The following is a 288358-nucleotide window of genomic DNA, read 5'->3' as shown; positions in this document are numbered from 1 at the left end:
TTCCTCCTCTTTACCTGGAAAAGAGTCCCAGTTGGCCATTCCATGCCATTCTTTCAACCCTGCTGGTAGCTGGACTGCCTCTTGCTGGCTGCTTATTGCTCAGATGGCTACTTACTAAGCTTAATGCTACTGCTGAAGCTCAAGGTGGCCACAGTGAAAGGCACAGAAGCTGGAGAGCCTAAAACATGAGAACAGGCTGTGGGATCATGAAACAGAGCAAGCATTTCCAAGCAGACCCAGAGTTGCAAAAGACGCTAGTCTGGAAACTGTGGTCAAATGTTCTCCACCAGTGAGATCAGCCTGGCTGAACAATCCCAACCTTGCCTCAGTTTTTTTCTCTTATTTTTTTTGCGGAGTGCATCTTGGCTGATCCTAAATTTGAAACCCTTTCGCAGGCTCCAAACATTTAACCACTTGGAAAAAGCAGGAAGAGTGGAACGGAGATGATTGGTCAAAACAACTCTACAGTTTTGCTATGCAAAATATGCTCTGCATTAACTCCTTTGCTGTGGTTTAATAAGCTATGTGGCCACCGAAAAAGTCTTCTAAATGAAGTTGGTTTAACTGACAATAGGGCCTTTTCCAATGACAGAACCCCCAAAGAGCCAGGCTTCTATTTTCAGAATACTCATATTTCAGAAGGATAGTTCATTTCTTTTTCTTTAGGCTCGGTTTTAAATCTGGCAAGTTAGCACCACGGAACCTGTTCCGTCCCGACTGATGGAGAGTTTAGTTTAAGAGTTTGCAGGCAAAACGCCCTCTAGTGAGCAGTAAGGATACTGCAGCAGTTGGGAAAAGCCCAGGTACCTGCAAAGGATGGTCTCCGAGGAAACCACATTGCTGGTGGTTTGAGTGCATCACCACCTGGTGGACAAATGGTATATTACATCCCCCTGCTGGATTATCAATAAAATGACAGCCCGCTTTTCTGTCAGTTGCTGAAATCTGAGAAAAGAAAGGAAAAAAAAACACCTTGATATGATCTGCACCTGGGACACTCATCAAATAGATGGCCATAGTTATTAGCTCTGTGCCCATGGACAAGGTGTCTTACCACCATGTGACTTAGTTTCTCTGATAAAATGGGGATGAAAGCATTTAAATTAACTACTTCCCAGGGATATCATAGGGAAAAGCACGTTGCAAACCTTAATATTATCTGTAAATTGGTGCTATTGTTACTTATAACAATAATTATATTTTTATAATATAAAATTATGACATATGTTATAAAAATATAAATAAATACACAAATAGAAATATATAAAATAGATAATATATTATATCTCATTTGGATATAATAAATATATATTTATAATATATAAAAATAATAAAATATTATAAAATTATAAGATGGGATCTTAGGAAAGGACCTTTTAATGGAGGAACCCACTAAGAATGTGTCATTAACCTGAGAGCTGGGGGTAATAGGTAGAACCAACAGCAAGGCTGATTTAGAAATGATTGTTAGAAATTATTGTCCATAGTAGACACTGGTCTTTCCAGTATTTTTCCTTAGGCTGGAAGTTAATTAAATCCTGAAACATTCATATTACAAGGCAGAGTTTGGTGAGAAGTCTCAGAGGAGGCATCAGCTTTATAAAAAAAAATTTTTTTAAGCTGTCAAATTAAGGAAGGAGGAGGTTAAAAGCTGGTCTAAAAACTTTTCCTGACTTTAAGAACCAAGTTAGTCTGAAACACTAGTTAAAAGTGATATTGTTGAATATAATCTAAGGGGTGGGGAGGAACCTCATCTACATGGAAAGAGTATCCTTGAGGTTAGAGCTCTGCAAACAACTCACCAGAAAAAAATCATTATATTTTTGTAAACTTTGCAATCAGCATTTCTCTGTTTTACTTCACTTTCATTCTTAATTCTCTAACAAAAATGTTAACCTCAGTTTATAAGATCTAGAGCAGGAAGGAACTATAGACTTCATTGTACAGATGAGGAATCTGAGGTCTATGGATGAAAATAATTTGCCTAATGTGCAATTAATGAAAGAAAACTTTGCTGGCTACCAAAAGGGATGATAGAAATCAGCAATATTTAAATTCCCTAAAGGATCTTTTAAAGACTGTAGTACCTTGAGAGGGAGTTGGACAAATCAAGTTCAAATATGGACTCTTACTTATTGAGTGATCTTAGGCATGTCAATTAACTTGTGTGAACCTCAGTTTCCCTCATCTTTATGTGTGTACTTTGGAGGTAGAAGGAAGTAGTTGGTTTCTGTCCAATTGATTACAATCTGGTTGTTGCAATTACATAAATAATGGTTTCAGGTAATTGGACCTAGCAGCAAGAAGACTCTTCTTCCTAAGTTCAAATTTGTCCTCAGATGCTTACTAGCTAAATCACTTAATCCTCTTTGCCTCAGTTTCCTTATCTGGAAAATGAACTGGGGAAGGCAATGGCAAACTATTCCAGTGTCCTTGCCAAGAAAACTCCAAATGTGATCAGAAAGAGCCTTGGACACAGCTTAATTTTTTTGAAACATGGAAAAAGCGAAATTATGAAGAGTGAAATGAAATGAGCAGAATCAAGAGGACATTATATGTGGCAACAGAAATATAGTTTGAAGAATAACTTGTGTATGTCCACTGCCAGAGAAAGAACTGATAAACAGAAATAAAGAAGACATAATTTTATATGTACATATTTCTTTTTGTCAAATGATGCCTTCTCTAATGGAGGAAAGGGACAAAGGAAGAGGGTCACTCGGTTATTTTAATGTAGCAAACAAATAGATTTACATTTTTAAATGACCCCAAAAAAAGAGTTGGACACAACTAAAAAAATGACTGAACAAAAATAGGTTTTAAACTAATTGTGACCATATCTAGGAACTCTTTTATGAAGTATGAACAAGTTTCTCGTTGTTCAAAATAGAAAAGGCAAGTTTGGGAAATATTGCCTTTGATAATCCCTTAGAAAGTTGAAGCTGATCAACTCTAAGAATCTCCAGGTTCAGAACAGATTTGTGACATGGGAGTTCTGGGCCTATACCAGAGGGCTAGGGAAAAGACTTCCTGTTTTCCCCACATTGGCCATGATCTCTAGCATTCGAGGTATTCATCTGCCAGCCTGAGAGATTTGGAGTCCTAGAAAATGAAGGCGTTGATCTAGATGACCCCTAATACCCCTTCTAGCCCTAGATCCATAATCCTATGACTCTTATAGTCCTTTTCAACTCTCAGTTTATGTGGATGGCTCAAGGATATGGCTATGACCAAAGAAGAAACCCTTTAGGAAAGGAGATTCAAGGTTAAATTGTAAGAAAATTATTCTCAAACCCTAAAAGTCTTTCTTCATTACTTATTCCACTTTACTAAGGGTTAATAAGTTTTTTACTCTAAGCCTGGACATTGTTCCTTGCCTTCTCCTATCCATATGTAGCCCTTCAGAAATGGATGCTGAAAAGATCCCACCCCAGGCAAGACAAGAGCCAAATGAAAGACAGTCCTCAGTCTTAGAGCCAAGACTCAGACAGGCCATCTCTGGTACTACAGAACTGCCTGCCCCCAATTTATAATCCAGAAAGCTGGCCCACCCAGCTAAGTTAATCTTACCATGAGGTTATGTCTGAAGGAGTTTGTGGCAATGCAAGGCTCTCTGTGTACACAGTGGGCGGGTTGTTTCCTCTTCTAGATCATACTTAAGCTTATGTAGTTTTTATACATAAAAAAAAAGAAAAGAAAAAGAAAAGTACACATAACTAAAGTAGTCAGAGAGGCTATTTGTATATAAGTCAATTGAGCTTTAAATGACAGGAAACAAGCTTCTCTCTCAGAGCCAGAGAGTAGGGTAGAGAATGCTTTCTGCCCTCTTCATTGGCTGAGACTTTGGAAAACTCTCCAGTGCTTTTGTTCTCCTGGAAAAGAAGGAAAGAAGAAATAAACATTTATTTAACTCCCACTGTGAGCTAAGTACTTTATAAATATTACCTCATTTGATCCTCGCAGCACCCCTGAAGGGTTGTAATTATTATCATCCCCATTTTCCAGTTCCAGAAACTGAGGCAAACACAGATTAAAGGAATTGCAATGGGTTATACATCTAATGAGGGTCTGAAGTCAATTTTGAATTCATGTCTTCCTGATCAGAGCTCTCTGTCCATTTCAACATCAGTCACCTCCTTTTGTTCTCGGGTTTGATTCTGAAGCACAGGGGAGCTTTTTGGTAGAACCACTAACTTGGGGTTTTAGATTCCTAGCTCAAAACTAGAGATCTACCATCTGGCTACCCAACTGTTGATGGAAAAGATTGGTTCTTACATGTTAGATTTCAGGGCTCTGTCAAACTGAAAGCCAGTTATAACCCATTTACCTTCCTTCTACCTTTAACTAGAACTGATAGGGCCCTGGAATAGATAGAAATACAAAAAGCAAAGACATTTTCTGACCTCAAAGAGTTCACATTCTAATGGGAGACATGACGTACCACAAGGAACTGTAAGCAAGAAGGGATTCTTTGGCCCAAAATTCCAAGGATGGATCCAAGGCCACAGGGATATAGATTTATGCATCCCAGCAGAGTTGATTGGATCATGCTTCATAGTTTCAGAACTGGGAAAGGAAGAAAAGGTGCCCATACAGAGGTAAAGCAGCTGGAGAAAATATCTAGAGAATCAGTAATGAAGTAAATAAGGCTGGAGCTTTTCCTGAAGTTGTAACATAACAGGTACCTAATAAGCAGTTGTTGTTATGAATCTTCCTGCCCCAAGTCACATAAGTATTTCAGAGAAAGGGGTGGGGGGGTGATACAGCAAGATTGCCTGGGGCAAGAATGAGAAGAATGGGGTAAAGATATTAAATAGCCTAACTAGGGCAGTGAAGTCTAGAGGAAAGAGAGAGAAAACTAGAAGTCAGGAAATATGAGCTAGCTCTAAACCCAGAACTACTACTAATCAAAAGCCTAAGCACACCTCTCCAAACTTGTTTTCTCAACTGTTAAGGGGGAGAATTACATCTTCCTACTCTCCTTAAAGGTAATAATAGGGATAAAGTTAGATTTGCATTGTTGTTGGATACTTGCAGTTGGGACAAAAATGTTATCAAAGTCAGCTACCTCCTAATTTCTCAAATATATTAAGAACAAAGTCAAATTTACCCAAAAGACCCCCTTAGTTATGGTGTAGCCTTTTTGCTGAGCTCTTTGTAGATCCTTGGATATGCATCTGGTCTGTCCCTGGCTCCCAATATCCCTGTTATCCAGCTGACCTGGAGATTCTGCTAGGGCAGTGATGGCAAGATGGGAAGTTCCTCTTCAGAGGAAAACTTTTTACTAGGACCTCTATTGATCAAGATGAGAGAAGCCTCAAAGCCCTGTTTCTCTACCTTCTCCTATCTCCTCCAATAGAATCCTTTTCAAAAGTGCTATAGATTTGTTTTTTCACTTTACATGTTTCCTTTGAGCTGCTATAGCTCTCTTCATTCCTGATCACCACTGCTTTTTCCTTTAATATTTATAGTATTTGGGGATTCCTTTTCCTCATCTTCCCTGTTTGTATATACTGTTTCCAGCTAGTGTGCCAATCATCCACCTAACCTACTTTTCTGATCTTTGTTTACCTCTTTCGCAATGGTTTTCTTCTTCTTACATGTCCTAACTTACCCCCATGTTGGGACTAGTATAGAGGTTCTTAATGAGGAGTCCATGGATTTGGATGGGAAAAAATCTATATGCAGTTTCACTAACTTCTAACTAAAATTTAGTATTTTCTTCAATTATTTAAAAGCATTATTCCAATAGGTGTTCATAGGCTTTAGCAGATGACCAAAAGGATGTATTTTAAAAATAAGAACTTTAAGAACTTCTGAGCTACATCAATCAGGGAATGACTGAACAAGTTGTGACATATGATTATGGCTGAATATTATTTTGCTTTAAGAAATGAGAAAAATTTACATGAACTTTTTACATCAGTAAAAGTGAAGTGAACAGAACCAGAACATTGTTTATGGTAATAGCAATATTCCAACAATGATCAACTATGAAAGACTTAGCTACCCTGACCAGCACGATGATTCAAGACAATTCTGAAGGACTCAGGAAAAAAATGCTATCTATGTCAAGATAGAGAAATGATTATCTCTGAACACAGATTGAATTATTATTTTTTAACTTTATTTTTCTTGTTTTTTTTAATATGGCTAATATAGACATGTTTTGCATGACTCCACATGTATAATTGACATATTGTTTGCCTTCTCAATGGATGGTAAGGGGTTTGGAGGGAGGAAAAAAATTCAGAAATTAAAATTGTTTTAAATGAAGGTTAAGGGGGCAGCTGGGTAACTCAATGGATTGAGAGCCAGGCCCAGAGACAGGATGAAGTCCTAGGTTCAAATCTGACCTCAGACACTTCCCAGCTGTGTGACTCTGGTGAGTCCCTTAACACCCATTAGCTAGCCCTTACCTTCTGCCTTGGAACCAATACATAGTATTGATTCTAAGGTGAAAGATAAGGGTTAAAAAATAATAATAAATGAATGTTAAAAATAAATAATAAATTGATTTTTAAAGGACTTCTAAGCTAGAAGTAGAGAACTACTTTTTTTTTTAGAAAAATTAACCATATCACGTCACATTAGCTTTCAAAATGTTCTGGGTTCTCCCAAAGGGATCTAGTAATTGGAGTCAACTTGAAGTCAGATATCCTATACTGAACATCAAATGATCCCAGTTGATACTATCCATTTATAGTCTCTGATGAGGGATCCCCCATTCCTCAGTTTGTATGAGTTGGATCCAATTTTTTGCTACTTCTTTGATGATTAAGACATAGTAAATTGCTTGCTGCAACTCCCTTTTTGAAGAAAGTATCCATGACTTGCAGGGATAAATCATCTTAGCAATCTATAGGCCTTTGACCTCTTTCATTTTTTAAATTACCAAACATTGTCCAAAATATTTTCCTTCAGTATTTATCCTCTGCAAAAAATGTTGATTCATGAGCTACAACTGTCACCTTGATGATCGGTTGTCATATGCTTCTTTGAAAACTGAAAAAGTGAGATATTTCATATTGTCTTTGGCATATAACAAAACCAATTCTGGTAACTTCATTCATAGGAGGAAAAGCTGAAATTTTTTTAATGTTTTCTGGTAAATGAGAATGTCAATATGAACAACAGAAATGTCTATATAAATGTGAAAATGATTCAATTACTCCAATAATATTTCAAGTTTTCAGCCTTGAGCAATAAAGAAAATCTCACAGAGTACCAATAATTAAGCCCAACAAGGTGCTTGGGGCTTACATAGGCATGGGTCTTGATCTTAAGCAAGTTCTCTCTCTCTCTCTCTCTCTCTCTCTCTCTCTCTCTCTCTCTCTCTCTCTCTCTCTCTCTCTCTCTCTCTCTCTCTCTCTCTCTCTCTGTCCCAGTGTCTCCATCTCTGTTTCTGTCTCAGACTCTCTCTTATTCTAGGCCAACCCCACAATAGAATATATCTTGGGTATGGCTCATGCCCATGGTCTCTCCAAAAACAGATAATAAGAGTTCCTCCCATAAAAGCAGTCTTTCCACAAAATGGGCATCAGGATTCTCACCCCACAGAAACGCCATCATAAAATACAAAAGACATATAAAAGATTCACCTGAGCAAGGCAAAAATGGAACACACTCAAATAGCCCATTACCCTCACTAAACAACAGTTACTTCCCATTTGCCTCAGATTTGTACTCAAATTTGTAATCAAATTGCACTGATGGTCATTAAGGTTGGCAAGATCCAAATATTCTGATCATTCAGGGTCTGACTATGTCTAGTCTTCTGGATGGAAATTGCTCCTGCAGCTGGTCTTCTTCTCTGAAATGCATACTACTAAGGAAACAAGAACAGCCATTACTCAATTATGGAACACAGAAAATCTTGGAACTCAGAATTACCAATGAGGTAACCCCCAAAGCTGAAAATATCCATTTCACAAGATCACAATAGTCACTGACCTGTGTTCAGCAAAGGAAAAGATGGCAAGAAGAAGGCATCAGTAATTTCCAGACTCAGACCATGCCAGCATATTTCTCCCATGGCCATTTGTTCTTACTGTGTTTTCCCCCCTGGGGAGAGGGGAAAGGGTATTCCCCACCCCCATCCCCTACTCCCATTACTACACTCTGTTTAGAAGTACAAGGGAGAGAAATTACTTGAGAAATGCCCAGCAGAGATGAATCAAGCTATTTTCTCTTGGATCTCATAGGCTTAGGGGAGAGTAGTATAATTAGACTTTGGTAAAACTAAAGTTAGGGAGGAACTAAAAAAGAGAGATATTAAAGTATAAAAGGGAAGAGCTTTCAGATGAAAAATAGATATTCTTCACCCTAGAATGGGTTTGAGGCCTGAATAGTTCAATTGCATATTAAATTTAGCAGGACAATTGATTTTCTTCCAGAATATAAACTGGATTTACAGTGTATATATTTCTCCCAAACTTCTTATCTAAATAAGATCCTAAAAAGAATAAGAGAGAGAGAGAACTGACCGAAGTGGAACAGATTACCCTTGGGCAAGGTGGATTGCCTTATTGAAAAAAAGAGGCCAGGGACAGCTACATGTTCCGGGGATTGAGAGCCAGGTCTTGAGATGGGTGGTCCTGGGTTCAAATCTAATTTCAGATACTTCCTGTGTGCTCCTAGACAAGTCACTTAACCACCTATCCCTTACCACTCTTCTGTCTTGAGACTGATGGGAAAGGAAGGAAGGAAGGAAGGAAGGAAGGAAGGAAGGAAGGAAGGAAGGAAGGAAGGAAGGAAGGAAGGAAGGAAGGAAGGAAGGAAGGAAGGAAGAAAGAAAGAAAGAAAGAAAGAAAGAAAGAAAGAAAGAAAGAAAGAAAGAAAGAAAGAAAGAAAGAAAGAAAGAAAGAAAGAAAGAAAGAAAGAAAGAAAGAAAGAAAGAGATGCCCTTTGAGCAATCAAAGATTATCAGGAAAAGCAAGACATCTATTGCCTAGAGGATGGAAGCAACCACAGAGCTATGCTCTGAAGGACTTAAAGGAACGAGGTTTCTCAATCTTAAGATCACTGTAATGTTTTACCACCCAGCCAAGTGAGTGGCTGAAGAGCAAGCATTGGGATTCCAGTTGATCAACCTATCCAGCAGAGATGAAGAGTCCAGCAGTCAAGCAACCTGCACAGCCTAGCCTGGTAATAGCATACCAGCAGCAGAGTAGCTTGCTTGGCACTCTCTGACGATCACAGCCCAGTGGAAGATTCTAGTCCAAGATCTACTGAGCCCAGTGAGGAGTTGGTATTGCTGTTGGACATGTCCAGCAGTGAATCAGTCCATCCAACCAGACAGTATGATCTACAATGACTAAACCACATTGAGCAATGTGGTGATTCATCCGTTACCACAGCCATGCCCCACAGTGAATTTCATGAAGATCTTCCAAAGAAAGAAAGGACATTGAGGTCTAACAGTTCTGAAGTTGTGTGTTGATTTGGTCACATGTGTTCCCAATAGATGCCTCATTACCAAAGTACTTTAAATTCCTGTCTACTCTTCTCCCTACTGACAGTATATATTTTGTAATTATTCGTTTCAGGTCCTTGCCTTCAAAACTGAGTCTGTTGACTGATTGTTAATGCACAATATGCTGGTGGGGGGTTTTGAGCTTAGGTTTGGAGAATAATCATTCATAAGGTTATCCTGAGGATCCTAAAAATAGTAGCACCAACCCCTCTCGAAATCCTATCTACTAGTATAAATGGGGTGAGTGAGATGGGGGTGGGAAGCAATAGTACAAGGCCATGAAGGGTGAGGTTCCTGTAACAAGCATCTGTCCTTCTTTGGAGTCAGAGGATCTGGATACAATTTCAGGTTCTGATGTTTACTGTGTGATGATAGATAAGTTGCTTAACCTCCTTTGGCATGAGTTACCTCGTCTGTAAAATAAGAGCACCAGACTAGATGGTATCTGAAGTTTCTTCTCAATCAATATCTTTAATTCAGTCATCAGAAGACAACTTCAGCCTCTAGGGACCAATCAGAAGAGCTCACTGTGTCTTCTTAACAAAGCAAGCATGCCTCCACAAAGAGTCAAGTAACCGTGTCCCATTCAATGAAAGGTCCTGTAGCCTAACAAACCTCCATACCCTATGATGTCACCACATGGATCAGAGGATACTAGATGGATCAAGCTTCTCTTAATCACCTCTACTATTTTAGTAAAATTGGAGGGGCCTGGAAAAGATGTAGAGAATGAACATGGAATATTCCTGCCCTTATGTTGTGGAAGATACAATGATTCCAGAATCCAGTTATGTAGGGTGAGGACTTCCTCCCCTTAAAAACATCCCTATTCCCCATTCAAGGGTGACTTTTAATCTGTGACCTGGCTTTGTGGCATGGCAACTAACCCGTGGTGTATTGGCAACATCCTTTGACTGCAGAAGGAACTCACAAGACGTGGGGAACAGGAAACCATGTGTACATTTCAATGCAAGATTTCCTCAAATCCATCTTAATAAAAATTTAATCTCTCAGCCAAGTGAGGCCAACAAAGTGGAGACAATGGTTTCTGAGGCCCACGTGCCAAGGAAGCATATCAAGGAACAAAAACACAATTTGAATGTTTACAGTGTCCCCCTCTCTCTAACATGAAACAAAAGTTAATCACAGCAAGGAGAAGTTCACTATGCTGCCAGAGTCTGCTATGGAATCCAGATGGCTCCAACTCACATGGCCAAGGGCTGCAGAAGCCCCCTCCCTCTGCCTTCCATCTGAAGGAAGGTAGTTCTGAGAAGCCAGGCTGCTAAACTCAGGAGAAGTGAAACCTTCTGCAGCCTAACTGGCACATTCTTAGGTTGGTATTGATTTTTTGCCATCTACTCTGACTAGGGCTTCGTGAAGTGTGAGGAGGCTGTCTCTTCAGGGCAGAAACCTCCTGCCAGGCAGTACTTGTCAAGAAAAGCGACTCAGCTTTGGAGGGAGGGTCTATTTGTTATTTTTGCAAGTATACAAAGTGCTTTTGAGATGACAGTTTAATCTCCTTCCCAACCCAAGTTCATTCCTGCCAAGTGTTTTTGATCGTTGTCTGCCGAGCTCAGTGTGAACAAGAACAACATGAATAAAGACATGAGGCTGGAAAGGGGCTTTGTACAAAATAAATAAACCCCTACTATAAAAATCTCCTTGGAATTTCCTTCCAGAAAAGTCCTCTGTCATTAGATGTTCAGGGGGGCAGGGGGTGGGGGTGCTGCCCTCTCTAAACAGAATCTCAGTGCTGGGAGGAAATTCAGAAGTCTAAACTCCTCCCCAATGCAGAAACCCCTTTAATAATATCTTCTACAGGTGGTCATTTAGATTCTGTTTCCAGTGACAGATAGCTCATTGCTTCATGTAGCAATCCTTTCTATCATCAGAAAACTTCTAATTGTGGAAAAGATTTTTCATCTATTGAGCTAAAACGTCTCCTTATAATGTCCCCCAAAGTTTTATTCTCTGTAGCTCCAGAGAGTCAAGTTTACTCCTTCTTCCACATTAAGTCCTGATAACTGAAAATGGCAACCTTAGAGAGTCCATGTGGTTCAGAGGAAAGAGTCAAGTTTGGCTACTTGCTACTTGGATTACTTTGGATAATACAAGTTTCCTTCCACGTAAAATGAGAAAGTTAGATTAGAGGACCTTCAAGGGCTTCTCCATCTCTAGAGTGATAATTCTCTGACTTTTATGCCCTGCTTCTCTTCAGGTTAAACATCCCTGATTCTTTCATCCATTCTTCAAAGAACATGGCTCCAGATCATGTGGATTTCTCAAGTTCCGAAGCATGCAGAACAAGCCTCCTCATTTCTTCTTTTTCTTGTCAGCTCTTCAGATATTTGAAGATGGTGGTCGTGTTCTCCCCAACTTTTCTCTTTACCAGGGCAAACACCCCCAGTTCCTTCAACCTGTGGAAAATTAATATTGAATTGGGGTATTTCTATGAAGTAACTTTCCCTTTACTTCCGCCCCCATTCTAAACTGAGGTTTCAGTCAATTTCTCCCTCAGGCTATGAAAGTGGGTTGGAATCTGGATACAAGGATTAAGTGCAAGGCTGAGCAGCCATAGTGAACCCTGAGTCCCAGTACATTCTATAGCCATGTTGGACTGACCTAGCCATGTGGCAGGAAAGAAAGGACATATTGGAGTCCTCTTTGAACAAAGACTTGCCTCTTGCTGTGGTGAAGTAATGAGGGAGGAGTTGGAGTCTTTAAAGTCCATCTCTTCTGTGGCTATTTACCAAACAGAGATATCTTGGGATGTCCGGGAGAGGAAGGAAGTGATGAGCTCATGAGGGATATATATTGGCCTGCACAAGAAGAATTTGGTTTCTTTTATCCCACTCTTTTTGGAGCCTATTCAGTTTGTGGAAGGAGTGAACTGACCAGTTTAGGATGCCTTGAGTGGTCAGTTAATAAATTATTTTAAAATATAGCCTCAGGTGGCAATAAAGTGGTTCAGTAGATTGAGAGCCCAAAGATGGGAGAAATGGAGTCCCCCACTACTTAATTCAGGACTAGAGTGTGGTGGAGATGGAATGGAGCTAAAAAATGGAGAGAGGGGACATTGTTTCTCCCCTATCTTTCCCTAGTAAGACCACAGAGGCTGTCTTCAGATTCATAGACTATAATTTTTTGAGAGACTGGGTTGAAGTAAAATCCAGAAATGAACTGCTTCTTCTTCCTGGGGGAGAAATATAGTTCTCCTCCTGAAAGCTTCAGGTCCCTCTTGATCAAGTGCAGGCACTTGATCTATAGAAATAGCTATGTATTCTTGAGGAACACACAGAAGGTAGGGTAAGTGAGATTGTGGGATAAGGTAATAGGAAAGTGGGAAATAGGAAATCCCTTTGCCTGCCTGACCCTCTGGGGTCAATTGTGAGAGCTGTCCTGACTTCCAATTGTCCTAATTATGATATGAAGTTTCAAGGACTGCTTTAGAGGGAGAGAGGAAATCTTCCTGGGGTGGATAGCTTTATATCAAAGTCCTATCCACTCCTGTTGTCTTCCACTGGATTCAGGGAGTCTGGATTCACACAAGGATAATCAAGACTCAGAGGTTCTCTCTGGAGGGCTCCCCAAAGAGAAGTGAGTTAACTGCTTGAATTCTCTCAGCTCCTCAGTTCTTTCACTGGAATTCTCTGTCCTCCCTGCCTTTCCCCCACTCAAGTTGGTCTTCCAGCATGACGAATCTACTTTCCTCTCTTACAGAGGTCCTGGGTTCAAATATGATCTGAGACATTTCCTATCTGTGTGACCCTGGTCAAGTCACAATCCCTATTACTTAGTTCTTACTATTCTTCTGCCTTGGAAACAATACACAGTTTTGATTCTAAGATGGAAAGTAAGGATGTTTTAAAATAACAAAATGAAATGCATAAAATGCAGCCTACCAAGAATTTCAATCATTACAACCGGAGAATCCTAGAAGTGATTTTGAACTAATCAATTTGTAATAACTTTCAGTGAGATTCATGTTCAATGTCCTACATGTTTATGTATGTGTTTGTCAGTAACTATTTGGTTGGGTTTTTTTTTTTAGTCAGAAAGGGAATAGAAAGTAAAAAAAGAGTATAAGTTTAGTTTTAAGAATATAAGAGTAAGGAGTAGCTGGGTGACTCGGTGGATTGAAAGCCAGAACCAGAGACAGGAGGTGCTAGGTTCAAATATGACCTCAGACACTTTCTAGCTGTGTGACCCTGGGCAAGTCACTTAACCTCCATTGCCTAGCCTCTACCACTCTTCTGCCTTGGAACCAATACATAGTATTGATTCTAATATGGAAGGTAAGGGTTTAAAAAAAAAAAAGAGAAGATAAGAGTAAAAGAGAGAAGACCTTGAGGTTTTAATCCTTTTTCTTTTTTAATAAACCAAGCTATCCAGGTAAACCACATGACCCCTTCAGAGAGACTCCTGCATAGGAATTAAAAACACTTAGAAAAGGGGCATTTCCAGAGGCTATAACTCAAAAGAAAAATAGTTGGTTTTTTTAAGGATAATGGGAGTGGTATACAGTAAGAATGCTGTCCCACAAGGACCACCACTAGAAAAAATGCTCCTCTCTTGGGAACAGAGACAGCTCTCAGTAGAGTCAGGCATGATGAAGAAGCAAGGAATTAAACTAAGAAGTGGTTTGGAACGACAACTATTTGAACTGGGGGCTCTTTTTTCCCTGCTAAATCTCTTTGGTACCCATTCAGATTTTGGAGGGAATTGATTGGCCACTTTAGGATGTCTAATAAATTATTTTTTTAATGAAGAAATATTCCCTCTCAAAAATTTCAATCATTACAAATGAATGTAATAGTAAGTTGCAGTTTTTCTTAAATCTTCCAGACTTAATGTTTCCCAGTCTGGGCATTGAAATTTAAAATATGATCTCATAGGTGTATTACTGCCTTTCATAAATTGTCTCCTTATGTGTTGGAGATTTTGTTCATTTAAATTTTCAAAGCCAAGCATATCCTCTGCCACTTCAATCACCCTATCGAGGAACTTTGATGGATGTTCCCCACCCCCCTGTATCAATTTCTCAAATTGTCCCCAAGTATCTGATCTTTTTGTAAAACTTTTCATTGCCTCTAATAGATCTTATTTGGCCTTTTTTAGATAATGCAGATTTGGATTATTGCATAACTCTAAGTCTGTTCCTTCCTCTGGCCATGATGTTAAATTTAGATTATTTCTAGTTTCATCAATAAATTGTTGCTTTTCCCTTTTTGAAAATAATTCTGAGAGAAGAATTTCAGCATCCTGGAAATTTGGATCATAAAGTCTAATTGCTCTTTTAAATTCTTTCAAAGATCGCACAGGGTCTGAAAGCCAAGAAGACATTCTTTTTTTCAGACTTTCGAGGTCGGTTGCTGTAAACAGCTTACGTGTTTTAATATGAATTATGCCGCTGTCTGGTTGTAGACTTGAAAATTGGGGTTCCCAAGAAATGGGCCACCTATGATAGCCTGAGTGGATGTCTTCTCTATTGATTGATGTTGAAGATACCCAAGGGCTGGTAAGCACGAACCCCTGAGGGACAAGTCTTCCCCCCAGACCAAGGTTTCCCAGTAGGGGTCCGACAAAGACCATTTATAGTTGAAGGGCTGTCCTTAGGTTCAGCTCCCTCTATGTCCCCTGAAATGAGAGTCCTCTTATCTGACTGTGGTTTATTTAAATAAAGATGAATTTTAATAACAAGTTCAGATTGGGGAGGTATCAGGGAAGAGGGAACTGGGATTTCCCTAGATTGCATTTAGGTCTCTCTCAGTTTTTGAGCTGAGGCCAAGCCTCTCAGGCTGGTAGAGGGTTTCTTTTATTCCTGTCTATGCTAGTCTATGCTAACTTTCTTAAGTTCACAGTCTTTAGCAGTAGACAGAAAGAGGAAGAAAAGGTTCTGGCCTTTTCAGGTTGGTTGCCATTGGCCTATTGGTTGGGCCTGTCTCTTTGGGCTAACATTCTAAAGACTGGCCTTACAGTTCAAACTACTCCCCTCAAATCCTTTTGTTTGATGACATTATCCCAGGAATCCAGGTAGAGCACACAGTTGGGAAAATCAGGAATAGAGGCACTTCTGTCCCAAGACAGGGAGAGAGTGCTCCTTTGAGTCTGAGGGCCAGGAGAGAGCCTGGGACCAACTGTCACTCTCCCAGTCACCCCTCCCCCCACCAACTGTCATTCTTGTTAATATCTTCTCTTCAACATTCCAACTGCTGTTTGTTTCACCAGAGTGGCAGAAAGTCCAAAGCTTGCTTCAGTTTTCCTTTCCACACAAATCCTTATGATTTAGGCTGAAGTCCCTTCACCATATAGATTACCACTCTATGGACATGCTCCAGTTAGTGAGCATTCTTTAAATGCAGGATCCAGAAATGCTATCAATGTTGTTTGATCTGGGTAAAATCTGATACAATTCTTTCCAAGATGATTAGTGACCTCTTAATTGCTAGATGTAATGGTTTTTCCTGAGGCTTTATTCTTCATCTTTGCAGCATTTGACACTAGTATAGATCTTTTCTACTCCTGGAAATTCCTCAAGTTTTTTAAATGCTGTCTTGTTTTTGTTTTCTGGATATTTAGTATCTTTTACTGGATCACCATCCATGTCCTATGCCCCTGAGCATTACCCAAAGATCCATCCTAGACCCCTTTCTTCTCTCTCTCTCTCTCTCTCTCTCTCTCTCTCTCTCTCTCTCTCTCTCTCTCTCTCTCTCTCTCTCAGATATTATTGGTCTCTAGGAATTAATTGATTATCTTTTTGCAGATGAAAGACAGCATGGTGCAGCAGAATGGGTAGAGAGCTTATAGTTATCATCAGGAAAATCCAGATTTAAAGTCAGTCTCTGGAGACCATGAGCAAATTAATTAACTCATTTGACCCTTTTAATTTCCTTATCTGTGAAGGAGAGGATTTGATTAAATGATCTCTAAGGTCCCTTCCTGCTCTAAATCTATGACTCTATGACTTCTTCATCAATATATCCAGCTATAGATTACTAGAGGTATGCAAGTTCAATGAACTGGCCTAGGATCCATAAATCATCTATTTAGGTCACATTTAGTTTACAATTGAAAGAGAAGATTTTATACAGAGTTGAAATGGAATGCTGGAGAAGCAGGAGTGACAAACGTGGCAGTTGGAATGTTCAGGGGCAGTTTAATATTAATTTAATGGTCTTTACTAAGGTCTTTTTCTTTGTCTTTGCTGCATTTGATACTAGAATGTCTATTTTCTTCTCCTGGAAAGTCTGAGGGGGAAAGAGGGGGAACCAAACAATCAAATGTAATGCTTGAAGTCTTCAACTCCTTTCCATGACTTGGTTTTCCTTCCTTTCAGTATTTCATATGTCATATTTCATGGCATTCATAGATACTTTGTGCCTCCAGCTGCTTTCAACCACCCAAACTTGCCCCAAATAGCATCTAACTCTCCTTTACAATGTTCCACACTTCAATGCTTTCACTTCCTTCTTCTCCTATCAAATTTAGACCTGCTGTGTCTGTTTCATCCTTAATGAAGGGAATTTCAGGCAAGGAACAATAAATACACTTGCCAATGTTCCAATCACACCCCTTAGATAACTGCCTTCTCTTACTTTAATTTTGGCACTTTAAATGAGACAACTTCATTAGGTTTATAGGTGGTAGGAATTTTAGAGCTAGATCATCTAATCTGTCTCATGGTACAGGTGAAAAATTGAGATAGAGAATGGTAAAGGAATGTCCCCAAGGTCACCCAGTTAGTATAATAAAGCTGAAATTTGAGTCGAAGTAATTTTTCAGCTCACCAGCATATGAGCTTTCTATAAGTACTTCGTTGAGAGGTGGTCTATGGGGACAAAGTAGTTCCTTCAAGAAACAGAAGGAGAAGAAATTAAGGAAAGAAGTATTCAGTGGGGTGACTGGACTGCTCTAGTCATAATCTTCTGAGAAGAAAAGAATGGGCCATAAACACAGTATAGATAAGGTTTTGTGCACAGAGTACTGATATGGAGGGCAAGACTAAGTAGGGTACTTTGGTGGAGATTTGGGGAGTTGTGAGAAAGCATGTGGGTCTTTGGATGGTTGCAAAAGCAATATTTGGAGGGGTGGGAGAGTGGAAGGAGTGATGCTAATTGGGAGATAATGCAGACAGATCCATAGAAACTTGGTCTGTAATGCCGAACTACTACAGTGTTGTCCATTTCTACAAGGACATGGTTACTTGTCCAGTCAGGAAAGGAGACAGAACAAAATTGTATCTTGCCTTGAATTTTCTTTTTCCTGTGTTCCATGGTATATAGCTGGTTGGTGGTGCCTGCTTTTGGAAGTCATCCCCTCTCTGTATATCTATTGCCTCTAGAAAACACTTGGTAGATGGATTTACCCCCACTACTTTCTCTTAGCTCATTTAAAAACAGATGTGTATTTTTTACTTTTATTAACAATTAAGGCTAGAATCCACAGATTTACAGAGAGATGCAGAATCATTTGATTATGCAGCCTTGAATCTTTCTTCCCTTTATTAGGATCTTAGAGGCCAACACAGTTTTCTAGATCCTCCTACCACATTACTAGCATAAGCTCCTCTTGTTAAGTGAACATACCACTAGAACAAAATCAGGATACATATGCCCACACACTGACTTAGTCACTGCATGATTGTACATTCTTCCCTTGAAGCCTCTAGCCACTATGGACTCTTCCCACTAACTTCAGACTTAGGGCTGCTGGCAATAGTGACACAAATAGACTATAAAGATTGTTTGAATCCTCCACACTAGCATGATATGGCTTAATTCCTCAGGGTGCTTGATGTGTCACAGCATTTATCCTGGACACCAGGGAAAAAGAAAAGGTGAATGACACTTATATTCAATATATAATCACCCTTCCACACACATATAATTTCTATCCATAGTAAGAAAGGGATAAATTCTTTTCAACACCAGTTTCTGTGGACTGGTATAGGGTATTTCCTTTCTTGCCTGATTTTGAAGTGCCGCTCTGGGACTAGTTCATGGCCCATTTGGAGTAACTGTCCAAAATATATGTACCACTGGATCAATTATATGAATTATTCATTTGACTGCATTTATAAAAAGTTCAGATATCACTTATTCATTCAACATACAAAGTATCACCAGTATGCCCAGCACTGAACTTAGTGTTATGGGGATGGAGAGAGGGTTAAGATTTGGACCCTGCCCCATGAGGGACAAAAGGTCATAATAGAGAAGTCCTTTGTCCCAGAGGAGACAAAATATCACATGAATGCTTAATCTGGGGAAGACTATTGTAGCACTCTGACACCATCCTAAGAGTTCTTACTGAGGACATTGAAACCTCCTAGCACTCTGAGACACATAACTAGAGAGGTGAAACCTTTTAGTAGAAGCCCAGAAAATTGATGTCAGGACCCAAAAGGTCCTAATTACTTAACCCAAGACTATGAGAAGGAGCAGAGACTGGCCCTAGCATAAAATTCCAAATAAGATACTGTTGCTGGAGATATGAGTAAACAGAAGAAGACACTGAATATTATATAAAGGCATATTGTGGATCAACATGGAAACCATAAGATGAGTTTAATTCAATAAGATATACAAATAGAGCCTTGGAACAGGTTGTGGGGAGGGCAGAATAGATCAGAGAGCAGGGAGAGAATGACTGGCCATGAGGCCCATAAGAGTATGTAAAAGAAATGAGGAAAGACATGTTTTTCCTATCTGGAAAGGTCTTTATGAACTGATGCAGGACAATTTTTAGGAGACTTAAACATTGAAAGGAAGAATAAATTCAAAAGATCTAATAACTGATAAATACAATCACAATTACAGAAAATAGAGGATGCTTTCCACCTGGTGACAGAGAGATGAACTAGAATTATAGAATGAGAGATTTTCATATATGAGCAACATAGATCTCTGTTTTATGTAACTATATTAACTAGTAAAAACTAGTGGTTTTTACTATTGGAGGGGTCATTTTGATAAGACAAAAAGTGTGTCTTTTTGACACTCACAAGAAGAGTGTCAATGAAGTACTTTTTAAACTTTTTAAATTTTTTTAATTGAAAATTTTTATTCAATGAAGTACTTTTTAAAATTCACAGAAAAGCATGAAAGGCAGTTCAGAGAGAAACACAAACAAGTAAGATGACTTTTGGAACTAATTTAGTTCCTAATTTAGCTGAATTTAGTAGTTTTTTAAAAAACAACTCCAAAACAAATAAATAAAAACCTCTTTCTGCTCTCCTTTGTATATAGAAATCTTTGGGTTTGTTGGCATTTTTTCAAATTAAAAATAACAAAAAATGAATTTTATTTGTTTTGTTTTTTAAAAAACTCTTACCTTATCTTATCTTACCTTATCTTAGAATCAATACTGTATATTGATTCCAAGGCAGAAGAATGGTAAGGGCTAGGCAATGGGGGTTAAGTGCCTGGAGTCACATAGCTAGGATGTGTCTGAGTCCAGATTTGAACCCAGGACCTCCCATATTTTGGAGATTCTCGCTCCATATGGAATCCATAGAGCCACCTAACTAACCCCCCAAAAATAAAATTTTAAAATTGTTTGAAGTAATGATAGAAGAGCTATTACAAGGTAACATGAGATTGAGGAAGCATAGAAGAGAGTGGGTATGCAAGGTAAAGCTAGAAAGGCAGCTTCAAGGATAATTATGAAAGATCTTGAATATCAGTTTGAGGAAAAATGGCTTTATCATATGAGCAGAGAAGAGGTTGGCCTTAGAGATAAGCTAGTTCAACCCCTTAATTTTACAGCTGAGGAAACTGAAGCCCAAGGGTATTAAATGATATGGTCACATATATATTAAAGAGAGAAGAGCAAGCATTTGAATCTAGGTCCTCTGACTTTGAATCCTGCACTCTTTCCACTCAATATAATTGAGCTCTAGCCCAAGGTTTGTCAATTTGCTCATGCATAAGATAAAGAAGTTAGACTTGAATAAGTAAGTCTAACTTGAACTTGGACTAAAAGAAAGTTGCTTATGTATAAGATGAAGAAGATAATTTCTAAGGTTGAATTTAGTTATATAAAATTCCCTAATTCGTGAACTAGAAGGAAAACTAGAATAGTGTGGCATTATTGAACCAAAGGCATTCCCTTGACTAATTTAATTATGCTTTCAAAAAAGATATGGGGGGGGGGGTCAGGTAGGTGACTCAATGGATAGAGAGCTAGGCCTGGATTTAAGGTGTTGTGGGTTCAAATGTGACCTTAAACACTTTCTAGCTATGTGACCCTGGGAAAGTCACTTAACCCCCATTGCCTACCCCTTACCACTCTTTGCTGATGCTTAGTATCAATTCTAAGACAGAAGGTAGGGAAGAGAAAGAAAGGAAGGAAGGAAGGAAGGAAGGAAGGAAGGAAGGAAGGAAGGAAGGAAGGAAGGAAGGAAGGAAGGAAGGAAGGAAGGAAGGAAGGAAGGAAGGAAGGAAGGAAGGAAGGAAGGAAGGAAGGAAGGAAGGAAGGAAGGAAGGAAGGAAGGAAGGAAGGAAGGAAAGAAGGAAGGAAGGAAGGAAGGAAGGAAGGAAGGAAGGAAGGAAGGAAGGAAGGAAGGAAGGAAGGAAGGAAGGAAGGAAGGAAGGAAGGAAGGAAGGAAGGAAGGAAGGAAGGAAGGAAGGAAGGAAGGAAGGAAGGAAGGAAGGAAGGAAGGAAGGAAGGAAGGAAGGAAGGAAGTTCCTCTGATATGATGGCTTTCCATGTAGCACTAGCTAAAGCACCTAACTCACCAAGTTGTTAAAAGGATCAAATGAAAGCATTTTGCAAACCTTAAAGTTTTATGTAAATGTTAAAATCCGATGCAATGCCTAATTAGAGTATGGAAGCCATCTTGGGCTGTATTCATAGTAGCAGTAGCAGCAACACCTAGCATTTACATTCCTATTAAGGTTTGCAAAGAACTTTACCTTTGTTATCTCTTTTTATCTCCACAATAACCCCATGAGGTAGGGCTGTTGTTATTGTTATTCAGTTATGTCTAACAGTCTTCATGAACCCCCTTTGGGTTCTCTTGTCCAAGATACTGGATGGCTTGCTGTTTTTATAGACATAGAAACAAAGACAAATAAGGTTCATTGATTGCCCAGAGCCACAAAGCTACGAAGTGTCTGAAGCCAGATTTGACCTCAGAAAAATAAGTCCTCCTAATTCCAGGTCTGGTACGTTATACATTGTACCACCCAGCTGCCAGAGGTGTTGTCACTCTCCCCATTTTATTGAGAAGGAAATCAATGATGAGAAAAGTGCAGTGATTTTTACAGAATCACATACCTAGTTTATTAAGCATTAGAGACAAGATTCAGGGTCTTGTCTTTCTAGGTCCAAGTCCAGCACTCTGTGTACTGTGCCACCTAATTGCTAGAGGATAAAGGGTATGTTGGTGGCATGTGAGCTCTGACAAGTCCTGGAGAAGCTTTGTTCACAGGCCTGGAGATAGATTATATTTGTTCTAGGGACTCTCATGGCCAGGTTCAGGGAAGCTTACCAGTAGGTCAATCATTGAGCAATGAACATTTTTTCACTGAGCAGCTGATAAAGACCATTAAATAAAGTGTGTCGGGTTCACTTAATGTATTGAAGCTAAAGGATAGTTCACTGCTAAGATTCAAGATAAATTCAAAGGATCATAGAACTAGAGTTGGAAGGGAACTGAGAAATCATCTAACCTAATCCTTTATTTTACAAGTGAAAAAACCAATGACCAGGGAAGGGTGAGTCTTTGCCAGAGACCATGAACCTAGTTCATGCCTTTTACCATTCAGTTAAGACATACCATGACTTTTCAGTGACAGGTTAAAAGAAGGCAGGTGTTGCCTAATGAGGCTAAGGCTAGTTCCAGATTAAATGGGGTACGCCCTGGGACTTTGTTTGCCAAATTCAGGATAGAGGAGATTTAGCTGGCAGGTATTGTGAATGAATAAGCAAAAGGAAGTTTGGCCAAGTGGACAGCTGTTGAGGCTGGAGGCTTAAAGTGGGGCATTGGGCAAGCACTTGGTCAGACCAGTTAGAAATTGCCACTTAGAATTCAGAACTTGGGATGGGGCAAAGGTGGCTCAGGTGGCTAAATTGGAATACCAGTAAGAATAATGCAGACTCCTTGCTGGCAAGCCAGATATGGTGGAGAAAATCACCACTGAGGACTCCACCTAGATAGCAATGGATAGTCAGATTTGGTGTTGACAGGACAGGAGAAAGCAAAAGTATGGCAAGAGTGGCCAGGTTGAACTCAGAATCTATAGTCTACCCTCTAAAAGTAATGAACTCTACTGACTGAGGTTTTAATGTGCTGGTGGGTAGCTCCACTCTGGGAAAGGTGAGGAAGAAGTTTTAGCTCTCCTGAGGAAGCAGCTTCATATTCTTCTGTGCCCAGCAATCCTTTGAATATGAGACAGGAGAAAATATATGCTCTCAGGATTGATAGGGAAGGTCAGCCAAAACAAATAGGTTAAACATTCCTGAGTCCTTGGGAAATGGAGAGAAGGAGGATTTATCTGAGACACAGTTTCCAACTCTTCCTTCCAGTTTCATCATCTTTATTCATTCTCCCTCCTTTCATCTTTTGAGAAAGGTAGAAAAGAAGTATCTTGGTGGCACAGTAGATAGAGTGTTGGATTGGGAGTCAAGATGATCAATATTTAAATAATGTCTCATTCTTACAAAGTATGGGGACTAATGGTGGTAAAGGGACTTCAGAGAACATTTAAGTAGGACAACTAATTATATTTTTTAAAGAGGTAGAACCTGAGGCTAATATTATTCATAGCTATTGTTATTATGCTAAAAGAACTTCCTATAGCATACTTTTACGACATTAACATGTAATATTAAATATTTATTAATATGTAACATTAAACTGTTATCATCAGACTATATGACTCTAAGCAAATCACTTAACCTCTGTCTGCCTCAGTTTCCTCAACTACAAAATGGGGATAATACTAGCCCCTACAAAGTTATCATGAAATTCAATGGAGATTTATGTATTTCAAAGCATCTTGCAAACCTTAAAATGTTACATAAATACTAACTAAGCTATTGATATTATTTCCTTTTCTAATTGCTGCAAGAATAGATAAATACCCAGGATCTACTCCATTCCCGCTACTTTGAAGGTTAACTTAGAAAATGGGCCCATATCCACCAATATCTAGATCAAAAGTTAACAAGAAGTACCTAAAGTTTCTTTCTCACATGTAAAATGCTCTGGAAGCAGAAATGCACCTTGTTCTTAACATGGGGAGAAACCCCTTAATTACACATCCTTAGTCTAGAGGAACTGCAACCATCACATAATCATATAGCCAGAGAATATTAGCAGTAGAAGGACTTTATAGAACATTTAAGTAGAACAATGAAGGATTTTATAAGAGGTAGAATCTGAGAGGTGGAGTCAAGATGGTGGCCTAGAAGGAGCAGAAGTTCAGACCTCTGAATACCCTTCCTTACCGATCACAAACTGAATGCTCCTAGGGGATTGAAAATCAAACCTAACAACAAGACAGAGCCAAGGAACCCTCCTACTGGACTCAACTCAAAAGGTACACCCCTCCCCCCAAAGCCAGAATCTGAGATCACTCGGGTTTAAGGGGAAGGCAGAAGGAAGGTCCCAGGACCTCTCACCCACTAAGAGAGCTGAGACTCCAGCAGCAGCAGGAACTTCTGGGCAGGCAAAGGAGCTGGTCTGGAGAGTGTACCTTGCGGGTAGGGCTGTGCCAAGTTCAGAGCATTGAACACAAATGGCAGGGAAGGAGCTAGAGAGGGAGCATAGACCTGACAGCCTGGCCAGAGCTGTGGAGATCCTCCATATTTGCTCCAGTCTTCCAGGAGGTTTTGGACTCAGACCACACCCAGCCCAACCAAGCTGAACTTAATCCCATCAAAAGCCTTCCAAACTCAGGGAAGCCCTCCTAATTGACTGAAGGACTTTAATCCAATCAAAAGCCTCCAGAGGACAGGGAAGCTCAAACTCCCAACAAACCTCCTCCAGAGACTGCACCAAGAGATCTTCTGACAAAGCTCCAAGAGGGGAGACTGACAGAAGCCCCCAAAGCCAAAAAAATGAGAGGAGCAAGAGCACAGACAAATACAGGGAGCAAAGAAGGAGTGAATATGAGCAAACAACAGAAAAAGAAGAAAGAAATTACAATAGACAGCTTCTATACAGCAAATGGAACAGAGGGGGAGGGATCAGCAAACAATAAATCAGAATTCCAAGTGAATTGGATACAGACTGTGTAAGAACTCAAAATGCAATTCAAAACACAATTAAGAGAGGCTGAAGACAATTGGGAAAAGAACTTAAAAACTAAGATAAGTCATCTGGAAATAGAGGCACTTGAACTAAAACGAGAAAATAGTGTCTTGAAAGTCAAAATCACCCAGCTGGAAAATGAGACAAAGGAGATGAAAGATGGGGCAAAGAAGATGAAAGATGAGACAAAAGAGATGAAAGACAAGGTAAAGAGGATGAAAGATGACCATCAAAGAAAATCAGACCAGAAGGAAAAGGATGACCAAAAAGCCAGGGATGAAATCCAGTCTATAAGAACCAGAATACAAAACTGGAATTAAGTGACCTTACAAGGCAGCAGGACACTATAAAACAAAACCAAAAGAATGAAAAAATTGAGGAAAATATGAAGCATCTCATTCACAAAAAAGAAGATTTAGAAAATCTTTTGAGGAGAGACAACTTAAGAATCATTGGTCTACCAGAAGACCATGACAAAAGAAAAAACCTGGACATAATACTAAAGGAAATCAAGAAAAGTGCCCCAATATCCTAGAACAAAAGGGAAAAGTGGAGATTGAAAGAATCCATAGATCACCTTCTGTACTTAATCCCCAACTGACGACACCCAGGAATGTTATAGCCAAATTCAGGAACTATCAGACCAAAGAAAAGATATTACAAGCTGCCAAGAAGAAGTCATCCAGATACCATGGAAAGACAGTGAGGATAACGCAGGATCTGGCTACATCCACACTGAAGGACCAAACAGCATGGAATATGATATTCTGGAAAGCAAGGGAACTAGGTCTACAACCAAGAATCAACTACCCAGAAAAACTGACTATATTCTTACAGGGGAGAGTATGGTCATTCAACAAAAGAGAAGAATTCCGAGAATTTGTAAAGAAAAGACCAGGCCTGAACAGAAAATTTGATGTCCAAGCACAGAACTCAAGAGAATCAACAAAAGGTAATTTAAAAAGAGGAGGAAAAGAAAAACAAAACAAAACAACAACAACAAAAAAACTTCTTTAAGAGACTCAATAATGAAGAAGGAAACCATAAGTAAATTGGGTAAACACAGAATAGTATACATGTCAGACCTTTGGGAGGGGAATGACTTTAAAACCAAGCAAGACATAGAAAGAGTCACAAAATGTAAAATAAATAATTTCGACTACATCAAATTAAAAAGCTTTTGTACAGACAAAACAAATGTAACCAAAATCAGAAGGGAAACAACAAATTGGGAAAAAATCTTCATAAAAACCTCTGACAAAGGTTTAATTACTCAAATTTATAAAGAGCTAAATCTATTGTACAAAAATCCAAGCCATTCTCCAATTGATAAATGGGCAAGGGACATGAATAGACAATTTTCTGTTAACGAAATCAAAACTATTAATAAGCACATGAAGAAGTGTTCTAAATCTCTTATAATCAGAGAGATGCAAATCAAAACAACTCTGAGGTATCACCTCACACCTAGCAGATTGGCTAACATGATAGCAAAGGAAAGTAATGAATGCTGGAGGGGATGTGGCAAAGTAGGGACAGTAATTCATTGCTGGTGGAGCTGTGAACTGATCCAACCATTCTGGAGGGCAATTTGGAACTATGCCCAAAGGACGATAAAAGAATGTCTACCCTTTGATCCAGCCATAGCACTGCTGGGTTTGTACCCCAAAGAGATAATGGACAAAAAGTCTTGTACAAAAATATTCATAGCTGCACTCTTTGTGGTGGCCAAAAATTGGAAAACGAGGGGATGCCCGTCAATTGGGGAATGGCTGAACAAACTGTGGTATATGTTGGTGATGGAATACTATTGTGCAAAAAGGAATAATAAAGTGTAGGAATTCCATGGAGATTGGAACGACCTCCAGGAAGTGATGCAGAGCGAGAAGAGCAGAACCAGGAGAACATTGTACACAGAGACTAATACACTGTGGTATAATCGAATGTAATGGACTTCTCCATTAGTAGCGGTGTAATGTCCCTGAACAATCTGCAGGGATCTAGGAGAAAAAACACTATTCATAAGCAGAGGACAAACTGTGGGAGTAGAAACACCGAGGAAAAGCAACTGCCTGACTACAGAGGTTGAGGGGACATGACAGAGGAGAGACTCTAAACGAATACTCTAATGCAAATACTAACAACATGACAATGGGTTGGAATCAAGAACACATGTGATACCCAGTGGAATCATGCGTCAGCTATGGGGGGTGGAGGGGAGGAAAAGAAAATGATCTTTGTCTTTAATGAATAATGCTTGGAAATGATCAAATAAAATGTTATTTAAAAAATAAAAAAAAATAAAAAAATTCAAAAAAGACAAAAAAAAAGAGACTCAATAAGTTAAAATGATATATATCCCTATAAGAAAAGAGGTCATTGGTAACTCATAAAAACTGTTGCTATCACCTGGGCAGCTAGAAGAATAACACTTAAAGGGAACAGTGACAAACTGTATAGGATGGAAGGACAAGACATAAATAGCTATATAGATATATGCATGCATAAATACATATACATGTGTGTATATATAAAAATATATATAACTAGAGCTAAAAAAGAGGTTAATACTAAAATAAATGGGAAAAGAAACAAATGGGGGTAAATTTATATGTCATAAAGAAGCTCATGGTGGGAGGGGGGAGAACATCAATACACTGGAAGGGTAAAGAGGTCGGAGATAGGAATACTCAACTCTTATGTGCTTTGAAATTGACCCAAAGAGGGAAGAGCAATCCAATCTATTGGGTCAGAGAATAGATTTAAGCCCTATAGGGGAGTAGAAGGATAAAAAATGGACTGGTGGGGAGGAAAGCATTACAAGGGAGGGAGATGGGGGGGGCAATTTTAGAAAGACTACAGGGAAGATAAGGGGGGATAAGAAGGGAGAGGGATAGAAAGGGAAGTAAAGTAAAGTAAACTAAGGGTGGGAACTAGGGGGACTGATTAAAAACAAACATTGGTGTAGACAGAAATAGTGAAAGAAGACAAGGCAGGACCAAGAGTAGAAATCAAAATGCTTGGAAATACACAGCTAGTAATCATAACTCTGAATGTGAATGGAATGAACTCACCCATAAAACACAAGCAAATAGCAGAGTGGATTAGAATCCAAAACCCTACCATATGCTGTTTACAAGAAACACACATGAGGAAGGTAGATATGCATAGGTTGAATGTAAGAGGATGGAGCCAAATCTATTGGGCATCAACTGATAAAAGGAAGGCAGGAGTCACAATCATGATATTTGACAAAGCCAAAGTAAAAATAAATCTAGATAAAAGAGATAGGGAAGGTAATTACATCCTGATAAAAGGCAGTATAGACAATGAGAAAATATCTGTACTCAACATGTATGCACCAAATGGCATAGCATCCAAATTTCTAAAGCAGAAACTAAAGGAGCTCAAGGATGAAATAGATAGAAAAACTATACTAGTGGGAGACCTGAACCTTCTTCTAGCCAAACTAGATCAATCAAACCAAAAAATAAATGAGAAAGAGGTAAGAGAAGTGAATGAAATCTTAGAAAAATTAGAGTTAGTAGACATGTGGAGAAAAATAAATAGGGACAAAAAGGAATATACCTTCTTTTCAGCAGCACATGGCACATTCACAAAAATTAACCATGTATTAGGACATAAAAACATTGCAAACAAGTGCAAAAGAGCAGAAATAATAAATGCAACCGTCTCAGATCACCATGCAATGAAAATGATAATTAGTAAGGGTACATGGAGAGGGAAATAAAAAATTAATTGGAAATTAAAAATACAATTCTCCAAAACCAGTTAGCTAAAGAACAAATCGTAGAAAGAATTAATAACTTCATTGAAGAAAATGACAATGAGACATCCTTTCAAAACCTATGGGATGCAGGCAAAGCAGTACTCAGGGGGAAATTTATATCCTTGCGTTCATATATTAACAAATTAAGAAGGGCAGAGCTCAATGAATTTGGCATGCAAATTAAAAAACTAGAAAGCAAACAAATTAAAAATCCTCAGATGAAGACTAAATTAGAGATCATAAAAATCAAAGGAGAAATTAATAAAATTGAAAGTCAAAAAACTATTGATTTAACAAATAAGACTAGAAGCTGGTACTTTGAAAAAACAATTAAAAAAAGGAAAGAAAAAAACCAAATTGATAGTATCCAAGATGAAAAGGGAGACCTCACCTCTAATGAAGAGGAAATTAAGGCAATCACTAAAAACTACTATGCCCAATTATATGGCAACAAATGTGGCAATCTAGGTGAAATGGATGAATACTTACAAAAATATAAATTGCCTAGACGAACAGAGGAAGAAATAAATTACTTAAACAACTCCTTATCAGAAAAAGAAATTGAACAAGCCATCAAAGAACTCCCTAAGAAAAATTCCCCAGGTCCAGATGGATTCACAAATGAATACTATCAAACATGCAAAAAAACCTAATCCCAATATTATACAAACTATTTGACAGAATAAGCCAAGAAGGAGTTCTACCAAATTCATTTTACAACATAAACATGGTACTGATCCCAAAGCCAGGCAGGTCAAAAACAGAGAAAGAAAACTATAGATCAATCTCCTTAATGAATATAGATGCAAAAATCTTAAATAGGATACTAGCAAAAACACTCCAGCAAGTCATCACAAGGGTTATTCACTATGACCAGGTAGGATTCATACCAGGAATGCAAGGATGGTTCAATATTAGGAAAACCATCCACATAATTGGCCATATTAACAAGCAAACTGACAAAAATCACATGATTATCTCAATAGATGCAGAAAAAGCCTTTGATAAAATACAACACCCATTCCTATTGAAACCACTAGAATGTATAGGAATAGAAGGACCTTTCCTAAAAATAATAAACAGTATATATCTAAAACCATCAGCAAACATCATCTGCATGGGGATAAAGTAGAAGCCTTCCCAATAAGATCAGGAGTGAAACAAGGATGCCCATTATCACCTCTATTAATTAACATTGTACTAGAAACACTAGCAGTAGCAATTAGAGAAGAAAAAGAAATTGAAGGTATTAAAGTTGGCAATGAAGAGACCAAGCTATCACTCTTTGCAGATGATATGATGGTTTCCTTAAAGAGTCCTACAGAATCAACCAAAAAGCTAGTCAAAATAATCAACAACTTTTTCAAAGTTGCAGGATACAAAATAAACACATGTAAGTCATCAGCATTTCTATATATCTCCAATCCATCTCAGCAGCAAGAATTAGAAAGGGAATTTCCATTTTAAATCGCCCTAGACAATATAAAATACTTAGGAATCTATCTGTTGAGACAAACACAGGAACTATACAAACAGATCTACAAAACACTCCCCACACAATTAAAACTATATCAAAATAATTGGAAAAACATTGATTGCTCATGGGTTGGATGAGCTAACATAATAAAAATGACAATCTTACCCAAAATTATCTATCTATTTAGTGCCATACCCACTGGACTTCCAAAAAACTTTTTTACTGAATTAGAAAAAACCATAACAAAGTTCATTTGGAAGAACAAAAGATCAAGGATATCCAGGGAAATCATGAAAAAAATGCAAAGGAAGGAGGACTTGCAGTCCCAGATCTCAAACTATACTATAAAGCAGTGATTATCAAAACAATTTGGTCCTGGCTAAGAGACAGAAAGGAGGATCAGTGGAATAGACTTGGGGTAAATGACCTCAGCAGGACAATCTATGATAAACCCAAAGATCCCAGTTTTGGGGACTGTTACAAGGGAATCACTTTAAAAGACTGATATATATTAATTTAAGGTCGCCAAGGAATCAGCTATGTAATTCCTAAATGAAAAACTCAAGTCAGCCGTCAGCCTTTTTTTGGAGTTTAATTACAATAGGAGCAAGAAAGGAATTAGAGATATATAGAGAGAGAGAAAGGGGAGAGAAGGGAATAGGGCTTAAATACCCCTTCTGTTTAGGCTGGGCCAAAAGGCCCAAGCCCTTAGATAGCTGGGGCAAAGAAAAGAGATCAGTCCCTTTCACTCACGTGTCCAAAATGAAGAAACAGTCTCAGAGGCCCCCACCTTCAGCTTCCTTCAGAGCAAGCTTCCTCAGAGCCCAGGAACCACACCGACCAAAAACTCAATCCTCTCTCCTGAGTCTCCAGACCCTCCTATCTTTAAGGACACCATCCAAGTTGCCTCCCCTCAGTCCTCACATCTACCAATCACTCTTCATCAATTTCCCTGTCAATGGAGGCTCTCGCTTAACCCAGGACCTCCCAGAGGTTTCTGGCTTTTGCACATGTCTGTTGAAGGTCATATTTTTCAAATGATTAAATCTTTACTCCTTTGTTCCAGCCCTTTCTAAATCCTGTTAACTTGAGTATGGTAGAGATTGGAATAATTAAATTTTGATCTAGGCTGCAGCCCTTACTCAATCTTATTAGGACTGAATAGGGTGGAGTATCTCCATTGTATCAATTCTAAAATCAATCAAGACTCAAAGAAATTCCTGTTCTATGCTCAAGCATAGGTCAAAGTCCTTTCCATTGTTCAGCAAAGGGTTTCTGTCCTAAAGTAATCTTAAGAAGGGAAGAGAAGGAACCTCCCATGCCAATGGAGTTCCCATTCCAATAGACTATCAGTAAGAAATTTTCCAAGTATGAAATATCCCAATGGTGAAATTTTCAACAATTATAAGTCTAAGGAAATTTGAGGTTTACAGGACCAAAACCCACTTTTTGATAAAAACTGCTGGGAAAATTGGAAGACAGTATGGGAGAGATTAGGTTTGGATCAACATCTCACACCTTACACCAAGATAAACTCAGAATGGGTGAATGACCTGAATATAAAGAAGGAAATTATAAGCAAATTAGGTGTACACAGAATAGTATACTTGTCAGATCTTTGGGAAAGGAAAGACTTTAAAACCAAGCAAGAGCTAGAAAAAAATCACAAAATATAAAATCAAGAATTTTGATTACATCAAATTAAAAAGGTTTTGTACAAACAAAACTAATGGATCCAAAATTAGAAGGGAAGCAACAAATTGGGAAACAATCTTTATTTCAAAAATCTCTGACAAAGGTCTAATTACTCAAATTTATAAGGTATAAACCTAAACCAGTTGTATAAAAAAACAAGCCATTCTCCAATTGAAAAATGGGCAAGGGACATGAATAGGCAATTTTCAGTTAAAGAAATTAAAACTATTAATACACACATGGAAAAGTGTTCTAAATCTCTTATAATCAGAAAAATGCAAATCAAAACAACTCTGAGGTATCACCTCACACCTAGAAGATTGGCTAACATGACAGCTAAGGAAAGTGATGAATGTTGGAGGGGATGTGGCAAAGTTGGGACATGTGAATTGATCCAACCAATTTGGAACTATGCCCAAAGGGCGATGAAAGACTGCCCGTTGATGCAGCCATAGCACTGCTGGGTTTGTACCCCAAAGAGATAATAAGGAAAAAGACATGTACAAAAATATTCATAGCTGCACTCTTTGTGGTGGCCAAAAATTGGAAAATGAGGAGATGTCCTTCAATTGGGGAATGGCTGAACAAATTGTGGTATATGTTGGTGATGGAATACTATTGCTCTCAAAGGAATAATAAAGTGGAGGAATTCCATGGGGACTGGAACAACCCCCAGGAATTGATGCAGAGTGAGAGGAGCAGAATCAGGAGAACATTGTACACAGAAACTGATACTCTGTGGTACAATTGAATGTAATGGACTTCTCTATTAGTGGCAATGCAATGACCCTAAACAACTCAGAAGAACTTACGAGAAAAACCACTATCCACATCCAGACACAGTGGGAGTAAAAACACCAAAGAAAAACAACTGCTTGAATACATGGGTGGAAGGGATATGGTTGGGGATGTAGACTCTAAAAGAACATTCTAGTGTAAACAACAACAACATGGAAATAGGTTCTGATCAAGGACACAAGTAATACCCAATGAAATTTCGGGTTGGCTGCAGGAAGAGTGGGTGGAGGGGAGGGAGGGAAATAATGGGATTATTGTAACCAAGGAATAATGTTCTAAATTGACTAAATAAACTTATTCAAATGGAAAAAAAAGTAAAATAAATAAATAAAATAAAATTTCTTAAACTTAAAAAAAGAGGTAGAATCTGAGCTAATATTATTGATAACTATTGATATTGTGCTTAACAACTTCTTATAGCATCATTTTATGATATTTATATGTAATGCTAATATATAGTAACATATGACATTAAATTATTATAATCAAATTAAAATTTTACAATGGAATTTTTTTCCAAAATGAGGAAAATTGTAAACTTTGTTCAAAAACTTTATCATTTCAATCAATCATTCAGTGTTATGTTGGTGTTCAGAATTTCTGGGTTTTCCCATCTCTAACTCAAATACTAACTCCCAGATTCTTTTTCAAAGGAGATTTTAGTATATACATTTTTATCCATGTATTTAGCCAGCTAAGAACAAAATCACAAGACCTGAAGCTGCAGGAAGAGGGAATGAATAGATTCTCATTGCCCTTCTAAGACCTTTCATCTAATTATTTCAAAGTGCCAACCAACATTAATTAGTTAAGATATGAATTAAACAACAAAGCTACTTGTTAATTGGGTCTTGTTTTGCTTTTGTCTGGGAACTTTTCTCTGAAGAGGAAACGGCATTTTCTGAATTTTAAAAATGCATGCCCATGGCTTTACTTAGCAAGCTCCATTTTTGCTTGTCCAAGATCAGAGAGAATCTGAGTATTGGTTCCCACTTTGCTCCGGACCTCATATTTTTGTGGAAAAGAGACTATTTCTTTTCCCCAGTGACCTGTGTAGAAATACACAAGCCTCCTAATCAGAGATGATAGATTTCGTTACTTTTAAGGGTTTGCTACATTGTTTTAGGTAGGATGCTGTGATCTCTATGATTCCATCTGATTCTGGGTTTCCATCAGGGATTTCCTATAAGATGGGGTAAGTAAAGGATTCAGACCTGGCTGTTAGGTCTAATTTCAGTCATTTCCCCCAAGAATCAGCAACTCTGCTTTGCTTTTGCTTTTCATTGCTTTTTAAAACTTTTTCGAGCATTGAAACCCCACAAAATGGATATATCTTAAAGTGACATATATCCTAAAGATGCCTCACACTTTCCTTCAAAAAATGATCAAGGTGTAGGATGTGAGTTAAAGATGAGAATACTCAAAAAACTCCAATGCCAATAGTAAATTTCAAGGAACAGAGAACATAAGTGTTTCTTCTCCAAGGAATATTTTTTCCTGTTAAAAATTTGAAAACCTTTTAATTATTTAATATTATTATTTATCATTTTCTTATTTGTTATATTACTTCTTGTGCGTGAAAGAGATTTAAGTGGAAAAGTCGATGCACAGAGACAGTCCCACTCTCTCGGCATTGGAAGCCTGGGTCCGGTGGCACAAAAAATTGTTACGTCTGGAGACTTCCTCAGCTGCATTGGATGGCCATGTTGTCTTTTGTGCTCCAACACGCCCTGAGCACTCCACAGTGCTTTGCTGCGCCGCCATCTCAGCCGTTGAACCTTCTTATTGGTTTCTTCCACCTGTTCCGCCGAAACAGTCTTCACATGCTGGGTGAGCAAAGCCCTGGTTCACCAGGGGTCGATGACCCAATGGCTACCCTCACAAGGTTTAGTCGGCTTCTCGAAGCCATTGGCCCGGGGTGTGGCCACTGCCAAATGCTAGCAGCTACTGGGAACCACAAGTGAGAGCTGGGTGTCAGGTGGGGGTCAGAGGCTGGAGAGCTGCCCTAGGAGGGCATGACAAGCCCTCCATACCAGAGATACTACCCCTCCCCAAGCATCCCATACACCCCACTCGCTCCAGTACTATTCAACCTATTTTTCACCCAAGTATTACAACATGCTGTGATGGATCTAGTCCTGGGCGTCTACATCAAATACCGACTGGATGGTTCACTATTTGACCTTCACCACCTGACTCTGCAAAAACAAAGACAACAGAGAGACTCATCCTGGAAGCTCTCTTCGCAGATGACTGTGCTCTCATGGCCCACCAAGAAAATCATCTCCAAACCATTGTGGACAGGTTCTCCACAGCAACAAAACTATTTGGCCTGACTATCAGCCTCAGCAAAACAGAGGTGCTGTTCCAACCTGCACCAGGGAGGCCAACGAACCAGCCGTGCGTTACAATTGACAGCACGCAGCTTTCTAACGTCAACACTTTCAAGTACCTGGGCAGCACCATCATCAACGACGGGTCCCTAGACCACGAGATTAATGTCAGGATCCAAAAGGCCAGCCAGGCACTTGGGCGGCTGCGCTGCAAAGTTCTCCAACACAGAGGTGTAAGCACTGCGATGAAGCTCAAAGTGTATAACGCAGTGGTCCTCAGCTCACTCCTGTACGGTTGTGAGACATGGACACTGTACCGGAAGCACATGAAGCAGTTGGAGCAATTCCACCAATGCTCCCTCCGGTCAATCATGAGGATCCGATGGCAGGACCGAATTACCAACCAGGAAGTCCTCAACAGAGCCAACTCCACCAGCATCGAAGTCATGGTCCTCAAAACCCAGCTACAATGGTCTGGACACGTCATCCGCATGGACCCACAGCGAATACCAAGACAGGTATTCTATGGTGAACTGTCAGCTGGACTCAGGAAACAAGGCCGACCAAGGAAAAGATTCAAGGATCAGCTAAAGTCCAACTTGAAGTGGGCTGGCATTACACCAAAGCAACTAGAACTCGCTGCCTCTGTCAGAAGCAGCTGGCAAACCCACATTCACCATGCCGCCGCCACCTTTGAAGATGAACGACATCGACGTCTTGCCACTGCACGTGAATGCCAACACCAGGCCACAACCGCACCTCCCATAACAAATGGCGTCCCATGCCCCGTGTGCCACAAACTGTGTGCCTCAGCCTTTGGACTCCAAAGCCACATGAGGGTACACCATAGATGAAACTGCACAAAGACAATAGTCATTCTCAGTCACCGAGAGACTACCACTACTACTACTATATTACTTCTGGACTTTCTGAATCCCTGAAGTGGTTCAGCTTATTGGGTTTGGAGATTTGCTCCAAATGAACTATTTACCCTTTCCTGCCACAACCACTATATCTTGGTATTCTTTACAGTGCCCATCCCCCTCTTTACCTTCTTGCCCCTGACTTAGAAATGACAGAATTTGAGAACCCAAAGCCATCTAGACTAATCTATATCCAACAAGTAGAGATCAGACTTCACCTGAATTTTTCCAGGCAGCAGGAATCCATCTTGAGGCAACCTATTTCCTTATCAATCATTCTAATTATTAGGAAATTTTTCCTTATATCAAGTTTAAATTTACCTCTTTGCAACTTCTCCCCATTATTCCCAGGTCTTCCCTCAAGGACCAAACAGAGCAAGTTTAATTCCTATTTAAATTAATTCTATATTAAATTATAAATAAATAGAAATTCCTATTTAAATATTATAAACTAAACTTTTAAATATTTTAAGGTGGTTGTTAGTATTCCTCTGAACCTGCTCTTCTTCCAGGCTAAAAATTTCCAGTTCCTTCAATCCATCTTCAGGTGGCATAGACTTGAGTCCCATCACCATCCTTGTTGCCCACCTCTGTCTGAAAGCTCTCCAGCTGATTGATATCTTTCTTAAAATGTGATGCCTAGATTAAATATAATATTTCAGTTGTGATTTGAGCACGGAAGAATATGTGGTAAGATCTTAATCTCCATGTACCTGAAAGCTATGCCTTTGTTTTTAAATCCTTCCCTTCCAACTTAGAACAATGCTATGTATTGGTTCCAAGGCAGAAGAGTGGAAAGGGCTAGGCAGTGGTGGGTAAGTGATTTGCCCAGGGTCACACAGTTAGCCAGATTTAGACCCAGGACCTCCCATCCCTATGTCTGGTTCTCAGTCCACTGAGCCATTTAGCTGCCCCTAGCTATGTCTTTGTTAAAACAGTCCATTTTAAAAAAATGTCATAATTATACTATTGACTCATGTTGAGCATGTGGTCCACAAAACCCCCAGATTATTTTTCAGATGCCCTGTTGTATAGTCATATGCCCCTCATCTTGTATTATGCAGTTAATTTCTTGAACCCATGATTAAAACTTCACATTTATCCCTATTGAATGTCACCTTATTAGACAAGCTGTAGCCCATCCAAGATCTTTTTGGATCCTGATTCTATTATCTTGTGTACTAACTGTCTTTCCCCATAGCCGGTTTTGTGTTATCTGACAATTTGAAAATCATGCCGACTATCCTTTTATATTCATAAAAATGTTAAACAACATAAAGTCAAGCAATCCTTTTGGCAAGCCATTGGATACCTTTTTCTTTTTTTAAAATCCTTACCTTCTATCTTAGAATCAATATTAAATATTGATTCTAAGACAGAAGGGCAGTAAGGCTAGGCAATTGGAGTTAAGTGACTAACCCATCTAGGGAGTATCTGAGGTTAAATTTGAATCCAGGACCTCCCATCACCAGGTCTAACTCTCTATTCACTGAGCCACCTTGTTGCCCCTGGAAACTTTTTTCCAAGTTGATATGGAACCATCAATGGATCCATAACCATCCAAATGAAGGATGGTTCCAAAACCATTGAAATAACTATTCTTTGAGGATGGCCATTCAACCAGTTATGAATCCAGTTATACACTTCTCCCTATTTTCTACAATAATAGCATGAGTTACTTTACAAACTCTAAATCCCAAAAGTATATTTAAAAGGGAAAAGAAAATACAAATGTTACAGGCTCCCCCCCCCTCAAATACAACTGGGGTGGGGTTCACTCCTATCACTTCTGGGTTTTTTTACTTTTTCCATTCTCACTCACTTAGCAACCTCTTATCTTTTTCTAAAATCAACTGTAGCTAAATGCACATTTACTCACAGACTGACCTACATATTAGAGTATACATGCATGCATATCACATATATGTATAAGCCATTCTCATGAGAGATGCATATACTAAGCAGCAACACATGCAGAAATAGAATACATGTCACAGAATCAATACTATAACTATAATAAAATTATATCAAAATTTAACTTGGTCACAAATAATAATTAACAAAAATAATTGATATGTAAATAACACTTTATGGTTTATAACGAGCTTTACACATTATCTCATTTGATCCTCCCTACAGCACTGGAAATAGCTTTCATTATCCTCATTTTACAGACAAGGAAACTTGAGATAAAAGGTGATTATGTGACTTGCCCAGGGCTACAGAGTTTGTGTCTATGGCAGAATTCAAATTCCTATCTACTTGACCTGAAATCCAGTACTCTATCTGATACACTGCCTACCTAATTCTCCTATCATACCACGGTGTCAACTATGCACACTTACTACCATCAGATCCATTGGCCTCTAGTTTCACTCCTGAGCTTATTGATGATCCAGGCTGGCTTTTCTCATTCTCAGTCCCATTGGCCTGCCAAACATGAGTTTGTGAATGGCCCAAGTTGGCTGTCTCTTTGACTAAGCATTATATCTGGCCTCTATTCCCGAGGTACCTCTAGTAGTAGGAGTATTAGGCAGGAAAAAATTGATCTCCAAATTAATCTCTGACCTTCCACTAAGTACCAACATCAGGAATCATCTTCTGAGAAAGTATCTAGTCCTAATATCCTTTGTTCAGCTTGTGAATGAACCCTCATTTGGAGCTTGGATTTCTTTCCATTTCTCGTTTCTTTCTATTTACCAGGAAGCAATCAGCTCTGAAGTAGTGACAATGTATTTTTTTTAAGAGCTCCAACTAATCTCTGGAATAATTTTGTAAACTGACAAACTGTCCATTATTCCGACAACTTTGTACAAGATGATTTTCCATTAATCTCTACTACATGTTCATTATATGATAAGATATTTTAGAAGAATTCTATCACTTTTCTGAAGTTCCTGAAAGTGAGCTCAGTCATTATTTGTTCTCAGGGTTCTTAAGAATTGAGGACTTAGCTAGTTAGTAACCATCTTTCAGCTGATGGATCAGCTAAGAGACAAACTGGTTGGGATTCACTACCATCTTCCAAAATGTCCAACAGAAGTTGGAAGTCAGAAGACAAAAGTGGCTCTTGATTAAATATCAACATGTTATTAGGTAAGATATAGCATTGTTCTTATGAGCATCATATGCATGCAATGGGAATGCTACATTTTGGTTTTATTGCGAGGCATCTAGGTGGTACAATGAGTTGGATGCTGGATTTGAAGTAGGGAAGACCTGAAATCAAATTCTATCTTAGACACTTACCTGCTGTGTGACCCTGGGTTAAGTCACTGAATGTCTCTTAGCCCCAGTTTCCTCATTTATAATGCAATGCACAACTTACCTTACAACGTTGTTGTGAGACTAGATGTAAAGATGTGTGTAGTACTTGGCAAACATTGGAGTGCTATCTAAATGCTAATTATCATCATAGTCATCACCAGACTTCAGGGGCCATAGCATGTTTCATAATGTACAGTGAAAATTCTTAGGCTATATATAGCTATATCCTGAAGGGTGGAAAGGTGTGGTGCTACATTTCTTACAAAAAATAACATCTCCTTATGTAGCTTGCTCTTAAATTGTCTATCTTAGTCAAAATGAATCCTGGCAGGGAGGGACTCTCTTCAGCCCAGAGAAATACTTCTCTCTCAGCACCTTGGCAACTATAGAAGCTTTCTGGTTCCTCTTTGGGTATGCCTATATCTACCATATGATATGGTCTGTCATCACTAGGTTGTTGCTCATATTTTTCCTATCTCCTTTAAGTAATACAAAGACTCTCCAGACAAGCCCCAACTGTTTGCTTGTACTTACACTCTCCAAATATGCAATATGACTTGGCAACACTTTCCTTTGAGCACATTTAACATGTCTCACACTTCTGATTCGTCATATTCTTCTGAAATAAGAACCTAGAACACTTCAGCTGCTTTTATATAGCCTGTCTTTGAAATCAATTAATTTTACTTGTATAGATATTGTGTTTTCTTTTAATATTATTGATTTTCACTTCCCTTCTTACAGATTGTCCTTTACTGCCATATATTTTCATTCCTCATCTTTCTTTTGTTTCTTTGTCATCTTGGATTCTATTTTTCTATTCTGCCAATTATATCTGCTTTAAGCCACAAATTCTGCTTTTTACACTCCTTGTTTTTCTTTTAAACTATTCAGGAACATCCTGCTGTGGTTCCATGTTCTCCTGGGAGTCCACAGATTTCTCTGACTCCTCAGGTGTTGATTTATTTTCCTTTTTCATGCAATATTTATTCACAGATAAGTCACACTTCTAATGGCCATCTGCTGCCATGTAGTGACATGAAAATCTATTTCTGGCCAACTGAAGAATTCTCTCTTGCCTTAAGTGTCCAAAATTATCATGCAGTGATTTCATGATCATTGAGAAAAATGACTTCGGTAGTACCAAAAGTTCATTATCACTTTTGTGATCAATTGCAGTCTGGTATAATACCCCTTTGCATAATTCATATTTCTGCCATTCTTTTAATAACAAGGTGCCCTCTGGATAATGAAATTTGAGTTTCCAGGGATCATACTCTTGATTCTAGGCTGTATCACTTCTTGTAGCTCATCATCATGCAATCACAGATGAGTACTACATCATCTAAGGACAACCAAGATAAAGAGGATCAGTTCAACTCAAGAAAGTTCATGTCTGCCAATGATATTTCTCTGGGAATTTTCCTGGTCTCTTAGCTATAGTTGCCTATGATACTAGCCTGCCTCCTTATATGATACAAATTGCCCTTCTGTGGGTATCACATAGATATCAGACCTACATATCTTATGGGATAGTATATTTTTACCTCTGAGTTTTCCAGAGCCAATAGTTCACAGCACACTCAATAGGCTTACTGCTATCCATCTCTAGTAAATAATACCCCACTTAGTGCTGATCAGAATGTGCTGATAGATTGTTATCAGTCCACATTTTTAATGGGGTCTATATGCATAGTCTGAAGACTTACTAATGACAGAACACTTCAAAGCCAGGAATTTTAATTTGTGTGTGGATCAAGTTCCATCATCAGTAAATTATTGGCAAATAAGAAAGATTTCTTATGGCCAACTGTTATAAAACTGTTATGTTACCAAGTCTTCTAAGTTAGGAATAGTGTATAAGACAATAATCTTTCTTGCATTATAATAAGCCAACACTGGTCTCTAAAACTCTATGTACACATACTTCTTGTCTCAAGGATCTCTAAATAGTGCCAAAGGAGTGAGGTCAGATTACCCATTCTTGCCCTTTTGCTTTCATTTCTTCTAATACATACCCATGAATAAGGTCATTGAAAAGTTTATTGATCCTGGCACAGTTCTTCACAATTTTTAATAATGATGCTAAAATATTCTCTGAATATGGAGTTTTGAGTGTTTCTGAATTCTTAGGATTCTCATTCCCTGGTAAGACAGTGGTATTTGACAGAGGCTCTGAATAACTGACCTGTCAATTGAGAGCTTGAGACTAGGATTTTACATTAGTCCTAATATTTTTATTAGCAATTTCTCATACTCTTTCAAAAAGGCAAATACATGATCCAGTTAAACCAATACCTCCAGTTATCATAACTCCAACCTACCTCTTCATAAAATGTTGAAATACAGCAAAGCTTTCCAAATCCCTTCAATTATATGATCAAAATGGTCACATATTGGTGAGCAGATGAAAGCTGTGTTGTCCTCTTCCTTTACCAGGAGAATTGGATAGTACCAACCATACAGTCCTATGATTTGAAATTACTTGTTGACTAGCAAATAGTTCAGGGCATCTTGAACTCATGGCACAAAATGCTGATTAATTTTAGTTACTTTGTTCCTTGTCCAACAGTCTACATCAACTTGTGTATGTATGTTCTTTGTTACTACTATGGACAAGGCATGTGGACTATTGGACTCTATGATAAAATTATGGATAAACTGATACATCAGATGCTTTCTGAGCTTTTTCATATTGGAAAGTATAATCTTCTGAGAATGTACTTGAAAAGGTCAGGAAAGTGTTCAGAGGAAGAAATATAAGCTATCATTAGCCATATTTTAAAATGTTCCAAATTACTAATAATTGCAGGCATGCAAATAAAAATAACCAAGACAAAAACAACTCTTGGACTAAAAAGGCATCCCCAAAGAGTTCAAAGAAATAGAAAAGGGACTCATATGTATAAAAATATTTATAGTAGGCTTCTTTGCAGTAGCAAATAAGTGGTACTGAAAGGGTATGGCTGAACAGATTATAATATGTGAATGGGATGGAATATTATTATGCTATAAGAAATGACAAAAAGGATGATTTCAGATAAACCTGGAAAAACTTGTATGAACCAATAAGACTGAAGTGAATAGAACCAGGAAAATGATTTATACAATAACAATAATAATACTGAAAGATGAAGAACTTGGAAAAACTTAGGAACTCTGGTCAATGCAGTGGTTGTTTTTGACATGGATAATGTGGGAATTTGTTTTGCTTGACTAAACATGTTTGTAACAGAAGGATGATTTTCTTTCTTTTCCAATGGGGTAGGGTGGGTGAGGAGGGAGGTTGGTGGAAGGGAGAGAAGGCAGATTTCATTGATTAAAAAGATTTTAATTTTTAAAAATCCAGAAATTGTAGAGATAGATTTTCTTCATTGCTCCTTAGGTACACTCATATATATATTTCACTTGGGCAGTGAGAACTCATCAATCCTCTCAATGAGTTTCTTACTGAAACATTCCATATTTTATACACTAGAAAAATCACCAAAGTTGAATAGCTTGAGATCCATTCTAAATGAAAAGGATTTGATATTCTTTTTTTTTAATCTTTACCTTCTATCTTGGAATAAATACAGGTAATAGTTGCAAGATAGAAGAATGGCAAGGGCTAGGCAAATGGAATTAAATTATTTGCTCAGGGTCACACAACTGGGAAGTATCTGAGGCCAAATCTATCTCTAAGCTTGGCTTTCTATCCATTGAGTCACCTAGCTGTCTCTGATTTTATATTCTTTTGATGTTTTCTATTACCATTGACCTCTTTGTGATAATTTGATGCTGATACACCAGAACTTTTCTCCTAATATAGCATATGAGAAACAGTGTCTCCTTTCATGGTGACACCTATTCCTTACAGAAGAAACTTCAAGCTCAAAGTGATGTAGCCCAAATGTGGGCAGTCTTTTTCTCTAAATCCACAGAAGTCTAACCCTTACATATGTTGTAGGGGCACATTATGCTTATATCTTTCATAAAATCATTGTCTAGTACAGCAGGACACTCTACATTAGAAATCAGCAAACTATGGTACATGGGCCAATTGTGGAAAGTTTGTGGCTTTACACAAATCTGGTTTGCACCTGGTTGTTTTTTTTTATGGTTTGTAGGATAAAAATGGTTTTTATATTTTAAAGTACTATTTTGGTCCTAAAGATGCAGTTTGCCCACTCCTGCTCTATAGTTTCAGTCTTCCCAGTTACTACCACATGAAGTCCTATAAGTCTAAATGGAAAACATAGAGGAATGGCTGATGTGAAGTCATAGTTTAAGTATAATGGATCTTAAAAAATAGATTAGTGGAACCAACTAGATAAGGAAGAATCAGAAATTATTTAACCCAGTGTCTACTAAATCCTGAAGCATAAATTCAAGGGCAGCTAGATAACTCAGTGGATAGAAAGCCAGGCTTAGAGATAGATTTGGCCTCAGATACTTCCCAGATTATGGTTAAGGAGTAAGTTCTAAACCAAGTAAGAAATTGAGCCTATGACAAAAGATAGAAGAGATCATTTTTATTACATGAAATTGAAAAGCCTTTGTAATAACAAAATCATATAACCAGGACAAGAAGGGAAGTCATTGATAGGGAGGGATACCTTTCATCAAATTATTTCAGATAAACACAAATATATAAGAACAAGAGTCATTCCCCAAACTTTTCAAATCAAAAAAAGAATTATAAACTATTAACAACCATAAGATAGATTGTTCCAAAATCACGAACATTGAGAGAAATACAAGACAGTTCTTCAGTTTTACCTGACACACAACAAATTGGTAAAAATGAAAAAGATAGGAATAGTCAATGTTGGAGAAGATGTAGAAAGAAAAGAAAATTAACACATTATCTTGGAGATGCAAATTGTCCAAGAGCTTCTGGAAAGTAATGTGGAATTATGCTTTTTTAAAAAAGTGACTCTGGATCTTTGATCCAGAGATCCCACAACCAGGCTTAGTCCCTAAGATAAGCAATAATTTTTTAAAGGATCCCATATTAATCAAAATTTTTATAGCATCGCTTTTTATAGGAGCAAATAACTGGAAACAAGTAGATGTTTATTGATTGGAAAATAGCTAAACAAATGGTAGTATATGAAATATTGTGCTTGAAATGATGAATATAAAGAATACTGACAATGTATAGAGATTTACATGAGCTGATGCCAGGTGAAGTAATCAGAACCAGGAAACCAATATGCAAAATGACTATGACAATGTGAATGGATATTTTAAAAAAAGTAAATAGCATGTAATTATAACAATGAGGTTTTTTACCAAGGAAGAGATATGAGAATGTAATTCCCTCCTTTCTTTACAGAAATGAGAGACTATGGGTGTAGAACACTGCATATACTATCAGTCTGACAGATATGCTAGTTGACCTTGCTGAAATGTCTTCTTCCCTCTTTCTTCTGTATTTTAAGGGATAAACTTTTTGGTAAATGAGAGAGAAGAATGCATTTAGAAGTGAAGATGACGGATTGGGAATGTTGACTTTAAATGATCACTCTATTGCAAATATTAATAATACAGAAATAGGTTTAGAACAATAATACATGTAAAACCCAGTAGAATTGTTCATTGGCTCCAGGAAGGGGAGGGAGGAGGTGTAAGGATAATATTAGAAAATAAGTATTGTTTTATTAGTTTAGGGATAAGCAATAAAGCAGTTCATTTGAGAAAAGAATTGGAGTTTGAAGCAGAGCTGAGACAGCATGTTGATTTCAGATGTGACAGTTATAATCATTTTTCGATTACTCTCTCTGGCAGTTGGCAGAGACACTCTCAGAGACTCTCAGGGCTGGAGGAGGTAACATCTTTGCCTCTCTACGCTGTTTGAGGAAAAGATCTGAAGAAGCTCAGTGTTTTCCTTTCCCAAATTGGGCAACACTATTGACTATCTATTGTGGTTTTTTATAGATAGTTTAACTCTGAGAAGACCAAAGAAAACTTGGTCTTTGGTTTGGATTCTTGTTGAGACTCAACCAGCTAGCCTTTGCTATTTTATAATTTGAAGGTGAAGTTAAGAAGTATAAGGATGATAGTTTTTATTTAGATGGTATAAATTTGGGTTAGTCAGATCAAGGAAGATTAGTGTAGCCTGTGAAACACAGAAGAAGCGGTTCCTTGAGGAACCAGGGAGTTTATTTGGGTGGATTTAGAATCCTTTAGAAATAGAAATCCTTTATTTATCTTTATATATTTCAATAAATACTTTATTTTTATAATAAGAGTCTCTTTAATGTCCTTGCGCCTGTCCCTGAAGGGAAGTTCACATTTGAGCTTCACTTCATCACTGAGGATGCTTTTGATTACTTCTATCAAAAGTATCCAAACAGTTTTGAAATGTTTTGAACCTAAATTGGAACAGTTTTTCTATCTATATTTTGTGTAGCTTGCCATTATTTTTTTTTACAGAGGGGAGGGAAAGAACATGAACTATGTAACCCATGGAAAAATATTCTAAATTAATTAATTAAATAAAAATGAAAAATGAAAGAAAAAGAAATGAAGATGATGTAAAAACAAAATATGTCAATTCATTATGTTTAAGTATCCCTGAGCAATAAGCATATGGGGAAGAAAAAGCAAATGAAGCTTTACTGAAATGTCAAAACACTGGTAGTGTTTGGGAAAGAGCACTTCCTCAGTGTCACTTTTAAATGGGATGCCCCAGTGACATACAAACTCGGAAATAATATACCAAGAAAATGCAACTATGAGTGTGTATATAAACACACATGCAAAAATATTCTCTCTTCCTCCTCCCCCCACACTCATCTACCAATTCCCAGGTTAAATGGCAACAAGGTTTTTTAAGCCTAATCGTTAAGTAAATATCTTCTGTCATGCATGACAGTCTAGTTCCCTCATAGCTTTCAGAAGAAAATTATATATTCATCTCTAGAATACCTCTAAGCCAATTTGAGTATTCACCCACTTGGTCTATTTTCAACAGTTTCGACAAATTGTCATACCATACTCTTGTAATCCCCCTCACTCAGAGTGCTTCTATATGGTGAGGTACTGCCATTGGTGCCAATTGTTGGTACTCCATCTTGACATCTCAAAATCAGTATAGACGGGTCCTCCACTAACCTAGACCACAAATTGCCTGTAACTTAGTAGATGACTTTTTAAAAGCTTTTACAAAAGCATGTTTATATTGAAATTTTATCAGTAATAATAGGAGGAATATACCCCCACACATATACCTGGGAGACATCCTCTCCTTCTACTTATTTTAGTCTCTCTGTAGAGTAGGCTCAGACTTAACACAGTTTTTACATAATCTAGCCTTGGTCCTACCAAATTCATGTGGAAATAAAATCTCATTGGCTGGATGAGACCTTGTCCCATCTACTACTGGGCAGGGTTCCAAAGGCATCTTGTTGCTCCTCAGAATGCTAATGCTGGGTTGGCTTCAAAGCCCATTACCCATGAACTTAGAGTCTTGTTCTTCTGGTCTTTTTAAACTCACAAGGTTGAAACCGTATTAATTGATTAGCTAACATTAATTAATAAACCTAATCAATCACCTTCACATAAAACAGAAAAGATCAAATTGCAAAGCAAAAAAACCATGGCCCATCTTCAAAGGGTCACGTGTCAGCCCTAGAGAGGAGAAGGTCTAAAGCCTTTCCTTTTATATCACTGTCTCTCACCAGATAGTCAGTGAAGGAGTCAAACCAAGATTGAGTAGCCAGAGAGATTTAGCAATGGCCTTTAAGAATTGCTATGAACAAAAAATTAGTCATCAACAATTTCATTAGAGAAAATGACTATGAAGAGACAACATATCAACATTTATGGCATGTAGCCAAAGCAGTACTTAGAGAAAAAAATTATTCACCTTTTAGTCAATTTGGTGATGAACTCCTCCAATGAAACAATATCAATATTAAATATATATGCACCTAATAACACAATATCCATATTCTTAAATGAAAAGCTACATGAGTTATAGGTGAAAATAGACAGTAAAGCATTACTAGTGGGGGACCTCAACCTTTCCCTTGCAGAAATAGATAAATCAAACCAAAAAAATAAACAAGAAAGAAATTAAAGAGGTAAACAGACCTTTAGAAAAGCTGAATATGATAGACTTCTGGAGAAAATGAATAAGAATAGAAAGGAATATACTTTTTTCTCAGAAGTATGTGGCACCTTCACAAAACTTGACCATATAATAGAGTACAATAACTGCACATCCAAATGTAGAAAAGGAGAAATACTAAATGATTATTTTTATATCATAATGTAATAAAAATTATACTCAAAAAGGGCAACAAAAAGAAAGACTAAAAATTAATTGCAAGTTAAAATATCTTATCCTAAAAAATGAATGAGTCAAAGAACAAATCATAGAAACAATCATCAATTTCATTAAGTAAAATGATAATGAGGAGACAACATATCAACATTTATGAGATACAGTCAAAGAAGTAGTTAGAGGAAAAAAATAGTTATCTTTTAGTCAACTTGATAATGAACTCCTCCAATGAAACAATATCAATATTAAATATGTATGCACCAAATGACACAGTATCCATATTCTTAAAGGAAAAGCTACATGACTAGGGTTGTTTTCAGAGAAGAGATAGTCAGTCCATCACTGAATCAATATTTGCAATCTTTGTATTATGGCATAACCTTTTGGGGCTAATTCTCCACTAGTAAGTTCTTAATGTAGCAATAATCATATCCTCATATGCAATGAGATATGGAGGAAGCCTAAAGTGGTTCTACAGTAATTTAGATTGCAATCATATTGTTAGCTAATTATTGAACTAATTAGATTACTACCTTCACTTAATAATTAGAAAAACAAGAAAATGTCACAGAATCAGATGTTGTTCTCAATACAATTCAATCTGACATGCAAATCATCTCCAAAGCTCATGCACGATAGATAATCCCTTTCTTTAAAGAGTTATAATGAGATTACAGTTATAATGAGAATCATAGTAATTTGGTTTGCCAAATCCATCTCCTAATTTTTCTTTGATTTCTTTAAAAATTATCTTGAAAAGGAAATTTCCTGATAATATATTCTAATATTGTACAACTTTAGCCTAAATTCCTTTTACTGAAACTGACACCCATTCTATTTGTACTGAAGTAGGGATCCAAAGGGATAGAGTACCAAATACTAATTAGAAAAGTTCTTCATTGTATGGTAGGGATTGCATTGTATTTATTTACAAAATTTGAAAAGTCTCATTTGGCTATATACAAGATATCAAACAGAGGGATGGAAGTGATGCAAAAATCCTGATGTTTTTTAAATTTCTAGACATTTGGAACTGTAGAAAAATACTTAGATCATTGGATGAGTTTTTGTATTTTTCCAAATTCTATTTGTACAGACACAACTATTTAGTGCTCCATCTCCAGTAACTCTTTTCTTGTCCCTTACCCCCAACATTCTGTTTCTCCTTTCAATCAATAAAATAAAAAATTACTTTTTCAAAGAAACAACTGATAAAATACTATTTCAATACGTAATATCTTAAATGGAAGCATAATGAAAGCCTCAAACAGGGTAACTGCCCACAATTTGCAAACATCATTCATTGATTAATTCATTAAACCAAAGCATAATTTAAACACCTACTATATTCATTATACTAGGTTCTCTGTCCTAGTTTCTAAAAGGAATAAAGATGGAATTTGTATATAACTTAGCTGCCACAAGGTGGCACATGTTTCTATTACCAAATTTCCAAATATACCAAAATGAAATGTTCCAAGTAATTCATGTCTGATTTTTCTTTAATCTGTCTTCATTTTTCTAATCAAGTGGGGGCACTTTAAAACATTTTAGAAATATGATTTAACTTGTTGGTATATTACAAGGTGATATATGATGATAAAATTTCAAATTAGAAGGACTTTGCCGATTTTCTAGTCCAACTCCTTTTCTATAGGTAAGACCCCAAAAGTGAAGTAACATGCCCCAGGTTGCACAGTAAGTAAAAGAACTTCAATTTAGACTCAAGCCCTTTAACTCCAAATCCAATGTACTGTCAAGACTAGGTCATCTCTAAAATCTCTTTTAGCTCTAAAATGCGATGATTCTAAGAAAAATTCTTCCAGTATATGGAAAAAAGGAAATGAGTTATCAATTTCTATTTGTCTGTGATCTTTATAAATGAATAGTAAAATATGGGGAAACTCAACTTTCGGTGACACTGATAATAGTGAAAAGTAGAATGGAGACCTGGCCTAGATTCTAGTCTAAGTACCTTCATGAATCTGGACAAATTGCTTCATCTTTCTGAGTTTCAGTTTCTCTATGTGTAAAATGAGGTTTGTTCTTAGACTAGACCATGATATCCACCTCTTTGGAACCAGAGAATGATAATCAAATTAACATAAGAGTTGGGTCCTGAGACAGAACTTGGCTGCCTAGACAGTGTAAGTAAATCAATCGCTTCCATAAACAAAGTAGGCTCAGACACCAGGCCTCTTGTCACCTAGCCCCCTAACCCACCTCCTCCTTCTAATGAGAAACATCCCTTTCTGCCCTTGCTGTATGGTAAGGTATGCCATCGACTTCCTGTTGGTTAACAAAGCCTCTCAGCTCTAGATTCAGAGATGAAAGCTATCTGAAGTAAAATTTCCCTTCTTATACTACTATTCCCTAGCCACCCTCCTTTTCTCTTCCAATACAGCCTCTGAAACCCCAAAGATGGTGACAGCAAATTGTCCTTTCTATGTAACATACCTTTCTTTCACTCTCCCTCCACATACTTTCAATCAAGGAAACTTAGCTTCTCCCAGATGACACTGCTTTCCTGACCACTCTCTTCACTACTGGATATACCTTCTTTTGAGCCTTCCAACCCAGGGAAGCAGGAAGAATGGACATGCTCCTTGTTGCTCATGGTCAATTCCCATTATTTCCACAGTTCTGCTACCTACTTGTGGCCTTAGGCAAAGAGTTAACTCCCCTGGGTCACATTTTCCTGAACTGTAAATTGAAAGGGTTGGAATCTATGACATTCCAAGTCCCTTCAGGTTCTATAGTACACCTTACTAGTCTCCCAGTTTTGTAACCACTTCAGAACCATTCTTAGCTCTTCACTCCCACTATACCTCACTCCACTTCCAATCAATTGATAAACATTTACTAAGTGCCTCCTATGCCAAATACTATGCTAAATATTGGGGATACGAAGGGCAAAAGACAATTCTTGCCCTCAAGGAATGGACAGTCTAATGGGAGAGACAACATTCAAATGAATATATATAAAGTAGTATGGATACAGAATAAATAAGAAATTATTAGCTGAGGGAAAGCACTGGAGTTGAGGGTTTGGGGAAGACTTCCTATAGAAGGTAGGAGTTTAGTTGAGACTTAAATGAAGCTGGGGGTCAGTAGTCAGAAGAGAGGAGGGAGAGCATTCAAGGCATGGGAGAGCCAGGGGGAATGGCAGGAACCAAGAGATGGAACAGCCAGGAACAGAAAGGTAAAGGGACTTAATTATGAAGGGTTTTGATTTTGCCAAACCAAGCATTTTGTATTTTCTCCTAGAGGCAAATAGAAAACCACTAGAGTTTATTAAATAAGGGAGTGATGTGGCCAGACCTGCACTTTAGAAAAATCATTTTAGTGGGTGAATAAAGGAGGATAGATTGGAGGGGAGAGAGACTTGAAGAGGACAGACCCATTGCAGTAATCAGATGTGAGATGAGGAAGGTCTGCACTAGAGTGGTAGTGCTGTTATAGGAGAGAAGAGGGCATAGTGAGGGATGTTGTAAAGGTAAAATTGACAGGTCTTAGCAGTGTATTAGCTGTGAAGAGTGAGAGTAAGGAGTCCAGGATGACTCCTGGGGTGAGAGCCTGAGGAACTAGGATGATAAGTAGGAGTAGTGTGTACCAAAGAGTGACAATGATGATGAGAAGATTCTAAACCATGCTATATAAGATATGTTGGAAAGAACTGGGGATGTTTGCCCAGATGAGATAAGACTTGGAAAATCATCAGAACTATATTCAGCATCTAAAGGGGTATCATGTGGAAGCTAAAGTAAATCTGTATCAATCAATTGGCAACTTTATATGAATTACTTACAATGTACTAGGTGTATAACAACAACAACAACCAAAATGACAACTCCTGGCTGCAAAGAGTTTATTGTCTCTCAAATGCATCCACAGATATAAAGAAACACAAAGTATAGGGACTGGACCTGTAACTGCACTGGTATAAGAAACTTCAAGTGAGGGAGCTCCCTTTACCAATGCAAGTTGGCATCTTTTGTGCAATGAATCATCTTAGAAAGCTGCCCAGGACAATCAAGTTCTGGTGACTTGCTCAGGGTTAGATAATTGATATGCCAGAGGCAAGACCTGAACCTAAGCTTTCAAAGTTTCAAGGACAATTCCCTGTCACTATGTCAATCCGCTGCATGTGATATAATTTTGATGAAGTCAGTAACAGCTGGGGTGGTCAAGACAAGAAAGTCCTTATGTAGGCAATGGTGCCTCTGCTGAATTAGGATTAGGGATTCGAAGAACAGAGATGAAGAGGGAGGGTGTTCCAAGCAAAGCGGGAGGTGTAGCTCATAGAAAGGCACAGAGATGGGAGGTGGGATGTTGTGTATAGGAAGAATAGAACATCAGTTTAATTGGGCCCCACAGTGCATGAAGGGAGAAAATGTGTAATAAGTCTGACAAGGCAGGCTGGATTCAGGTTGTGAAGGACTTTAAAAGTCAAACAGAGCAGTTTGAATTTTATTCCAGAGTAATTAGGAGTCAAGTCACTGGAGCTTTTTGAGCAGAAAACTGACATGCCATAGAGGAAAGGGGAGAGATGTGTGAGATTCTGTGGAGATGGAATCAACAAAAGGGCAGAATTGGCCTCAGGGAAGTGGACTACCTAAGGAAGAATTTCCTAATAATTAGAGCTGTCTAGAAATGGAAATGACTGCTTTTGTGAGGCACTGAACACTGCTGTTACAGAGTATTGGTGGAGATGTTAGGGCAGCTACTTGTGCAGAAAATTGTGTTCTATGATTCCTTCTCAGGTCTCAATGGTCCTAAAAAATCCTTGCCAGTGGATTAAACATTGTACAATGATGATTTAGAAGGTGTGATGCCTGCCCTGTTGAGAACCTAACTGACATATATGTTGGGATCACACCTGCAGACAGTTTGAGAGCCAGATAAAGATTGTATTACATTTGGCTCCTCCTAGGAGAAAGCTACTTTTGCCTGCATTTTAGCTTTTGTAGGACTCAGAGAGCACATGTCTTGGCTCTGGGGAGAGCTAAATGTGCCAACTCCAACAGCCTCTGGAAATTCCAAGCTGGCTTGTAATGTTGCTGAAAATGTCTCCATAAATAGTGCAGTACAGGAAGTGAGCAATGGATTACTCTTCTGTCTCGGTCTTCTTTAGGGAGCTGGATTTGAAGAGATTCAAGGAGGCCAGAAAGTTCTCATTCAGATGGTCTTGCTATTTTATAGCCTACGCATTGTGTCATTAAAGAAGATAAAATATACATTCACAGTAACTTATGGAATAATAGAATTTTGGAGTGGAAAAGACCTTAGCTATTAGAGGTAGTATATTGTAGTAGAAAGAACACTGGATTTGAAATCAGAAGGTCTGGGTTCTAATCTTGCCTCTGCACTTGATTAGCTGTGTGACTGTGGGCCTAAGTTTCTTCATCTGAAAAATGAGATCAATAACTAAAAATAAGATAATTTCTAACGTCCCTTCCAGCTCTAAATCGTATGATCCCTGTGATCATCTAGCACAAACTCTTCACCTTGTAGGTAAAGAAACAGCAGCCTGGAAAGCTGAAGTAAGCTGCCCCTGGTTATATTTGAATTTGTCTTGTATTTATTTGTTTATTAGAAAGCAATGTGCAGCAACTAGGTAGATGGTAGATAAAGCACTAGGTTCAGTTCTGGTCTCAGTCACTTCCTAGCTGTACGACTCTGGGTAAAAGTCACTTAAATGCCTATCCCTAACCTCTCTTCTATCTTAGAATCAAATCTAAAGCAGAAGTTAAGAGGAAGGAAGGAAGGAAAGAAGGAAGGAAGGAAGGAAGGAAGGAAGGAAGGAAGGAAGGAAGGAAGGAAGGAAGGAAGGAAGGAAGGAAGGAAGGAAGGAAGGAAGGAAGGAAGGAAGGAAGGAAGGAAGGAAGGAAGGAAGGAAGGAAGGAAGGAAGGAAGGAAAAAAACAGCATGGGAAGAGTAGAAACAATGCTAGCCTTTAAGTCAGGAAGCCTACTCTGGTATTATCAGGGTCCACAGAGGTAATGATATGTGTAGATACATGCATACATACATAATTTGGCAAATTCATGTATAAATTCAATAACACATGAGGTACTGTTCTAGAATGATATTTTTCTTGGAAGGAAATAGTATGTACATTTATTAATACAAGGTAATTTGAGTAAGAAGAAAATTCTAACAACTTGAGAAAGTTGGGGAGGCTCCATGAAGGAAATGGCACTTAAATTGAATTGTGAAGATAATGATTCCAAGAGGCAGAGATGAAGAGGAAATGCATGGTGGGCAGAAGGAGTGGTATGTGCAAATAAATGCACCTAGGTGGAAGAAGTGCTGTTCAGATCGAGGAATAGTTAGTAGTCTAGTCTGGTTGGAATGCTGAGCGCATACAAGCAAATGGCGAGGCAAAATTAGAAAGGCAAATTGGAGTCAAGTTGTGGAAAGCCTTAAACATTACAGCACTACATAAACTCGAGCTATTAACATTATATTATATATTGCACCATCCCTAGTAGATTATACTTTATTATTGTGAGGGCAAGAATTGTGTTTTAGATTACTCACTTACATTTGTATAATTCCTTAAGATTTGTAAAGCTTGTTTCAACTTCTCTTTGAATCTCTTCCAGCAATTAGAATTGTATATTAAATTGTATGTGTTGAAGGAACTAAAAATATGTTTAATGGAAGAATGAATATTGACAGGCTGCTTGCTAATTTACTATGTGGTCATGAGGTGAACTAGCTGATGAATTTCATCTGCTTGCTCAGGCACCCACTGAGGCAAATTGGAACCAAAATAAGTAGCAGGTGGGTTTTTTTCATTCAGGGAATGAAAAGTCTCACCAGAATTAAGCAAGATTTCTCTTAGACTTCTATCTTCTTCATTAGGTAGGTTTATAACTCCATCAGGTTGATTATAGATCTAGCTCTTAAACCTACTAGGGTCAGTGGGGTGGGGAGGAGTGGGAAAAGAACAATTTTAGGACATGTATACCCTTGCTTCAATTCCAAACTTAGGAAAAGCCTGGAAACCATTAAGAACACAAAAACAAAAGGAAAAACATCAGAGTTAATTAGAGAGGATGAAGCATCTTCTCCACCCCTTCTCCCACCTACCATTCCCATAGGTGATATTATTTAAAGATCCTTTTTAACTCTTTCCTTCCTCCCACAATATCACAAGACTAGAAGATACCAGTGATTTTGACTGTAAATAAGCTTAGAGTTTAAGATGCTTTCCCCATTATTCTCAAGACTAATACTTGAATTTGGTGGAGTTAAGAGATTATGAAACTAGGCAACATGTGTTGGGGGAGAACATCATTTAGAACATCTTTTGTTTCTCATTGACTCTTATTTTTTGTTTTGGTAGTATTTGGAAATGAGATATTTTCGGAATACCTTTTGAGTCTCTGTTACCTTCTTTCTTCGTTTATCTTTGTACCTTAAGGTAACAAGAATTTCAAAATGCTTTCAAATTCAGGAACAGTCCAGTGAGCCTTACAGAGACATAATCCTATCCATAGTAGGTATGCTTCCTTTATATGTTTGGAGGTTCCTAGTATTTATTGAGTTTAAGTTCCCACCCTCACATACCAGACATGTGCCACAGTGTCCTTCTCCTTCCTAAACACTACAGAGCAAAGTCTCAGACTGCCTTTTCTCCCACAATAACTTTACCTACTCTATCAATGCTCCTGTCTCTATTACCCACCCCTAAGTCCAACAACTGCTAGACTTCTTTCTTCCAGGACAACTACCCTTAGCCTTTTTTAAAAGTCTCCATCTTATTTCTCCATTAAGTCTTTCTTTGATTCTTTAGCATACTTTAGGGGGTATTACAGAATTAGAGTTGGAAGTGACTTCAGAAACCATTTAGTCCAATTTGTATATAAAAAGAATCCTCTCTACAATATAAATTTGACCATCTACCTTTGCTTAAAGGGAAGCAGTGAAGGGAATCTTCAGTGAAAGGAAACCCACTATATATACCCAGAGGGCCCATGACATCTTTGGATAGTCCTAATTGTTAGAAGGGTTTTTTTTTCCTCATCTCTAAATCTGCCTCTCTTCTACTTTCACAATTGCATAGAGTTCTGCCTTCTAGGGATAAGCAGAACAAGTCAAATCCCTCTTCTACATGTCAGTCCTTCAAACACTTAAATTTTGACTCCACCATTTACGTATTTGGTGAGGCTTAGTGTCCATATATATAAAATAAGGCAATGTGGAATAACAGAAAGAGCTCTGGATTTGGAGTCAGGGGATTTATATTCAGAATCCATCTCTGCCATGATCAGCATGGTACAAGTTGTTCTCTCCAAATTGCTACACTCAATGATTTTTTGCTCAAAATGAAAATATTCTTAGTTGGAGCTCTGACAGCCACTTTATAAATGCCTCTTGAACTGAATTGCATTGTTGGACACTGAAAAATGACACAGATTACTGTAAGGGCAACACTCAGGTTTTAGTCAAATAAGATTGAGTGGAAAAGTCAAGTACAGTCTATATTTGTACCATTACAGCATATCCCTGTTTATAAGAAGAAAGCTGCCAGGGTGAGGGAGGGGGAGATATACACATATACACACCTTTAGGCATTGGGGACAATTGGCTAAGATGAATTATTGCCAAGGTCAGAGGATCTGAATTCACAAGAATCTTGAAATGTATACAGGTGAAGGGCAGCTAGGTAGAACAGTGGATAGAGTGCCAAGCCTGGAGTCAGGAAGACTCATCTTCCCAAGTTCAAACTGGGCAAGTCACTTCACCTTCTTTGGCTCAGTTTCTTCATGAATAAAACGAGCTGGAAAAGACAATGGCAAACTACTTCCATATAAGAAAACCCCAAATAAGGTCATAAAATATTGGACACAACTGAAAATGACTTGGAAATGTAGGGGAAAGTACTCATATGGATCTTACCAAACTTGATAACTAATTTTGAAATATCAAAACTTGTTTCTTCTCATTTTCCACATCTAGTACTTTATAGCACTTGTGAATGCCTAAAAAGGGTTTATGATTTGGATTTGTACTACCTTTAATAGAGTCAGGCTATTTGGGCTCTGCCTGGCCAAGTGATAAGACACTTATGGAACAGAGGACCTTCTGCAATGTATCAAATGTTGCCTATCAGGATTATAGAAGGAAAATTGTGTGGCTTTCCTTCTCTAGGATTTTAACTGGTTTTTCTCTGAATATGTCTGCCCTAGAGAAGAATAGAATATCTCAATCTAGAACTGACACACATCAGTCAAATGAGAACTCAACTCCATTCCTTTATGGCAATCTCTGGTGTACATCCTTGAGAAGAGGCTCCTCCAGCCTTGGAGACCTTGGCTCTCAACTGTATTACTTCAAAAAGTAATCACTTTGTGTGAAGAGATTAAGGGTAAGAGCCCTAGTATTTTTAAGAGTCCTCTGTGCTAGTTTCCTGGCCAATCATGCAAATTTAATCCTCCCCCTGCCACCCCCATCCCATGAATTATATCACTCAAAAAACCTCTTACAGAATCATAAGATATGATTACAGTGGAAATGATGAATTTTGATGAAGTTTTGGACAAAAAGGATTTTACAGAAAAATAAAACACTTAGAAGAACTGTGTAAAAAAAAAAAGATACTTTGGAGTTAATCAGTTCACACCAACTTTCCTAAGATGAAGTATTTGTCAGGGAGAAAGAAAAGATTTTGTTTTTGCCTTTCTTTAGTTTAAGAAGTTTATTTATAGAATAAAAGTCAAATTAAAAACCACTTAGCACTCATGGTCATCAAAAATTGTCATATAATTTTACCAACTGACCCCTTTTCATGGATCCCATCGCACATCATGACACAACAGTTCTAAAACCTTGAAAATTATGGAAATGAAAAAAGGTAGCAGAGCAATCAGTAAATTGAAACTGCTATCAAAATTAATTTTTTCATTGAGATAAGTTTGAAAGTGACTGTAAGAAGACTTGGGTTCTTTCCCTTCCAAAACAATAAAGTAGATTTTTATGTTTTTTCCTCTTGTGTTTCCCTTATCCAAAATCCTATCATAAGTTCACAGATCATAGATCTCTAGAAGAGACCTTCAGGGCCATCAAGTCCAATCCCTACCCTCACCCCACTCTTCACAGTTGAGAAAATTGAGACCCAAAGAGTTTAAATGAGGTATCCCAAGCCATACAGGCAGTAAACAAGTTCGAATTTGCACTTGGGTCCTCTGGCTCCTGAATCAGGGCTCTTACTGCATCACACTACTAGAGAGTGTAGTTCTCTACTTTGTCACTAATGCTGCATGATCTTGAAGAAATCACTTCATTTACCTTGGCTTTTTGTTCCCCATCTATAAAATGAGCCTTAATATATTCTTAAAGTGCCCCCTAGCTCTAAAATGACTCAACAAGACTCAGAATAAGTGCTTTGTGGACATAAAGAATCCAATCAGTAACAAAGATACCATGAAATAGAACTCTGAGTATATTCAATTTAAGAGGAAGACTAGTAGTTCCTTCCAGGACCTTCCTGATGAGAAAGGACTCCTCTGTTTGAGCCATTAATGGTATGCCACAAATAGAATGAGGCAGTACAATTCCATGATTGGTCATCTTCCAGAAAGGGAGAGGGGGAGTCTTATGATCAGCTAAGAGCAATATTTAACAACCATGACTATTTTGTCAATAGGCCTTTTACAGGTCATCAATTACTAATAACCTATCATAAGACTTTCCACAGGTCATGAGACCCTGTTAGTTAGCAAGGTCAGGCTCTCTGGCCATCTCAGCAGGGGTTTGGTCAACAACATTCTGGAGTTCAAAACACTGTGATGTGGACCTTTAAGAAGTTAAGATTTTAAAGCAAAGATAACTTATTAGTGGTAATAATGATCCATAGAGGTGAGAAGCATTTCCAAGGCACATGAACCTTTATTTTAAGCATCACATACTTAGGAGCTGGGGGAACAGGTCAGTGATAAGTCCTTATAACATATCTACTCTATCTAATCTAATAATCTATCTAATACATCTAATAAATAAAATACAATTAACATAGTCATTGGTAGATGAAAATACTGCCAGTTTATGGTGGGTTAATTGATTCTAATTTACATAACTCTTATTCTACAATATTAATTAACATAACTAATTCAAACAATCCTATTTTGCTTAATTCACTATATGACTTTATTCTTTAAACTACAAATGAACTGAGTAAGTTTTGATAAAATTGATTGGGGGTGTCAAAATTATTGTTATTATGGATAATAAAGATAGATAGCATTTATATAGAATTTAAAGAATTTTAGTGTGCTTTACATATGTTATCTCAATTTGGCCCTTGGACAAGGCAAGTGTTATAAGGTTATGAAATATAGTGAATACATATTTATCTTTGGGCAGGTTTGCCAGTCTAACTCAGTCACTGGTACTTGGTCCATGAATTACTAGTGGAAGCAGCCAATTTTACCCCTCCTTTCCTTTTGGATTTTTTTTTCAAGCAGTACTGAAGTTTTTTGCATAAACCAACCCAGCTACCCAAGAGAAGACAGATGAAGGAAAAGCAATGGGGGAAAAGATGCTCTGAACCCAAAGTCTCACTGAGAAGTGCTGACATTTCAGTAGGATACAAAGGGACGAGACAAATAGGATTAACTCATTTTAGCTTGGCTGTGAGTGGAAAAAAGAGAGTTGGCCGAGGACAGAAAGTAGGGAACATGCCCATGGTGTCCTGAGAGAAGCCCTTGGAGTAGAAGGGCAGGGGCTGTGAGTCCTGAATATAACAAACTAGGTTTCCAAAAAATGAGAAGTACTCTAACTCCAAGGTATGAAAGAGTTTTATTTGTCTGCTAAAGCACCAGCTAAGGAAAAGTTAACAAATACAATCTTCTGGAGGAAAATTGAATTGGGGGGAGCAGTGAAACAGAGCTAAACAAAGTCATCAGGGATATAATTATGCCTACTGGAAGGAGCAAAAAAGCTTTTAGAGTAGAACACTGTAGTAGGATGATGGAGCAGCACATGGTGGAGTAGTGCTTGTAATGGCAGCTGTCAACTTTCTGAGAGAGGGCCAAATGTTACCCAAGATTCTTCTGGGTGGGGGCAATAATCCATAGAAATGAGAGGTCCCCATAGTATACCATTGACCTTTGTGAAAAAAAGGGAGTCTCTAACACAAAGGTTACAAAAATAAAATGTCCCAGGCTTGGTGTTAGTATGGTAAGCTCATGGTGGAGAGTTGTTGTTTGCCCTTCATTTTCAAAGAGGACCAGTGACATCATGTAGTTATATCTGGACTTGCTTGTGTAATGGATTTAAGTAAGGCAGAGTTGCACAGTCAGTCAGCCTAACTCTCTCTTCCAGTCACTGAAGAATAGGCAAAACAAAGGTCAAGATGACTGGCAGTGGCCCAGGAAGAAGTGGATTACATTGACATCTTTGATATCTGACCAAGCTCTAAGTGCTTCACAGTGACTGCTTAAATCACCTTCATGGTTGCTGAAACAAACTGTTCTTATCTGCCCATTCCACTGGGAGAAGTTTTCACAGGCTTGGTGTAGGCATCCTCCTAACTCCCCAACAGGTTTGAGGCTTATCATTTACTCTCAGCCTGGTTTAGTCAGTGTGCCCACATGGTTTTACTGGGGTGTTGGTGCTTTGAATGCTACAGCTTTTTGGAGCCACAGGTGAGAGTTAGGTTAAAGGTAGAGATACCAAAGGTGGCTGAGGAGACCTGAAAAGGGCTTAGCAAGCCCTTATACCAGAGGTGCTAGTACTCCCTGACATCCCATATACCTCAGTGGAAAGCTACTCGAATATATAAGGGAGGCTAGAGTATTAATGGCATATGACTAAACATCTAAAAAATAGTAATATATTTCATCCTTGACTGACCAATTTTGGGTGGGGAGGGGAGTGTTGCTATCTGGTACCTAGCAAAGAATATAAGAAATCACTTGAACTTAAAAAAGATCTTGCTCAGGTGGAAACTCATTTGGATTAACAAACTCCTATCTGGGTCAAATACTTTTTGGGAGAGTTAAGTCTAGTGGCCAAGTATTTGGAACAAGGTATTATATAAACTGTTAATTGCTTTAATGGGAGCACAAAACTAAGGAAATAGTTACGATTTATATGGGCTAGTTTGTAAAGTTATGGAGAGAAATTTAGGGAGAGGGTAGTCCTGGGTGAGATATATTTTAGGTATTAGGATAAAGTGACTATGCTAAAGCAATGTGGAGCAGGGTAAGAGGCAACACAGGAAGAGCTAGTGGATAGGAAAGAACTTTTCTTTGTAGTTTTGCGCAGTGTTTGCTGGAGGGCCTTTTAAACAGAACTATAACAAAAGACCATTGGGTTTTTAAGCTAAATCAATGAAACCAGCAGTGTAATATTGAGCACCAGCCACAAGAGACCACCAGGGAGATTATGTGCTCAGAAGGCATACATTCAATATATTTCCTTCTTTCAATAAATCAATCAATAAGCAATTATTAAGTGCTAGGGATACGAAGAAAGGCAAAAGAGGCCCCTGCCTTCAAGGAGTTTTTAATCTAATAGGGGAAGTAATATGCAAATATATAGAAATCAAGCTATGTATAGTTTAAGTAGGAAATAATTAACAGAGGGAAGGCACTGGAATGAAGAGGGCTTGGGGGTTTCCAATACATAGCATTGACTCCAAGACAGAAGGTAAGAGTTTAAAAAAAAAAAAGGTGGGATTTTTGTTGGGAATTGAAGGAAGCCATGGAGGTCAGCAGTTGGAGTGGAGGAAGGAAATCATTCCAGGAATGTGAGAGAGACAAAGAGAATATCCAAAACAGACAAATGGAGTTCATGGAACTGTCAGAAAGCCAGTACCATGGCAGGGAGGTTTAAGAAGACTGGAAAAGAGATCCTAGAGGCAACAGAGAGTCACTGGAGTCTATTCTGTTTCCTAGGTACACATGTTCCCTAGGTTGTACCTTTTTCCATGTATTATCTAGGCATAGTCATCCTTCCCACTGATAGTATATTTATGGGAAAGTGGGACACAGATTTATGTTGAGAATGTTTTATTGCTACTTTCCTTTCTATGTGATATCCTAAAATGTCTTTGCTTTGAATTGTCTTCCAACTGATCTGGATATTTTGAACTGAATATCCCATAGTCATCTCAAATACAACATGCCCCCAAAAAGAACTATTTATCTTTCCTACAACACTAAACCCTCTTCCAAACTTCCCTTTTGTAATCAAGGTCATACTTTAAGTCAATTGGGTTTTAAACTTCAGTGTTATCCTCAACTCCTCAATCTTATCCATCCCATACATACAAAGTTGTCAAATATTGCTATTTCTAACTCTAAAGTGCCTCTCAAATATGTTCTTTTCTGTCTCATACAGCCACCACTAAAGAGCCTGAATTTATTTTCTCATCACCTCTTGCCTGAACTATTCCAATGGCCTCCTACTCGACCTTACCTCAAAATCTGTCCCCACTAATTCATTCTATACACAAATACCAGTGTTGTTTTAAACATAGATCTGGCCACATCAGTCCCCAACTCAATAAACTTCAGTGGATTCCCATTACCTCTTTAGCAAATTAAACCTCGACATTTGACATTTAAAGCTTTCACAATCTAGCCCCAACCTGTCTTTCCACTCTTATTACCCATTAATCTCCTTGTACTCTCCATCTAGTTTGGTATTCTTCATATCCCTCCATGTTGCCTCCTTCACTTTTTGGTGGCTATGGGGATATCACACCTTATCCATGACTCTTTGAATACTTTAGCTTCCTTCACATTTTGGCTAAAGCATCACCTTCTACATGAAACCTTTCCTGCTTTCTTTCAACCTTTCCTAATCTATTTTGCGTATATCTTCCCCAATAGAAGGTAAGTTCTGGAGGACAGGGAGTTTCACCTTTTTATCTGTATCCCTACCACCTAGCTCTGAACATATACTTTATAAATGCCTACTAATTTTTTTTCCTGAAAAAGGAAAAAGAATCATATCTTCAAGATCTCACACACTGCCCCGGAGTACCCTAAACTTTCACTATGGGCTGTGAAGCATGTCTAGGGAAATTGACAGAAATAGGTTGCCCATGTATCAACAGTTTTTCCAAATTTAGTTATTTGGTGATCATAGGTTTTAAACTTTTCTAAAAATACACAAGATATAATTCTATCTGTATCTGAATCATGCAAGTCTTTTTGTGTAAGCATAACTCTTTTCTGTTACTTCTCCTCTGTAGTCTCTATTATATAAAGTTGTGGCTTAAGCACACCCATGTCATCTGATTTTACTTGATACCTAAGAAGCCAAGAGATTATCTGACTGTGAAAGGGAATTTTTTATTCCCTTTGTCTAATTTAAGTTAATCAATCAGGAACTGGAAGTACCCCTACTTAACACTTAGTAAGTCACTAACAAAGAGAGTTCACACTTACTTAGTCATTAATACTTAGTAAGTCTTAAAAGGCCACAAGCATGGCCCTCACCCACCCACCCCCCAGGGCAGTGCTAGGCAAATTGAGAGACTTTGATTGGTTTCTGAGGTGTGATAGACCAGTTCACAGTGAAAAGGAGAAATCAGAAAGACAGGAAGTAATGTGGAAAAAACTGCTAATAAAAGCCAGCAGAGGGAATTTTGATTCTTCTGCTGCTTTAGTGGTTCTTGCTGAGGGTGGACTAATGCAATGTTGGTGTCTCTGCATTGGAGGGATTCTTCTGCCTTGGTCTTGTGCATTGGAGATTGATTCTGTGCTGGTAAGACTCTTGCTGAAGAGACTAACAGGACTCCTGGTTGGAGATCAGAACCTGAGGGAGCCTTTGTCAGAGTTGAGCTGGATTTCTTTGGATTGGCAATTGTAGGGTATTTAGCTAGGCAATATTTTCTACCTCCTTCCTACATTTCCCTCTTCACTATATCTACTCTGCTGTAATAAAGTTACTAAAGCTACTAACATACTCACAGTTTAATTTTTATAAATGGTGACCACAGGAATTCTTTTTAAACTCATAAATTTAGTCAAACCATTTTTAACCCTTACATGACCCTTTGGGGAACTCAATGGCTAATCCTTGGGGAGCTATGAATATATATGAGGCTTGGGAAAACTATAATCATACCTGATAAAAAATTATTAGATCTTTAGTTTTTGTTTAGTTTTGGGGTATATAAGGAGGCTGCTCACAAGGCTCAGGGTCTTTGGTTGCTGACCAGAGTTTGGCTTTATTGTGAGACTGGCCTTCTCTTAATAAACCTATTTATTTTTGGCTTGGAGACTTTGTTTTACTTTTTGCCATCTCTGTGAATTAATTTTTGCCACAGCTGTCTGGTTCACAATCCATTTACTTATTTATTTTTAATTCTTACTTTGTGTATTAGAATCATTATTGTGTATTGGTGGTCAAGGCAGAAGAGGGGTATGGGCTGGCAACTGGATTTAAGTGACTTGCTTACATCTCCAGGCCTAGCTTTCAATCCACCTACTAAGCCCCTCACTATCAATTTATAATATCATTCCTGTTGCCCCCACCTCTTCACATCATCTTTACATATGTCTATTTTTTGCCTAGGAACAATGTGTATGAGGCAAGGTCAATAGATCTGAATGCTCCAATGGCCTAGAACTTTAATATGGGAAAAGAAGAGCCCCCAAGGTGGAGGGGTGTATGTGTGAGTATATTTGACCCATCACACTCAAACATTAGAGACAAAGATCCAAACTGTTTCCTGGAAGGGACCAAGTCTTTGAAGGCACGATTCACTAGCAAGGATATTACATTTACACTCACATTCATTCAAGTGACCCAATCAATCAGTCAACAAGCTTTGATTATGCACCTACTTTGTGTGTGACACAATCCTAGATGCCCCACAGTGCGGCAATGAGGCCCTTTCCAATCCCTGCCAAGGAAAGAAGAGCTGGATTTGGAGTAAAAATATCTGGGTTGGAATCTAGAACTTCTCTGGGCCTCAGTTTCCCCATATGTAAAGTTCAAATTGAATACCCTTCGTTCTCGATCCATGCAATTTGAAAACACAAAAAGAACCAAGAGCTGCCAGTTACACGTAGGGACTCGGCGAATCATTGGTCAATGGTAGGTCACGTGCCGAACTCTAGGGTTTTGATTGGCTAGAGATTGCGTCATCTCGGCCAGAGGCTTTTGCCCTCCATGCTGGCCCCGAAGAGGAGGGGGAAGGGAGGGGGCGGTCCCAGGGCCGGCGAGGACCTAGCTTCAAATGCAGGCGCGAGTGGCGGAGCCTGCGGGCGGTGGCAGTGACGGCGGAGACAGAGGAGGAGGAGAAGGAGGCGGCGGCGACGGCGGCGGCGGCGCCTCGCCGGTGACGGCCCTATCCGATGTAGACCAGATGAGACCGGGCGGGTGAGTCAGTCGGCCTCTAGTCTATCCATCTGTCACCCCGGCAGTTAGTTCGACCGCGCCCCTCCGGGGGAGGGGAGAGGAGGGGAGAGGAGGGGAGTGAGCGCACGAGGCCCAGGGCGGGGGCAATGCGTACTGTCTATTTGCCTACACTGCGCGCGAGCCTGAGGAGGGAGGGGCTGAAGAGTCTGGAGAGGGTAGGGGGAGGGTAGAGGGAGTTGAGGAGGGCGGAGCAGAGGGCGGTGCCTAGTCAGTCGGCTTGCCTCGCTGCTCTAACTTGTAGAGGATGAAAAGGAGGGAGGGGCGGAACCTGACTAGGGACGACTGCGCGAGCAAATTCGACCCGCCTCCGGGCTCGGTCTTCGCGCCTCAGCTCCTGACTTTGGAGCTGTAGCAGACGCCTGCGCCCTGCAGCCCGAGATCAGCAGGGACAGCTCCTCCCGGCCTCCTGTCCCAGGCGGAAGGAGATAGGGTTTATTCTAGTGTTCTTGGAGTGCCAGCCTGGGTACCCACTATTGCCTAGGGGCAGTGGAAGACCCCAGACCCGAGAAAAGGCTCCTGGAGGACCAGGGTAGGGGTAGGAAGAACCTGAGCTGGGAAGCTTCTCGTTTCAAAACTTAATGATTAATTCATAAAGTCTAATCGTTGAAATAATACTTACTCGATAGCAAAGCCGTGAACCGTACTGATTTTGGGAGTCCTTTTAGTAAGAGCTTTGGTTTCTTTAGTAAGGTGGAGAGGGGAGCTAGACCTTATAGAGGATGTGTGCTACCCCCCATGTTTACTGAAGGATCGAATCATGGTGCTTTAAATCGAAAAAGTCTACTTTGTCCCCCCTTTTAATATGATTATTCTTATCCTTGTGTGGATTGATCCTGTTGTAGGTCCCTGACTGTAAATGGTTTAGGTAGTCACTTTGGTTTACTATGATAGTATCAGAACTTTTGTGATAAGTACAATGAGAAAGAGAAGGAAAAAAAAAATATATATATATATACAGGCTCCGGGAGTCTCCGGGTATTAAGATACCTCCTAATTCTAGGTCCTTAAATTCTAGTGAATACACTTTTGATTATTTCCTGTTTATCCTCTGTACAGCCTGTTTGTACATAGTTGTTTGAATATTGTTTCTCCTATTAAATTATGAGATTCTTGAAGGTAGAGATTTTTTTGCCTTTATTTCCTCAGGTACATGGTAAACCTTTAATAAATGCATAGAGTGACTGACAGATGAGTTCTTTTTGCTCTTACTGTTTTTAAGAGTCAGTATTTATTGTTTGTAGTATTGTTAAGATCAGGCCATTCAGTGATGGCACCATAGTCTGACATTATCTCATATCCTTTCCATGCTGCACAATATAGGGGAGGAAATGATTCCAAAGGAATATGTTGAATATGTTCCAATTTCCACAGAAACGTGACATAGAGATTAAAAAAAAAAATTAACCTTGGTAGATCTGTTAAGCAATTACAGATTCCAAACTCTTTTGCAACAATTTTCTTTCCTTTCTAGTGACATGATAAATTTTTAATATTTTTTGTTGTTGTTCAGTCGGACCAACTCTTCATGACCCTGTTTAGGTTTTTTGTTTGTTTGTTTGTTTTTTTAAGCAAAGATTGTAGAATAGTTTGCCATTTCCTTCTCCAGATCATTTTAGAGAGACAAACCAGGTAAAGTGACTTGCCCAGAGTCATGCAGACAGTAAGTGTCTGAGGCCATATTTGAACTCAGGTCTAATTCCCGCCCCTGCTTTGTCCGCTGTGCCACCTAGTTGCCCCATTTTATTTTACTTTTTTTAAACCCTTACCTTCCGTCTTAGAATCAGTATTGTGTATTGGTTCTAAGGCAGAACAGTGGTAAGGGCTAGGCAAAGGAGGTTAAGTGACTTGCCCAGGGTCACAGAGCCAGGAAGGGTCTGAGGTCAGATTTGAACCTAGGACCTCCCATCTCCAGGCCTGGTTCTCAATTCACTGAGCCACCCAGTTACCCTTCCCATTTTATTTTTTACAAACATTATTTTTCTTTCCATTACAACTCCCCAGTTAATAATAATCATAATGATAATAAACAACCCCCCCATAACAAACAAGATTTTCTTTCCTTTCCAGTGGTATAATATATTTTTTAAAATTTACATTGTGTCCTTTTGTCCCAAATGCTTCTAGTATTTCTACATCTGATCTCAAAATAGCCTAGTGAAGTAGGTGGAGGTGGCCCTTATTAGTCCCATTGTACATGAAGAAAGTAAAATAGAAAATAATCTTCTACCATATCTTTGACAGATGGTCATCAGAAAAAAATGCCTTGCAATTTTTGGAATGCTGAGAACCCCAAAATATGACTCCCTCACAAAACATTTGGAAAGGAAAACACTTTTAATTATTTTATTTTTTTAATAGCTAAGGAAACAGACTCAAGGAGATTCAGCAGTTTGCTTAAGGCTGTATAGCTGGTTTAGTCTTGTAGATTAAGAATAAATTTTTGTCTGTATAGGAAGGCACCTTTACATACTTATATATGAAAATCACACAAAAATCCAAGAAAGTAGCTTACTTCTGTGTCTTGTAAATTCGTTACCTACTTTAAAATCTTTCCATGATCTGCCTCACCTTTTCCAGTGCTGAACAGAGTGGCACATAGAAGACACTTAATATTAACATTTTTATTTATTTCCTACTTGAAGACTGTTTCTTGCTGAGTCAGTCACCTCACTTTCCTGGGATTATGCCCCTATTCATGTTGAACCTTTGTATTGGAATGCCTTTTCCTCTATCCAGGTCTTTTCCACTTTCCAAGGCTCCAATTTCAGTTCTTTTTTTCTCAATCATACCTTTCCTGAACTTCTGTACTACATATTTTAGTGCTTAAATTAGATGATGTGTTTTGACTATTACTCCATGTTTATATTAGTTCTATCCTCCCAACTTAAAATCCTTGAAGTAAGGGACTTCAACCTTAGATGTTTATGTTGGTAACTAATTGCTTCAGTGATTGTCTCACAGATATTATAGTTTTCCATGGAATTTTAAAAACCTAATAGAATTTTCTCTTATGTGGGAAATACAGTTCTGTTCCATGTGGTATCTAGCACAATGCTTAGCACTAATATAGTCACTCAATAATTAATTTTCAGTTGATTATTTTGGTATATAATTCCACCTTGGGTTTTTAAAATAATTGTTAAGGTTTAGGAGAGATAGAGATGCCTTGCTATTTATTAAAGATGCTCTAAGGTCCAAATTACAAGTGATTAATTATTGCTTCCTGCACATCATCAGGCATGGGGACCTAATGTTAGGGTGCAGAGATTTAGGTCATTTTAACTTTATCATTTTACATAATAGTCAGCTTCTGGCCTATAATATTGCATAAATGAATATGAACTTTGGATTTTATAATGTAGCCTAAGGTTGGAAAGAAGATGAATTTTTTTCCCTAAATGTCAAACAACATATGCATCTTGAAGCCAAAGAAGTAATCTAAAAATATTGATAAGGATTCTGCTCTTGGAGTTTCATAAACCTTTGCTGTTTATCTTTGCATCTACTTGCTTCAGTGATTGGTGCTACAGATGCTCTAGTTTTCCCTGGATTTTTAAAACCTAATATGATTTTTCTCTTCCAGGGGAAGTAAAGTTCATGATTTTAACTTGTACCTTCTTGGGCAATAACTGAAACCACAAGGACAACTCTAGCCTTCAACAAAAAGACACATAATCTCTTTGTTTTGTATTGGAGATGACCATATAGCAGCCTGTAAGCCAGATCTTTCTCTTCTCACCCCTCCCTGTATGATTCATGGAACTAGAGGGATGTAGACTGAAAAAATCCCTGGAAAAAGCATGAATAGTTATTTTAAGCAAACAAAGCCATACTTCTACATTTCCCAGTGAGTCATTTTAAGATAGTGTAGTCAAAGCAGTGTTGCTTTTTCTACCTGATGTCTGTTTATCTGGCAATTTGAGAAAGATTTTACATTTGGACCAGGAACAGCAATGTTCAAGAAACTTGCCACAGTATCCCAAAGCAAATCCTTATGAGGTATCTAGAATTTTATTTTATTAAAACAAAATTTAAAAATGAACTTTTGTATAATAACTTTATTGATAATTAACTTTATAACCTTGAATATCTGAATTTTCCCTATATGGAAAGTTCCAGAGATCAGATTTTCTCATTTTCTATTACCTTCTATTCAAAAGAATGAAATACAATTAAAGTTCATTGTGTGTATATATCTATGTGTTTTAATTCCTCTTATTCATTTTCATATAGTATTTAGTATCAAAGTCTATAAGTATTTAATAAGCATCTGCTATCTCCTATTACTTACAGTACTATGTACATAGTACAGTTACTGTACTATGATGTTGAAGATACAAATACAAAAATAAAATATTCCCTTCAAGAACTGATATTGGATGGATTGTGTAACTTCTTAAAACTTTCTGACTCAGTGAGTATAAATCTTATATCTCTTAAAGGATGAGCTGTTACTAAAGGCATTCCCTTATTTATTGCCCATATAAGGTTTCTCTGCAATAAAAATTCTCTGGTGGCTCAGAAGAAATGTCAGATGTACTTTATTTGTTCACATATTTCTTCCCCTTTATAAGTACATAGTCTTTGGTCAAAATATCAGGATGTCAATATTATATGAGTTCTGTTAATTCTGCCTGGACAAAACTATCTTAAAAAGTAGACTTCTCCTTGAAATATTTAGACATGAGCATCTTTGCTGCTTTATTTCACAAACTTCCTTCCAATTTTATACTTTTTACCCTAGATGGGCAAACAAATTGAGCACACTTTTTAAATTCAACACTCATTTGTTCAGTTTATGATTCTAAGGCTTAAAAAAATCCTATATTTCTTTTGATCTTCATATTTTATATTTTTAAACATCCTTTACGCTTAAGTGTTTCATTTCATTGGTGTATAATTGAGTATAATAGGTTGTGACAATTTTCTTTATTTCTTCCACATTACTTTTCAATGATCCCTTTTCATTTTTGACAATTTCATTTTCTTATATCTTTTAAAAAAGTTTTCTTAATACTTTTTGCTATGTACAATCATATCTGGAAAAAACCTCCTGATTAACACATATACATTCAATTCAATAAATACTGACTAAATTTATTGCTAAATGACATCATGTTAGGTAGTGGTATTCAGGAATATATGAGTTCAAATCCACTGTCGAACATTTAGTAGCAGTGTAACCCTTGATCTCTCTGCCTCAGTTTTCTCAGGTATAAAATAAAATTGTAGCACTTACCTCCCAAGATTGTTATGAAAGTTAAATAAAGTTATCTGTAAAGTGCTTAACACAATGTCTGGTACATAGTAGGTGCTATATAAGTATTAGCTTTTGTTGTTATTGTTATTTCCTAGGTGAAAACAAAACATTCCATTCAAGAAATTCATATTCCACTGGATGGAAACAATTTGCATAGTGAAAATTATGTGCAATGATTTATCTACTTTATAGTCTTTTCAAATAAGCCATCTTTTAATTTTATTCATCTCAATAGTTTTGTTTCACTTTCATTTTTAAGTGATTTTCAAAATGTCAGTTTTTGGAATTTTAGCAATGTTAATGTTTTCTTTTTTGTTGTTGTTGTTGTTTTTAAACCTAAAAGCATGTCTTGTATACTTTTTTCTTCCCAAAGAGCTGGTTGTTAAACACTTCCTAGTACATTCCTGGTCATATGAAAAATTTTTATTCCCATTCTACCAAGAAGTCATACTTTCTTCCCCTGGTATTAGAATCTAGAGTTCATCTTATTTTTGGCCCTTACTTTATGCATTTGCATATGTAGACATCTGTCAATATCATTTTTATTCCTTTCCTTTTTCTTAACTTTAATGCTATTTTCCCTGTCACTTGAGAGAAATAATATAATTTATATAATGTTTTAACATTTTCAAAGTTCTTTACATATGTTACTTTGTTTGAACCTCAAAACAACCCTGTTAAGTAGATGTTATTATTACTTAATTTTCAGATGAGAAAACTAAACCTGAGAGAGGTTGTGAACTACTAGATATTCCACTAAGTGTCTAAGGTAGAATTTGAACTTGGCTCTGCCTGACTCCAATTCCAACACTCTGTCCTCTGTGCCATCCAATTGTACTCTCTATATTGTATGTAGAATCTGCATACATATTTTGGCAAACACATATCCCCATAGTTTTCCTCCTCCTCCCCTTTCCCTTTCATTTAAAAATCCTTTTTATTGGATTCATTCATTCAACAATGAATGATAACTATGTAAGTCATAATATGCTGCAGGGATGAATAGAATGAACAATAAGAAACATTCCTTGCCCTTATGGAGCTCACATTTTCCAAAGCTGTAATTATGTTGTGAACTTTAAAATTAATTTTAACATTAACAACCACTGATGACTTAAATTTATCACTTTCCTATAATGAAAAGGAAGTGGAAAAATGGAAGCAACAATTCAAAGCAAAACAGATTAATGGAGTATGGGTGTCATCTGAAGGAAAACCCTTGCTTCCTAGAAGTTTCTATCACCAAATTTGCCAATCTATTCATAAAAATGGTCACTTTGGCACCCAGGCCATCATGGACTCTGTTAAGAGAGTATGGATAGCCCTTGATATAACTACTATAGCCTCTAAAGTGTATACAGCCTGCTCTACCTGCCAAGCATATAACCAACATACCTTTTGTGGTAAAGCCTTTGGTGGGCGTCCTCTGGCTTACACACCATTTGAGCATCTACAGATAGATTTCATAACAATGCCAAAGGCTAGATATTATAAATTTTGTCTAGTCATAGTAGATCAACTGACCAGATGGCCGAAGCATTTCCTGCAACCCAAGCCACAGCGGCTTTTGTTGCTAAGGTGCTTTTAAAAGAAATTATTCCTCACTTTGGCCTGCCAGCACGTATTGATTCAGATAGAAGTCATTTTACGGATACTTTCCTAAATCAGATATATTCTTCCTTGGGGATAACTCCCAAATTCCATGTTCCATATCATCCTCAGAGCTCAGGCCAAGTTGAAAGAATGAACAGAGAACTTAAACTAATATTGGTAAATTATGCACTGAGACCCATTTAAAATGGCCTGAAATTCTCCCTCTGGCCCTATTTTATCTTAGAAGCAGGCCTAGAGGGGACCTACACATTTCACCATTTGAGATGCTTTTTGGACATCCACCTATACAGGCTAAACTCTTCTCCCCTGCATATACATCACTATTAGGGGGAGACACTACTATTGCTTCCTATATACAAGAATTACAACACAAACTGCGTGAACTCCATGAATCCGGAGCTGCAGTACAAGCTGGACCACTAGACTTTTCACTTCATGACCTGAACCCAGGAGACAAGGTGTATATTAAGAATTTCCAGCATACTGGAACAACTCAGCCTTTCTGAAAAGGGCCATTCCAAATATTGTTAACTACTCCATCATCTATAAAGATTAGAGAGGACTCTTGGATTCATTGCTCACATGTGAAGAGAGCATGTTGAGACTAATTGACTGTATCCTATCACATGTATTGGAGATATTAATCCATTGACAAGTGGATGCTGTTTTTCGAGAACACATTGAATTCCTGATTTTCCCCCCTTATTTTTGTTAATGCTTTTATTTTGATTAGAATATTTTATTTTTTCCCTTTTTTCTCATTTCTTATACTAAAGGTACATACAATTAATATTATTTTTTCTGCAATAATATAAGTTATATATATACATACATATATATATATATACACATATATATACTTGCTATAATATCAATGCATACCCAAAAGCTTTAAACTGTAGGAACCTGCCATTTATTGATAAAATGTTATGGAACTGTGATTAATGTTTGTGTCTGGTTCCAGGAAATGGAATATAAACAAGGAGCACAGACTTAACCTGAATAGTGCCAAAAAAGAGCACACAGGAAAAACTAGTGTGAGACTCGAGATTGTGATGGATATTTTCCTAAATCAGATATATTCTTCCTTGGGGATATGTTAAGTCGGAGGACTTCCTTGTATCTACACTCTTTGTGAAGTACTCAGACAAGTACCAAAATTTGACTATCATACTAGCTCCCCATATCCCTGAGACTGCCAAAAAAAATCAGACCAGGGAATGACACTTCCCTATCAAAATAAAATTCTAGTTCTTTTTCTTCTTATAGTATGGCAACTTCCTGTAGCCTTGGCTGCAAATGAGTAAGTGAAATTTTACTGCATTCTGTCCTACAGACTAGTGGGATAGAAATTTATTGAACCCTAATACAAGGGCCTATTATGAAATTATTCTTGCTTACTCAACATTTTTATATACATAGATTTTGGTATTTTTATTCTGATTTTGAATTTTTTTCTTTCTCCCAAAAGTTTAACTTTCTTCCATTTTTTTCTTTATATTTTTGTGTTTTTTTCTTTTCTTTTAATAATTGACTCATACAATCCATAACTCAACATTGAATCTGAGCTGAACTGGATGTTTTTTAACACCCACTTCAGGGGGGGTTGTATTTTAATAAAAATCCAAGATTTTTAAATTTTTTGTTCGAGAAAAGATCTTTAAGGAAGAATCTTACTAACTCCTAAATCCAGAGAATGAACTCTTGCAGAAAGATGCCAGAAAACCTATACTACATCAAGAAGATCAAGAACAAACTTTGGGTATGGTTGAATGAACTGAAGTTTGATTGAACATTTATTTGAATGTATACTCCTATGCCAGAAGGGGACTGCCCCTAATTTGGCTTTTTGTAAATGCGCCAGGCAAAACATTGGTTTTGCTTCCTTTCTTTTCTATTTCTCCCTAACTATTGTAATTTCCTCTTAGAAATTGAATATTGTATACATCTGTAGTTAGAAGTGCTTTAGGACTACAAGATGATTATGTTAAATGATCAATGGGGAGACTAGTCTCCCAATGATCATCAGGGGGGATTGTGAACTTTAAAATTACTCCACCCTACTTAACTTCCTTTGGGGTAGATAAAGTTGTAATCTCCTGATTGAACAATGAAGGTACTTAGTTCTCACCTTATAGTGAAGCTAGAACTTTAAGCTAAGTCTGTTTTTAGATCTTAATATAAAAAGGTGTTAAATAACTATCAAGGTTAAATTAATCACACAAAGGTCAAGTAACTAACAAAAGGTGAACTTAACAAAGAAGTGTTAAGTAACTGTAAAGATAATCTAATCAAAAGAAGATGAGAACTTGGAACGGGCATTTAGAGGAGGAGACACAGGAGTGAAAGGTCTGTATATTTGGCTCCCTTGCTGTCTCCAGAAAAAAGAAAACCCTGATTGGCCGTGGAGAGTTAGCTAAGAGCAGCTTGCTGAGCTTCTGGCATCTTAGCGTGGCTACAAGCTATTTATCCTGTTTGGTGGTGAGTTTCTGGCTGAGTTTCCTCCTTTACTTTCCAACTTTATTCTCTTAGAAGCCTCTAATCTTCTTCAGAGATCTAGAGGCAGGGATTTTAAACTCCCCCTGGCATAGGCCAGGCAGGAGAAATCCTATAACCTCTTTCCTCCTTCTCCTTAAATTCCTTCCCTCTATATTAATTAAATTACCATAATTTCCAGACTGACTTGGGTTTTTTATTTGGCGACAAATTAGATCTAGATTTTTAAGTCACAACCCTAAAAATCATCTTTACAGTCTTTGATATATTGTTTTATTTTTTAATTCCAAATTTTACAAAACTAAATGAAATAAGTGTTTCCATATACAAAGAAAAAGAAGATAGTACACAAATGAAACCACAAATCTCTCATATATGTTTAGCTTGAGGTTATTGTTTTTCTAGTTGCTCATTCATCAATGTCTCTTTTCTTCCTCCTTTTAGGGAATGTGAGTTTAGAGATATAAAAATTTTCTAAAGAGATCATCTTAAAAGTTTTAATATATTGTTATTTCATTTGATACAACTATTTTTTTCTATGATTTGTCCTTTGACCAACTCATTCATTAAGCTTACATTATTTAGCCTCCATTTAAGTCTGAATCCTTTCTTCAGATTCCTCTTATATCAGTAAGTTTTTATTAAATGCTCACTGTGTTCCAGACCTTGTGGTAGTGAAATAATACTTTCCTTTTAAAAGTTTTCATTCTAACAAATTACAGTTTATTGTAATGTTTTATAAAGAATATGTTTAATTTCTATCTTTTAATTAATTAATTATTTTTTAAACCCTTACCTTCTGTCTTAGAATCAATACTGTGTATTGGTTCTAAAGCAGAAGAGTGGTAAGGGCTAGGCAATGGGGGTCAAGTGACTTGCCCAGGGTCACACAGCTAGGAAGTGTCTAAGGTCAGATTTGAACCCAGGACTTCCATTCTCTGGGTCTGGCTCTCAATCCAGTGAGCCACCCAGCTGCTCCCTACTTCTATCTTTTAAAATATGTTTTATTTCTTCATGTTTCAGTAAATGTTCAGTTTCTCTAAAGATGTCATATACAAATCTGAAAAAATATTCCTTTTTAAAAAATTTGTTTTTGTTACACTGAATTTGATAAATATGAGCATTCCTATATATGTAGAAGAATAGAAAGAGAATTATACATGAATCTCTTACCTAGTTTGCATTTTTAAAAGCTATTAATTTCAGAGCAGCCCTGCTTGTCTGTTTCTCCTGAAACTCCTGTTCTCTTCTCTCTTTTTTTTTGGGGGGGGGTGAGGATAGGTTACTCCCTTTTCTTTTTCTTCTTCTCTCTCTCTCTTTTTTGGAGGGGGCATCACAGTTGCTAGTTCCTCTTACCATCTCAAGTCCTCACCAGAGAAGAGGAAAAAATCCAAAACCTTAAAAAAAAACAAACAAAAAACAAGCACTATCAAACAAAACCAAGACAGAAAAGTTTTTGTCTTTTAAAGTTGTTTTGTTTTATAATGTTTTAATCATTGTGTAAATTGTTCTCCTGGTTCTGCTCACTTTACTCTGTATCATTTCATAAAGCTTTTCTGAGTTTTCTTTGAATTCTCATATTTCCTCTTCATCCTTTCAGGGCAAAAATATTCTATTATATTCATACATGATAATCTATTGAGCTATTCTCCAATTAATGGGCAAACAGTTACAACTAGTTCCTTGCTCCAACCTTTTGTGTCATCTTTCCCTAATACAATACAAGCTCCTTGAGGACAGGGACTGTCTTTCTTTCTGCTTGCACTGTATTGGTATACCCATTGCTTAGCATAGTTGTTTGTCTTTTATTTTTCAGAGGATCAATGATATCATGGAATGATGTCTTGATTTGTGCATGAATTGGATTGAAGTGAGGCAGCATTTTTAAAATTTATCAGCTTTACTCTTCCAGAGTCATCCAAATCCAGTGGCAAGACAAAAAGTCAGGTCAACTGGTGATGGCTTGGGATATATCATCAATATCTGATCAGGCCCTTGGCAGTACACAGTGCCTGCTTCAGATGCCTTCATGGCTATTGGAACAAATTGTTCTCATCTACTCCTTCTGCGGACGGAAGTCTTTGCATGCCAGGGCCAGACATCTCCCCAAGTCAGTGACAGATTTGTGGCTTGTAGTTAATTCACTCTCAGCCTGAGTTGGCCTATTTACTGAGATGGTTTACCAGGGTGTGGCTTCTGCAGTGCTATAGCTTCCTAAAGCCATAAGTGAGAGTTGGGTGAGAAGTAGATACCAAATGTGGATGAGCCGACCTGAAAAGGCTTGGCAAGGTCTCACACCAGAGGTGCTAGGCTTCCTGGAACTCTCATATAATGCACATAGTAAGCCATTTAGAAATACTTGGTGATTTAACTTGACTTTCTTGGGACTAAATGTCTAGTAATGATATCACTGAATCTGCGTAGTTTACTGATTTTTTTTGTGTACAGTTCAAAATTGCTTTTCAGAATGGCTTGATTAATTCACAGCCTTACTAACAGTTCTCTGGTGTGTTCATTTTTCTGCATTCCTTCCAACAGTATTATTTTCCCTTTTTTATCATCTTTGCCAGTCTGATGGGTATGAGGAGGAATCTTAGAGTTGCTTTAATTTGCATTTTTCTAATAATTATTTGGAGCATTTTCCCCTATATACTTATATCTTGGATTTCTTCCTTTGAAAACCATCTGTTCATAACCTTTAATCAGTTTTTTATTAGTGAATAGCTCTTACTCATATATTTGAATTGGAAACCAATTATAAAAGTGTTTTCCCATTTGTTTTTCTTTTTTTAATGACCTTGGTTTTGTATATACAAAAGCATTATATAATGAAACTTATTCTCATCATATAACCAGATTTACTATGAGATATTCATCAAAATCTGATTTCTTCCAGACTGTTCTCTAGTTTTCTAGCAGTTTTCATTAAAGAATACTTATTCTACTAGTTGGAATCTTTGAGTTGATAAAAAAACAAAAACAAAACTCTGCTATGTTGTTCATTTACTTTTGTATGTTGGTTATCTCATCTGTTTCATTAATGGATGTCTTTACTTTTTAACCAATACCTAATATTTTTCATGATAAATGCTTTGTAGTCTAGTTTGAGATCTAATAATGCTAGACCTTGCTCCCATTTTAAAAATTATTTTTATTGAGATTCTTAATCTTTTATTCCTGAAGTTGAATTTTATTATTTTTTCTAGCTCAATAAGAAAATTTTTGGTTTTCAGTTGATATGGAATATCATTTTTACTATCTTGTCACATCCCAGCCCTGACAATATTGATGATTACTTAGGTTAATCATTGTGAAGGCTTATTTTGTAGTTGTATTCATAGAGTTCCTACATTTGTCTTGGAAAGATGGCCACCCAAATATTTTATATCTCCTGAAGTTATATTAAATAGCTTTTCCTGCTGAGTTTTACTGGGAACATACTGAAAAGCTGATCATTTATGTTTGTTTGTTCATTCGTTTTTAATATCCTACTTTTTTTTTGCTAAAGTTAATTGTTTTAATCAATTTTAGTTGAATGGCAAGGACTAGGCCACTAAAACCATATATAAAGATCACTGTGAACTGCACATTGCATTAGAAAACATTATCTCTGTGGTTTATTTATTTTTGTTGTTACTATTAAATATTTCATGGTTACATTCTAATCTGATTCAGGCTATGCTCAGGAATATTGTAGTTTGTGTCCATCTACTTGACACCTCTGCTCTTCATCATTTTAGTATCTGAAAAAATGGAGAATTTATTTTTTTTCCTATGCTTATTCCCAAAATTCCTCCTCTTTGGATTATTTCTATTGCTAGAAATTCTAGTATTATATCAGATGATAGAGATGATAATGGACATTCTTCCTTTTACCCTCAAAATTAATGGGAAGGCCTGTAGAATTTTTTCATATATGGTGTTGGCTCTGTGTTTTTAAAAAATTCTATTTACCGTATTTTTAAAAAATCCATTTCTTCTTTGCTTTTTGCTGTTGTTTTAAACAGAAATGTATATTATATTTTGCCAAAACCTTTTTCTTCATCTATTAATATAATCTTATAATTTTTATTAATATTATTGTCATCTGTTATGTTTAGGGTTTGAATCTAACCTTTAGGAGGCTTTTCCTGGTTTTTATGCTTTGCCCTCTTTTTCCTCATCAGATTACTTTCTACTTACACTTTATATTTTGTATGTAGTTATTTGCATGTTATCTCTCCCATTATAACTCCTTGAGGGCAAGCAATGTATTTCTGCCTTTCCTTGTATCGGTGGTACATAACAGTGCCTACTATATAGTAAGTGATTAATCAATACTTAGTAACTGACTGACTAATCTCACTACATTGTCTTATACTTCTTTAATGTTCTTATCATGCAATAGAAAGAATTTTTGTTTTCTGGGGTTTTATCTTATTTTGTATTAGCCTTCATGCCAGGAAAGGGGCTTATCTAGTACTTATATCTTCTTTCTGTATAATACAGTTCTCTTCACAAAGGAGTGCTTAATAAATATTCTGTAAATGAATGAATGAATGAACTGACTTCAAAATAAAGGATTGACACTAAAAATATGTATTAGTCAAAAGACAGCGGCTATAATGGTGCAAAGGCATCTCACTTTTTGTCCATTACCTCAGGACTTTAATTTTCTTGCTGTGTTTGACTATTAGGTCACTGTTTTATTTTTAAGATTTTTCTGACAGTTTCATTGTCACCATAGGTGTCACTTCAGTCTGTAAGAACTTGTGCAAAAGTAATTTGGGCTACAGATTCCATTTTTGTTTCAGATATTTTAAAAAAGCTTGGAATATTTCTTAAAAAGATCTTTAAATTTAAAAAAAAAGTCCTTGTTTTGTTCAAGGTATTGTGTGCTAAATGTTGGCATTACAAAGACAAATGCTAAGTGACACCCCCCCTAGTCCCCGCTCCCCCCCAGTGGAATTTATGTTCTATGATGTACAAACATAGTCATATCTTGACTCCATGATTATTAAAGGCTATCTTGTTTCAGGATATTTTACCTATAAAATTTAAATTATGATTATCACCCCTAAGTTATATTTGTTCTTATAAATGGAATCTACAGATTATCTTTTCTTCCTCAGTTCAGTTCTACAAGTGTTTGTTGAACTATTTGTCTATCAAAAATATTCTAAAGCAACTGATAGAAATATAGTGATCAAATTAAAAAGCTAGTCCTTGCCCTGGAATCTTTAGTGCCCTGAATCTTTAGTGGAATATAGTAAAATTTGGGCTTGATTCTGAATTTTTAACATTTTTAACAATGCCTTAAATATAAACAAAGAGGCCTAAAGTCAGGAAGTCTTGAGTTAAAAATCTAGCCTCAGACTTAATAGCAGCATGATCCTGGGCAAATTACTTAACCTCTGCCAGTATCAGTTTCCTCATCTATAAAATGAAGATATAATAATATCTACTACACAGGGTTGTTGTGAGGGTCAAATGAGATATAATTTAGGAAGTGTTTATCACAATGCCTGGCATATAGTAAGCTCTTAATAATTGTGTTTCCTTTTCTCCCTCTTCTGCTCTATGATCATTCTCTGTGTGTGCTTTGTGTGCATCTTTCAGAGTTGTGTATAGAAATATTGGGCAATTTCTTTTCTTTGGGTATATGCCCTGTGGGAATAGAAAGTATGAGATAAGGGCCATTGGGAAACTTTTCTTCACTCCATGATTGGGGAATGTGTACTCCCTGGTGTACAATGAACTCATTTAGAGAACTTCTTCTTTATGTGATGCAAATGATCAGATTTATCAAAACACAGAGAATAATGTTCTTATGCTGAATAACAAATCATCTGGCTAATGTGACAGTTTATGAAACAAATTCAGACTTGCAAAAATAGCAATGGTGTCATTTTAGTCACAACTCTATTTTAAAAGTATAAGTGCTCTTAACCCTTTAAATGATTGTAGAATTACTGTGGAGTAATTTTTTTTTTCAACTAGCATCTTCCAAGGATTTATATTCTAATTTCTGTGTTTACTAAGGTGTTGTTATTACTTAGGTCAATGGTAGACTTTCTTGACAGAGAGAGACATTGAAATTACTCATGAGGGAAGACTGTGATGAAGCAAGATTGATAAGGCTTCCTTTGTAGAGGCATTCGTTTTTGGATTCATGTCACTTAAAATTTAGCACATTTTGTTTACCGAAATGGATCTATGACCTCATCTATTTGATGTAAGTCACAACCCACTCATGCCTTCCCATCCTGTTCATATCCTCCCATAAATTAAACAGAAGGGGTTAACCTAACATTTCTTTGCATTCTTCTTACATTAGAGGGTACTAGTGTAGCAGCACAGCTATCATCTGTACTTCACCTTTGCCAAATGACCAACTATCTTTTCTTCTTGTATGTTGGTTTGATGGTATCTTTTACTTCCATTCTTCTTGGAAGTTCCTTATTGGTTATATATTATAACCTACCCACACCTCTCTTGTACTTCTCCATTGTCCTTTGTATGATGTTCATTTTTATTGTGTCTATAATGCAAATATGGTGGCCTGAGGTTTACCTTCATGTGGAACCCTACAATGTCATCCCTTAAATGGGTATGTAGGCACCCTCTGGAATGCTCACTCACACCAGTTTGTTCTCACACTGTCAGAGCTAGGCTTGCAGAGACAGATCTCCACCATGCAGCTACACCTAAATTCTCTCAAAGACCTAGGAGTAACCTAGTTTAGGGAGAATGTACTCTTTCTATTCCACTTTCACTCTTAAGAGCCCACTAATGAGTTTCTATGTACACAAGCAACCTCTTACAGTGTTTTAAGATTGTAAAAATGACATTTACCTAATCAGAAAAGAGTAAAATCACAATTACTCATATATTAAAGCCAGTGCATAAATAACAAATACATCAAAACCCAGTTGAATTGCACATTGGCTATGGGAGGGAGATGGGGAGCAAAAGAACATGAATCATGGAACCATGGAAAAATATTCTAAATTAATTAAATAAAAAAAAATACATCACAATTCACATAAATCCTAGGTCACATTCTCCCACCATTGTGTTCAATAACTGTAGGATAATGGGTACCATTTAAGGGAACTTGACAAGAAAGTATTTGAAAGAAAATCCATTCTCTCTGGGTAACTCATGAGTTTAAATTTTAGTTATTGATGGCCTTGACCCATTTAGGAATATCCACACTACATAAAACTGCCTCTCTGTTACCCATTTGTCTTTTGGGCCTTACTGCTTTCCTATTGAGCAAAGCTCTTCAACGAACAATCACCGTTGGCATTTAGAAAGTGTTACCAGTCAATTCAAATAGCAATTCCCTTGTAACAAACTGGCTTTCTAGTCATCATACCCTCACATTGATGCTACTGTTGCCCAGTTAGAACATAGCTCACAGTAGACAGCTCAAAGTTGATTCTGAGCAAGGTTGATGAGACTTCCCAGGTTTCATCTATCCAAAGCCAGAGCAGTGCTCCTTCCCTTTCAGCTTTTCCTTCTCAAAAAGAGAAACATGGTATCACCTCTCTTAAACTTTAGGATATGCGAACTGAACCTCTTGTCCTGTGAAGTCAAACCTCTCACCATCCAATCAGGAGTCACATACCTGAAGCTTTCTTTTAACCAACTGTTCTCTTATGCCTTTTCAACCACTCTTACAAAGCTGGTGTTTCTTCAATCTTTATTTACTTCTGTTACCTGTTTTCTTTATAGAACCGTTAAATGGCCTAAATCAGAACCTTTTGGCTTTCAGTGATTCATTTTTTCCTTATAAGATGGTAAGCCTCCCAATTTCCTCTACAAAATGATAGTTAAATGAACTAAATAAAACACATGAAATCTTGCAGTTCTAAAGTTTTAGATGCAGTCTTCCCTTTCATTTTGTGTCCTTGAGCTTTTTTCTTTTTCTTTTTCAGTTTTTAATAAATAAAAGTTGCACTTCAGTCCCTTTTAACCATAATTGTTCATATACAAACAAGACATTATTATACATTACATAAAGGTGATTTTAGTCCTTATATTTATGCTATAGTTTATTTTCTATACAAAACTACTCAAGAGACATTTGAAATAAATTTCTGTTTATCTATTTAAGATAAAGTACATCTGCATATACATATATAGTCTTAAAGACAGTTTTTATTAAACTAAGATTATTTTTCTACTCATTTTAGACATCAATTTGTTCATCTCTATTGCAGCAATATTTCACATCCATTGAACTGGGTTTTTGTTTTTTTGCCTTTCTATAAAGCATTAAACTTCTTATGAAAAATACCTTAAGGGAATAGGACATAAAGCAACACAAATAGAATGGTGGTATTAAGAAGATGAGCTTTTGTTTCAAGGAAACTTTAGAGTTATTAAAAGAGCTTTGCAATTCCCAAAGGCAATCCAACATGCCCTCCTCTTCCTAGTCAGCTCTGGCCTGACTCATTTTTCTGTCTCTACCAGATCTAAGTTCTAGTAGACAAGAAACATAGACCACTCATCCAACTGTATGTCATTATCTGAGCAATAGATAATTCTTCATTCTCTGAGTCTTGTTTATGGATGATGAGGCCAACCTCTTTTGAATGGTTACATTTTATCTTAGCCTCCAAAAGTGTGTTTATCAACAATATCTATTGAGAAATAATAGTTCCTTATTTTATGAGGCAAAATTAATTGGATTATAAATTGTGTGTTGGCCTGCTGACAAAGAAGACAACTCTTAAGATTACAAATTGTTGGGCAGTTGCTGATCTACATAGATTGACAATTGTGCATGTTTTAACAGAGAATTCCCTATGCCAACAAAAATCATAGATTTAGACATTAAAAAAAAAGTTTGGCATTCTTGGTAGAGGCCTTTTAAAAAAATTAAGTTGCTCTTCCAATGAAGTAAATCATATTCCCAGGGTTAATAATAATTAGCTTTTATATAGTGCTTTAAAGTTTCACAGTGTACTTTACATATGTTAGTTTATTTACCCATCACCAAAACCTTTGAAGGCAGGTGCTATTATTATCCCCAATTTACAGATGAAAAAACTGAGGCACAGAGAAGATACATTAATTGCCATGGGTCACATGAGTATCTGAGGCAGATTTAAAATTCGGGGCTTCCTGATCTCAAATCCAGAACTCTCTCCACTTGGATTTACAAATGGCATCCAAATTTCTTGACTACAGTTTTAGCTATGTATTTTTGTTGATAATACTAATTTTTAAAAGCAAAACAAAAACAAACCTAACTCATCATTTTAAAGTACCAACCCATACGTTGGCATGTTTTATTAGGTGATAAACTAAATATTCAACAGACATTCTTTCTTGGAAGCTTATAACTCGAAGGACATTATTGAAGTTGACTAACATAATACATGTAGGCCTACATCACAAAATCAAATATGTAACATTTTTGTCATTTGTAGTATCAGATATTTTGTGGTATCTAGCTCCTTCTCATATTATGACCACTAACTGTGGGTGTATCTCAACACTCTTTTCTGTTCCAGGTCCTCTTTTCATTTCTCATACTCCACATTCTTTGGTTTAGTGATCTCTGTATATCTGATTCCTATTTCTATATATTTCACTTTAGTCTCTCTGCTGAGCTCCAGGCTCATCCCAGCTGTTTCCTGTTGGACACCTCAAACTAAGTATCTCATAGACATCTCAAATTCAACCAATCTGAATTTGTTGGAAATTGAGTTTTTTTTTTAATTTTCCTAAAACCTAAATCTCTTCTAAGCTTTCTACTCTATTAAAGGTACTGCTATCATTCCAGTGTACTAGGTTCTCATCCTTGATGTTATCCTTGACTCTTCACTCATTCTTGCTTTGCCTATCCAGTTCTTAAGTTTTGCTGTTTTAACACATCATTTGACATCTTTCATATAGCCATCTTCTTTATTCAATCCCTTATCACGCCTGGTCTAGACTATTGCATTGTTCTCTCAACTTCAAAGCTCTTTCCTCTCCAATTTATCCATCCTCACAGCTGCCAAAATGAATTTACTTAAGCACAGTTCTGATCATACTATTCTTATGCTCAAGAACCTTTAGGCCCCCTGTTGCCTCTAGATTAGATAGGAGGTGGAATTTTGGCATTTAAAGGAAGCAATGGTGAGGGGGGTAGAGGTGGAAAGGGGATGGGGAGTGGCAATTGAAAGGCTCAGTGGATTGAGAGCCAGACCTAGAGATGGGTGGTCCTGGGTTCAAATATGACCTCTGATACTTCCTAGCTGTGTGACCCTTGGCAAGTCACTTGACCCTCATTGCCTAGCCCTTACTATTCTTCTGCCTTGTAACCAATACATAGTATTGATTCCAAGATGGAAGTAAGGGTTGTTTGTTTGTTTGTTTTTTAATAAATAAATAATAAAGGAAGCCAGGGAGGCCAGTAGTCAGAGTAGATAGAGAAAAAGCATTCCAGAAATGAGGACTAGCAAGAGAAAATGCCTGGAGCTGAAAGATGGAGTTCATGTTGTACAACCCAATACAGGTCAATGTCACTGATTTTTGAAGAATTTGTGGTAGAGAGTAAAATGTAAGAAAACTAGAAAGAGAGGAGTGGGGCCAGTTATGAAGAGCTTTGAATGCCAAACAGCATTTTGTATTTGATCCTGGAGATGCAATTGAACAATTGAAGTTTATTGAGTTGGGGATGGGAAAGCTAGGAGGGTGATATGTTCACACCTGCCCTTTGGGAAAATTACCTCAGTGACTGAATGGAAGATGGATTAGAATGGGAAGAGACTTAAATTGGGAAGACCGATCAATAGGCTGTTACACTAGTCCAGGTGTGAGGTAATAAGGGCCTGTACCAGGATTGGGGCAATATTAGAGGTGAGAAGGGGATGTAAATCAAAAGATGTTGCAAAGGTGAAATCAGCTTGGCAGCAGCTTAGATATGAGAGGGAGAGGAGTGAGAGATAATCTGGTGTCCACTCTCCTTGGTTGCAAACCTGAGAGACTGGGAGGTTGGTTTTGCCTTCCTATGGTAATAGGGAAAGTTGGAGGGCTGTAGGGTTTAGTGGGAAAGAAAAATGAGTTTCATTTTGGAGATAATGAGTTTAAAATGTCTACTCAATATTCTGAGATGTGTGAAAGGACTGGAGGGTCAACAGATGGATTGGGGTGTGATCAGTAGATTTGAGAATTATATATAATTATAGATCATTATAGAGATAATTCAATCCAAGGGGGTTGGTGAGATTATCAAAAGAAATAGTATAGAAGAAGAGAAGAGGATCTAGAACAGAACCCTGAAGAATATATATGGTTAGACAGTGTGATCTGGAGGAGGATCCAGCAAAGGAGACAGGAATGGTCAGATAGGTAAGACAAGAACCAGGGAGAGTAGAGCCCCAAAAACATAGAACAAAGAGAGTATCCAAAAGGAGAGAGTGACCAACGGTGTCAGATTCTGTGGAGGAAGAAGTCTAGAAGATTGAAGATTTAGAAAAGGCCATTGGATTTGGCAACTAAGAGAACATTAGTAACTTTGGAGAGAGCAGTTTTGGTGTCAAAAACTGAATTGTGTTGAGTGGGGTGGAGTTATGAGCAGAATGACAAGAGAGGAATGGAGGTACCTGTTGTAGTTGGCAGAAGAGTTTAGTTGCAAAGAGAAAGAGAAATGTGGGGTCATAGTTAGCAGGATTGGAAAGATCAAGTGAAGATTATTTTGAGGATAGGGAAGACATGGGCATGTTTATAGGCAGGAGGAAATAAGCCAGTAGTGAAGGAGAGACTGAAAATAAGTGAAAGAGAGGGGATGACAAAGAATGGTATCACTTAAACAAGTAGAGGAATTAGACTTAGTAAAAAGTAAAGCTACTTCCTCGTATAAGAAGGAGAAAAGAACAGAAGGCATCTGAGTGAGATGAGATGAGAAAGTAGACATAAGAGGATGCTCTCAGTGAATGGCTTTATTTTTCCCCCCTGTAAAATATAAGACAAAGTCTCAGAGAGAATGCAGGTAAGGAGAGTTATGGGAGGGTTGAAGATGAACGAAAAGGTTTGGAAGAATGTGGGAGAGTGAATATATTTAACCCAAGGAAGGTATACTAGGATTGCCTAGTAGTAGTGAGGGCCCATTTGAGGTTCTGAAACATATATTTGTCATATACCCAGAACAGTTGTTTGATTTTCTACACCTTCATTTGGTAGCATGCCATCCATCTCTTTTCTCCATACCTTCCCATCAACTATTTTCCATACCTGGAATATTTTTTTCTTCTTTACTCTGCCTTGTTAAATTCTTTCTTTTAACACTTAAGTCAAGTACTTCCTGATCTCTCCTTAATTTATCTTGAATCTATTTTGTATTTCATTCTATATATACATAGATAACATGTGTTTATATATACACATATGTAGATATTTTTTATCCTGAGAGAATATGAGCTTCTTGAGAACAAAATTCATTCATTGTTACATCTCTGTCCCCAACATATAACATAGACTACTATGAGAGGGACAAGATAATTGTCTTCAAATATTAAAAGGGGTTTTTGAGAGTGAAATATTTACCTCTCTGCCTTTCCACTAGGAGCATGTTTGATCCTTCTTCTTGACCTGGCATAGATGTAAACAAATACCACTTCATCTAAGTAAAAGTTGGATTTTTTTCAAGAACACAGAGGAAAGCATAAAATATAGAACAGAAACAACAGGTTTACTGAACAACAGGTTTACTGAATGTGTTTCTTGTCCTCAAATATAACAATAGATTGACTCAACTAGCATAGGGTGCCCAGTTCCCCATTTCCTGTTCTTTACCTCATTCACATCAACCTTGCTTGCAAAGTCCTGGTTGAGGAAGATGTTTCTTTGACCTCCAAAGATGCTTCCTAGATTTTAGGTTGCCTTATGCTGGTCTGACCTCCTAACCTTGTCAATGTTCAATAAAGACTGGTTGAAATAATTACAAGCTAATTGTTAAAAGTTTCCTACACACATATGATACTTATTTACTTTAGCACAGTTCCCTGCACACAGGAAGTGCTTGTTGGTTGATGGATCTTTTGAAGACCAGCCCTTAACCATAGCCCTTTGAGCAGCCTGGACCCATCATCTCTGGAACCTAACTAGGACATATCTGCTTCTTCCTGGCTGGATATTAGCCAGAAGCAAACTGCTCCCTGCCCCTGCCTTCTCCTGAAAATTCCTGTTTTCACACTGAATTCTTGTAGCATTATGAAAGGATATCTCTAGATCTCTGTTCATTTGTAGAGCAGAAATAACTAGCACACTGTGAACCCTGTTGTGCCTCTGCATTTTCCTTTTTTGATTGAAGTTAGAAGATTTGCCTGCTTTTCTATGTTTTCTTTGATAACATAACTCACAAGCACCCCTGGTGAGGAGTCTTTTACAATTTTACGATTATAATTTTATAATCTCAAAAATTTTTCAAAAAGTTACAAAGATCAGTAATTTCATCTAATAGGAATAGCATTGTATATTTCATAGTTGCTATTCAACAATAACTTACATGTATGTATATATGTAATGTGTACTTATGCAAGTACTTATCTATGCATACATATGTCTATATGCATTTGTATTTGTGTGTAACATGAGGGGAAGCAACATAACATGGTTGATAGCAAGCCAATCTTGGAGACAGGAAAAAACTGGATTTAGTTCTCACCTCTGACATACTCTGTCACTCTAAGCACCACTTAACTTCTCAATGCCCCAGCCAACTTCCTAAGATTATATGTGTTTGTTATAGTTCATATTCCTTTGTGTCTGTATTAGAATGATGGCTGCTGAGGCCTCTTCCAAATCTTTGACTGAGATTCTGTGAGATTGCAAAAGTGTTCATCTTTGTTGGTAAAGAGACTATTCACTAAGCATTTCCTGATGTGATGAAGACCTAGGTCTGTTCTCCTCATTTCTGGTTTGAGTGTTTGGAACAATCATTGTTACGCAGATAGTTCACTCAAACTGTTCTTTACCAACAAATCAGGCTACAAATGGAATAGCAAAGCTTTTTTTTAATTATATCAATATATATGTATTTTTTAAAGTACATGGGGAAATTAAGAACTAAATTATTCTCTCTGCTTTCTATATGCAAACAACAATCTCCCTCTCATAAGATTCCAAGCAACAGAAGAGGGAATATTCCCAGAAAAACTTGTATGTTGTCTGGAACACTCTTTATAATTATTTCCAATAATCTGGCTATATACATCACTGCTGCTTCTGCATCTGGAGTATTTATTCTTCTCTCCTCTGAAGCTGCCATTTGTTAAGTCTGCAAATCTTCTATGCCCATCTATGGATGTTTTTGCTGGAACTTCTCTCCCAAAGAGAATGTCAGCTGTGTGTGTGTGTGTGTGTGTGTGTGTATGTGTGTGTGTGTGTGTGTGTTGAAGCCAGGTGTGGTGATAGAATGCTGTGATTCCTGCTACTGGCAGATTGAGACTTATGGATTGCTTGAATTCTAGAGTTTTGAGCTGTAATTACCCAGGCCAATCAAATAAATATCCATCCTGAGTCCAGCACCAGTATGGTGATCCCTTAATAGCAGGTCAGAACTCACATGCCAGTCAGTAATGGAGTTAGGCTATGAGTGAGATAGGAAGACTCAGGAGAGAGACAGACAGAGTCAGAGAATGAAACAGAAACAGAATGAGACAGAAAGACAGAGCTAGGTTTCATGTCAAAGGAAATAGTACAAGGTAAGTTTATAGTAAGGTAGTTTGAAGTCATATAGAGAACTTTGAATGTCAGGATTTTGTATTTTATTTGGTAGGCAATGGGCAAGACTGAAAGTTTTTTAGTAGTAGAAGGTGATATAATTAGACAGCGACTATAGTTGGAATAAAAAGGAGAAAGAATGAATAAATATAAAGAAGCACATTATGGAAAGTAGGACTTTTTGTCAAAGATCAGGCTGCTTTGCAAAATGGGGGGCTGTCACTGGAATGTTTGAACAAAGCCTGGTCAACCCATCTTTCAGAAATTCAGTGAGCTTGTCTTAGAGTTTCCTTCCAACTCTCAAGTTTCTATCCAGTTCATAAATTATGATATTTTCTGCCCACTCAAGCACCTTGGTGTAAAGTATTCCAGAACAGCACAGTCTTCTAAAAAAGGCAGAGGACCTGGAAGCGCCTGTTTCAGCATTTCCTGATTATGCAGTTACTGGCAACCCTCTCTGAGCTTTGTTTTCTTCATCTATAAATGGGAATAAAAATATGTACACCACCTGTGTCACAGATTATTATGGGAGAAGTATTTTAAAGTTTGAATATTATCTTCATTATCTCATTCTTGTATTTTTGCATGGGATTTAGAAAAGAATGGTCTGGCCAAGTTGCTATCCTACTATTATTCTTTTATATTTACCTGTTCTATGGACTATAGTTGTCACAAGGGGATAAAATAACCACTTTTTCTAGTTGAATAAAGGTGTTAGGATGGAAGTTCATCTCCTATGCTGACTGAAACATCCTTAGAACAACTCTAGTAACAGACAGGAGAATAAAGATTATATCTACTTCATCCTAGTTCAACATGTTTGGATTTTTAAAATCTTATTATTATTACTACCATTAACTAATGCTTAGGATTTCATCAACTAGAAAAAGTTATTTGGGACCTTGGGGAGGAATGACATATATTGTATCTTTATTACTTGCCTGAATCAGAGGTCTGCATTTCTATCTTGTAGAAATCCTCCCCACTTCAAAATGCAACTCTGATACCAACTGCTTCATGAAGCCTTTCCTAATATAGCTAGCAGGAATTTATGACAGTAACTAAACAGTGCTCAAATCTATCATGCAATTTGACCTCTCAGACTTATATTATTATTTGCATTATAGTTATTTTGCATATAATACATTAAACTATAACCTCCTTGAAGGCAGGGTTTTCTCTTTCCTGGAACTAGCATGGTATTTTGTACATAGAAGATACTCAATTAACATTTGTTGAATTATAAAATTTTAGACAATTTTTAAGGTTGATAAAACTAGTCCTAAAACTAATTTCCTTGGAACTTCAGCATTATCCTTTTTTTACTTACAAATGTTTTATTTCACATCTCTTTAAAAGTTTCCATAATTAACTGCTTGATAACACTTTTAAAAAACAAAACATTGTATATAGAACCATGTGAAGGAAATTTTGGAAACATTACTAGTTCTTAATTCACAAAATTATCTACTACCTTTAAAAAACCTAATAAATTGGCAAGAATTTATTTCCTTTTATAGAAATCATATTGTCTTTCCCCTAAAATACTTTTTTTGAAATGCCAGAATTTAGCTTTAACCCAATTTTTATTTTAGGGCAATGATGGTAAGCCTGTGGTATGGATGCCAAAGATGGCACGAAGAGCACTCACCATGGACACACAGCTGTCCTCCTCCTCACCCCACCCCCAGAATTCATTACTAGAAAGACAGAGGGACTTGAGCAGAGCTACTCCCCTCTCTATCTCCACTGTGCCTGATGATATTTTTCCCATCCCCTGCCTCTGCCCAGCAGCCCAATGGGATTGCACAGGGTTAAGGTGGGCAACCCACAGGTGGCAGAGCTGGAGGGGAGAAGAGTGCTCAGGCCACTCCCCTCCCCCCCTCTATACTCACTGAGGACATTCCTCCCTTCACCCACCCCTCTGTCCAGAGACCCAATGGGAACACTTCCTTCCTCCCCTGTGTGGGGAAGGGGGAGAGGCATGTCTGGCACTCAGTTGGTAGAGAGGGGCACAATATGCAATCTCTGGTGGGCATGTCACTCTGTCTGGGGTGGGGGTGGGGCATGGCACCCTGGCTCTAAAAGGTTCTCCATCACTGTTTTAGGGTATTCTTTATTTAGTTTCCATTTGTTCTTTTTGAATGAATAGAAATAGGAATGTGTCTGCCATTTAATTGTTTTCTCTGTTAAGCTACTTTGTTGTTTTGGAATGAATATCAGACTTGACCTTTAAGACACGGGGGTGGGCTCACCATTCATAGGATAGTAGAACCACCCTTTCTAAATGCAGATAAAGTTTAAGGTACTCTATTTATTTATAAATTTTTTCATTTTATCCAGGTCTTCATATTTCCTACTTTTTTATTTATAAATTTATTTATTGTTTTATTAATGTATATGCTAGTAATACTTCCAAAGTGATCTTTTAGGAACATCTTTAATAGTGCTAGGGAGGGAAAAGTATGTCTGAGGCCTGGAGCAGGGTGGACAAGAATGAAAAACGTTCTTAAAAACAATTGCTCTCTTATTGTGAACACAAACTGAAATGACTGTGTGGTTTGTTTTGTTTTTTAAGTCTTTGGATCTCTCTTTAATTCCATGATATAGTAGAACTGTGCACTGGGAGTAAGAAAACATGGGCTGTAGATCTGTGAAACTACCAGTGTTCCTTTGTCTGCAAAATGAAGGGGTTGGACTATGCATGTTTTCTAATGGCTATTCCATTTATAAAATTCTGTAACCTTTTCATTTAACAGGTTATAGTTTCAATTATGTATATACTCAGTTCAAGCCAATATAGGAAGATAAAATGAAATTCACAACTATCTGGGTCTCAAGGAAATTATGATGTAGTTGGGGATCTATCCATCATCCACACAGTTGCCAAAGTGATTTTTCTTAAAGCCTAGGTTTGACTGTGTCACTCCCCTAGCCCAAGGAACCTAGAGTGGCTCCCTATTACCTCTAAATCAAATATTAATTCCTGTTTGGGATTGAAAGTCCTTCCCAACATGCCTCCTTCTTACCTTTCCTGGTTTCTTAACACTTTACTCCCCTCCACGTACTTTATGAACCAGCTACACTGCCCTTCATGTTCTTGGCACAAAAAGCTCATCTTCTGACTTGATACCTTTTCATTAGCAATCTTTTATTCCTGGCATACCCTCATTACTTTTGCCTCTCAGCTTCCCTGATATCTTTCAAGATTGAGCTGAAATCTCACTTTCTGCAAGAGGTCTTTTCAAGTACCCTTAATTCTAGTACCTCTAATACCTCACCTCTAAGGTTACACCTCTCCCCCACCCCCAACTACACCATGATTTCCTTGGTGACTTCAGTTTCATCATTTTATAGGCTATTTGATTGTTGTACTTTTCAGTGTTCTTCATGAAGCAAACAGACCACTTTAAAGATGATTGCTATTTGGAGAGGATGAAGAAGTAGAGAAATTCTATGAAGAATTCAAAAAGATCTTCCAGATTATCAGGTTTAATGTTTAATCACCTCAATGTGAAAGTAGATCTGGGGAAGAAAAGGAAACAAGATGTAGAAAACATGGTTTGGGATCAAGAAATGGAAGAGGGGGGAAGCTCAGTGGCTCAGTGGATTGAGAGTTGGGCCTAGAAACAGGAGATCATGGGTTCAAATTTGGCCTCAGACGCATCTTAGCTGTGTGATCCTAGGCAAGTCACTTAACTCCCACTGCCTAGCCCTTATTGTTCTTCTGCCTTGGGTGTCTTCCTTATACAGAAGACCATGCTAATCTTTTCTGTATCATTCCAGTTTTAGTTTATGTGCTGCCAAAGCAAGCACTCTTCTGTCTTGGAACCAATACACAGTATTGATTTTAAGACAGAGGGTAAGGGTTTAAAAAAAAGAAAGAAAGAAATGGAAGAGACCCAAGATTAATTTCTAAAAGCCCTATCATTGTATATCAAAAATGTTTTTGTCAAGGACAAAATTAAAAGGTGCTTAATGTTGTAAACCCCAAATAACATTAATAGAAAATGAAATTGGCATGATGGCAGTATGTTAGCATGTAAAATGATTGTTTATTGACAGACACATTCATCATTTGAGAATCTGGTGTTTGTTTCCTGTTAGACAATTAACTGGTAGAGTAAAAATAAAAACAAATGCCAAATTGAAGAAAGGATAAAGATGAGAAGATAATGTCAAATGATTTATCAATAGTATGATTAAAACAATCCTTTAGATTGTCATAATTTATTTTCCATATTGGAATAGTTTCCTTTTTTCCTCATTCAGCAGAAAATTGTAGATAGTATGGCATAGAACAGGGACTTGTACCTCCTTTGAGTCCTGGTCCTTTTGGGCAAGCAGGTAGTTTATTGAACCTCTTGGTTCAACCTTCCTTGCATCATACTTTACATGTATAAAATAAAATATAGAGGATTATAAAGGAAACCAATTCTATTGAAATACAGTTATCAAAGTATGGAAAGACAAGTTCATGGACCCCAAGTTAAGAAGCTCTGATTCAAAGGATAAAAAGAGTCAGCTTTAAAGCCAGAAAGACCTTAGTTCAGGCCTTGGCTCTATCACAGACTGTGTGAGACCTCTCAGTGCTAGAGGCATTTCCTAAGGCTGAGAGCTGTGGAGAAGCTGCAGTGGGTTAAATCAATCTGGTGTCCATCTAAAGTCTGGCATGGGGATGGTGAGCCCAAAGAGCAGGGGGCCTCCAGGCCACCTAAAGAGGAGTGAAGTGGGCATAGTCAGAAATGAAGCAGGTTAAAGCACCCACACACACATCAGCTTTGGGTTGGGGTCCATGAGTTGCTGGCAAATTCCCAACCTAAGGAGGGAGAAAAAGACCAAGTCACAATGTGAGGCATATTAGTAGAGGAGGTTTCCCTACCTGGGAATTCCTTATACCAAAGAAGCCACATATCCAGTCCCTTTGTGTGAAGTATTATGCAAGGTCCCTGGGAATGCAAAGACAAAAAATGAAATAGTTCCTTCCCTTCAGAATTTTTATTCTTTTATTGGAAAGCAATTTTAGAAAAAGTAAATAATATATCATACATATAATTATATAGTGCTAAATATGTAGTCCAGAGAAGGCTGACTGAATTGAATTGATAGCATATTGGTACCTGGAAGGTACCTCTTAGACATGAAAGAAACCGTCATCCCTGTAGGGGCCAGGTTAGGAAGTCCTGGGATGACTAAGAAATGGGAAATTGAATGGATACATAGCTTCCTTAGAAATGGAGTGTCCACAAACAGTAATGATACATACTTGTTCATGGACCATGCAAGAGCAATATATATATATATTTACATATATATACTTACTATTTGCTCTGAAGAATAGTAATCTAATTTTATTAGTTTTAATCCTATGACTATTAATAATTTGTTCTAGATATCATAAATGGTCACACTTGCTATATAATACATTGTGATAGAGACAGGTAGAAATGGACTTTTCCTATATTTTTTAGATTTTTAATTTTTATTGATAGCTCTTGTTTTTACATCATTTTCATTCCTGAATATAATCTTCCCCTTCTCCTATCTTTGAACTATCCCTTGTAACAAAGAACAAAAATAGGAGGGGGCAGGGTAGAAAGCAATTCAGTAAAACTAACACATTTTGTAATAGTTTATAGAGGTCTCATACCCACAGTTCCTCACTTATACAAAAAAGGATAGGAGATACATTGTCGATTCATTTTTAGAACCAAATTTGGTTGTAATTACACAATGTTTAATTTTTGATTCCCATTGTTGTCATTATGTATATTTTTTGGTTCAGTTTACTTCATTTTGTATTAATTAATACACATTTTCCCGTACTTCTCTGCATTCTTATTTTCATTTCTTATAATGCTGGTGTAATAATCCATTAAATTTTTCTGCCACAATTTGTTTAGCCATTTCCTAAGCAGTGGACTTCTCTATTCCTAGTTTTTGGCTTCTACAAAGTATACAACTTTTTATTTCTATGAGTCCTTATGTTCTCTCTTTGAACTCCTTGGGAGTATATGCCTAGCAGTGGGATTTTTTTTAGTTCACTTTTTTTGTTCCATCCAATTGCTACCAACCAATCTTCTAATTGATATTTTTTTCAGTTTTGTCTTTTATTACTATGAACTTAAAAATATGAAAGGAAAATTGGGAAGGCCCTGATAGATGGATGTAATGGGTGGTCAAGGTTTAATGCAACTTGACCTAACAGGATGCCTTCCCTCCAAGACAGAGATCAAAATGGATGTCTCTCTCTGCTCCTCTTTTTGGGGACAGTTAAAAGGTGAACCAAGAAGCCCTGCAGGGATGTAACTGGTGACCAAGAATGTTTTCCGGGAATTGGTCTGGCAGGGTAGCTTCTACAAATTTAGGGAACAAGTCCCCGTTCTGGGCCCCCTAAACTGGGTCAGCTTAGTTTGTGTGATAAGGGGTTACATAGCAACTGTGCGGGAGAGAAACAATACCTCTAGGAGGAAGGAATTTGGCTTCACCTAGCTTCCTGAGGTGAATTTCCTCTGATACATACTTGCTTGGGAGAGAGGGAATGGTGGGTGATTGAGATGGCTTAACTCAATTAAAGTAGACCCTCTCTCCCCAAAACTCCTCCAGTTGGTAACCCTAATAGTTAGATCTGTCTGTCTTGAGTTTCAAAATTTATTTAAAAGGATAGCAAGGGTACATCAGGGGAAAGGAATATAGGAGCCCTGGCTAATACCCCACTTAGAGTGAAGTAGTTCCGGATTTGAATTTAGCCGAAGTGAGATGACCATTGGAAAATCCTATCTAATCTAGATGTTCCCTGCCAATAGCTAACCCTAGGCTAAATCAATGAATCTATAGTCTCTTGACTGTTAGCCAATCAGGGAGTGGGAACTCCTGCTGGCTCTGTTCAGTCTCCGCTCTGGGCAAGCCCTTCAGGTAAACTGCTTCTTGATAGAGTCCACACAGGTAGAGATTTCCAGGTATTCAGGAACAGGAACAAGAATTTAATAGTCTTTCACAGGAAACCCTTTGAGATCCAAAAGCTGGCTCAATCAGGAGGAAAAGCCCAGAGCTGAGTCCCACCAGAGTTCAAGCTCCCCAAAAGCCCCTCGGTTTCCAACCGGCCCCCTTAGATTCGGTTGCCTTCCAGAATTCTCCCTCATCAACACTCCAAAGCTCCTCTCCTTTGCTTCTCTGCAATTTCACCTTGTTTGCATGTTCCTGCACTTTCCTTCCTTCAATAAGCATCAATAAGCATGAATATGTCCACATTCAAAGAACAGGATAAAGAGGATCACATATCAAATTGTGTATCTCCATTACATCCAGCTTTTAAACATATATATTTCTAATTTAACATGGTAGTTCCAATAGTGTGCTGCTTGTCTGGGTCCCATTCTGCATTTTCTTTTATTCTCATAATTGTATTTTTTAATGATTCATCAGTGCTCTTTTCTTTCTTTATTTTTTTGATATGATTATCATTAAACCTTCTTTCCAAATCCTTCTTTTCAACAAAAAAGTTATAAATTTTTTAAAGTGTGATCTTAAGGGATATGGACATTTTAGTCACTTTCTTGATATGACTTCAAATTGCTTTCCATCAATTCCCAGTTGTGCCAGTAGCAAATTAGTGTGCTTGTCTTTTCATAACCATAGCAATATTGACTTCCCAACTTTGATCATTTTTGCCAGTTTATTTACTGTAAGGTCAAACCTCAGAATTGTTCTTGAGTTTCCTTTATTATTAGTGATTTATTTGATGTGTCATTTTTTATGACTTAATAGTTTGCAGTTCTCCTCTTGAAAACTATTTCTCTCTTTTGACCAAGTATGTATTAAGGAAAGCCTTTTAAAAGTCAAATACTTCTCTTAGTTGTTTATGTTTCTCTGACCTTTATTGAAGATATTGAAGATAACTGACCTTTATTGAATATAATTGGTATATTTTTCTCCCATTCAAATTTCTCCCAGTCAAATTCTTCCCATGTTCTTGTTGCAATGAATTTGTTATAGATGAATGAATTAAATTATTTAGTATTTTTATTTATATTAACTTTTGCTAAGCACTGCCCTAAGTACTAGGGATACAAATATAAAAGCAAAGATAGTTCTTGCCTCCCACTCCCCACAAAGGATCTTGCATTCTAAAAGGAGGAGAGGACATTTACAAGTAGTGATAGCCAGGGAAGAATAATTTGCTTAGGAAGTTACAGGGATAATGAGAAGAGCCACAGAGGAGTAGAGTGACAGACCCTTTCCAGAAGCAATGGCAGAATTTATTTTTCATGCTGTTTCCATAACTGGAAAGTGGAGTAGGATGGGAACAGTCGGGATTCAAAATCTCAGTGGCAACATGACAACTGGTGAGGGAGATGTTCAGAGAATGAAGTGATGCATTAATGGAGTCAAGGTCTAGATTTAGTGGTTGACTGAGGCAGCCACCAATCAAAAGACCAGGGCACTCTGTGTCGGAATTCTTGCATGAAGGATTCAGCTTTTGGTTGGCCATCTCTGGGTAGCCTTTGGAGCCTTTTCACTATCAGTGTTAACAGGGCCATACCCCAGCAATAACAGTAACCAAAGAAATTTCTGGGACGTAATGGTTTTCATGAATTTACTGAAAGTCTTTTTGGAGATGTCAGAAGTTTTTCACTTTCTAGCAATTCAAGCAAATTATCTCTCTTTTTAATGATCACTTCAATCTCTTTTTTGATTAAGTCCTCTTCTTTAATGACAGTTGTCAAAAGTACCCGATCTGGCTCTCTTCTAATTTTCCATATGGTATGACTTTGTTATCATTAGCATTTCAAGAACTATATCGAATACTAGTAAGGATGGGGAGCATTTGTATTTTTCTCTTGTATTTGTTGGGAAAGTTTCTAGGATTAAGGTTAGGATTAAAGTTTAGGGTTAGGGTTATAGTTAGTGGGTCAGAGCATTGCAGATTATGCTAATTTATGAGTTTTGATACATTTTTCATATACCTTCCTATAATAATGTTTTATAAGTTTTTAAAAATAAGTTTTTATTGATGTATTTTTAAAATATAAAATTTTTCTCCAACATTCTCCCTTCCCTTCTCAAAATCATCCCATATAACAAATATTTTTTAAGACAAAAGGAAAAAATCAGTATCTCTAATTTTGTTTTTCCAAATTAGAGTTTTTCTCTCCTCTCCCTCAGTAAAGACAATATTTTTGTCTTCTCGGTTATTTTAGTTTACTCTATTTTAAGGCATTACTAATCCCATGAGCTCCCTCTTTTCTTCTCATCATCAACAGATCTTCTTCCCCAATTTGTTACCCCATTTCCTCCTATTTGAGTTTTGTTTAACTTAGTTACGTTTTCTTTTGTCCTTTTATGTAGAAATCATCCATTTTTTCTTTCAGTTAATCAAGTAAAATTCTCTTTCTTCCCTATTAGTTTTAAATTTTCATTTTTGTACCTTTTCCAAAAAAGAATTTTTTCTCATTTTCATTATTTTTCTTATCTTGGTCTATTTTAGATGCTTATTCTGTGATTTATGACCCTTTTACATTTTTATCCCTGTTTTAATCTTTGTATTCCTTAAGGAATTAAAACTTATAAAGTGCTATTTCAATTTTCCTTTTCTAAACAGCTTTTATGTTATTGCTTTGTAAATCTTGCCTCTAGACCCTCTTTTTTTTTCTGTGGTGCCTTACTCTCTTAGAAATACCAATTCCTGCAGGTGACTGAGAATAGTAGTATTGCCCCCATGGTAAGAATTTTCCTATGTCCCTAAGTGTGCTATTACTATTTGCCCTCTTCTATGATCATTTCCTCCCTTCTGCCTCCCATTTACTATGAAATCTACTTTCTAGGTTCATGTCCTTCTAGTCTTTAGGTCTCATTCCCAAATTGCTCTGATTCCCTTTCTCCTGATAGTCTCTCAGAGCACCATGTCATGTTGAGGACTTGCCACCACTTATAGAATCTCTCTTTCCTACTCTAGCAGTGTTTCTCAGTGAAACTCCTTCCCACTATTGAAACAAGATTTTCTTCCGATTTTAGACCTTCATCTTCATCCATTCTTCTGTAAAGGCCCTCTTCTTCCTGAGATAACAGGAGTTACCTTTCTTTCATTATTAATTAACCTTTGACTTGGAGTATGTCACATTCTCCTCTATCTTCTTCCTCCCCTCTCCCATTTTATGTGCTTTCCCATTCTGCAACTGATTCCCACGGAAAACATTGATTTCTCTGTAGACAAGGTATTGTGAAGTTTAATTTGTTCTAGGATTGAGCTTTGCAATCAGTGCCTAACTGTAGTTCCAACCAAAGCAATCTTCTACTTTTTGGTTTTTCTCATTACAGGGGAAGAGGTGGGGACAGAGTTGAGTTCTGTTTACAGCCCAGTGAGTTAATTGGCTTGTATGACCTTACCAGAGAATGGTACTCTGAGGGGGAAGAGGTGCTGAGGAGTACATTAGAGGATGGAGATTAGTCTTCCTTGCTTTTAGTTTGCCTGGTTTTTACCTCATTAGAGTTCTTGGTGTCTTAAACAAAAGACAACTGAATGTTTTATCTCTTACACATAAAGGAGAGGTTTGAGATGTCCTAAGGATCAGAGAAAGTGTTTACTCTTTAATCTTTTGGAAGGACCCATGGGCCTATGACCCAGAAGTAAGGACTTTGTGGGATTTTTAATAATTTTGTTTGTATTTATGTAATCATTTGGTTTTGGCTGATTTTGTTTTTAATACATTAATTGATTTCTTAATGCCAAAGTATTATTGTATCTGTGGTAAAAATTAGTCAAGGTGAATTTTTTTGTTCTATTGCTATAGAAACCATTTTTAAAAGCTCAAATTTAGCAACAGCTCTTTAATTTAGTTTTTGAGTAGATGTTCCTTTTCAATATTTTTAAAGCAAAAGCTAGCTAAATTATCAAGGAAATTAGGTGAAAATTTGAGAGAAAAAAGTATTCTATGAGAAACTCTTAAATCCACTTCTCAGAATCTCCTTAATTTGGACTAAATTTTTTTAAAAAGTCATATATGTGGTAATAATCCATCAAGCCTTCTGGGAAATGGCAATGGATATGGGAAAAATTGGATTGGACTTGCATCAGTAATCTAAAAGAGCTAATTATAATTACTGGATTAAAAATGAATGGAATTAGTTCACAATTCAATTGCCATAAAGCTATCTTTTCACATAAAGACAATGGCTATAACCTGTCCTTTTTTATTTTTCCTGGGTAAACTGATAAGGCATAGAAATTATAAGTGGGTTGCTATCAAAATTTATCTATAGCAAATTGATGGCACAATTTTATTCTAGTTAGATGTGTATTACAGTAGTGCAGAACATAAATTTACAGTTGGAAAGGACCTCAGAGGCCAATTAGCACTCTTCATCTGAAAGTGTTTATTGGATTTAAGCTGTACCAGATATAGAAAAAAATAGCAAATTCAGGCTTTTAAATGTAACTTATGATGGAAAAAAAATTGAACTCTAAGTTATTCAGTGTTAAACTAATGGGAGAGAGTCGGTGCTTTTACTTCAGCAACTTACCAATTCAAATGGGTTTTTCATGGTTTTTTTCAGTGTCATATGGGCAATGATGTAATATGGTGCTGTAATATCAGTTGGGATCCATATTTGAAAGATAATGGTGAAAAGAGTGAGAAATTTAATGCTGAGCTCCTGCCTGCCTTAGAGCATGACTTAACGCTGACTACCTTAAACCACACCTGTTTACCACCTTAAACCACACCTTCTTTTCTGTTGAGTTCTGTATCCTTTTGTTTCAACTGAGCACCTCACTCTGAATATTGTTTGATGTTATATTTTTCTTTCCTCCAGTGAGATGGTTAATATTCTAGCATGAAAAAGAAAGATAACAAATGTATAACTCTCCTAGCTTTTATGAATCCATCTTTTATAAGTGTACTTCCTCACTTGTATTACTGTGATGTAGATGAATATTGTTTACCATTTTTCCATTTGCTGTGAACTACTGGAGAAGAAATCAGAAAAGACTAAAGATAAAGGTCAGTAAGTTTGGTGTACTAAGCTAGAAATTAAATTGAGTTGCATAATATGCCCATTACAAATGTATGTTCCTTTTGTAAATCTTTTGTTAAAATAATGTAGTGGACTGAAAATTGCCTTATAAGATGGAATATATCAGCTTATATAATGCAAATAATTAACAAAAGCAATAATTCCTAAGATATTTGTTTAAATTTTCTTTTAGAAGATTTGATACTTTCTACTTTCTTATATTTGCTTTCACTAAAGCAAATTTTCAAGTTTTCCCAAAGACTTGATATTAGCACATTTTAAGAAGAATGCTCTCTGTGGTATGAAACTAAACTCTTTTCTACGTGGGAGAGTGGTATAACTATCATAAATAGGAATGATTACCTTCATTCATCTGAGTCTCTAGAGATAAATTATTCTTGAACTTCTCAGCTGATTTACTCAGAAGCTAAGGATAACATTTTGGGGACCTTTTTTTGAAAGTGATTGTTGGTTAAGAGCTTTGTAAAGCTTCAATTGTTTTAAGTTGATGCAGCTTCATGGAATAATGGAAAGACAATATGAAGAGAAACCCAAATTCTAATTTTCTCTGACACTGTGACTATGGGCATGTCATCTGAATTTGTTTTCCCCTGTCAGATATAAATAATGCCTTTTAGTTATCTACTTAACAAGTTTTGCTGTATGAATCATGAGATATTAAAAATTTTGTAACCATAAAATCATTTATTATTAATTTATTTTTTAGATTAAGTATATTATTATTAGACAAACATCTATTAAGCAGCATGTGCACATATATACAAATTGTCAATCCTTTCAAGGAATTTACACTTTACTTATTGATATGTTAAATTATTATGGAAATGAATGAAGTTGTTTGAGGCCCACAATCCACCTTGAGAGGATATCTTTTTTTTTTTTTTTAATGAATTGACTAGGATGCTTAGACTTCAATAGTTGAAGAGCTATTCTCTTTTAAAACTTTGGCCACCAACGGCGATTTTAGAGCCTCAGAATCTCACAAAAGACACCACTTATATAGAGGAGTAGGGCCAAAGACTATATATATAGCACTTATACTGGATCAACTTATTTTCTTATCAGTCCAAATAATCTCTAAGATTCTTTGTAGCTATTGAGATTCCATGGTTCCTTCCTTCTTGCCTACCTCATCCTCTTACTTCTAACTTTCCTTAGCAGTTTTTTATCCCTAGGGCTTATGGCTCAGGCTTGGATAGCTTGTGTTGCACTTATTTCACCCTATCAGTATACTCTGTTCATATATATTTATTTGTCATGACTTCCCGGAGTGCAGATGTAACACAAAAAATGAGAGTTGTTTTCAGGACCTTTTTTTTTAAACAAATCTATTACTTTTCTCCTAGGTTGCCTAATGTGAAGAAACTAGTGAATTGAACCTTTTCTATACTAAGGAGTGCTATACAATCCATGAGAAGCTAATTTGATTGCTGTTAACTCTGGTTATATACTGTTATTAAGGAAAATATTTGTTTAGCTCCTGATAGAACAGTAACTAGGAATTTTTGTGTCTCCACAGCAAATAGCATGAAGTAAGCCCTCCATTGTGGAGGGACCTGAGGGTAGCTGAGTGGGTAGAAGGTCAGAGTAGGGTATGGCAGTGATCTCACTACTTGCCATCTGGTTTCCTATTTTAACTAATTATCCTTGATAACTGCTATTATTAAGCTTCATTGTTTCTACAAACTTTCTAGATTTAATGCCCTTTACATTGGGTCATGGGAAGCCCCTTCCCACAGTCCCATCATTTCTAACATTGTATATTTCAAGAGTGGTAGTTTCACTTCTGAGGACTCTATACCAGCATCCCTGATAGTTTTAGTGGTGTCCCATGTTTTCTTAAGGCCCTGTTGAATAAAATGCTGAAGAGATAGAAGAAACTGGGTCAGGAGAGATTGCCTAACAGTTAGATCTGCACAAAAATGGGTTGGCTTGCCTCCAGAGGTGGTGGGTTTCCTCCTCATTTTCTTCTTCTGGTTTAAGCAAAATCTAGATGACCACTCATCCAACACACACACACACACACACACACACACACACACACACACACACACACACACACACACTGTGTTGGATTCCTTCATATATGGAGTAAACTAGATGTCCACTAAGATCTCTTCCCATTCTCAAATTCAGTGATTCTTTGGGCATAAAGTGCAGATAACTGATTAGTCCAGCTAAAGGGCTCTGATAGTGGCATCATTGTGAAAAGAACACCAGTCTGAAATTAGGAACCCTGGCCAGGTTCAATTCTTGATTGTGTTAGCTTGGGCAAGTTGCTTCCTCATCTGTAAAGTGAAGGACTTGGCTAGATTTCTGCTAAGTTTGCTCTCAGAAATTGATTATGTCAATTATTTTCATCCTCCAGAATTTTCTCAGGAAGAGCGAAATGAAATTCAATAATGCTCTTTCTTGGACAGTTTGGTTAACTTTGGGTGTATTAATATTAGACTAACTTAAAATTTTTTTGTTACTATGTTGTTATTTAATGCCACTGTTATTGTGTTCAACATCACATGTCTTGTCTCTTTAACTCCCTTGAGGACAAGGACAGTGTCATATGTTGTTAATAACAAAAATAATAATTATCATCCTCATACTGCCTTTAATGAAAGATTGAACAAAAAGCATTTATGAAGGGCTTACTGTGTGCCTAAAGCTATGCTAAAGCCCCCCCTCCCCAATTAAAAAAACCATTAACTTCAAATATCTTGCATTGGCCATAAAAGGGAATTTTGGTTTGTAAGTTACAAAGGTGGTGAATGGAACAATGGAATAAGCTATTAACATGCCCTTTCCAGAAGCAGCTGGTGGGGTGGTGATTTGATTACTAATCTTGGAGAATAAGGCAGAAGGGGAGGAGGTAAGAAGATACCTACAAAGTAACAAGGCAAAAATAGCCGGAAAGCTGAATCCTCCTAAGAAGGACAGAACTGAGGGGCATAGCTTCTCCCAGGCACGACCTCTGTTAGGATGGTTTGGAGACTGGAGAGTAGGAACTGCAAAAATGAAAAATGGCTGGAATGGTTTAATTTCCCTGAGGCACAGCAAATGGACATGTCTCATTTTCTTTGATTTAGGTAAGGTCTAGTGGAGAACCTTACAATAGAAAATTTAATAATTATTTGCTTTTCAGGAAATAATGTTAGTAAGAAAAAGTTTGAAAATTTTTGTTTGGAAACTGAATTTGCAGTGGAATTCACTTCGTCCCTTCTAATCTTTTATAACACTCCTGATATTTCCATTTCATTATTTTTAATGACTTTTTTATTGAAGCTATTTAAGGTTTATATAATGAGCTCAAATTTCAGACTATTTTAAGTGATTTTCTGAAAGTAGAAATGAAAAATAATGCATGCTATAGATTTAATTGTGATGAGTTCTTTTTTTTAATTGGTTTTAAATAATAGGTTGCAGTTCTCCAAAGAACTACAAACTATTAGCAGCCATAAAAAATATCAATCCATATCATTAATCATCCACAAAATGTCAGCACAAATATGAAGTTTTACAAAAACTTAGTTGTAGAACATTGGCAAAAATGACAAAGGAAGGGAATATTCAGTGTTGAAGGAACTACAAAAAGACAAAGCCCCATAGGTATAACTTGTTCATGATCAAGGAAGTAGTAAGTTCATAAATCACCTTAATGCTTCCTTCATTAAATTAGCTATTAAGTTTCCCTTAAGTCTTTAAGCAAAAGTTGAATGAACATTTTTCAGGTATATTCATAACATCTAGAGCTAGAAGAGACTCTAGACATCATCTAATCCAAGAGTTCTTTATCTTTTTGTTTGTTTTTGTTTCATGGACCCCTTTGGTAGTCTAGTGAAGCCTGTGTACCCCTTCTCAGAAAAATATTTTAAAATTCATATGATGAAAAATAAAGCATCACAAAGATACACACACATATGTCTAACGGGGAATCTCTGCACCAAAGGGTTGGGACATTTTAGTCATTTTCTTTTTAAAATTCCAAATTGCTTTCCAAAATTGATGGACCAATTCATAGCTCCACTAGAAGTGTATTCATCTTCATAGAAAAGCTTTTCATTTTCCAGTAATCTTAATTTTCATGTTGGGGGTGGCACACATGGTCACACATCTTTATATGCCTGGAGGCAGCTAGGTAGTGTAGTGGACCAAGCACTGAGCCTGGAGTCAGGAAACACTGAATTCAAATCAGATACTTAATAGCAATGTGACCCTGGGCAAGTCACTAAATCACTGCTTGACTTTCCTCAAATGTAAAATAGGGATAATAATAGCATCTACATCACGAAGTTGTTGTTACAATCAAATAATATCTGTCAAGCAGTTTATAGAATACATACTTAATAAATATTTGTTTCTCCTTGTTTGGCTAAGAACTCACCCCCTAACTACAGTTATAAAATATGTATACATATGTATACACACACATACATATATAAACACCAAGATGGTCAGTGATTTTTTTAATCCTCAAATATACCAAAACATTTATAGCAATGCTTTTGTGGTAGTAAAGAATTAAAAATAAAATTAATATCCATCAATCAGAAAATCACTAAATTTTAATATGTGAGTGTTCTAGGATATTTTTAATTAAAAAATTTTAATCATGTCTAAAAGAAATAATCTACATGTATAAGCACAGAGATAAACAAAAGAAATAATCTATATCTCTGTGTTTATGCTAAACACAGAGATATAGATTATTTCTTTTAGACACTGACAATGCAAAAAATTTCCTTGACTATGCAAATCTGTAACAGAGTTGTGTTTTTCTTTCACTCTCAATTGGGAGGGTGATAGGAAAGAGAAAAAGAGGATTTTTAATGATTAAAAATTTTTAATTAAAAATATCCCAGAACATCTATTGATTAATCAGTGTATTATAAATTAAATTGAAATCAATGATCAGGAGCAACAAAAGAATTCATTTGTGAATCTATCCAGCCCTGGAGATATTTTTTAAGGAGCTCATTTATGGCTTGTTCAATTTCTTTTACTAAGATAGGGTTATTTACATATGCTATTTTTTCTTCTGTTAACCTGGGCAATTCATATTTGTAAATGTTCATTTCACTTAGATTTTCAAATTTATTGTCATAAATTGGACAAAATAACTCAAGAATTGGTTTAATTTTATCTCTTTTGGTGGTGAATTCACCCTTTCCATTTTTGATGAAGGTAATTTTTTTCTTTTTTTAAACATCAAATGGTTTATTTTTTTTTTAAATAAAAGCAGCTCCTACTTCTATTTATTAAATAGTCTTCTTTCACTTTTATTAATTCTTTAATTTTCAGGATTTCCTATTTGGTATTTAATTGGGAATCTTTGTTCTTTTTCTAGTTTGTTTTTTAGTTGCAAACCCAATTCATTTATTTGCTCTTTCTCTGTCAATTTACATGTTTAAAGATAGAAGTTTTCCCCTAGATGTTGCTTTGGCTGCATCCCATAAAATTTGGTACATTATCTCGTTGTTTGTTTACATTGATTGTTTCTATGATATGTTCTTTGACCCACTCATTCTTTAGGATTAGAATATTTAGTTTTTTATCTTTAATGTATATTTCCATGTCATTTTATTGAAAATAATTTTTATTGTATTATGATATGAAAGGGATACATTTAACATTTCTGCTCTAGTGCATTTGGTTGTGAGAATTTTATGCCCTAATACATGGGCAATTTTTGTGAAGTGCCATGTTAACTGAGAAAAAGATGTACTTCTTACCATTTCCATTCAGTTTTCTTCATAAGTCTATCATATCTAAAAATTTTAAAGTTCCATTCATTTCTTTGTCTTTCTTATTTATTTTATAGTTAGATTTATCTTCTGAGAGGAGAAAGTTGAGACCTCCCCCCACTAGTCTAGTTTTACTGTTTCTGCCTGTAATCATTTAACTTTTCCTTCAAGAATTCAGATGCTATGCTATTTTGTGCATATATGTTTAGTATTGATATTACTTCAGTGATTATGGTACCTTTTAGTACAATGTAATTTCCCCATTTATCTCATTTTGTTAGATCTATTTTTGCTTTTGTTTTGTGTGAGATCATGATTATTGTCCCTGCTTTTTTCTTAACCTCAGCTGAAATGTAATGTAATAGATTCTATTCCAGCTCCTTATTTTTACTTTGTGTGTGTTTCTCTGTTTCAAGTATGTTTTTTTGTAAACAAGATGTTATTGAATTCTGTTTTTTAATTCATTTAATCCATTCCACTATCTGTTGTCTTCCATTTTATGGATTAGTTCATCTTATTGCCATTCTCGGTTATGGTTATTAACTATGTATTTTCTTCCATCTTATTTTTCCTTGTTTAGCCTCTTCTCTCTCTCTCTCTCTCTCTCTCTCTCTCTCTCTCTCTCTCTCTCTCTCTCTCTCTCTCTCTCTCCCTCTCTCTCTCTCCCCTCCCCCTCCTCTCTCCCTTTCCCTCTCTCCCTCCCCGATCTCTCCTCAAAAGTGTGTTTTCCTTCTGACTACTTCCCTTCCACTTTCCCTTCTTTTAGCCTTCCTTCCTTCTCTTATCCCCTTCTCCTCCTTCTAATCTGTAGGATAAAACAGATTTCTTTTTTTAAAACCATTACCTTCTGTCTTAGAATTAATACTAAGTATAGGTTCCAAGGCTCAAGAGTGGTAAGGCTAGGTAATTGGTGTCAAGTAACTTGCCAAGGGTTATACAGGTAGGATGTATCTGAGGCCAGATTTGAACCTAAGACTTCCTATCTCCAGACCTGGCTATCTACAGGAACCACCTAGCTGCCCTAATAAGGCAGATTTCTATATCCAACTGAGTAAGTATGTTATTCCCTCTTTGATCCAGTTCTGATGAAAGTAAGGTACAAGTATTGCCCGCTCCTCCCTCACTTTCACCTCCATTATAAAAACTCTTCCTTTTGTGCCTCTTTTATGAGATATATTTTTTTATTTTGCCATCAGCCCTTTTTTGTTACTAAATTTTTAATTTTTTTCCAGATTACATGTTAATACAGTTTTCAATAATTGTTTTCTGAAATTTTGTGATCCATGATCTTTCCCTTCCAACCCCTCCCCTCTCCAAGATGGCAGGTAATATAGTACATATGTTATACAATATATATTTCCATATTCATCATGTTGTGAAAGAAGATAAATATCACTTACACCGGAGTAAAAATCATAAAGGAAATAAAATGAAAAATGGCATGTTTCAGTCCACATTCAGATTCTGTCATTTCTTTCTATAGCAGTGGATAGCATTTTTCATCATGAGTGCCTTGGAGTTGTCCTATGTCTTTCATTGCTGATAATAGGTCATTCACAATTGATCATTGTGCTATATTGTTGTTACAGTGTACAACATACTTTACTTTTCCTCACTTTGTTTTGCATCACTTAAAAATAAGTCTTTCCAGGGTTTTTTGTCATCATCTTGTTTGTCATTTCTTATGAATAGTATTCCATTATAATCATAAACCACAACTTGTTCAACCATTCCCCAATAGATGTACAACCCTTCAATTTCCAATTCTTTACTACAACAAAAAGAGCTGCTATATTTTTGTACAAGTATGTTTTTTTCTGCTATCATTAATCTCTTTGGGATACAGACCTAGTAATGGTATTTCTAGATCAAAGGGTATGTGCAATTTTATTGCCTTTTGGTTATGTGAGATAATTTTCTGTATTTTTCTTCACCCTTCCCCTTTTCCCAGTACATCCCTCTTTCTCACCCCTTAATTATATATTTTTAAAAATTATTCCATCATAGTCATCTCATACCCATATCCTCTGCCTTTTGATACTCCTAACTATCCTAATAATGATAAAATTATTAAGTTATAATTATTGTTTTATTTAGGAATATAAATATTTTAACTTTATTGAATTCCTTAGAATTTTTCTTTTATGTTTACCTTTTATATTTCTCTTGAGTCTTATATTTGAAAGTCAGATTTTTTTTTGTTCAGCTCTGGTTATTTTATTAGGAATGCTTATAAGCCATCTATTTCATTAAATATCAATTCCCCCCCCCCACCCAGAAAGTTTATATTCAGTTCTTCTGGACAGGTTATTTTTATTCTTGGTTCTTATTCTGTTCCTTAATGTAATCCTAGTTCCTTTTTCTTACAGAATATCATATTCTAAGCCCTTAGATCTTTTAATGTGGAAGCTGCTAAATCTTAAGTGATCCTGACTAATTTGAATTGTTTCTTACTGGCTACTTGAAATATTTTCTCCTTGACTTGAGAGCTCTGGAATTTGGTTGTAATATTTCTGGGAGTTTTCATTTTGGGAATTCTTCTAGGAGGTGATTGGTGGATTCTTTCTATTTCTATTTTACCCTCTGGTTCTAGGATATTGGACAATTTTTCTTGATAATTTCTTGAATCTTTTTTCATCATAGCTTTTACACAGTCTAATAATTCTTAAATTATCTCTTTTCAATCTACTTGCGAGCAGTCAGTTGTTTTTCCAGTGAGATATTTCATATTTTATTTTTTCATTCTCTTGATTTTGTTTTATTGTTTCTTGATATCTCATGGATTCATTAGCTTCTAGTTACCTAGTTCTGATTTTTAAGTAATTCTTCATTAAGCTTTTTTATACCTCTTTTTCCATTTGGCTAATTCTTCTTTTTAAGGTATTATTTTCAGTGATTTTTGTGCCTCTCTTACCAAGCTGTTGACTTTCTTTTCATAATTTTCTTGTATCATTCTCATTTCTTTTCCCAGTTTCCCTCTAAATCTATTATTTGAATTTATGTTGGGTTTTATCCCATTCATGTTTTTCTTTGAGACTTGATTTGATATTATTGTGTTCTTCTTGGTTTGGGTCTTGATCTTCCCTATCTCCATAGTAACTTGTTATGGTCAGTTTATTTTTTGTTGTTTGCTCATTTTTCCAGCCCTTTTTTAAAAAAAAAATTTATGTTACTCTTAGGTCCTTTTTCTGGGTTGGGAGAAGCACTATTCCAAGCTTCAGGCCTTTCTTACTGTTGTTCACAGCTAGCTCTGGAGGTCTGTTGGTTTTTAGTACTTCTAAGGTTATATGATCTAAAGAGAAATTTGGTCACTATTCTCCTGGTTTATACTTGGTCTTTCCCCAGAAAGGGACCTTGTTCCCCTTTAGCCCCAGGTGCTGATACTCCTCTTGGCCCTGTTGGCTATGGCCAGATTCCATGCTTTCCTGTAGCTGAAATTACTAGTGCTTGCCTTTGTCTTTGAATTGAGACATGGGTCCCTATTCTTCTGTGAGCCGACCACAAATATTACTCTCCACCTTGAAACCCCAACCTGGGATGCTGCTCCCCTGTACCTCAAGTGCTGTTGCTTCTTTTGAATCTGGAACTGTGACTCAGAACTGTATATGGGCACAGAAACAGGGAACTGAACTAAATGCCAACAAAGGATCCCCTGCAGTTTTCTTCCAACCTATTGTCCAACTCCCATACTACCTATGAGCTGAGAGCTCCCAATCCTACCAATGTAATTGCCCTGAAGGTGAGACCTCTGCTGACCTCCCAAGGCCCACCACCATCCTGATAAAATAGACCTTCCCTGCCAACCTCTAAGGTGTTTTAGACTGGAAAATTGTTTCACCTAATCTTTCTTGGTTCTGCCAATTCAGAATTTGATTTCAATTGTTTAGAGGGGAATTTGGGAGAGCTCTTGGTTGAGTGCTTCACTTCCATCGTCTTGGGTTTGCCTATCTGCACTCTCCATTTTTTAATGTGTTCCACCCCAATGAAAAATTCTTAACCTAGAATTTAAAATTATATTCTAAAACTTAATGTTATCCCAAGTTTAGAATGTAAAATTATTGGGTTGTACAAGATCATTAGTAAATTCACTAAAATATAATCTTCTACCCATAGAAGAAAGTTTTCAGTCAGAAAGGAAAATGGATGAGAAAGTATTTTGTCAACTCTAAGAGTATTCTACCATTATAAAAATTTTTATTAGCATCATCTACATCCTCCTCTAACCATAGGTGTTTTTGTTTGTATCTTTTCTAGTTTATGTGATTCCTCCATCTACCCCAAAGCCTGATTTCTTTTTTGAAGTCAACGTCTAGGCTGGTAGAGTTTCTGTCTTCTTACAAAGTATTACATCATTTATAGTTTTAACAATTAATTTATATCTTTTGCTTGCTTTTATTTTGAGTTTCACAGTATGAGTAATGTTCAAAGTACAATTACATTGAAATATTAGTTCCTAATTATTTAGCTTGTGACTAATCTGAAACAGATGAAAGGATAATGGACTTTAAGAAAACAAAATCAAAATGTAGTTTACAGTGAAAAATATTTTTTGTAATTTGAAACAAGAAATTGTATTAAGTACTGTGATTTGTATATTATAGTAAAAAATGACTGGATTAATGGCAATCACCTCCATTTTACTTGGTAATTTAACATCTTTAAAGTTAACTTAATATATAAATGAAGTCAATTTATTTTCAGTAAATCTTCATGAGGAGCCCCAAGTGAAATAGCTAATTACCAGCAAGATTTTCCTAACATGCTGCTAAACATTCAGTGAATCTCAGGAGATATCTTTTAAGATGAAAATGAAAAGAAGCAAGTAACACATATCAAGGATGCTTATACTTGATTGTCTGTTTTCATAAAAAAAAATAGATGAAGGTCTATCCCTAGCCTCAAATATTTTAACACTTCATGGTGAAATGCAATTTCTGATAAGCATAACATCTCTGTTCATTATCAGCCTAATGATGTAGAAAGTGCTTGGACTGAGAGATCTGAGTTCTAATCCTGCCCTCAGAATTTTACTAACTTGTTTAATCATTAAGGAGCCTTAGAATACAGCTTATCTGAAACATGGGAATAATACCAATAGTATCCACCTCCAGGTTTGGTAGAAGGTTCATATAATGTAATGTAGTATTACAATTAAAATTCTCTTGATATTGTATCTTGATTTTATAATTTTTATTTATTAAATAGCAAAAAGTAGGCCAGAGAGAACGGGCCATAGGGTTGCTGGCTAACTCTTTGAGCCGCCTCCCCTTACCACCACCCCAGCAGACTGAGCCTGAACCATGCCTTTTAAGTCCCTAGTTCCCCTCTGTCAATGTTAATTTACGCTTTTCCAGGGTGTTCTTTCCTGAGTCTCTGATTAGAGGATTCAGACCTCAATCAGGGCAAGAGTCAGATCTTCCAGATGCCCACATTAACAACCAGTGGATGTTTCTCCATTGGTCTGCCTAGCTCATTTTGGGGGAGCCAATCTGTAACTAAAGTCTTAAGATAAAACTTTTTTTTTGCTTTGAAATCAAAAGGTTATTTTAGGAGCCAGAAAAGAGTACATATTATTTTTAACTTTTCAATAGTATGTAAAGAGCTTTGTAAACTTTTTTTTTATAGAACTTGAGAGAAATTTATTTTTAAAAAGTCATTCCTAAATGATAAATGGTCAAAGGATATAAATGGACAGTTTTTAGAAGAAGAAATCAAACTTTCAATTGAGTCACATAAAATTAAATAACTATTAACTAGAGAATTTTGAATTATGAGATACTATCTTTGATACAATAATATCTCTACTAGAGATATTGGGATACAATATCTGTATGCCAAAGAGATCAAAGGGAAAGTAAAAGAACCTATTAGGACAAAAGTATTTTTAGCAGCTGTGAAGGGTTGAATTTTTGGTTGGAGTTTGAACAAAGGTCAGGACAGCAGTTTAGTAAACACAAAACACTTAGTTTATTTTGAGGAAAGTTCAGATAGGAAATAGAAAGGCGAAAAGTGAGAGTAATCTCCTAATATCTTATAACTATGCCTAAGATCCCAATCCTAACTAAAATTGTCTAAAAAACCCTAAATCTATCTGCCTTCAAGGGCAGTTTCTTCTGCCAGATCGAGGCCCAACTTCTCAACACTGACTATCTAATAATTTATTTACTATCTAACTATCCTACCTAAGCCAATCAGTCAGCATTAATCAAACTACAACCTCCTTATATACTGTAAATCCCTTTCTCTATTCACAACTGTGAGTTAATCAAAAGACTGCCAGTTTCAGAGAATGCCAGAAACATACTCCTTTCCCACAGGGAACCCAGAGACAAAAGTCTCTTCCAACTATCACTTTCTCCTAAGTATCTACTTTGTCTCCTAGGTAATGGAATCTTCAGCACTAAACACAGAACCTGTCCTTTCCCTGACTTTTTTTTTAACATTATTTTATTTGGTCATTTTCATACATTGTTCACTGCGGGTTGTTCAGGGACATTGTAAAGCCATTACTGGAGAAGCCCATTACATTCTCTTGTACCACAATGTGTCAGCTCTGTGTACAATGTTCTCCTGGTTCTGCTCCTCTCGCTCTGCATCACTTCCTGGAGGTTGTTCCAGTCTCCATGGAATTTCTCCACTTTATTATTCCTTTCAGCACAAATAGTATTTCATCACCAACATATGCCACAATTTGTTCAGCCATTCTCCAATTGAAGGACATCCCCTCATTTTCCAACTTTAAAGCACTAGAGCCCATTATTGCCATGTGTTGTTGATTCTGTCTCCACCACACCAGCAGACCCCTTCTCTCTGTACACCCAGCCTTTCTCATTCAAATCCTTATCACCTCTAATATGGGCTTCTCCAATAGCCTTCTATGCTTTCTCTTCTCCCAGGCTTTCTCCTTTCCAATTCATACTTCACATGGTTGCCAAAATAATCTTGTTATGGGATAAAATATAAACTCACTAAGGTAGTTGAGGCTATTTACAGACCAGCACTTAGCTACCTTTCAGCTTTATTTCATACTGATCACATCACATACTTTATGTTCCAGTCAGATTGCTCTGGTAATCCGTTCCTGGCTCATCTTCTATCTCCATGCATTCATAGGAATTGTCTCCTGTGTCAATGATACTCCTCTCCACCTCTCATAGTCTTCCTCCAAGGCTTAGGTCAGGTACTACCTTCTCCAGGAAAGTATTTCCAGCTGCCTCCTCCCAACTCATTAGTGCCTTTACCCTCTTTAATTTTCTTTATACTATACTTACCTGCTTACTTATTCTTATTGTACTTAATTACACACTTACTTATTCTCCAAAGAAGGTAATCCCCTTGATGGCAAGGACTGTTTTGTTTTCCTTTACATCCCCAGCATCCCCAGTGCACCTCATAGGGTTGTCACCTAAATAAATGCTTATTGAATTAATGCTTCCTATTAAACTTAGTATAAAAAGTGAGTTTCAGTGAAATTTTTAAGGAGAATTCTTCTCCTGATAATAATAATAATAGAAATATGGTGAATTGGAGCCAAAAAAAGCAACCATGAGGATAATTGTATTTGACTCAATAGATATAGATTCTTCCATTAATCAGATTGCAAGAGGCAATGTATCTTAGATTTAGAATCAGCCATAGAGGTCACCCAAGCTAGACTCTTACAAAGTTCAGAAATTCCCTTACATCTTTCCCTACAAGCAGCATTGGAGAATTCTGTGAATCAATGGTTAATGCCTCCTTGAGGTTGAACAATGGGCAATTTTTGAGGGAAAACATCATAAAAGATAAAGTGGTCTATATTGTTTAAAATGTTCCTACTTGCATGGGCATTCCTGATTCAAGATCATTGTTTTACTTACAACTCACTCCTCCTCTCAATAGATAATTTGTGGACTGCATACATTTACATATAGTTATATATGTGTGTAGGTATGTGCATATAGATAGACAGATTGATCAATCACCTGGCCGTCAACTTTCTGGTGGTGATATTCTCTGAACTGAGATTGGTTGTCAAAGGGCATAATCAGTACTGTATGCAAAGCTTTCCCAGCTAGGGCATGACCTTTCAGAGCTTCTACTCTTTAGGCATAATCTAAGAAATCAGGATCTCATCTAGGCCATAATGTAAGTTTTAGAGCAGGATTTAGGAGAATGGAATTTCAGTAGAAGAACCATATTGTGAAAAGGAATTTCTTTTTCTTCACTTAATCAAGTACTTTGGAGTACTTCATCAAGTACTCTACCTTGTTGCAAAATAAAAGCTACAAACAGTCATTTCTGACTTCAGGGCTAATATTTTATAAACAGTGACCACAATCTCACTTTTATAATTCTCATATTGAGTCAAATTTAATTTAAATCTTACAACATAGTACATAAAGAAACAAAGAGATAAAGTCTCTGAAGCAGTAATATGGATAGTGTTTTGGGCATAAAAGGAGGTGAACTGGGCATATTATTTCATATGGTAATAGATAAATGATATGGATATTATGCTGTATTTCAGAATATCACAAGTATCTATGAGATAGGCTGCTTCAGTCCTTTAGTGAGTAGTTTTCCTGGGGGCAGTTGGGTGGCTCAGTGGATTGAGAGCCAGGGCAAGAGTCAGGAGGTCCTTGGGTTCAAACCTGGCTTCAGGTACTTCCTAGGTGTGTGACCCTGGGCAAGTCACTTGACCCCCATTGCCTAGCCCTTACCACTCTTCTGCCTTAGAAACAATGCACAGTATTGATTCTAAGATAGAACATAAGGGTTTGTTTTTTTTGAGTAGTTTTCCTTATATCAACTTTAGATCAAGTCAGCAAAAATATATTAAGAGCCTACTATTCTTTCAAGCACTGTGTAAGTGCTGGAGAGACAAAGAAAGACAAAACACAGTTTCTGCTCTCCAAGAGACCACAGGCTAATGGGGGAGATACATGCAAACAACCGTATACAAACAGGAGACAGACAAGATTAACTATAGATAATTGAGGGACAACTGGCATTCATGGGGCTCAGGAAAAAAAAAAAACAACTTCTTTTAATTAGTGGGATTTTAGCTAGTACGTGGGGAGATCCATGAGGCAGACCATGATACAACCCTGCTCTAAGAAGCTTCACAGGTGCCTTGTTGCATCTAGAATCAAATTAGTTTCTCTGACATGTAAAAGTCCTTCACAATCTCCCTCCCATTTTCCTTTTCAGATTGATTACAGATAACTACTCTAAATATACCCTATGCTTCGGGCAAGCCAGCCTATTTGAAGTTCCTCATAATGGTATATTCCATCTCCCGCTGCTATATCTTTGCATAGTGTCCTCTGTGCTTGGAATGCTTTTTCTCACCTCTTACTCTTGAATGTGTAACTTCCTTCAAGTCTTAGTCCAAGTACCACCTCCTTTAAGAGATCTTTCTTAATTCCCTCAGGTGTTTTGTACCTTTTTGAATATATCCTATATTTACATCTTTATGAACATTCTATATCTTTCTAAAAGAATGTAAGCTCCTTGAGGCAATTCTGCCTAACTTTCTTTTTATACATTTATCTATAGCACCTAGCACGTGATAGATACTTAGTAAATGCTTCTTTGTTGACTGATTAAAGATTAAGGGAAAGAGGTTGTGAGTATTAGGGTAAGCATCAAACTTTTGGTAGAAACATAAAAAGAATCTTGGGATTCTTTCCTTTATCTTAGATGATAATTTGGCAGAATTGGGGATGGGAATCCCCTTAAGTAGCTAGAGAGATAGTTGAATGGTGTGTGTACATCATGAGTGGCAGTAGGAACATCTTTCCATATCATTAATACAAATCCTGGCCTTAAGGCTTTTCCTTTGATCATAAGAGTTTTGTTTTTTCTGTCATTGTCTTCAGAGGCTGATGTATACTGGTATCAGTGGGAGTCATATACAAAGGAAGGCAGAGATAAGTTTAGACAGAACACAAGACATTATATTTCTAAGCCACCAATTTTATTTACCACAAAGATAGAGAGGTCAACCCACAATTTTGAGGTTAATCTCCTTGGCGTTTTCTTTGGATTAATCTTGGGAGAAGTTATGTGCAAGTTGAAATTTTCCTCTAAACATATATGTCACAAATAATAAAGTTGAGGAATTCAATGGAGACTGGAACAACCTCCAGGAAGTGTTGCAGAGTGAAAGGAGTAGAACCAGGAAAACATTGTACACAGAGACTGATACACTGTGGTACAATCGAGCATAATGGACTTCTCCATTAGTGTCAATGCAATGTCCCTGAACATTCTGCAGGGATCTAGGAGAAAAAACATTGTCCACAAGCAGAGGACAAACTGTGGGAGTAAAAACACCGAGGAAAAGCAACTGCTTGACTACAGGGGTCGAGGGGATATGATTGAGGAGAGACTCTAAATGAGGAGAGACTCTAAATGAACACGCCAAGGCAAATACCAACAACATGGAAATGTGTTTGAATGAAGGACACATGTGATACCCAATGGAATCGTGCGTTGGCTATGTCACAGACAAAAGAGTGGTTGCCATAAACTGACTGTGAAAATATGGGTTTAAGACTTTGAATTGCCAAAACTTCAAAGATAAATTTTTAGTGTCTTGATTTTATTTTAAAAATAAAGTGGTTGCCATGGGGAAAATTCCCAAATATGAAATACTCAAGTCAGCTGGGTTTTATGGAGATTTTAATTAATACAAATTAATGAATTAAGGAAAGGGAGAGAGAGTAAGAGGAAATAGGGCTTAGGCCTTTCTCCTTAAGAGAGAAAACTGTCAATCTTTAATCACTCACCACAAGATCCTTTCCAAGCAAAACTCTAGTGTTCAGAGAGACCCTTCAGTTCAGCTCCTGAGCTCAACTAAGTTCAGCCACTGAGAGACTCCAATTCAGCTTCCTAAGCTGAACTCATTCCAGAGGCCTCTGACCTCCTTTTTAAGAGAATTTTCTCCTATGTCATCTCCCCTAAATTTTCACATCTACCAATCATAGTAGAGTAGACATTTTCCAAAGGACTGATCATTCTTAATTCACATCTTGTTATCACCTTCTCTGGGAAGACTAAAACTTCTGAGTATTTCACACCTCTTTGCTAAGGTTGTCCCTTGCAAGTTGCCTAAACCTTTTAGTGATTAATTTGACCTTTATAGGTACTTAGCACCCTTTTGTTTTAGATCTAAAAATAGACCTAGCTTAAGGGCTTTTGGCCTCACTGTATATAAGTATGAGTTAAGTACCTTCATTGTTCACTAAGGAGTTTTACAACTTTATCTTCCCCTAAAGTATACCTAAGTATGGGTGGAGTAATTTTAAAGTTCCCAATACATTCCTGATCAAGTAGCTCCATTGTTTAAATGGGAATAACCTTAACCAAATATTTTAAGGTAGAGTTTGAGAAATTTTAAGATTCACATATGGGAGGGGTGGTGGGAGGGAGGGGAGGAAAAGAAAATGATCTTCGTTTCCAATGAATAATGTTTGAAAATGACCAAATAGGACTTTCGGGTAATCATGGCTGCAATCTAGATGCCACACACTTCCTCTCCCCAGCACCGAACGAAGTAGACTACATCAAAGGAGCATAAAAATCACCTTTGGAGGAACAGAAGGACTCACCAGTACTCCCCAGTACCCCAAAGAGGCGAAGGTACATGGGGTTTGAACATTTCCACACTATAATAAGAAGGAGGAAAAGCTTGCACAGAAACGTGAACTGAGCCGCCCTTCCCCCCCCACCTCCCCCACCAAACCAGAGTGAGCTCTCACTGGGACAGCGAGTGAGTGGGGAACGTCTCTTTCTGGGGGGGTGGCACTCCAGGGTCCTTGGGATCTGGGGACTGCCAGGAAAAAACATCTCAGGGCGGTTTCACAGGAGAATCCTGCACTGAGCACAGGCTGCGGAGCTTTACTTGGGGCGGTTGCGCTGGGCGGAGCTAAACACCAGGGGTGGACCACGCGCTGATTATCTGGGCATAGCTGAACACCTGGGCACTTTGGCTGTAATCAGGGGCCCAGCACTCTAAAAAACCTCGGAGGCTGGGAAGAACTAGTCTGAGGCAACCTAAATTCACAGAAAACCCGCCCATATCACCCAGACCCCAGACCAAAGAGGAAAGGGGAATAAAACCACCAAAGGGATGGCTCACATGGCCCAAAATCAAGCCTCCAGGAAGAAAGGGAAAAAGGTGACTATTGAAAACTTTTATTGTGGAAGTACCCAAGGAAAAGAAGAGAAAGAGGATGAAATCCAAAAAAAAAAATCAGAACATGCCTCCCAAAATGGAAACTATCAACAAGCTCTGCAAGATCTCAAATGGGAACTTACCCAAAAGATGGAAACCTGGAAAGAAAAATGGGAGAAAGAGATCAGCAGTCTGACAGATAAGACTGCTCAATTGGAAAAAGAGCTCGAAGCATCCAATAGAAGGGCAGACAAAGCTGAAAAGCAAAACCAGTCCCTAACGACCAGAATTAAGCAACTCGAAGAAAGTGAGATCATAAAACAGCAAGAATCAATAAAACAAAGCCAAAAAATTAATGAATTAGAAGAAGACATAAAATATCTCACAGAAAAGGTCACAGACTTGGAAAACAGAGGAAGAAGAGACAACCTCCGAATTATCAGTCTCCCAGAAAAACCAGAGATAAACAATAAACTCGATATTATTCTACAGGAGATTATAAAAGAAAATTGCCCACATATTCTGGAGCAAGGGGGCAAAATAGAAATAGAAAGGGTTCATAGAACACCCTCTATACTAAATCCCCAAAAGACAACCCCTAGGAATGTAATTGCCAAATTCAAGAGCTTCCAAGAAAAGGAGAAAATCCTACAAGAAGCCAAGAAGAGGAGCTTCAGATATAAGGGGCTCCCATAAGGATCACACACGACTTAGCGGCTAACACACTAAGAGACCACAAAGCATGGAACACGATATTTAGAAAGGCAAGAGAGCTGGGTCTCCAACCAAGAATCAACTACCCAGCAAAACTGACTATATACTTCCAGGGGAAAGTATGGGCATTCAACAAAATAGAAGATTTCCAAGCATTTGCTAAGAAAAGACCAGAACTTAGTGGAAAATTTGATATCCAAGCACAGCAAGCAAGAGAAACATGAAAAGGTAAATATGAAAGAAAGGGAAAAGGAGATAAATCTTATCTTTTTCTTTAAGCCAAACTCTCTTCTATAAGGACTACAGTTACATCAAATTATATATATTAATATGTGGGGAAAATGTTTTGTGTAACTCTCATAAATTGTAGCATCATAAGAGTAGTTAGAAGAAACATGCATAGGGAAAGATTGGGGCATTAAGAAGATTTGGGGAAAGTGGGGGCAAAAAAAGGAAAAGGGAGGGGGGGGAACCATCGATAACACTAAGATTTACTTCAAGAAATAGGAGGGGACTTAATAGAATAATCTTTCCCATATAAAGATACACATGGGAAGGGGAGGGGAAGAACTCTCATATGAGAAGGAGAGTAAGAGAGCGTGAAGTGGAATTACCTAAACCTTACTCTCAGTGAAGTGGGATCCTGAATTCTATCTTATCCATTAGGGCAAGAAAGAAAGGAAAATTAAGGAGGGGGAGGGGGGAGGAAGTATAAAAGGGAGGGAAGGAGAAGGGGAGGGGAAGGGAGCATAAAAAGGGAGGAGCTAGAAAGGGAAGCATCTCAAGGGAGGGGACTAGGGGGACTGACCTAAAGTAAATCACTGGTTCAAAAGGAGATAGCTAAAGAAGAAAGATCAGAACTAGGGGGAGATATCAAAATGCCAGCGAATCCACAAATGACAATCATAACTTTGAACGTGGGATGAACTCACCCATAAAACGAAGACAAATAGCAGATTGGATTAGAACCCCAAACCCGACCATTTGGTGTCTTCAAGAAACACATATGAGGCAGGTTGACACTCACAAGGTTAGAATTAAAGGTTGGAGTAAGACCTTTTGGGCCTCAACTGATAGAAAGAAGGCAGGAGTTGCAATCATGATATCTGACAAAGCCAAAACAAAAATAGACCTGATCAAAAGGGATAGGGAAGGTGAATATATTCTGTTAAAAGGGAGTATAGACAATGAGGAAATATCACTAATCAACATGTATGCACCAAATGGTATAGCATCCAAATTTTTAACAGAGAAACTAGGAGAATTGAAGGAGGAAATAGACAGTAAAACCATATTAGTGGGAGACTTGAACCAACCACTATCAAATTTAGATAATCAAACCAAAAAATAAACAAGAAAGAGGTAAAAGAGGTGAATGAAATCTTAGAAAAATTAGAGTTAATAGACATATGGAGAAAAATAAATAGGGACAAAAAGGAATACACCTTCTTTTCAGCACCATATGGCACATTCACAAAAATAGATCATACACTAGGTCACAGAAACATGGCACTCAAATGCAGAAAAGCAGAAATAATAAATGTAGCCTTTTCAGATCACAAGGCAGTAAAAATATTGATCAGTAAGGGTACATGGAGAGCCAAATCAAAAATTAATTGGAAATTAAATAATATGATACTCCAAAATCGGTTAGAGAAGAAATCATAGAAACAATTAATAATTTCGTTGAGGAAAATGACAACAGCGAGACATCCTTTCAAACCTTATGGGATGCAGCCAAGGCAGTACTTAGAGGAAAATTCATATCCCTGAGTGCATATATTAACAAATTAGGGAGGACAGAGATCAAGGAATTGAAAATGCAAATCAAAAAACTTGAGTACGAACAAATTAAAACCCCCCAGAAGAAAACCAAACTAGAGATCCTAAAAATTAAGGGAGAAATTAATAAAATCGAAAGTGACAGAACTATTGAGCTAATAAACAAGACTAGAAGCTGGTACTTTGAAAAAACAGACAAAATAGACAAAGTACTGGTCAATCTAATTTAAAAAAGGAAAGAAGAGAGACAAATTAACAGCATCAAGGATGAAAAGGGGGATCTCACCTCCAATGAAGAGGAAATTAAGGCAATCATTAAAAACTACTTTCCCCAACTATATGGCAATAAATATACCAACCTAGGTGATATGGATGAATATTTACAAAAATATAAATTGCCTAGACTAACAGAAGAAGAAATAGAATTCTTAAGTAATCCCATATCAGAAACGGAAATCCAACAGGCCATCAAAGAATTTCCTAAGAAAACATCCCCAGGGCCTGATGGATTCACCAGTGAATTCTATCAAACATTCAAAGAACAGTGGACTCCAATACTATACAAACTATTTGACATAATAAGCAAAGAGGGAGTTCTACCAAACTCCTTTTATGACACAAACATGGAACTAATTCCAAAGCCAGGCAGGCCAAAAACAGAGAAAGAAAATTATAGACCAATCTCCTTAATGAATATAGATGCAAAAATCTTAAATAGGATACTAGCAAAAAGACTCCAGCAAGTGATCAGAAAGGTCATCCACGATGATCAAGTAGGACTTATACCAGGGATGCAGGGCTGGTTCAGTATTAGGAAAACTATCCACATAATTGACCACATCAACAAGCAAACCAACAAGAACCACATGATTATCTCAATAGATGCAGAAAAAGCCTTTGATAAAATACAACACCCATTCCTACTAAAAACACTAGAAAGCATAGGAATAGAAGGGTCGTTCCTAAAAATAATAAACAGTATATATCTAAAACCATCAACTAATATCATCTGCAGTGGGGATAAACTAAATCCATTCCCATTAAGATCAGGAGTGAAACAAGGATGCTCATTATCACCTCTATTATTTGACATTGTATTAGAAACACTAGCAGTAGCAATTAGAGAAGAAAAAGAAATTGAAGGCATTAAAATAGGCAAGGAGGAGACCAAGTTATCACTCTTTGCAGATGACATGATGGTCTACTTAAAGAATCCTAGAGGTTCAACCAAAAAGCTAATTGAAATAATCAACAACTTTAGCAAAGTTGCAGGATACAAAATAAACCCACATAAGTCATCAGCATTTCTATATAATTCCAACACAGCTCAGCAGCAAGAACTAGAAAGAGAAATCCCATTCAAAATCATATTAGACAAAATAAAATACTTAGGAATCTATCTCCCGAGACAAACACAGGAACTATATGAACACAACTACAAAACACTTTGCACACAACTAAAACTAGACTTGAACAATTGGAAGAACATTAACTGCTCATGGGTAGGACGAGCCAATATAATAAAAATGACCATCCTACCCAAATTCATTTATCTATTTAGTGCCATACCCATGGAACTTACAAAAAATTTTTTTACTGATTTAGAAAAAACCATAACAAAGTTCATTTGGAAGAACAAAAGATCAAGGATATCCAGGGAAATAATGAAAAAAAAATACAAAGGAAGGGGGCCTTGCAGTCCCAGATCTCAGACTATATTATAAAGCAATGGTCATCAAAACAATTTGGTACTGGCTAAGAGACAGAAAGGAGGATCAGTGGAATAGACTGGGGGCAAGTGACCTCAGCAAGACAGTATATGACAAACCCAAAGATCCCAGCTTTTGGGACAAAAATCCACTATTTCATAAAAACTGCTGGGAAAATTAGAGGACAGTGTGGGAAAGATTAGGTTTAGATCAACACCTCACACCCTACACCAAGATAAATTCAAAATGGGTGAATGACTTGAACATAAAGAAGGAAACTATAAGAAAATTAGGCGAACACAGAATAGCATACGTGTCAGACCTTTGGGAAGGGAAAGACCTCAAAACCAAGCAAGACTTAGAAAGAGTTACAAAATGCAAAATAAATAATCTGGAATACATCAAATTAAAAAGTTTTTGTACAAACAAAACCAATGTAACCAAAATCAGAAGGGTAGCAACAAATTGGGAAACAATCTTCATAAAAACCTCTGACAAAGGTTTAATTACTCAAATTTACAAAGAAATAAATCAATTTTACAAAAAATCAAGCCATTCTCCAATTGATAAATGGGCAAGGGACATGAACGTGCAGTTTTCAGCCAAAGAAATCAAAACTATTAATAAGCACATGAAAAAGTGCTCTGCATCTCTTATAATCAGAGAGATGCAAATCAGAACAACTCTGAGGTATCACCTCACACCTAGCAGATTGGCTAACATGACAGCTATGGAAAGTAATGAATGCTGGAGGGGATGTGGCAAAGTGGGGACACTAATTCATTGCTGGTGGAGTTGTGAATTGATCCAGCCATTCTGGAGGGCAATTTGGAACTATGCCCAAAGGGTGATAAAAGACTGTCTGCCCTTTGATCCAGCTATAGCACTGCTGGGTTTGTACCCCAAAGAGATAATAAGGAAAAAGACTTGTAGGAGAATATTCATAGCTGCACTCTTTGTGGTGGCCAAAAATTGGAAAACGAGGGGATGCCCATCAATTGGGGAATGGCTGAACAAATTGTGGTATATATTGGTGATGGAATACTATTGTGCTAAAAGAAATAATAAAGTAGAGGAATTCCATGGAGACTGGAACAACCTCCAGGAAGTGAAGCAGAGTGAAAGGAGCAGAACCAGGAAAACATTGTACACAGAGACTGATACATTGTGGTACAATCAAAGGTGATGGACTTCTCCATTAGTGGCAATGCAGTGATCCTGAACAATCTGCAGGGATCTAAAAAATACTACCCACAAGCAGAGGATAAACTGTGGGATGAAAAGCAACTGCTTGACTACAGGGGTTGAGGGGATATGACTGAGGAGAGACTCTAAATGAACACTCTAATGCAAATACCAACAACAGGGAAATGGGTTTGAGTCAAGAACACATGTGATAACCAGTGGAATCGTGCATTGGCTATGGGAGAGGGAAAGGTGGGGGGACGGGGGCGGGGAGGAAAGGAAAATGATCTTTGTTTCCAGTGAATAATGTTTGGAAATGACCAAATAAAAGAATGTTTAAAATTTTAAAAAAATGACCAAATAAAATAATGTTTAAAAGGGGGAAAAAAATAAACATATATGCCACCTTATGTTGGTGTCAGGCATTTCTTCCGCTCCTTTCTTTAGGTTGAATTAGAAGTGTTCCTGGAGGTACAGCTGGATGTCTTAGCATTTTATCAAGGACCATAAAGATTGTATGAAGTTCTAAATAGGGCCTTTTCCTGTTAAAATGCTGGTAATATAGAAATAAAGAGTTTTGCATTCAGTGAATATATGATTATTATATATGCATTTCACCAGAACTATAATTGAAACTTGATCTATATTATCTACCCTAACCTTTTCTTCTCCCTTTTCCTGTTCCCCTCATCTTCCAGCTACAGGGTATCTTCAGTCAGGCATTATGACATCCTGACTGAGAGTTAGACCCCACCTATAATAAAGCCATATGACTTTTATATTACTGGCTGATATGATTTTTTTTTAATTTTAAACATTATTTTATTTGGTCTGGCTGATAGGATTTTTGAAAAAGTCTCCAAGTTCAAAACAGCTGGAATAGACTGACAAACTGTAAAACCACAAATTGTCATTTTGCAAAGAAAGGAATTTTAAATTATAGATAGAATATAGTAATATCTAATTTTTATAACACCTAACTATCATGTTTTTTTTTTAAATTCAAGGATCTTTGGTTTCTGTATTCTCATTTTATTAAAAATAATACATCACTATAACAAGTGACTCAACTCCTATTGCCTAGCCCTTACCACTCTTCTGCCTTGGAACCAATACACAGTATTGATTCCAAGATGGAAGGTAAGGGTTTAAAATTAAAAAAAATAATGATAATGATAATAATAATACATCACTATATAAAATTCTAGGATTAATTGCTTCCTTGATATATTTTTGCTGAAACAAATTGTAGAACATTCTATGCCTACTTAAAAAAGTTTTTTTTTTTAATTTGGTCAATTTCGAACATTATTCCCTGGTTAGAAAAATCATTTTCTATTCCTCCTTCCCCTTCTTCGTCCCCTCCCCTCCCATAGCCGACACACAATTCCACTGGGTATTACATGTGTCTTTGATCAGAATCCATTTCCATATTGTTGGTATTTGCACTAGGATGTTCATTCAGAGTCTACATCCCCAATCGTATCCCCCTCTACCCATGTCATTAAGAAGTTGTTTTTTCTTTGGTGTTTTTATTCCCACAGTTTTTCCTCTGAATGTGGATAATTTTTTTTTCTCGTAAATTCCTGAGTTGTTCAGGATCACTGCATTGCCACTAATGGAGAAGTCCATTACATTTGATTGTACCACAGTGTATCAGTCTCTGTGTACAATGTTCTTCTGGTTCTGCTCCTTTCACTCTGCATCAATTCCTGGAGGTTGTTCCAGTTCCCATGGAATTTCTCCACTTTATTATTCCTTTGAGCACAATAGTATTCCATCCCTAACATATACCACAATTTGTTCAACCATTCCCCAATTGAAGGGCATGCCCTCATTTTCCAATTTTTTGCCACCACAAAGAGCAAAGCTATGAATATTCTTGTACATGTATTTTTCTGTATTATCTCTTTGGGGTACAGACCCAGCAGTGCTATGGCTGAATCAAAGGGCAGATAGTCTTTTTAGATGCCTACTTTTTGAAGGTTATATTTGTTTTCTTGGAAGTACCCATTGTGTCAAGGTAGTCCTTGTTAAAGTTTCAGAATCACAGAATTGGAGAATTGTAAGGGAGCTCAGCAATTGTCTGATTCAGTTCACACATAGAATCCCCACTATATCATACCCAACAAGTAGTCATCTTGCCTCCAATGATAGTTAACCCACTGCCTTTAATATCAGCCCAGTCCACCACCAGAAAGTTTGGTGAAGTCCCCCAGGACATTGCCTTAATTTACTTCTTTGAAACTTAAACCCATTGTTTCTCGTTTTATCCTCTGGGAACAAACAGAATGTCCAATTACTCTTCCAAATGACAGCTGATTTTAAGTACTGCATGTCCTACCCGAGACTTCTTGTCTCCAGGCTAAATGTATCCAATTCTTTAAACTAGCCTTCATATGACTTTTCCCAAGGCTCTTCATTATTCTTGTTGCTCTCTAATTGAATGCCTTTCAATTTATTAAAATCATTCTTGAACTTTAACATTCAGAATTAAACACAAGACTGTAGATGTGATCTGGCCACTCTTCTTCTCAGGAGGTTATGCTCCTTTCAATGTATTCCAAATTCACAATTGCTTTTTTGGTTTCCACATCATACTCTTCACTCATCCTGAATTTGTTACAGACTAACAACCCAAGAGTAGAAAGGGACCTCAGAGTCCATATTCTTCAAAAATACCTTAACAAGAAAGCCATTCTAACATGTTAGACATTTAATGGTCAACTATTTCTTTTTTGAAGACCACAAGGTAGGAGAATCCCTACCTATTTTAAAGCAGCTCCACAAATGTGCTGATTTCCCCAGAATAATTTTCTTTTCTAGAAAAGTCAATATAATACTCATGGTCTTATCTCTTATTGTTGATCACTGAACCACAAAATCAGAAAGGTACTCAGAAGCCATTTAATACTACTTACATCTGAATAGGAACCACTCCTAGAGCTCCTTAAAGCATCCCTACCGAGTTTTTATTTTACAGGAAGACTTTCAATACCTCTCAAGAGAGCCCATTCCACATTGGGCAATTCTAAATCTTAGGAGGGACAGTGAGGTGGCAGAGTGGATATAGAGTACTAGGCCTGGAGTCAGGAAGACCTGACCTTGGATGTGACCTTGAGTAAGTCACTTAACCCGGTTTTCCTGTTACCTCTTCTGTAAAATGAGCTGAAGAAGGAAATAGTAAGTCACTCCTGTATTCCTGCCAAGAAGACAAAATTGGAACAACTAAATAACAACAATAAAATCTTAAGACTTTCCCCCTTACTTTAAGCCCAAATTTGCTTCTTTGCAATTTCCACATATTATTCTTGGTTCTTCCCTCTAGGGACAAGCCACACAAATGTATCCCCTCTTCCACACAATAACTCTTCAAATACTTGAATAGTGTAGTCAGGTCTCCCACTCCCTCAGCACTACTTTGTAATGCTAAACATCCCCAGCTCTTATAGCTTTTCCTCCTATGTCATGAAATAGAGACCTTTCACCTTCTTCCTTTTTCTTCTCTTAACTGTCTCCAGCTTATCAATGTCCTTTCTAAAGTGTGGCACCTAGAACTGGTCATAATGCCCCAGATATGGTCTAATTATTCTCTTCTTTGTTCTTGACATCATCCTTTTCTTAATGAGCCTAAGATTAAAATAGCTTTTGTAACCGAGAAAATGTGGTTTCTAAGACCGTGAATTGCCAAAACTGTAAAGGTTTTGGCCAAACAGTAAAGATAATTTTTAGTGTCTTGATTTAAATAAAAAATAATTGGTCGCCATGGGAAAATTCCCAAATATGAAAATACCCAAATCAGCTGGGTTTTATGGAGATTTTAATTAATATAATATAAATGAAAGAATTAAGGGGGGGGGAGAGAGAGAGAGAGAGAGAGAGAGAGAGAGAGAGAGAGAGAGAGAGAGAGGGAGGGAGGAAGGAAGGAAGGAAGGAAGGAAGGAAGGAAGGAAGGAAGGAAGGAAGGAAGGAAGGAAGGAAGGAAGGAAGGAAGGAAGAGAAGGAAAGAAAGAAAGAAAGAAAGAAAGAAAGAAAGAAAGAAAGAAAGAAAGAAAGAAAGAAAGAAAGAAAGAAAGAAAGAAAGAAAGAAAGAAAGAAAGAAAGAAAGAAAGAAAGAAAGAAAGAAAGAAAGAAAGAAAGAAAGAAAGAAAGAAAGAGAAAGAAAGAAAGAATAAATAGTAGAAAGGGCCTAGGCCATTTGGCCTGAGCCTTAAGGGAGAGAGAGTCAGTCTTTATCACTCACCACAAGATCATCCCAAGCAACCTCCAGTCCTTCACTGAAATCCTCAACTCCTGAACTGAGTTCAGGGAGCTCCTTTTAAAAAGCATTTTCTCTCATGTCACCTCCCCTAAATTTTCACATCTACCAATCATAGTAGATGCTTTTTCCCAGGACTGCCTGTTCTTAGTTCTCATCACTCTTTAGTTCTCACCTTCTCTGGGTATATTATATCTTCTGAGTATTTTACATCTCTTTTACTAAGCTTGCCTTTTGTAAGTTGCTTGACCTTTTAGTGATTAATTTAACCTTTATAGGTACTTAGCACCCTTTTGTATTAGATTTAAAAATAGACCACCTAGCTTAGGGTTTTTGCTTCACTATAAGTATGAGTTGGGGACTTTTCATTGTTTAATCAGGAATTTGCAACTTTATCTTCTCCTAAGGCACTGTCTGAGCAGGGTGGAGTAATTTTAAAGTTCTCAATACATTCCTGACCAAGTACCTCCATTGTTATAATAGGGGAATAGCTTAACCAAATCTTCTAAGGTATAGTCTGAGCAATTTTAAGATTCACAATTTCTTGACTAGAGTATCACACAGTTAACTCACACTGAGTTTTCAGTCCCCTAAAATCATCAGATCCTTTTCAAGTGAACTGGTATTGAGCTACACTTTCCTTATAACTTATTTATGAAGCTAATTTTCCTAACCCTAACATACAATCTTATATTTTTCCCTGTCAGATTTCAACTTAATCGATTCAAGCCAGTGTTCTAGTCTGTCAAAATCTTTTTTGGAGCCTAACTTGTCCAGTGTGTTAACTGTCACTGCCAGTTTTGGGTGATCTATATATCTGAAAAGCACTCTTTAACAATGATAAAAACAAAAACAACCCAACTTTCTAGGGCACATGACAAAGCATAGATCTCTACATTAGAGACCCTTTTCATACATTCAGTTCAGGTCATGGCAAAACCTTCCTGTTCTTCATATTTAGCTGAAAATAAGACCTTCAGTCCTTGTCTTTTTAAGCTAATAGCTTCCCTGCTTTGACCAGCTACTTGTGGGGATCTCAGCTTTAGAGTAAAATGCCACTCTACTTCTCCTTTAGTACCTTAAAATCTATACTCAACTTCCTTTCCTTTTTTTACTAGATTTTTACCTTGGCTTTTCAACTTCTTATATTTTTAATTATCTTATCTTGTCACCACCTCCTTGTGCATTTTCTATTTCCCTTTCTTCCTCAATTTCTTATATTTTTTAATTATCTTACCTTGCCACCATCTCCTTGAGTGCATTTTCTATTTCCCTTTCTTTTCCTCTTCTTTGACTCTTTCTATACTTTCTCTTCAGTCCTTCTTGAGTCCATTACCTTTTGTGAATTTCAAAACTACTCAACCCTGTTCAAACCATTCTTTAGAGGATGGGATTTGGCTATTTCCTGATCAATAACAATAGAGATACTTGGAATGACAGAATCAGGTCTTAGAAACTACAATCTCCACCCTACTCAAGGTAACAGAATTTAGAAAGGGCTGCAGCAAAAGCTCAAGATTTAATTATTTGAGAATATGGCCTTCAACAGACTCGTGCAAAGGGGACAGACCTCTGAGTGGTCCTGGGTTAAGCTAGAGCCACCATTGGCACAGGTGAGACACAGGAAGTGAGGCAGAGGACAGCTGAGGAGGGCTTTCTTCTTCCTGTGTGGAGGAGAGTGTGGTTGTTGGAGACTGGTGCTTGGAGTGGAGGCCCTCAGACTGTTTCTCCATTTTGGTCGCGTGAGTGATAGGGACTGATCTCTTTTCTTTGCCTCGGCTATCCAAGGCCTTGGGCCTTTGGCCCAGCCTAAGCAGAGTGGGTATTTAAGCCCTATTCCCTTCTCTCCTCTTTCTCTTTCTCTCTCTCTCTCTCTCATACCTTTCTTCCTACTGTTTGTAATTAAAAACTCCATAAAAGGTTGACTGCTGACTTTCGTTTTCATTTAGGAATTACATAGCTGAATTCCTTGGAGACCTTAAATTAATATATATCAGTCTTTTAAAGTGATTTCCATATCACACTTTGTTAAACCTCATCAAGCCATTTCATTCAAGTTTTTCTCTTTCAGTTTAAGCCCTTCTCCTTTTTTCTTCCCTTATTGTTTCTTCTCAAATCCTCCCATTTTTTTCTTTCCAAATTTCAGTTGTGGGCCTTCACAATTCCAAAGCCCTCCAAATCACATTCACAATTCCTTTTCCTCTTCTCAGAGTATGTCCTCCTCTTTTATTCAACCTCCCACAGAAGCCTGACGTAGAATTCTCAACTGCAAGATAAGTAATGTATTTTAATATCACTCTATAAAAAGTATCATTGAGCAGCAATATATTATGTAATTTCACAATGTAGCAATAGTAGGGAAAGGAATAAGCATAATGTATACCAAATACCCCCAGCCTCAGTTAACCAGAATTCTTGAGAAATGAAATATTTTGTTTAATTGACCAGGAATTTAATTTTCTGTTTAACTGAAATTTAACCATAAAACATTATTTAAGTCATTCTTGAAAATATATTGGAATATTTTTGAATGTTAAGAATTGGAAAGCAAATTAGACAAGCTAGTTCAACTTCATTTTATAGATGAGAAAACTGATGCCTGGAGAAGCAACAACTCAGGTCTCCTGATTCCCATTCCAGTGCTTTTTCCATTATACTAGTTATGCATGCCAAAGAGAAATGAATAATCATTGTGACTTATAAAAGTTTTACTAGAAAAGGTAAATCTTGAACTTTGTTTTTCAGATTTTAAAACAGCAACCAAAGAAGGTTTCTGGTATGTAAATCATTTATGGAAGATTGACAGAAAGATAGAGACAGAATTTCTAGAACAAGAAAACATGGAGGCTATAACTAAATGAAATAATGACTTCATGAAAGGATCAGAGTATTTACCCTGATGCAGAAAAGGGCAGAAGATACAATTTGCCTTAAAAGAAAGAGAAATTAGATTTGTCAGGAGAGCTGAGAAACAGATTTTCCTTTTTTTATCTTAAATTTTTAAAATTCAGTCCCTCCCCCACCTCCCTATACCATAGAAGACATCAGCTAACATAGATTGTTTCTTTCATGTTTCTACTTCTCAGTTCATTTTTTGAAGGTGAATATTCACAATTATTCTTCAAATATTAATTCTATGGTGGGATATAATGTTCTCTTGATTCTATTCATTTCACTCTTCATTATCTCATGTAGTTTAATCTGTTCTTTATTTCATATGGCACAGTGGTATTCCATCACAATCAAATGCCACAATTTGTTCAGTCATTTCCCAATTGATGGGTATCCCTTCCATTTCCAGTTCTTTCTCACCACAAAGAGAGCTGCTATAAATATTTTGGAACATGTGGGTTCTTTTTCTTTTCCCCTGATCTCCTTGGGAAACAGACCCAGCAATGTAATTATTGGGTCTAAGGATATACAGTTTTACAGCTCTCTGGGCATAATTCCAAATTCCTCTTCAAAATGGCTGGATCAGTTCACAGTTCCACTAACAGTGTTTTAGTGGGGGAGAAACCTGTTAAAACTATGCTTATCAGTTCAGATTTGAGAGAGTTCCCTAGTACAGTACCCAGACCATATTAAATACACAGATATTTGGAGTTGTATATGCATAAATGAGTGAATGATTCAGTAGACAAGAAGTAACTATACATGAGAATTCCAGGTCAAGATGGCTCCAGAGTAGAAGCAGAGCTCTTCTTCTCCTCTCCACCAATTGAGACAGAGTACCTCAAAATGACAAAACCAAAGTTAACCAAGCGAAGGAGTTTCATGGTAGGGCACAGCATGGAAGGTAGGCAAAGTTAGGGCATTTCCATGCTAAAAGGGGGCGAAATTTCCCCCATCAAGGGGCAAGCTCATCACCCCACCCCCACTTCACCTACCTTTCCAGAGTCCAAACGAGCACTGTACAAACTCCTAAGTTCTAGGAGGGAGGCTGGTTGAGGTCAACAACCCCTAAGAGAAAGAAGACTTGGAACACTGGGAGGCTGAGGAAAAGTGAAGATAGGGTACAGAGCATGGGGAGCAGGGGTGGCTCACAGCAAAACGCCACAGAGAACTGAAAAATGCCCTCAGGCAAAAACTTCTCCAGTGCTCAATACAGATCTTGCCCACACTCCACACCCAGACCTCTTCCAGACAATCTTTAAATTCTCAGGGGCTGGACCTGCTCATAAGAACAGCAAGACTGGGGACCCGAGGAGGCTGAGGAAATGTAGAGATGGGGTATGGAGCTTGGACAGAGAGAAGTGGCTCAAAGCAAAATGCCACAGAGACCCAAAAAATAGCCTATGGGTCAAAACCTCTCTAGCACTCAATACAGCGACTTGCCTATACTCCACCCCCAGACCTCTTCCAGGCAAATATTGAAGTTTTTAGGGGCTAGACTTGCCACTAAGAGCAGCTAGACTGCTGAGGATTGGGAAAAATATTCTCAGGACAAAAACCTCTCCAGAGCCCAATACAAAGATCACCCACATTCCTCATGTAGACGTCTGACCAGGAAGTAACAAGGCAATGGCCACCAACTCCCAGGAACTAAAATACACACACACACACACACACACACACACACACACACACACACACACACCAAAAAACAAACCAAGAAGAAAATCTTAACCCTTGATAACTTTTATGCAAAAAAAAAAAATCCAGACTAAAGAAGAGACAGCTGAAGATGACAAACAAACAAACACACCCAAACCTTCAAATAAATGGAAATTGGTCACAAGTTCTTGAAGACTTTAAATCTGAGATTGTGAGAAAAATGGAAGAGACGTGGCAAGAAAAGTGGGAAATAGTTCAAAAAGAAAATAACAGTTTAAAAGACAGGATTTCCCACTTGGAAATTAAAACCCAGAAATCAAATTAAATAATAAGCAAATTAAAGACCAGAAAAGACCTGCTGGAAGCCATGAAAAGCAGGATAGATCAAACTGAAAAGAAAAATCAAACAATCTTAGCTGAAAACCAGTCATTAAAAACTAGAATTGGGCAAGTAGAAGCCAGTGGTCACATGAGACAGCAAGAATTAATAAAGAAAAGTCAAAAGAATGACAGATTAGAAGCCAACACAAAATATCTCATTGAGAGGGTGGTTGACCTGGAAAACAGATCTCAGAAAGACAATTTGAGAATCATAGACCTACCTGAAAACCTGGAAACAAACAGAAACATTGATACCATACTACAAGAAATTATGCAAGAAAACTGCCCTGAGGTTCTGCAACAAGAGGGCAAGATAGACATTGAAAGAGTCCATAGATCACCTGCTACACTAAATCATCAAAAGACAACCCCCAGGAATGTAATTGCCAAATTCAAGAGCTTCTAAGCTAAGGAGAAAATATTACAAGAAGCCAGAAAGAGACAATTAAGATATCAAGGAGCACTTAACCAAAATTACACAGGATCTGGCAGCCTCCACACTAAAAGACCGCAAGTCTTGGAATATGATATTCAGAAAGGCAAGAGAATTGGGTCTACAACCAAGGATCACCTACCCAACAAAATTGATTCTGTACTTCCAGTGGAAAGTATGGGCATCCAACAAAATAAAAGACTTCTAAATATTTGTAAAGAAAACACCAGAACTAAACAGAAAATTTGACATCGAAATACAAAACCCAAGAGAAACATAAAAAGATAAATAAAAAAGAGAGGGTTTTTTTTTTCTTTAAGGGCCTCAATAAGGTCAAATTGTTTATATTCATATATGGAAAAATTTTATTTGTAACTCTCAAAATTGTATTCACTATTATAGTAATTAGAAGAATTATCCATTCATAGAGATTGGGGTACTAAGTAGTTTAAAATCATATAAAGGAAGGAAGGAAGGAAGAAAGGAAGGAAGGAAGGAAGGCAGGAAGGAAGGAAGGAAGGAAGGAAGGAAGGAAGGAAGGAAGGAAGGAAGGAAGGAAGGAAGGAAGGAAGGAAGGAAGGAAGGAAGGAAGGAAGGAAGGAAGGAAGGGAGGGAGGGAGGGAGGGAGGGGAGAGAAGATGGCACCAAGAGAAACTTGAAGGAATAAGAAAATCTATACTACACAAAAAGGCACATGGGAGTAGGAGGGGAAGAATACAACTATAAGAAGGAGAGGAAGAGAGTGCTAAAAGGTGATATCCAAACCTTGCTCTCAGTGGAATCAATTCTGAGACAGAAGAGCATCTTTATCCATTAGGGTATTGAATTCTATCTTACCCTATAGGGAAGTTGAGAGGGGAAAACTAAGAGGGGAGTGGGGCAAGGAGTTTAAAAAGGGGGAGGGAAAGAGAGGGGGGAATTTAATAGACCCTAAAAATAAAAGGGGAATTAAAAGGGAGGGGATGTAAAGGGAGGGTGGGGAAGGAAGAAATACTAGGGAGGGAGAGTGTGGGGGGTAGCTTAAAAAGATCCCAAAAGAAAAATAAGAGAGGAATAAGAAGGGAAGGGGGAGAGAGAAAAGAAAATAAGGGTGGGGAATAGGGGGACTGATTAAAAACAGAACTCTGGTGTAGAAGGAAATAGTGAAAGAGGAAAGGGAAGGACAAAGAGAGAAAATCAAAATGTTAGGGAATACACAGGTAGTAATCATAACTTTGAATATGAATGGGATGAACTTACCCTTAAAGTGGAAGCAGATAGCAGAGTGGATTAGAAACCAAAATCCCACCATATGTTGTTTATTAGAAACTTACATGATGCAGGTAGACACACACAGGTTAAGGGTCAAAGGCTAGATCTAAATCTATTGGGCTTCAAATTAGAAAAAGAAGGCATGAGTTGCAATCATGATATCTGAAAAAGCCAAAGTAAAAAGAGATATAACTAAAAGAGATAGGTAAGGTAATTACATCCTGATAAAAGGCAGTATAGACAAAGAGGAAATATCAGTACTAAACCATGTATGCACCAAATGGTAAAGCATCCAAATTTCTAAAGGAGAAACTAGTGGAGTTGAAGGAGGAAGTAGATTGTAAAACTATACTAGTGGGAGACCTGAACCTTCCTCTATCAGATCTAGATAAATCAAACAAAAAATAATTTAAAAAGAGATAAGAGATGTGAATGAAATCTTAGAAAAATTAGAGTTAATAGATATATGGAGAAAAATAAATAGGAACAAAAAGGAATACATATTTTCAGTAGCAAATGGTACATTCATAAAGATTGACCATGTACTAGGGCATAAAAACATGGCAAACTAGTGCAAAAGAGCAGAAATAATAAGTGCAACCTTTTCAGATCATAATGGAATAAAATAATAATTAGTAAGAGTACATGGGGAGGTAAATAAAAAATTAATTGGAAATTAAATAATTCTCCAAAACTAGTTAGTTAAAAGAACAAATGATAGAAACAATCAACAATTTCATTGAAGAAAATGAAAATGATGAAACATCTTTCAAAATATATGGGATGCAGCCAAAGCAGTTCTAAGGGGGAAATTTATATCCTTGAGTTCATATATTAACAAATTAGGGAGGGCAGAAGTCAAAGAATTGGGCATGCAAATTAAAAAACTAGAAAGTGAACAAATTAAAAATTCCCAGATGAAAACTAAATTAGTGATCCTAAAAGTTAAAGGAGAAATTAATAAAATTGAAAGTAAAAGAACTATTGAATTAATAAACAAGACTAGGAGCTGGTACTTTGAAAAAACAAATAAAGTAGACAAAGTACTGGTCAACCTTATTTTTAAAAAAAGGAAAGAAGAAAACCAAATTGACAGTATCCAAAATGAAAAGGGAGACCTCACCTCTAATGAAGAAGAAATCAAGGCAATCATTAAAAACTATTTTGCCCAATTATATGACAATAAATATTGCAATCTATGTGATATGGATGAATATTCATAAATATATAAATTGCCTAGATTAACAGAAGAAGGAATAGAATACTTCAATAACCCCATATCGGAAAAAGAAACTGAACAAGCCATCAAAGAACTCCCCAAGAAAAAATCCCCAGGGCCTGATGGATTCACAAGTGAATTCTAGTAAGCATTCAAAGAACAACTAATCCCAATATTATACAAACATAATAAGCAAAGAAGTTCTACCAAATTCCTTTTATGACACAAATATGGTACTTATTCCAAAGCCAGGTAGATCAAAAAGAGAAAAAGAAACTACAGACCAATTTCCTTAATGAACATAGATGCAAAAATCTTAAATAGAATACTATCCAAAAGACTCCAGCACGTGATCATGAAGGTTATTCATTATGATCAGATAGAATTTATACCAGGAATGCAAGGATGGTTCAATATTAGGAAAACCATTGACATAATTGACCATATCAACAAGTAAACCAACAAAAATCACATGATTATCTCAATAGATGCAGAAAAAGCCTTTGACCAAAATACAACATTCATTCTTATTGAAAACATTAGAAAGTATAGGACTAAATGGGCCTTTTCTAAAAATAATAAACAGTATATATCTAAAACCATCATCAAGCATCATTTGCAATGGAGATAAATTAGAAGCCTTCCCAATAAGATCAGGAGTGAAACAAGGATGCCCATTATTACCTTTCTTATTTAACATTGTACTAGAAACACTAGCAGTAGCAATTAGAGAAGAAAAAGAAATTGAAGGTATTAAAATAGGTAATAAGGAGGCCAAGCTATCACTCTTTGCAAATGATATGATGGTATACTTAATCCTAGAGGGGGCAGCTGGGTGACTCAGTGGATTGAGAGCCAGGCCTAGAGATGGGAGGTTCTAGGTTCAAATCTGGCCTCAGATACTTCCCAGCTGTGTGACGCTGGGCAAGTCACTTAACCCCTATTGCCTAGCCCTTACCGCTCTTCTGCCTTGGAACCAATAGATGGTATTGGCTCTAAGACGGAAGGTAAGGGTTTAAAAAATAAATAATTAAAGAATCCTAGAGAATCAACTAAAACACTAGTGGAAATAATCAAACAACTTTAGCAAAGTTGCAGGATACAAAATAAACCCACATAAATCATCAGCATTTCTATATACTTCAGACTCATCCCAACAGAGAGAAAGAGAAATTCCCTTTAAAATCACAATAGACAATATAAAATACTTAGGAATCTATCTACCAAGACAAACACAGGAACTTTATGAACTTAACTACAAACACTCTCCACACAATTAAAACTAGATCTAAATAATTGAAAAAACATTAATTGCTCATGGGTAGAACAAGCTAATACAAATGACAATCCTATTCAAACTAATTTACTTCTTTAGTGCCATACTCATCAAACTTCCAAAACATTATTTTACTGAATTAGAAAAAAACCATAATAAGAGTTCATTTGGAAGAACAAAAGATCAAGAATATCAAGGGAAATAATGAAAAAAATGCAAAGGAAGGTGGCCTAGCTGTACCAGATCTTAAACTGTACTATAAAGCAGCGGTCATCAAAACAATATGGTACTGGCTAAGAGACAGAAGGGAGGATCAGTGGAATAGTCTTGGGGTAAGTGACCTCAGTAAGACAGTCTATGATAAGCCCAAAGAGCCCAGCTTTTGGGACAAAACCCCACTATTTGACAAAAACTGTTGGGAAAATTGGAAAACAGTGTGGAAGAGGTTTAGATCAACATCTCACACTCTACACCAAGATAAAACTCAGAATGGGTGAATGACTTGAACATAAAGAAGGAAACTATAAGAAAATTAGGTGAACACAGAATAGTATACATGTCAGACCTTTGGGAAAGGAAAGATTTTAAGATCAAGCAAAAGTTTAAAAAAATTACAAAATGCAAAGTAATTTTGATTACATTAAACTAAAAAGCTTTTGTACAAACAAAACCAATGTAACTAAAATCAGAAGATAAGCAACAAATACTTTTAAATATTTTGGAGTTATTTTCTTCTTCTAGATATGTATCTTGAGCTTCTTTATTACCATAAATAGGTCTTGGGCTTTTTTTTTTTAATTGCTCATTCTTCTAGACTACTTTTTGGCATTTGTACTTAATGTATTAGGACTGGGATATACTTCTGAGTAGAAAGTCTAGGAGGGGCTTCTCTCCTCTTGGATCCTTCTTTGCTTTCTTGGGACTACTGAAGGTTGTATTATTCCAGGCTCTCAGGGACAGCTCAAGTTGGGGAATCCGCAAGCTTTTAGTGATCCCAAAATGATGTGATCTGGAGTGGAATCTGCTCGTTGCCCTCCTGGTCTAGCTCTGTAGGTCCCTGACCTAGGTTTAGATCTCAGCAAGACCTCTGCTTGTCCCTTGTTGAAAATTTCAATAGACTCCTGCACAGAGGCTCCATCAACTCAGAGCAAGAGAACTGCAGGCCCTCCCTTCGTTTGGGTCTTGTCCTGATTATTGCATAGCAGGCTTCAACCTGGATAAAGGCTGGCACTGAGTTGTTGCTCTGTTCCTGGGATCACATTCACATCGCTACTTTTGCCTTTTGAACTTGTTCCTCAGCCACTCTGTAGCTAGGAATAGAGTCTCCAACTGTTCTTTCTGCTACCTTTAGGTTCTCCTTAGTCTACCCACTGGGGACCTGGAACTGGGTACTGAGCAGCAGAGCTGCCAGATGTACCCTTTCCCACATCTTGCACTAGTTCAGGGACCTCCTGGGATTTCTTCCTGCCCCAGAACACAGTGGGGTCCTCTTTTCAGCCCAGAGACACTGGGTTGCCTTCCCGCAGTGTGCTCCTGGCCAGACCTTGGCTCATGTGACTACAGACCAATTTGTTTATCTTCTTATGGAACTCTGCTGAAAAAATGATTCACTGATTTTTTTTTCCCCTTGATTTTCCTAACCAGGATTCTTCTAGCTCTTGGCTGACATGGGTGGATGGGGAAACTGGACCATATTTTTTTCTATCATATCTGTAATGATGCTATTAGAAAATAAGTATTGTTTTATTAGTTTAGGGATAAGAAGGAAAGTGGCTGGCTTGAGAAAACTAATAAAACAATACTTATTTTCTAATAGCATCCTTACATGTCTCCATCATCTTGACTGTACCTACGTTAGAGAACTGAATTTTAACTAGAAATTTTTACACCTATAGTGAGTAGGAACAAAAATGTAGATTGGGGTAAGCTAGTTAGCTCAGTGGATAGAGATCCAGTCCTGGAGTTGGAAAGTCCTGAGTTCAACTTTGGCCTCAAATACTTCCTAGCTATGTGACCCTGGGCAAGTCACTTAACCTCCATTGCCTAGTCCTTACTGTTCTTCTTCCTGGGAATGGATACTTAGTATCCATCTAAGAAAAGAGGTGAGAGTTAAAAGAAATTATTGTTGTTGTTTTGCTGTGTCGGGAGCTCAAGACACAACCTGCTCACTCACTCCCCCAAAGAGACCCTGAAAAGACAAAGCCTGGGAGGCACTGACTAACCTGGTGTCTAAGACAACAAGGAACCTCCCTAGAGGAGGAAAGGGGCAGGAGCTTACTGGCTGTGGTTGGTGGGAAATGAGCACCATAGAGTCATTTATTTTTAAATTAGGCTTGATACTATGTGCTAAGTAAATTCAGTTGTTTCTGACTACAGACATGTCCTAAATTTTGGTAAATGGAATGAAGACCCATTTGTCCTGACCTATTTATGGCTGTTGGGCAAAAACAGACAACAGTCAGAATTGTTGAATGTCATCATGAAGCTACAATTTTACTTGCCATTTTTAGGTGTTTTCTATACAATAAGTAAAAAGCAGTCTTCAGTAAACAAAAGATCAACATACAAATTACTGTTTGTTTGTTTTTTCAACAGGAACTGCAGTGGCTACAGGAGTCTTGTCGAAAAATGAATAACCTTACTACTCCTCGGTGAAAAATAGTGTATATGCTACAAGCATGAAAGGTAATGTTTCTTTAATTCATTCTTTGTTATAAGCTGTATTTTAAAGAATGAAATAACTTGGATGAAATAAAAATAAAAGAGAAGACCCAGTTCAGCCACATCTTAAGTTGCATGTTAATATTTTTCTTTAATCTACCTCTTCCCTCCATTATGACTTCTGTCATGAAATACTAAATAGAACAGTGGCCTTTGAAGAAGAAATTTAGTAACAATATCTGCTTCCTGTATCTTCCTCTCAGTAAAATTATGCATTTTCCCCTCTAATCAAATGCCTCTACATGACTCAACACCAATTTCCTTATTATTCACTTGCTAGCATCTCTTTTAAAGCAGCCCCCACATTCAGCAGCACTCTAACCCCACTCTTGCCAGATTTCTTATTCATGGTTTTTTCACCTTCCCACACTACTCAGGAAGGAAGCTCTTGATGACTGTCACCTCAGGCTCATTTTCTCCTGGTTCCTAAGATCTGCCCAGCTTCTCACTGGCACTTGGTCTTTCCACCACCAGTCTAAATTGGATTTTTGAGAATGTGTACTACTCTTCTCAGCAAGTCATGAGTCTTAGAATTGGAAGGAATTTTAGAAATCATCTAGTGCAATCTCTACATTTTTATAAATTGGGAAACTAAAGTCCAGAAAAAAAGTTCTAACTTCTCTGTTCGGGACTACCATTCCTGGAAATTCACAGTTGTGCTGGGGTTTTCTAATTATTTAATACTGTCTAAGGAGAAAGAGATTTTGATTTAGATCTAGAAGGGACCTTAGAGGTCGCTTAGTCCAACTCTCACATGAGGACTCTGAACCTAGAGAAGGTAACAAAGATTCCCAAAGTAGTAAATAGAACAACCAAGATTGAACCCAGGCCCTCTAATTTCAAATCCAGGAGCCTTTCCTCTGTACATTGGGTCTGACATTATTCTCCTGGCTTCAGATCACCCTATATTAATAGCTAGCATTCTCTTTACAAATATCTTCTTCTCAAAACAATCCTGCAAAATATGTGCTTTTATTATTACCATCTTACAGATGAGGGATCTGAGGCAGACTGGGGTTAAATTGCTGGTCCTAGATCACACTGCTAGTATGTATACAAGGCTGATTTGAATTCATCATCCTGACTACAGGTCCAGCATTCATCGCACCTTATCCCTACAGTAGCCTTGAAGGTGCTTATCTCACCCTTTTCCTGAAATCCCCCATTGTTCTTAGCCATGTGTTTTTCCATAGTTCAGACATTATTTATAACACGTTTCTCTTCTAATTAGGATGTCTTATTTATATTTACTGTCTAGTTTCTTACTCATTGATTCTACTCCCCAAGTGAGACCAAGCTCACTTTCTTTGAAGTCATTCAAGCTGCAGTGAAGACACATAAAATTAAAGAGCAACAAATGATAAATTTTGAGTCTGAGGACCTGGTTTCAGATCTTAACTATGTTACTTAGGTGACTTGAGTAAATTCATTTCTCTGGGACTCGGTCTCTTTATTTTTCAGGAGAGGGAGTTGGACTAAATGGTCAAAGACTCCTTCCATTACTAAATTATAGTCCTTTGACCAGGGCTCACTCCTGGTGGGAGCTCTGACTCTTATGTTCTTGCTCATATGAGGATGCTGGTGCACTCAGTAGTAGGGAAGTTTTGAAGGGGGCAGGGTTTAGGGAGAAAAAAGCAAAGTTCATTTTTAGGCATGTTGAGTTTAAGACATCTGCTAGACATCCATTTCAAGACATCTAAAAAAAGTTGGTGATGCAAGCTTGGAGGTCATCATAGCAGTCAGAGCTGAATAAATTGATTTGAGAATCATGAACCTAGAGATATTGAATTCCTGGGGAGCTTAGGAGCTCACCAAGTGAAGTAGTTTTGAGGGAAGAAAGAAGAGGATCTAGGGTAGAACTCTATGGTTAATCCATAGGCAGTGGGTGTGATCTGGATCGAGATCCAGTAAAGAAGACTGAAAAGGAGCATTCAAATAAGTAGGAGGAGAAAAGGAGGGAACGATATCCTCAAAACCTAGCTAGAAACAAATAGAGGGTGAGCTCCACAGTAGAGATTTCAGAGAGGTCAAAAAGAATTAGGATTGAGTAAAGGTCATTGGATCTGACATGAAGAAAGCAGTGGTAACGTTGAAGAGAGCAGATTCCATTGAATGGTGGGGTCAGTTTGTAGAAAGTTAAGAGAGAGGAGAGAAGGTGGAGGCACATGTTGGAGAACTTGCAGCCACAAACAAGAGAGTCATGGCCCATGGTGAGTAGGAATGGGGAGATCAGAGGTGGGAGAGACATGGGCATGTTTGTAGGCTCTAGGGAAGGAGACATGCAGGGAGTGAAGAGAAGTAAATGTCATCATTCACTCCCCTGTGGGTGAGGAGTGAGCTGCTGACAGTAGCAGCCAAGGCTCCACTGAGGGTGTGACCAACTGTGTCATGGGCAAGGTCGGCTTTCTCCTTCGGTCATCCAGCAACAGGTGGACATTTAACAATTGGTCATGGCACTTCACGCCTCTTGATTCTCAGGTTCTGTCAAGGGAGGGAGGTGGGCAAAATTGCCTCTAAAGTCCTCAAGTGTAAATGCTAATGTATTAGTGTTCTTTCCTTATTTCTTTGCAGGCTAAAACATTTATTAAGCACTTACAATGTGCTAGACCTTGCTAAGGTTGGAGGATACAGAAAGGCAAAAGATATCTCTTCCTCAAAGAGGGGCCAAGAGGACAGCACACAAACCAATATGTACAAACAAGCTCTATACAGGATAAATAGGAGATAGTGAAGAGAGGGAAGGCGTTGGGGTTAAGAGGTGCTAGGGAAGGCTTTTTGTAGGAGGTGGGATTTTATTTGGGTCTTGAAGGAAGCCAGGGAGATCAGCATCAGGGAGAAGGAAGGAGAGCATTCCAGTCACAGGAGGCAGCCCGAGAAAATACCCAGAGCTGAAAGATGGAGTGCCTTGTTCATGGAACAGTAAGGAGTATCCATGGATCAAAGAATATACATCAGGAAGTAAGGTATAAGGAGACTGGAAAGATAGGAGGAGCTAAGTTATGAAGGGTTCCTCACATTGAAAGAATATTAAAATCATATTCAATAGTATATGTAGGTCCATCGAATTAGAGCCGAAAAGGGCCTTAGAGATGAGTGAAGCTAACTCATCTTCTAGATGAGGAATTAAAACCCCAAATAGGTTAAGAAACTTCTCCAGAGTCACATAGCTATTATGTGTCTAGGTGGTGCAGTAGATAGCCCACTGGACCTAGAATCCAGAAACTCTGAGTTCCACTCCAGCTTCAGACACTTATTAGCAGTGTGACCCTGGACAAAGTCGCTTAACCCATTTCTCAGTTCTTCATCTATACAATGGAGATAATATCAACTATCTACCAGGCTTGTGGTAAGACTCAAATGAGATAATGTTTGCTATCATTTGTCTAAGGTAAAATTCAAACACAAGTCTTCCTGCCTCTCAGTTCAGCATCTTACCCATAAACATTACCCTATTCCCCATTTGTTGGGCACATAGTTTGTTTCTAGGTTTTTTTTAATTATTACAAATAATGCCTCCATCAACATTTTCTATAGCTAGTTTTTCTTATCATTAACCATTTTAAAATATTACCCTAAAATAGGATTGCCACATAGCTTCTTCTAATTAAAAACAAAGAAAAGAAAAAGTAAATTCTCTTCAAATTATTTCTTGTTTCAAAAACATCTTATTATAATATACAAATAGTTAAACAGTAATTAAATAATTTTACCTACTGATATTTATTTAAGCAGACTATGAGTATGCTAATGTATTAAAATGCTAATTTAAATTAAAATTAGTATTTGCAACACTGTATTCACCATAAGCATCCACTCAGAACAATCTCATACCAAATTTTTTGTCAAAGAATATGGGCATATAGCTTCACAAAATTAACCACAAAACTTTTTAAAGAACACTAAAGAAGATATAGTATTGTAACAGTTAAATTAGTTTCTCTAACTAAAAGTATTATATTTTAGAGGTTTATTAAAGATTATTAGAAATCAAGGATAAAGAAATACAAAAATAGAAAAAAACCTATTCAGTTTAACTTACTACATCTTGAGAGGCGCGTGTACTTAGAAGCTGAAGCAGAGAGAGCCAAGTAGGCATTACAGTCAGTTTAAATACAAATGCTGATCTCACACTCAAGTAAGGACTCAGGTGAGATTATAGGGCATTCTGGGAAGTGCCAAGGACTTCTGGGGATTGAAGTCTTGGGTTCAAATCTCCATTTTTACAGTATGAAGGATATATAAAGAAAGTATAAGGGTAATATTTGTGTATTCTTAGAAAGAGGAAATAATCCCTTGGAAAAAATTTTATTTTTACAACATATTTAGAAACTTATAGAACCTAGGTAGATAGATGGTAGCTGATAGTTTAGTACATCCCTTATCTTATTGGTGTCAGCACTCCCACAGATTGGCAGCCATGCACCTACTCTTGTCAGGTGTAATTTGGCCCTAAACAGAAGGAGCACTGGAAATGCTGAAGGTCTTAGGCTGTGTTAAGAGAAATGGCCCACAAGACAGTTTGATAGTCCTTCTAACTCTGCCCTTGCTCAGACCACATCCAGAATTGTTATATTCAATTCTGGATGCCATGTTTTATATTTTAAAACAATTTCTTATTGATATTTTATTTCTATGTCATCTACATTTCTCAATGTAACTTCTTCCCAGAGCAATCTTCTATAATAAAGTGCAAAAAAAAAGTTAAGACAAAATCATTTCAGCAAAATTAATGCACATATAAAAAGTCTGATAGTATACAAAAGTCCCCTTCCTTAGTTCCTCCTTCTACAAAGAACAGAGGGGCATCACATCTCTAATTTTCAACTAAGCTTGGTCAATATCACAGCATTCAGTTTTGATTATTTTCTTCCCATTGTTCTTGTTTCTATTGTCATAATCACTTTGGAATTGGTTTCCTTGTTCTGCTTACATCATTAGGCATCAGTGGCTGGGTTTCCTTGTTCACTTCTCTATATTCATTGTATCTATCCTTTTCATAGAGTACAGTAATATTCTTTTATATTCACAAGTTCTCCCACTTGTTTAGCCATTCCCCACTTGATGGGCCTCTTCTGTGTTTCCAGCATTGTCTTGTACACGGGATCACCCTTTTGTCACTGACCCCCCTAGGGATATATGTCTAGAAGCCCAACTTTGATCCTGTAATACTTAACAGCCTGAGACCTCAAGAAGTTCCAGAAGAGAAGGGACCCATATAAACCATAATTAACCATCCTTTTCTCTGTCCTCCCCTCTTTAGATATCTTTGCATAGTTATTTTCATGTTGTTTCCCTCATTAGAACATGAGCTCAAGATTAGCAGTTTTTGTTCTTTGGGCCCTCAGTGTTTATTTATCACAGTGTCTGGCACATAGTATTCACTTTGGGAAGTGCTCGTTGACTTCTTGTGTCAGCCTATATGAAGTCCCTGAATGCAAGGTAGTGTTGATTCAGTTTAGAGAGCCTTGCCAAATTATTTATAAAATTCCTCATCTTCATCTTTTGTGCCTGTCCTCATAGGGGTCTTTTTCTAGCACTCATTTTGAGTGCTGCAAAGAGAGATGAGCCAAGTTTCCTGAGAAATATTTGTTTTTCATTTGGGCAAATGATTCAACCAATTCCTTTGTCTCTAATAGAGATGAATAGTTTTTTTTAGTTTAATAGCTATTTTTAATAATTAACAGAGATCCAAAAGCTATTTATCCATTTAGTTGCCACTTCTTTATGTCTTCTGGCTTTATTTAAAGCAATATCATCAGGATGGATATGATCTAGTTCCTCAGTTAGTTTACCATTTGTTGGCTGATGGACAGACTTATGTGGTCAGAGTGCCATGATTTAGGAGAATGTTTTGAGCTAGTCAAAAAAAACTTATTCTTAGCACATTATCACAATGGAAGTAGACCAGTGTTGCATGAGGGTCCTTAATCAGTCTCTGTCCAAGAGTCATTTTGGATGAAGTGAGTTGTCACCTGGTGTTACAGCAATGAATGAGGTTTTCCAAATTCAGCCACCTAGTCTTGGGACAGTTAGTCACTGGAGAACAGTACTTGCTTGAAGCCATTCCAGCTTGGTAGAAACTACCAGTGTTTATAGTTCCGTTGGCTTAGCCTTCAAAAACATAGAGCCATCTTCTTTGCTCCAGTGCAATTCTGGAGTGCTTTGGACTCAGACAATACCATTAAGCTAATCTCAGAGGAGACAGAGGAAGGCAAAAGACAGTCGGTGCTCTGAAGGAGCTGACAGTCTAATGGGGAAGAGAACATGCCACCAACTCTGTACAAATAAGATATAGGCAGGATAAATTGGGAATAGTCTCAGAGGGAAGGCATAGTTAATGATGGAGGCTAATTAATAACAGATATTTTTGACATAAAGGAATTTGACTCAGTCACATTATCAGAAACAGTAGCTTCCTTTCCTGAACTCTTTCGCAATTCATTTTTTTCCTCTGAATTTTTGTTTCTTTCTTGTATGGTAATTATTAGGATATGTTTTATTGACACTCCTAGACTATCAGCTCTTTGAGGACAGGGATCACAACAGTGCTAAATGATGTTGGCTCGGGAGGTGGTAGGACAGTGCATCTCTTAGTTCTTATTCTATTACCACCTAGTATAATGTGTTAGCTTGTACATTCTAAGTGAAAGCTGCTTATAGTTTAGGGAGAAAGCATTCTTCCTGGTCCTTTTGCTTTCAGTCCGCTTCCTTAAGGGCTCTATGTTTCTTGGTTTTTCAAAAATGAGTGATCTGGGTGGCACAGTGGACAGAGCACCAGGCCTGAAGTCAGGAAGAACTGGGTTCAAATGTGATGTCAGACATCGCCTAGCTATGTGGCCCTGAGCAAGTACTTAACCCCCATTGCTTAGCTCTAGTCATTCTTCTGCCTTAGAATCAATATTCCATTCTAAGATAGAAGGTAAGGCTTTTTTTAAAAAAAGTGACTCATAATTGCACAGTCTAAATTATCCTATATATCCATTTGTATTCAAATGGATTCTTTATCTCCTGTTTTCTATAAGAAAGGGATTGGGGTTCTTCAGATAATGGATAATATATCCTATTACTTCTATGGTGGAAAATAGAATATGACCTTATATTAAGTGGCATTGTGGTACACTGGAAAAAATGGAATTGGAAGATCACAATTTTGTTATTTAAGAGGGCAGCTGGGTAGCTCAGTAGATTGAGAGCCAGGCCTAGAGACGGGAGGTCCTAGGTTCAAATCTGGCCTCAGACACTTCCCAGCTGTGTGACCCTGGGCAAGTCACTTGACCCCCATTGCCTAGCCCTTACCACTCTTCTGCCTTGGAGCCAATACACAGTATTAACTCTAAGATGTAAGGTAAGGGTTTAAAAAAAACCAAAACAATTTTGCTATTTAATACCTGCATTTGTATCATCTTGAAAAAGTCAACACCTCTCTAGCCCTCAGTTCTCTGATCTATCAAATGAGGTATTTCACTAGAAGGACAATTGAAGGCCCTTTCTAGCTCTCAATCTATGATCTCATGGTCTACCACAGGAAGTAATAGGTTTCCCAGCACCTTAAAGTCTTAAGTCAGTGCTAGTCAAATACTTATTAGAGATGGTGGCCCTACTCCTAGTCACACGGAGCTTGATTTACATGACTTGTGAAGTCCCATCCAGCTCTAGAATTCTGTGAAGGAAGAGCCAAGGTCTGTTTGTTCAGTGGTGATTGTAATTTTTTTTTTCTTTCATTACATCTTTGTCATCTTACAGTTCTCAAGTGTTTAGCCTCCCCCTGAGCTATCTCCTAAAAATATAACACAGTGGATTTGGGGGAGTGTACCTATCTAAATTAATAAGATATTTTAAAATAACTTTCTCAGTTAAGTGGCTGAGGCAAAAATATTTTGTATATTTGGCAATACTATTATTAGCTAAACAAAAACAAAAATTATATTGTTTTCTGAAAAAGGGAGAAAAAGGTTACTATCTGAGTTTACACTGCCCTTATTTACAACTTTTGAGATTTCGACTCTAAACATATTGTTATAACTAAATCAAAGTACTTAATGAGGAGTTCTGTCAAGGGAATGCCATTATTGGTTATTTTATGGCACAGTAGAAAGAATTATGGATTTGGAGAAACTAGATTCAAGTCTTGACTATGCTACTTACTTTTATGACCTTAGATAAGTCATTTCACCAGGAAAAAAAAGTCTCTGGGCCTCAGTGTTTTCATCTATATAAGTAGGAGGTTGTAGTAGATGATTTTGAAGGTTTCCTATAGCTCTAAATCTATAATCCCATCATCCTTATACATGATCCATGAGTAAATAATCTAGGATGTTTAGTATCCTGTGTCATATTCTAGTATTATATTCTTCTTTACTGCCTAAGAGGGGGTCAGCAAAAAAGTAGTGCTCCAACATGTCCTAAAATAAAGAAGAGAAAGACAGATGGTTTGAATTTTAAAAATATGTGTGTATTTACATAAATATGTGTAAATCAAAAATTTAGCAATATGTTGAATGGTTTCTAAATTCTTTATAGTCCCTGGGCTCAAAATCCCAGCTCTGACACCTGATTTGTGTGGCTGCCTTATCTGTAAAATGATGGCAAGGATTAGATAATCTTGAATGTCCCTTCCACTTCTAATGATTTATGTATGGCCCTCTAACAGTCATTTTATCTTTCTTATTATTAGATCTTTTCAATGTGTGCAAGAAGCAAAACAAAGTATTCCTAATTTGGGCATATTCAGTTTCAAGTACAAATTATTCTTACCAGCATTTGAACAATTTGTCCAAAACTAAATCCATTCATATAGGATTTTGCTTCCACAGAGCTAATGGGAATCAGTGGTTTCATTGTTTGTCACTATGGAAACCAGTCAGCCTATCCTGAATCACTATTAGATCATACGGAATGATGCACATATCTCTGTGTAACTTCATAATTCAGCAAGTTGGTTTCGTATACACTTGCTCCAACAGTGTGATCAAACCATAACGAGGGGTGACAATGCAGGGCTCGCCTAGACGGCTCTCAGCTGTGAATTTTCTGAGCACTTTTTTTCAAGGTCGAAGGCACTCTACTTCTGATCCTTTGCTTCGTTTGTACCAGAGACGTCGGAATTCAGTTATAGAAGTGCTTTCTTCATCTTCTCATCGGGTTATGGTGGCTGTATCTTCTGTCAGCAATGCAGAGATAAATCCAACTTTTCCTGAAAGAAAAAGTAAAGCCTTTTTCTTTTAGAATGTCAACACCCTTATATTTTGGTTTGCATGCTTAGGTGCTAGATTATATATGTAAAATTTTAGCTTTGAGTGTGAATTGCATGAAATTCTAATTGTCTTTTGTGCAACTATTTTAAAGGAATTTATGAGAAAGTGATGGAATACTTCATAGCATTTTAAAAGATTTTATTACTAACAATATTTCCTGAACTGAGCTCAGATCTCTTGTGAAACATCTAATGCTTAAAATTTTTTTCTTTAAATGACAGTATGAGTGAGGTTATGGTAGTTACTGTTGTAGGTGAAAAACCCTTTTAATAGAAAGAAGCCAAACATGCAAGTTAAAAATTAAGAAGTGGCTTTGTCTTAAATGTTGAAATAAAATCAAAATCTTGTTTTCCATATTCCTGTGCCATTGGGTGAGCTAACGTGAATCTTTTAGATAGTATCATGATGTAGTATTTTCTCTTGTTAATTTTGTAGGAAGTTCCAGACGTCCAACACCAAAATATACTAAAGTTGGGGAACGTTTACGACATGTTATTCCTGGACATGTGGCATGTTCAATGGCATGTGGTGGTCGAGCCTGCAAGTATGAAAATCCAGCTCGCTGGAGTGACCAGGAACAAGCCATTAAAGGGATTTATTCCTCCTGGTAATGTGATGTATTGGTTTTCTCAAACCTCTCAAAGAAGCAATATGAAAGATTTAACATAACCATAACAGTTACTGTATTTTTAAATGTAAAGACTTGCAGTTAAGTTCTTAGCAATGTTAATAGCTACTTGTTAGGATGTTAGTTCACTTTGTTTCTTAAATTTTTAGTAATATTACAAATGTCTAGATATAAATCTGATAAAATCTTAAGGTATCCTAAGTTCATTAATGATTTCTATTTCACACTACTATAATTGGCAAGTTAAAGGATTTTTCATACTAATATATTGAAGATGGCCTGACTTAATGGAAATGCATTTGATTTAAATGTCAAAGGTCTTGAGTTCAAATTCTAAATTTTCTACTTACTAGCCATATGACCTTAAGCCAAGTGACTTATTTTCTCTGAGCCATAGCATTCTCATTTATAAAATGGAGATAATTTCATTACCTGTTTTACAGAGTTGTTTTGAAGATCAAATAGAATAATCATAAAGTACTTTGTAACCTTTAAAGTTGTACTTAAATGTCAGCTCTTATACCTGCATATATGTCTCAATATATTGACATAGTTAGTAGGGGTTTTTTTTTCACTCTTGATGACATGAATTACTAATACTTATTGCTCTTATTAAAGGTTTGTGTGTGATGTGTATATATGTATATGTATATATATAAATATAGAAAGTCAGCTAATCATACCTTTTTATGCAGAAGCTACATCACTAAAGGGTTATAAATAGAACTTTTTTATATTTAATGGCTTATATGAACTGCAGGAATATTTTCCTTCAAGGATTCTTACAGTGTATCATTTGTAAGAAAAAGACTTTTTTGCAAATTATATATTTGTTTCCTATTTTATCTGTTGTAAATTTGGATTTCATATATTAAATTTTATTCAACTCCTATATGTAATATTTAATCATGAATAACGTGATGAAATATGAGAGGCAGCTTGGAAGAGTGGCTCGCATTCTGGACATGGAGTCAGTAAACCACCCACCTGATCTCTCTGAGAAGCACTTTACCTCATTTGTAAAAAGGAAGGCATTGGGTTTGATGACCTCTATGATCTCTTCTATCTTTAAAGATAGGATCTTATGGAAGGTTTCTCTTCTCCCTTTTGCCCCAGGAAATTATGAAGCTAAAACTTAAAATGGGTACATTTTGTCCTTTCCTAATCATTACATAAAACTGAAACCAAATTTGTGTAGGCAGATTCTTGCTTGACAGTAAAAGTGGGGGAAGTTTGCAAAATGAGGGAGTTGCACTATAGTTTGGGGGCTTCTTTCAGCTCTTAAATTCTTGGATTTCCTATATCAAATAAGTGTTTTCCTTCTGCCTCTCCAGGGTCACAGATAACATACTTGCAATGGCTCGACCATCAACTGAGCTTATTGAAAAGTACAATATCATTGAACAGTTTCAAAGGTAAATGACCTCATTGCTCATGTATTCGGGTCCCTTAGTCACTGTATTTTTATCAGCAATGTTACTTTTGATATCAGGTAAAAACGGGTTTCTCCTTTATAAGGAGGCAGTCAGCAACTTCATTTCAAACAAATTCAAGCTGCAAGTGCTTATTGATATTAATATATGAAGAAGCCTGAAAAATGTATCGAATTACAATATATAACACATTCCTTTTCTCTTCAAGCTATGGCATAAAAACAATAATTAACCTTCAGCGACCTGGAGAGCATGCAAGCTGTGGAAACACACTAGAACCAGAAAGTGGCTTCACTTATCTTCCTGAAGCTTTTATGGAAGCTGGCAGTAAGTTCATTCCTGCTGCTTCTCTTCATTAATTAGCAAATACAATGTCTACAGAATCTCAGTTAAGAGAAGCTTAGGAACTGTTGCTTATATAGAAGATCTGATAAAAAAAAAATACAAATGAATGCTTATGCCTTTGGAGTGCTGCCATTGGGAGCCCAAACTTGATTTTATATGAGAGGGGAGGGGTGGGGGGGTGGGGAGGGAGAGGGAGAGGGAGAGGGAGAGAGGGGAGAGGGGAGAGGGAGAGAGGGGAGGAGGAGGGAGAGGGAGAAGGGGAGGGAGAGGGAGAGGGAGAGGGGGAGGGAGAGGGAGAGGGAGGGAGGGAGAGTGAGGGAGGGAGGGAGGGAGAGGGAGGGAGGGAGGGGAGGGAGGGAGAGGGAGAGGGAGAACTAAACCCATTGAAGCCAACAACCATAATTATCACAAAGACATATTTACTGTGTTTTTGCTAAAAGAACTAGAAGGTGCACTGCTTAAAACTGGCAGAAATATAGGCTCCAAATTGCATACTCTTGAAGGTCTGCATATAACAACTACTGTGTGGATAGAATTTTGCTCCCCCAGGACTCTCTTTCCCAGCATCCCGTTTGTATATTTACCACTAACAGAAGATATAAGTTTTTGTGTAGCTCTGCCTTCTCTCTCTTTTTCCCAGAAACATGGTTGGGTGAGTGCCAGGCAGGAGAATTTTACTCACATGTTATTTACTTAGGCTTTTTCTTTTGCTCTTTTATTTCTTCTACTTCAAGTTATTATTAATAAATCTTATAAAATGTAATACTTGGAGTTATTGGATATTAATTTAAATCTTACTCTACTCTGTCTCTTTTTAAAGAGTTGTATCAAGTAGAAAAAAATCTAGATTATGTTCAGTGGACTCTGATAGTCCCATGTTTTTCATTCTCATATAGCATAGAACATTTCCTACCTACAATTTAGTAATTTTTGTTTGAATTGCTTCATTTATTAAATTCATTCTAACTTTCTCTAACTTATTCCAACCAAGTTTCAATAGGGATGTCTCAAAGTAAGACAAAAATCTATCAAAATTTTTAGCAGCATATCTATTAAACAAGTTGGCTTAGATGCCCACTAAAATCCCTTCCACCACTAAGATTCCTTGATTTTTACTACAGAAAGATAGCGTATCTTTTAAGTACAAGTCTAATCAGACAGATTCTCAGGATCACACTTTCCCTGGCTTAAATTATTGTCATCATAGATCTTTATAGGTATTCTTTACTGAAAATTGATTTGTTTCCTCTTCTTTCATTTTTTCAGTTTACTTCTACAATTTTGGATGGAAGGACTATGGTGTAGCATCTCTTACTACTATCTTAGATATGGTAAAGGTGATGACATTTGCCTTACAGGAAGGGAAAGTAGCTATTCATTGCCATGCTGGACTTGGTCGAACAGGTAAGTTTATGTCAGGGAGTATTATAGTTTTGCATATAACCATATGGATATTACTTTGATATTTTCTAAGTACAGAAAGTAAATATTTTTTAAGAATGCTTCTAAGGAGCAACTAAGTGACTCAGTAGATAGAGAACCAGGCCTGGATATGGGAGGTCCTGGTTTCAAATGTGTCCTCAGATACTTTCTTAGCTGTGTGACTCTGGGCAAGTCACTTAACCCCAATTTCCTAGCCCTTACCATACTCTTCTGCCTTCGATTCTAAGGGTTAAAAAAGAAAAAATTGCTACTAAATTTTTACTACATTTTGCTTTAAAGGCAAATTGATGATATTTGACACACCCAGTATATCCTTATCATCCAAAAAATCTGAAACTTTGGGACCTCTCTGAGACCCATAGAACTCCTCACAACAAACTGTCTTTGCTTTGAATGTCGCCTGACATTCTCACTCTGCAGATGACCAGAGGAAATACTTTCTTAAGAATCAGCCCAGCAGGGTACATAGTATTGATTCCAAGACAGAAGGTAAGGGTTTAAAAAAAATAATAGAATCAGCCCTGGAGTGGCTCAATGGATTGAGAGCCAGGCCTAGAGATGGAAGGACCTGGGTTCAAATTTGACCTCAGATACTTCCTAACTGTGTGACCCTGGGTAAGTCACTTTGCCTAGACCTTACTACTCTTCTGTCCTGTGGCCAATATTGATTCTAAGACAGAAAGTAAGAGTTTCTTTAAGGAAAAAAAAAAAGAATTAGCCCATATCTTTAAACAGCTTGGCTAAGAGCTTCCTTTTTGAAGTAAAAGACTGTAAGTCTAGAATAAGCCAAGTCACTACCATTTACTTCTTCACATAAAGAAGAGCTACATCACCTTCTCTGGTCTGTGAGAACTTTGTGTTTTATAGTAACAATATTCTTTTAAAATATGCTTTTATAAATGCTATCTTCAGATCCCTCTGGTCTTTTCTGATAATGAGAATTTTGTTTATGTGATGCTATTACTCCACAAATAATCATTTTACTTAATACTTTAGAACTACCATAGCAGAGGGCAGCAAGAACATTTGTGCTATGGTCTGGCCTGATTAGGCTGTGAAATAGGTACTACCCATAACCATGCTTTCAGGAGATCCAGCTAGTCTCACAGCCTGAATCAATCCGTAGCAAGTAGCTTTTAAGGGTGTGCGTTTTGGCACAGGATATCAAAGGTTTGTGTAGGAGCATCAACAAAAAGACTGTTCCTATTGTACAGTTTGTCCTACACAGTTAAACAAATTCATAAAACATTAGGAACCACAATAATTTGTTGCCTCCTTTATGTTTAAAATTATGTGGGACCAAGAAACATGTATGTTTTTGAGAGAAAAGTCTTCAGAAAAATGAAGCAATGTGCTGAACAAAAACGAAGAAAAATAGGGACAAACACAAGACTGCCTAATGTTCAGGAAAGAAAGTGGGTTGGGAATGTGACTAATCCAAAAGAAGAAGCAGTAAGAGTGGGAAGGGTTAGAAAATGGAATGTCTCCACCCTCCAGGGTAAAGTGAAAAGGTCAGGAACTAGAGGCATGGAATTATCAGGATCAGGGATCCATAAGGAAGAGACCCTGGATCTGAAGATCTCAAGCAACAATAGCAGAAGTCTAATTCAGATTGGAAAAATACAAAACTCTTCATCTAGGGGAAGAAATGTAGAGATGAGGAAGAATTTAAACATGGCTGCCCAGTGGTTTTGTTAGCTGCTAGTTGTACCAAACATAATATTGTAAGAGGCCAGAATTGATTACTATAACTATATATGGTTATAATTATATATATATATAAACATTATATAGATAGTGAAACAATAAACTATCCTTGAAATAGTCAAATATATAGGTCTTCAAATATATTAAATTTTAATTGACAAAATATGATAAATGAATAAGGTTTCATATTTTAATAATCCTCTTCCTTCACTTTCTTAGGTGTTTTAATAGCATGTTACTTAGTTTTTGCAACAAGAATGACTGCAGATCAAGCAATTATTTTTGTTCGGGCAAAAAGGCCAAATTCTATACAAACAAGAGGCCAGTTGTTATGTGTAAGGGAGTTCACTCAGTTTTTGATTCCTCTTCGCAATGTGTTTTCTTGCTGTGAGCCCAAAGCGCATGCTGTTACTTTATCACAGTACTTAATTCGCCAGCGTCATTTACTTCATGGTTATGAAGCTCGACTTCTAAAGCATGTGCCAAAAATTGTTCATCTGGTTTGCAAACTGCTATTGGATTTAGCTGAAAACAGACAAGTGATAAAGGAGGACATAATAAAGGTACCTGATCTCTCTGCTGAAATCGAAAAGACAGTTTCGGAGATGGTCACAATGCAGCTGGATAAAGAGTTCATGAAACAGGAGAATGACACGTCTCTAACATTCACCCCCTCAGCAGTGACAGTAGCGTTTGAGAACCAGGAGGCTTTTCTCTCCAGTGAACATGAATTTGATCCTCTCTGGAAGAGGCGCAATGTCGAATGCCTTCAGCCTCTGACTCATCTGAAAAGACGGCTCAGCTATAGTGACTCAGACTTGAAACGAGCTGAATTTCTTTTGGAGCAAGGAGAGACGCCGTGGACGGTGCCCCCCCAAACCCTCGCCTGCTGTAACCCCAAGCAGGAGCAGACGGTGAGCCGCCCTTGTGTCGAGCCGTCCCCTCCCCTGGATATCAGTAAAGACGCTTTGGTCCGAAATACATTTTCTTTCTGGAATCAGCCTAAATGTAGTTTAGAAGGCTCCAGAGAGGAGGGATCACCACTTTTCCATAGGAGAAAGATCCCAAAGGAAGTCCAACGGAGCAGAACCTTTTCTTCAGGGTTTTCAGGTGTGCACCACACTGGGGAGTCAGTCACCCCCAAGGCTGCAATTACGCCCATGCTGCCGAACAGCCTGCCCCAGAAAGCTGACCCCTGTCAGTACAACCCCGGCGGTCCCTGGGGACAAGATCCTGTGGCTTGTGCTGGGAGTTACTATGTCCCTCAGAACTGTGGTGCCACTCTGGAGGGGGAATGCATCGTCACATCCGAAAGCCAGGAAAGTCACAACCCGCCCCAAGCAATGCCACTGAGTCCTGAAGGACGGAGAGTGTTGGCAGCAAAAGCCCTGGCAAACTTGAATGAATTTATAGAAGAAGCAGAAGTAAAACAGAAGGTGGAAATGTGGCAGGTATTTTTCTCTTATTTCTTACCTGCATGCTATAGATGGAGCATCAGAGCAGAGTTCCATAGTGGGTTCTCCCCAGCCCCTCCGCATCCTCAGTGCTCCATATGGACTAAGAGGTGGCTCTGTTTGAGGCTGGCTGCAGAAGGTGTTGAGATTTGGGTTTATTCAACAAATTGTGATCATTATATGCTGCCTTGCAAAAATTACATGAACATTCTTTTCTGGTCCCCATTAACACAAGTCTTGAGTAAGTTAAGAAAAACATTCTAGAGTACAGGCCAATTCCTACTCCAGATCTTCAGGAATATCCTCAATTTACAGTGTATGCATGACCCACTATAGCAAGAAAACAAGGGGCTGGATCCCCCCCAGTGTATAGAAACATGCAGAACTCTCAGCAGAAGGGCGCTTCCTTTTTGTAATTTCGCTGGGATTTTGACTGTTCCATGAATTTTTGTAACATACATTTAAAATACCTAAAATATAACTACAAATATTCAGCAACAACCACTGATGTTCAGTCACATCAGCTTGATTTGTTAGCTTGTAGTCCATGTGATCTAATTATTCATTAATATGGCTGCTTGTCCAGGAGTGGGTTACATATTCATGTCAAGAACTCTCTTAAAATTGCTAAGTAGATAGGTAAGAAGGTAGGTTACAGTATTAAGTACTTCCTATGTTCAAGGGCACTCTGCCTAGTACATATCCATCCTTTGCTTAAAAGTGTCACTATCATTTTACATACCTAGAGTTCAGAAATAAATAGGCATGACCTCAGTGCGTGGCCTCGCCAAGACAAAGTAATAATTAAATTTGAGCCATAAATCTGAGGGGTAAATAAAGCATTTGTTGAAGTGAAGCTTTCTTCATTCATTAGAAGGGCAATTTCTTTGTTTGGCTACATGACTAACCATTTTAACAGATTAGTCTTTTAAATGTTTAGGTATGAGTGAAACCTTTAAAAAAAAAAAGATGTTTAGGCATAGAATCTTCTTTGCTTCCTGTTCTTGCCTCTCTCTTAAAATTGTGACATTGCTTAGAATTCACATTGTTTTTCCCTTAGCCCCACTGCTCATTATTTCGTTAAGTGGCACCAGAGAAATTTAGGGATTTGGGAAGAGTTGTGGAATGACTTTGCAGAAATAAGGCTACCTGGCATGACAGCCCACTGAAAATCTGGGGTGTTTTTGTTTCCTTTGCTTCTGGATCCAATTAGTTCTTGAACTGAAGAGAAGTAAGGTAGAGAAACTGCTTCTGCTCAAAGGATAATTTAATATAATTTAACTTACTAAAGAACAGTGTTTTTTCTTACAAAGCTCAGTGTGTTTGGCAGATTTTTTAATGGATTAAATTCTAAATTTTTAGATAAACCAAATCCAGTTCCATTTCACAAGACTTCAGAACAGCTCAATCCTATAAATCAATTGGCCAAGAAAATTCTTTGGGTAGAAATAACCACTGGGCTCTTTAAGCCACTCTGGTCCTTTGGAAACTGCTAGTTTAGCTTGGGCTTCCGAAGTTTAGGTTCAGTTTCTTACCACCCATATGGTACTGAAGAAAGGGAATAAGAGATTTTACTGCAAATGAGTAAAAATAAAGTTGTGAGAAATTAAAGAGGACCCCAGTACTGTTAAGGCTTCATTTTATTTACTAAAACATATTTGGGCACTGTCAAAAATACTGAAATTGGTATATAATTTCTTTCTCATATGACTTCACTCCATCTCCTCTCCCTACCCATAGCTCCCAAATAGACTAAAGTATAAAGCCTCACATTTAAGGTTGTTTACAAACTTGTCATTTTTCTCAAGGCTCTTAGGCAGTTTTCATCCTATGAGAATACAGTGTGGTATTTTCATCAAGTTTTACATAATTACATTATAATTATTTTTTTTAAGTTAGTAGAGAAAGATCAACTTCCAAAGCATTGTGAGTTGATACACTGAAACCTTTGAAAAATACTTCATAAATGTAAGTGGCTGTTATTTTTATTCAGACTCAAAAGCTATTCCATAAATTCCACTGTAATTTATACAAACTTTCTGAATAATATACTTTCAGTATGAATTCTATTACAATGAAGTCTGATATTTTGGGTTCCAAATGATGGAGGAACAGTTTCGGTTCTTGAAAACCCCTAACCAACAAATACCAGAGTAGCAAAGATACAGTTAGAACTGGCAGGCAGATCTGGGATCTAGAACCTTTGGGCTTAACCCTTGGGCATGAATTAGAGGGTACTACCAGCACTTCAGTAGAAACAGTTGAATTTATTATCTAATTAGCCAGAAGAATTTGTTTAAAATGTGTTTAAAATGTTCTCCTCCCAATGGCTGTACCCAAGTTAAGCTCCTTCCCAGCTTTCTCCTCACTCTCCTAACTCCCTCTGAGTTGTCTGAAGATTACCCCACAGTTCCAATCCACGGGACCCAGTGTTAGGGTGTGCCAATTTGTATCCCACCACAGAACTTTTATGTCCCAACATCTGAGGTTCCGACTGCTGCCCACTAACATAGTTGGATTTGTCTTAAAAAGTTGGTTTGAAGGGTGCCTTCCCTCTTCAAATGCATAGATTATTAAACCTAAGGCAAATGGTGCCATTTCCCACCTTTTTCCTTTTTTCTTTTAGAAAGAACTGAATTCTCGAGATGGGGCTTGGGAGAGAATATATGGAGAAAGAGATCCTTTCATACTGTGTGGCTTGATGTGGTCCTGGGTAGAGCAACTAAAGGAACCTGTTATAACCAAAGAGGATATTGATATGTTAGTTAGCAACTATGCTGATGACTCAGAAGCACTTTCATTACTTGAAAAGGTAATGTGGCTCTTGTGCTCATTTCTCTGACTGTTGATCACAAAATCCCAGAGCTGGAATGGACCTCAGGCCATCAAGGACCAGGTACCAGTACCAAACAGTACCTGAGCAATCGCATCCCCAACAAACTATATAGGTTCTTTGATTGTTTCCTCTGCATATATTGTTTCCTCAATAAATTAGAATTTCCAGGAGAGGCAAGGATTGCTTCTTTTCTTTTTATCCCATTTCTGCTGTCTTCTCCTTAATTCCTCTCTTTCCTAATCATAGCACTGCAGACATAGTTGAGGACTGTCTGATTAAATGTGAGGTCTGTATTGAGTTTTAGTATGGTCTACGAGTCACTGATGTTATCTTAATTGAAATAATTTTCCCCAGGAAAAATAAGAACAAAAAATATCAAATTCATTGGGGAAAAATACTTAAAATTCAATTCAATTCAACAAACCTATTCAGCACCTACTATGTGCAAGGTACCATATGCTAGGCACTGAGTAGACAGAAATGAAAACTGCTCCATCCTCAAGGATTGTTTCAGGTACATTCTACTGGGTGATTATTGATCTTCATATTCTTTTGGAACTTTTACATCATCATAGTCAGCCTCATTAATGATCAAACTAGTGTATATTTTAAAATTACAATGAAAAATGCTAATATTTCTTTGATAAAGACAGTCAGATGGAAGAGTTGATAGAGAACCAGGCCTGATGTCAGGAAGACCCAAGCTCAAATTTAGCTTTCAGACACTTGACTATCTGTATGACCATTAAGAAGTCACTCAATAGCCTCAGTTTCCTCATTTGTATGAGAATAATAACCCATTTACTTCACATAGTTGTTGTAAAGATCAGATGTTGATATGTAACGTGCACTGCAAACCCTTGACCTATAAAATTTGATTGCAATCTTATTCAGTCTCTTGAAAATGATTTTTTTCTTGTGAAAGATTTTAAAACAATTTTTTTTTTGCTAAAACAGGAACAACACCAGACTATTCTTTGTATCTTGCACTGTATAGTGAACTTGCAGACAATTCCAGTTGATGTAGAGGAAGCCTTCCTTGCCCATGCCATTAAATCTTTCACCAAGGTAAATAATGCTCCCTCTAGTCCCTACCAAGGAATGCATGTATCAGATGGGTACCGGGGTCCTTAAACTGGAAGTTAGGAGTTTATCATTAGTTGTGCTCACCTTAAAGGAGCTGTGTTTAAAATTTGTAGTCATTGTTACATAATTGTGGCCACAGAATGGTAACATTGATATTAGGAAAGCCTTGGGGTAATGATAGTTTTTAAAAGTAGAACTTTAGGGGGAAAACAGCTTATTTTTTAGTTTAAGGGAGAAGCAATTGAATGTTTCAAGTTTTGAAAATGTTTAAAATAATGTGCTCACTAGAAGTCTTATTGAATCTTATTGAGCCAGTTCTGCCTTTGACTGAAATAAGAACCTTTTTTTTGAGTATTTTTGTTTTGGTCTGGAAATTCTTTTTAAAAAGATGATTTCCTTCTCATATAGTTTCTTATTGTATTTGAAGTGGAGGCTGCTTCAGCTAATTTAGAGGGGAAAGTCAGAATGAAAGGGAAAAATCTTCCAGAGGATCTGGTGCCCCCTAGTGGTTGATGTGGAAAATGTTTTAAAGAAAGGAACACCTGGTGTTTCTTTAGTAGATGGATTCTAAACATAATATATTTTGGAGGATAGGTATTAAATGGATACATGCGTGAAGCTGGTGAAATACAAGCCATTCTTTGAAGGAATGCCTATACCTATGTTTTTAACTTTTGTTAAAAATTGAAAATTTGACTGAAAATATTTTGTTTATAAGTAGCTTCTCCAAGGACACTAGCAACCTGAGTAACTTTGGGAAAATCACTAAACCTCTCTGGATCTGAGCTTCCTTATCTATGAACTCAGGAAATTGTATTTGTTTAGCTCATTTCCAAAATCCCTCCTACCTATAGCACATAATTTTATTAATTCATATTAATACAATTAATATTATTATCCATCTCAAAAAAAGGGGGAATCTGTGAAATTCATTCTGTTTATACTTTGTGAGAATAGTGTATAGTTTTGTGCACAATCTAGGTCTGAGTCAGGAAAGTATTTTCATTTCAAATAATTTAAAGGCAGATTATATATTTCCTTCATGGGGCCTTTCTTAGAAAACGTTTGATAAATGAACTCTATTAATATAGTTTTTCCTTTGTTACCAGATTAATTTTGATTCTGAAAATGGACCAGTGGTTTATCACACCCTGAAAAAAATATTTAAGCACGCATTAGAAGAAAAAAGAAAGATTACAAAAGAAGGATCAGAACACACCTCTTAATGTTTACAATTCTTTGTGTGGGGGGGAGGTCTTCTTTGGATCCCAAGAAGGATCGGTTTAATCAGCTACTTTTTCTCCCTTTGATGTTTATTTTAACCTAACCTGAAGACCCTGATAACATTTATGTTTCTATGTGAATATGTTGAAGCTTAAGAGCTGCTTTTTTTGTGGTTTTATTGTAGCATTTCATTTAAAGTGATATTGTTTTGTATTATATATGATATTATATTATTTTGAGGCTATTTATTGACTGAAAAAATATATCTTCAAGCTTTATTTTTTTTGCCATAAAGTCAGTGCCATTTCCTTTTATTTAGTGAATCGCACTAATGTTGTATTAACATTTGAAGTACATGATGTTTACATTAATGTTTCTCTATTTTTCATTGTGGTAGAAACTGACTCTACTTTCCAAAACAATTGTCTTGATGACTGAACTCTCTATGGAGTTTAAAAAATAGATTCTTCAATAGTAAAACAACACTTTATAGCCATTACTTCCTGACATATAACTTAAGTCACCAAGTGTCTTGAAATGTTGTTTTATATTTGTGACTACAAATGTTTCTGTTGCAAGATTTTTAAAGGATTTTTTCATTTGTTTTGAATTACTTTTGTTTTTAATAAGGCAAAATACTTCAAAGTATATTTTTCCAAGATAGGTAGTTTGATGTTAAAAGATTAAATGTAAATTGGTTTGGTAATTTTGTATTTGGGAAAAGCAGATCTGCTTTATTTGTCAGGACCATGAATGAACTTTGCAGCACACCAGCCTTTGCCATCCCAGGAAGGCAGTATCCATTCTCAGGACCTAAAGCCTTATTTCCTCTGTACTGGGTAACTGCTTAGCCAAATAGCTACAAGCTTATCCTCAAATTATCTTTAATAAGAAAATAGGATGAAGGACTGACTGACTTATTAAATAGTAAGACAGAGCCAGGCTTTCGTAAAGGGGGTGGATCTGTGACCCTTGAAAGCATTTTTCACAGTAAAGATAATTATGGGGCAGCAATTTCATATGGGATTATAGAATCCTAGAGGAGCCTTTCAGATCCCCTACACAGGCCCCAGCATATTCTGTCCTTTGGAGTAAGGGCACAGTCACAAAATGTTAACGATTTTTTTTTGTTCTACGAGTTGGTAATAAGTAATGGTTACTCAGCCTCATCTGCAGCTCTGTCTACAAACCCCTAGTGCCACTATGGAAACATCCATATCTTTAGACCAGGTATAACAGGCTGAGATGTTGAGGGAACGGAGAACATTAAGCATGGGGGAGAGATGTTAAAGGAAATTTAGCAGCAAAGCCCCCTTCATCTTCTCTACCATTTCTAATTGTGGGGTTCTGTGGACCCTTTCTCCTCATGACCATTTAATTCCAGAGATATTATTAAGATATTATTCTATCCTCTCTGGATTATATTAGGTTAAATTTGGTGCAAAGAAGCTTTTTCAGTTATCAGCTGAGCTATGTTATGTAGAAAAAGTTGACTTCTTGTCCTCGTTCCTAGGAAAGCAAGCTTTCAGAGTTACAGAAATAATGGCAGTCATCACTGGCATTGTTAATAGTCACTGTAATGAAGACAAGAGTTCAAGTGGCATCCAGGAGAAACTAGCTTTGTCCCATATTTTGTTGATATTTATTGAAACAGCTCTGAGGAAATGGGCAGGGTGTTCCACCTGTCTTAAAGACAATTTCAGAGAAGGCTTGATTGAATTACAGTAGTTGAAATGTTTCCCAATTTATATATATATCACTTTCCACATACTAACTCAGTTGCTGGATGTTAAATTAATTTCTTGAGGAGACATTCCAGTAGTTTGTAATGAACTGAATTCACCTCCATTTGTATAGATGAAGTCATTTCTGAAATTCTTCACTTTCAAGTGCCTGAGTTGGGGGATGGGGAACAACCAAAAATAACCTCTGTTTTAGTCCAAAGTAATAACAAGATTATAGAAGAATCAATTATTAACAAAAATATGCTCTAGAGATGGGCAAATGACAACCATGACTCATTGGACAAATTGATAATTTATAAACAATATTAATTTCAATTTGGCGAGCAAATATGGTATATTCCTGATGCTATTATTGTATTCTGTGGTTAAAAAATAGATGTAAACTGGTCATGAAAATTAGTATATGCCAAGAACCTGAAAGAAATGACTAGCTAAAAGAAATCAGGCTGTAGACGAGTACTGTGTTAATTTTAATAAAAATGGAAATTAGAACTCAAATAGTAGCAGTGTACTTTGTTTAGTCTGTGGAAGGGGGAAGTGGGGGGAGATGGATGAAATGTTCTTTAGGTAAATAATGATCTGAGCTTTAAAAAATCAATCAGTCAAGATGATATAGACATATAAAATCTTAACTGTACTATTTTAAAGATTGATTATCTATTTTAATTATCACCACAGGGACAGAGTGATTTACCCACCACCCAAATAAGCTTTCTTTTAGTAGCACTGGACTTGGATTCTAGCACTGGACTTGGATTCAAGACTTGGGCTAAGTTCTAGTCTCAGTCTTGCCTTCACTGAGCCAGGGGTTGGATTAGGGTGATCATTAAAGTCCTTTGTAACTATAATGTCCTAGGAGTCATCAGATTGTAAGGTTTCCAGCTGGAAGGTAGTTTAAAGACTAATACAAACATCTTACTTTACATATGAAGAAACTGAGGCCAGAGAAGCTAATTGGTTTGCCCCAGGTCATATCCAGCAGCAGCAGAGGGAAGATCATGGAACCAGGGTTCTCCTTTCATGTTGAATCACTCCACTGTGCTACACTGAATCTGGCAGGGTCCTGTGTTTTCTGACCCAAAGGGCCTTCAGCATATCGCTTTCACTGTGACCAAGTGAATTTATGTTCCTCCCTTTGCTGTGCTGATGATTGAACTATAGTTTCAGAATTTGCTTTTGCCCTCTGTAACAGACCACAGCTATTTTAAACATTGCAATCAAGAATCCATTCAAGGACTGCTTATCTCTGCCTGTTAATTTAGCTCAAAGGCACTAAGGGCTCTGCTGATATTTTTAGTCCTATCTTCAGCCTACTTACTAGATTGGCCGGGAGAAATAGCCTTTATGTTTTGGATTAAATTCACTATAAAGCATGAACCACCATTTGCTCTTTTAGACAAATACCACAAGCCAATTTAGACACAATTTCTCCATTTTCTTCTAAGTGGAGAATGCTTGTAGATAAGCTCTGGTCCTATTCTATTTCAAACTAGTCCTAAATTGTTTTAAGCTATTTCTCCCATGAGTTGTACACTGCCATTTCTTTTTAAACTCACTGCGAACTTTGTGAGTACATTGCAAACAGCCTATCCTCTGTACCTTCCACTCCCTCATAATCTCTCTGGGTGCCATCATACCTAAACAAACAGCTCTGAACCAAAAGCCTACGTATGGAGTTCATTCAAAACAAGAGCTTACACACAGGACCTTTTTTGTGTTTGTTCCAAATTAGCTAGCAATAATAAATTTTGAATGCAGATAAGCCCAAGAATGTAGTTTAAATGAATTAAAAAGAATTATCGGGAAATTGGTCGAAGATTAGCTCTGTTCTAGAAGGAAGTTAAGTAGTCACTCACAGTGCTAGATGGCTGACCATTATGTACTGATAAAAATGGCAGGAGAAGAATTCAGCCAATCCTAAGCTTTCTTATTCACAGAGCTGCATTCTATTTTAATTGTGCTTTTAGGGATGAGCTGATCTCTGATTAGCTGAAATACAATAAGACTGATTTATAAGCAATCACAATGGAGTGATTATTCAATAATGGCACTGTGGTCCACCCTCTTTCTACAATGCTAACATCCATTAAAACCACATGATTGAATCTGTTCAGCCATTTTAGAGTCCCTCTAAGAGAATCATGTCATGAGATACCTTCCATTGAAGATGAAAGTTTCGTATATCCTTTGGAATTTACATAGCAATAGAAAACCATTATCTTATGATCCATTCTACTGGCATTCTCTCTTAATTAAATGCTTTCTTTTAGGAAAGGTGGTTTACTCAGGGAATCCGAGGAGGAAAGAATTATTTATACAAACTCCACAACAATTTCTTTACAGAGACTATACCAACACAAGGTATTGTAACTGATAGTTCCTATTAGGGGTCACAGAATCACAGAATTGCAGCGTTGAAAGAGTTCTTAAGTGGTGATTTACTCCAAACCTGAAAGAGAATCCCTTCTCTACAAGATACCCGACAACTGATCATCCAACTTTTGCCTGAAGCCCTCCAATGAGAGGAAACCCTCCTGCCTAATGCAGTTCCGTCTATTTTGGGCATAGCCCTAATTACAGAATCACTGAATTTGTAAGTTGGAAGAGGTCTCAGGTTAAACCTGATCCAAGAGCCTCCACTTTAGCCCACCCCCTAAGTGGTTATCCACCTGTTCAAGGATCTCCAGACAGGTAACTAACTCACCACCACTAGTGGGAGCCCATTCCACTTCTGGACAACTCCAGTTGGTAGGAAGTTTGGCCTTAGAGCAAGCCTAAAATTTCCTTTTTTGCTACTTCTTCCTGTTCTTTCCTGCCCTCTGGGCTGTTAAATTTAAAATTATATCTCTAATAATAAAAATATTATATTCTAAAAGAGGTTTATTAAGGATTGTTAGAAAATCAAGGATACAAAATAATAACCACGTGTGTGCCCATGGCTGATTAGCCCATTCATGACCCCTGCGCTTAGCTTACTTACTACATCATTGCAATGGAAGAGAAGAGAAAGATGAGGGAGAGGTAGACATTACTGCCAGTTAAATACTCATTGTGATCTTGCCCAGGGGAAGACTCAGGTGAGATTATGGGGAATTCTGGGAAATACCAAGGATTTCTGGGGATTGAAGTCTAGGGTTCAAATCTCCATTTTTACAGGGCTAAACAGAAAAAGGCTAATCCCCCTCCCACATGACATTTCTTTAGGCATCTAAATATAACTATCCTGTCCCCTGCCTCTTCAGGCTAAATATCCCAGCACTCAAATGATGTGGACCTAGGACCCTTCACAATCCTGCTTGCCCTTTTCTTGACAATCTTGTCCTTGTCCTTCTTAAACTCTGACAGCCAGAACTGAACACTTCCACATGTGGTCTGACTATGCAGTGGAAATCCTTGCTGGCACATAGGCCTTTCTTAACAGAGTCCGAGATTGCATTTTCTTTTTTAGCTGTAGTTCAAACCAGTGAGCTTCTGCACTGAGCTTCAAGTTTACCAGAGATCCCAGATGCTCTTCAGATGAACTGCTACGTAGACATACTTCTGCCATCTTTTATTTGTGAAGCTGATTTTTTTTAACCTAAATGTAAAACTTCCCAGCATTAACTTTTATTGAACTAGATTCATCCTAGCATTCTGGCCTGTCAGGATCTCTTTGGAACCTGTGTCAGCCATCATTCCCAGTTCTGTGTCATTTGTACATTTGATAAGTATACTAAGTGTGCTTTTATCCATGTCATTGATTTTTTTTTTAAACCTCAAAAGCACAGGACCAAGCACAAACTATAGTAAATTTTCTTGACAATTGTTGCTATTGTTCAGTTGTGTCCAACTCTTCATGACCCCATTTGGGGTTTTCTTGGCAAAGATACATGTCATTTCCTTCTCTAGCTCTTTTTAGAGGTGTGAAAACTAAGGCAAGCAGAATGAAGTGTCTTGACCAGGATCACACAGCTAATAAGGGTTTCAGGTCAGATTTAAACTCAGGAAGATGAGTATTCTTGACTCCAGCCTGGGTGCACTGTCTTGCTCCTAATAATTAAAGCTATCCTAGATTGGAATGTGTTGCCTCATGAGATCATAACTTCTCCCTCACTGAAAAACTTCAAGCAGAGCCTGGATGACCACTTGTTGGGGATAAAATTCAACATTTATTAAGTATTTATTATTTAAGACACTATGCTTCTGGAGATGACAAAAATGAAGCAGTTTTTACCTGCAGAGTTTACTTTTGGGGTGTGGAGAGGGAACAAGATCAAGCATGTACACAAAGAAGTTTATATGAAATGCAAGAGGAAGATGGTGCTAATGAATGGGGGTGGATGGGGAAGAGAGGACCAGGAAGGACCTCATATACCGGGTCAGGTCAGGTTTGGATTAAATAGTCTCTGAGGTATCTTCCAGTTCTTTGATTCTGTAATCGTATGAATTAAAGCAAGATATCAAGGAATCAGTCAATGGACAAGCCCTCAACCTAATCGCTGATAGCATCTCATTTACCAACATTGTCAGGGTCTTCGCTCAGCTCCTGTGTCAATTCTCTCTTGGGCATCCTGCAGTAGGACTGTGGGCTGGAGTCAGAGGACCTGGTTTTGAATCTTCACTCCTTAGAATAATTACCTCCTTGAGGCTTCCATTTCCTCTATAAAATAAGGGAGTTGGAGTAGGTGATGACAAAGGTCCCTCCAGCTTTAAATATGTGAGCCTGTGATCCTTCTGACTGCTGCTTTGTCTCTTCCTGGATCATCCTCCATTTCCTTTTCATCAAGAATGGAAGTTACTTGGGGCTCTCTCTTAGGTCTTCTCTAATCTCACAAATCTCACAAAAATCTCGGTGATCTTATGACTGGTCATGGATTCAATGATTATTGCTACTTCGATGACTCTCAAACCTATATTTTCAGCCCATAATCTCTTTCTTGAAAGCTAGTCCCCATTTTCTAGTTACCTCAAGGGCATGTCTATCTGGATGTCCCACCATTTCAAATTCAATGTGTATATAATGGAACTTAACTTCTCCCCAAACTCAACCTCTGTCAAACTTCCTGAATTCTCTCCATCATTCCATTTATCTTTGATTTTTTCCTTTTCCTTTACCTCCTCTCTTAACCTAGACTGTGGGTAATCTTTAATTCTACCTCTCCATTTTTTGCATCTGTCCCCTTCTTAACCTTCTAATACAATCACTGCCCTCATTCATCACTTTCTTCTTGGACTAATGCCATAGCTACCTAATTAGGCTCCCTGCTTTTCTCTCCTGTCTCCAAGTCATCCTCCACAAAAGCTGCCAAAATTAATTTTCTTAAGACACAGATTGTAATGTGTGACTCTTATGCTTCTTTGTATTGGGTATAAAGTGGTTTTGGGTCACCCAACTGTCACATACATTCTCCTATTTCTGGGCCTATAACATTTAAAGAGTCAAAAATCTTTAGGAGCTCCTTATTGACCTCGAAGCTAAAAAAAAAAAAAAGACCATGGACTGTCAATAAAATTCATCATCTTTTGAGCCATTTCATTTTATTCCCTTTATCACATTCTATGTTCCAGCCACTCTGGCCTGTGAGCTGTTTCCTGAACTCAACAATGTTCCTTCTCCCTTTTCTGTGCCTCCCATGTACTCTCTTCCTCCTTACCTCTTAAATCCTAGGCTTCCTTCAATGCTTAGTTAGCTCAGGCCTTGAAACATAAAAGGTCCTGAACAGTCACATTCTAATCAAAGCTTTTCCTTATTCCTCTAATTGTTAATGTTGCCACCTTCTGAATTATCTTACATTTATTTATCTTACATACTTATTGGATTTCTCCCCCTCCCCATTTTTTGCCCAGTAAAATGTAAGGTCCTTGAGAGCAGCCTGGGACTAATTTGGCTTCATATTTGTACCAGTGTCTTACATATAGTAAGTGCTTAATAAACGTTTGTTGAATTGAATAAGTTCTATATAAACAGATTTTTCCAAATAACAGGAGCTTACTTCTTCAAGTGATAACATTTTAACCATTAGTAGTGGAAATATTTCTCTTTTTTGTTATAATTTATTTATTTAGAATATTTGTCCATGGTTACATTATTCATGGCTTTATCCCACCCTTCTTCCCCTTCTCCCTCCAGGAGCTGACAAGCAATTCCCCGAGTTATACATGTATCGTTGTTCAAAGCCTATTTACATATTATTCATATTTGCAAAACCCCAATCATATCCCCATCAAAACACATGATTGATCCTGTTTTTCTTTTGCATTTCTGCTCCCACAATTCTTTCTCATAAGTCCCTCGGAATTGTCCTGGATCACTGCATTGCTGCTAGTGGAGAAGTCCATTCCATTCAGTTGTACCACAGTGTATCAGTCTCAGTGTACAATGTTCTCCTGGTTCTGCTCCTCTCATCATCACTCTGCATCAATTCCTAGAGGTTGTTCCAGTTCAGTAGTGGAAATATTTCTAAAAATCTATCACATTCTTTGTAAAAATCTTTCTTTCTAAAAAATCATTAATTTCTAACACCTACCACAAAATCTATCGTATATGTTCTGGAAGCAGGCCCAGACCAAAACTCATCCTAGCATCCCTCGCCTGTAGGGATCATGGAGTGCCTACAAACACTCCTTGGATCTTCTTTGCCTACTGACTGAGCCTCGAGGTGCTTCCTCCTCCCTTCCCTCCTTCTCCCCAGGGTTGGGATGATGGGCTCAAACACAGTCTCAATCTGCACAGAACAGACTTCCAACAATGGCCATTTCATCCACCGAATTTGGAAGTAGCCAAAGTGAGAAGACCGTGCCAAGAAGCTATGACTGCGTAGAATCATCTACAAACCGTAACTTTCTCTATCATTGTATCCCCTTCGATAAAGCCTATACCAGCAAATAGCAGTGGGTTTGTTCTATTATGCAAGATGATGAGAATCTTCCAAGCCCAGTATCAAAACAATATTTTTCTCTTCTTTCTCTAACAGATGAGAGTATATATATATACTTTTTTTTTTACCTTTTCTTGATATCCTCAGGGTCACCATTGAGCACATTAGTTTTTTATTGTGATTGTGTGCCTCTTTGTCTCTATACTAAATGGCCCCACATTGCTGTTATTTTTTAAAATTTGGTCTACTTTTTGTAGGGTCTCCTGATCTCTTTCATGGCCAATATCATTTCTTGCTTGCAACAGTGTGCCTGTCTCAAGCCTCTTCCTCTTTCCTTTCTCCCTCCCAACCCACTTCTAATCTCCTAAATATCGAAACCAGATTACCAAATTGATTAGGGTATTGTCTAAATTAGGAGTCAATGGATTCAGTGAGAACCAGCCTTAAAAAAAGTCAACATGAACTTGATGGCATCTCTTATGGCTGCTTATGCTTATGCTATGGCCTTTTGGCTTCAATAATTTTGAAACATTTAAGTGCCTTCTAGGTATAAAACATTGCAAAGCAAGAAGGTACTGTACAAAGTAAAGCAACAGATGGGTTTCCATGCTCCTGTGGATGTTCTATAAAAACACCACTGTGGTTATTAATATGCTCCATATAATTGAAACTCTTGAGTAAAGTCTCTAGATAAGAGGCATAATGTACTTCCTCTAATTTTAGCATTGCAAACATTAATCCAAATGCAGAAATTAATAGCTCTCGATTGACCTATAATAGGTGTCTGAATCCTTCTCAAGTCTGAATCCAAATTAAAATTATAATCAAAATGCTGTCAGCGGAAAAGGCATACAGATCAGAAATGAAGTTCAATCTAAAATCAAGTATCTTAGGAATGATGAATTGGTTTAAGACTTTGTTCACTGGCACAGCTCTTCAATTAACAAGAAGAGAATGGAAACACCATGCAGGGGTACAATTTCACTGCTTTTCTCAGTGCATTTCTCACCTGTTGCTTTCAATAGAGAAAGGAGTTGGGATACCTATTGAGTTTTACAATCCTTGTCAGATATTTAGATTTAGTCTTGGGAAATCTTGATACAAAAAATTTTACAACAGCCTTTCTTTTCTAAACATTAATTAATTCTGCAGGTTACATTATAAATCAAACTATCTTTAAGTGGTCTTAAATTAGGTATTAAATATCAGGATTTTTTAATTTGCTGCTGAGAATTTAAGATGCTGTGTACAGGAGGGGAAAAGATCTGTTCTTTTGCTACCAGACATCCCCCTCAATTCTGTCTCTAAATATTACTCATTAGAAGTAAAACATTTCTTTTCCTAGCATCTGACTAATGCTTGTATTTTTCTTTTGGCCACCACCCATTCAGAATACAAAATAATTCACCAGATGTTTGCTTTCTATATTTAAAGGTTAAGAGAAATTTGTTTGTCACAGCCACATAATAAAGCACATGCTTATTTTTATTCAGGAATTTATTTGGCAAAGGATTTTTACTAACCGCTAATTATAAGGTACAAAAATGTAGATTTTAGTCTATAGTTTTATTAAAAGGCTTTTAGCTCATCTGATTTAATTTTTTAAAAAGACTTACTCTTGTTGGAGGGCCCACCTAGTACAGTCCACGTATTCTTAGACATAAAAAAGGTAGGGTAGGGTACCTAACTGTGAAATAATGATTTACAGGATCAGCTTTGGATATGGGAAGACCTCAGTTCCAGTCCTGCTTCTGACATATATTGGGGTGTAACTGTGAACAAATCACATTTAATGTTGTGGTGTTCTAAGCAACTCTTAGACTATAAATTACAGAGAAGTTATCTAGCTGAATTGACGTCCATATAAAATTCTTCCAATGAAATCATGGTTCTAGGACAGGGGAGTGTATCAAAAAAGCAGCAGTATTGGCTTATGAGAAGTTCCCTTGGGTCAAATGAATTCTCTAATCAGGAAATGTGAAATGGTACTTTGGTAAAGTATTAAACAAAAGGTCACAAACTTCCTTTAATGCATACAAATAAGCCAAACCTCTATAGAGCCATGAAATCCAATAGGATAAGATGATCATTATTTTTATATTGATTTTAATTAAGGTTAACTTTTATCTTCAAGAGATAGCCCTGTGGCATATGCATTTATACACTGGTTTAGGGGTGAGGAAGCAATCTCTAAGAATCCTCTGAAATGCTTAATCCTTTGCTCCTATCTTCACAGAATCACAGAATTTCAGATGCTGGAAGGCATCTCAATGGTCATCTAATTCAATCTATGCCTGAAAAAAAAAAAAAGCCTTCCCTCTACAATATGCCTGAGAAGTGAGGTGGTCATCCAAACTTTGTTTGAAGACTTTCAATGAGGGAAGGGAGATAAACTCACTACCTCCTTAATCATGAACAAGTGATACCTGTGAGACTGTCACTCACTTCAAGTTACAAACATCCCCCTGAAAACCCTTCACCTTCCTGTACACAGGCAATATGAAAGAGACTGTCAGTCTGTCAGAGTCTGTCAGTCACTGGAATCTGTAAAGCTCAATGACATGTAATTTTTAAAGTTCTTGAAACTTGAGAGAAATATAGTAGTGAAAAAGAATTAATTTAAATGTGCAAATTAGCATGGGCAGGGAAAGTTTTGTGGAAGTTTCTTGTGCATATCCGAGTGGCTTACAAAAAGGCAAAATAGTAGACATGATAAAAGAATGTCAGAAATGGGACAAGTAAGAAAAAGAGTTGATCACATTAGGGTGAAAAATAAGGGAAAGATGGGGGGGGGGATAAAATCAAAAGCTACTACCTTAAAAAAAAGGTTTGGATTTAAAGACAAGTTTCAAAATCAAATTAAAAAAAAAATTAAAAATGTTAAAGTAGGAATATCAGAGGTTATCTAGTCTCACTCACAGCCAAAGCATGAATGCTATCTACAGAATTCCTGACAAAGTCTTCCAGCTTTTCTCTTGAAGATCTCCAATGACAAGAAATCCATCTTTCAAAATAACCCAGAATATTTTTTCAACAATTCAGAAAATTCTCCTTGGCACAAAGTAAATGTTGAATAAATGTTTACTCTATCAAACAAAAAAATCTGCCTCTTTGTGATTTCTAACCTTTTGTTCTAGTTCTGACTTCTAGAACAGAACAGAAAAAGTTTTATTCTTTTTCTGTATGATTAGCTCTTTTAGTAAAGAGGTTCTTAATCTGGAGTCTGTCCATTTTTTTTTTGTAAAAACATTTTGGTAGTTATATTTCCTTCATAAACCCAGGTATTTAATTTTATGTATTTAGTAATCTTATTCTGAGAAGGGGTCCATAGGTTTCACCATATTGCCAAAGGGATCCATGCCAAAAAAAAAAAAAGTGAAGAAACCCTGGTTAAGAGGGTGACTATGAACATGGTTCCTCAACTGACCCTCCTGCCACATGATTCCTAATTTGCTAAATGTCTTTTGAGAGCTATCAATCACTTTAAGTAGAAGTGTTAATAATTCAATAAATTTTTCAAAAACCACCCACTTTGTACAAAGTACTGTTCTCAGTGGATACACGATAAAGTTTTGTTCCTTTTTTCCTTTCACCTATGAACATAGGAAGAAAAGCAATACTAATCAAAAAGAAATATTATACTGAAAAAAATCTTTGCAACAAATTTCTCTGATAAAAGTCTCATTTTTAAGATATATAAGGAACTGGGTTAAATTTATAAAAATAAAAGTCATTCCCAAATTGATAAATGGTCAAAGAATATGAATAAGCATTTTTAAAAAACCTTTACCTTCTTAGAATCAATTCTTTGTATTGGTTCCGAGGCAGAAGAGTGGTAGAGCTAGGCAATGAGGGTTAAGTGACTTGCCCAGGATCACACAGCTGGGAAGTATTTGAGACCAAATTTGAACTCAGGTCCTCTGGACTCCAGGCCTGGTGCTCTATCCACTGTGCTACCTAGCTGCTCCTAAATACACAATTTTCAGAAGAAGAAATCTGAGCTATCAATAACTATGTGGAAAAATGTTTTAAATCATCAATAACTCAGGTAATGTACATTTAAACAACTCTGAAGTACTGCCTCACATCCATTAGATTGACAAAGCTGGCAAAAATAAAAAATGGCAAATGCTAGAGTGGCTATGGGAATGGTCCAGACACTGAAAAATTTGCTACTATGCCCCCAAAAACTTAAACTATGCTTAGCCTGTGATCTAGAGGTACTTCTACTAGGTCTATAACAAAGTATAGTATTTGAATGTGATGGAACACATGGCTGTTGTCCTATAAGAAATAAAGAAAGAGGGGGCAGCTGGGTAGCTCAGTGGATTGAGAGCCAGGCCTAGAGAGGGGAGGTCCTGGGTTCTAATCTGGCCTCAGGCACTTCCTAGCTGTGTGACCCTGGGCAAGTCACTTGAACCCCATTGCCTAGCCCTTACCACTCTTCTGCCTTGGAGCCAATACACAGAACTGACTCCAAGACGGAAGGTAAGGGTTTTTATTAAAAAAGAAAGAAACGAAGAAAGAGAAACCTGAGAAGACAAATCAACTGATGCAGAATGAAGTGAGCAGAATAAGCACAATTTATACAACAATATTGTAAAAAAAAAAACAAAAAAAACTGAAAGAAAAGTTCCAATCATCACAGCAACTAGCCACAATTCCAGAGGACTCATGATAAAACATGCTACACACCTCCAGATAAAGAGCTGAACAATTTAAGGTACATTCTGAGATGGTGGAGAGGGGGAAGGGAACACATGACCTTGCTTTCTCAGGGAGGAGGGATGGAGAGGATCTGAAAATAAAGTAAAACTGAATTTATATATATATATATATATATATATATATGTATACATGCATTTTATATATATATATACATATGTATATATACACACATATACATAAAGTATATTTACCTAAAAAATGGGAGTTAAGTTCCTAACATTAAACTGAATGTTAGGAGGGAAAAGAAAAGTTCTAACTCCCCAGGTAAGTCTGAGATGCCCACCTGGGCTCTTCTAAACTTTGGCTTTCACTACACACCTGCTTATTACATTGTTGCTGCCAGTCTCCACGGAGATGCATTCAGACCTTATTCTAGAATTCTAGATCATCAGGGCCACTTGGTAGAGAGAATTGACTTCTAGGTGTGTCATGGAGGCTTTGGGGAAGGTACTTTCCTGTCCAGTGTGTTTGGATCTGTTCACCCCACCCGTTCTTGTCCTTTCTTGTTCCCACAACTTCTGCAAACAGTGCCTGGAGCAGATACTTCTCTGCCAGAATTGCACCCACGTGAATGGGCAGTTTTGCTGTCCAGTGTGCAGGAAAGTAAGATCATTTTTCTTTTGACTATTTTGAATTTGAAGGTAATTTCGTACTCATAGTTAATACAATGTGGAGCTCAGGATGGAGTAAAATTGCTATTGGTCTATTCATAAAGTTGCTGGAAACCAAAGAAGATTACCAAATTCTTGGACTCGAACATTCCCGTTAAAAGCAGAGGTGCGGGGACGTGGAGGAAGTAACTGTGTGAAGAGGGCTGTTTGTTAAGGACCCAGATGTGTAGTTCAACAGAGTATAATGTTCTCTAACCCAAACAGAGAGTGGGTGTAAGAGACTGAGCGGACTGAGTCATGCCTGGACCAGTAATTTCCATCAGCCACACCTTTGTAGAAAGAGGAGAGCAGTCGTGGTAATGTCTGCTAACTATCTTTTTCCTTGCCTCCTTTGTAGGGATTTGGAAAATAGTTTCACTCTGGATTGTTGAAGATAAGGAGTTAGGGTTGCAGAGGTTGAGGATGGGGTTGGATATTAAATTGTATGTGGCAATGAAGGTGAGAAATTTGATTTTCCAAATGAAAAAATATAAGATAAAATGGATTTGCTGCCCATGTTCTAGATAAAAAGACTCTCTTAATTGTATATTTTCAGTGGAATCTTCATTTCCCTAAAACCTGATGGAAAATTCCAAAATATTTATATTCTGTCACACCTATCTCTCAGATGACCCAATACAAGGAATCTGCTCATTCTAGGTTATTAATAATATTCAGCCAAAAAAATCTTGAAGGCAGAGTTGGGGTTGGGGGTGGGGTGGGATGAGAACATCTATATTGCTTACTCACAGGCCTCCCTCTTGTCTTTATAGAACTACCAGTCTCCATCTCCTGGAATGCTGTGCTTAATAAATGCTTCATTTCTTAAATAAATTCTTAATTTTTCTTCTCTCTACCAAACAAAAAACAATTATCTTGTTATTCTGTTTGACATTCTGGCCTCATAGTTCCTTGACATCCTCAAAGTATCTTGCATAGTGCCTGGCACATTGATTGAACTCCAGGGACCTTCATCTCTACTTTATTCATCTTTTGGAGTTATAAAAATACTTCACTTACTTAGATCTCAAATTCTGGCCACAGCCTCCTCATCAAGTTCTTCCATCTCTCTACTCTAGCAAATTTCTTTATCTTCTTTTTAACTATCTGACAGATATCCAGATGTCAATACAGGATTGCAGCTCAGAAAAGTCACTGTATAAATGGAATGGGAAGAAAGCTTTTTTCCAGACAGGATAGACAGGGGTTGAGGACTATTTTTGACATTTACAAGTTATAAAGCATGTGGACAAGGTGAATATAGTTGTATTCATTCAGTTGTAGATAGTACAGTTAAGGGTCCTTATGTAGAGCTTTAAAATGATTTTTAGGTAGCAAACACCACATTGCTCATGACACCAAAAAGTGTTCAGAAAGTCTTAGAATGATAGAACTAGACAGGACCTTAGAGATTATCTTGTCTAACTCCCCCATTTTAAAGGAGAAAGTGGGGGCCCTTGAGGGGAGGCAACTGGCCTAAGGCAAGGTCACATACTAAATATAAATAGTAGGACTGGGAATCAAATTCTATAGGTATTTTGACTTCTCTGCTGGCAATCAATCCCTATGCCACATCGCTTCCCCAGTAGCTGATAAAATAATCATTTGAGGGAAATAGGCTACAGTGTCATCATATATAATTTTGGTAGAAAGATTTTCAATTGCATTTGTTTTCTGAAGCCTTTAGTCCTATTCTACAGGATGAAGAATGCAGGTGTGTTCTTTCTACCTTGTGTATATTATTTTGATTTTTCATGAAGAGATATGGCAAAGCAATGAACTCATGATGTCTTTTTGTTTTAGGTCATATATTTGAGAGGAAGGGGGACGAATGGTTTGCAGAGGAACATTTTGGCAGAAAACATACTGGAAAAATTTAAAGATGAACTGGAAACTATCCATGCCAAGGAGCAAAACCAGCTCGCTCAAATGTGTGAAAAACATGGAGAAATTATGAATCTGGTATCATCTTACGTTTTCCTTTTACTCAGCTGCCCAACTAATAAATCTTTAACCGGTAATTTTATTCATTCAAAGTGGTCTGATATTTGCCAAGAACTAAAGGAGAATTGGATTTCCCAAATAAACTAACTGTCCATTCTCTACTTTATAATTTACAAAATAATACCAGTATATTTTACCCATTCTTCAAGGCCCAGTTTGAATATCACCTGCTTTTTTTCTTTCACTAATCACCATAGCCAGAAATGACCTCACCTTCCTCGGAAATCCCATAGAGTTTATTGTTTGGATTAGCAATATGGTGCTTAGAATTTCAAAACAAGACAAAGCCCTAGAATTCTTCCAACTCATCTCTACTTCCCAGATGAGGAAACAACCCCAGAGAGAGAAATAATTTGCCCAAGATTATATAGCTAACACGACAGTGCTGAGACCAAAGCTTAGGTGTCTAGACTTCCACACCAGCTCTTTCCCCAGCCTTCTTAACTTACTAGATAGTGCCTTGTGTTGTACTGATTTTTATATACACCCTAACTCCCAAACAAGAAAGCAGACAAGTTTTATTTCTTAATTTGTTTGCTGTTAAGCACAAGATCTTAACATAATAGACTCAATAAATACTTGTTAAATGAATGAATGTACCTTGAAAGGCTTTGCTATTATTGAAAGAAATATTTACAAATAATTAGACTTAGGTATAGTGACCAAAGTTTGTGATCCTTACAACTGCGTTGGTGGATCATTTGAGTCTGGGAGTTCTGAGCTGGAGGAGGTCTAAAGTTAGTTGGATGTCCACATCAAACCCAGTACTAATATGATGAACTCTTGCAAGCAAAAGACCACCAGGATACCAAGGGTTCTGTACCGATTGGCTCTGGGATCAACCTATCAGTGGTGGCTCTGAAGGAGATAAGTAGATCATGTCTCAAAGAAGGAGGAAGGAAGCAGGGTGGAGGAGGAAACAGACATAGACAGACAGAGACAGATAGACAAGACAGAAAAAGCAGAGCCCTCTGATTTCCCTAAAATATACACTAGTATATGATAAAAAGTTCAACTAAATCTTCTCAAGTTGCAGAGACAAAATTAGTCAGTTTGTTTTAGATGGCTCAAGGACTCTAGTCCAGTGATGGTGAACCTTTTAGAGACTGTGTGCCCAAACTGCAACCCTCATGCAGGATATGAGCCCCCACACACACACACCTTAACCCAGTCAGGGGAGGGACAGGTGATGTGAGAAATGTCCTCAGGTGCATGTGGAGAGGGGTGAAGGGGAGCAGCCCCCTCCAGCATGTGGGCCATAGGTCCACCAACTCAACTCTAGTCTTTTTCAGGAAAATAAAAAAGTTAACAGAGAAAACTTCCATTGCCAAATACTTCCTTTGTCTTTTCCCCATAGTATAAATGAGGCCAAAGAGAGAAATAATTTACATCAGTACTAAGGTGTATGATAAACACAAAGTTTTAAAGTTGTCCAAAGAAGGAAGAGAGAAATCTATACAGCTATAGTAGTTGGGGAAAGCTTCATGGAGAAGGCAGAAATTAAATTGTTTTTTAAAGGATAAGATTTAAGATAGGTGGAAGAGCAAAGGAGCTATTCAAGTGGAAAGACAGAATGAGGATATGAATGAGATATGATGGTAGAAATGGAATGGGAAAGCATTAAGGAGATGAAATTCTCATTCAGAACAGCACTAGACTTTTGCACCTCTCAAGCAGAGTGAAAATTGAGGGCCCCCACACACAGTTACTGTCCACTAAAAACTGAAACATCATTGTACACATGTGACTTGGTGATAATGTTATATACCACAGAGAAAGGAATTCTCCAGCATTAGAAATGTGTGAATGAATAAAAAGTAATTTTATAGCTCTTTCATCTGCTTTGAATTAGGTAACTGCACACCTGGATTGCCCCAATACCTAGCTCTGCACTGACTAAAGCATTGCCTATGATAAACATATGTGGGTGCTCAAACTTGAACCTGAACTGAACGAAGTGGAACTAAATTATGGAGGGCCTGGACAGATACAAAGAGAACTTTCAGGTCATAGCATTTGGAGTTGAAAAAGATTTTAGAGACCCTCTAGTTCAGTCCCTTTATTTTATAGATGAGGAAATTGAGGTCCAGATAAATTAAGTGATTTGCCCAAGGTCACTATTGGGATTCAAACCTAGTTTCTTTGCCTCTAAAACCAGTATTTTTTACTGATCTAAATAAATGGCCACAAGATGTAGGATTCAATTCAATACACATATATTTAGCACAGTACAATGCACTGTGGTTCTAGGAGCTGGGGATAGGAAAAAGGCACAATCCCAGTACCTGGGGACCTTATAAATTATTAGTATCTTAGAGTAAGGATGAAATGAAAAATGGTGAAAGATTAATAATATAACAATGATAACAGTGGCAGCTAGCATTTACATGGTAATTTACACATATCATCTCATTTCATTCTTTGTTGGATCTTTATCCAGATCACAGCCATTAACCATGGATGTCTCCCAAGACTCTGTCCTAGGCCAACTTCTCTTCTCCTTCTATATCATTTCTCTTGGTGTACTCATCAGCTCCCTGGCACCAATTATCATTCTATGCTGATGATTCTCAAATCGATTTTTCCAGTTCTAATCTGCCTCCTAAGCTCACCTCTGATACAGTCATCACCCTGGTGCAGGCTGTCATCACTCTATGCTTGAGCTATTGCAATAGCCTGCTGGTGTATCATTGTACCTCAAGTCTTTCCCCACTCCAAGCAATCTTCCACTCAGATGTCTGATTGATCTTTCTTAAGCATAGATCTCACTGTGCCACACACACCCTCCATTCAATAAGCTCCAGAGGTTCTCTATTACTTCCATAATCATATATAAATTCTCCTGCTTTTTAAGCCCTTCATAACTTGGCCTCTTCCTACCTTACAGTGTTTTTACACTTTATTTACTCGCATGTTCTCTGAAATCCAGTGATACTGGTGATCTTGCTGTTCTTCACACAAGACACTCCCATCATCCAAGTACTGCATTTTATTGGCTGTTCCTCATGTCTAGAACTTTCTCTCTTCAACTCTGTCTTGGCTTCCTTCAGTTAAAATCCAGTCTTCTGCAAGAAGTCTTTAATAGTCTTCCTCATTCCTACTGCCTTTTTTCTCTGAGATTATCTCAAATTTGTCTCATAACATATCTGTTTGTACATAATTTTTGCGCATTATCTCCCCTGTTAGACTGTGAGTTTCTCAAAAAAAGGACTGGTTGGGGGAGTGGCTTTTTTTCTACCCCTTCCTCTAGCATGTAGCACAGTGTGTAATAGCAAGTGCTCAATAACTATTTGTTGATAGACTGAACCTCACAACAATCCTAGGATGTAGGTGCTTTTATTATTCTCATTTTATAGATGACAAAACCAAGGCTGACAGAGTTTAAGAAACTCAGGGTGACTTTAAGTATCTGAGGCTGGAATCATCGCTTCAAATCCAGTACTACATTATGCCCTATAGCCACCCATAATTAGCCTGGCAGTAATATGTAGATTGAGTCAAGAGAAGAAAAAAAGAAAAAAGGATGACCAGTGAGGAGGTTATCAGAAATATAATGAGGACCTGAACTTGGGTGGTAGCAATGGAGCTAAAGCAGTAGTGGGAGCCCTATCAGAAATCCCAGAGTGGATTATTGAGCAAAATGCTTGTCTTCTAAATATCACATCTGCTACTTTTGAAGCAGATAACTAAACTATTCATATTACTGATTTTAAAGTCACTATCTAAGTTGGCGACCCAAGTACAAGGTGCATCCTTTCCCCCTGAAACAAGAGGTCAAGACAATTCTACTGGAATAACTTGGAAATAACAAAATTCTCTGCTTTTTCTTTATTTTTCTGGCACTTAGCATAGTGTCTGGCAAATAGTAAACTTTAATAAGTCTTACTGACTGATTGATCAATTCCCATTATACATGGTAAATATATGGCCCTTTAGAACAAGAACTTTGCAAGGAAAGGGAAGTCTAAGTAAAGTAAGTTGTTACTTAACCCAGAAATTCTTTATCAATTAGTTTTAACAACACCTAATTGAAGGTTCTTTGTGCCCCACTTTACCTTTATTACATAATAAAAAGAATAATTACATATATAGAGGTCTTCAATGTTTAAAGCAATACTATGAGATAGGCAGGGCAGGGACAGTTATACCCATTTTACATATGTAAAAAGGTCACTTAGCTAGTGAGAGACCCAGGACTCCAATTTGGAGCTCCTAATCTTTTAAGACCATTATCCTTTGTTGATATGACAAGGTCAAGTGGTCCATACCAATATGGTTTGTAGAATGGAGCAACCCACCCTAATTTGTTCCAGTCACAATGGCAGGGAGGGGGACAGGATCAGGGCACATCCAAGGTAGGAGCTAGGAGGTTTGGGGGTAGGACAGGAAAATATTGTCTTACAATCAAAATTTTATTAAGTATATTTTAGAAGAATATGTTTTATTACCTATTAAAAATAAAACATTCCCACAAATACAGTGATACCACTTTTTGCCCATCCTGAAAACAACTGTAATATTTTTCCAATCATGGTTATGTAATCAGTTATGTGTTTCCAAAAAAGTGTAAATTGGTTGCTTAGGCTTTGGAATGCATTTTTTTCCCCACAGAAATATCTTTAAAAAATAGTTCCCTGGAATTGTTTGTCGGCTCCAGGAGGAGGGAAGGAAGAAGGGAAGGAAAGAAAATGAATCATGTAAACATGGAAAAATATTTAAATAAAAAATTTAAATGAAAAAAAAAGTAGTTCCCAACCCATTAGCCATGGCTCCTAGAGAAAAGCAGAGTTATTGTCAAGGGTACACACAGCTAATTAAATGATTCAGTGCAATAAGTAATCAACCTAAAAAAGGAAACTACTGGTCTTGGCCCATGGTGATCAAGATTACTATAGGGTTTTCAATTGAAACCTGCAGGGCCGTGTACTTCAAGTCAAGCTAACAAACACCAGATCTCCCCTCTCCATTCTTTTTTTCAAAAATAGAAGTTTACTGATGTCATTTGTTTTTTCATCACCCAGATTTCTTCAGTTAATTCTTTCTCTCCTCACAAATGACAAAGCATATCTTTTTAAATAAAAGATAAAGTGGAAGAAGATAGTATCTGGAATATAAGCAAATTAGCAAAAGTAATCAATACATCAGAAAAATTTGAAAGTACATACATTGTTACATACCTTTGGAAGGCTAACCTTTTCAAATGAGAGGAGAGGTTTATCTTCTAACAGTTCTTCTAATTCTGCAACATTCACTTTCAATAATTTTGTTCTTGTTGTTCCTTCCATTTACATTATTGCAGTCCAGTATATTGTTTTCTTGGCTCTGCTTATTTTATTCTGCATATTTTCATTTAAGTCTAACCATGCGTCTCTGTATTCATCATATTCATTGTTTCTGGGTATACCATAATATTCCATTGGATTCATGTAGCACAGTTTGTTTATCCATTCCTCAAACAATGGGCATCTACTTAGTTTTCAGTTCTTTGTTACCAGAAAAAGTGCTGCTAAAAATATTTATTAAAGGGAAAAAAGTAATGTCTTCCCAGGGGGTATATATCCAGTAATTTAGTCTCTCCATTCTTAGGAAAAATAGTTTTGCTTAGCTCTGTGTTTTTTGTTTCATGTACTCTATTTTCTAATTTGTCATCTACTTAAATCCTAGCTTCAAAAATTTAATACTACTAATTATAATTTAGAGATTCCCTAAGACAAGAGCAGAATGCCCAATGTTAGCAAACAGGACAGATTTGTGGCAACATCTTTCATGCTAATAAAGAGATGAAGGAGAGTTCAGGAACCTGTTTGCTCTGAAGTAATTCCTCATATTAAGCCTCCCTCAAATACTTAGACCCTTATCTTGGGATTGAGTTCTCAGGTGTTCCATGAAACTTCCAGGCAAAGAGGACAGCATTGAATTTTAAATGCTTTCATTTGAAAGGTTGGAGGCTCAAATCTTCACACACATTTTAGGGTATTCATCTTTAATATGAAGAAATTAAATGGGTTGTATATCATTCAATAATTGATTCTGTTCTGTCATTGATCCTATTCTGTATCAATGACCCATTTTGTATGATTGCTTAAGCCATAGGTTCTCCGTCTCTTAGCTTGTGAGCTAAGTTTTGCCTATTGGCTAAGTGCTAATCACTGTTCTATTCTTGCCTCAAGAAAATCTGTTCTCCTTGAGGAATGCAGGTGGACATGGTGTGGTCTTGTTTAGTATCTTTATACCACCAAGCTATTCTTCAAGGACATCTGGTTTGTTATCCAAAGAAGTCTGGTCCACTATCTTTAACCTTGCAGGTGGAGTCAAACAATGAATATTGCTTAGTTACAGGAGGAAAGGAGGGAGTTGTTAGCCCCTCAGTCTCAATTTCCAACCAATCAAGTTGTTCTCTCTCCCTCTCTTTCTCTCTGTCTCTGTCTGTCTGTCTGTCTGTCTGTCTCCCTCTCTCTCACTCACACACACACACATACTGCATGCTGCCAAGCCTGTAACCAATTGCTCTGTTTTCCTCACCTCTTCAGTTGTTCTGTGTTCCTTGCTTATAAAAAGGAGCTATACCTCTTCTGCATCACTGGCCTAACTAAAGTAGCTATTTGACCACTTTGTTAACAGATTCACGTTCTGTTTCTAAATTGAAAAGCTCAGAATTCTGTCTCAATTTAGTTTTATTAAATTCTGTTGAGACAAAGGTTATTTCCTAAGTTAGCACTTTTCCTCAGTCTGAAATTATAATTAATTTGACCACACCCTTTTTAATGACATTGGAAAGAGCTTTGTAAATCTGCCTTCTTGGTCTATCTAAGACAGCAACCACTGATCTAAGAGCTTAACCAGAAACAGATAATGGGAAATTTTACCCTTTTTTTTTTTTAAACCCTTACCTTCTGTCTTGGAGTCAATACTGTGTATTGGCTCCAAGGCAGAAGAGTGGTAAGGGCTAGGCAATGGGGGTCAAGTGACTTGCCCAGGGTCACACAGCTGGGAAGTGTCTGAGGCTAGATTTGAACCTAGGACCTCCCATCTCTAGGCCTGGCTCTCAATCCACTGAGCTACCCAGCTGCCCCCTACCCTTTTGTTTTATAAAAATAACAGGGAATAAATGGTTGAGTCAAGATGAAGGTAGAAAATGCTATAAGACTAAAATTAAAAAGTAGTGGTCATTGACAAGCTCATCTACAATGGTCTATGTTATTGATTCTGGGGTAAAGTGGCAAGATACTCTCGTCTGGCTTGGGTATTTGGGTTTTTGAACATGGAATAAACAGATGTACTGAGAAATGTCCTGGAAGACTATTCCAGGTGGTTTTAATTTAATGTTGAGCTACAAACAACTGTGAGGTAAACTTTGAAATTCCCATGTCTGAACCAAACTGGGTGAAATGTAAATTTTCCTCAAATTCAAGGCCTTCCTGAAATTTATTCATGAACAGAAACCTAGACACTCATTACCAAAGATTGAAATATTTTAACTTAATTTAAAAATTAAAAAAAAAACACTTCATTTTAACCACATAAATTTTCCAAAATGATATAATACTGATTATTTCCCTCCTTTCTTCCCTCTCCCCTCCCAAAGCTGGCAAGCAGTTCAGTCTGGCTAAACTCACATTCTGATAGCCATCCTATAGAATGGCATCTGTAGCTATCCTAAATTTTGTGTGTTCTGAATCAAGACATTTCTATCAAGTTTTTCCAGTTTACCAGGAGATTTCTTCACAACAAATTCTAGACAGATATGACTATACCCATTTCACAAATGGATATGAGGAACTGGGGTCCACAGAGTGGGGTGGCTTGTCCACAGCCCTCTAGCTGGTAAGTGGCAAAGCTGGGACTTAAAACTTTGATCTTCTAATTTCCAAACCAGTAATCTTTCCATCACCTCACAATTTAATAATACCTTACCTTTTAATAATACACTAGTGTTGGCAGCCCTCTATTTCTCATTCAGTAACTGCCATAGCATATGATACAAAGGAAAACCTCATCTCAGGACCACACTCTTTCCCATTCACTAATAATTTTCTAAGGGAAAATGGGCTATATAATCCACAGTTGAATCAAGGAATTGATGGTGGGGTTTTTTTTCTCTCAATTTCAGATGTGCCTGAGTGATGATGAACCAATATGTGGAATCTGCAAACTCTTTGGTGACCATAAACCTCACAGGATTGCAAAAATATCAGAAGCATATTCAGCGAGGAAAGTTAGCTTTGCCGAGGATATACAGCTGGTACTTCAGAAATCTGAAAGCACAACTCAAGCAACAGAGGTAGGGTACTCATGTGACTCATTTCCCCAAGCTCAAATGCAGCAGGATCATGTTTTGTTCAAGTTCAAACAATTATTCTTCTTGGGGCACCAAGGTGATGGAAGAGGGAGGAGGGCTAAACCCAAGGAAGGAATAACCTAGCATATGCTATACAAATTGATTTTCATCAGTTTGCTCTGAAACATATTAAATTTTAGATATGGTATATTTATGTATAGAAAACCATGGATTGTGGAAAGCGCTATTGAAAACAATTGGTTAACTGTCCTGTGAGTTAGATTATTTTGCATCCACATTATCAGCTACATCCTAGCTTCTATATAGGCCAATATGATGTTCTTGTATTCATGTATTTTTTCCCCTTAAGAAATATTTTAAATATAAATCTAGAGGGTATATACTGACAACTAAAGAAAATGATTAAAGTTGTAAATCACTAGGGAAAATAAGATTGTCACCTGGCAATAGACACTATGGGTCCAAGTTTTTAATCTCTTACACATCAAACTAAGTCCAATTTAGATAGCACTTTGTGCCCAGGATACCTAATTTGATTCCTGTAATCCTGTGAAGTAGGAAAGGCAACTACTCCCATTTGACAGATGAGGAAACTGAGCCATAGGGAATTAAATCAATTGTCTAATATGACATAGCTAGAATGTGGCAGATCTGGGCTTCTAACCCAGATATTTGGACTCCAAAGCCAATTGTTAGGCCTCAACCCCTCAAATGAATTTACCTCAGGGACAAGAATTTCTAGTTACAGCTCTGTGGCACTCAGAATTTGATTCCTGACTATACCTCTAGGTTTCTTTTTACTCCACCCAAATGGCCTCTCCTAAATAACTATGTAAGTGATTTGATTGGACCAAAGACTTATGAGTATACTTAGTTGTATTCCAGCAAAAAAATGAGGATATTTTGAAACTCGGGAATAAGGAAAGCTGGATATTCTTCATGTCAGACTGTCCAGTGAAAACTCTCCTAATTCTGAAAGTTTTTGACTGCCTAACCTGCATTAAGGTTCATTACATGAAAAAAGAAACATAACTGATTCATTCAAGTTAATATGCATGGTAATATTTTTTATACATATATTAGAATTGTGGCATCATAGTGTGTCAAGTGAAAGGGACCTTAGGACATAGAATGTCACCATTGGAATGGACCTAGAACACGAAATGTCAGAGTTGGAAGATATTAAATTCTAGGTGGAGGACTCTGACGCTGATGCAATAAGCACTACAAAGACACTGAAGGGTTTTGCTTAGAGAAATGACATAACCAGTTCTATTATTCAGGAAACAGTATGAAGGATAGACTGGAGATAGAAAAGAGTTCTAAATGCTGTGTGTCTCAGTAATGGAAAAACTCTATATGTAGGCTTCACCAGTCCTGAATGTTCACTGAGCACTCATAAATTTCCCACACTGAGCCAACCCAAATATTGTTCTGTAATACATGTTTCCGAGCTCTTAGGAAGAATCATTATTTCAAATAAATGAACAAACCACATGCTATATATGCTTGTACTGATTCCTGAGGTGCTTGTTTCCATACATACCTGTTGAGCCTGATGTATCCTAGAATTTCATCTCCAACTGGAAAGGTAAAAACTGTAGTTCTAGCAATTTCTCTGGTTGGAGAAGAGCTTTTTCAGGTACTATTTTACACAATCATTCCAGAAGTCTTCCCACACCCCACAGAAGGATTATAGGATTTAGAGTTGTTAGGGATCTTAGAAAATCTAGTCCAAGATCTTCATTTCACAAAAAAAGAAATGGAGACAAGGTCAACAAGAACAGAGCCCTGATTCACACCTGAATCCTTTAACTTTAAAGCCAATGATCCAACCACAACACCATGTTGTCCTGGCTCCACTCTCCCAATAACCTCCATTTTATAGATAAGGATAGAAGACACAGAGAAGTGGTGACCTTAACTGAACCAACATTTATTAAGGGCCTACTCTAGGCTGACAGAAGAGAAAGACAAAAACAAAATGGGCCCTAACCTAAAAGGACTTCTTTTCTCCTGTAGGAAGATAGCATTTAATAGAGAAGTAAAGATAATCTATGGTAATTCAAGTGAAAGCACTAACACCTTTAATTTAGGAGGTGGCATCTGACCTGAGCCTTGAATGAAGATAAAAATTCTAAACGATAGAAATTAAGGTGGGGTGCACTGGAGACATGGGAAATCCTGGCTTTTAGGTTCCAGTTATCCTTGATTCCTCATTTTTCTTCAAACCACATAACCACTCAGTGGCCAAATCTTGTTGTTTCTATTTCCATGACTTCTCACATCTAACCCCTTATCTCTATTCCCAGGGTCACTATCTTTATTCACATCCATATCATCTTTCACCTAAGATTATTGCAATGGACTCTTAATTGCCTTCCCAGACTGTCTTTCCCTTTAAGTGATTTTCTTAAATAATACTCAATAAACTCCACTTGCTCCCTATTGCCTCTAGGATAAGATATAAATTAATACAATATTTTATTTGTCTTTTAAAACTCTTTACAACTTAGAACCAATCATTCTAGTTTCATTACATATCACTTTCCTTCCTTTAAGGTCCAGCCAAACTCTCCTCCCTATTCCTCACACTTGGCTATCACCCAAATCCATCCATGCTTTTCTATTACTAAAGTACTTCCCACCTTTTAGAATACTTAGCTCTTTCTTCAAAGTTTTATTCACAATGCTTCTATTAGGTCTTTCCTGATCTCTCCAGCTGCTAAAGTACCCCGCCCCCCCAAGATTACCTTATAGTCATTCTATAGGCACTTTTACATATACATGGATTTCCTCCAATAGAAGTTTCTTGAAAGTAAGGACTGTCATTTTTTCTTTGTGCTAGCACCTAGCACAGGAACCAGCACTTTGAAAAGTGCTTACTGCTCACTGCTCAAATAGCTTAGCCATAAGTGTCAGGGCCAAGGTTTGAACCAGGTCTTTGGATTTTAAATCCAGCATTCTTTCCATTCTATGCTCTAATACTTGCTACATGTTTGGCCATTGGATTTTTCTAGGTCTCATTTTCCCTATCAATAAAATGAAGATATTAGTAGATGATCTGAGGTTCCTTCCAGTTCTGGGTTCTATAATTTCATAGATGTTTCTTATCAATAGCTGCATAAATTCCAGACCCAAGCCCATAGTTCAATTCAAAGTATAGTAAAGAGAAGGTAGTAGAGGAAAGTAAGCTCAGTACATACCTCTTGGTCTTTCTGCAGGACCATTTACCAAGGAAAATGCAAAATAGGAGTGCTGTGTTAAAGGAAAACTCTTGTCAGTGCTTTGAAAACAAAGAAGGAATCATTCTTAGATATTATTCATTTAGAATGTTTATTAAGCAGCTTCTATTCAATGAAGAGAATATTTATTGTCTGTTCTGTACAAAGCAATGTGCTAGGTATTGGAAATGGGAAATCAAGACAAAATGAACAGTGTATATTCTACTGGAGAAATATAATATGCACAATAGATAAGCACATTAAAAAATAATTTAAGGAAGAATGGAGCACTAGCAGATGAAGTGAATGAGGAAAGGCCTTGGTTAGGAGAGGGCACTTGGGCTGAGCTTTGAAAGAATATCAAAAACTCTAAAAGGCAGAAATGAGAAAAAGCATTATAGGCATCAGGGATATACAGCCTAAGACAATTTCAAATTTGGCCAGTTCATTCACACTAGAATGAAGAGTGCATGAAGAGGAATAATACAAAATAAGTTTGGAAATGTAGGTGGGAACCATGTTATTGAGGGCTTTAAAAACTAAGTTAAGAAACCTGAAATAGGAAACTATCATTTTAAGAGAGAAATCCAATGTGGAAGAAAAGTTGGCCCCTGTTATTATGGAGTTTATAATCCAGTAGGAGAGACAGATAGGAAGGAAACAACCATCTAAAGAAATAGAGAAAATGAGTACAATAATGTGGGTACAAAGTGCTATGGGAGTACAGAGAGAAAAGGGGAATTATTTCCAGTTAAAGGGGAGTGGGAATGAAGCCTTCTTCATGGAGACAATACCATTTCAGCTTGACCTTAAAGAATGGGTAATAATTATAGCTGGGTAAGGGAGGAGGGAGGAATTCTTGTTTTCAGGGAATGGCAGCAAAGGTGTGAAAATGGGAAAGTGTAGGTTGAGTTCAGAATCAAACCAAATCAAAACCTACTCTGAATTGCCCCCAAATCTAAAAAGGACAATATTTCTCTCATTTCCCTCCCACACACATACACACGCTAAAGGGGTCATAGGATTTAAAGCTAGAACAGAACTTAAAAATCATAGCTCATATTTATATAAAGCTTTAATGTTTGGAAAACAGTTTACATACATCTGGTCTGGTTTTCACAAGAACATCATAAATTAGTTTTTTTAAACATTTTTACATTTTACAGATGAGGAAACTAAGGTTGAAAGTTGATTTGAGAGAAGTTACAAAGTCTGAAGTAAATTCAAAGCCTGGTCTTCTTCTTGTAGTCAGATAGCAGTCTATCTACTATGACATTTTTCCTCTCAATATCTAATTTAAAGATTCTTAACCTAGCATCTATAAACTTGTTTTTTGAAAACTAGATAACTATTTCTACCCATTTGGCTTTCTTTGTAATCCTATGGAATTTAGTCTATGCATTTAAAAACATTATTCTGTGAAAGGGTCCATAGGCTTCATCAGACTTTCAAAGGGGTCCATGACAAGAAAAAGGTTAAGATCTCCTATCTAGTTTAACCTTCATTTTACAAATGAATAAAAAGTGAAATGGCTTTACCAAGAACACCAATATAACAGAGCCTCAAGATTAGAGATCAGGTCCTCTGCCTCCCCAGAATTGGACTAACAGATCTCAAGAGTCCCTTCTAGCACTAATATTCTACATGTGTATAATTCAGTACCTGCACATTTCACTCCTCAGCAGCTTGCCAACTAGGGCAGATATCAGATGTGGGAGCAACTCACTAAAAACAATGTATATACCATTTTAACAGGAAACGGAAAAACTGATCAGTGAGCTCATCACCAGCACAGCAGACACTCGAGCTATGATCGACACCATTGGAAGTAGCCTATTAAATGGTATCAAATTTAGAATTGCCACCTTGAAAAAGAAATTAGACAATGAACACTCTACCAAGTTAGAGAAATTACAGCTTGTTGCCAGGGAACTTCAAGCCCCTAGACAGCTATATCAACAGATGAAAACCCTCCTGGAACAACATTTGAATGCAGTACAGTTCCTTCACGAAGATAAAAAGCTCAGGACAGAAATGGAGAGACTTATGGAAGGCAACTCTCTCCCAAAGGTGCCAGTAAAAGATAACATTTCAATCAGGCACTATTTTCAAGAGCTCATCAAAGGCATGAACATTACTGATTTTGTCCTCGCTAAAACTGACCAGGTGTTGATGAATGCTGCTGAACTGTGCGAGGCCTGGCAGTCAGGGTGTTCAACACAGAGCAGTTTGTCAGGAGATATTTCAGATGAAATTTTCTGCAAGTCCGTGTTGGGTTTATTTCGGAAACCAAATGAAAAGGAACCTAATCTTCCTCGAAACCCATCTTGTTCAGCCTGTAGTCCATCTACTACCGTTAGCCCTACACAGGAAAATGATTCTGGGTCAAAAGAGTCAACAGTATAAAGCAATATTTAGGGCATGGAGATGAATGCTGCTTCTATCACTGCAAATGTAGTCAGAAAGACATGACTACATTAAAAAAGAAAAAAAAAATAAAATAATTCAAGCTGCAATTTTTTTCTCTTTTTGAACCAAGGGGCTCTATTAGGAATATATATCTTATAAGCTTTTTTTTTTTTTAAATGAAACTTCAATCTCTTCACACTTTACTTGTGGACTGATTGTGACCCAGGTCAGCATGTGAATGCTTTCAATCTGGAAGAATTTGGGGGCTGAGCTCTTGGCTAATGAGAGGAGAAATCTAACAGAACAAAAAAGCACAGTAAAGGGTAGAGGACCCATTATCTCTGATCACTTGCCATGGCATGTCAGTTCTTGGGTTTGACCTAAGAACAGTTTTCATTGGTTAGAAATTCTATAAACACATTTAATTCCTGAGTAATGTGGAAAGGAAACAAGAAAAGCCTTGGAGGGACCCCTGCTCACATTTTCTTTTCCTTTGATTCCCTCCCTTTTCACTGAATGAAACTGCTGGGAAAAGGCTCCTTTAGGAATCCTGCCACAGTTCTGTACAAAGGGAGGAAGTTCTCCTTCCTTTATTCTTGTCAAGAGAAGAAGTCTTAATAGGATGACAGCATAGTACAGTCAAAAGAGCACTAGATCTAGAATCCACTGCTGGCATTTTACTACCTTACTACTTTTTGTGATTTTGGGAAAACACTTATTTTCTCCAGGCTTCAGCTTCTTTAATCTATAAAAATACTAGAAGAATTCCAAGTTTCCTGCTAATTCTAAATTCTATTTGGTTTTTTTTTAAGTACCTAAAAGGGAAACCAAAGATAGTCTATATTTCTAAAGTAGTTTAAAGTTTACAAAGCACTTTTAAATAGCCTCTTTTGGCTAAGTAGCATAAATACTATCTTATAGAGAAGAAACATAAGTTTGTTAGAGGTAAAGGAACTTGCCTTAAGATGACAGATAGTAAGAGTTAAGAGATTACTGGAACTGAGGCTTTCTGACTTCTATCTAGTACTTTTTCCACCATAGTCTCTATTAGTATGTTTGGGGTTTATGCTAGGGCAGCATTGGTGAAGGTTTTCAAGTTCTCGTGGCCAAACTGCAGCTTCAAGCTGCCTGTGAACTCTTCCAACATTACCCCAGAGAGTGGAGGGAGGAAGTGTGCACTTTGGAAGGCTGGATAGAGGGGTGGGGCTTGCAAAAAAATGTCCTTGGGTGCTAGGAAGAGTGGAAAGGAGCAGTTTACCCCGCCCCCCCGCCCCCCCATGCCAGCTCGGCTTGCTTGCCAATACTTCACCAATACTGTGCTAAGGATTGAAGAGGTTATAAAAGAAATAGAAAATGTAATCCTTGCCACTCCATCCCCAAAAGGTTCCTCATTAGGACCTCCACTAAAATTATTCACTATTAACTCCTCATGGTGTGGAGGTAACTGATGTAATACAAGCTAAGACATGTTCTACCATGCTGAAAACTATGGACCCAGAGATGGAAAGTATGGTTGTCATATGTGGATCAGCTTAGATACAACAAAGGGTTGACCATGGGATATTTAGCATTTTCAGTCACAACTCAAGAAACTATACTATGACATGAAAGGGTAGTGATCAGCATCAATGGAGGGAGTACCTGCACCAATTATTAATATTATTATTATTATTTAAATCCTTATCTTCTATCTTAGAATCAATACTATGTATGGGTCCCAAGGCAGAAGAGTGGTAAGGGCTAGGCAATGAAGGTTAAGTGATTTGTCCAGGGTCACACAGGTAGGAAGTATCTGAGGGTACATATAAACTTAGGACCTCCCATCTCTATGTCTGGCTCTCAAGCCACTGAACCACCCAGCTGCCCCCTGCACCAATTATTTTTTAAAACCCTTACCTTCTATCTTAGAATCCATCCTAAGAATTACTTCCAAGTTAGAGGAGCAATAAGGGCTAGGCAACTGGGGTCTAGTGACTTGCCTAGGGTCACAAGGGAGTATTTAATGCTAGATTTGAACCCAGGGCCTCCTGCCTCCAGGGTTGGCTACCTACTAAGCCACTTGGCTGCCCCTACCTGAACCAATTAAAGAATTATCAGATTAGCCAAATAAGTACAAGGTCCGAAAGAAACAGGCTCCAGAAAAGGTTAAGTCTTGATAAGTGAAGAAGGAAGAAAAATCTGGAATGTGACTCTCATCCAAGCAAAGCCTGTCTGCGTGCTGAGTGGGGTACCACAGAGGGTGACTATAAGCATCTTAAAGAATCCAAGAGGGCACATACACTGCAAGGGCAAGGAGAGGAGGAGGGGAAAGGACACCAAAAGCAAATACTTTACTGTTTTACTGCCTCTAGACTTAGATATGTCATGTAACATTTCCATGGGCTCCCACCCCATCCTCCCTTAGACTTCTGGCCAGATTCCCCTATCCCTGTACAAGGCAGATCCTGCTATTCTTTCTGATAGTTACTTCTGGCTGTCCCACACTGATCCTATAAAGAGGGCACTAGCTGGAGGTTCATCTGAGAGCACCATTTAAAAATAAGCCCAGTATGTGAGGTGCTGTCTTGCTTTTGGCTCTTTCCAACCTGTTCTTATACCTAGAGATATTCTGGTTCATCAGAGAGAGATGTGACTGGGACTGTCATTGGGGGCATTTCCTCAGGAAGGATCCCCACACAACCCTATTTCTTCTGTCTGATTGGTCTTTCCCCCTGCACAAAGCCTCTATTATATCAGGTTGTGTGCACAGTACACATTGTAGGCTTCGAGAAGGCGAGATTTTATCATTATCTCCTAAAGTCCTTCAAACACAATGACACTCCTGGACAAATCACTAGACTGAGAGTTAGGAAACTAGGGAGATAATCTTAGCACTACCACTAACTAGTTATATGACTTTGGGCAAATAATTTCTCTCTGATCTTAGGTTTCCTGATCTGTAATATGAAGGACCTAAATAATTTTACTCTCTGAGCTAACCTTGCAATAGTTTAAAGGATCATTTCCCCTGAAAGATAACAGGCCCCAAGAGTCAGGCCTAGAGACAGAAGAGCCTGTCTTCAAATCTGGCCTCAGCTACTTCTTAGCTGTGCACCCTGGCAACTCACTTAGACCCTCTTGCCTACCCCTAGCCACTCTTCTGCCTTGGAATTTATTCCAAGATGGAAGGTAAGGGTTTTAAATTAAAAAAAATAATAACACAATTTTAAGAAATTAATTTCCATCAGCTATTTTTCAACTACAATTGTCCATACCATGGCTGTAATAATTTTTTAAAGCTACTTTATGTCTGTGGTTTCCAAAAAAGAGGGAGAAGTCAAATGTTTCTACTTTGTCCCTCAAATTCCATGTCTTGCCAAGTCATATTTCAACAGACTTCTGAAGCCATAAGCAGTGACAGTCAGAAATAAAACTGAAACTACCTTTACTAGTGGCTTCTGCTTTTTTTCATAAGTATGCTAGTGCTCCAGATCAATATAATTTAGCAAATATTGAGTATCTTCTATGTGTAGAGCAATTTGCAAGACAGAACACAAAATTTATATAAGATACAATCCACACTGATGCTCACAGTCCAGTATACTGACTGACTAATAATGATTATATCAAATTCCAAACTTCAATAACTGTAGGCTGACAACTCAAATATAAACTCTCATACCTGATGCTATAGAACATAAAGAGAATCAGAACAATCAAGCATTTAGTAAGTACTTACTATGTAACACTGTCCTATCCTCTGGTGAAACAAAAACAAAAATGAAACAATCCCTTCCTGAGCTTACTATGTATCAGGGAAAGATAATATGTACATATACAAAATATGTACAAGCTAATTTTTGAGGGGAAAGTACTGCCAGCTGGTGATGGCAATCAGGAAAGACTACACATAAGAGGTGGCACTTGAGCTCTGAAGGCAATGAAGCATTCTAAGAAAGCCTATGCACTTGCCCAGAGCTGGGTGACTGAGGTGAAAGGGAGGTATGGAGGAGGAGACCCAGGTTCTGAGTCTGGGTGACTGGAAAGATGGATGGTGTTACCCTCTTAGCAGGGTAAAAGAGAAAGACAATGAGTTCACCTAAGATGCCCAAAACCAATCCACCTTTTGGAAGGTCCAGTGATTGAAAATATGAACTTAGAGTTTGGGAGAGAGGTTAGGGCAGAGGTGATTACTGAGCTCACCAAAAGGAACAGGGCAGAGAAGAGGAGGGATTCCCGAGGCTTCAGAGTCTAGATGTCAGGTGTGAGGAAGATGGGGTTTGGGTTAGGGTTAGAGTAGGTGGGGCATTGTTTTTTAAAGGCAGGATTTTTTTTTTTGAGGGCTCTCTCAGACTGCCTTTGCCCTCTTTTTGTGTCCTAGATCCTCTGCCCAAGGTCACCCAAAGGCCAGTCTCAGAGAGTCCAGCCCCTCACTTTTAGCCCTCCCATCATGCCTTGGTCTCCCCTGCCCTAGGCCATCAGGTCTCATCCCTATTCCCCACAGACCTCCACTGGAGGGCAGTGGGCGCCATACCGAACGCCCTGAGGGTCAAGACATTCGTGCAGGAATCCTGGCTCGGCTGTGTGACCTTGGGGAAATCAATGAACCTCTCTGGGCCTCAGCTGGCTCCTCTGAAAAAAAGGAGCCTGAAGGCCATATTTAGCCCTGCTGCTTCCTTTACGGGGCGGCCGTAAAGGAAGGTGAAACTATCGCCAATGCTGGGCAGCCTCAGGTTCTCACAGTTGGGAAGAGACGAGAGTTGGACGGGGAGAGCCCTCTCAACAGGGGTCCTCTTTCCAACCCTCAGCCCCTCCATCACTGCGGGCCTAACGGCTTCCCCGCGGCCACGTGACAGCGAGCCTGTCAATCTGCGGCAGGCGGGAGCGGAGTGGGGGCCAGGCGGAGAGGGTGGCCACAAGGCCTGTCACTCCTCAGTTTCCACAAATGGGAAAGGAGGATGGGATTCGGAGAAGGCGGGCTCAGTGCGCTCCCTTCACCAAAGGGAGTCGGGAATCTCAGCCTCGAGGTGGGCGGGCTCCTTTTGCTTTAGTCCAGTGGGAGCGGGAGAAAGTAGGCGCGGCGGGAAGGAATGGATCGGGGGAGCTGTCATTCCCTTCTTTTCTTCCAATGAGCGGCCAGGGAGCTGCCAGCTCCGCCAAGGGGCCCTACCTTCCTTCCCTCCTTCCCTTCCTTCCTTCCCGCGATGCCTTTACCTCGGGCTGCCGCGGCGGCGCTCGCCCCCGCTACTCCATCCGGGTCCTCGCCGCCGCGGGTTACCCCGTACGGCGCTCCGGGGAAGCGGCCGGCGCTGGGGGACCCGAGGCGGGCGACTGCAGGCAGCGGGCCCGGGCCTCGGTTCTTCCCTCAGCCCTGAGGTGGGTGAGGCAAGAGCGGCCGCCATTTTCTTCGCCCTCCGAGGCGGAGGAAGAGGCGGCGGCGGGCTACGGGGGAGGGGGAGATCGCGACAGTCGCTCTAGGCGTGGAGGTCTGGGGCCTAGCTGGGTGAGGAGCCGCGGCAAGACCGCTTCCTCCCCAGTTGCACATCTGGGATGGCCAGGCCGCTGTGGGAGTAGCGGGGGCGGGCTGGGCCCAGGCCGGTGGCGGCGCTTGTCGTGACAGGTGCCCGCCACGCTGGGTGTGGGGGGAGCGGAGACTGGGCCCTTGCGAGCGCGACCTCCCGCGCCTGGCCTTGAAGTAGGCCCTGGGAGGTTACTCCAGTCGAGGGAGCTGGCGACGGGGAGGGGGAGGGGAATGTGGAGCTAGGGAGTGTGAGAGGGACACCTTTTCCCCTCCCCCTCCCCGCACTTCAATCAAACTTGAGGTGCCTGAGAGTCCCACCTCCTGGTCGGTGCTCATTGGCTGACGGTGCCCATGGCCCCAGCGTGAGAGGCTGCGGGGGCTGCTCGCTCTTCCGTCACTTCCGCTATCAGGTTTGTGGGCAGGGGAGACCTTGGCCTTAGGGGTTGGGATGAAGGAGGGAAGGTAGGGAGGCCGAGGGAGGGGTGGAGAGGAGGGAAAACTTGAAGGGAAGGGGTGGGCCGGAGGTGGCGGGGCGGGGGAGGTTTGCGAGGGGGCTGCTGGATTCCTTTTGACCCTCCTTTATCTCTCGGGCTATTTGCATCCTCCAATCCCTGGAGCAGCTGCTGCTACTGCTGAAGCTGAAGGTCTGCTGCAGCAGCCGCCCTTGGGGAGGAGGAGGGGGAGGATATTCTGTCGGAAAGGAAGGAAGAAATTATGTTCGTGGGCTGGGGCTTGCTGGTTTGAGCAGCAGGTTTGCTTCGTTGAGTCACCGGAAACAGCTTTAAGTACCAGCCCTAGAGGTTTGCCTCTTCAGCTTTTTAAAGCTAGATAAATTAATATTTATTTATTTTGGGCCATTTCTGTGAGATCTTGCAACCAAGGCCCTTCCTGATAGCTAATAAACTTACTGTGGGATGCTCCGGTATGAATAATGTGTTAACCTCTATGTCCTTGGGCAGAAGAAATTTTTTCCCTTAACATTTCCCCACTCTGGGCACATACTTTATGCTTTAAAGGTAGCAGACTTTTTATTGGGGGGGGGGGCTTTTTTTAAAGAAAAATCTTATGGATGAATAAATGGAGGTATAGAATTGTGAATTCCACTTGCACGTAAATGTTTAGTTCTTGATGGAATATTTAGAAGTATGATCGGATTCTTTTTCTTACAACTTTTCTTAAACTTATTTAATACTCTTCCTTAAAAACACAAATATTGAGAACTTGTGTAGGAACTCACTGTGCATTCACGATGGCTGTGGATACTTTTTTTCCCCCTTAAAGCTATATTAAGTTTGCAAGATCTACTTGCAGGTCTGAAATAGATTTGAAAGACTTTTTTCCAAAATACATTTTTTGGAATCTTTAAAAATCAGTTGCCCCCTCATTGTGTTAATACTCCAATTCATATGCCACAAGTTGACCTGGGTTTTAGTGTATATGTTCTGTGAAAAAGGAATTGGTATAGGTGAAAAGATTTTGGTTAAGAATTACTGTTAAAAAGGGAATTAGAAGATTCCTGGTAATTTAAGTCATTAAAGTTTGAAGTTGGGAAAATCCTTGGAAATTTTTTTGGATTTTGCTGATGATTCCATATACAATTGAAACTGCCCAGTACTGTCACTATCAGCATTGGAGTGAATTTTTATTTTCTGAAAGTGTGTTGGCATGTGCAGTGATTTATGATTGGTTATGGCCAAATTATACAAGAACTAAGTTGTTCTGCATCATAAGATAATGATCATTTAGAAATAACAAGTGCTTGACAGAAAATTGGTAGAAGACAAAAAAGGAAATTCACAACTTTTTAATTGATGGGAGTGACATATTTTTTCAGTGAACCATTTTAGGGAAATGCGTTATCTTAAAACAAATTTGTCCGAAGATTCGAGTGTTTAGTAGCATTTATTGGCCACAAAATTGAGGTAACATTAATGAAATTCTTTTGGTTATCTTAAATTTGTTATGAAATTTTAAAGCATGAAGAATGGATATCTAAGGAATTAATCTAGTCCAATTCATTTTACACATGAAGTAATTGAGGCCTGGAACAATGAAGTAATTTTATCTATGGTCACATAGAACTAAGTAATGGCAGTAACTGAAACTAGAACCATGGAGTCCTAACTTTAAGAGCGTGCTTATTCTCACCTCTCCCCAAACCTTTTTTTTTCTTTTTTTAAATAGTATTTATATAACTGCTCTTAGCGTTAGTGGGATTTCTTGGCTCTGGTTCTGGATATCTGCTACATAGTCAGATATTTAATATCTTGTTTATTCAGTACTTTATAGATGTTTCACCATTTTGTGGGTTCAGGAGAATAGTTCTAAAAATCATTTTCCTACTTACAGTTTTTAGTCCTCGTATTTCCAGTTTTAAAAACACTGTTTCAGTTGGCAAAACATGCTTTGACATTTGGAGAAGTAAGTTTTTTATTAATGACAAACGTGTAATGGAAAGAACTCTGATCTTATTTTAGAAGACTTAAGTTCTAGTTCTGGATTCCATTGATTGGTCTTGGCCTAGTCATTTAATCTTAAAGCCTGGGAGAAGAAGGTATAGTACTTAAAACTCCTTCTCTGGGTTGTTCTGATAACTCTGTTTTAGACATTTAACATTTATAAGAATGATTTGTTTTATTTGGAGGCTAACAGATTTTTCCATCCTGGAATGAGCCATTTTATTTTAGTATAATGGCTTCATAAAAGAATAGTATTCTTATTGAGAGACTTATCAAAATGACATGACCAGCATTAATTAGACTTTCCTGAAATCTTGGTCATTAATATACTAGTTTTTTTTTTTACATTGTTTTGACATTGTAAGAGTGAACTAAAATAACTTTATAGTTTCCTTGTTTGGAATTCTTGTTTGCCACTTCCTTTGCTTCACAAGTTATTAAAATTACTAATAAAGTAGATTATAATGTACTTTACTTCAGAAATATATTCTATGTACTGTAATTACTGTGCCAAAAATAAGTGGAAGTTCTAATGTTCCCTAGTTGCTTTTCAAAAAGTAATCTATATTTGTGAATTTAAATTGTGGGCCAGAATCATGCACTGATTTCTTTTTCACCCTTTGTTCATCTATATAAATTAAGAGGTTATGAATGAGATAATCTCTCAAAGTGTCTTGAAACAAACTCTTCAAATTATGCCATTAAATGCTGTGATTAGCGGCTTTTGTGAAGTTAGCCTTTGCAAAGTATTTTTCTTTCCTTCCTCATGTTTTATGGGTTGAATATTTTTCCTAGAAAAAAGATACTAAAAAATCTGAGATCTAGAGTGGATTCTTAAAAAATTCAAGATGATATCTCAACTGTATACATGTTTTCATCTGTAGTTGAAATAATTTTATTATTTTTGTTAATACAGTTACATGTTAATCTTGGGTTTCATTTTGTTGTAGGTGTCCACTAGATATGCTAGCTAATAAGCATTCAGTACTGCCTCAATTTCTAAGTTCATAAATTTTTAATTAATTACTTTTGAGGACGTTCTGAATAGCCAAGCAACATTTAGAAAATGAATTGTGATTACCAAAAATGAAGCTAGTTTCAGTAAATTGTTTTTCTGGAAACTAAGTTGGAAAAAGACAGATAACTGAAACTTTTCTACTCTACCAAGGGGGGTTGGGGGGGGGACGACTTGAAAGGTACTAGATATAGTCAGATGATTCGGTTTCAAGTCTTGACTATTCCAGTTGGTTCTATGGTCTTGAACAATTTACAGCCTTTTAAAGCTAATAGTTTCTTCATCTATAAAATTGGAAGAGGGAAGAGTGGTTGGAATAGATAAATCTCTAGATTCTTGGGCCTAAATCCTGTGTTCCTATGATTATTGATACTCATATTGATGATCTTTTTGAATTATTAATATTAAGTTAGGTTTAGTTCAGAAGTGTTTAAATATGTATTATCCTAGTTCTTTTAAGCACTTTAATCTTATGGAAAGTTAGGGAATATATAATTATACTATTTCAAGTTTGAAATCAGGATATATCAATTCAAGTCAATTCAGGTGTACTCTGTATTGTGTCCCAAGATATGATTAGCTTTGAACACCTAAAGAATAGTGCTTATAATATTGGAGAAGAGACTTGCACATTAAGGGTTAAAGACTAACCTAACTCACTTCATTTCCATTTGTGTAAGGTTTATTGAAAAAGTTAAAAGACCTTTTCTTTTGGGAATTTTAGGTAAGACTATTAATGTCTGTAATCTGTTGCTAAAAAAGAACTTTGTAGGTATTTTGAATTTTAAAGAAAGGAAGTAAACTGATTCCTGCGGAAAAGCTTGTTAATGATACTTGATTATTTATTGGGTGTTATAATCAAATTAATCATCTAGTTGATTATTGGACCCTGTCTTAGAAATCTTGAATACCCAGTACATATATTTAAATTTATTTTCTTTAGCAGTGCCTCTGATTTATGAGTAAGTGAAAGTAAGAAACTTTTGTTGTTGTTGGTTTTTTTGTTTGTTTTTAAAGTGAGCTCCATTTAAGCATTTTAATTCTTGTTAAAGATTTTAACCAATAAAGATTTTATTTTAATTGAACTGGAAATCTGATGACGAACTGTTTGTTTTCTGATATAGGAATAAACAAAACTGATATGAAAGATCAGAAATTGTACTTTTCGTTGCTGTTTTAACTTTTTTCCCTAAAGAATTTCAAACCAGCACATGTAGATAATTTTAAAACTTAACTCCCTGGGAGGTAGGTTTAATATCATACCTGTTTTACAGGTAAAGGGAGTACAAGGTATCTAAGCCTTAGATCAATAATTCGGTGGTTTAACTATTTGAATACACTATTCTACCTCAGGAGAATTTTCCCGTGAATCCATGTATAGGTGGAATTGATACTTTTGTTTTAGTAATCTATCTATGAGTCTTGGGGTCTCTAACAGGTATCTTTAAAAGCTTTAAGTCTCTATGGTCATTTAACCTATACTTTGAGTTATTCACAGAATTTTCTCCTTACATATACATTTTTGAATGCTCATGAAGGTATTTGTAAATGTTAATGAACTTGTCCATATAAATTAGATGTATTTATAATACTAGAAGTACCATTCAGAAATAACAGTTTGTACAACTGCCCATTTAGGGCAAGTTACAAATTTCCTATAATTAAGGAACTTTTCAGTGCTGATATTCATAATTTTATAAAGAATTATAAAAATGAGTAACAAATATATTCATTTTATATCTGTAACAATTTTTACATACCTTCATGAACATCATTAAATCCAAATGAAGTTAGTTGATAGACAGACTTTCCCTGACCTTTTTCCCTTCCACTAAGAATTTTAAAATAGTACAATAAAATCTTGAATGCTCAGGGAGTGGTGTTTCCTGGTTAACCCTTTTAATTTTAACTTTGTTGGAAATGTTAAATTGGTATTAATGTACTAATCTTTTGTCCTTAATCTATTGTGAACATCATTCTTTTGTTTATTCGAGATTGCATTGTTATTGAGGGTCATCATTCTAAATTTTATCCTTTGTATATAGGTAATCTCTCTCTGTGGAATCGAGGATATCTTGAAAAAAAGTGTTTTTATAAATATAAATACATATTCTTGTTTAGAGATGGAGTGTATAGAATTCTGGTTAATTTTGTTTTACTTATGTCCTTTATTTTGTTCTTTACCTCAGATATAGAATGGCTTAACTGTAACACCAGTTTATGAAGATGATCCCTAGAAAGACCAACCTTTCCTAAAGAACTTAGATCTAAAATATTACTTAAAAGATAACATAGCTAGTTCATAAAATCAGAAATAACTTCAGATAGCTCTCTGATGATCTATTATGTTATACCATCTATGTCATTATCCATTTATTATGATTTAAATCTTAGATTCCTAGACTTAAAACTAAAAGGGAACTTTAAGGCCTGTCCAACCCCTACATTTTACAGATGAGGAAACAAGACAGGTCCAATAAAGTCATTTGGCATGCCCAAGGTCACCTATTGGTTGAACCAGGTTTTGTAACCAAATTCTTTTTCACTCCTGATACAGAACTCTTCCTACCATAAGGAGGACTTTCTTACATCTTTTGATTCATCAAGTTTGCATCTGGTTTTATAATAGGCAATAATATAATGTAATGAATTCTTCAATTTATATTCCTCTTCTTGAGGATCAATTTTGGGGTCCAGAATAAAATGGGCAAAATGTCATTTAGAATTTTGTAGTTGAAATATAAATGATCACTCTTCAAAGCAGAGAAGTTTTATTATACAACCACCAAGACATGAAATTTGAGAAAGAAATAATTTTTTTGCCTTTACAAAAACTTATGGATCTCTAGTTTGCATAAGATGGTATTGATTCTGTATCCTAACTTTAAATTAGATTTGAAAGAAATTAAAGAACAGTTGTGTGTTCCACCAGTAATTTAATTTGTATTAGAGCTTTTCCAAAGAATGCCACCCCTCCATATTCATTTTAAAGTGACAGTTTCTTTGTTGTTTACCAGCTTTGTGGATAAGTAAAACTAATGAGAAAGATTGAAGTGCTTTATTGTGAAGTTTTCTGATTGATTTAACATACATTGAAGAGTTAATAATTTTAAATTGTACGTTAATAAATATTTTATAAATAAGGCAGTTTCTAAAATAAGGCATGGTTAGAAATCTTTTGTTCTTTAAACTCTTAACACAACTTTGTTTCCTTGCTTCAAAACTGTTATTTCCACAGCAGCCTATTATGATGTTGAAAACAGGATTTCCGATTAGTAAGTCATCAACAGACGCAAGTAAGATATAATATTGTATCTTATTTTTTTTATGGAGCTTTGGCAGAAAAGTATGTTAAAAAATATGGTAAATATTTTTAAAATTTAGAATAAAGGCAGAACCCAAAAAAGGGGTCAAGAATGGGAGTCATGGAAAAGATTAGTATAGGAGACAGAGTCATAGCAGTTGTATCTGTAGATGATGGCAACAGCAATATATTGGCCTGTGTGAATGAAATGAGTCCCATTGTTCATGGTTTTTTTCCTCCCATAGTCTTTCCTTCATGAGATTTATAGAGTAATATATTTAAAAAGACTTGAGCTATAGGATTTGTATTATTTTTGGTAGCGGTGGCAAAAGTAATCTTGTGCACAGTATGTAATTTTTAGCATACTTTTTAGGAATTGGTAGGGCTGCCCGTGCATGTGTTGAAACTGTGATGAGATGTATGTGCACAAAAACTTTTTTATAGTTTCCCTAGTAAAAAGCTATGAATCACATAATGTTAATATACTCATTTTATGGATAGTGCTATGGCTTACAAAGATATTGACTTACCAGCTAGTGACACAGCCATAACTGAATTCTACAGGTTCCTTTGACTTTCTAAAAGTCAAGTTTTTTCCCTGCTTTTGCAGTCTGCTTCTCATTACAGTGATAACTACATAGATGGATCAGTATAATAAGAAAAGTATATAAACTATACTTTTATAATAGAATTCTTTATTAAATATTTGTTAAATGTCATCTCTTTGAAAATTTAATTTTTAAGCATGGGGGGGGGGAATAACAGAAGAAATGATTCCTTACTTCAAGGCATCTGTATATTCTTGTTATATAATTTTCTGTACCATAAGGTTTAAATGGGTCACATTCAATATAGGAGGGATTACTATCAATTAGATATTGAATCCACTCATTTATAGTAAACAGTAAGTATGTATTTAGTGCCTAGAAGAGTTGCAAAATTGAGATAGGATGTGTTAAAATGTTTAGATAAAATATGGGTTTTCCTTCCAGCTCTATAGTTATAAACATATGGTCTTTCCCTCTATGGAGCTTTTATAGTTTAATAATAAACCCCTTTGAAATTAACATTTTGGTTCCTCGACTTCACTGTATTCATATTGTTCTTTTAAAGAGATTTAAGTTAAGTAATATTGAAGAAATAACTCTGATTTAATGAGTCATTTGTATTGAAAGTTAGCAGGCAATTGTAGATCTTAAGAGAAATATAAAATTATTGATTAACTAGTCATTTTTGATGCTAGAGTTGTTCCTTAGACGTTTTAGCAAAGTTCTTGCCAATTAAAATATTTAATGATTAATTTAAGGTAAATGTAATTAATTTATCAATTAGTTTTTCTTACTTGAGTTCCCATCCCAGTCTCTGGAAAATTAGTTTAGAATTTAAGGTAATCCTACCTTGGACTTATTAATGTGCTCCTTCTAAATTATATTGTGAAAAAAAATATTGCTAAGTCTTCATTAACAGACTCAAAATATCTCCATATGGAGGTTATAATTTTTTTTTGTATTTTTACAAATTATTTTTAAATTTCTGCCTCAAGTACAAAGTCTAGTCTTTATCACTGGGGATTACCGTAAATTAGCAAAGTAGGGTTTTATTATTAAACATCATTTATCAAAGCCAATCATTTTGTTTAAGATAATGATGCTTTGCCATGATTTTTGGCCATTAACACTTAAGGCAGAAGAGTCTCCCTTAAACCAATAAATTATTATTAACAATAGTGGGTACCACTATTTTGTATTTATATAATTTATAGTATGGTAACTGCTGATAGTAGTGATGCATATTATAAAATCTTCATCAAATTCAACATTTATTAGATAACAGTACTCTATTCTGTAATTGTACACTTAGCATTTGCTGAGTGTGGAATACAGATAACATTATTTTAAAAGTTAAGGAAGTTTCTAGGACCAGGCTCTTGTCCCTAATCAGCAATCTCTATTGTAAGTTTCTTACTGCAGTAAAGCTATTAATATGATACTGATTCAGCTGACCAAGCTAGTTAGATGAGCTTTGTTTTTTCATTATCTATATGTTTTTGGAATGGATAAATGAATAGGCTATTTTTAAAAAAATAGACTTTTCAAGGTAATTGGGAGGGTTCCTTCAAGTACAGAATTGGGGATTATGCCAAGTTCTAGCATTGCCCACTACCATCTTCCCCATTTTCCTTTACACTATAAAAGCTTTTGCTTTCATGCCACTTATTTGAGATGTAACAGTCCACACACACACATATATATATATATATATATGTATATATATATATATATATATATGTATGAGATATATGTTTGATATATGGAAAATGTATTAAGAAAAGCATGGCAGTCAAGGTCTGAGACCTTTGATCTCAGCATTCTTAACATTCTGGCGCAAACCCAGGTTTCTCTTTGTCTTCCCTTGGCTAGAGTAATCCACACCTGGAAGGTGTCGTAATTTACATTTAAACCAATGGCAATCCACTGTGTGCTGTTACATATGCATTATGTACCTCTTACCTCATTACCTTGATAAAAAGAGAGAAACAGCACCAGATCCTACCTCTTGCTTTTCTCTCTCACTGCAAACTTGGCTGCATGCCAAAGAATAGCTCCCTCTATGGAGCTCCATTGTGCTCTCTAAAGATCTTTCTTTAATCTATTATTCCCTTCTCACCTGACCACCAGGCAGTGCATCTGCACTTGGAGTTTTAAGCTCCCAGTAATGCCAGCGGTACTTTATCTTCAACTGCTTGCTACCCTCACACCTGATTTCTATTCCTATCTAGGAATTCTACATTCCACCTATTCTTGGCTGTCTTTATCTTCCTTCACTGAATTCCCTACAAAGGAAGATAACAGGAATTTGCACATCTGTGTGAATCTGATCAGTGTGTCCCTCAGTTTATCAACCCTCTGTCCGACTTCTCAAAATTACATTCCCTTAGATTTCTCTTTTATGCAGTGGTTGCTGGCTGACTGCTGTATGAGATAAATTTCCCCATTCTTCTCCCTTCTCCCAGTGCTTGCCTCTTACTCATTTTTTATCAACACATACCTATGCCCTCTTTACGTATTCTTCTAATCCTAATAATGATAAAATTCTTAGGAGTTACAAGTATCCTCTGCTCATATAGGGTTAACCTTATTGAATCTCTTAGGATTTCTCATTCATTTTACCTTTTTTATTCTTTTGAGTTTTATAGTTGAAAATCAGATCTTCTAAGTCAACTCTGGCTTTTTCATAAGAAATGTTTAAAAGTCTTCTATTTCATTAAATATCCTTTTTTTCCCCCTGAAGGATTATACTCAGTTTTCCTAGGAAGGTTATTCTTGGCTATAATCTTAGCTCCTTTGCCTTACAGAATATTGTATTCTACCACTCTGATCCTTTAAAGTGTAAGGCACTAAATCTTATATAATCCTAACTGTGGCTCTGGTATTTGAATTGTTTCTTTCCAGCTGCTTGCAATATAGTTTTCCTTGTTCTGTGAGCCCAAGAATTTGGCTATAATATTTCTGGGAGTGTTTATTTTGGAATCTCTTTCAGGAGGTGATTGGTGTTTCAATTTCTGTTTTTCTCTCTGATTCTAGGTTATCAGAGCAGATAATTAGGAAACCAAAACCCCAAAACAAGTGATAAAATCATAAATTTTCACCTGCATTTCTACTCCACCAGTTCTTTCTCTGGAGGTAGATAGCATTCTTTTTCATAAGTCCCCCCAAATTGTCCTGGATCATTGAATTTCTCTTAGTAGCAAAGTCTATCACATTTGATTGTTCCACAATATTTCAGTTGCTATATAATGTTTTCCTGGTTCTGCTTATTTCACTCTGCATCAGTTTTTTCTGAAATCATCCTGTTCATCATTCCTTATAGCCTACAGTATTCCATTGTCATCATATGCCAATTTATTTAGCCATTCCCCAATTAAGGGACATCCCTTTAATTTCCAATTCTTTGCCACCATAAAAAGCACAGCTATAAATATTTTTGTACAAACAGCCCCCCTCCCCTTTTTTTTTGCTCATTTTTTTCCTAACCTATTTCTTTGAACTTGATATTAAAGTTTGGCTCTGCTCCCCTGGGGAGAAGGTACTGTCCCCAAGCTTTAAGTTTTTCATGCTGCTGTTTTCAGAGCTAGTTCTATGGATCTATAGGTTTGGGGTGCTTCCAGCATGGTTAAATCTAAGAAGAGGTTTGGTTACTGCTCTTCTAGCCTATGCTTTGGTCTTTACCCAAGAAGGGACTTTGTTCCCCTGTAGCCACAGGTGCTTCTCTTCCTTTTAACCCTGGAACTGTGACCAGTTACCCTGCTCTCCTGAAGCCTGGAACACTAGTGTTTCTTTCTGCCTTGAAACTGCAACCAGGGTCCCTGCTCTCTTGTGAGAGTCTATAAGCAACTCATCTCTGCCTTATAAGTGTGTCCAAGGCCCCCTGTTCTCCTGCTGCTACAAGTGCTAGTGCTCTTCACCCTAGAAAAAATGGCCTAGAACTGCATGTAGGCAACACAGCAGGGTCCTGAACCTAATGCCAACAAATAGTACCCTATAATAATCTCCTAAACCAGGTATCTGACCCCCTTAGGGTCTGGAATGAGTGCACCCAAAGCTGCTGCTGCCTTAGATGCAGCCATTTCCAAGGCTTGCTACTGGTGTTGCCTTAGCTGACCTGTGATTACAACCCTGGTGAGACAGTTTTCCTGCTGACCTCATAAATTGTCTTAGTCTGGAAAAATGTTTCACTCCAACCAAGAAAAGAAAAGGCTTTGCTACTGCAGAAATTGATTTGAGATGTTATTTTAAAGTTTTTTTGGAAAGGAATTTGGGAAAGTTCAGGTGAGTTCCTGCCTCCAAGCCAAGTTCCAATAGTGTTAAGAAAGGTTTGTTGAAATTTAATATTAAGATAAAAAATTTAAAGCATGGACAATTTTTGGAATTTTTGTTTTGTCTATATGTTTGGTGGTTTGTTTATTCAGTAATAATACTCTGCATTTTACATTTTAAGTTAATTTCTTAAACTTCTTTAACATCTAATTTGTTTAACTTCCTTAATTTGTTTAAAGTCACATATAGGAAAACAACAGGATCACATCAGAAGTGGAATACCATTGTTTTGCATTTTTTCCTGAACTGAAATTCCTTCTCAACATCTACAACTAAAACAAATCTCCACTGTGGGATGAGGTAGTAGGTTGTATAGTTTTAGGGTCACACCCACCACTGGGAGATAACTATACAATCTACTGTCTTTCTTAAAGTGGGAGGAAATCTCCAGGAGTATTCTTTTTATTTGAAAATAATAACAAAGTGACATAGAACAGCTTGATCATAACCCATTGTAATATGCATTATATACATTATATATGAATGTACAGATTTCATTTGTCTTTAGATCTTTTTAAATAGTTGACTAGTTGGACTAAGGGGGAGATACTTTGCTACTTTCGTGCCTTGAAAATTCATGGCTTTGTTGTTTTCCCCCCTAAGTATATCTCATGTCATTAGGCTTTCTGTGGTATAAACAGATTTGGATAAGTATGAACACATAAAGCATTTACTAGACATAATTAAACTCTTATCTGCTTGGGTAAAAACTATATCTTGCACATTTTCTTATATGTCTGTTGATTTGAAAATTGTATTATTTCAACTATGATTATTAACTAAGATTCAGATAGGTCAAGTGCCCAAGATACCATGTAAAGCAATTTGATAACAGTGAATATGACTTTTTAGTTTGTATTTCCTTTTCTTCATAATTTTTTGTAACTATACATTTGAAATTATTAAGTAAAAAGATTATGTTACATCGAAAACATTTTTAATGTGTAAAATTATAAGTATGTGCTCTATGTTAAGATAAACGGGTTCATACTTGGCATCTTCCTGAAAGATTTTGATCACCATTTATATTGCTCTATCAGAGTGAGGTAGTAGATTGTATAGTTGTGGGGTAGTGATTTTACCCTGTTCAGGAGATAACTATACAATCTATTGCCTTCCCTGAGGAGTAGACATTCTACTGTTCATTGCTGTGGTTTGTATCTGCTCAGTTTTTCAAAGTTGGGTACATTTAAATTAAATATTAAATATTGTTACTGTATATTCCATTTTACAGAGATGAATTTTATTAAAATGCTAATTTTACAGGTATAATCATACCAAGAGCATACTTTCCACTACTTACATTGAATGAAGGCTGTATTCACCTGATCTGGTGTATTGGGTTCAGTCATGGACACCACATTTTAGAAAGGACTGGAAAGCCTTCAGAAGAGGGCAGACAGAATGGTGAGTTGGTGATATATTAGGATCTATTTTAGCCAACTGAAAAGACTAGAGGAAAACTAGTTTTTGTCCAAGGATTTGAAGAACTCTACATGGAAAGGGGACTAGTCTTGCCTCTTTAGTTTCAGCAGAATTAGGAATAGTAGGTAGAAATTGCAAAGAAGCAAATTTAGAGTGGAGATTTAAAAAAAAAAAGTTCTAACTCAGTTATTCATACTAAGACTAGATGACCACTTTCCATATCTGTATTAGAGGAAATCCATGTCCAAGTATGGTTTGTACTAAATGACTCCCACGGTTCCAGCTCGGAGAGTGATTCTATGAAGGTAACGTCTACATACTTGAACAGTAATATTTTTTAAATTGAAAAAAATATATTTTTAGAGTTGGGAAAATATCTTTAATTGGAAGATTAGCACAATTTTTTTTATTTGAAAGAGTTTTGTATACAAGCAAGGACCACTTCAAGATGTAAAATACTCAATTTTTATAACCAAACAAATTTTTCTTTATCTCAATTCTTCCTCTCATAAAGCTAAGGAGAATCAAAATACACAATTTTTTTCCTGTTTGCATTAAAAACATTATGTATGACTTGATTTGCTCATAAAATTGTAGGATTTTTGTTTGTGTACATTTACAAAGTTGTAAATTCTTGAATTCTTAAATATTAAACTTTGTTATAATTGTGTATACAAGCTGCTAAACTTAAGGAATCTACTTAGTTTTTTCTAGTTTGTGAAGCTACAAAAGCTTGAACAGAAAAATAGACAAATTTATATTGTTGCAAAGTTACATTTTTTGGAACTTGGTGTTCTTGCATAGTGTCAAGAGCATACAGAAACCAAACTCATCTGAAACCCTAACCCTAAATTTGTGCCACATTTAACTTATCAGTAATCCTTTTCTGATTATCAGCATTTTCTGCATCATTTTCTTCATAAATCTTTTCAAACCTACAGGTTTGCCAGCATGCAACCCATTCAGTGTTTCTCATTTTATGGTACATTTCTAAATATTGAGCAATCTGGCTACATTTCAAAAAATTAAGCTTGATACAAATAAAAGAAATTAACAAAGATATAAAATGATAAGCCTCCAGAGGAGCAAGGAGAGGGATGTTTGTATTACAATCTCAGTCTGCATCCAGGACATGCACCTAAAGTTATTCTGCATTCAGCAGTCTTTGAAAGTACTTGCTTTCACTGCACATCCTATATGCTGTTTGCTTTGTAATCTTACCAAAGGTAGCAGGGATATACCCATATTTGAATCCTGAATCTGAGCTTCTTTTTAGCACAATGAACTAGCTTTTTCTCTGTTTCTTGAAAAATTTTCTCATTATTTGTTTTTATTAATTAAACTATTTGGGTTCTTAATCAAACCTTTTTTGGTACAGAATTCCAACAAGTATAGTAATTTCTAAAGAAATTGACAGTAGACTCCCATGTCAACTCTGTAGCTTAACCCGAAGGATAATTTACAAGAAGTGGTCTTTATACCTCTAAAAAGTTGTTTCTATTACTTTTTAAGTTTTTTGTTTTCTTGGTACTTTCAAAGGACAAGACTATTCTCCCCCTTTTAACTTTTGTAAGCATTTAAATGGTAATTTTACTCTTTTAATATATTGATTTCTCTTTTATTTTTAATTTTTTCAATTACATGTAGAAACAATTTTTGACAATTTTCTGACATTTTGTGATTCAGATTCTCTCCCTCCTTCCCCCCCCTCTCCCAGGTGGTAAATAGTCTAATATACATTATAACAGTACTTTCATGCAATACATATTTCCATATTCCTCATGCTATGAAAGAAGACACATCACATATACATTTAAAAATCCATGAAGGAAATAAAGTTAAAGACGGTGTGTTTTGATCTGCAATTAGACTCCAACAGTTCCTCCTTTGATTGGATAGCATTTTTCATCATGAGTCCCTTGAGGTTATCTTGGAACCTTACTTTGCTGGTAATAGTTTAGTCTTTAATGGTTCATTGTATAATATTTCTGTTACTTTATACAGTGTTCTTCTGGTTCTGCTTACTTCACTTTGTGATGCCTTAATTTACATTCATTCATTTCAACCCCTACACACACATGTACATACCATCACCACTACCACCTCTATTGAACTCTTGCTTATGACAAAAACAAAACAAAACAAATAAACAATAGCAATCCAACATATATCTAATGTTATATACTACAATCATCCCTAGTAGTCCCAAACTCATCTTGTTTGTAGTTTTTGCTAATGGAGTGCCACTATGGAATGTTTCTAGAATGTTTCTCTCTGATTTCATTGGTGAATATCCCAGTAAATACTAAGATCAGTGATTCTAAGGGTTAGGACCTTATAATCACTTTTCTTAAATAATTCCAAATTGAAATACATTTTATTCTTTGGAGTATCAGTATACTAGATGTGAGTTGTTTGAAACCTATTTTACCTTGTTTCTCTTGTCAACCAAATTTTCATGTGGTCATTAATACCTCCTTGCAATCCTTATTTAGAAACTTCATATCCTTTGTATTCATTTTTTACACTCTCAAATTCATAAATAATAGAATAGTAATGAGGTTGTAAAGGAGACCTGGGTTCTTCAACCCAGTTCTCCTAATTATGTATACTTCATTTTCATTAGGAAAATAAAATTAGACTGAGATCCCTTCCAGTTCTGAAAATTATTTTTATACTCAAAGTACTATATTAGTCTCATATATTTTATAACTCGTGGGGTGTTAAATCATTTTAAAGGTTGACATTAGGTCATAAAGTACACATGCTATTACAGTGCTGAATGGCTGCATAGATATTTATCCTGTATGGTTTCTTGTGTTTATATTGTATTACTAGCAAAGTAAATATTTTACTATTTCTTATTTACTGTAGAACTACATACTTTGAGCCTAATATGTTTCAGTTGGACTCATTTCCTATTCCATTTCTAATTTTTAAAAAAATCAATTGAAGTATAACCACAAAGTTTGATTCCTTCTACAGGCAAATTATCGATTTATCCGTGAATACTCTTAATATAGGAAGCCTTATTGATTCTTTGCATAGATTCCATTACCAGTTCTCTAAGAAAATGTCCGCTTTGTAGTGCTCCGGTGGTCTTGGTAATGTAAAAACTTAACTACTACTGCATTTTCTTGTATTGGCAGTGATGTTCTGGAAGAATATTGCATTTTAAGAGCTCTGGTCAATTTTTTACTCTATGTGCAAATATGTATATTATATTTACTTACAGATTATATTATTGTACTGGTATATTCTTGCACATGATTATTTTGTCTAACCATTTAACCTTTAAAAGCTTTGGCATAGATATTTATTGGATGTGTATTTTTGTGAACTTTATTAAACCCAAGAAATGAAATCCAAGAGGAGCCATTGCAACTTCCAGCTCCAGAGTATAGATATTTATATTCATTCTTCTGACCAAGTACAACATAAGTTCCTTGTTTCTAATCTCTTGAAGAATAAATGAATGCTAGTGCTTTTTTGACTCCCATTTCCATTTGTTTGAGAACTAACCTTACAACCTCTAAAAGAGACATGATGCTCCCAAAGAGGAGGTATTGGATCTTGTGAAAAAATGGATGTGGCCCCTCATTGCAGAAATTCATCTTGCCTCTTTCATTTGATATGTACTGAAGTCATAAAGATCGCCCTGTTCTCCAGTCTTCCCCAAACCTTCATGTGCCTGGGACAACAGAACATTTGCTATTTCTTGCTGTAAGAGGAAGGCTCAGAATTCCAAGCACATTGGTACAAAATTGAAATGAGGATTTGCTATGTTTCCTTGTCCAGATCTATAAAGATCAATATAATGAAAAGAACACCTCTGGTGTTTTATTTTCCAATGAAGACTAGGAAAATCTTAGTACTATTTGTTTAAATTTCTATGATTCTGCAGACACTTGATGAGTTAAGATGTTAGGATTAGTTAGGTTTTCAAACCGATTACCTAGATATTAGCATAATTGGCTATCGAAAATTTATTCATGGGTCAATATGCTAAAGAATACAATGCAATTTCAGTTTTAGAATTGTCTTCAGCATGTGTAGCAACATTAAGTATGCTAGGAAAATTGGTGTGTTGAGGTACTTTTTTGCTTCGTTGCTCCAATCAAATAATTTCTTTTAAAAGGCTTACATGGGGCATGTTCTCTGAACTAGATTTATTAGATGGTGCTATATATGTTTACAATATTGCCTACTATGCTTGAATTATTTGCTTTATAGCATTTTTGAACATTTGGTTTAAAATAATTACATAAATTTGATAAATATAAATGTTTGTAGTCTTAAGAACAGTACAAATGGAAGGAATAATTGGTCTAAATTTCAGGAACTAAATATTACAAACGTGGCCTAAGCTAACAGGTTGGTTCACAGTGCAGCTGCCAAATAGAAGAACTACAGAAGAATGAATGGGCTCCTAGGAAGAGGTAGTAGGTTGCATAGTTTTAGGGCAGGGATTTTGCCCACAAGGAGTTAACTATACAACCTGCTGCCTTTCTTAGGGCTCTATTATTACAACGGAACCTGTTTCTTGGCTCAATTTAAGTAGATGTCTACATGTTAAATGGGGGTGAGAGTGGGAGAAAAATGGAGCTATATGCAAAGAACACAAGTATATCATTAGTGATATGTTTTGAAGTAACAAGGTTTGGTTACAAAACCTGCAATTATTAGATTCCTTAAAAAATCATTACTGAATTTATTTAGGTACTATAAGTATAAAACTATAAAAATGGTATTTGGTGTCACAAGATGAACTTGAACCAAAAATCTGTTTAGTTCTAATAAAAACTTATTTGCTCTGGAGGTCAGTTGTGTTTTTCATTAGTGGGGTATATATATGTTCATGTAACTTGGATTTTTAATGTTAAGCCTGGATGTTTTGCAATAATGTTTAATTCTGATTTTTTTGTTAGACCTATAAATTGCCTCTGAAATATTGAGGTTTTCCTCAGACTATCTAAATGTTGAGCTTCAATACTCAAGATATTCTATAAATGATTATTTTACTAGTAGAGAGGAAGCTTAATGCTTAAAAATTATGTTTTTAAGACATGGTTAGAAAATTTTTTAATGATAGACCACTTAGAACCTTTTTCAGTGATATAGATTAGAATTGATATTCTTGGGAGTCTTGTAATGAATTCTCTGAAAATTAGGTGCATGTAAATGTAAACTTTCCCTGTTTTTATTTCCTTAGAGTAGATAATCTACAAATTTCCAATTTGTTGAGCTATTAAAATATCTGTTGAGTTAAAGATTTATAAAAAAGATGGGGAATGTCTGATTTAATTTAGTTTCTTCCCAACGAGATTTCATGTTAACTGCCATTTTGATTAGTTTGCTTATTGTGAACTCATACTTATATGTAGGGAAGAATGAACTAACAGCAAATAAAAATCTGTTCCAAATCTGCATTTTTGTGTATGCTTCATTCACTCAAGAGCTTCAGTTCAAGATTTACAGAAATGCATAAGCTGATTCAGGTGTATCATGTTTGGTGACTTGTGGGGGTGGGGAGAGTACAATTAGATGATTTCATTGGTATAGGATGCTAAGGATTTTCCTAACACATAGGAAACTTCACATCTAGCTGCTGAGTCTACAGGTGGAGAAACAGGAAAATTCCTGGGATTTGCCCTAAGTCACAACTTATGCCTTGAGGTGGGATATGAATTCCGGTCTTACAGACTCCATAGTCTTATGGTCTATACACACTTTCTTGAAAAGCATTTCTAGGCATTAAGCGATTTGTCCAGCTCTAGAGTAATATGTCTTAGATAAAACAAATCCAGTACTTGGGATTAATGCCACTCTTCCGAATACTATGTTGCTTTGAGATACTAAATTATAGATAGTACTAACTATAAAAAACTTTTTTATAGTAATAGCATTTTTTTGTGTGACAAGTTAGATGAGCTGGTGAAGAAAATGAAAACCTGGAAAGCATGTTTCCCCTTAAAATGTACCTAGCATGATGGAATTGATAGCAGGATGATAGGGGTGAGCCATTAGTGTATCAAAATAGGGATTGCTGAGATTACCTGTTTTGTCCCAATATTAAGTGTAATGTTTTTCTTTTTAAGTAGAACTAAAATCTTGTGTGAACAACTGGAGTTCCATTTCCACCTTCAAAAAGATTGGATAATGATATAACATTAAAAGTTACAAAGCTGAATTATAATTATGCAAAGGCAGAGGGGAAGAATGGTGAATTAAAGAACTTGCAGCCATTCTTGAGAAAGAAACCAGAACTGAGTAGAAAATTTCATCTACAAGAATAAAACAAGGTAAACACAAAAGGCCCAACTTTAAAGGGATTCAATAAGGTTAAACGGTTTGCTTATATGGGAAAATGTTATCTGTAACCTTTAAGAATGATGAAAATCCTTGGGTAGTTTGAAAGAGTACATATAGAGGAGACAAACTAATGCTGAATATATGATTCCATCCTTGAACCAAATGAAGTATGGTAGAATATGGAACAAATATCACATATAAACAGTGAATAGAAAGAAACCTGTTACCGTGGAGAGGGGTAGGGTGGAGGGCAGGTAATGCTAGAACTACCAATTGGATCTGGGTCAAAGAGCAAAACAAAAAGGAAATGAGAGGGTGAGGGGATGGGGGGGAGGTGGCTCTAAGAAGGGTGCATATATATGCATATATAAGAAGGGTGTTATAAAATGGGGGAAGGGACCACTAGAAGGGCAAGAGGACTAGAGTACAGATGAGGGAGCTAGTGGTAAGACATTCTGAGGAGGAATAGGGTAAAGGCAGAGGGCAAATGGGAAAACTAGAATAAAGATGTATAATGTAACTAAATGGGATTAATTCACCAAATGTATTAAAAGCCAAAAACCAACAATATGTTGGTTATAAGAACATGTAAAAATACAGGTCTAGGGCAGAATATACTGCTTTAGCTGGTGCAAAAAAAGCAGGGAAGGCAACCATGATCTCGGTTATAAAAGAGATTTCATTAACGGGGAAACGTAAAGAAGGTACCACAGATAGTGAAACATCAATACTATATATGCACTAAGTGTTAATAGCATCCATATTTTAAAGGAAAAGCTAAATGAATTACAGGTTTATGCAGCAAGACTGGTAATAGAGAACTTCAACCTATCCCTCAGAATTACATAAAACTAACCAAAAAATGGAAGAGATAAACAGAATCTTAGATAAACTAAATTTGATAGCTATCTAGAGAGAACTGAATGGGAATAGAGGAATATACCTTTTTCTCAGTGGTACATGATAAACTTTACAAAAATTGACCATGAGGGTGGCTAGGGGGTTCAGATGGTAGAGACCCAGGCCTAGAGATCAAAGTTGCTGGGTTCAAGTCCAGTCTGTGACAGACTTCTTAGTTGTGTGACTCTGGGCCAAGGCACTTGGGGGCACTTAATACCAATTGTCTAGCCTTTACGTTCTGCCTTGGAACCAATACTTAGTATTGATTGTAAGACAGAGGGTAAGGGTCTTTTTAAAACATTGATCACATATTAGGGCCTGAAAATCTTATACTTCAATGCAAAAAAAGCAGAAATATTAAGTGTACCCTTTTCAGACCACAATGCAATAAAAACGAGGGACCATACAAGCATAGTAAAAATTAATTGGAGACTAACAAAGAATGGATCATTTTATTCAGGAGAATGATGAGACAACATACCAAAACCTGTAGGATACGGTAGAGGAAAATTTGTATCTAAAAGCTTATATCAAAATATAGATCAGATCAATGAATTGGGAATGCACAATGAGAAAAGCAAGTGGCATAGTACTTTTTTTCTTTTAAGCCCTATCATAATCCTGAATTAGAAACCACAAATTAATCTGGATTTTAAAATTTAGGAAAGTGGGGTTTGGCTAGGTTGTGATTTGCTCATGGTCTCAGCTACCATTAGAATTTAAACCCAGGTCTTTCTAACTCCCAATTATAATATTCCACCCACTGTACTGCAGTACCATAATCAATGTCTCTTTCTTAAAAAGGAAAAGAAAAATGTGAGCCAATGATTCTTCTGTTGAACCCTATGTAAATATTCCTGATGTCAGCTAAATGTTTTCATCATAGGCATTTGTTTTCATTTCTGTGTAAGTACCATATGAATACGTGCTTTACCTACAAAGTGAAATGGTAGTTGTTTCCCCAAAGCACTCTGCCCTACTTTAAATATTGAGGAATTCCTATTCTTTGAACATACTAGAATTGTTTGACAAGTCCAGGTTTGCTCTCTTTTAATATGACTTTGCTCTTCTCATATACTCTACCCCTATTAAATCTAGAATTATCTTTTGAGGTCTTTCAAGAAGTGTTCATGCCTTTTCCCAGCATTCAAAGTTTTCAAGTTAGGAGCAGTATTTCACACAACAGGACGATTCTTAGTTTCTGCTTCCTTTTTTGATGATGCCCAACATTGTGTTGGCTACCTCAGTCCTAGCAGTATATAAATCCATTGTCACTAATGGATGTAAGGTCTTTAATGTTGACTATTTGGACCAAAAAGCTTTCAAGGTCCCACTCGCTCACATGAGCTAAAGGTTTATTGATTTTTTTTTTAGTTATGGCCCCTCCCTCCAGTATTTTCTAAATGTCAGTCATTTAGTAAGTGCTTACTGCATTTTAGGGACAGTACTAGTACTAAACACTGGTGATACAAAGTGAGGCAAGAGTAGTCTGCTCAGTTCTAATGGAGACATAACTATATACATGTTAGATAAAATTAGATAAAAGCAAATGGGGGGCTAGGAGAACTGGATAAGGTCTCTTGCATCCTGGGAAGCTAAGAGTCTAAGATTTGAGAAGATGACCTATGCATATAGAAAAGGGCTAAGCTCTTTAAATGCTGACTAGAGAAGTTTCTACTATTTGATCCTGAAAAGCAATAGGGAACCACGGGAGTTTGTGAATGAGGGGATGATGACTTGTATGGAAGACAGGTTGGAATGGGGAGAAGCAAGGCAGGAAGACCAAATTATGGGAATCGGCAAACTCCCTTACCCTCAATGGTTCATTTTTTTGGATAGCCTGCAAACTAAGAATGGGTTTTTACATTATTAAGTGCAATAAAACTTTATTTTAAAATGTTAGACCTTTTCTGACTTCACATAGACCTTACAAAAACAGATAGAGGACCAAGCAGGTTGCAAGTTTACCAACCCCTGAATTTAGTAAAGATGAGAGGTCTCTACAAGGGGTGGTAGTTGCATGAGTGGAAGAGAGATGAGAAATGAAAGTTAAAAACAACTGAACAGATTTGATATGTGGGATGAATGCAAATGAGTCAAGGATGACTGGGGTTCTGAACCTGGGGAACAGGAAGATGGGGGTGCTCTTGTAGGTAAAAAGGGAAGCAGGGGAGATAGGAAGGTCTTAGAGGGAAAGAAAAAGTTTGTAAGTGCTTGAGCTGCTTTGGGGAATTCACTTGGCCGTCTAAGAAGCAGTTGATGATTTGGATCTGTAACTCAGGACCAGATATACAAGTCTGAATAAGACTGGGTATATAATCTGTATGGAGACAGTGGGACCCATGTGAACTGATGAGCTCACCAAGCAAGACAGAAAGAAAAGAAGAGCCAGGACAGCCACAGATAGGAGATGAGAACAATTAAATAAAGACAGCTGAAGGAGACCTGTGTGACGACCAAAATGAACATCTTAACTCCAGGACTGAAAACCAGCAATGGTAAACCTTACAGTTTAACTTGCTACAGAAGAATGGTGTAAAATTATGTAAATATATACATGTAAACCAGCCCCTCTGACTAGAAAAGCTACTCACTCTGTATCTTACTGAGAGTGGAATAATGCTGTTTTATGCAATATGCTAAAGAAATGTTTTGGGGGGTGGGGGAGAGATGGGGGGATGTAGTGACGGCTTCAGGAGTTAAATTTAACCTAAAGAAGAGAAAAAGCATCAGGTTCTTCTTGGCCAAGAGAAAGCCTACCTTTATATATAAACATCATTGCAGCTCACATTCAAACTCTTCCATTCCTGGGCTGCTTTCATATTAAATGAGATTAGGAAAATCTTGCAAGGAGAAATCAGAAGACAGGCTTCTTTCCCAGGCATTTTAAAGAGAACTTGGCAGCAAAAATGCATCACTTACAATACCTAGGCAACTTTGTGGGTCAAGTGTTTGGTAAATGTACTGGAGTGAGGCAGTTGGAACCATCACATTAGCATGCTTAGTAAACTCTTTTAAAGTGGGTAATGGCCAGTTGTTCTTTCCCTTAACAAAAAGAACCTCCAGTAATTGAAATATCCATTGCCCTATTGAAGAAGGGAGTGCTGAGTTTGCATACGGATCTCAATGAATACTAGATCTAGCCCTTAAAACAGAAGGCATTTATCATGTTACATACTTTTAAATGTCCAATTTGTATAGATTCAGATTAAAATGAAGAAAAAAATGACTAAGAATTCAACCACATAGGTACATGCTTAAGTAACTCTTGTTTACACAAGCTATGGAGATATAACTATGTAATTCTTTACATACCCTATTAGAAAGTTTCAGAGCCTTAGCTATACTACAAAAGCAAATACTTGTTAAGTGAATGTCATCACACTTGCCTTCCAATTATTGGTCAAACGTTTTATAATTTTTAATGTTCTTTTCTAAAGGCAGAACGGAGAGACAATTATTTATAACCATTATCTTCTTACATATGTTAGAGATTAAAGGAATATGCCCTTAAAAGACTTTTGCCATTTTTTTTGGACTCCACAGCCACGATGCTTATGTTGTCACATGCCACTTCTCCGAGTCCACTACAGAAAGAAAAGAGAAAATGTTCGTAAATGAAAATAAGGGAATAAGAGTAAACTCTTGTTTGTTACCAGTGACCCTTTGGAGTGAGTTGTGTCTCTAAAGACAATTTCATCTTTCCAAAGAGTTCTTGGCCCTTGATAGCTACCTGGGTCACTAAATGTGAGATTTTTGAGAATCCAAGTGGCTATGGGGAATAAGAAGCATTATTGGGATGTTTCAGACTAAGTAGCAATCAAAACCTTTTATACTCCTACATCCAATTTTAGGCACTAAAATGCCAAGGAGCACTCACTCACTGGATTTTTGCCAAACAAAGGCCTGCTTTCTATTGAATTTATAAGGTTCACTGGTTCAGTAACTAAGGTGGTATTCATTCAAATGAAAAACAGCATTCCACAGTGCTTCAGAGTATCAAAATGAATATTCCAAAGAACTGAAATTTCAAGGTTTATATAAAAACCCATGAGGTGATCCCAAACACTCTTACAAGATCTTGTTCCTTTTCCTAGGGGATCCTGGCTTTAAGCAAAATTCAATGCAATGAAATTCCAAAGCCTCCAAATAATTGAAGGCAGTTCCTTGAAGTTGCTGTAAAGGGCACCTGAACCATACACAAAAGTGCCCCAGGTTACAGCTCAATAAATGTGGGAATAAAGGCAGGAAGCAGTAGATTTTAATTATCCCAAAGGACTTCCCACTTTCAACAGATTTATTCAGCTTCATAGCCATTAGGTCTGGCTGATGTTTCAAGGGTGTCTGTCCGGAGGTCTGCATCACCTTGCATAACTGAATCCCTCATTTTTTTTTTGTTTTTTGCAAATACCGACCTTGCTATCCAGGCTGACCCCACAAGAACAGACACCAAGGAAACCCTAGAGTGCTTTGGAAATGGTTATTAGTAATAAATTCTAGGACATTTAAATTTTTTTTAACTCTTGCCTTCTGTCTTATATTCAATATAGCATATTGGTTCCAAGGCATAAGAGCAGTAAGGGCTAAGTGACTTGCCCAGGGTCATCCAGCTAAGAAGTATCTGAGGCCAGATTTGATCCCAGGACCTCCTGTCTCTAGGTCTGGCTCTCAATCCACTAAGCCAGCTAGGTGTCCACATTTAAAATTTTTCAAAGCTCTTTCTTATCATCTTATCTTCACATCAATTCTGATAGGTAGTTATTTTTAGTTAACACCCATTTTCTACATAGGGAAATAGACAATGAGAAATTACCAGGACCACATGTGAGATCCCCCCAGTAAGTGATAGCAGCTCTTCAGAACAACGGTGTTCTTTTCCCTTTTCCACGTGTATACTCGTAGAGAGATGTCCCAGGAGGAGGTGATAACGCGGAAACGGTCCTTAAAATGAGAAGAGAGGAAGAGTGACTTAACCCAAGATTAAAAAAAAGAAAAAGGAGAATGATGGTTGAGTACCTGAATAATCATACCACCCATATAGATGTGATTGACTGGTGATGGTCTTGAAAGGATGCCAACAGGCTGCCAGTCAATGAAAAGATGATCAGCTCTGAACCACATCCTAGAAGAATGATGTCGGCACCATGGCTTTCCAGGATATGAGGCCTCCTACTGAACTCTGGTACTATGAAATTTGCAACCTGTTGTGCTTTTCTCATCAAAAACAAAAGCAAAACACAAAAATGACAAAGATCTTACTATGTTAGCTAAAGCTTTGGGCATTTAAAAATTGTCAGTCCTAGAACAACTAATAAACATGGCTATTGTGGACGTTTCTTTTGATTTGCTATATATGTTTGTAATGGATTTTGGTTTGGAGAGATTCTTAATTAAGCATGTGTGGTTGCAGTAGGAGGATGGGAAGGCAGATTTTGGCTAATGGCAACAAAATATTTTCGTTTTTTTAAACCCTTACTTTCTGCTTTAGAATTGATTCTAAATATCAGTTTCAGGGCAGAAGAGTGGTAAGGGCTGGGCAGTGGGATTTCTCAGGAAATGTCTAAGACCAAATCTGAACCCAGGACCTCCCATCTCCAGGCCTGGCTCTCTATCCACTGAACCACCTAACTGCCTCATTTTTTTTCAGGCAATTTATTAAATCAACTCAGAATCAGCGCTAGTAGTGATGTGAGATCATTTAAATTCAAACTTTTAATTTTACCCAAGGAGAAATTGAGGCTCAGAGAAATAGTGATGTGCCAAGAGTTAGGCAGCTAATTCCTGGCTCACTCCATACTAGAATCCAAGTCCCTGCTTCCTAAAGCGGAATTCTTTCCTCTCTACTACATAGTATGTAGTTTTTCATTAGTGAAAGATAAGTATAAATCTTTTACTTGTTATCAGGAGTAAAGCATACAGTTTGGGGAAAGGGTGAGGCTTACCCAGAATTTCCACTTTATTCCTGCATGGTTTCAATGATAAATCAAAAGTGGTAATAGACAAATGTCTGGTTCTTCTATCTTCATGCAGCACTATTAGCCTGGCTGCCTCTTTGGGTGCCCAGCTGGCATCCTGACATTCTCCAATAGGCAGGGAAATATAAAGAGGCTTATGTTGAGATGAGTTGGTCAAGGAGTCTATGTGAAATACCTGCAGAAACATCACAAACACCATTGAAGTTTTAACTGAAACTATTCCTGGTGTACCTGGGCCTGGGCCAAATTCATCTGAAGGAGGCTTTGGCTGGCCTTTTCTCCCACAAGGGTTGGAGAGGAAGAACTTTGAACCCTAATGGTAGCAGCGAATCAGGTGTGCAACTGGCTGCTACACAGCATTGAGGGAGACAGCAGGTCCAGAAAACAACATTTACCTGGTAGCGTGGACCACCTTTGATTTCTGTAGCCTGGGACAAAGCCCCGTATATTCCATGCTAGTTAGAGCCCTGAGTCTGATAGACACATCTGGTGAACAAACATGGGATTGGATGGTTTTACTGCTGAGAAATCAGTAACTTTTCCAAAATTAGTTCCATCTTTGTTTCACTGGCCATAGGACACCATCCTGTACCAGTGCTACCACCAAATTGCAAGTTCTGATCAAGAGTAAGAGTTGCATTGACTGATTTTACTGTTATGGCAATGACTTGGTCTTGTCCAGGGAAAAAAAGTCAAATTACAGTCACAGAACTTAGGAGTTGTCGGGAACCTTAGAGGTAATACCGCCACTCCCCACTTTTCAGGCAAGTTTCTTTTTGCTCACTAACACGCTTTCCCTCTACCCCCTTCACTCAGGAACCTCTCCTCCTCTAAAGTTCGCTCCACAGGAGTGCAAACGATCCAGGGGACTGTTGTCTCCCCAAGTCATTCTGCCTCCTTTCTCGTTTACCTCCCTCACAGTCTTCTTTTCTACTTCAAACTTTGCCCTTACTCTTGATGGTGTACACTCAAATCCCCTTGCAGACTATCCATTTCCTTAATAGCTCCTATGATCTGCCCTGCCACACACAGGGAAGATAAGACCACTGATTCCCATCATAACCCACAGCATTCCACTTTTACAATCCAGAACTTCTGTATCTGACCATAACTTCCTGTCCTTCCAGTTCACCCTGTACCTCATCCCTTCTAAACCCAGCCTTCAACCTCACAGTAAGCTCTAGTCATTCCACCCCTCTGTTCCCCCCTCTTCATCACCTTCCACTGGTCTCACTTTCATCCCATCAAAATCTCCACTCTGTAGCTAATTCCCCTTTACACTGCTCTCAACCCTTCGATGCCTTGTCTCGTTTTCCTATTACCACTCCATTTTCCAGGCCCCGATTCTGGATTCCTCCTATCGTTTACGATCTCCATTCCTACTCATGAGCTGGAAACACTACTAGGGGGGAAAAAAAAGCATATATCTGGGCTGACGGGATTCATTACAAATTAATGTTTTCTATTCTCGACTTGGGCCCATACCACTTCACGACCAGCATCTTTTCCCTGATGGACTCCATAATACTACCGACAATGGCTGTCCAAATTTTTTTATCTCCCGTTTTGTGAGCTCCTTGAGGGCAAGAAATATCATTTGTCTCTTTTTCTACTCCCAGTGCTTAGCACAGTGCTTGGCACATAGTAGGAGCTTAATTAATGTTTATTGGTTGATATATTTCTAAACCATATCAGATATTTTAACTTTCTTCATTCCTCTCTCTCAGAAACATATACTCTGCTCTTGGGACTCTGAGCTCTGTTAGGAAAGCCTTTCACTGATGTTACCCAGAAAGAGGCATCCTCATCACTTCCTGGCCATTTCCAAAGCATGCCACATATGTGCCAGCCTCCTCCTAGCCCCCTGTATGTGCTATCTTCCCCAAATAGGAGTGCTTCCCACCCCCATTTTTATACTTTTAGTTTTATTGATGGGTGTTGTTTTTCTGTGGCATCTACAAATCACTTCTACTTCAGAAGGAGTTTCATTTAACAAGGGAAAACAATTAATTAAAATTAATAATACAGTGATCTCACCTGAAAGTAAAACATTTTACATCTGGAGTTCAATCCCCACACCTCACTAATTTAAAATGATTAACAAAAATTTGTTTTTTCTTTCTCCCATCCATCCTTCCATCCCTCACCCCACTGGGAAAAAAGTGAAATTCTTCTAAAGAAATATGCATGGTCAAGCAAAACAAATTCTCCCAATATACATTAATCTCTCTCTCTCTCTGAAAAATAGAGCCACTTATGCCTCATTCTGCACTCTAAATCCCTCTTCACCTTGTAATGGGTAGCCTGTGTCATTATCAGTCCTCAGGAATCAGATTAGGTATACAACATACAGAAATAAATGAATCTAATATCCTCGTATTAAAATAAACACTGGGGTAAAGACTGACTTATCTGATGAAAACTGGACAGCAATATGGAAAAAAATTAGATTTATACCAACATCTCACATCTTATACAAAAAGAAGGTCCAAATAGATAGAGGATCTAAATATAAAAAAGTCACATCATAAACAAATTCAAGAGGCATAGAAAAAAATTACCTATCAGATATGTGTATAGGAGAAAAGTTCATGCCCAAATAAGAAATAAAAAATCAGAGAACATTAAAATAGATAATTTTGATTACATAAAAACTTTTTTTCAAAACAAATCTAACGAAGGAAACAATTGAGATAATATCAATGTAGTAAATATCTCAGAAAAAAAGATCTCATTTCCAAGTTATAGAAGAAATTGTGTTAAATCTATGAAAAAGACTCTACCAATTGATAAAATGGTCTCAGGATATGAACAAGCAATTCCCAAGGGATGAAACCCTGTCTTTTTATAGCCACAGGGGAAAACATGCTCCAAAACACCACTAGTTAGAGAACTGCAAACTAAAACGATTTTGAGATTCCATATTATGTCCATCAGAATAGCAATGACAAAAAAGAAAAATAAATACTGAAGAGGCTGTGTGAAAACAGGCACACTGATGTACTGTAGGTGGACTTGGGTGATGGGTACAACCATTCTGGAAAGCAATTTGTAATTATACACAAAAAGTTACTAAAGAGTGGCTTTGACCCAGCTATATCATTGCCAATCTATACTCAAAAGAGAGGAAAGAAAGAGGAAAAGATCTTCTAGATACAAAAATGTTTACAGCAGCTCTTTTTTGTGATAGTAAAAAGTTGGAAATTAAGAGAAGAGCCAATACCTGAGGAACTATTGAATAAGCTGTACAATGTGAATGAGATGGAATATTATTGTGCTATAAGAAATGAGGAAAACAAATGATTTCAAAAAGACAGAAAGGGGCAGCTAGGTAGCACAGTGGAGAGAATGCCAGGACTGGAGTTAGGAAGACTTGGGTTCAAAATTGACCTCAGACCTTGGGCAAGTCACTTAACTCCTATTGCCTAGCCCTTGCCAATAAAGACTTAGAGAGATGCCTAAAACACTGAAAGGTTAAGGATTATGTCCCGAGTCACACTGCCCAGTAATTGTCAGAGACAGAACTTGAAACCACATCTTCAAGTGTTGAAGGCTTATTTCCTCCTCACACTGCCTCTCAGTAACTCTCCAGTAACTCACAATAAAGGACTCATTTTCCCTTGGGAAAAGACAGCTTGGAGGCTAGCAGACCCTTAGGAACAATTCTAGGCCAGAACAGATCTGTACCTCTGTCAGACTTCTCTGTTGCACTTATTTTCTAACAAGTAAAGTACTTCTGTTTTCTTTAGAGTACTTCAAGCTCCTGGTTCCCATCATAAAACAATGGGCCTCGGACAAAGTAGGTACTAATAACAGTGTACTGGATTGAAGTGAAACAAAGGTTGGACCCTATTCCCTTAGCATGTCATCAGTATTTTAGGCTCTACAATCCAGGGGAGACATTTCTCAGAGAAAGCTTTACCTTTGCCGAAATATCTGGAGTCTCCGGGGAGCCAACTAAAATCCAGTTCTTGTCAGGTGAGCGGCGTAGCAAATCCATATTACAATCTTGAAATGCAATAATTCGGGACACCTCTGTCAAGCATGGAATTGTTAAGGTAAAAATCACACCTTCCTTAAGGGCTACCTAAAAAGAGGAAAAAGTAGAGATGTCTATAATGTGGTGGGAATAAACAGAACTCACAAAGCAGCTAAGTAGGAGCCTAATCTTACAGTAGAAATATGTTTATGGCATCTGAGATCACACACCATAACCTCTTAGTTTATGCTTATTGGCTACTGTCAGCTTTGTCCTAAACCAAAACAAAATAACAAAAATCTTAATGAATAGCTAGTTAAGAAAATGGTTCCTGAGGATGGGATTTGGATTTATGGAGATGCCAGATTACCAGAGAAGGATGTAGAACAACTAACAATTTGCAAGGGGGAAATATTGGAAGCTTTCTAAAACAAAGTAAGGGCAATCCCTTTCTCCACACATTTGGCCTCATCTAGAAATACAAGCAATAGCAGTAAAACAAGTGAAAGAAATTAAAGGCATAAAGATTGGTGAAGAGGAAAAAACTGGTGATATATGATGTATTACTTAGAAAATCTTAGGGGGGCAGTAATGAAAGTAATTGATATTATTTAATAGCTTCAATAAAGTAACAGGTTACAAAATAAACTCACAAAAGCAACAACATTTCTATATAGCAACAAGAAAAGATGAGCAAAATCCAGAAATACTGATCTTCAGTAATTACAAAAAGCATAAAAATTAGGACATGAATCTGTAAAAGTCCTCTCAGTTCCTGTGTACTTACAATCGCCAAATGCTCCTTAAAGAAATAAAGAATGACTCATATAACCGAGTGGATATTAAGTGATAATGCCAAGGCTATGCCAATATAAAAAAATGACAATATTACCAAGATTAATATACAGATTTCAATGATATATCTATCAAACTAGTAAAGGGATATTTTGCAGGGCTAGGCAAAATAATAATAAAAGATGAGGAATATCAAGGGAAATAATGAGAAAAAGCAGAAGTGAAGAGATAATAGCATTTGGAGACCTCAAATCATATTATAATGATAAAATATATTCAAAAATAATCATCAAAAATTTCAAATAAAAAATATTGGTTAAAAATAGATCAATGGAACAGGTTAGATAAGGAAGAATCTGAAACAATTGAATCTAATGATCCAGAGTAAAAAATCCCCAACATACAATAACTAGGGAAGAACTTTGTATTTAACAAGAATTGCTAGGAAAACTAGAAAAAACACTGATAAAAATTAGATTAGATCAACATCTTATGTCATCTACCATAATAAACAAAATGAATATGCAATTTAAATATTAAAGATCACATTATAAAAAATTAGATGAGAATTAGATCAGATGCTTTCCCTAGCTATGGCTAATTCTTAACCAAAGGATAGAGGCAACTACAAAAGATAAAGGGATCATTTTGGTTAGATGAAATTTTGATGAATAAACTTAATGCAACCAGGATAAGAAATCAAATAGTCATGGATATTTCTGATAAAAATCTGATAAGATATGTAGATAACAAACAAATGTTAAGACAAAAAAGTCATTTTCCAATAGAAAAATGGTCAGAGATAAAAAACAGTTCTTAAAAGAGGAATAAACTATTAACAACCATATGAAAAATACTATATAATAAATAAGAAAAATAATGGTAACAGCTAACTAACATTTATATAGCACTATGTACCAGGCACTGTGCTAAGCACTTCACAATTATTATCTCATTTGATCCTCACAGAAATTCTGGGAGCTGACTAGCATTATTATCCTTATTTTACAGATGAAGAAATTAAAGCAAACGGGATTAATTCACTTGCCTGTAGTCACACATCTAGTAAGTGTCTAAGTCTAAATTTGAACTCGTCTTTCTGACTCCAGACTCAGTGCTACTGCATTCAGAGCCACCTTTGATGTTTCCCATCATGCCCAAACAAGCAAAGATGACAAAAGATAAAAATAATAAAATCTTAAAGGTACTGTGAACAGATTGTCACACAAATACATTGTTAGTGGAGCTCTGAACTGGTCCCACTATCCTGGAAGTGATTTGAAACTAGGTAAAGAAAGTGATGATAACATTTATAGCCTTTGGGTCAGAGATCTCACTGCTAGGCATGTACCCTAGAGAGACAACTGATAAAAAGAAAAACCCTATTTATAACAAAGTATTTTTAATAGCATATTTCATAGTAGCAAAGAACTGGAAACAAAATAGATATCCATTTGTTTGGGAATGACTAAACAAACTGTAGTATTTAAACATAATAGAATACTAACGTGTGAAAATGACTATACTAAAATAATGGGTAAAACCTATAATTATAACAAACAACAGTTTATTTAAGCTTATATAATCCTATATCCTTACAACACATAATATTAGAAAGAATGAATATTTTGAATACTGAGAAGCAAGAAAAGGCTTCTGATTAACTGATGAAAAGTGAAATAAGCAGAACCAAAAAACAAAGGACATAGAAATGATGTAAAAATGAAATATAGCAATAAAAATGTATTTTAAAAAATAACAAGTAGGAAAAAGACTACAGAAACTCCAAAAAACATTTAAACCTCGGGCATTCTATAATAGACGTTGAGAAGGCAAAGAAAGCATCAATGAGACAAAAATACTAAAGAGCAAAAGACAGCAAAAAAAATAAGAAGAATAGAGGAAGAAGTAAATTAACATTTCATAGAAAATATGGTCCCTTATTAACAAATGCATTTTGTAGTAGTAGAATAATACTGAGAAACTATGCTTAAGTAGAGTCATTTAAAACATACAGGATGAAAATGAGTGAATACAACAAAATATATTATTCTTCAGACCATTCTATTTCAGCAGTTGCAATCATGTTTTCAGATAAGGCAGCAACAAAAATGAGTGCTCTCAAGAGAAATGCAGAAGTAATATTATGCTTAAATATACCAGGCAGTGAAAAATGTCATAGTTAAATCCAAATGCACCAAATGCCATTGTGCCTATGTACTTAAAAGAAAGGTTGGATGAAGTATAGAAGTACATTAATAGTAATGCAATATGAGTAGGAAACTCACATTCCTCTCTCAAATGGATAAATCCAACAGAAAAAAAAATAAGAGGGACAATATAAAGCAGTAAGGGTTGTTGGAAAAATAAGATTTGTTTGACCTAGGGCAACTTCTGAATAGGATTAAAGAAAATACATCTATTTGAGGAACTTGGGTACTTTTATTTGAAAAAGTGGTCATGTACTGGGCTATTAAGGAATTATGAATAAATACAAACCTGACCAATAGCAATGAACAAAGAAAATATGAGCAAAATATAGATATAAGTAGAGATTTAAAAATACTATTCTAAGTAATAAGTGGGTCCCTATGAGTCATAGAAACAATAATTATATTAATGATAACGGAGAAAACACCCATTATGAAAGCTATAAACTGAAAACATATATTATGCAAGTTAAAGTAGTTCTCAGAGGAAATTTACATGTCTGAAAATTAAAATTTAAAAAATTGAAGAAAGTTATTCAAAGAATTGCAAACTAGTAATAAGCACATAGGAGCAGCTAGGTTACACATTAGCTAAAGCATCAGACCTGTAGTCAGCAGGACTCAGATTTAAATCTGCACTAAGATACCTCCTATTTGTATGACCTTGGGCAAGTTATTTAACTCCAATTGCCTAGCCCATACAATTCTTCTGCCTTGGAACTGATACTTAGTATTCTAAGATAGAAGGTAAGATTTAAAAAATACAACCATATAAAAGACTGCTACAAATCACAAGTAATAACAGAAATGCAAACTAAAATAATTCTGTGGCTTTACTTCACACCCATCAATTTGACAAAAATGACAAAAGATCTAAACTCAACATTGGAAGGGCTATAGAAAGATACAGACTGTGTGTATGTTTATATACTGTCATAGAACTATTCTGGTGTCTAAAATATTCACTTTTTCATTCAAATATCTGATAGCTGGTCATCTGCTCCAAGGAGTTCAAAAGCAGAAAGGTGTCATATATGCCCCAAATAATCAACATTTTTTCATATAAAAGAAAGGAGAGGAAAAGTGAGTGTCCATTAGATGGGAAATGGCTGAACAACTATGGTATACATGAATATATTTATACATACATATGGGGCTTCCAAGTAATTGACAAACCTTTGGTCTCTCTCATTTCTTAATAATGACCGACTTTTGCTTGGAAGCCTTTGTGTATCAGGATATGTTAAGTTTTTTAGTTTATTATTTATTTTTTAAAATTTAGTTAATATTTTCCCATATTTACACAATTCATTTTCTCTCCCTCCCCCTTCCCAGAGCCTATAAACAATTCCCCTGGGTTATACAAATGTTATCACTTGATGCCCATTTTCATATTGTTCATTTTTGCAACAGAGCAATCTTTTAAAACCAAAAATTGAATATCAGAACTGGAAGGGTCATAGAACATACAATGCCAGCATCAGAAGGAACCTTAGAACATAGAATGTTAGAACTAGAAAAGGTCTTATAACACAGAATATGAGAACCAGAAAGGACCTTAGAAGTAGAATGTTAATGCTAGAACGTGCTTCAGAATATAGACCATCAAAACTAAAAAGGGTATTAGAGCACAGAATTAGAAGGGGCCTCACAACACAAGGCACAAGAACTAGGAGTGACCTTGGAGCACAGAATTCTGGAGTTTGAAATGTCCTTAGAGTACATTGTAGGAGTTGAAAGGGATATTAAAGATGCTCTAATTCTAGGATTCTTACCTGGGTTCTTCAGAACCCCAGAGAATCTGTGGTTACAGCTAGGTGGAGGGGGTACACTGGGAACTTAAATGGGAAAAAATACATCTTTTTCCCCCTAGCCTTTGATTTTTTTGTTTTTCCAATTTTTGTTTATCCAATTTCTATGGATATTATTTTATGCATTTAAAAACATTATTCTGAGAAGGGGTCTATAGGAGTCACCAGACTACCCACAGTGCAGTTCAGGACACAAAGAAGGCTAAGAACCCACAAGCTGGTTAATTCATCATTTTATAGATAAGGAAGCAAGCACATACAGAGAAAATAACTTGTTCAAAGTCAAGTATCTCCCAAGTCTACTTACTATCAAGAAGGGCTTATCCGGCGTTCCACAGATCACCATATTACACCAGGTAGAGGCTGTAGTGAAGGTGAACTGCTCCTTCCCAGTCTGTCCATCCCACACTTTGATAGTCCCATGCTCATCCGTGGTGATGATCAGCTGATGTTCAGGTATAGTCAACAGGTTCATCAGCGATGCTGGCTGGAGAGAGCTGGACCAGATCTCAGTGCCCTGGGGAAAGTAAATGCTTATCATTTTCAAGAACTGTTATAGCATACCTAGGGACATGTTACACTGATGTTGTTCCTCTACTTTAACAACCTCTAGGGCTTTCCACTGACCACTAAATAAGGTATAAACTTCTTATTCTAGCATTCAAAGCCCTCCTTGCTTTGATTCCAACCCACCTCTCTATCTTTGCCTGTCAACCTCAATTAAAGAGAACTACCGAAGTAGTAATAATAATAAAGGGTCTTTATCTGAGGTGAGGAGATTGCAGTCTGCTGTCACCCACGTAGCAACATGGCGCAGGGGTACCTACAAGGGGCAGAAGGTGGGAGACAAAGCCTGGAGAAGATGTCACCTAACAACAGAAATCCATAGCCTGGGAGAAGCAGCACCAGCTAGAAGCTGAGGAGTAGTATATGATTGAACCCCCTCAGGCAATTCATGGCTCAGAGAGCAGGGCAGAATCAGCTCATGAAGTCATATGTTGCATCCAACAGCCCTACATTGCTTTGTGCTTCCTGTCCCAGACAAACTCTATTCCCACTCCCATCTACTCCATCATAGAATCAGATTTACAGTTGGAATGCATCTACAAGGCTGTCTAATCCAAAGAGAAGGAAACTGAAGCCTCTGAAGGGAAAAGTTACTTACTCAAAGGCACGTGGGTAGTAAATATAAGAGGCTGATTTGGATCCCAGATCCTCTGACTCCAGAACCAAGTGGTCTTCCATCTGTCCTGCTTTCTAGTCCTACCTATGCAGTCCCCCATTCCTGAAATATTCCCCTCCCACCTATGCCTTTAGAGCCCAATGCAGAAGCTATCTCTTCCACAAAATTATCAGTGATTTTCTCCTCAAATTTGTTACAGTCCTTTACTCTCCCTTGGACTTATCTCATTTGCCCTCATATTAGTCATTCAGTTAGCATTGGGACTACAAAAAAGAAGCAAAAAACTGTCCTTGCCCTCAAGGAGCTCACAATAGTGGGGGGGGGGGGAACAACATGAAAACAAATATATATATATATGTATGTATACACATATATATATATATATCAAACTATACACAGGATAAATAGGAAATAATTTATTCATGTTTTAGCTTTATTTTATTTTAATAATAAATTTCCACATAAATTTTCTGAAGTTATATAATTTATGTTGTCTTCCTCCCTTCTTCTCGTCCCCACTCCAGGAACTGACAAGCAATTCAATCTGGGTTACATATATATTAGCATGCATAACATAATAGGAAATAATTAATAGAAGGAAGTGCTGAAATTAAGAGGGTTTGAGGAAGGCTTCCTGTAGAAAATGGGATGTTAGGGGGCAGCTGAGAAGCTTAGTGGATAGAGAGCCACACCCAGAGATGGGAGGTCCTGGGTTCAAATCTGGTCTCAGATACTTCCTAGCTGTGTGACCCTGGGCAAGTCACTTGACCCCCATTGCCTAGCCCTTACCACTCTTCTGCCTTGGAACCAATACACAGTACTGATTCTAAGATGGAAGGTAAGGATTAAAAAAAAAGTGGAAGTTAAGGGTTAAAAAAAAAGGGGGGGATGTTAGTTGGGACTTAAAGCCAGGAAGCTCAGCAGTTGGAGGAGATGAGATAGCTAATTATCTGTGTACTTTTCTTTCCCAATTAGTTTGTAGATTCTTTAAAATCAGAGTCTATGTCAGATTTAATTTTGACAATGTCGTCAAATTTTGACAATGTCTTGGTGCTTAATAAGTGCTCACCAAATTGAAGAGTTCTGGTAGAATGCCTTCTGAGGATCCTAGCTTAATAAAAATTCTCTTTCCTTCAAATACTTCTCTACTTATTTTTGAATTCTTGAACCACTTGGAAGAAACCTTAAAAGCCATGGAGAGTAACCTCACTGCTTTATGGTGGGGAAAAAAAAATGTGAGGCCCCCAAAAGGTCCTGATGACCCAACCATAAGAGGAAAAGGAATTATCTAAGGTTACTAGAAAATTAGCAACAAAGTTGATACTATTTCCTAAATTTCTCCTTAATTGTATCACTGTGATGACTTAAGTCAACCTCAGAGTGTGCTGGAAATCTTGACTTCTGGAGCCCGATGAACCTTTCCAGAGATTATGTCATGTAATAAAGTCAGCAGAAGTGTTCTCAGGGTCAAATTGAATTCAGTGCCCTTCACTTTTTTTCTATACCTATTGACCCTAAGAATTAAGAGGCAGTAGAGGGGGCAGTCAGACTGAAAGCCAGGCCCAGAGACAAGTCTTGGGTTCAAATTTGGCCTCTGACATTTCCTAGCTATGTGACCCTGGGCAAGTCATTTAACCCCCAATTACTGGCCTATACCTCTCTTTTGCCTTGGAACCAATACACAGTACTGATTCTAAGATGTAAGGAAAGGAATAAAAAAGGCACTGGTCCTGAGACCTTGGTTTGAGGCCAGGTTCTTAACTGGGAGCATGACCATGGCAAGTCCTTGTTCTTCCTAAACCTTAATTCCTTCATCAGTAAAATGAGTACCAGACCAGATGATCTGGTGAAAAGATGACCTGGTGAAAAGTGGTCCTTTTCAGCTTTGCTGTTCTATGATTCTATAATTTTAAGACAAGGAAATTGGTCTGTGGCTTGGACAGTGTGGAAATTAACATGGTTTGCATTAGGTCTTAATGGACCTTCTCAGTATCACCTGATACAGGCCAGAAACAAATGGACCCATTTTAAAGTCAGTTTGGGCTTCTGTTTTCACCTCTCAGGTCAGTCAGATTTGCCTATTTCATGAATTAAGTGGGATGGGTAATAATCTGCCCTAGCTGTGAGATCAATAGTAACCAGACTTACAAAACAGCTAGAAGGAGGGTAAAGAGAAGAAGGTTGTGGTTCACATTATAAAAGGGCTTTGCTTTATCTCTAGATGTCACCACAGGATTGCATTAAAAACATGAACTTGCCAAGTAGGTTTAACAAAAGAAGGATCAGAAGCATTAGATGATGCTTGGTCCTTCAAGATTATTCTTAAATTCTGGTCTGTCTGAAATTTATAAGGTCATAGATTTAGGGTTAGAAGGGATCTGGTTGAATCTCCAAATTTTACATGTAATGTAGGTTATGCAGAGCTGCATAGATATTCTCAGATTCTGGCTGAATATATGTTGAACTCAATCCAAAATTTGGGTGCATCAGAGATGACAAACTTCTTAGCAGCTTCTAAATAAGTCATGTGACCAAGGGCTGAAAGCAGTGGGTGTTTTGGGATGATATGGCAAATGGTGAGTGGTACCCTTGGTCCTTCTCCTCCCTCTCCCTTCTTCAATCTCCCCACCATTTTCCAATTCCTGATAGAGCAAGGAGGTGGATGCTAGGGCTCTCTCCCCTGTGCCACTTAGCTACTTCCATACAACACTGAATTGCTCCTCTTTGCATCTAGACTTCATCCTTCCTAGAATGCTCTCTCCTTACTTCTATATCTTATAACCCCTAGTTTATTCCAAGACAGTTCAAGTGTCAAGGCCTCTTCTGATCCACTCCCCAACTCAGTGCCATTCTTCGCTCTTCCTCAAATTATTTGGTACATATTTTGCGTGTTTTTAATTATTTCAATGTAGTTTTTGTCCCCTTCTCCCTCTACACAATAGACTCTCAGCACCCCGAAGGTAGGGATTATTTGATTTGGGTCTTTTTATCTCCTGTACTTAGCCTGATGCCTGGCACACTGTCAGCACTGAAAGAATGCTTATTTGAGCAAAGATCTATACCTATGCTAGGGCTCATTATTTTCATTACCAAGGGATTATCTGGTTTTCAATGCATGCCACCACAATATTCAATTAAAAAGTTGGGCTCCCCAGCATACTTAAGTTGATATTAAAATAACAATTTTACACACACCTTAGAGGTCTATTAAGAACATACCACATAGTGAGTAGAAACACAGAAGAAAAACAACTGCTTTATCAAAGGGGTTGATGGGGATATGATTGAACATATAGACTCTTAAACTATCACCCTAGTACAAATATCAATAATATGGAAATGTCTTGATCAATGACATATGTAAAACCCAGTGTAACTGTTCATTGGCTATGGGGAGAGGGGAGGGAAAGAACATGAATCTTGTAATCATGGGAAAATATTCTAAATTAATTAAATAAAATTTTCCAAATAAAAAAAAAGAAAGAACATACCACATAGTAACAATTTTACCCAAGTGAGGTACCTCTGCCTTGGGGAGAAAAGCTATTATGAAGGGATCATAGGATAATAAAAATAGAACTAGAAGAGATCTTTGAGGTTATTTATTCATTCCTCTCACTTTAAAAACAAGGAAACTAAGTCCTAGAGAGCATATCAAGATGTCACTTTGTCATGCATGTAAATGTAATTCTTATTAATTAATATTAAAGCTAATTTTGCACAAAGGAGAGAATGCTTATCCTGGAATCAAGAAAAACAGTTCAAATGTTGGCCTATGGCATTTTCTAACTCGGACTCTGAGAAAGTCACTTATCATCTGGGTATCCCAAGCAAGCCACTGAGAGGTTTTGATCCATGTTAATGGGAGGAATTCCCAAATGAGGTGCTTCCTCATTGACAAAAATCAAAGATTTTTTGTATATTTTTTATTAATACAAGAAGAGAAGAACTGAAAATGGGCTGCATGAAGATCTCCCCTGAGGAAGCATTAGAATTTCACCGAGAATTACCCCTGATCTTTTTCTTTGTAGGGCTGTTTCTAAAAATGTCGAATGACTACAATGAGGAATACTGTACCTCCAGCCCTGTTGCTGGACTCACCTCTTGTACATTCCAGGCACAAAGAGTACAGTCAGTTGACACAGTACACACCACTGACTTCTCCTGTCCATCAAATGTGTGTTCATTGGCTGAGAGGTAAGCAACTCCATTTATCCTTCCTGAAATGAAAAGCAAATAGATCCCCTTTGACCAAAGGATGCAAATATTTGGGTTTCTCTTATAACTATGATAAAAGGAAGCTCAGAAACTCTTTGCCCCTCTTTAAAAAAAATTAAATTGGTTGTAGAACAGTTGAAAAAATGGATTTGACTTGCTTAAGGGAAATGTGATGAATTCTAGCATTTTCCTATGCCTGGACCTCAATTTCCTCATCTGCAAAGTAAAGTTGGACTAGATAATACCTAAAGTCCCTTCTAGTTCTATCATTCTATATTGTTAAGTCCCTTTGAGATCTTAGAGTCATATATAATGTCTGAACATTCTATAGTTGAAGGTCCCCTCCAGCACTAACATTCTATTCCAAGGTCTCTAACATTTTATCTTTGAAGGTCCCTTCTAGCTCTAACATTCTATGATTCTAAATGAAACACCATTTAGGAAGAATTCCAGACAGAATTTCTCCCCTGAGAATTTAGGCAAGTGGAAGAATCCATGGAAACCTGCTCAGGGAAATGTATTTAAGTTAAAAAAAAAATTATCTGAATGAAAGCATTACTAGGGCAAATGACTTCCCAAGTCACTAGGCCACAAAATTAGTCCCAACCATATTTCTCCCATGTTACCCACTTTTGTCCCTGGCATTACAGTTTATAAACACTTATTGTATGACATGATATGTTCTTAAAATGTGTTCATATTTATTACTCATTTGTTCCTTATAAAACAGCTTTGTGAGGTAGGCAGGGTTGAATCATTTCTTCTCTTCTAAAGATGAGGAAACTAAGGCCCAGGAAATTAAATATCTCAGTTAGGGTCACATAGCTTATTAGAGGCAGAAAACACAATTTTTTTGTTCCTGACTCTATGATTCTGAATGAATTCATTTAAGAGGGAATTCCAGATGGAAAGAATTCCTCCCTTGAGGTAAGAGTTCAGAATCTACTATATCATAGTCTCTCCTGATATCAGAATATATGTGATTCTGCTTGTAGCCTTCGCTCTCATGACCTTCTTCTAACTCACAGTCCCATAATCACCATAATAAAAGGAATGGGAAGGAGAGGTGGGAGTCAGAATATTTCTCTGGGTCTTGGGCTGGTGAGTCAGAAAGATTTGGGTCCAAATCCTACCTCTGACACTTCTGTGCTGTATGTGCAAGTCACATCACCTTGCTGACCTTAGTATTCTCTTCTGCAAAAATGGGAGCAATACACACCTTCCTCACAGGGCTGCTATGAGCCTTAAATAATAAGCCATTCTATAAGCCATTCTACAGACTTTCAAGAACTAAGTATGTGTCAGTTGCTGCTGGTACTCTTAGTATTTATTACCTTCATGCCCTGAAATGGCTTTGCAAGTAAAATCTTGTGCTCGTCCACGTGCCATCTGGTGCTCCAGTTGAGAACGATGGAGGTAATATTGCTTCCATGTCTGTACTCCTTCACTCACTCGAGATACGTTGCAGAAAGTCCATCGGCTCAGGCTTAGCCTCCTAAAAGAAAGTGTCACTTGGGGCTCAAGTGGTTTCTCTTGCCTCTTAGAAGTAAGGGAGGGCAGTCAGTCAATAAGCATTTAAGTGCCTACTACGTGCCTGGCATGGAGGATACTAAGACAAGCAAAGGACCGTCCTTGCCCTCTAGGAACTCACTGTTGAACAAGGGAAGCACCACAGCTATGCTATATGCAAGCTATAGACAGGATAAAATGGAGATAATCAACATAGAGAAAGAACTTCATAAAAAGGCATCAGGAAAAAAACTTCTTGCAGAAGATGATATTTTTAGCTGAGACTGGAAGAAAGCCAAGGAGGTCAGGAGGCAGAGATGAAGAGTGAGAATACCATTCCTCAGGGATCCAGGGAACGACTGTAACCTGGAGATGGAATGTATAAGCAATGACAAGGAGGCCAGTGTCCCTGGATCACAGAGTTCATGGTGAAGGAGAAGGTAAGATGACTGGAAAGGTAGGAGGGGGAGTGATTTGAATGCCAAACAGATGATTTTTTTATATGATTCTCTAAGGGATAGAGAGTCAATGATATAGAGTAGGGGGTAGAGGTGATCTAGTCAGATCTTCCCTTGAGGAAGTTTAATTTGTCAGTTAGGCTGGAATGGGTTCCATTAAAACATCTAGAAGGGGGCTGCTAGGTGGCCTGGTGGATTGAAAGCCAGGCTTACAGATGGGTTCAAATCTGGCCTCAGACACTTCCTAGCTGTGTGACCCTAGGCAAGTCACTTAACCCTCATTGCCTATCCCTTACCACTATTCTGCTTTGGAACCAATACTTAGTATTGATTCTAAGATGGAAGATGAGGGTTTCTTAAAACCATCTAAAACATTTTAATTATTAAGAAAACTACCACAAAGATAAAGTTCAAGTGAAGAATTTGGGGTTTGGTTAGCTGAACTGCACTGGAGGAAGAAGGATAAAATCCATTCATTATTAAATTGAACACCGTATATATAAACACTGTGTACCAAGTGCTAGGGATAGAAACAAAAACAAGAGAAAACAAACCCTAAAGTACCTTCAAAGGAACTCACATTCTATTGGGGAGAAGGAATAGAAAAACCACACAAATATAGACACAAAGTAATTTGGGGGAGAAAGGAAGCCAAGTGATGAAGGCTTTCAGGAGGGATCAGGAGGTGACCTAAATCCCAGGAATCCCAGGATATCATAGGAGATTTAGAGCTTTAGATCTAGAAGGTATCTTAGAAGTCATTAAATTCAATGTTAAAAAAAGAAGACATACTGGAGTGTATTCTCTAGCTTCAGTTTTTTATCTATAAAATATGGATTATATTTTCACTACCTATCTCAAAAGCCTATTTCCAGGAAAGTACAGAGTTAGGGTCAGAAGAACATTTCATTCACTAGGAAATGCCTCTAATAATATTCAATGGAAAACTCAAGATTTCTTCAACAGTCTTACTTACTTGCAATATATTTTTTAAATTTGCATATTATTTTAAAATGATGCTTAATTGTCTTCTCTACTTACATGTCATCATCTTCATATTTTAACACTACAGGAGAGCAAAATTTGTTGTCAAAACATTGTATTAGGCATTGATGAAGATTTTGGGCTTGGGCCATGGCCATAAGGAACAAAGTCAACTTCTCACCAACCATTCACTAAAGAAGAGTAACTCCTCCAAAGATACCTGGGAGGCAATGCCAAAGTTAATTAAAATCTACCAGGTGTGACTATAAAATAATGCAGCTGACTTAACCCACATGCCAGAACTTGTTTACAAACAAAAGTACTGTCTTTCAAAGTAATCATAAGGGAGGCCATAGATGCATGTCTACAGCAATGCTGCACCTCAAAGCATCTTTGGACCTCCCTTTCCAAAATTATCAAAAATGTCTCTTTTGTGGAATCTTCTCTGCCCCTAGTTATTAACCTCCCCCTTAATCATAGATCTGACAGGTACCTCATTCCATTCTCTTTCTCTTTTTTTTCACAACATGCCATTTTTATATTTAGGACAACTGTTTCCATTTGGAGTTATTATGACAATCAATCCATAAGCAATTTATATAGTGCCTATTATTTGCCAAATATTGTGTGAGGTGCCAGCAATACAGAAAAAAGAAAAACAAGCCATACCTTCATCAAGCTCATGTATGATCTGTTTAATTAGGAGAGACAAAATGTACACGTGTGTGTGTGTGTGTGTGTGTGTGTGTGTGTGTACACAGAGAAGCCAGTTCAAAGGGTGGGAGATAAGTACCAACAGCAAGGTGGTACAGGAAAGGCCTTGTAATGTCTAAATTGGGAGGAGGAATAAGGAACAAAAGGTGAACAGCCAGCCCAAATGCAAAAGCACAACAGCTGGAAAGTCAAAGATTAGCAAAAAGGCAGCTGCCTTGACCACAGTGTAGGTGAAGATGTCAGTGAGTAATAATTCTGAAAAAGGAGGCTGGGACTAGATTGCGAAAAGCTTTAAATGCCAAACAGAGCAGTTTGTATTTGTTCCTAGGGGCAACTAGGAGCCAGGGGAGTTTCCTCAGTAGGAGAGTTATACAGTCAGACCTGGGGCTGTTGAATAGAAGATGGATTGAAGTGGGGAGGCACTGAAGGCAAGGAACTCAAGTAGGAGACAACTGTAACTGTCCAGGCAAGAGGTCTAAACCAGAGTGGTGGACCTATAAATGGAGAGAAGAGGATGAATGCAAGATATGTAGAGCATGTACTCTTAAAGTGGTCTGGGGGCCCCCTGGGAGTTCCTTCCAGTTGTAGGACTACAGTCCTATAATCATGTACAAAGCCAGATGTTGAGTCTCCTTTGCTCATGCTCATTCCCTTTATTTTTTTTCTCATTTTAATGCTATAGTTAGCACTATAATTACATACTAGTGCTAACAGCTGGAAAAGCTTTGAATGTTTCTTCCAACAAATAATGCCTGCTCTTGATTTTAAGTACTATTGTTCACATAAAGGAAAGATCTTATGCTTATGTTTTTTTTTTTTAGAAAAAGTGAAATTCTCTGAGAGCTATATTGCATAAAAAGTAGTAAATATATTGTACTTTCGTGAAAGAAAGCCACTTAAGAGAAAATGAAATTCTCCAAAACTACATTATAAGATGTAAAACAATGTGAACATTAATGTTTACTGTATTTTGCAAAGATTTTTTCCATGACTTTTGTTATAATCATGTGTTTTATTGCTTTTTTATTAATATAATTGCATTTAAATTTTTCCTACTGTAAAACAATTCTTAAATTCCTTTAATATGTCCATAATAACTAATTCCATGGACATATCAATGAAGTGATTTTATAAACATATTATTTAATATTTGTGCATCGATATTTTCATAGCCCTTAGTGACACTGAGCTAGAGTTTTCCTTTCCATTCTCTCTCTCTTTACTAAGTTGGGCTTCAGGCCCATTGCTTTAATTACCTTGCCTTATTTTCCAGGTCTGTTGTTTTTGATAGTAGATACCTCTCCGCTTCCTTCAATTTCTCTCTTAATTTGCTTTAATTTTTTTTTGCTGTAATTGAATTCTAAAATTCTTTTATTTTCAAGGGTATTCACTGCTACCCTCTCAAATTCTGTTCTAAGCTTTTTATCTCTTAGTCTATTAAGATTGCAAACTACTCTTGAGGTTCTTGTGAGCATTCTATTTTCTTTTCTGGGGTTCTAGTTCTAGCTATTAAGTACTTTCTTCTCTGTGATTGGAAATCTCTGATCTCAGTTTTCACTATTTTAAGGCATTTTCTGTTTAATCCTTTATCAGTTTTTCTGATCTATCTATCTATCTATCTATCTATCTATCTATCTATCTATCTATCTATCTACATGTAAATACACATACATATTCATTCCCAGAATTCAACTCTAGAGAAGAAAGAGTATGTGCATGAGTTTCTTTTCCTCCCAAACCTGCTTAGGAGCAGAATCTGCTGATTCTTCTAGTTTCAGTGAGGGTGGGGAGTGACTAGTAAAGTCCTCTTCTGAAAATACACTCCAAAATTCTCCTGCTTTGCAGCCTTTGGAGCTGCTACCACATGGAAACTTTAATGTCAGCCTCAAAGAAGGGTGGGTGGGAATGAACACAGTGCAAAAAGAGTGGGAGTCCAAGAGCAGTGACAAACTGTTTGAAGGTTCTTGGTAGTTGACTAGCCCACCTGCTGTTACTCTCAGACTCCTGGGCTCTGCTCACTTGCCCAACCCCAGACAGCTGCATGGTGTGGTGGGGGCAGGGGCTGAGGGGTCAAGCAAAACAGATAGTTAGGAAGTGATAGTGTGGGTCTACTATATAGGAAAAAAATAATAGCTTTTACCTTCTGTTTTAAAATGGATATTATTTATTAATTTATTAAATTTATTAATTTATAATTTAGTATTAGTTCCAAGGCTGAAGAGTTAGGGCTAGGCAATTGGGGCTAAGTGACTTGCCCAGGGTCACACAGATAGGAAATGACCCAAGATTTCCCATCTTCAAGTTTGATTCTCTATCCACTAAGCCACCTACCTACCCTTGGCTCTGCTATTTTTCAAGTTTCTACTTGAATTACCTTGATGGAGAATTCTTTTTCTTTCTAGTCTTTTAATTGTTCATACTTCTTACTTTCTTAGGCTTAAGGCACAGCCTTTTGTACCATTTGTAGAAAGGCTACAAGTATTTGCAATATCAGTCTTATACCTGATCTTGTATACTTCCATTGTTTTCCAAATACACTTTTATTAAGCACCTTTGCCGCTGATGTTCAATCATTTTTCAGTCTTGTCTGACTCTTCATAACAGTGACCTTTACTGGGGTTTTCTGGACCTTTAAAGATGCTGAAGTGGTTTGCCATTTCCTTCTCCAGTTCATTTTACAGATGAAGAAATTAGTGACTTGCCTGGGATCACAAAGCTATTCTTGAGGCTAAATGTGAACTCAGATCTTTCTGATTCCAGCCTAGAGCTCTATCTGCTATGCTGCTTAGATGCCCTAGACTTTCTATGCCCAATCTTCTTTATCAGATTGCCCCTACAATCACAGGATCAGAGGATTATAGATCTGGAGTTGGAAGAGGTCTTAGAAGCCATCTAGTCCAATCTTTCATTATACAAGGAGGGAAACTGAGGCCACATTCACATAGGAAGCAAGTATCAGAGAAAACATTTTAAACCAAATCCTCCTGCTTCAAAGCCAATGTTTCTTCCACTACCACATGGTCTGCTCTTTCTCATTTTTTCTCTCTCCCTAAATGGTTGGTTGTTGTCCTTCATACTTGAAGAGTACCAAAATGACATCCCTGTGGTGGGGTCAATTTACCTGCCATGCACCTGACTGGCTGATTAGATCAGTATGAACTTGGAAGGTTCTAGCACAGGTCAGGTCCAAAGACCTGGATGAATATTTGGAGTAGAAATGTCTCTAAATTTGAGTAGCTCACATTTCTTTTGGGCACCTACAATTTTGCTTTGCCTTCTTTGTTGGGGGCATATTACAAGGACGGTCCTGTGCCAGTGCCTCCAATGTTTCACAATCAATACTAAAATTCTTCGGAAAGACCTGGAGAGTGTTCTTGTATCACTTCTTCTGACCTCCGTGTGAGTGCTTGCCTTGTGTGAGTTCTCCATAAAATAATCTTTTAAGAAAAGCATTTGAACAACATGATCAATCCATCAGTTTTGCTCCCTGCAATGGAGTCTAAATGCTTGACAATTCAGTTCAAGAAAGGACCTCAGTGGGGGGCAGCTGGGTAGCTCAGTGGATTGAGAGCCAGGCCTAGACACAGGAGGTCCTGGGTTTAAATCTGGCCTCAGACCCTTCTTAGCTGTGTGACCCTGGGCAAGTCACTTGACCCCCATTGCCTAGCCCTTACCACTCTTCTGCCTTGGAGCCAACACACAGTATTGATTCTAAGATGGAAGGTAAGGGTTAAAAAAAAAAAGTTCTCACTAGACCCTACCATCTCCCTAAATGATTTTCAGATTTTACTTTTTCCTTTATCAACTTCTTTTTCCTTTATCAACCAAACTCTTGCAAAAAGCTGCCTGTACTCATTACAATCTTCATCTACTTCATTTTTTCTCATCTGTATTCTGGCTCCCAATCTGATTACTCAGCTGAACCTTCTCTCTCCAAAGTCACCAATGACCTTTTACTTGGCAAATTTAATGAATGGCCTCTTCTTTATCTTCATCCTTCTCTACTTCTCTGAAAAAGATGATGTCAATATCTTTCCCTCTTGAATTCACTCTATTCTTTGGGTTTTCAGGAAACTACTCTCTTAGTTCTCTACTTAATTTATCATTCCTTCTCAGACTCCTCTGCTGGACCATAATTTCCAGAATATTCCCTAATTATGGATAAAGTCCTCTCTTGGACTCCCTTCTCTTCCCTTCCATACTTTCTCACTTGGTGATCTCATGAGCTCAAATTAATTTAATTATCTTAATGGTGATCAGTCTTAGATTTATAAATCCAGCTCTAACCACTTCTCTCTACTCATGGCTACCACCCTAGTTTAGGCACATATTGCCTTTCCCCTGTACTATTACAACTGCTTCCTAATTGGTTTTTCTGCATTGGGCCTTTCTATAGTTCTAAATATATATATATATATATATATATATATATATATATATATATATATATATATATATATATATCAGAAAAACTGATAAAGGGATTAAACAGAAAATGCCTTAAAATAGTGAAAACTGAGATCAGAGATTCCTAGGATTCAATCACAGAGAAGAAAGTACTTAATAGCTAGAACTAGAACCCCAGAAAAGAGAATGGAATGTTCACAAGAACCCCAAGAGTAGTTTGCAATCTTAATAGACTAAGAGATAAAAAGCTTAGAACAGAATTTGAGAGGGTAGCAGTGAATACCCTTGAAAATAAAATAATTTTAGAATTCAATTACAGCAAAAAAAAAATTAGAGCAAATTAAGGTTTAGGTTTAATTTAGGTTGCTTTAGGTTAAGAAGTGTTGAAGATATTTTCCTAAGGCACATTTCTGAAAACATCATTCTCTTACTCAAAAGAACTCTGGTGGTTCCCTTTCACTTCTAACTCTAAGATTAAATATAAACTCTTCTGGCATTTAAAGCCTCTCTATAACATTTTCAGCTTTATTATATTTTTACATTTTATTTCTCTCCTTTATGAACATTATGGGCTAGCCAAAGTGGCCTTTTTGCCATTCCTCATATATGGCACTCCATCATTCCATATTTGTACTTGGAATGAATTCCATTTTCCATTCCATCCATTAGAATCCCTAGTTTCCATTCAGGTTTAGCTAAAATGTTACATTCTATATGTGGCCTTTCTAATGCCTCTAAACTCCTAGAGCCTTTCCTCCCAAATTATCTCGTATCTATTTTGTATGTATCTATATACATATATATCATCTTGCCTCCAAGTTAAATTATAATCTCCTTGAAGGTAACTAGAGGTAGAAGTAGACAGCCCTATATCTGGAATCAGGAAGATCAAGGTTGAGATCTGACCTTAGACACTGACTAGCTGTGTGATCCTATGCAAGTCACTTAATCAGTCTGCCTCTGTTTCCTCATCTGTAAAACAGATAATAATTGTACCTATTTTCCAGAATTGTTGAGGATAAAATTAGATGTTTGTAAAGCATTTTATAAACCTCAACATGTCATATAAATGCTAGTTATCATTATTCTTATTCATCTAGTCTGACTAGTACCCTGGGAGGAGTTGGAAAGAAGGAGGGTTCTGGGAGAAGGGTGCCATGTAATATAATTCCAGGGGTAATGGAATGTCAATTTGGGCAGGAAATATGGCTCCTCTTCAGAAAGTGCCTCTTCTTTCAAGAAATGGGTCTGCTATACAGAGGGATTAGTCTGTAATGGTCCAAATAGTGACTGATAGATATATTTTACAATTGCACATTAAAGTCAAAATCCCTTATAATAAATCATAAGGCAAATACTCCTATATGGAGGTAATATGTATCTCCATACAAAGGTACATATGTACAAAGGTAATATGAAGAGGGGAAAGACACTAAAAACTGGAAGGAATCAAGAAAGTTTTCACATAAACATCATGTTTATGTGAACCTGTACCTTAAAGGAAGCTAAAGATTCTTAGATCAAAGAATCAATCATAAATATAGAGATGGAACCTCAGATGACATTTAGTACGACAGATGAGGAAGAGTGAGACCAATGGGGGTCAAGTGACTATTCCCAGGTCATGCTAGAAATAACCAGCAGAGGTGGGATTTGACTTCAGGTCCTCTGACACTGAAGCCCCAGTATGGAATTGTCTTTCTGAAAGGGTGGTGAAAGAACACCAGGAAGTCTAGGTATTTGGAACCAGCCTGAACAAAGGCATACAAATGAGAGGTGGAATTTGAATGTAACAGGGGCCTGGAGAGGCTAGAAGCAATCACAGAATCCTGCCATGAAGAAAACAGCGTTTATTGACCAAATTCCTGTTAGACAAAGTATGGTCAGTAAGCTAGTTTGCCTGAAAGGTTGAATGCAAAGGAAGAGGAATGTAAAATGACTGGAAAGGCAGGAAAACTGAAGGAGCCATAGATGGGTATAGTCCTGGACAAACCATTCCTGAGGAATAAGAAAAAAATTTCCCATCTCCCCAATCACTCTCTTCTATTTTTTTGTCTCCCTATCAAGAAACAGGGCTGAGCAGAAAGGAGGCACTCAGTAAAAGACTGATGGATTGTTTTCCTTTCCTGAAACTGGGGTCACTTTCCTCCAAACCTCATTCTTCCTTCATTCACTCACCTCCACAGGAAGGCAGACTCAGCAGCTTCATTCCAGACCTGGAAAGGGAAAGGGAGAAGGGAGATAGAAAGAGAGAAACTTTGGGGGAAATATCAGTTACTCTGGTCTCCTGACTTGTTGATGTATTTGGAATATGTCCTCCCAGGGAGTAGCCCTGAAGGAAAGGAAAAAGAGAGAAAGCTAGAATTTAGCAACTCAGCATCCAAACTCAGTATACCATCTGCCTTCCCAATGTTCCTCTGAAATTTTAGGTTGGTTTTCTCTGAAACTAAATAAACCTTGGACCCATGTTGTCTATATTATTCTATTATTAAGAAACAGCTTTTTATGGAAAGAATTAGAAGTCAGAATCTAAGTTCAAATCTTTTCTCTACAATCATGCCAAATCGTTTAACTTCTCTGAACCTCAAGTTTTCTCAACTTTAAAATGAGGATAATTAAAAGCTGGCTTTCCTTAACTTAATTACAAGGTTGTTATGAGGCTCAACTGAGGTTACTTTTATTTATTTTATTTTTTTTAATCCAGACCTGATTCGCTCCTCCCCAACAATCCCCAAGTCACATGCCTCTGTCCAGTCCCTTAGACCAGGCTACCTGCCAATACATGCCCCTGGTCTTTAAAGATGGTGGAGTAAAGGGACTATTCAGTGTATCTAAGACTGTAAAAAAAAAAAAAGCATCATTTGGAACTCCTAGATCACGCCCCATGTCTACCCACAACAAATGCCAATCAAAACAGAAAGCAAACCAGAGAACTAGCCCTGAGAATTTCCCTTATCCTTTCTTTTAGAGGAGAAATCTATTCAACAAATACATTTTTCGAGTTATCCATGACCTCAAAGTCTCCCTCCAACAAACAAAACAATTCTAGGCTAGATGATGAAAAAAACCCAGGGGCTCTGCCCCACCTCTGCCGCTAACTGGCCTGGCGAATCTCTCTTTGAATCCACCTTATGATCCTATATGTAAGGTTATTCCATTCAGTTTACATTCAGGAAGCATGCATGTCAGGGTTGGAGGAAGGAAGGGAGCAGGAGAGGGGCGGGATCACGACCCTGTGGCCTTTCCAATTTAATGCCTCCCCAAACAGCAGGAAGAGAAGCCTTTTTAGTTTTGCTCTGCATTATAAAGAAATTGGAGGATCCCAGAGGAACCCGGAGAGGTCAGGACACCCATAGCCTTGTCATGGGCCAGAAGGCCTGACGGGATGGATGGGCTCGGCCGGGTCTCTCCTCTGGCGCTGGAGCGCCCAAGGGATTCAGGTCCTGTGCTTCCGCCCAAACCCTGATGGCCCCACATTAGCCCCTGGACAGCGGCCCCCTCCCGGACCCGTCCCGCCCTTCCCCCTCCCCCATTCAGGTCGGTATGGCAGTGGGAGGGGACTCCAGTACCATCCGCACTGGGCCTTGGGGATGCCCAGACCAGACAAGAGGATGTGGAGCATCCATCGGGGTCTCGGACCGCGGGCGAATGAACAGGGGATGTCGGCCCATACCTTGTCCACCTGGGCCGCGCGGAGCAGGTCCGGCGCTTCCAGGAAAGAGAAGACATGCAGAAGCCCGTCCAGTGACAGCACAGCCTGGGTCCCCATCCTGGGCCGGCCCAGTCCTGTCCGCCCTCTTCGGACCGCCCAGCGGACTTCCTCAAGCAGTGGCTACGCTCGGCCCCGCCCTCCCTCCGCTTCTGTCTCCGCTGCCCCGGCCCTGTCCCCGCCCCCACCCCTAGCTGAACTCGAGGCTTAGCTTCACCCCACCCGCTCCAGCTTAGCCCGCTCAGGGCCTTCGGATCCAATCGCCACAGTCCCGAGCCTCCACCTGGCCTTCGCCACAGGACTCAGTTTCGGGGCCTTGCCCTAGGCGGAAATCCCGTGCTCCTGGGCCAGCCCACCAGGCCTCCTCCCTTCCCAGCCCCCACCCTCGACCCTAACCCCCGCAGGCACCAGGGCAGATAAGGCTCGAAACGGGGCGCCAGGGCTGACTGGGCAAATGATCCCGGGACCTCAGGGGCACAGCGGCCTCCGCCTTCTGCTTCTGTTTTTTTCCACATTAAATTCATCATTTTTATCGCATGCGTGCGTGCGCGTGCGTGCACGAAAGAGAGAGAGAGAGAGAGAGAGAGAGAGAGAGAGAGAGAGAGAGAGAGAGAGGTGTGTGTGTGTATGTGTGTGTGTGTGTGTGTGTGAGATATCACAGGCCTCTTCAAATTATTTAATATAGATACATAAACCTTTCGAATGTGTCTACACAAGCTTGTTGTAGTTATCCCAATAAGTACAAGGAGGTGGCTATTCATGGCAGTAATCAGCCCAGTCCTTTAGTCAATCATATTGAAACGTCTCTAATTTTGCCTTATAATAAAATCAAGGAGTCCTAATTTTTTATGATACCTTTACTTCCCTTAATCAATTTTTTTTAACCCTTCCCTTCGGTCTTAGTAACAGCTCTAAGACAGGACAAAGGCTAGGCAAAAGCAGGCATGTTAAGTGATTTGCTCAGGGTCACACAGCTAGGAAGTGTCTGAGATCTGATTTGAAACCAGGTCTTCCCAACTCATGGAGGGGAGAATCTAAGAACTCTTCAAATGTGACAAGGGTTGCCATCATGGAAGAGAGATTTGTCTTTGCAGAGAGGTAGATGTGGGCTTGCAAAGAAAAACTTCCTCCTAATTAGAGTGATTAATAAATGAAATAGGACACCTTCAGGAGTAGTGAGTTCCCTATCCCTGGAAATCCTTTAGACAAAATGTTTAAGGATTTTATAGAAGAACTTCTTGTTCAGGTATGTGTTGACTCTAAAATGTGATTTTGTAGCTCTGTGAGGCAGGTAATCCATTATTCTTCCCATTTCATAGATGAAGAGATTAGCATTTAGAGAGGTTGTAAGTTATTCATAGTTAAATTACTAATTGTCAAAACTACAGTTTGAACCTCTGACTCCTAACAAGAAGTTCAACCTTCCTTCCACAGGCACTGGTTGGTTGGTTGGACTATAATCCTTCATACTCAAAAGAGGACTAAAATGACTTCACCAATGATGTCTTTTGACTTATGTATAAATAGGATTTAATTGAAGCAGTTTTCACAAAGTCATTAGTCTCAGGGTATCTAGGTAGCACAATGGATAGAAGGCCAACCCTGGAGTTGGAAGGACCTGGGTTTAAACTGATCCAAAGACACTTCCCAGCTGTGTGACCCTGGGCAAGTCACTTAACCCCAATTGTTGCTTCTTTATCTTAGAACTGATAATAAGATAGAAGGCAGGGATTGAAAAAAAAAAAGAAGCCATTCTATCATTCTCACTCTCTCTTCCAGAGTCATTGAAGTCCAATGGCAAGACAAATTCAGGATATGTGGAGATGGCCCCAGATGTAATGGATGAACTTGGCTTCTTTGATTTCTGACTAAGCTCTAAGTACTACACAGTGTCTGCTTCAGCCACCTTCCTGGCTATCATAACAAATTGTTCTCATCTGTCCATTCTACCAGGGGAAGTTTTCACATGCTTGATTGTAGACATCTATGTAACTCACTGATGGATTTTAGGTCCTGCCTAGGCCCTGAAAAATAGAAAAGTAGATGCTTGTTACCATACCAGAGGATCATGGGAAATTCCTTGGTGGAGCTGGCATTTGAACACATCATGTTCCAGGTACCAAAGGTAGAATTTTATATAAGGGTATAAGAATTTTGTGACCATTTATCTAAATAAATAAACATTATAGAATATCTGAAATATCTAAATATGATGAGTGATAGAAAAAGTAGGGTACTCAATACAAAACAGGTACTCAATAAAGGAAGAATGTGTTGCTATGGGCTTGGGCAGTTTCCAGTGAGCACAAAGGAGAGATCTTAAAATTAGAAAGTCTTATCAGTCATCCAATAATAACTCCTACTTGATGTAGTAATTCCTTTAACAACAACCCTTACTGAAGTGAGGTGGAATGAGGAGCATCTCAATTCTAATAAACTGAAATGGATCAATCCCATAACAGATCCATACAGCCAATCAGGTTCCTGTAACCAACTTACAATTATAGAAGATTTTCCCAAATGAGGAAATGGAGGAGTTTTTTTTTTTTTAATGTAATAGAGATTGCCCATGACAGTGATAATGACTTTTGGGAGATAGAAATAGAGAGAAAAGTTTTCTTCCTCTACTGACCCTTCTATTTTTCTATCAATCTAATATTTTTAAACTGGTACTTGCTGCAAAGGAGGCTGGAACTGTGAAATAATAGCTAGTTGGGGGTGGCAATAGCATCCATAGAAGCTTTCAAAAGGAGATACTTTGTACTGAGGGTGTGATGGTGGTTTTTGACAACTCTCAAATATAGTTATTTCTTCTACATCAACCTGGGATCTGGAAACTCTGCATAAAAAATTTAGGTCCTCCCTTTGTACCAAAAGAGAAGTCTGATTTTTTCTTTTTCTTTTATAAGAAGTTTACACTACCTTATTGTAAACTTTGGTTTAAGTATTCATTTCTGAGTTTCTAAACTTTTTCTGTGTTGTCTGCAGCTTCTGTGAAACTTCCCCCAAATTCCTATTTAACTTCTTATGCCAACCCACAATATATTGTATTGATTAGAGGTGGCCTTTGTTCTTGTTCAGTTTGACCCCATTTGAGGTTTTCTTGGCAAAGATACTGGAATGGTTTGTCATTTCCTTCTCCAGTTCATTTTTACATATGAGGAAACTGAGGTCAGCAGGGTTGAATGACTTGCCCAGGATCACATAACAAGTAAGTGTCTCAGGCCAGATTTGAACTCATGAAGAGAAGTCTTCTTGACTCTGCAGGGCCACTTAGCTGTCCAGAAGTATATGGGATGTTCAGGAAGAACTAGCTCCTCTAGTGTCAGGGCTTGCTGAGCCCCTTTCAGGGCTATTCATTCTCTTTTGGCGTCCACTTTTCACCCAACTCTCATTTGTGGCTCCAAAAAGTTGCCGTATACACAATGACCACATTCTGGTAAAACTATCTTAGCAGATGGCCTAGACCAGATGAAGACTTCCCCTGGTAGAATAAGCAGATGAGAACAATTTGTTCCAATAGCCCCAAAGGTGGCTGAAGAAGGCATTGTGAAGTGCTTAGAGCTTGATCAGACATCAAAGCAACCAAGGTCATCCACTGCATCTGGGACCATCTCCAGTCATCCTGCCTTTTGCCTTGCCATTGGACTTCAGTGATTCTGGAAGAGAGGGAAGCTGATGGCTTTGTGCAACTCTGCCTCACTTAAACCCACTAGCAAGTTAAGATACCACCCTGTGATGTCATTGCTCTTTTTTGAAATGTAGGACCAACCTGGGCAAATTAGTGAGAAGTCTAAATGACAGGCTGTTTGAAGAGAAGCAGGACTATTACTTTCAAGAACTGGATGTTCGATGCTGAGCTAAGACAAATAAGGACTAATCAGGAGACAGACAGACACGGAGAGACAGAGAGACAGAGAGACAGAGAGAGTAGGGAAGGACTCAAGTGCTGAAGACCAATACTTGGGTGGGGGAAGCACTGGTCTTCATCAGAATCTAAGCATTAGTCAGAAAGACTAGGCCAAACTAGGATTAAGGTTTCTTCAAGAGCTTCCTGAAAGCCAAGAATTTAAGCCAGAAGCAGGAAACCATTTGCAAGAGGAACAATTCAGGCTGGAAGGTCAGTGCTGGAAAGGAGACAAGATACAAGGAGGGATGGGGAGGGGAGCTGACTATTTCCTGAACAAAGAATGTACATTTTTCATGACTGGTTGCTGCAAAAGTCATGAACTTTCATAAAGATGTTACTTTCACTGATGACTCATTAAAAGAAATCTATTTCCCTTTCCTGAATCAACAGAATTTCAGTACATGTTCTCCAAAGAAGTGAGCTGTTAGCTGATCCTTGAAGGCTAGAGGTAGGATTCAAGTAGGTAGGGAAGAAGGAGAGGGCATTTTAAGTGCAGGGCAAGGTTTCTTCTTGCTGTTCAGTCATTTCAGTTGTGTGCAATTCTTCGTGACCCCATTTGGGGTTTTCTTGGCAAAGATAATGAGGTGGTTTGCCATTTCCTTCTTCAAATCATTACACAAATGAGGAAACTGAGGGAGTGCAGTGACTTGTCCAGTCACACAACTAGCAAGTGTATGAGGCCAAATTTAAACTCGTCTTCCTGACTCCAGGCCACCTACCTGCCTAGTGTGGAGAGAATTGTAGAAAAACAAGGGAAAGAGTCAGGATAGGAAAATTCCTCCCCAGGTATGAACAAAGGAGTGGATTAGTAAATTGTGTTTGTGGGATTGTAAATAGATTCTTTCCATGGAATGCCAGAATTCTAAGACACTCAAAAGATAGTTTACTGGATCTTAGTTCGGTTCATGCCTGAAAAAGGCAAGTGTTTCAGAAGGCTCAGTCCTGGGACCTCTTCTCTTTTCTTTCTATACTATTTGGACTCGTGATTTTAATAATCATCTCTATGCAGATGATTCTCAGATCCACTGGTCCAATTTTCACCTCTCTCTTGTTCTATAGAATAAAATTTCCTATTAGACATTTCAAACTGGATGTCTCACAGATATCTTTTTAGAAAAATATTTTTTTAGTTCCAATTACATATAGAAAGTTCTTCTTTTTACATTTGTTTTTCTGACATTTTGTGATCCAAATTTTCCCTTTTCCTCCCCATCCACTTCCTTAAGATGGCAAGTAATCTTATATATGTCATACATATGCTATCATGTATTTTATATATATTATATATTTCCCTATATCATGTTGTGAAAGAAGATGTATCACATAAAAGAAGAAACTTGTAAAGGAAATAAATGAAAAGTGGTATAGTAGTCCTATGGTAGATAGCATTTTTCAGCATAGGTCGATTAGAGTTGTCTTGGATCTTTGTATTGCCAATAAGAGTTAAATCATTCATAGTTGGTCATCATATAATCCTGTTACTATGTACAATGTTCTTCTGGTTCTACTCACTTCACTTTGCATTAGTCTATATATCTTTCCAAGGTAAAATCACCTTGTTCATCATTTCTTATGGCACAATAGTATTCCACTACAGTCATATACCACAACTTATTCAGCCATTCCCCAACTGAAGGACATCCCTTCAGTTTTGTAAGATTTAAATGAATATCTAATAACTCCAAATATTATATTTTATCAGATTTATTAATAATTATTTAGAGTAGAAAAAATAAAAGGACAAAATACAAAACTTAAGTATGACGTGAGCAAACTTCTCCTGCCTGCCACAGCCACGTTCCTGGGAGCAGAGAGTGAGGGCAGAACTACACAAAACTTATATCTTCTTTATGTTAGTTACATAATTTAGATATGGAAATGGGACTGGGAGAGAGAGTCCTGGAGATCAAATTATAATTACACAGTTTCCAGTTCTTTACCACCAAAAAGAGAGCTGCTGGAAACATTTTTATACTAATAGGTCTTGTCCTTTCTGATGTAGTAATAGTATTTCTGGGTCAAAGGGTATGCATAGTTTTATGCCTCTTTGGACATGGTTCTTCTGATTTCTAAGAGATAAAAAAGGGAGGAAAGGAGCTACTTGTACAAAAAATACTTATAGCTTCTCTTTTTGTGGTGGCAAAGAATTGGACATTAATGGGATGTCCATCAACTGGAGAATGGCTGAAAAAATTATGGTATATGATGGTGATGGAAAACTATTGTGCTATAAGGAATCATGAACAGGATGATTTCAGAAAAAACTGGAAAAATCTACATGAACTGATGCAGAGTGAAATAAGCAGAACCAGGAAAACACTGTACATAGTAAGAGCAACACCGTGGAACAATCAGCTGTGATAGACTTAGCTATTATTGGCAATACAATGATCAAGGATAATTCTGAGGGACTTAGGACAAATAATGCTATCCACCTCCAGAGAAAGAACTGTTGGATTCAGAATACTGATGAAAGCATACATATTTTTTATGTTTGACCAGCTATTCTATTTGCATTTATTTATTAGAATATTTTTCCATGGTTACATGATTCATGCTCTTTCCCTCCCCTCCTTCCCCACCCACACACTATAGCTGATGTGCAATTCCACTGGATTTTACATGTATCATTGACCAAGACCTATTTCCCTATTATTGATAATTGCACCAGGGTGATCGGTTAGAGTCTTCATCCCCAATCATATCCCCCTTGACCCATGTGATCAAGTAGTTGTTTTTCTTCTGTGTTTCTACTCCCACAGTTCTTCCTCTGAATGTGGATAGTGTACTTTCTCATAAGCCCCTCAGAATTGTCCTGGATTATTGCATTGCTGCTAGTAGAGAAATCCATTACATTCTCTTGTACCACAGTGTATCAGTCTCTGTGTACAATGTTTTCCTGGTTTTGCTCCTTTCACTCTGCATCACTTCCTGGAGGTTGTTCCAGTTCACATGGAATTCTTCCAGTTTATTATTCCTTTGAGCACAATAGTATTCCATCACCAACAGATACCACAGTTTGTTCAGCCATTTCCCAATTGAAGGGCATCCCCTCATTTTCCAATTTTTTACCACCACAAAGAGCATGGATATAAATTTTTTTTTGTTCAAGTCTTTTTCCTTATGATCTCTGTGTGGTATAACCAAAGGGATATGGATCAAAGGGTAGGCATTCTTTTATAGCCCTTTGGGCATCGTCCCAAATTGCCATCCAGAATGGTTGGATCAATTCACAACTCCACCAGCAATGAATTAATGTCCCAATTTTGCCACAACCCTGCCAACATTTATTACTTTCCCTTGCTGATATGATAGCTAATCTGCTAGGTGTGAGGTGGTACCTCAGAGTAAAAAACATATGATTTTTCAATTGCTTATTTAGGATTACGTTTTGGGGTTTGGGTTTTATAAGATTACTCACAAAAATGAATAATATGGAAATATGTTTTACATGACAATACATGTATAACCCAGATAGAATCGCCTGCCAGCACTGGGAGGGGGAAAGGAAGGGAGGGAGGGAGATAAGTTTGATCATGTAACTTAGGAAAACTTGAATGGAAATTTGTTATAACATGTAATTGGTAATAAATAAATATTTTTAAAAAGCCAAATTGCATCAGTTTACCATTCTCTAATAACAATGGATTAACATCCCAGTTTTCCCACCCCCTCCAAAATTTATCATAGCCCTTTATGTCATATTAGCCAATGTGATAGGTGTGAGGGTCTCACAGACATCTTGAACTCAATATGTACAAAACTGAACTCATGATCTTTCTCCCCAAATCCTCTTCCCTTCTGAACTTTTCTATTACTTTTGAATATATTATCGCCCTCCAAGTCACTCAGACACACAAACTGAGTGCTATCCTGGGCTTATTACTCCTGTTAACAACTCTTCACCCTGTTCTGCTATACCTCTCCCAAATTAATCTGTTGCTAAGTTCTGTCAATTTTATTATCCTAACATCTCTCACATATGCCTCCTCTCCTGTGACACAACCTGTGCAAGCCTTCATCTCCTCATTTATAGACTATTAACTAAACTATTACCTGCTATCATTATTCTCCCTGTTCCTACTCTCTCTCCATTCTAGTTCATCTTTCACTCAGCTGTTAAATAATCCTCCTATAGAGCAAATCTGACCAGATCACACCTCTTAACTCTAGTGGCTACCCACTCCCTCTAGGAAAAAAAAATGCTTTTTTTGGCATTCAAGCCTTTTCACAACCTTGCCCTCTCCCAATTTTCCAGGTTTCTTACACCTTAATCCCCACACACCTATTCTTTGTGACCTCCCTGCCATTCCTCTCACAAGACCCCTCATCTCCTGACACCAGGCATTTTCAGTGGACTGTTCCCAATGCCTAGACTCTGTCTCTTAACCTCTGCCTCCTGGCATCTCTGTCTTCCTTCAAGTTCCATCTAAAATCCCATCTTCTATGAGAAGTCTTTCCTGTGGCTTCTTGATATTAGTGTCTTCCATCTATTGTGAATTTCTAATTCATCCTGCATGTAGCTTGTTTGTACATAGTTCCTTGTTGAATCAGTCACTACTACCATGTCAGTCCAACTGACCTCATTGATCCCCATCTTTTCTATATGTGCCAGGTAGCTCAAAGGGATTGTCCTATGAGCACTTGCCAGTTAGCTCACAGATAAAGTTGGGGGCTGAGACTTAGCACTAGTCCATCCCTTTTCAGAAAGTGTATCCAGCAGGATTGCCATGTATTTGTTAGGGAAGTTGTTTATAAAAAAGATCAGATAGTTTGAAGTTATAGATTAGCCTAACACAATGTGCTTTTGCTTTGAGTGCCACAACACATTTTTATTGGTCTTTCCTGGTTTTGCTTCATTATTGAAGGCAAGACTGAAACAAAGATTTTCTTTTAACATTTGCATGTTGTCTTTTCCATTAAACTGGAAGCTGCTTGAGAACAGGGACTATCTTTTGTCTTTCTTTATATCCTAAGTGCTTAGCATAATGGCTGACATACAGTAAGCACTTAGTATTTAATAAATATTTTTTTGACCGAATGACGTTAGAGATGAGAAACGTTACCCAGTAAGAACAACTAAGTGGCACCCTAGTGGATAGATAGACTGCTGGCCTTAGAATCAGAAAGATATCTTCATGAATTCAAACCCTACTTCAGACACATATGAGGTTTGTGACCCCTCAGCAAGTCACTTAACCCTGTTTGCCTCATTTCCTTTATCTATAAAATGAGCTGGAAAAAGAAATGACAAACCACTCTATTATCTTTTGTCAAGAAAATCCCAAATGAGTTCATGAAGTCAGACACACCTGAAATAGCTGAAAAACAAAAAACTTATCCAAAGTCATTTGGGTAATATGTAGAAAAACTGGGCTCTAAACCTAATTTAAACATAATCCTTTACCTCTGCAGGTATGACATCATCATCACCTGTCTCCTGGCTTTATTTGACACTTTGTCCTTAGCTTTACTCTTCATTCCAAATTAGACTTCTACCTGGTTCATCAGGATTCCATAACCTGGTTCTGCATTTGCCCCCCACAATTCCCCAAAGCTTGGAATGCCCTCCCAATCTACCTCTACCTCTTAGAATGCTTTGCTTATCTCTCAGCTTAACTCTGGTGTCACCTCCTACAGTTGCCTTTCCCCATCCTTCCAGTCATTAATTCCTTCTCCCTTCTGGTAGTATTATTATTATTATCTACTTATGTAGTATACAGATGTATCCCCCAGTAGAATATAAACTCTCTGAGGGTAGGGACTTTTTTTTTTTTGTCTGAATATCCCCAGTACCCTGCATCTAGTAGATTTTTTCTAAATATGTTTTTGAATGAATTTAATTGAATCCAGTTCAACTCTTCTAACTCTTCTTACTTTATAAGTAAAGATAATGAGACTAAGAGAGGTTAAATGACTCAATCCCTACCTCCAAAAAAACCCCTAATGAGTAATTAAATTGGAATTTATGCCCTAGACTTTCCCCTGGAAGACAGTCCATTCATTTTTTTTTCTACTTCATATGACTTTCAAATGAGAAGGCACAGTAAGACAGAACTCACAAGTCTTTAAAATATCAACTGTATTCCCATTGGGCCTTGACTTCAGTGAGTAAACAACAAAGATATCATAACTGAAAGCTGATTGATAAAAATCCATAATAAACACAAATCTCTTAAGTAGGAATTCTGTATGTTTTCCTATTTTAATGGATCTATGACCTCATCTATGTGAAAATTCCCCACAGCAATGCTTAAAGTATTTTTTTTCTTGACCTGGGATTTCTGGAATTTGGCTATATTAGACCTGGGGTATTTTATTTTGGGGTATTTTATTTTGGAGTCTCTCTTAGGAGCTGATTGATGGATTCTTTCCTTTCCTATTTTTTTCCTTTTGTTTGAGGATATCAGGATAGTTTCCCCTGATGATTTCTTGTAATAAAGTGTCCAGGCTTTTTTTTTTTAGAGTGGCTTTTAGTATTCCAATAATTATTGGATTATCTCATCTGGATCTATTTTTGGGGTCATTTGTTTTTCCAGTGAGGTTTTTTTAGATTTTCTTCTATTTTTTTAATTTTATTTAATTGTTTCTTGATATTTTATGGACTCATTAGCTTCTATTTGTGCAATTCTAATTTTTAGAAAGTTATTCCCCTTTTTTTAAAGTTTTTTTTGTGTGTTTCCTTTTCCCTTTGGCTAATCCTACTCTTTAAAAAGTTACTTTCTTCAGTGTTTTTTTAAAAAAAACTATTTCCACTTGATCCATTCCTTAAGGAGTTGTTTTCTTCCATGTATTTTGTGCCCTTGTTTCCTTTTAGTCTATTCTAATTTTTAGGATGTTGATTTCTTTACTGATTTTCTCCCCACTTGTTGAATCAATTCTTTTATTATTTGACTTGTTAATATCTTTCCAAGTTCTTCCAGGGGTTATTTTGGGTACTGACATCCTTTCACACTTTCCTTTAGGGTTCCCCATGTTTCATTTTTGGCATTATTGTTCTTTTCTGAGTTCATATTTTGATCTATCCTGCCACTAAAGTAACTTTCTAAAAATTAGGTTTTTCTTTGTTTTTTGCTCTACTAGTTATTTCCCCTTTTGTGACCTTATTTATCTGTTGAGGTTCTTCTCTGTTCTTGGGGTAGAGGGAGCATTGTTTCAAGCTTTCAGAGTACTCTTCTCTTGTACTTGCGGTAGGCATGGTGTGTCTGTTGAGGAGGTGGCCCTGCTGGCTTCCTCTGAGGGAATTTGCAGCTCTTTTGTCTATCTAGATTCAGATCCCCACATTACCAGTTTCACTGTTGTTTCATGAGCTTGACTGGTCCCCATTCTGCTGCTTCCCCATTCCTGCTAAGTGGCTTGGGTTAGGCATGTCCCTTGTTCTGGGTTCTGCTGCCTCAGGCACTCTATTACTTCATTGCTACAGGCTACATGGGAGTGCATTGGTTTCCTGCCCTCTCTGACTTGGCTATCCATGCTCAGTGGCTTATGTTGGGCTCATCCCCTAATCTCTTGCTTTTCTGCCTCAGGTGCTCTGCTGCCATATGAAAGTGTGTAGGTTCCTTCCCTCTCGGCTTTTGCTACTCATGCTGAGGGAGTGGCTTAGGGCTTAGGGGCAGTCCCCTACCCTGTCCTCTATGCCTTCTATACTTGTGTCAAATGGGTTGGGCTGGGCTCATTCCAATTATGCAGCTTCATTGTCTCTGGTTGAGTATCAGCTTGATAGAATGGTCTGAGTTCTGCTGGTATCCACAGATGCTGTGGTGCCTGGGTTACTCTCTTCTTATCCTGGTGAGATGTGTTCCTCCTGCTTTCCTTTTTTTTGAAGCAATTTATTCTTTCTCCCTGTCTCTGTCTCTCTCTCTCTCTGTACATCTCTGTTTGTCTATCTGTCTCTGTCTCTGTCTCTCTCTTGGATTCAGGGGAATGGAGCATCTTTTACTCTGCCATCTTAGCTCCCAGCATGATTCATTTAAGTCTTCTCATCCTGTTGGATTCAGGATCTAGGGCTGGATATGGAGTCAGAAAGACATTAGTTCAAATCCTACTACTGACACTTGCTATCTATGCCATAATCAGAGGCAAAACTCAAAACTCTCAGAGTCTCAATTTCTTCAATGTTTAAAATGAAGATGATAAGAAGTGAAGCATCCCCTTCTCATGTTTTGAAGCTCAAATAAGATGACATTTGCAAAATATCTCCAATTATAAAAGCACTAGTTATTGTTATATTTGTTATGATTTTCATCATTATTAAAAAATCCTTCAGACTGGGTTTATTTAGAGTGTTTGGGGCCTTTGTCTAAGTCTCTTCACATGAGATAAGGGTAGTTAGGTCAAGGACAAGGTCTATCTATCTGTTACCCGTTGCTATCAGTAATTCTTTCACACTTCCTTTTCCAGACCCACCACTCTTGGGATGTATCTTTTCTGTTTCCTCTCTGATACAAGTTATTATTGGTAATAGGCTATAGCCTACTCTAGACTTACATAGATTGGTCTTAATCATGGGGCTGATCTCAGGATGATCTATTTCTCTCTTTGGCTCATTGTCCTCATGTAGAGCTGTTCCTGGAAAATCTTTTTACTCTCACAGTATAGCTTACATCTAAGTTTCTTCAAATGTAGGTAAAAAGACCACTACAATATTTGCACTGAAGGTTGAACATGGGCATTAGGTAAAAGATAGATTTTACTTCACCCCCACAGAAGTGCAAAATCCAAGAAAGTTCCAAAGGATCCCATGAACAATATAGAAACACATGAAACACTTAAATAGTCCAATTCCTCCCCATAGAATGGAATTAAACTTGTTGCTATTAATCATAAAAATGCATAATAATAAAGATTTAAATGATAATAGCTAGAATTTGTATAGTGCTTTAAAGTTTGTAAAATGTGTTACATATATTATAGCAATTTTGCTTCTTAAAACATGCCTATGAAATGTTTGCTATTATCTCTCTTTTTGAGATGAGAAAACTGAGGTATACAGAGAGGTTAAGTAACGTGCAAAGATCACATAGTTACCAAGTGTCAGAGGCACTTTGAACTTGGGTTTTCCTGACTCCAAGGCTATCATTCTCTCTACTGTATCACACATCTGGGCTATTAGTGTAGCAATCTACCTGGGCAAGTCACTTAACCCTCCTTGCTTTAGTTTCATTTATAAAATGAGTTGGAGTTGAAGTGGCAAACCATTCCAGTATCTTTGCCAAGAAAACTCCAAGTGGGGTCACAAAGAGTTGGATGCAACTAATTGACAAAACAAATGGACAGCTGGGTAGCACAGTGGATAGAATAGTGGGCATAGAATTAGGATGACTCATCTTCCTGAGTTTAAATCTAGCTTCAGACACTAGCTATGTGACTCTGGTTAAGTAACCCTGCTTGCCCCAGTTTATTCTCTATTCCACTCCAATATAAAATGAGTTGGAGAAGGAAAATGGCAAACCATTCTGGTATCTTTGCCAAGAAAATCTCAAATGGGATCATAGAGTTTAACAAGAGTGGATGACAATGACTCACAGTTTGGTGAAATCTTTCCCTTCCAAGGTCTTATATATAGTACTTTCCAGGATCATAGTGGCACTCCTGTGTTTCAGACTCCTTCAGAAAGGTAAATTTACCTTGGGGGCAATCAAACAAGCAGTCTTCTTCCCATCAGACCTATGATATCCTAGTAATCAATTGACCCTACTCTCCAAATAATATGCTATGAAGAAATTTCTCCCAGTAGTAAGGTGCTTCAAAGAATTCCCTTCTCTAGCCCTAGAAGGACCAATACCATATGCTCACATTTGGGAATTTTCTTGAACTTAGGGTTACCCATGATACAAATCCCAAAGCTGATGCTTCCTAGGAAATCTCCCTTCTCTTACTAGGTTGGATTTTAGGATCAACCTGTCAAATCAGGATAAAATCCTGTTTCAGACTCTTACTAAATTTGTTTTCTAGGATGTCATTTAACATCTCTGTGCCTCAGTTTCCTCATCTGTAAAATGAAGAGCCTCAGTAGTGTTAAGGCAATTTTCTTAATCTATCCTTCTGTCTCTTTAAGAGGCAGGAACAGATAGATTTCTAAGTAAGAGTGAGTCAGAGCTGAAGATTCCATTACCTAGGAGATGAGATATATAAATAAAGAGAAAATTGAGAGTATATTGGCTGTTGATACAGAGAGACCCAGATCAACCATCTCATCTCTCCAGGTATTGAGGAAAAAGCCCCAGGTAGGAGTTTGATTAATTTGTTAACCTTCTGTTCCTCACTTCTTACTATCCCTACTTAAAAAAGATAGACAAAAAGGTAGAAGTGAAACCATGGTGTTAGATATCATGGCACATATAGTGAAGGAGAAGGTTCCAATCTATCTCAAACAACTCCCGCTATTGGGGAAATTTACTGAGATGTCATATCTCACAATTTTAGATCATCTCTGGTTATTACCATTTCTGGGAGTTTTCATTTTGTCGGGATTACTTAAAGGATACCAATGTTAACAAATATTCGATCTAATTCTTTCTAAGAAAAGGAAACAGCTGGAAGATAGCTTAATGGTGACTAGAGTTGCATACCTTGAAGATTATGTCTCTCAAATGGCCAAAACTATTTCTTGACAGAATGAAACTATCTCTCACTTAACCCAACTTGCCTCTCCTACTACAAATTAGATGAAAATGGAAAACCTGTATATCAATTTGTTCAAGATTAAAGGACCATTAATAATCATGTCATTAAAAGACACCCTGTTGTTCCAAGTCCATCAACTATTATTTCCTCTTTTCCTAGTACTGATAAATATTTCATAGTAGTAGATTTGTGTTCTGCCTTTTTTCAATACCTATCCATGAATATTCCTGAAACATATTTGCATTCATCTGCAAATAGTCTCAATTTTTGTGGTACCTTCTGCCTCAAGGTTATGTAGAATGTCCAACTTTATTTTCTCAAATTTTGACACAATATTTGGCAAATATCAAGTTTAAGGAGAACCATTTAATACATTTGTGAATATTTTATTTAGCTACCTCCTGGTTGTAACAATGAAGATACTTGGTCTAACAGAATCAGGAATGTCTTCGGAACTTTACATTGCTCCACCCTACTTAGTCTAACAAGGTCAGGAATGTCTGCACCCACACTTAAGGATTAAGTATCTAGGAGGATGGCCTTTGATGGACATGTGCAGAAACAGCTGACAGAGCCCTGGGCTGTCCTAAGTCAAGCTAAGCTACCACTGGTACAGCTAAGATGCAGGAAAGTGACATAAAACTGTCTATATAGGGTGTGTCACTTCCTTTCTTGCTCTCTTTCCCCAGAGAGGTGGCTCTGGCTGATCACTTCCTGTGAGCAGGCTGGGCACCAGTTCGATCCTGGAACTAGAACCTAGAGGAGCTCCCTTAGACAGCTTCCTTGAGATGGTCAATGGTGAATGATAAGACTAACTTCCCTTTCCCTTGGATCTCAAGGGAGGCCCCCTTGGCCAAGGCCAAGGCCTTTAACTCCTGCCTGGCTCAGCCTGAGCCAGAGCAGTTTAAATTAACTCTTTCCTCTCTCTCTCTCTCTCTCTCTCTCTCTCTCTCTCTCTCTCTCTCTCTCTCTCTCTCTCTCTCTTTTCTCCTTAATTCCTTCTCTCTATATTCATTAAATTCACCATAATTCCAGCTGACTTGGTTATTTTATTTTTTGGGATATCCCATGGTGACCAATAATTAATTTAGATTTTAAGTCACAACTATAAGTTTATCTTTACACATTTTGTGGATGATTTGCTCTTGACCTCACCAAATGCCACAGTATGCCAAGAAGATAGTAAACATCTCCTGTTGGAATTATATAAAGAGGACACAAGATATCAAAATCAAAGGTTCAATGGTATCTCCCCAAAGTGGAGAATTTAGGATTTGTTTTAGCTGACGCTGCCCATTTCATTTTCCCTAAGCATATTGAAGATATTCACAAATTGAGTGCCCCATCCACTAAAAGACAATTCAGAGCAATATTTGGAACAATAGGATTTTGCATGCAATGGATACCTTGCTATGGGTAAATCACTAAACCCCTTCTAGCACTAATAAAAGATGCAGTCAACTGAACCACTGAAGTGGGATGCAGAACACCTAGCAGAACTTACTAAATTAAGACAGGCTATCCTTTCTGCCCCTGCTCTAGGAAGCCCAGATTACAAAAAAAAATCACTCTGCATGTACATGAATGAAGAGGAGTAGCTTCAGGTGTTTTAACACAAGCTTTAGGACCTATTCAACATCCAATTATATATTATTTGGCTCAACAAGAGTCAATAGCTTCTGGAGCACCACCAGTCTTAGAGGCATAGCTGCAACAGCTTTGCTAGTAACAAAATCCACGGATTTAGTATTGGGATGCCCACTAATAATAATATATCCTCATGAAGTAGGAGCATTGCTACTAAGACATAGAACACAGGCATTCTATGAACAAAGACTTACAAGATATGACATAACTTCATTAGCCAAAAAAACATCACTTTAAAATGCTACACAACACTCAACCCTGCTACCTTGCTTCCAGATTTACCAATCACCAGAAAGCCATTGCATAGTTGCACATCTATAGTGTCTATGGCAGAAAAACCTTGTGAAATTCTCCTGAATATTCCTTTAGAAAATGCAGATCTAGTTTTGCTTATGGATGGTTCTTTATGAGAAATTGTATACATTACACTGGAGCAGCTGTAGTCACAGAATTTGCAACTCTGTGGTCAGCTTCACTATCATCAAATATAAGTACACAACTGAAACAAGCCTGTGTAATCACAAGAGTCAAGAAAGCAACAATATAGACTGATTTGAAATATGCTTTTGGAATATGTCGCGCAATTAGTACCCTTTGGCTTCAAAGGGGATTTTTAACATAATCTGGCAAAACTATTGCAAATGCTAAAATTATAAATGAGGTTCTTTCAGATCTCCAACTACCTAAAATTATGGCTGTCACATATTGCTCTTCCCATACAGGTGGAAATGACTCTGTTTTGAGAGGAAATCATGGAGCAGATCCTGCTACAAAACTTGCTGCTATAAAAGGCCCTGAATCCATTTTAAATTTGGCAATTATCAATGAATCAGATTGCATATAATAAAAAAGAGATTAAAAATGGAAACAAAACTTTAAGGCTAAACAGGATAATGGTGTATGGGTAGCATCTTAAAGAAAATGCATATTTCCTAGAACTTTTTTTGACCTGTGTGCTCTTTTGGAACAATTCAGGTTTAGCTTTGTGCTTCTTTGGCCCTGTACAATGGTTCTTTTGTATATCTTGTCCTGGAATCAGACAGAATCATTAAGCAAAGTCTCATAATTTTTTTAAACAATTAGTGGCATCATTTTTACAGTCTCAAACTTTTGGGGCATGTATTGACATTATAGCAAATATATTTTAAACTTATATTACTGCAAAATCAAAAAGTTAAAGAAAATCTTAATACTGGTGACATGTGCTTCAAACATAAAAAGGAGAGAAAAAATAAAAAAACTGAAATAGTATATTGCACATGCAAAAAATATAATAAAAGAGTTAAAAAAATTCAAAGATATAGGTTACAATCATTGACACAGTGTCAGCTAAGGAAATGTAGAATACAAGGTTTCTCACCAAAAATGAGATCCATTTCCTCTTCATACCTGGCCATGATCCACTGTGAGTACAAGCAAATAAATTTCACAAAGTAACCATTTTTTAAAAAAGAACAGTAGTACACATATGTAGGTATCAATATCCCCCAAATTCTCAATAGCCCAATTAATGACAATAGCAAACAAAACCACTATCAAATTTTATTTTCTTTTATTTTTTCCTTTTAAACATTATTTTATTTGGTCATTTTCAAACATTATTCATTGGAAAAAAAGGATCATTTTCTTTTCCTCCCCTCCTCCCATCACCCCTCTCATAGCCAATGCATGATTCCACTGGGTATCACATGTGTCCTTGATCCAAACCCATTTCCATGTTATTGGTTTTTGCTTTAGGATGTTCCTTTAGAGTCTCTCTTCAATCATATAACCTCAACCCTTGTAGTTAAGCAGTTGCTTTTCCTTGGTGTTTTTACTCCCATAGTTTGTCCTGTTTGTGGATAGTGTTTTTTTCTCCTATATCCCTGCAGATTGTTCAGGGACATTGCATTGACACTAATGGAGAAGTCCATTACATACTATTGTACCACTGTGTATCTGTCTCTGTGTACAATGTTCTCCTGGTTCTGCTCCTCTCACTCTGCATCACTTCCTGGGGGTTTTTCCAGTCTCCATGGGATTCCTCCACTTTATTATTGCTTTGAGCACAATAGTATTCCATCACCAACATATACCACAATTTGTTCAGCCATTCCCCAATTGAAGGGCAGCCCCTCATTTTCCAATTTTTGGCCACCACAAAGAGTGCAGCTATAAATATTCTTGTACAAGTCTTTTTCCTTATGATCTCTTTGGGATATAAACCCAGCAATGCTATGGTTGCATCAAAGGGCAGACAGTCTTTTATTGCCCTTTGGCCATAGTTCCAAATTGCCCTCCAGAATGGTTGGATCAATTCACCACTCCACCAGCAGTGAATTAATGTCCCGACTTTGACACATCCCCTGCAGCATTCATTACTTTCCTTTGCTGTCATGTTAGCCAATCTGCTAGGTGTGAGGTGATACCTCAGAGTTGTTTTGATTTGCATCTCTCTGATTATAAGAGATTTAGAACACTTTTTCATGTGTTTATTAATAGTTTTGATTTCTTTAACTGTAAGCTGCCTATTCATGTCCCTAGCCCATTTTTCAATTGGAGAATGGCTTGATTTTTTTGTACAAATGATTTAGCTCTTTGTAAAATTGAGTAATTAAACCTTTATCAGAGGTTTTGTTATGAAGATTGTTTCCCAATTTGTTGCTTCCCTTCTGATTTTAGTTACATTGGTTTTGTTTGTACAAAACCTTTTTAATTTGATGTAGTCAAAATTATTTATTTTACATTTTGTGACTCTTTCTAAGTCTTGCTTGGTTTTAAAATCTTTCCCTTCCCAAAGGTCTGACATGTATACTATTCTTTGTTCACATAATTTACTTATAGTTTCCTTCTTTATGTTCAAGTCATTCACCCATTCTGAGTTTATCTTGGTGTAGGGTGTGAGGTGTTGATCCAAACCTAATCTGTCTTCCAATTTTCCCAGCAGTTTTTATCAAACAGTGGATGTTTGTCCCCAAAGCTGGGGTCATTGGGTTTGTCATAGACTGTCTTGCTGAGGTCATTTACCCCAAGTCTATTCCACTGATCCTCCTTTCTGTCTCTTAGTCAGTACAAAATTGTTTTGATGACCACTGCTTTATAATAAAGTTTGATATCAGGGACTGCAAGGCCACCTTCCTTTGTATTTTTCCCCCATAATTTCCTTGGATATCCTTGATACTTTGTTCTTCCAAATGAACTTTGTTGTTTTTTTCTAATTCAGTAAAAAAGTTTTTTGGTAGCTCAATGGGTATGGCACTAAATAGATAGATAAGTTTGGGTAGGATGGTCATTTTTATTATATTAGCTCATCCTACCCATGAGCAGTTAATGTTTTTCCAATTGCTCAAGTTCAGTTTTAGTTGTGTGGAGAGTGCTTTGTAGTTATGTCCATATAGTTTGTGTGTTTGTCTTGGGAGATAGATTCCTAAGTATTTTATATTGTCTAGAGTGATTTTAAATGGAATTTCTCTTTGTAATTCTTGCTCCTGAGATGTGTTGGAGATATATAGAAATGCTGATGACTTATGTGGGTTTATTTTGTATCCTGCTACTTTGCTAAAGTTGTCGATTATTTCCACTAGCTTTTTTGTTGATTCTCTAGGATTCTTTAAGTAAACCATCATATCATCCACAAAGAGTGACAGCTTGGTCTCCTCGTTGCCAATTTTAATACCTTCAATTTCTTTTTCTTCTCTAATTGCTACTGCTAGTGTTTCTAGTTTCTAGTTTCTAACAATGTTAAATAATAGAGGTGATAATGGGCATCCTTGTTTCACTCCTGATATTATTGGGAATGCATCTAGTTTATTCCCATTGCAGATGATGTTTGCTGGTGGTTTTAGATATATACTCTTTATTATTTTTAGGAAAGACCCATCTATTCTTAGGCTTTCTAGTGTTTTTAATAGGAATGGGTGTTGTATCATAAGCTTTTTCTGCATCTATTGAGATAATCATGTGATTTTTGTTGGTTTGCTCTTTGATATGGTCAATGATGTGGATGATTTTCCTAATATTGAACCATCCTTGCATTCCTGGTATAAATTCTACTTGATCATAGCGAATGACCCTCCTGATCACTTGCTGGAGTCTTTTTGCTAGTATCTTGTTTAAGATTTTTGCATCTATGTTCATTAGGGAAATTGGCCTGTAGTTTTCTTTCTTCGTTTTTTACCTGCCTGGCTTTGGAATCAGTACCATATTTGTGTCATAAAAGGAATGTGGTAGAACTCCCTCTTTGTTTATCTCAAATAGTTTGTATAGTATTGGAATTAGCTGTTCTTTGAATGTTTGACATAATTCACTTGTGAATGCATCAGGCCCTGGGGATTTTTTCTTAGGGAGTTCTTTGATGGCCTGTTGGATTTCTTTTTCTGATATGGGATTATTTAAGAATTCTATTTCTTCTTCTGTTAGTCTAGGCAGTTTGTATTTTTGTATATATTCATACATATCACCTAGATTGGCATATTTATTGCCATATAATTGGGCAAAGTAATTTTTAATGATTGCCTTAATTTCCTCTTCACTGGAAGTAAGGTCCCCCTTTTCATCTATGATATTGTTAATTTGCTTTTCTTTTTTCCTTTTTTTAATTAGATTGACCAGTACTTTGTCTATTTTGTTTGTTTTTTTCAAAGTACCAACTTTTAGTCTTATTTATTATTTCAATAGTTCTATGACTTTCAATTTTATTAATTTCTCCCTTAATGTTTAGGATCTCTAATTTGGTTTTCTTTGGAGGGTTTTTAATTTGTTTGCTTTCAAGTTTTTTGATTTGCATGTCCAATTCATTGATCTCTGCCCTCCCTAATTTTTTAATATATGCACTCAAGGATATGAATTTTCCTCTGAGCACTGCTTTGGCTGCATCCCATAAGGTTTGAAAGGATTTCTCACCATTGTCATTTTCTTCAATGAAATTATTAATTGTTTCTATGATTTGTTCTCTAACTATTCTATTTTGGAGTATCATATTATTTAATTTCCAATTGATTTTTAATTTGGCTCTCCATGTACCCTTACTGGATCATTATTTTTATTGCCTTATGATCTGAAAAGGTTGCATGTATTATTTCTGCTTTTCTGCATTTGTATGCTATGTTTTTATGACCTAGTGTATGGTCAATCTTTGTGAATGTGCCATGTGCTGCTGAAAAGAAGGTGTATTCCTTTTTGTCCCTATTTATTTATCTCCATATATCTATTAACTCTAATTTTTCTAAGAATTCATTCACATCTTTTACCTCTTTATTATTTATTTTTTGATTTGATTTATCTAAATTTGATAGTGGTTGGTTCAGGTCTCCCACTAATATGGTTTTACTATCTATTTCCTCCTTCAATTCTCCTAGTTTCTCCATTAGAAATTTGGGTGCCATTCCATTTGGTGCATACATGTTGATTACTAATATTTCCTCATTGTCTATACTCCCTTTTATCAGGATGGATTTACCTTCCCTATCCCTTTTAATGAGATCTATTTTTACTTTGGCTTTGTCAGATATCATGATTGCAACTCCTGCCTTCTTTCTATCAGCTGAAGCCCAATAGGCCTTGCTACAACCTTTAATTCTAACCATGTGAGACTATCTACCTACCTCAGGAGTGTTTCTTGTAGACAACATATGGTAGGATTTTGGATTCTAATCCATTCTCCTATTTGTTTACATTTTATGGGTGAGTTCATCCCATTCACGTTCAAAGTTATGAGTGTCGCTTGTGAATTCCCTAGCATTTTGATATCCTCTCTTAGTCCTTTCTTCTTTTGCTATATCCTTTTAAATCAGTGGTTTACTTTTAATCAATCCCCCTAATCCCCTCCCTAAATATGCTTCCCTTTCTGGCCCCTCCGTTTTTGTTCCCTTCTTGGTTTTTTAGGGTCTGTTAAGTTCCCTCCCCCCTCTCTTTCCCTCCCTTTTAGTACTCCCTCCTCCCATCCCTCCATCCCTCTTAGTTTTCCCTTCTCTCTTACCCTGTAGGATAAGATAGAATTCAAGACCCCAATGGATCTAGATGCTCTTCCCTCAGAATTGATTTCACTGAGAGATCTTAATCATTGAGAGTAAGGTTTAAGTAATACCAATTAGCACTCTTTTTCTCTCCTTCTTATAAGAGAATTCTTCCCCTCCCCTTCCCACGTGTATCTTTGTGTGACAAAGATTATGTTATTTCATTTATTTCTATTTCTTCAAGTATATCTTGGTACCATCATCGATTCCCCCCACCCTTTTTCTTTCTTCCTCCTCCCTTTCTCCATATCATCTTAATGTCCCAATCTTTCCCTATGAGTGATTCTTCTAATTACTCTAATAATGCATACAATTTTTGAGAGTTACACATGACTTTCCCCAACATATTAATATATATAATTTGATCTAAATGTAGTCCTTATAGAAGAGAGTTTGAATAAAAGAAAAAAACATTTTTCTCCTTTTCCCTTTCTTTCATATTTACCTTTTCATGTTTCTCTTGCTCTTTGTGTTTGGATATCAAACTTTTCCACTGAGTTCTGGTCTTTTCTTTACAAATACTTGGAAATCTTCTATTTTGTTGAATGCCCATACTTTCCCCTGGAAGTATATAGTCAGTTTTGATGGATAGGTGATTCTTGGTTGAAGACCCAGTTCTCTTGCCTTTCTGAATATCGTTTTTCAGGCCTTGCTGTCATTCAGTGTGGAAGCTGCCAGGTCTTGTGTGATCCTGATTGGTGCTCCTTTGTATCTGAATTGTTTCTTTTTGGTTTCTTGTAGGATTTTCTCCTTAGCTTCGAAGCTCTTGAATTTGGCAATTACATTCCTGGGAATTGTCTTTTGGGGATTTAGTATAGAGGGTGTTCTATGAACCCTTTCAATTTCTATTTTGCCTCTTTGTTCTAGAACCTCAGGGCAGTTTTCTTGGAGGATATCTTGTATTATGATGACAAGATTCCTATTTATTTCTGGCTTTTCAGGTAGACCAATAATTCTCAGATTGTCTCTCCTTCCTCTGTTTTCCTGATCTGTCACTTTGTCAGTGAGATATTTTATGTTTTCTTCTAATTTCTTAGCCTTTTGACTTTGATTTATTAATGCTTGCTGTTTTGCAAGATCATTGTCTTCCAGTTGCCTAATTCTGGTCTTTAAAGACTGGTTTTCCTTTTCAGTTTGGTCTATCCTGCTTTTTGAGGCTCCCGGCTATTTCTACAGTTGGGAGTTCTTGTCCCTCAGATTGTTTTATTCTCTTTGCATTATTTCCCATTTTTTTCTGCCAGAAGGCCTCCATATTTTTGATAACTTCCAATTTAAATTCTTCAAGAGCTTGTGGACAATTTCCATTTCTTTTGGAAGTTTTTGGAACATTTATTTGGGTTTCCTTTTCTGCTATTTCCTTTGTAGTTTGTATTTTTCCTCTGTAAAAACTATCCAAAGTCAACCCCTTCTTTTTGCTTTTCTTGGTGTTGGGAAGTTCTTCCTGGGCACTGTTTGCCATCTCAATGGTTTTTTCGTCCCCTTTCAGTCAGAAATCTGAGTGAGGAGGGCTGACTCTCTGTGTATGGATCTAATGATCAAGGCCTTTTACCTCAGGCAAGCTCTCAATTCTCCACAGCTGGGCTATCTTCCCGGGGGAGCCTGAGGTCTGCCCTCCCCTGACTGCCGGCATTTCAGGTGTTCCTGCTTTCAGGGCTAAGTCCTTGGTGATCTTAGTTAACTCCTAAGACCTATAGGTGCCCCTTGCTCACTTCAGGGGTTTCCTTCTCACACTCATTGTTTATGGTCTGCTGGTTCTGAGCACCCAAGTTCTGAGCTCCCTTTGTCCGCCTGCCGGGGTTTCAGGTATTACTGCTCTAAGGGGTAAGTCCTTGGTGGTCATAGTCAGCTTCCAAGACCTGGGGCTGCCCAATGCTCAATGCCGGTGTGCCCCTCCCTCACGTGTTGGTTCTGGCACATGCTGTGGCTCTGTAGGTGTGGTGAGGGAGGGTAAGTCAGCTCAAGTTTGGGTGGGAGCTTTTTTGTTCCCTTATAGTGTGGAAATGCCTGAATTCCATGTACCTTCAGTACTGTGCCCTACTGTAGAGTCCCTCCATTCTTATGACGATGGTTTTTTTGGGGTCATTTGGGGTCATTTGTATCACTGGGTCTGAGGAGGGGAAGTAAACCGCATCTAATCTGCCACCTTGCTTACCCAGAAGTCTCCTCTGGTGGCTTTTGATTGGATTAAGTTCAGCTGGTTTGGACTGTATGTGCTCTGAGTTCCAAACTTCCTAGAAGGCTGGAGCCAAATGTAAGGTCTCAGCCACCCAGGCTCTCTCCAGTTCTCTCAAGCTGCTTCCCCGCCACCTGTGTTCGACGCTCTGATCCTGGCACAGCCCTGCCCACATGGTACACCCTCTCATCCAGTGCCTTTGCCCACTCAGAGGTTCCTGTCCTTGCTGGAGGCCCAGCACTCTGGAGGGTGGGGGGAGGGGTCCTGGCCTCCCTGAGCTCTGAGGACTCCTGATGGGATTAGGTTCAGCTGGGTTGGGCTAGATGTGCCCTGAGGCAAAAACCTCCAGTTAGGTTGGAGCCAAATGGAAGGACCCAGCTGCCCAGGCTGCCAGCTCTTTGATCTCTCTCTGGCTGCTTCCCTGTTTTGGATGCTCTGAGCCTGGCACAGCCCTGCTCACAAGGTACACCCTCTAGACCAGCACCTTTGCCTGCCCAGAGGTTCCTACTGCTGCTGGGGACTCAGTGCTCTGGTTTGGGGGGAAAGGGGTCCTGGGACCTTCCTTCTGCCTTCCCCTTAAACCCGAGTGTTCTCAGATTCTGGATTTTTTTTGGGGGGGCATACCTTTTGGATTGAGTCCAGCAGGAGGGTTCCCTGGCTCTGCCTTGTAGTTAGGTTTGATTTTCAGTCTCCCAGGAGCAGTCAGTTTGTGATCAGTAAGGAAGGGTTTTCAGAGGTCTGAACTTCTGCTGCTTCTAAGTTGCCATCTTGACTCTGCCCCTCCACTATCACATTTTACATGAGTCATGGTGTATGGCATTTTTAAAAGCCTATGAACTGATGGATATTTGTCACAATTTTTATAGATGTAGCAAATCTTTCAATCTTGGCAAACATATTTTTAAACAATGTAAAACTTATTTGGGTCTAGAACATCATCAAGAAATCTAGATATTATTACAAAAAATGTGGCAGAGGAGTCTAGGAAAAACCCAAATCCCTGTACTGTTGATGTTGGGTAAAATGAGCTGAAGAGTCATAAATGGAAGATGCTCCTCTTTTGGGAGTCATCCAGGGATAGGGGTACCATGCCCTGGGATCAACTTACCAGCTCCTTTGGTATGAGACTGTGATGTCCCATTCATTCACATTTTTTTATAAATGTGGGAGGTGGGAGTTATAATTACATTTCACTTCAGCTACTAAAATGGACCTTACTTCCTTTTAGGGGCAGGCAAAATGATCAGAGTTGTTGGAAAAAAATCTAAAAATCATGTCTAAAGACCCCTTAAAATCAATTTGAGATATTTAGCTCATTAAAATGTCCAAAGGTTGTTATACAATTGGAACTAGTTCTGATGAAGTCCATATATCCTCTATGTGATGATTTACAAAGTCAAAAATAGAAAAACTGCTTTTTATATGGGTTTATTCAATAATATTTGTTCGGTGTAATTATAGGGGAAAAGCAACAGAATATAACAGTAGTTAAAACCCAGTACATTAAAATGATTCAGTGTAACTGTGACAAGGAAATCACTTTAAAAGACTGATATATATTAATTTAAGGTCGCCAAGGAATTCAGCTATGTAATTCCTAAATGAAAACTCAAGTCAGCCGTCAACCTTTTATAGAGTTTAATTACAAACAGGAGGAAGAAAGGAATTAGAGATATAGAGAGAGAGGGAGAGAGAAAGGGGAGAGAAGGGAATAGGGCTTAAATACCCCTTCTGTTTAGGCTGGGCCAAAAGGCCCAAGCCCTTAGATAGCTGAGGCAAAGAAAGGAGATCAGTCCCTATTACTCAGGTGACCAAAATGGAGAAACAGTCTCAGGGGCCTCCACCTCCAGCTTCCTTCAGAGCATCACAACCTCTCAGAGCCAAAAAACTCTCCAACCAACCCCCTCCGTCCTCAGACCCCTCTATCTTTAAGGAAACCATCCAAGTTCCCTCCCCTCAGTTCTCACATCTACCAATCACTGTCCATCATTTTCCCTGTGCCAATGGTGGCTCTAGCTTAACCCAGGACTGCCCAGAGGTCTGTGGCTTTGCACATGTCTGTTGAAGGTCATATTCTCAAATAATTAAATCTTGATCTTTTGCTACAGCCCTTCCTAAATCCTGTTACCCTGAGTAGGGTAGAGATTGGAATAATTAAATTTTGATCTATGCTGCAGCCCTTCCTAAATCCTGTTAGGACTGAGTAGGGTGGAGATTGCAATTTCCAAGACCTGGTTCTGTCATTCCAAGTATCTCCATTGTATCAATTTTAAAATCAATCATCACTCAAAGAAATTCCTGTTCTATGCTTAAGCATAGGTCAAAGCCCTTTCCATTGTTCAGCAAAAGGTTTCTGTCCTAAAGTAATCTTAAGAAGGGAGGAGGAGGAACCTCCCATGCCAATGGGGTTCACATTCCAATAGAGTTCCCACTCTCAATAGGAAATTTTTCAAGTATGAAATTTCCCAATGGTGAAATTTCCAAAATTTATAAGTCTAAGAAATTTTAAGGTTTACAAACAGAATAGTATTGAATGAATTACTATATGAACTTAAAACCACAAAATTAAATCTTAAATCAATCAGCAAAATGCAATAAAATACAGAGATTTTTATAAAAAATTGGAGTCTAAAATGCCTTAAAAATATATCCTCCAGTCTCTTTAACGTTCATTGGTTTTTTGTTTGTTTGTTTGTTTTTATCCATTTAGATACCTATTATCAGAAGGCAGAAGATTGGTAAGGGGTAGGCAATGGGGTTCAAGTGACTTGCCCAGGGTCACACAGCCAGGAAGTGTCTGAGGCCAGATTTGAACCCAGGACCTCCCATCTCTAGGCCTGGCTCCCAATCCACTGAGCCACTGAGCTGCCTCCCCATAGTGCAGGTGGGGTTTTGGAATCTCAAATTGGGCCAAACAGTTACAGGGAGATGAATTTCTCCCCTGAATCTCAGTTGAGATAAGTAACAGAATCATTTCACTCAAAAGATACCCTTTGAAATAAGCCATGCTTATAACTTCCTGTTTGGAAAAGTCTCTTCCTTCTCCTCATTGTTCCCCACCCCCTGTGGTCCCTGTAGCCTAAGGAAGAACACCCCCATTTTTACCAGCTGGTGTTTGTGATTCCTGAAAACACAGCAGCTACCAGCAGCCTGGGTCCTGGGGCTGGGGCTGGGGTGATGAGCGATCTGGGTCAGAGACCAGAGTTGCTGGGGCCAGGGCTGGAGCTGGGGTGGGGAGAGTGATCAAGCAGGTCTGGAGTGGATGAAAGCGGGCAGGAATGGATAGCAGGAAAGCAGGCAAGTAGGCAACAGGAGTGAGCTGAATCACGAGGCTTTGCTGAAAAGCCTTGGAAAAATGTGGCTTAGAAAAACATTATCTAGGCTATCTCATTAAAAAAAATTGAGAAGTTCTCATCCAATCTAGTGGTTGCCAAAACTGTAAAATTTAAATTAGTTTCTAGTAATAAAAGTATTATATTTTATGAGGTTTATTAAAGATTATTAGAAAGCAAAGATAGAAAATAATGGACCATGTGCCTAGGGCTGATTATCCCATTCACAGCCTACTTACTACATGTTGCAATGTCCGAGTAGAGGAAGAGGCTCTTGTGAGGCAGAGAGCTGGTTAAATACTAAATTGTGATCTTTCGCAGGTGGAGACTCAGGTGAGATTATAGGGAATTCTGGGAAGCACCAAGGACTTCTGGGGATTGAAGTCTGGGGTTCAAATCTCCATTTTTACATACCCCCCTGTGATCGTATTGGGAAACCAGTTTCCCCAAAAGGATCATAGAAACATAATCAACTTAAAGATTGCAATAATTTGTGAGTAAAAGGAAAAGAGAACAAAACCAATGATTGCTAGGTGCACTGACAAAAAGCCAGTAGGGGGCAGTCCCTTTTGGCATAAGAATATACATACAAGTAAATGTTCAATCAACCCAAAGTTCATTCTTGATCTTCTCGTGCACAGCTTGTGGTCTGTGGAGGTATCTTCATGGTATCTTCTCCAAACAGTTCAGTTTCTGGATTCAGAGAGGTAGCATGCTTCTTAACCTAAATTACTCTCAAAAGGAATTTAAACTTTGCAATTTAAAATAATAATCATTTTTACATTTTTACATACCCCCCTGAAGAGGGTGATTGAAAAACACAGGGATCACTTAGGGATGCATGGCTGAGTTATGAGGTATAGGAATCAATTTGCAAGAGAAATAAAAAACATCAAAAAAATTCAAATAAAAAAGATAATTTCTGGGTGAAATATAGACTATCAAAGTCTTATGTGTAAAAATTCCAAGTAAAGAAAAATAAATCTATAACAGGTCCTTGAATCAGGGACCAATTAAAATGATCTAAGCAATGACACATTTACCTAGTCAGTAGCCAGGACTACAGAAAGTTACCACGCTATGAAAGACAGAAAAGGGACTAGATTATAGGAGCCAGGTAGGAGCCAAATTTTGGTACTTGTCTGTAAGTATTTTCACAAATAGTGTGGATACAAGGAAGGACTACATCTTAAGGTATGTTAAGAGTTGCAACCTTGAGTTTTCACAATAGGTTCAAGTCCTTTGTATTGGCTTATCATCAAATCTGCCAACCCATCCATAGAAATGGTCATTTTGGAACCCAAGGCATGTAGATTTTGTAAAGAAAGTTTGGATAGCTCCTGGCAAAACCAACATCGCCTCTAAAGTATGTGCAGCCTGTAAGACCTGCCAAGCATATAACCAGCATATCTTTCTCATAAAAGCTTTTTGTGGATGTTTTTAAGCCTATACATCTTTTGAACATCTCCAAATTGATTTCATAACAATTCCAAAAGATAGAAATTACAGCTATTGCTAAGTAATAGTAGACCAGCTAACCAGATGACTGGAGACATTCCCAACAAGTAGAGCTACAATGGCATTTGTTACCAAAGTACTTCTAAAAGAAATCATACCTTGTTTTGGTTTACTGGCAAGGATTGATTCAGACAGGGGAACACATTTTACTGATTCTGTTTTATCACAAATATATTCATATTTAGGAATAATACCAAAATGTCATGTCTATACCACCCCTAGAGCTCAGGGCAAATCAAAAGAAGGAACAGAGAATTGGAGGCCATGATTGGAAAACTATGCACTGGGACTCATTTGAAATGGCCTGACACTACCTTTAGTGTTATTCTATCTTTGATGCAGGCCAAGGGGAGATCTACACATGTCACCATTTGAGATACTGATTGATCATTCACTAATTCATGCCAAACTCTTTAACTCTGTATATATATCATTACTGGGAGGAGATACTACTATTGACACACACACACACACACACACACACACACACACACACACACATATATAAGATCTACAAATCAAGATAAGAGAACTTTAGGCAGGAGTTGTGGTGCAAGTTGGATCTATAGACTTTTCTCTACATGATTTAAATCCAGGAGATAAAGTCTATAGAAAGAACTTATAGTGCACTAGAGCAACTCAGCTGGCCAAGGAAAGTCCATTCCAAGTACTTTTAACATCCCAACAGCGATCAAAATAGGAGAAAAGACATTGTGGATTCATTGCTCTCATGTGAAAAGAGTACCTTCTGTTGACAATGATTGACTACACCAGATCTTAAACTGTACTATAAAGCAGTGGTCATCAAAACAATGTGGTACTGGCTAAAAGAGAGAAGGGAGGATCAGTGGAATCAACTTGGGGTAAGTGACCTCAGCAAGACAGTCTATGATAAACCCAAAGATCCTATCTTTCGGGACAAAAATTCACTATTTGACAAAAACTGCTGGAAAAATTGAAAAACTATGAGAGAGATTATGTTGAGATCAACATCTCATACCCTACACCAAGATAAACTCAGAATGGATGAATGACTTGAATATGAAGAAGGAAACTATAAGTAAATCAGGTTAACACAGAATAGTATACTTGTCAGATCTTTGGGAAAGGAAAGATTTTAAGACCAAGCAAGAGTTAGAAAAAATTACAAAATGTAAAATAAATAATTTTGTTTACATTAATTTAAAAACTTTTTGTACAAACAAAACCAATGCAACCAAAATTATAAGGGAAGCAACAAAATGAGGAAAAAAATCTTTATAACAAAAATCTTAGACAAAGGTCTAATTACTCAAATTTATAAGGAGCTAAATCAACTGTACAAAAAATCAAGCCATTATCCAATTGATAAATGGGCAAAGGACATGAATAGGCAATTTTTAGATAAAGAAATCAAAACTATTAATAAGCACATGAAAAAGTGTTATAAGTCTCTTATAATAAGAGAAATGCAAATCAAAACAACTCTGAGGTACCACCTCACACCTAGTAGTCTGGCTAACATGACAGCAAAGGAAAGTAATAAATGTTGGAGGGGGTATGGCAAAATTTGGACATTAATAAATTGCTGATGGAGTTGTGAATTGATCCAACCATTCTGGATGGCAATTTGGAGGGCTATAAAAGACTGCCTGCCCTTTGATCCAGCCATACCCCTGCTGGGTTTGTACCTCAAAGAGATAATAGGGGAAAAGATTTGTACAAGAATATTTATAGTTGTGCTCTTTGTGATGGCAAAAAAAAATTGGAAAATGAGGGGATGCACTTTGATTGGGGAATGACTGAACAAATTGTTGTATCTGGTGGTGAAGGAATGCTATTTTGTTCAAAGGAATAATGAACTGGAGGATCTCCAAGAATTGATGCAAAGTGAAAGGAGCAGAACCAAGAGAACATTATACACAGAGACTGATAAACTGTGGCACAGTTGAATGTAATGAACTTCTCTACTAGCAGCAATGCAATGATCCAGGACAATTCTAAGAGACTTATGAGAAAGAAGGATGTGGATAGCCACATCCAGAGAAAGAACTATGGAAATAAAAACACAGAAGAAAAACAACTGCTTGATCACAAAGGTTGATGGAGATATGATATGGGATATAGACTAAATGATCACCTTAGTGCAATTATCAATAATATGGAAATAAGTCTTGATCAATGACACATGTAAAACCCAGTGGAATTGCACATCAGCTACTAGAGTGGGGAGAGGAGAGAGGAGGAAAAGAATATGAATCTTGTAACCGTAGGAAAATATTCTAAATTAATTAAATAAAAACTTCCAATTATCTAAGAAAAAGAATGACTGCATGCATCAAGGATAAGATTACAGAGACAACTGGACATTATTTTAAATGACATTGGACTCCTGAACTTTTATTTTATTTTTCAATAAAAGGTTTGATTTTCTTGTACTTAAAGGTTTGATTTTGAAATATAATGAGTAATACACAATAGGTAAGTATATAATTTATGCAATAATATTATAAAAGTATTAAAATACTTTTATGGGATTATATAAAAAGTTAAAATAACTGAATGATACATAAGTGATAAGGTGTTACAAAGTGTTATAAGTGTTGGTCAACACCCACCTCAGGGGAGATATTATATTTATATAATATTCATGTATATATTTTTTGTACATAGTAAATGTAAAGTAAATTTGGATTAATATCTTTCAGTTCTTATTTCTGTAGAGTATATTCGGGATTGTGTTATTCTGTAACAGTAAGTATTTGTAATTGTATATAATTTGAGACTTGTATGTTGCAAGATTTGTTTTGCTCTTTTTCTTTTTCTCTTTACTTCTCCCTGTTTCTAATATAGAGTATAAAGTAGCTTTGTTTGAAAGATTCATTTGGGAGACTGGTCTCCCAAAGGATCTCAGGAGGATATGTTAAAGGAATTTTCTTAATCTCTCCCAATGTCTCCTTAAGAGGAAAGAACAGACAGATTTCTAAGTAAGAGTGATCCAGAGCTGAAGTTTCCATTACCTATGAGATGAGATATATAAAGAAAGAGGCAGTTGAGAGTATTGTCTAAGGATGCTTCCAGGTCTAAATCCAATTTTAAGGGAATTGAAATTTTCTACACCTGTCTTTTTAAAAAAATATAAAATTTTATTTTTTATCAATTACATGTAAAAACATTTGGATTTTTTTTATTCTGAATCCTGAATTTTCTTCTTGCTTTCCTCTATTTCCTCCCCCTTTGCTGAGACACTAAGCAATTTGATATAGATTTTACATGTGTAGTCATGTAAAGCATTTTTCCATACTAGTCCTTTTATGGAATAAAACTCAAACAGGAAAAATGAAGAAAGTGAAATATGGCATGCTTTTGTCTGGATTCAGACTTCATCAGCTCTTTGTCTGGAAGCAGAAGACATTTTCCTTGAGAGACTTTTGGGATTGTCTTGTTACTGTATTGCTGAGAATAGCTGTTGTTCTCAGTTGTTCATCGTATAGTATTGCTGTTACTATGTATAATGTTCACCTGGTTCTGTTTATTAAACTCTGCATCAGTTCATAAAATTCTGTCTACCCTTTTCTGAAATCCTTCTATTTGTTATTTCTTATAGCACAATGGTATTTCATTATAATCACATACCACAACTTACTCAGTCATTCCCCAATTGGTGGGTATCTCCTCACTTTCCAATTCATTGTCACCACAAAAAAAGCTGCTATAAATATTAATTTTGTACATATTGATCTTTTCCTTTTTGTTTGCTTTTTTTTAATCTCTTTGAAATACAAACCTAGTAATGGTATTTATAGTCAAACAGTATGTACAGTTTTAAAGGTTTTAGGTATAGATCCAAATTGTTCTCCAGAATGGTTGAATCAATTCACAACTCCTCCAACAGTGAACTAATGTCTCAATTTCCCCATGTTACCTTCAACTTTTGTAATTTTCCTCCTTTTCTATTATAATCACCAATCTGATAGATATGAGGTAGTACTTCAGAGTTGTTTTATTTTGCACTTCTCTAATTAATAATGATTAGAACATTTTTTCATATGACTATAGATGGCTTTAATTACTTTGTCTCAGAACTACCTATTCATATCATTTGACCATTTATCAATTGGAGGATGGCTTGTATTCTTATACATTTAACCAATTTCTCTATGTATCTGAGAAATGTCCATCCTGCCCATCCTAAAAAATATTTTTCTTCTTACCACTGCCTCTCCCAACTTGCCCTCTCCTTTTTTGTCATCCCCTTCCCCTCTTACTTTCCTGTGGGGGTAAGATAGATTTCCTTACCCAACTGAATGTATTCTTCCCCTGAACGAATTCTGATGAGAATAATGTTCAATTTCTCCCCTCCTCAATCTCTCCCTCCATTGTGAAAGCTCTTTCATGTGAAATAATTTACCCCATCTTACCTCTCCTTTCCTTCTTCTCTCAATGTGTTCCTCTTTATCACTCCTTAATTTTATTGTTTTGGTTATCATTCTATCATATACAATTCATACCCTTGCCCTCTGTCTATGTATATTCCTTCTATCTGCCCTAATGATGATAAAATTTCTTAGGAGTTACAAGTATCATTTTCCTATGAAGTGATGTAAACAGTTTCACTTTATTGGATTTTTTAATGATTTCTCTCTCCTGTTTACCTTTTTATGCTTTTCTTGTGTCATGTATTTGAGAGTCAAATTTTCTATTCAGCTTTGGTCTTTTCATTATCAATACTTGAAAGCCCTATATATCATTAAATGCTCTTTTTTTTTCTTCTGAAGAATTAAAATCAGTTTTGCTGAATAGATGATTCTTGATGGTAGTCCTAGCTCCTTTGACCTCTGGAATATCATATTTCAGGTCCTCCAATCCTTTAATGTAGAAGCTACTAAATCTTATGTTACCATGGCTTGGACTCCATGATATTTGAATTGTTTTTTTTAGCTGCTTGCAATACTTTTCTCTGGCCTGGGAATTCTGGAATTTAGCAATAATATGCTTGGAGCTTTGCATTTGGTAATCTCTTTCAGGAGGTGATTGGTGGGTTCTTTCAATTTCTACTTTACTCTCTGTTTCTAGAATATCAAGGCAGTTTTCCTTTATAATTTCTTGAAATATACTGTCCAAGCTCTTTCTTTGATCATGGCTTTCAGGGAGTTTGATAATTCTTAGATTAGGTCAGTTGTTTTCTTCTATTTTTTTTCCATTCTTTTAATTTTGATTGTTTCTTGATGTCTAGCTTGAATTTGCCCAATTCTAATTTTTAAGGAATTTTTTCTCCAGGGAACTTTTGTATCTCTTTTTAATCAATTTCCTTTTTTATTTTGAACTTTTCTTTCTTATTGCTATGTATTTGATACAAACACAAACATTTCCACATTCAAAGAAGAAAGAAGACCACTCATGATGTTGTGAATTTCCATTATAGACAGCTTTTGAAATATATATATTTCAAATTTGACAGTGTAGTTCCAACACTGCTTTACTTGTTCTTAGTTCCATTCTGTATTTTCTTTTAAAGCTCTATTATTTTTATTTTTAAATGATTAATTAATGTTCTTTTCTCTCTTTTTAAATAATTTTTATTAGCCCTACTTCTCTTCAAAACCTCTTATTCAACAAGAAATTAATAACCTTTTCAAAATTAATTTTTACTTTACTTTCCATTTTCCCCCAATTCTACTTTTTAGGTATTCTTTTCCTCTGTGAATTTTTTTAACTCTTTTTCCATGTGGCCAGTTTTGTCTTTTAAAAAGTTCTTCTCTTCAGTGAATTTTTGGATATCTTTTTCCATTTGGCCAATTCTGCTTTCAAAGGAGTTCTCTTCAATGGATTTTTGTGCCTCTTTTACCAATTGACCTGTTCTGTGTTTAAAGATATTATTTTCTTAAGTATTTTTTTCTGTACCTTTTTAATTTTTTCTACACCTTCTGTTACCTTCTTTTACTGTTGGCTCTTTTTTACATGACTTCCTGCATCACTCTCATTTCTTTTCCCAATTCTTCTTCTACTTCCTTTATTTGATTTAAAAAATCCTTTTTTAGCTTCTCCAGTAATTCTTTTTCAGCTTGAATCCAATTAATATTTTTCATGGAGGCTTGGAGGCAGCAGTATTGACTTGTTGTTTTCTTCTGAGTTTGTGTTTTGGTTTTTCCTGTCACTGAAATAACTTTCTATTTTGAGTTGCTTTTTTTGTTTGTTTGTTTGCTCATTCCCCAGCCTTCTTGTCTTTTAACTTAAAAAATTGTTGCAAGTGAGCTCTGTTCCTGTGGTGAAAAGGGTACTGTCCCAAGCTTTACATTCTTTGTGTAACTGCCTTCAGCGGTAGTTTTGGAATTCTGTAAGTCTTTCACTCTTCCAAGGTGGTATGATCTTTGGAGAGGTATGTTTAATACTCTTGGCCTGTGCTCTGGTCTGTGAGTAACCAGAAGCCCTCTTCCCCCACCCAGCTGGATGGGGGTCTCCTTCTCTCCTGTGGCCACAAATGCTGGTGTGCTAGTATTCCTCCTCATCCTAGGAATGCAGCCCAACCCAGGACTCTGACCTGGATCTATGGGTAATGCAACAGAGTCTTGCACCCAAAGCCAGCAAAGAGATCCTTATAATCTCCTCCTACCAGTTGTCTAATCCCCTTATTGTCTGTGACTCAGAGCTCTGGAAGCTGTTGCCACTGGTTCCTAAGTCCCATTCTCTACTTCTTGGAACAGGTGGTTTGGATTCATTGGACTATGTGTGAATATGTTACTTGCCTTGTGACTTTCCCACAAACCCTCATTAACTCTTTTAAGAATAGGGGAGAGGAGGGAGAAATCCTCTCCCCACCACTCAACACTTAAAAGAAAGCACAAAGAGAAAGAGAAAAGTGGAAGTCCTAGAGAGACTCTGTAGTTCTATTTGTTAGGGCAGCTGATTCTAACAATGGTCAGAAGGCATCCTTGGTCTCTGAAATCTAATTGTTATGTCTCCAGGGGGCATGGTCACATTTCATGAGGAAGTAGTTCTCAGCTGTCTCCAAACAATGGTTCATGCTTTGCAATCTCTTCAAGTTCATTGGAAAACTCTTTAAATGGACTTGTAACTTTCTCTTACACCTAAACTATTACAAATTCTGAATAGTCAAAGGTAAAAGAAGTGAATCAAAGAATGAAAAAAACATTTGTTAACTGTTAATATGTGCCTACCTCTGTGCTAATTACTGGGGATCTAAATACAAAAGTGAAGACAATAAGTTTAACAAGTTTATATCAATAGGAGAAGATAACACATAGAGGAGAACAGTATCCAGAGAAGGCTATTTTTGTATGGAAAATTACTGGGATGATGAGTGAAGCCACAAGGAAATTGATTCACACCCCCTTTCCAGGAGAATGACAGAGTTCATTTGATTATGGTTAAATGTTATCTTACAGTGCAGTATTGCTCATTCTATTGACATAATGTTCTGTGGTCCCAGAGTATCACAACAGTCATATACAGTGTTGTCATTGAAGTTGTCACACATTGGGTGTGAGGTTTCAAAACCTGTGTTTGAGTTTTCACTTTGGCACATAATATCTATATGACCATGGGTAAGTTCTCTACTCTTACTGGGGAATGCTGTGGGGAGTAGACTGTATATTCACATTTTCTTGGCCACAGGATTTTGGACTATTGAGGATGATGCACTGGAAAGAACTCTGGAGTTAGGATACCTAGGTTCAAATCTAGCTCAGCTATTTACCAGAGTGATCATAGGCAAGGAACTGAATGTCTCTGGGTCTCATATTCCTCAATTTTAAAACAAGGGGTTTGTCACAAAACAATCAAAAATGAAAATTTGAATTTACAAAGAACAAGCTTGACCCTAAAGAAGAGGACCTCTCTCTTCTTCCCTCTCTTCCTCTCTTCTCTCCCTTCCTCCTCTCCTTCCTTTCCCTGCTAATTACTCCTCCCCAACTCCTTTGCAGAGGGCCCATAGATGGGTCATTGTATATCATGTAAAATTTGTTCATTGTATTTATTAGTTTCACTAAAATTTTCCTTTCTTTTTTCTTAAAAACTTTGTTGTAAGGGATAGTTCTGGGAAGGAGAGAGCAAGGGATACAAGAGAAATCTAGGTGATATAAAAAACAATTATATTAGTAAAAAAATATATGTATATATAATATATTTAATGAGGAAGTTGTAATAGGCGACTTCAAAGTTCCCTTAAACTCTAAATCTATGATCCTATTACCTTAATGTTTTTATATGTAAGATAATGATATGGCTGCCCAACCAATTTCAAAGTTTAATTTTGAGGTTTTGAGAAAATATATGTGTAGCTCTTTATAACCATAAAGTACTAGATATAACCTTCTATGTTACCTATTGTTATTATTATTATTACTACCAAAGTTGTTATTATTATTACCAAATGTATCTGCCTCTGACAGGTAGTGCTCTAGAAAGTAGTTTAGGAATAATTTCTAAATGGTTACTCTAAATTCTAATTCTGGTTTTCTGCTTTCTCACCTTAGTGACTTAGTTACTATTTCAGGTGTATTATAATGGGAGGTTAATTTGTACCCCGAGGGATACGCCTTTCAGTATGGAGAGGGAGAAAGAGAGGAGAACCTCCCTCCCTTCTCAAAGCAGGGTTCAGTAGAGACAATTGATGTTTAAGTTTGGCTCAGAGAGAGAAGAAGGGGTTTGAAGATTTTCCCCCTTCTGCCTTCCCTCCTTAGCTAAAGCTGCTCTCCCCAATTCATTCTTGACCCTCTTGTTCCCCCTCCACTACTTGAGACCAAAGGGTCTCCCCTTGATCAGCCTGAGCCCCCTGAAAGAAAGTGAGGTTGACTCACCCCTGGGCAACAGGAGCTGAGGTAAAGTCTGCTTTACCAACACTTCTTAATTGAAGGGACTTTTCTGAAGAAAAGTCCCTTCAATTGAGAAGTGTTGGGGGGAAAGATTTCCAGTCACCAGCAGGAAAAGTGGATAACCCTCAGGAGAAAGTCTTTTTCCACCTACTCTCTTTGGCTTCTCAAGACTAAGAGCCACCAACTCCTCTACCAGCCAGAGTCTTCTCCTCAGGATTCCAATCTCTTGGGGCCCCTCACCTGACGAGGTGATCAATTTCACACACTCTTCAGTCTGGCACTTTTTATTTAGTGCCAGCCTCTGTCACAAAGGGTACCTTTTTTCTCTCATATTAACCAGAATAATAATAATGTAATTTTATATATACTTTGTGGATTCCAAATCACTTTAATATATGATTGTATTGCTAAAGTTCAGATATGCTTTGTCTATATTATTGCCTTGACTGATATTCTAGTGACTGTATCACGATTGGAAATGAGAATCATTTGGTTTGATTTATTCTTAGTGGATCCATGCCCTCTCCTAGTGATTACCTCTTTGTTTTCTAAGAACTCATAAACTATCTTTCTGATAATACACATGAATGTGATTTCTTTTGAATAATTTTAATTCTTTGGAGATCATGGGAAAGAGCAATAAAGGCAGTGTTGCATAGTGGGAAGAGTACTGTAAATATTTGGATTCAAGAGACAACTGGGTTTAAGTCCCAAAGCTAACTCCCACTAATTGTGTGATTGTGGGCAAACCATTCAACCTCTCCAAAGAACTAATCAAGTAGATTGCCCATCCAACTATGGGTTATGATCTGAGCAATAAGCATTCTTCATCCATTGTTTTCTTTCCTGCAGGAAGTCCAAAAGGCAATGGTAAGCTACATACAAACTTTAGTAGCTTATACAATATTATCATTAATGCCTTGTATACAAAAAGTAGCAAACATTCATTCAGGAAATAAAGTACTCAAAAAAAAGATGGAACAAAATCATGTAGTAAGAGGAGAAGATAGTTCCTATGCTAGGACTCTCAAAATATTAAAAGACCAAGAGGGAATCCTCCAGTGTATTGAGTGGAATTTCTACAGAGGATTTATGAAAGAACATGG

General features: G+C 37.3%; 3 protein-coding genes, 1 long non-coding RNA gene and 4 other non-coding genes across 11 annotated transcripts; 5 read left to right on the top strand and 3 right to left on the bottom strand.

The window, feature by feature from the left end:
• Positions 1–64410: 64410 nt before the first annotated feature.
• Positions 64411–163823, top strand: PTPDC1 (protein tyrosine phosphatase domain containing 1). Of its 2 annotated transcripts, XM_016424547.2 has the most exons (10): positions 64411–64644; positions 140045–140134; positions 149860–150031; positions 151387–151467; positions 151694–151812; positions 153097–153234; positions 155200–156431; positions 159061–159246; positions 160228–160338; positions 161466–163823. In XM_016424547.2, the coding sequence occupies exons 2-10, from the start codon at positions 140128–140130 to the stop codon at positions 161580–161582; spliced, it is 2163 nt and encodes a 720-aa protein (XP_016280033.1). In that variant the 5' UTR covers positions 64411–64644; positions 140045–140127; the 3' UTR covers positions 161583–163823. The 2 variants fall into 2 exon arrangements, with proteins under 2 accessions (XP_016280033.1, XP_007500422.1); XM_007500360.3 differs by lacking the exons at positions 64411–64644; positions 140045–140134 and adding an exon at positions 149162–149375.
• On the bottom strand, positions 92467–92572 carry LOC130455663 (U6 spliceosomal RNA). Its single transcript, XR_008913772.1, has one exon. It is a non-coding gene; the product is annotated as a U6 spliceosomal RNA (small nuclear RNA).
• Positions 144123–155685, bottom strand: LOC103095101 (uncharacterized). Its single transcript, XR_470850.2, has 3 exons — positions 155548–155685; positions 148925–149363; positions 144123–148572 (listed from the first exon to the last, which is right to left on the bottom strand). It is a non-coding gene; the product is annotated as an uncharacterized LOC103095101 (long non-coding RNA).
• An 11463-nt stretch (positions 163824–175286) lies between the features above and the next one.
• LOC103094545 (E3 ubiquitin-protein ligase Midline-1-like) lies at positions 175287–191603 on the top strand. 2 transcript variants are annotated; one of them, XM_007500357.3, is made up of 4 exons: positions 175288–175513; positions 177364–177522; positions 185675–185845; positions 190843–191603. In XM_007500357.3, the coding sequence occupies exons 1-4, from the start codon at positions 175340–175342 to the stop codon at positions 191491–191493; spliced, it is 1155 nt and encodes a 384-aa protein (XP_007500419.1). In that variant the 5' UTR covers positions 175288–175339; the 3' UTR covers positions 191494–191603. The 2 variants fall into 2 exon arrangements, with proteins under 2 accessions (XP_007500420.1, XP_007500419.1); XM_007500358.3 differs by lacking the exon at positions 177364–177522 and having other exon boundaries at positions 175287–175513.
• A 17330-nt stretch (positions 191604–208933) lies between these two features.
• On the top strand, positions 208934–209025 carry MIRLET7A-1 (microRNA let-7a-1). The gene has a single exon (NR_032235.1). It is a non-coding gene; the product is annotated as a microRNA let-7a-1 (primary transcript).
• A 662-nt stretch (positions 209026–209687) lies between these two features.
• On the top strand, positions 209688–209774 carry MIRLET7F-1 (microRNA let-7f-1). The gene has a single exon (NR_032236.1). It is a non-coding gene; the product is annotated as a microRNA let-7f-1 (primary transcript).
• Positions 209775–214496: 4722 nt separating this feature from the next.
• MIRLET7D (microRNA let-7d) lies at positions 214497–214602 on the top strand. The gene has a single exon (NR_032237.1). It is a non-coding gene; the product is annotated as a microRNA let-7d (primary transcript).
• A 3124-nt stretch (positions 214603–217726) lies between these two features.
• Positions 217727–249811, bottom strand: FBXW12 (F-box and WD repeat domain containing 12). Of its 2 annotated transcripts, none has more exons than XM_007500356.3 (10): positions 249205–249811; positions 247710–247747; positions 238794–238954; positions 237343–237461; positions 232366–232575; positions 227186–227350; positions 223231–223438; positions 222319–222497; positions 222102–222229; positions 217727–220875 (listed from the first exon to the last, which is right to left on the bottom strand). In XM_007500356.3, the coding sequence occupies exons 1-10, from the start codon at positions 249298–249300 to the stop codon at positions 220776–220778; spliced, it is 1404 nt and encodes a 467-aa protein (XP_007500418.1). In that variant the 5' UTR covers positions 249301–249811; the 3' UTR covers positions 217727–220775. The 2 variants fall into 2 exon arrangements, with proteins under 2 accessions (XP_007500418.1, XP_056660769.1); XM_056804791.1 differs by having other exon boundaries at positions 247710–247863; positions 249205–249323.
• Between the last annotated feature and the right edge of the window lie 38547 nt (positions 249812–288358).

This window comes from Monodelphis domestica, chromosome 7 (genome assembly GCF_027887165.1).
Source record: "Monodelphis domestica isolate mMonDom1 chromosome 7, mMonDom1.pri, whole genome shotgun sequence".
Lineage (NCBI taxonomy): Eukaryota > Metazoa > Chordata > Mammalia > Didelphimorphia > Didelphidae > Monodelphis > Monodelphis domestica.
The sequence above is the reverse complement of the archived record's forward strand: the minus strand, read 5'-3'. Positions and strand labels throughout refer to the sequence as shown.

Coding starts and splice junctions, on each gene's coding strand:
- PTPDC1 (XM_007500360.3), top strand. CDS start 149,162: ATGCAGGGCTCGCCTAGACGGCTCTCAGCTGTGAATTTTCTGAGCACT. Junction 150,032..151,386: donor AAAGGGATTTATTCCTCCTG/GTAATGTGATGT, acceptor CTGCCTCTCCAG/GGTCACAGATAACATACTTG. Junction 156,432..159,060: donor AGAAGGTGGAAATGTGGCAG/GTATTTTTCTCT, acceptor TTTTTCTTTTAG/AAAGAACTGAATTCTCGAGA.
- FBXW12 (XM_007500356.3), bottom strand. CDS start 249,300: ATGGGGACCCAGGCTGTGCTGTCACTGGACGGGCTTCTGCATGTCTTC. Junction 247,748..249,204: donor GCGCGGCCCAGGTGGACAAG/GTATGGGCCGAC, acceptor TTCCCTTTCCAG/GTCTGGAATGAAGCTGCTGA. Junction 237,462..238,793: donor AGCCATTTCAGGGCATGAAG/GTAATAAATACT, acceptor TTTTCATTTCAG/GAAGGATAAATGGAGTTGCT.
- LOC103094545 (XM_007500357.3), top strand. CDS start 175,340: ATGGAGGCTTTGGGGAAGGTACTTTCCTGTCCAGTGTGTTTGGATCTG. Junction 175,514..177,363: donor GCTGTCCAGTGTGCAGGAAA/GTAAGATCATTT, acceptor TTTTTGTTTTAG/GTCATATATTTGAGAGGAAG. Junction 185,846..190,842: donor GCACAACTCAAGCAACAGAG/GTAGGGTACTCA, acceptor CCATTTTAACAG/GAAACGGAAAAACTGATCAG.